Raw genomic sequence first — 212,500 nt, forward strand, 5'->3', positions numbered from 1 at the left:
TCAACCCGGCCAGCCCTTCTTCACCCCGCTCCCATGGGGCAGAAGGGACAGAAGCTTCAAAGCTCGCACAACCAGACTCAGGAGCAGCTTCATCCCTCTGTTATCAGGCTTCTTATGGTCCTTCCATAAGCCAGGGTACTTCCCAGGATGGCGGGACTGTCATATGCCGAGAGAATGGAGCGGCTGGGCTTGTACACTCTGGAGTTTAGAAGGATGAGAGGATATCTCATTGAAACATATAAGATTGTTATGGGCTTGGACACACTAGAGGCAGGAAACATGTTCCTGATGTTTAAGAAGGAACTGCAGATGCTGGAGAATCGAAGGTTACACAAAAAAAAAAGCTGGAGAAACTCAGCGGGTGCAGCAGCATCTATGGAGCGAAGGAAATAGGCAACGTTTCGGGCCGAAAACCAAGGGTTTCGGGCCGAAACGTTGCCTATTTCCTTCGCTCCATAGATGCTGCTGCACCCGCTGAGTTTCTCCAGCTGTTTTTGTGTAACATGTTCCTGATGTTGGGGGAAGTCCAGAACCAGGGGCCACACACACAGTTTAAGAATAAGGGGTAAGCCATTTAGAACGGAGACGAGGAAACACTTTTTCCCGCAGAGAGTGGTGAGTCTGTGGAATTCTCTGCCTCAGAGGGCGGTGGAGGCAGGTTCTCTGGATGCTTTCAAGAGAGAGCTAGATGGGGCTCTTAAAAATAGCGGAGTCAGGGGATATGGGGAGAAGGCAGGAACGGGGTACTGATTGGGGATGATCAGCCATGATCACATTGAATGTCGGTGCTGGCTCGAAGGGCCGAATGGCCTACTCCTGCACCTATTGTCTATTGTCTATTGGTGCAGTCTGATTCACCTCTACCCCATTGCGGACATTGGACTCTCTCTGTGGAACTGGTGTGCTACAATGCTGAGAACTATATTCTGCATTCTGTATCTTCCCCATTGCTCTACCTATTGTACTGGAGTTTGACGATTGCATTTATATATCTAATTTGGTTGGATATCATGCAAAATAAAGCTTTACACTGTACCTTGGTGCACGTGACAATAAGAAGCCTCAACGTTTACATTCACTACCAATGCAGCACGGTGGCGCAGCGGTAGAGTTGCTGCCTTACAGCACCAGAGACCCAGGTTCGATCCTGACTACGGGCGCTGTCTGTACGGAGTTTGCACGTTCTCCCTGTGACCCACGTGGGTTTTCTCTGCAATCTTCGGTTTTCCTCCCACACTCCAAAGACGTGCAGATTTGCAGGTTAATTGGCTTGGTATATATGTAAAATTGTCGTGTGTGTGTGTGTGTGTGTGTGTGTGTGTGTGTGAGTGGTTGTGTGCGTGGGTGTGGGTGTGTGTGTGTGTGTGGGTGTGTGTGTGAGTGTGTGTGTGTGTGTGTGTGTGTGTGGGTGGTGTGTGTGTGTGTGCGTGTGTGTGTGTGTGTGGTATGTGTGCGGGTGTGTGTGTGTGTGTGTGTAGGATAGTGTTAAGGGCTGTCCCACTTGGACGTCATTTGCATGTAATTTACGTGACATAATTTACGTGTCACGATGCACGACACGCGTGTCATGACACGCACGTGATGCGCGCATTATGAGCGATGACATAGGCAGTGACGCATGGCCGCTCGCAGCGTCGCAGGATTTTGTGATGTACAAAAATCTTCGCTGGTCACCTGCGTGACGCGCAATTGGCGGCCAAGTGGGACAGGCCCTTTAGCGTGCGGGGATCGCCGGTCGGCACGGACTCGGTGGGCCGAAGGGCCTGTTTCCACACTACAACCACAAACTAAACTGCACAGACTGAGGTTCGGCCCCAATAATAACCTGTGCAAGAACTGCCGCAGTTTCCAAGCGAGAAGAAAGGAAACAGTGTCGAACACGTTCAGCGCGCACACATCTGCTGGAAGAAAATTAGCTGTTAGTGCTTTAGCGTTCCAGTAGCCAGCTGATGCCAGTCATTGTCACAGCAATATAATTCTTGTCTAGCACTTTAATTTACAGCTTGGTAAACATGTGCAGGTGCCAGTACTTGACGTGCTGGAGGCTCGGACTAGTCATTATCTTTCAATATTGGGAAGCATTCACAGGAGAGGGTGGTGATTTGCACATTAATTAGACAGTGTTGCCGCACATCCTCTCCAAGGTGTCTCAGCCTTGTGGAATTATCCACAGGCCAACTGGTCTGTGCTCTGTGCCAATGTGTCCACTCCCTCCCTGCTCTCCCCCCACTCCCTCCCTCCAATCTCCCTGTTCCCTACTCTACCCCCTCTCCCTGTTCCCACTCCCTCCTCTCATCCCATTCACTCCTCTAATCTTGCTCCCTCCTCTCCCTCCACTACCCCCACTCCCTCCTCCCTCCAATATCCCGTTCCTTCCTCCCCCCCCCCCCGCTCCCTACTCTACCCCCTCTCCCCTACTCACACTCCGTCCTCTCATCCTGTTCCCCCCTCTCCCCCCGCTCCCTACTCTACCCCCTCTGAACCGTCTGAATGTTGCAGTCGACAGGGCAGTACTCCGCACATCGCCAACTTTACATTTTTCACCAAACCAATTAACCTGCAAACCTGCACGTCTTTGTCCTGGTCGGGTTGCTCCTGGGCCTGGCCAAGCTGGCCGTCCGGCGAGTCACGGCGCCAGACGGTGGAGGGCTCTACCCGGGCCAGCTGCCTGCCCCTTTTCCGGGGTTACGTCCGTGCCCGGGTGGGATTAGAAAGGGAATACGCCCTGTCTGTGGGCACCCTGAGGGAGTTCCGGGGCCGCTGGGCTCCGCAGGGTGTTAAATGTATCCTCAATAAGGATTGTATCATAATTGTATAGTAGTTTATTATGGATACATGTTTGTATTGTATTTATGGTGGTGGGTTCTGGCTTGTTTTATTGTAGTGGAAATATTATTTTTTAATAATTGAATACATTTTTTGATGTAAAACCTGTACGTCTTTGGAGTGCGGGAGGAAACCGAAGATCTCGGAGAAAACCCACGCAGGCCATGGGGGGAACGTGCAAACTCCGTACAGACAGCACCTGTAGTGGGGATCGAACCCGTGTCTCTGGCGCTGCATTTTACTGTAAGGTAGCAACTGTACCTCTGTGCCACCGTGACTGCCTTCTCCCCCCTCTCATCCCGTTCCCTCCTCTAATCTCGCTCCCTCCCATCCCCCCCACCCCCCCATTCCTTTGCACGCTCTCTCTGCGATCACGTGGGTTTTCTCCGGGTGCTCCGGTTTCCTCCCACATCCCAAAGACGTGCGGGTTTATAGGTTAACTGGCCCTCTGTAAATTGCTCCGTGTGTGTGTAAGGAGTGGATATGAAACTGTGATAAGGTAGAACTAGTGTGAAGGAGGAGGACACGAGGTACTAGAGTAACTCAGCGGGTCAGGCAGCATCATTGAAGAACGCGGAAAGGCGACGGTTATGGTCGGGACCTGGAGAAGGGTCTTGCTCGATGCAGGAGCTTGATCGCCCCGATGAAGGGGCCCAATAGCCGGCTACGGGAGTCAAGATCGTGCCGCCAACGAACGGCTCGAAGCCCTCGACCACGGGAGTGAATAGAAGAGAAGACATTTGAACTTTTGTACACTGTAAGGGCCAAGAAGCGAGCGGGCAAGATCATCTCTGACCCCTCTCACCCTGGCCACAAACTCTTTGAATCACTTCCCTCTGGAAGGCAACTGCGGACTGTCAAAGCTGCCACAGCCAGAAATAAAAACAGCTTTTATCCACGAGTAGTTGCTCTACTCAACAGCCAATAATCTGTAGCCTCCTTTGATCTGGTATTTTGTTGGTTCACATGCTTGATCAATGGTGTTTTTATCATTAATGTTTTATTATTATTAATGTTTAGTGTTTTTTTAAGTCATTCGTAACTGTCACTGTATGTCATGTTGTTACTTGTGGGCGGAGCACCAAGGCAAATTCCTTGTATGTGAATACCTGGCCAATAAACTTACTTACTTACTTACTTTATTTTGCCTTCCATCACAGTGAGGAATGTGGAAGAGTCACTGTGGTGGATGTTTACGTTAAAATGTATTTTGTGTGTTCCATTGCTTTCTATTTATGCGACTAACTCGGCAAATGAAATTCCTCGTATGTTGCAAAAACATACTTGGCTAATAAAGTCTTGTTGTGATTGTGTGGGGATCGCAAGGTAAAAATCACACATCCTAATGACGCACAGGTTTGTGTGTTAATTATCCCTCTGTACAGTCTCCCTGATGTGCAGGGAATGAGATACCAGAGAAGGGGCGATCGATGGTTGACGTGGGCCCGATCAATAAATCAAACCTCATTATAAAGACGCCTTTCCACCTGTCCCCACAGCCTGGGAAACAATTCAGAAGCGAGATTTAGTCCAGCACTGAGACCACAGAACCCATTTTCTTGCTGGCTAACAACAGCAAAAGTAATTTTCAAGTAACGACAGTCTGCTCAGCAGCCCGGATCACCCAGTCACAACACAGATGGCCATCAATGCTAGAGCCAGAGATAAGGTGCAATTACCAATCTAATGATGTTGATCACTGTGCCAGTTGACTTATCCCCCCCCCCCCCCCCCCTCCCCCCCCCCACCCTCACATATACACCCGGCCTCTATTATATTTGACTCCGATTTCTGACGACACATTTTTGCAAAGTAGATTTTTTTGCGCCTTATCTGAGCGGTGGGGAGCTAGGATGGCAAACATCTTGCTGGGCCGTGGAAGCCAATTCCTATTGAAATGCATTCTGTTTGGAAGGCGGGGGGGCGGTTGCCACGGCAACTGTTTTTCTCTTGAGGTGCATTTGGGACATTGACTGAAAAATAATGAGGGTTTTTTTTTTGTGCTGCTCAAATTCGAACCGCTGGTTCAAGGAGGCCTCTTGAGGCCTGAATTTCAATCAGGTTGCCGTGCCGACTGACGCACTCGCCTGTCTCCTGAGCAACCATAAGTAACGTGGAGCGGAGGGTACGGGCAGATTCTGGAGACGGGGGGGCAGACACAAAGTGCTGGAGTAAAGGGCTGGTCCCACGAGCGTGCGACCTGCATGCGGCGAGCGTGACCAAACCGGAAACGAGGGCCGCGCGGAGGTTGAGTGAGTGACGTGAAGTTCGCGGGAAGTTCGCGCTCGACATACGGCGTCAAGACGCTGCGCACGTCCGTGGAGGCGGCTGCGGGCCGGTAGGCCGTTGCCGCGTAGAATATTTGAACACGGTCAGTTTTTCAGAGCCCCGCGCGATGTCGGGACCAACTCCGGCGATCGAAGTGGGACCGGCCCCGCGAGGCCGTACGGCTCAAGTGACCACGTTAGGTCGCGCTTGCCGCATGGAGTCACGTGCTCGCGGAACAGGCCCTTAACTCAGCGGGTCAGGCAGCATCTCTGGGTGAAAGGAACAGGCGATGTTTCAGGTCGAGACCCTTCTTCGGACAGTTTCGCAACCCGAAACGTCACCCATTCCTTTTGTGTTCAGTTTAGTTTATTGTGATGTGTACTGAGGTACAGTGAAAAGCGGGGGGGAGGGGGGGTGGGGATGACATGAGAGATTCCTTGGGAAGGATTAGTGAGATAGACGGATGCCGCTCATATTCTCCACTGAGATCAATATTTTGACCGGTCCGGAGAAGAAAGCCCAATGACTATTGATTATGCAAACTCTCGACTTACCTGGACTTCCTTTCTCTAATGCCTTCATTTTGAATGTTTCACGAAGGCGATTACAATCGGCCTGCCGTTCTATTTTTACAAAATCCGAGCATATTGTATGGACCTTTTAATTTGTGTAGCTGATTCCAACACCGACACAGGTTGCCATGGCAACTACATCTACTAGGCTAGAGTGAGGCTTTCCTTGGAACTAGGCCTAAAAATGAAAGTCGGATTGATTCCAATGCAGAATTGTTTTAAAATTTTACATTTCCTCTTTTTGTTGATATTATAGCACATCTCAGCTGTTGGAATGTTTAAGAAGGAACTGCAGATGCTGGAACAATCGAAGGTATGCAAACATGCTGGAGAAACTCTGCATTTTGGTGCTGGCTCGAAGGGCCGAATGGTCTACTCCTGCACCTATTGTCTATTGTCTATCTCAGCGGGTGAGGCAGCATCTATGGAGCGAAGGAACAGGTGATGTTTCGGGTCGAGACCCTTCTTCAGTCTGAGGACCAGCTTAGATGGGTCATCTTGGTCAGCATGGACAAGTTTGGACAAAGAGCCTGTTTCTCTGCTGTCTGACTCTGAATTGTTCTCTAGACACTAGCAAATAGTTGAAAGAAGGGTCTCGACCCAAAACGTCACCCATTCCTATCCAACACGTTGCCTGTCCCGCTGAGTTACTCCAGCATTTTGTGTCTATCTTCAGCATCTGCAGTTCCTTGTAGCATCTTGTGTCTATCTGCAGTTCCTTCCTACACACTCTGTGGATTATTCTCCAGTGCGTGTTTGAATCCCCTCCAGCTTCTTACTAACACACCAATGCCTTCACGTCACCGGCACTGAATGCCGAGGGACTCACCCAGTCATTAGAACATCAATGGATGCAGCTCATATCCTCACCTCGCCCCACCTCCTAATGCTAGGTTGTGTCAGGCTCGGTGGAACGTGGGCTTGTAAAGGCAATTCAAACCTGCAATCTGGAGTATTTCAAGCCTCTATCATTATTACCCCACAGCAGTGACTGTGACAGAGGAAGTGAAGGGAGAGAGGCCAGGGTTACATCGGCCTCAAGCTGGACAGTGGTTTGGTGTCACTAGCAGAGGCTAGTGGTTCTTATGAAGCCCAACAGCCGTCACCTCCCAACATAACCCAAGCCACCCCACCCCACCCCAACCTACCTGCACCCTACGCACCAGGTATATGGAGCTGTTTAAGAAGGAACTGTGCAGATGCTGGAAAATCGAAGGTACACAAAAATGCTGGAGAAACTCAGCGGGTGCAGCAGCGTCTATGGAGCGAAGGAAATAGGCGACTTCTTCAGTTCTTCAGACTGATGTGGGGGCGGGAAGAAGAAAGGAAGAGGAGGAGGAGACAGTGGGCTGAGGGAGAGCTGGGAAGGGATGGGGAAAGAGGGAGAAAGCAGGGACTACCTGAAATTGGAGAAGTCAATGATCATACCGCTGGGGTGTAAACTACTCAAGCGAAATATGAGGTGCTGAAACCTTTCCTCAGACTATTGGCTGTCCCGTTCCTACTGCAGGTAAACCCCTCCCCAAAACAGGGAATGGGGGGAGGGAGAAAATGTATAGTGTGAAGAAGGGTCTCAACCTGAAACATCACCCATTCCTTCTCTCCAGAGATGTTGCCTGTCCCGCTGAGTTACTCCAGCATTTTGTCTCTGTCGTAGGAATTTATAAGGAGATGGATTTGGGGGGGGGGCTTAAGGCAGGGGAGGGAGATTACATCAAGGGGGGGGGGGGGGGGGCATAGACACGGAATGCTTGAGTAACTCAGCAGGACAGACAGCATCACTGGAGAGAAGGTATGAGTGACACTTCATTTCGAGACCCTTCTTCACTCTCAATACTCTGACTGATGAAGGACTATGTGCCAAAAGCCTTTTTGACCACCCTATCTACATGTGACTCAATTTCCAATGTACCTGCACCGTCTGCTCTATAAACACTTCCCTATAACCCTTTAAGATCATAAAACCTCAGGAAATTCAAACTGAACTCCAAAAATCATCATCGGCGGTCACTTACATAGAAACATAGAAATTAGGTGCAGGAGTAGGCCATTCGGCCCTTCGAGCCAGCACCACCATTCAATATGATCATGGCTGATCATCCAACTCAGTATCCCGTACCTGCCTTCTCTCCATACCCTCTGATCCTCTTAGCCACAAGGGCCACATCTAACTCCCTCTTAAATATAGCCAATGAACTGGCCTCGACTACCCTCTGTGGCAGAGAGTTCCAGAGATTCACCACTCTCTGTGTGAAAAAAGTTCTTCTCATCTCGGTTTTAAAGGATTTCCCCCTTATCCTTAAGCTGTGACCCCTTGTCCTGGACTTCCCCAACATCGGGAGCAATCTTCCTGCATCTAGCTTGCCCAACCCCTTAAGAATTTTGTAAGTTTCTATAAGATCCCCTCTCAATCTCCTAAATTCTAGAGAGTATAAACCAAGTCTATCCAGTCTTTCTTCATAAGACAGTCCTGACATCCCAGGAATCAGTCTGGTGAACCTTCTCTGCACTCCCTCTATGGCAATAATGTCCTTCCTCAGATTTGGAGACTAAAACTGTACGCAATACTCCAGGTGTGGTCTCACTTGAAACGAGTATGACTGTCTTCTCCTCTCCATAGGGCCATTCCCTATATGGAGGACGCCTGTGCGTGACTTTGTTTAACGTGGGGAGACTGGTGCACAGACAGCCACCCCACGGTCCTTGACAGATCTGGGTCAGGATCCAGTGGCATGGAGTCTAAGACGACCGGAGACCCTTTTCTGCCGCAGCCTTCATCCGCCTTCCCAGCCGCTGTGACGCTCCACTAAGGTCAGCCATCGTCCTCCGCCTGTTCCACCGTTGAGGTCTTGGTTGGATTGGCTCTTTGTCAGGGACCAGACCTCCCCCTCGACCTTACCGCCATGGGTGGCCAGCTCCAGACGGCATCGCTCTCAGTACTGAGAACCCAAGCAAACTTTCTGGCTTAAGTCCTCCCTCCACCACCTCCAGTTTAAATTCCATTTGGAATATTTTGGAGGGCCAGGAAACAAAGAACCAAGGACCTCAGGTCCACACAAGCTTCTCCACCGCGACAAGGTGACAATCCACGGAGAAGCTACACAAATAAAAATCAATGTCAAAATTAAATAAGGCTGGGAATATACCCTCTGAACAATTTCCACCAGCAAACGCATGCAGCAGAAACTACACACAGAGTGTTGCCTGTACAATGGTTTGAGAGATACGAATACCCCCGGGACTAAGTGTTAACACCCTAGACATAACCAAATAAAAAGCAGTGTAAAACAGAGAGACTATTCACCACATGCTCATCACCAACCCTGTTGGGATCATCTGTCAAGTGAATCTTGAGTGGAATTTAAAGGGCTGTTTACACATCAGTGGGAAGTCCTAAATTGCTTTGCAGATACTGAGATACTTCTGTAGTGTCACTTTACAGCCCTATTAGAAAGACGTCATCATATTGGTGTTTGTTCTACAGCCGATCTTTGATTCTTTAGTTTAGATTTGAACTAACGCCCGAGTTCAAATCTTTACTTTAGAGATACAGCGCGGAAACAGGCCCTTCGGCCCACGGAGGCCGTGCCGACCAGCGATCACCCCCGTACACTAGCACTATCCTACACACTCTGTTTAATGCAGTGTTATATTTATAGACATAGTTATTGATTTATGATTCTTTGATCATCATTGCTTTTTGCATTTCTCTTATTCGTCTATTTACTTTCTATATCTCTCATTTCCCTTTCCTGATACTCAGTCTCAAGTCAAGTCAAGTTTATTTGTCACATACACATCCGAGATGTGCAGTGAAATGAAAGTGGCAATGCTCGCGGACGTTTGTGCAAAAGACAAACAAACCAAACAAACTATAAACACAATCGTAACACACATATTCTTTTACATAATAAATAATGGAAGGAAAAACGTTCAGTAGAGTTAGTCCCTGGTGAGATAGGCGTTTACAGTCCGAATGGCCTCTGGGAAGAAACTCCTTCTCAACCTCTCCGTTCTCACCGCATGGCAACGGAGGCGTTTGCCTGGCCGTAGCAGCTGGAACAGTCCGTTGCAGGGGTGGAAGGGGTCTCTCATGATCTTGTTGGCTCTGGAGTTGCACCTCCTGATGTATAGTTCCTGCAGGGGGGCAAGTGAAGTTCCCATAGTGCGTTCGGCCGAACGCACTACTCTCTGCAGAGCCTTCTTGTCGTTGGCAGAGCAATTCCCAAACCAGATGGTAATGTTCCCGGCCAAGATGCTTTCCACCGCCGCTGCGTAGAAGCACTGGAGGATCCTCGGAGACACTCTGAATTTCCTCAATTGCCTGAGGTGGTAAAGGCGCTGCCTTGCCTTACTCACGAGTGCTGAGGCGTGTGATGCCAGTCTGAAGAAGGGTCTCTGCCCGAAACGTCACCTATTCCTTTTCTGCAGAGATGATGTCTGACTTGCTGAGTTTGTTTGTTTGTTTGTCTTTTTGCACAAAGTCCGCGAGCATTGCCACTTTTCATTTCACTGCACATCTCGTATGTCTATGTGACGAATAAACTTGACTTGACTTGACTTACTCCAGCTTTTTGTGTCTATCTATGGTATAAACCAGCATCTACAGTTCCTTCCAACACAAATCCACTGTTCTTTTCAGTTCAGTTTATTGTCACGTGTACCAAGGTGCTGGCTCGAAGGGCCGAATGGCCTCCTCCTGCACCTATTTTCTATGTACAGTGAAAAGCTTGTGGCTGCGGGACATTTTATACCCATACGAGAGGGTTCTTGGTTTAACTTCACATCTGGGAGAGGGCACCTCTCTGGAGTGTCGGTGTGAGCTCTGCCCTTTGGAGTGAGACAGGGAATCTCACACAACATGTATCTGCTTGCACATGACATGCAGAGATTGAGGAGGTTTGTTTGTGGTGGCCTGGGGAGGGGGTGGGGGAGATGGCTGTGCAGTAGAATGCACCATGCATCATTTATCTCGCATTTCATTTTCCTGCCTGCTTCCTGGATGCTCCCAGTTTATAGTTTGGTGCTTTGCAGTGTTTAAAAGAGCATGATGGTTGTCGGGAAGAAGCTGTTCTTCATCATGGTGATGATGCTCGTCTTCTTGCTGACCCATCTCATCGTGGCCTGGTTCGGCAACTTGAGCGCCCAGGAGCAGAAAAGACTACAAAAAGTAGTAAACACTGCCCAGTCCATCATTGGCTCTGACCTCCCTTCCATCGAGGGGATCTATCGCAGTCGCTGCCTCAAAAAGGCCGGCAGCATCATCAAGGACCCACACCATCCTGGCCACACACTCATCTCCCTGCTACCTACGGAAGACTGCAACGCCCAGGTTCAGGAATAGCTACTTCCCCACAGCCGTCAGGCTATTAAACTTGGCTCGGACAAAACTGAATATCAATAGCCTATTATCTGTTATTTGCACTTTATCAGTTTATATATTCATGTGTGTATATATTTATATAATGGTATATGGACACACTGATCTGTTTTGTAGTCAATGCCTATAACCATATAACCATATAACAATTACAGCACAGAAACAGGCCATCTCGGCCCTACAAGTCCATGCCGAACAAATATTTTCCCCTTAGTCCCACCTGCCTGCATTCGTACCATAACCCTCCATTCCCTTCTCATCCATATGCCTATCCAATTTATTTTTAAATGATACTAATGAACCTGCCTCCATCACTTCCACTGGGAGCTCATTCCACACCGCCACCACTCTATGCCTACACCGCCTACTATGTCTTAAGAAGGGTTTCGGCTCGAAACGTTGCCTATTTCCTTCGCTCCTGCAGATGCTGCTGCACCCACTGTTTCTCCAGCATTTTTGTGTACCTTCGATTTTCCAGCATCTGCACAGTTCCTTCTTAAACACCAACTATGTTCTGTTGTGCTGAAGCAAAGCAAGAATTTCATTGTCCTATACAGGGACACATGACAATTAAATCTCTTGGCTCTTGGTTTTTCAGACTCCTGTACCTTCTTCCTGATGGTTGGAGTGAAATGAAAGCGTGGCCTGGGTTGCGTGGGTCCACGATGATACTGGCTGCCTTTCCTTAGGCAGCATTAAGGCACCTTCCCCCTTCCCCAAGATTATGCATGAAATCCTACCACATGACTGGTGCGTTGGTGTGGGGAGGCTATTTATGAGATTGTACCTACACACCAAACACAGCACAAAGGAACTTTAAAAGGGAACACGGCTAATTATATGCCTGTGATACCTACAACACTTCAAAATGTCTCACACAATGAAATGGCATCAAAGCTATTTTGAAAACCAAGACAGAATTTTTAACACAAATTGTCAGAATAAAGAGAGGGTTGAGAATGAGTTAATGATGCAGCTGCCGAACAGAACTCAGCTGTATTTAGTATTCCGTCATCAATTGCTCTTCATTCTGTATTATTGAACGTGATCATGTGTCTCTTTATTGTATTGATTAATCTGCTGGGGATGTGTTGGACCAAACACTCCTTGTGGGACCGTGAATGAGGCAGAGAGTCATCGTGTGATGCAGCACAGAAAAAGGCCCTTCTGCCCAGCGGGTCCATGCTGTTCAAGACACCCCATTGAAGCCAGATCCATTTGCCTGCTTTGAGCCCACGTCTCCAATCTATGCACCCACTCCAAATGCCTGTTAAATGTTATTGAATCTCCTTCAACTACCTCCTGCGAAAGTGACCAGAGTGTGGAGTTCACTGCCACAGGGATTGAGGTGAATAGCATTGAGCTGGCAGTTTGTTCCATAGACCCACCCCCACACTATAACCCCACAAAATGAAGGTCTTTTAAATGAAGTGGTCTGTTGCTTTCTTAATGGTACTAGCCTCAACTACCTCCTCCTGCAGCTCATTCCTTAAACCCACAGTTTCACCTGGCAGATCATTCCATACAGTCTACCCCAAAGATCCTACAGCGAGCAAGATCGTCCCACTCAACGAAAAAGACCTAGTACGGTCATGGGCAGATTCATGGGTAATTTTCAGCCCCATTTCCGTAACCGGCTTCCGTCTCCACACCAAAGATCCCATCGTAGCGGAGCAAAGATACTAGTGCGGAGACGGAAGCCGGTTACGGAAACATCCTCGTAAAAATAAAAGTTCTTTGGGAAAAATCTTCTCATTTTCAGAATTTTAATTTATTAACACAAACTGTTCCCCCACAACGTTGATTACACTGCGGGTCGGGTCGGGTCGGGTCCGGTTACGGAAATGGATGGAAAAAAGGCCCACGTTCCGCTCCGTTGCCAGGAGCCGAGGGTCTGAGCTATGTAGAGAGAGGTTGAACAGACTGGGACTCTATTCCTTGGAGCGCAGGAGGATGAGTGGTGATCTTATCTGGAGGTAGACAAAATCATGAGAGGAATAGATCGGGTACGCGCACATTGTCCCTTGCCCAGAGCAGGAGAAATCGAGAACCAGAGGACATTTTAAGATGCAGGGGGAAAGATTTAATAGGGATCTGAGGGGTAACATTTTCACACTACGGTCAGGCAAACGCCTCCGTTGCCATGCGGTGAGAACGGAGAGGTTGAGAAGGAGTTTCTTCCCAGAGGCAATTCGGACTGTAAACGCCTATCTCACCAGGGACTAACTCTACAGAACGTTTTTCCTTCCATTATTTATTATGTAAAAGAATATGTGTGTTATGATTGTGTTTATAGTTTGTTTGGTTGTTTTGTTGTTTGTCTTTTGCACAAAAGTCCGCGAGCATTGCCACTTTCATTTCACTGCACATCTCGTATGTGTATGTGCCAAATAAACTTGACTTGACTTGACAAAGGGTGGTGGGTGTATGGTATGAGCTGCCAGAGTAGGTAGTCGAGGCAGGGACTATCGCAACGTGTAAGAAACAATTACCCATGTACATGGATAGGACAGGTTTAGAGGGAATGGGCCAGGCTGGTGGGACTAGTGTGGATGGGTGGCTGGTATGGACAAGTTGGGCCGAATGGTCTGTTTCCACACTGTATGACTGTTGATAACCCTCTTCACTGTCTACAACTCCATCTATTTTAGCATAGTCTACAAACTCAGTGAGTTTCAGTATCACCTGCAAACACGGTGTAAGCATCAGAGGAGAAAGCACACAGAGGAGGCAAGGCAGACAAGAGGAGAGAGGCAGGTGTACAGAGAAAAGAGGGAGAGAAACACAGTAGATAAACAGATCAGAGAATAGATAGAGGGGCAATCAGTTCAAGTGAATGGCAGTAACAGCAGGCAGACTGACAGTCGGGAAAACAGATAAAATAATATTAACACCAGCGCAAGTTGAGGACATCAAATATTAATATTATAGCGCAAGGAGATGACAATGGAGATAAGAAATACTTACAGAGAAGGCCAGAGCAGACTCTCAAGGGAATGGCTAAGAAGGAACTGCAGATGCTGGTTTAATCGAAGATAGACACAAAAAGCTGGAGTAACTGAGCGGGCCAGACAGCATCTCTGGAGAGAAGGAATCGGTGACGTTTCGTGTCGAGACCCTGCTTCAGAGTCTGTTACTCCAGCTTTTTGTGTTTATCTGAAGGGAATCTCTTGTCCAGCTCTGACTCGGACATACATTGGATCTATTCGGAAGTGTATGCCTGCTTCAGCGCGCCTCACTGCTTCCAGATGGTTGGTATCTGGGTGGACAGCACATGTTGGGAGAAGAGGTTTCTACTTTTCTGATTTCGCAGGCAGGGAGAGGCAGAGAGAGAGAGGCAGAGAGAGAGAGGCAGAGAGAGAGAGGCAGAGAGAGAGGCAGAGACAGAGAGAGAGAGAGAGAGAGCAGATGGAGAGAGAGGCACAGAGAGAGGCAGAGAGAGAGAGGCAGAGAGAGAGAGAGAGGCAGAGAGAGAGGCAGAGAGAGAGGCAGAGAGAGGCAGAGAGAGAGAGAGAGGCAGAGAGAGAGAGGCAGAGAGAGAGGCAGAGAGAAGAGCTCAGAGAGAGAGAGAGAGAGAGAGAGAGAGAGAGAGAGAGGCAGAGAGAGAGAGAGGCAGAGAGAGAGGCAGAGAGAGAGAGAGGCAGAGAGAGAGAGGCAGAGAGAGAGGCAGAGAGAGAGGCAGACAGAGAGAGAGAGACAGAGAAGAGAGAGAGGCAGACAGAGAGGCAGGGAGAGAGGCAGGGAGAGAGGCAGAGAGAGGGAGAGGCAGGCAGAGAGAGAGCAGAGGCAGAGAGAGGCAGAGAGAGAGAGCAGAGAGAGAGGCAGAGAGAGAGGCAGAGAGAGAGAGAGGCAGAGGCAGCAAGAGTGCGGCAGAGAGAGAGAGAGAGAGGCACAGAGAGAGAGGCACAGAGAGAGAGGCACAGAGAGAGAGGCACAGAGAGAGAGGCGCAGAGAGAGAGGCGCAGAGAGAGAGGCGCAGAGAGAGGCGCAGAGAGAGAGGCACAGAGATAGAGGCGCAGAGAGAGGCGCAGAGAGAGGCGCAGAGAGAGGCACAGAGAGAGGCGCAGAGAGAGACGCAGAGAGAGGCAGAGAGAGACGCAGAGAGACAGAGAGACACTTAAAAACCCCGAGCAGATTTCTCCTTTGTCCTTCAACTCACCTCAGAAGTCATTTCCACCAAAGCAACTTTGCCTTAACAGCCAGCGCGCATTTCAAATATTAATAACATTAATAAACATGCAAATAAAATTATGCGCAGCCCTATGCTGTCGACATCTATTGTCAAAGCCAATAACCAAACTTTGATCAGGTACAATAAATGAACAATCTTCAAACTGGCTGGACAACCTGTCTGCACCAATCAGCTTACATTTGTCTCTGTTAAGCATAGGCCTGTCCATATTAACATTTTGTTTTCCTAACCTCAAAGCAAATCTCTCTCCTCTGCCAGACTTGCAGCCAACTCCTTCCTTTGTTAAGTGTCAATGCAACCATTCGCAGCAGGACCTGGCAAAATAAAATCTCACAAAGTGTTTAAGAAGGAACTGCAGGTGCTGGAAAATCGAAGGTACACAAAAGTGCTGGAGAAACTCAGTGGTCGCACAAGCTGTTTACACTGCCCACTTTCAACATCATTGAACCTAAAATGGAAATATAACGGTCAGGGGGCATGAATTTGAAAGAGGAGTTAATTACAACTTGATATCCTTAACCGGTTAACCTGAGGAGCACCTTCAGTAACAGAGTGTGTGGGAAGAGATTGCAGACGCTGGTTTTAACCGAAGATAGACACAAAAAGCTGGAGTAACTCAGCGGGACAGGCAGCATCTTTGGAGAGAAGGAAAGGGTCTCGACCGAAAACGTCACACATTCCTTCTATCCAGAGATGCTGCCTGTCCCGCTAAGCTACTCGAAGCTTTTTGTGTCTACCTTCAGTAACAGAATGGTCCTACCAAGGTGTTGCACAGAATGCCACAGGAGATCCCTGTTCCAATGCAGCTATCAGACTGTACAACTCTTCCCACCTCTGTCGTGGGGTAGACTGTATCTCCCCTACCCCCCCCACCACCATGTTTGTGCAAAATTACATACCTGCTTGCTGTACTATAACTGATCACTGGCCCCATAGGGGCTAGAAACTGGAAGTATCCTGAGCTAATTCTGATACCACCATCATCTGTCTGTGGGGTTCTCTGCCTCAGAGGGCGGTGGAGGCCGGTCCTCTGGATACTTTCAAGAGAGAGCTAGATAGGGCTCTAGAAGATAGCAGAGTCAAGGGATATGGGGAGAACGCAGGAACAGGTGGGATGATCAGCCATGATCACATTGAATGGCGGTGCTGGCTTGAAGGGCTGAATGACCTACTCCTGCACCTATTGTCTATCTATTGCCATAAGTGATGGCTTCCACTGATTGTCGCCGGTAGCTTGCGTCCTTTACAGGACGGACGATGACAGCGATCCCGACTACGGGCGCTGTCTGTACGGCGTTTGTACGTTCTCCCCGTGACTTGCGTGAGTTTTCTCCGGGAGCCTCGACTTCCTCCCACATTCGAGAACACCTGGCACAATGTCTCGTTTACAAATATCATATGTACTTGAGGGACAATGAACAGCTTTTGTTTGCGTGTCCAGTCAAAGAAAAAAATATACACATGATTACATTCGAGCCGGTCCACAGATGAAGCATTTAGACTGCACTCGGGCTGATGTGAGGACCATTCAGTTGCCTGATAACAGTTGGAAACTGTCCTGAATCTGCAGGTGTGCGTTTTCACACTTTTGCCAGATGGGAGACCTTTTGCAGGATGGGAGAGGGGAGAAGAGGGAGTGGTCCTTGATTATATTGGATGCCAACTCTGCATGTACTCTTGCCTGATGCAGTGGGCCAAATGCCTTCCCTTCACAATTCAAACTTCAGCAACCCATTCACCTCAAACCCCGACACACCCTCTGGGTGTACTTTACTCCTAATCATTCCCAAGTTGTTTTTTTTTAATCCTAATAAGAACTGTGCATTGCAAATAATATGCAATGGGAATTTTGTTTAAACAATTAAACTACTAGGTCATTAAAACTAAAGCTTTGATTTAATTACGAGCTGTAATCCCCGCATTTGCATTTGGTTTTTTTAAGCAGCATTATTTAATATTCATTATGAAATTGCCTGGATGATGAATAAACGTTTTTTTAATACACAAGATGCAGGGATTCCAGAAACTGGCCCCAAGAAACTGGCTTCATTACACCAGCTGGTGTGGCTAATTTAAATAGAGGATGCCGACACTGCAAATTACAATGGGGAATATTGATGGGAAAACAATTCCTATCATTCTGCAAAGTGTCAGTTTAACCCCAGATAGAACGTTTGGATGCTTTACAGATTATTTGGGGAAAAGGTAGCTTCTGGTGTGTCTTTGGAAGGTTTGTTGGTGACTTTTGTGGGATTAGAAACAGTTCAAGTTCAAGTGAGTTTATTGACATGTGTCCTCGATAGGACAATGAAATTCTTGCTTTGCTTCAGCACAACAGAACATAGTAGGCATTGACTACAAAACAGATCAGTGTGTCCATATACATGAATAAATAAACTGGTAAAGTCCAAATAACAGATAATGGGCTCTTAATGTTCAGAGTTTTGTCCGAGCCAAGTTTAATGGCTATTCCTGAACCTGGGTATATGGAACATGTTGCAACACGTTACACACAAAATGTTGGAGTAACCCAGCAGCTCAGGCAGTATCTCCCTCTACCAGAGATGCTGCCTGTCCCGCTGAGTTATTGCAGTGTTTTTGTGTAAACCAGCACCTGCAGTTCCTTCGTACACAAGCTGCAAGAGGAAATGGTTGAGACAGGTACAATAACAATATTTAAGAGGCCGAACACCTCCGCTCGGTCCGCATTAACCAACCTGATCTCCCGGTGGCTTAACACTTCAACTTCCCCTCCCATTCTGAATCTGACCTTTCTGTTCTGGGCCTCCTCCATGGCCAGAGTGAGCACCACCGGAAATTGGAGGAGCAGCACCTCATATTCCGCTTGGGCAGCCTGCACCCTAGCGGCATAAACATTGAATTCACCAATTTCCGGTAGCCTTTGCTGTCTCCTCCCCTTCTCAGCTCTCCCTCAGCCATCGGGCTCCTCCTCTTCCTTTTTCCTTTCTTCTTCCCCCCCCCCCCCCCCCCCCCTCCCCCCATCAGTCTGAAGAAGGGGTCTTGGACTGAAACGTTGCCTATTTCGTTTGCTCCATAGATGCTGCTGCACCCGCTGAGTTTCTCCAGCACTTTTGTCTACCTTCGATTTTCCAGCATCTGCAGTTCCTTCTTAAATATTTAAGAAGCATTTGGATAGGTACATGGAGGGACATGGGCCAAACATGGGCAGATAGGGTTAGCTATAAGACCCAGTACGCAGACTGTTCTGCTTGTTACCGTAAGACAGGCGATACAGGAGCTTGGCTGCACGTACCACCAGACTTAAGAACAGTTTTTACCATCAGGCCACTGACTCATAAACACATTTCACATCATACGTTGATTATTTTATCATTGTCTTTACCTTACCAATGTCATTTTTAGCTTATTTTATCCGTGTAATATTATTGCTGAGGTGACCCGTTGTCTTGTCAAACACACTTCATTGTACCGTTGACCCTGTGTTAACCTACATATGACCTATTAAATTAAAGTTTAAATGAGGCAGGGTTGAGTTGGGTGGAAGGGGTGTTTCCATGCTGTGTGACCCCATGAGGGTTGTATTCACATACCACACAAAGCAGTGTTTTTGCTGCATCTTTTAAGCTTTATTAATGAAATAATTTGTAAACTGCACAATGGAAAATATTTCAATAAGTTAAGATATCATGATTCCATGAACGTTACAGTCTTTCCCTTCTCCCCTCCCCGACATCACGAAGAAATAAAGCGTCTTAAATTTTTTTTTTTTTAAATCAATCTTTAGTCTCTGCCATCAACAAAAGAAACATAATTCATTCAACCTCTGAGGTTTGTGGTTTACATCCACTTTTCTGTAGCATGAAATATCCACGGGTGTGACAAAGAGATCAAGGTGGTGGGGATTTTACATTAGCAGGTCAGTCCAGTACAAGGGAAAACTAAAGGGCCCGCCCCACTTGGGCGTCATTTGCGCATCATTTACGCGACAGGCTGGTCTTGAGGGCCCTACTTCTTTCGGCAGCCATTTGCAATGTCATTCGTACTTAGTCCGATCTCCGTGGCAAGGATTTCCCAGTGAAAATCAAAGATATTATGGTGGAAATTTTTCAAGACCACGCGCGCTTTATACCTGGGTGGTCACGTGGTGCGGCGCTCAAATGACGCGCCGATGGCGTACGGGCGGAGCATGGTTACGGACGTTGACGCCCGGCGACGCTCAATAAATTAGCATAGGCAATGTTCGTGCGTCACTATACGTCACCACCCGCTTACACGTACGCCGTCAGTATGCCAGCGTGCGCCATCAGTACGTCAGCGTGTGCAAGGCGCGCCAACCAATTTTTAGGATGCCTTGTTAATGACGCGCAAATGACACCCAAGTGGGACAGGCCCTTAATCAAGTGGAAACATTGAACGAACCTCCTGGGCTCCATCCCACAATTCTGACCCAGGAAAGGAAAACTCTACCATGGGATGTGAAATACCACGGCTAGGTTATTGCAATTCTTTCTAAAAAAAAAGTGACCTGGATGTTAAACTCCCCGCCCAAACAAGTTCAAGATCTTGAAATATATCTAAATTAAAGTAAAAGAAAAAAACTGTGCCAGAGTTTAAAATAACCAGAAAAGGGGATTGTAGGCAGAATTCAGAGCTTTGTTTAACCTACAACAGAACAACTCCCTTTGCTCTCTGCTGCTCTGATCTTCAGCTGCCAAATACAATGACCAAAAAGCTCCCAATATACCACTAAGATACAGAGGAGATGCAAATCCAATCCACAGAAACCCAGCGCAGGAAGGAACTGCAGAAGCTGATATAAACCCAAGATAGACACAAAATGCTGGAGTAACTCAGCGGAACTGGCAGCATCTGTAGAGAGAAGGAATGGGCGCGTCACCCACTCTCCAGAGATGCTGCCAGTCCCGCTGAGTTACGCCAGCATTTTGTGCCTGTCCGCAGAAACCCTCAAGGGCCTGTTGCACTTGCCGTTTTGTTTTATTTCCGCGACTGCCAGCGTCATATCAATGTCGCCAAACGATTTCGAACATTTCAACATCCTGCGGTGGCGACAAAAAGAATGTTACGACACTTGAAAAAACGGCGCGCGTCAATACGTCATCATGCCGCGAATTTTACCTGGTGGACTGATGGGAGATGCAGCGAGATCTGGGTGTCATGGTACACCAGTCATTGAATGTATGCATGCAGGTTCTACTACAGTTGTACAGGGTCTTGGTGAGACCACACCTGGAGTATTGCGTACAGTTTTTGTCTCCAAATCTGAGGAATGACATTATTGCCATAGAGGGAGTGCAGAGACGGTTCACCAGACTGATTCCTGGGATGTCAGGACTGTCTTATGAAGAAAGACTGGATAGACTTGGTTTGTACTCTCTAGAATTTAGGAGACTGAGAGGGGATCTTATAGAAACTTACAAAATTCTTAAGGGGTTGGACAGGCTAGATGCAGGAAGATTGTTCCCGATGTTGGGGAAGTCCAGGACAAGGGGTCACAGCTTAAGGATGAGGGGGAAATCCTTTAAAACCGAGATGAGAAGAACTTTTTTCACACAGAGAGTGGTGAATCTCTGGAACTCTCTGCCACAGAGGGTAGTTGAGGCCACAGTTCATTGGCTATATTTAAGAGGGAGTTAGATGTGGCCCTTGTGGCTAAGGGGATCAGGGGGTATGGAGAGAAGGCAGGGATGGGATACTGAGTTGGATGATCAGCCATGATCATATTGAATGGCGGTGCAGGCTCGAAGGGCCGAATGGCCTACTCCTGCACCTAATTTCTATGTTTCTATGTCAGTTAATGATGCCGGCGGTAACCAAGTGAGACAGGCCCTATAGGCTGACTGACCTTTTGGTGAGCTTCACAGCTCATCAGGGTGGTGTGTCGCCTCGTTCCGACACCCAGTTTCAAAGCCCTGCTGCAAACTTTGTTTCAGCGATACTAGTGCTGAATACAGCAATACACATGGTGGGCAATCTGTCAATGCAAAGTGTATTGTTCTGAAATTTCCCCTTACAAAATACACAAAGTGCAAAGAAATGATGCAAGTAAAAAACTGATAAAGCCGTGCAATTTCCGCACATCCCGTATGATAAATACAATGCACGACTCTCTATTAATCACCGGGGGAGTGTGTCAAATCGGCTTAAGGAAACCTATTTCTAAAGCCCTATTGCAGGGTCAACTCTGAGGTAAGGAATAGCAACCTGATGGGCAGGGATTAAGGAACAGATCAGACAACATCTTACAGAGGTCAGAGAGGCAGAGAGACACACAAAGCACTTTGCATAAAAAGTTACAGGCAAAACAAATCAGTGCGAGTGGACTCTAGGGAATCGATGACCCCATGGGAAACGAGGGAGGGAGATAATGTGTTTACGAAGGAACTGCAGATGCTGGAAAATCGAAGGTAGACAAAAATGCTGGAGAAACTCAGCAGGTGCAGCAGCATCGATGGAGCGAAGGAAATAGGCAACGTTTCGGGTCGAAACCCTTTGGGTTTCGACCCGAAACGTTGCCTATTTCCTTTGGGTTTCGGCCTGAAACGTTGCCAATTTCCTTGGCTCCATCGATGCTGCTGCACCCGCTGAGTTTCTCCAGTATTTTTGTGTAGGGAGATAAAGTCTGGTGTAAAGTCCTTGATGTAGGATCGATCTCAATGAAGAAAAAGCAGTAAAGCTTCTGCAGCCGAATGATTCTTCATCATTTTCAACAATTGTAAGCATTTTGTTTTTGTAGCAATTGTAAGCATTTTGGTCTCCAAATCTGAGGAAGGACATTATTGCCATAGAGGGAGTGCAGAGACGGTTCACCAGACTGATTCCTGGGATGTCAGGACTGTCTTATGAAGAAAGACTGGATAGACTTGGTTTATACTCTCTAGAATTTAGAAGATTGAGAGGGGATCTTATAGAAACTTACAAAATTCTTAAGGGGTTGGACAGGCTAGATGCAGGAAGATTGTTCCCGATGTTGGGGAAGTCCAGGACAAGGGGTCACAGCTTAAGGATAAGGGGGAAATCCTTTAAAACCGAGATGAGAAGAACTTTTTTCACACAGAGAGTGGTGAATCTCTGGAACTCTCTGCCACAGAGGGTAGTTGAGGCCACAGTTCATTGGCTATATTTAAGAGGGAGTTAGATGTGGCCCTTGTGGCTAAGGGGATCAGGGGGTATGGAGAGAAGGCAGGTACGGGATACTGAGTTGGATGATCAGCCATGATCATATTGAATGGCGGTGCAGGCTCGAAGGGCCGAATGGCCTACTCCTGCACCTAATTTCTATGTTTCTATGTTTTTAAAGTGGTTTTCCACTATCTGCTACATTTAGTACAGCTCGAACTTGTTGTAGTTTGCATTTAGTGGGCATTTCTATTTTGCTTCTTCACGCAAGTGAAAACCAGACTTCAACCAGTATTGGGCCACCTTCATTTGGCCGAGCCTCTTCACAAATACCCCATCAATAAATCATTTTAATAGACCATATACAGATCACTGTGAACCATTCGTATCCATTAATCAATGCGATGAGAATCCATATCCACAGCCGCAACTTTTCCACAAATTGGTCAGGTTAAAGGCTCTCTCTAAATCATTCTGCAGACTCAGCTCAGTTGCAGCTTAATGCCAGAGGAGATAACAAAAATATCTCACCTGATACATAGCTTTAGTGGCTCCATGACTTGCTCGATGTATTTGGTGATGCTGTCATGAACAGCTGACAGGTAATCTAAATTTTAAAATATGGTTTATCAAACAGCACGATTTTAATTATGAACACATTTCAAGAGAAGGGAATGGTGAGGAGGTGTTGGGAGACATCTAGAACAGTTGGAGCAAGGAAATAGTTGAGAAAGAAATGTTCATCTTAAGCATTACTGCACCTCAATGCAGTGAAACATCCCAGGAGTGATTCACATGCTGGTACAAACAGCAATAAATACTCTAGGAGATACCCAAACAAGGGATTAAAGGGCCTGTCCCACTTGGGCGACATTTGTACATCATTTACGCGTCACGACCTGCACGTGATGCGCGGTGTCGTAGGCAAAGTCGCGCGCGGCGTGCCAGGATTTTGGGATTTTTGGGATGCGCAAATGACACCCAAGTGAGACAGACCCTTAAAGGCTTGATCAAAGAACCAATTTATAAGAGCATTATTATGAGGATAGAGTTTTAAGGCAAGTATATCAGTGTAGGGACATATGAGCCCCAGGCCACAAGGGAGAGTGGGGAAGTGAAGACAGACCTAGATTATCCAAGCAATATGGACATGGTGGGTCTAGTGTCCCGTAGTACAGTCAACTCTATACTTTATAAAACAAACATTATAGAAACAGTATAGTACAGGAAACTGGCCCTTCAGCCCACAATGTCCGTGCCCAACATGATGCCGAAAAACTAATGGCATCAATGATTGATTTCCAATGAAACAAAATTCCTTCCTGGGATCAATAAAGTTCTATCGTATCATATCATATCTGCCTGCACGTGATCAATATCCTCCATTCCCTGCATGTGGAGCCACTTGTTTGCACAGTTTACTCATTTTTTTAGCGTCAACTTTTATTTGGGATTTATTTTGCTACAAAATTAAAAATGTGAAAGTTTGCAACCAGCCTGCACTGCAGGGTCCATTCTAGAAATGCCCCGTCAAGTTCCTTGCATCAAATTCATAGCCAGTATTACAGAGTCACTTTGAAGCACGGCAGTGTGTAAGAAGGAACTGCAGATGCTGGAAAAATCGAAGGTAGACGAAAATGCTGGAGAAACTCAGCGGGTGAGGCAGCATCTATGGAGCAAAGGAATAGGTGACGTTTTGGGTCGAGACCCTTCTTCAGACCCGAAACGTCACCTATTCCTTCGCTCCATAGATGCTGCCTCACCTGCTGAGTTTCCCCAGCATTTTTGATACCTTTGAAGCACGGCAAAGCATTTTTTTGACAGTACTTTTCAGTCTATTTAAAGGCTCTAGATGCTATTGCTTGCAGGGGCTGTTAAAAGTCCTTTGAAAAGGTGTTGCAATAAACAGATTAGAGCAGACCTTTTCTTAGAGGCAGCTTTTAAGTGATGTTTTTTTAGAGCAGTCCTTTGCTCTTTGCCAGTGTTTGTGCCTCACTCCACCTCCAACTGCTGTGTACATCGCAACAGTCATGTACCCTCATTAAGTGAGAGTGAGAATCAGAATTAGGATTACAACATGTAGCTACAATGCTGCCTGGGTCTGTGCTTGCGAGGATCGTCAATCTCTCCCTAGTTTTGGCAATGGTTTACCGAAATACAGTGCAAAAACCAAGCTTGGGTGCAATCCAGTCAAATCATATTATACATAGGTTTAATCATGCTTCACACAGGTAGCATTCTCCTCATGATATTTACTCCCTCTTCCATGCTTTGAATGGAATCCCGCACTGCTCTGGCAGTGAAAGTCTCACATCAAACCTCTCCTCCCCATTATCAACTTGCAATAGGAGTGTCTGTGTCTTTTGCTCTGTATCTATAATTGCCCATGTTTTCCCTCTCTCTCCACCAGTTCTCCCACCAGTATTACTGTTGCCAACTACATTATATCTCTGTCCCGCCCACTGTCCTGACATCAGTATGAAGAATGGTCACGACCCGAAACGTCACCCATTCCTTCTCTCCAGAGATGCTGCCTGACCCGCTGAGTTACTCCAACATTTTGTGTCTAGCCTACAAACCTTTATGTCTTTGTAGTGTGGGAGGGAACCGGAGCAACTGGAGAAAACCCAGCCAGGTAACGGGAAGAACGTACAAACTCCATACAGACAGTGCCCATAGTCAGGATCAAACATGAGTCCCTGGCTGCAACTATACCGCTGCGCCACCCAAACTTTCCTGTACTTAATTCAAACGCAAGATATATATATTGGTACAATGCTCGATTCAATGAAAACAAAATTTAAAAAAAATCCACTAATTAAGCTGCAGGAAGCACCTATGCACCTCACAACTCTTTGACCTTGTGTTGTTATGCTTCCTGCTCTTGTAACAGCTACCTATCCGATTAGTTTGCAAGCAGGCCCACAGTTCCCATCAGCTCAACACACCACCAGGAAGCAACAAAGTGCATTAGTGAAAGAGCAAAAGTGATTCTGCCTGGTGACCACACGTATGCACTGCCAACCACTAATAGTCTAGTTTCGAGATACAGCATGGAAACAGGCCCTTCGGCCCACCGAGTCCACGCCAGCCGCCGACCACCCGTTCACACTAGTTATCCCACGTTTGCTTCCACTCCCTACATACTAGAGGCAATTTACAGAGGCCGATGAACCTACAGAGACCCACAAGCTTTGGGAATGTGTGAGGAAACCTACACAGTCACCGGGAGAACGTACAAACACCACACAGACTCGACCCGATGAAAGGAACGAACTCCGGGTCACTGGTGCGGTGAGACAGTAGCCTTTGGTTGCATTTTGAATTAGAATATGATTCAAAACCAAACCCCAATTGAAGAGCCTGCACCTCCACGTTGAATCTATACCGTGCACCATAGGGTCATAACAAGGGAGTTCACCATCATACACTCCGTTTACAAATAGAGCTGGAGTAACACAGGCTAGACAGCATCTCTGGAGAACATGAATGGATAGGTGACGTTTCAGGTCAGGACCCTTCTTCGGACTGAAGAACGGTCCTGACCCGAACCGTCACCTATTTATGTTCTCGTCTTAGTTACTCCAGCACTTAACATCTTTTTTTTGGTAAACCAACATCTGCAGTTCCTTCTCCTTACAAACAAGCTTTCTGTGGCAATGAGAGGAGAGTATACTCTAGTCTAGAAGTGTTATGTGCAACTTCTTCCTCCCTAATAACTATCCCCCATGAGATTATTTAAGTCATTGCAGACCTGACCCAAGTTTGTTGCGGACATGTATCAAGATATATGCCATTTAAAAAAAAAGAAATCAGCATTGGGAAACTATCCTCTAAGAATTCCATCAGTCAGTAATTTTTTGACATGTTTATGACAAAAACTCAGCCTCGACTCTCAAAGGCAGAACACTGAGACCGATGAGCTTGCAGTATCGTGTTTGCCCGAGGGAGAACTTACAGCAGTGAGATTTTAGTGATAAAAAGAAATCCACTGAGCTACTGCGGTGGTAACATTGGTAACGCAGTCTCAGTGAGCATAATGGGCTGCATTGGAAGGTTCTACTGGGTGTCCACTTGAACTGCGATGCTTTGAGTCGATGCCAAGAGGCCGGAGAGTCCAGGAGGAGGATTCACCTCGGATAATGAGTAGTCTTATGAGCATGGAGATTAGTAGACGCCTCTACATTAGGACTATCGTGACAATCCAGGGAGCTTCAGCTGACTGTTTAACTGGGATAAACACCTGTCCTGCCTGGGTGTGTACCCACATGTACACACACACTCACACACACAACCGGGATACATAACCCTGGCCAAATTTTCTCGCCTAGAAAGACAGACGTTTACATAATGCATTCCAGGACCTCTGGATAGAGCACTTTCAAATCAAAATTAATGCATGATAAGGTGACAAATATCATGATGATGATAACCAAATTATATTTTACTGATGTTGGAAGTCTAAGAACAACAGGCATAGGTCCCTGGTTGCACTGAAAAAGAGTCATAGTTCCTTTATGTTCTGCTAACCAAAACAAAACTCATACCAACAGATGAGGCACTTAAAAATATTTATATCTCCCCTACAACTAGCACACAACTCACATTAAGATATGGATACCACGTTTTAAACATAAAGTACATTGGCTTCTCCAATATATTTCAAAGATGCAGCTTCTTTGGAACAGTTAATTCACTGCCTCGTGCAATGTGTTCAAAAGCAAGATGGAGACACAAGAGGCTGCAGATCTTGGAGCAAAATGGTCTTGCAGAAATGTTGGCTGTCCACAGGCACTGCCTGATCTTCTGCTCTTCTTCCATGGAAACTCTCCAGTGGCCAGTCCACCTCGGAGACAGCTACTGGAGTCTTTCTGACAAGTGCAGCGTCTTCTTTGTTCAAGGAAAAGAGTCTTTAGCTTAATAATATCCTGCTTCCCCAGCCTAGGGCCACTGAAGCTGAACCTCTACAGCCAAAGACTTTTGGGAGTCCATTCTATAAGCCATGCCGTCCTGACTAACAAACATATCACAGTTCCCTCTGTCAGAGTCCACATCCAGGTGGAACCTCCCCAATGACAATGCAGAAGCACCTTTACTGAATCAATTGCAACAGTTCCAAAAGAGACCTCATCACCACTTTCTCAAGAGCTTTGTTTCCTTCGCCTTGGGCACTCCATCATAAAAGAAATTCCCCCAACCTCTGCTTGGCCGAGATTATTCGAGGTGAGACCAAACATGGGCAAAAGCTCACATGAGATCACATACATCAGGGATGTTTTACACCCTTTATAAATCACATCTGAATAGGAACGCAAAAAACTAGGGAAAAGATCACATTTCCTCTCTGCTTCACTAACAATTGTAATGTCGCAAAGATGTGGGGCAGAGGAGAAGATTGGAATCTAAAATCTCAGCCATGTCCACCAGAATTATATTTCTATATTTACAAAATACCATCATTAAATAACCTTTTAAAATTTACAAACTGCATGGACAAAGAAGCAGCAGGTTTTCTGTACACAGTTATAGGGGTGAGACACGTACAAGATAATAACACACCATCCATTACATTTTTGGGGGTACTGTACCCCCACTTGATCAATCACTTCTGGTGTATAAAGGTGCAAGGTGATTCCAGATCACCTTCCAAAAATGGGGGTGTTTAGCTCCTAACTTTTACAGTACTGCAATAATGCCAGTCTGGGACTGTCCCCAGATGTTCTCTGGATGTATAAACTGTACAGCATCAGTCATTTTAACAACTGAAGTTCAAGAGAACGCCTCACGGCTTGTGGTGTGATGCAACGGTGCAAGCCACTGGTTAGGTTTCCACCAAACCTTCCACTGCCTGCTGCCCCTGCGCAGTCACGCTGGCCGATGCCTGTGGGCTGCTGTGATTCTGGTACGGCTGTTGACTTTGGGCGGCTTGCTGTGCCTGTCCGGTCAGCTGTAGATCCTTGTGACTGTGGCTTGGAGCTGCTAGTTGGGCGGACTGCTGCTGCTGCTCCTCGCTGCTCTGCGGAGTGAGCGACGACTTGTCACTGAAGCTAAAGCGGGGCGAGTTGTCCGAGGTATTGGGCGAGGACGGGCCAGCGCTCGACACGGTGCTCGAAGGCCCGCTGCTGTCTGCATTTAAAAAAATACAGGGGAATTAAAACAGGTGAAAATTATTCCCGCACATACACCAGTGAAAACCACCTCTGCACTACTGCAGTGCATTGCAATGTACACCAGTGAAACCCACCTCTGCACTACTGCAGTGCATTGCAATACACAAGCTGTACACCAAAAACCGCCTCTGCACTACTGCAGTGCATTGCAATACACAAGCTGTGCATTACCGGGATATCAACACAGATCTTATCACAATCTGAACTGTGAAAATATACCCAGAGATACAATCACAGAATCTCTCTCTTCACCCTGTTGTTGTGTTGGAAGGGAACACTTTGAAGAAGGGTTTCGGCCCGAAACATTGCCCATCCTCTTCGCTCCATAGATGCTGCTGCACCCGCTGAGTTTCTCCAGCATTTTTGTGTACCTTCGATTTTCCAGCATCTGCACAGTTCCTTCTTAAACACTTTCAGCTGGCTAACAGGATACCAGTGATGAGAGATCTCTGTTTAATAGTGAGAGCACTCTCAGCTGATGGATTAAGAGTATATTGATTTAACTGTGTTAATGATGCCTGATATGCTTTGCAAGGTCCAATGGACATTAAACCATTAATAACAGACTTTGGAAGGCTTATTCTACAAGATTGATGGGCTGTCTAATGTTCAATAGTTTAGTTTAGGGATACAGTGCGGAAGCAGGCCCTTCAGCCCACCGAGTCCGCACCGATCAACAATCACCCATACACTAGTGCCATTCTATACACTAGGGACAATTTACAAAGCCAGCTAACCTACGAACCTGCACGTCTTTGGGATGTGGTAGGAAAGCGCAGCATACGGAAAAAACCTACCCGGTCACTGGGAGAACGTACATACTCTGCACAGACGGTGCCCTTAGTTAGGGTTGAGCCCAGGTCTCTGGTGCTGTAAGGCAGCAATTCTACCGCTGCACCACTATGCTGCCCTGTAAGGCTTTATGTGAATGCGCAGAAGGTAATGCCAGCTACAGCTGGAGTCTGGCAGGGTAGAACTCTTGATTAGCTTTCCCCAAACACTTAATGCTATTTGTGATCAGACATTTACACACTTAAGTCATTTAAATGGACGGGCATCTGTGTAAAGAGAGCACAAGGTAATGAGAAAAGAACTTGGTGTTTAAGAAGGAACTGCAGATGCTGTCAAATCGAAGGTATGCAAAAATGCTGGAGAAACTCAGTGGGTGCAGCAGCATCTATGGAGCGAAGGAAATAGGCAACGTTTCGTCCCGAAACGTTGCCTATTTCCTTCGCTCCATAGATGCTGCTGCACCCGCTGAGTTTCTCCAGCATTTTTGTGTACCTAATGAGAAAAGAACTGTTTGAGACGTGAATTGTGCCTAGCAGGTTCCCCGTTCCTTTATAACTTTACCCGGGAAGGATCGATCTGGCAATTATCCAATGATGGCTAGTGATCAGGGGACCACACATTTGGTGCACCGGGCTCAGACTAACGTGCGATATCAGGTCTTGCATCCTCCCCTGTAATCTTGTCCCCTTTATAATCCTTGTGTTTTCTAATCTCAGTCAAACCTACTTGGGTCAAGGTTTCAGTCATCTCTTCCAATGATTCAATACAGCTTGGTGTCCAATCAAGGGCATGTTAAGTACCAACAAAGCTCGTCTCCTATCTATTATTAAACAAACGTGCTTAAATGTCAAACAACTAGGGTAATAAAAGGAACACAAAGTGCTGGAGTAACTCAGCGGGTCAGGCAGCACCTCTGGAGAATATGGATAGGCGATGTTTCAGGTCGGGACCCTTTGTCTGACAATACATAGAAAATGGGTGCAGGAGGAGGCCATTCGGTCCTTCGAGCCAGCACCGCCATTCATTATGATCATGGCTGATCGTCCCCAATCAATAACCCGTGCCTGCCTTCTCCCCTTGATTCCACCAGCCCCTGGGGTATCTAACTCTCTCTTAATTCCATCCAGTGAATTTGCCTCCACTGCCCTCCCTTTTCTCTTTTTGTTCAGAAGGGTCCCGACCCGAAAAGTCATCGCCGAAATGTTCTCTAGAAATCCTGCCTGACCCAGAGTTACTCCAGTACTCAGCACTTTTTGTAAACCAGCATCTGCAGTCGACAAGTTTTATTTAGGACATTTTATTTGGTTACAAGTCTGAAGCTCACATTTAAATCCACCTTAGATTTCATACTCTGGAACTTGATCTATCACCCACTTTTGTACATGCAAATACTGGCCTCTCAATATTGATGCAAATGACAAGTGAAACATTTTTTTTTTTTTTTTTTTTAAATGTGACTTACACCAAGGAGGCTTCTCCGAGCGAGGACGTATGGAGAGTGAGGTAACTGAGGAGGGCAGGACCTGTTGTGGCATGTATGAATCCACCGCAGCCTGGCTATTTCCCATGGTCTCAAACATGGCTGAAAGCTCTGTCAAACAACAACAAGAACCATTACATAAACCCCAAACCATAGAACCACATTCTTTAACACTAACTTTATATTCCTGGCACATCCGGTGCTGGCGCGAAGGGCCGAATGGCCTACTCCTGCACCTATTGTCTATTATCTATCCAAGGAAGGTGACGGCTGAAGGTTTGCAGCGGCCTGGGGCTTGCCTGGATAATGCCCATAAGAACTAAAACACGGCCTGAATGTTGAAAATGGTGCCTCTTGCATGCGGACTCAGTAGACTATTTCTATTTCTTTTATATCTATTACTATTTCAACACACTTGCTAATCGAGGATGTGCGTAGGTATGGTAGTACTGTACTGGACTGTATGCAAAAAAATATTTCACATTGATAGGTTTTAGGAGTAGAATTAGGCCATTCGCCCCATCGAGTCTACTCTGCCATTCAATCATGGCTGACCTATCTTTCCCTCTCAACCCCATTCTCACTATGTGCTGGGATGGGAAGATTGCAGCCTTCAAGTGGTCCACCCGGTTTCGACTAATGCAATCAACCTGACGTGCACAAACAAGATCAAATAGAGCAAGTTGACCTGCAACTTTAAGCTGTGCATGCCATGCGCAAGAAGAAAGCGATGACCATGCATTTGCAAATGATGACAAATTGAACCATTGTGTAAGCAGACTCATCACACCAGCGAAAATAAGGCCACTCGCACAATCGTGATATCATTTCAGCAGTAGTTGTAAATCTGGGGGTTCAAGGTGATGAAAGCACAGTAAAATTGCAAGCTATCTCCATTTTCAGATCACAAATCTGGGAACGTGTGGCCTGTGTAGCTCCTGTAACCTAGTGTGCTGCCTCCCTCATTATCACCACACTGGTTTACTTAAATCTTCCGCCACTCACCTGCGAAGTCACAGCGGGGAATCGGGCCGAACGTCCTGAAACTACACAATGCTTTCATCGGTTTCTATATATTTATTAACCTTCTCTCAGTGGATGAACCTACACACAGATGTTGCCCTTGCAACATCTATTGTATCTCTCATCATTATGTCTCCTGCGTATGCAAGGCTAAAATCCATGCACTCAGTTCGATTACTCCTGGGGATTCCTTCGGCTATTTTGCAGGCAAAATGTTTCTCTTTGTTAAGAAAAACTAAATTTGAGAAACTCTGAAGGGTTTATCTTTCAGAGGTTGATATGTTTTACTGTCAGGAAACAGAAGGTGAATTAAATTATAGGTGGTGGAGGTGGAATATCAATGATACAAGCCACTATCAGAAGACCGCAGAATTGAATGAAGGGGAATTAACAGCAGGCATGTCGGTCAGGCAAGAGTGTCCCTTTGTCACCAGCACACGTTGAAGGAATATTCAACACCGATAGCTTCAGACAAAATATAGGATCTGCACCTCATGGGAAAAGTGTGCTTAACTTTGTTTTGAGCTCTGCACTAAGGTCATAGATGTCAGCAAATGCTAGCGGTGGAGTGGGACAGTGAATAGAAAATTCTCCAGCTCTAAGCTTTCGGTAAGCATTACTCATCTTCATCGGCCTATCGAGCATTCCCCTCTCAGATCAGAAGAAAGGATGCAGCGTACATTTCTTTACTTCAGCCCTCCTCAGAAATTGCGGGTTTGTAGGCTAATTGGCCCCTAATGTGGATGGGGAAGCAGGGTAACATAGAACTAGGGTGATCGATGGTCAGGGTGGACTCGGTGGGCCAAAGGGTCTATTTCCATGCTGCATCTCCAAATTAAAATTAAACATGCCCTATCCAACCCGCGAGAAGAAATCTGATGCCTGACCCACTGAGTTACTCCAACACTTTTCGGTCCTTCAGGGAAGAAACCCTCTAACTGCCCCAGCCTTGCCCATGAGCCATCTTGCAGGGGCCATGTTAGCTGACTTTGCTGAATACTAGCTCAGATGCATGGGCTGTTGTGACATGGTGTGCTGTAGAACCGTGCTTGACACTACAAGCTCAATTTATAGACACCAGACAATAGACAATAGGTGCAGGAGCAGGCCATTCGGCCCTTCGAGCCAGCACCGCCATTCAATGTGATCATGGCTGATCATCCCCAATCAGTACCCCGTTCATGCCTTCTCCCCATATCCCCCGACTCCACTATTTTTAAGAGCCCTATCTAGCTCTCTCTTGAAAGTATCCAGAGAACCGGCCTCCACCGCCCTCTGAGGCAGAGAATTCCACAGACTCACCACTCTCTGTGAGAAAAAGTGTTTCCTCGTCTCCGTTCTAAATGGCTTGCCCCTTATTCTTAAACTGTGTGTGTCCCCTGGTTCGGGATTTGCTGGGATGCGTCCAGGTTAACGCATCCCAAAATGGTATCAGCTTCAGGTGAAGTGTCACCTTTTACCTTTTGTCGCTCTGTCGTGGGATTTTCCACAAATTTCGGAGATGGATGATAGGAACTCGTTCACCTGCTTCAGAGAGAGTGAATTATGGAGCGTTTCAAGAGGGTAGATGGAAGGAACCATGGAGCATCCTTCAAAACCTAATAAAAATGAGACAAAATATGGAAAATTAACATTACACATTTGAACAAATCCAAATGCTCCCCAATGAAAGATAATGATATGAACTCACAATAAAATGACCATTCTACCAACAATGGTATGAAAAAGCATTCACCATGCCAAACCAAACCAAGCCGGGCAAATGCAACTGAAACACAAAATAAGGATTCAAATAGAATTTGCTGGTCAGAATATCGAGGGGGTCCACAACACTCCTGGTATGGAGCAAAATTGATATCGTGAATGGAAGAGTGGGTGGGTAGTGCTGATTACATTCTCACAACTTTTCAAGAGAGTTAGATTTAGCTCTTAGGGTTAAAGGAATCAAGTGACATGGGGGAAAAAAGCAGGAACGGGGTACTGATTTTGGATGATCAGCCATGATCACATTGAATGGTGACGCTGGCTCGAAGGTTGGAATAGCCTACTCATGCACCTATTCTCTATGTTTCTATGTTAACTGTACACATTGGGGGTCAAAGATAGATCATTGATAGGTATCTGTTAAACCAACAACCCTGACTGACATTGCATAACAGCATTTGAAATGTACACAACTCCAACACATTCCTCACCTCTACTACAATATCTTTCTATCTTTCTACCCTTCTACCCCTCATCTATCATCTATCCATCTATTAATCAATCATCTATCCATCAATCAATCACTCATCTATCCATCAATCATCCATCCATCCATATCTATCTATATCTATCTATCTATATCTATAAAAATCTAAAAATCTCACATTAAAATAAAATGAGTAGCTGGTGAATCATCAGATTCAGGTGTCAGAAAGACTTAGTGTGTAATTAAACAATCCGTTAGCAACAGGAGCAGGAATCCTAATGCTCAGCATGCAATCAAGAAAATTAGTACACAGATGAAAATAACTGACCTACTGGGCACAAGATGACTGGAATAGTTGACATTTAAAATTGTCTGCAATAATATAGAATGTTGCACCTACCCAGTATTTAGGTCAGTCAGCCTCTAACTGGAAAGTAATAAGCGAGACACATGCAAGAGTGGGTGAGGGACTGCATGCATCCTCCTCACACTAACCTGTTATTCCTCTTTCAGAACGACATACCTGCCCAGTAACTTAGAATAGCACAGCATCCATGCTGAATATGATGCCAAGTTAAATTAAGTTAGACAAGCTGAGTTACTCCAGCATTTTGTGTCTACCTTCGATTTATAGCAGCATCTACAGTTCTTTCTAACACATCTTAAATTGATTTACTCTGCCTAAAAGTGATCCATATCCCCCCCCCCTTTCCATGTGCCTGTCTAAAGATTTGTTAAACCCCACTCTTGTATCTCTGCCACCACCACCCCTGGCAGTGTGTTGCAGGCAATCATTCCACTGCATAAAAACTTTGCCTCGCACATTTCCTTCAAAGTTGATGGTTTCTTTATGTTTACTCTCCAGCCCTGCACCTCTTGGCTTCGAGATGACGATCTTATGCCATGCGCTGAAGAGCCAATTTATATACAAATGGGACGGAGGCGGTCTTTCTACATTACATGTGTAGATTCACAACGAGCCAACACAAGACACATTCCCTTTTAAAGGTCACATAATTAGTATTGAACGCAAACAGAAAAGCGGTATAAAACATGCCTATGGAAGGATCCTGCTAATAAATCGCATCAAGCTTAAAGGAACAATATTGAGACTGCAAATACATTGCCACGAAATGTTACGAAAACAAAGTAGCTCATTGTTGAAGGCCGTAAATCTTGATGCAGAGGGTGAGGGGAAGGACACATTCGTCAATATTCTGGAAAGGGCGTGTTGCCTCTAGAACTTTATCCACGAGGAAGAGCAGATGGAAGTAGGTTTGGGAAAATAGTCCAAAACCTGAAATATTTTATCATGTCGAACAAGAATTATATGGGTGTGAATCGTTAGGAATTAGGCACATTCCCTTTCCTTCTTGCTTAGCCTTACCTTTTTTAGATTCCTTACTTATTTTCTTTTTTTAAGGCCCCCCCTTTTCTGTGGGGCCTTTTTTTTTCTTCTTTTCTTTTCACATTTTCAAGCACGCAGTCTACTTAGCCATTATCATTCACTTAACGCCAACTGCTGCGGACTACACTACACTACTCTCCTCACTCATTTCTTCTTTCTCTTTTTCCTTTTCTCTTTTTCTATTACAGGTTAAAGTTTTTTTTTTAAAGAAGTTGCGCAAGAAATGTAGTATGTTGCATATTATGATTAAGATGTATGTACATTGCTTCTAATAAAATTTAAAAAAAAAAATAAAAGAATTATATTTTCTCTGGAACAGGTGTGAGAGAATCAGCAAATTCTAAATTGGCAAAAGTATTTAATATCAAAAACGGCTAAATGTAACAGTTTTCAAAAACCCATATTTAATCTGTTGCTAATCTCTCCCTCCCCTTCCCTTCCAACGGACTCCTTTAAAGCACTTCTGCACGAGTGGCAGCTCCAAACACTTCATATCAACACTCCACACGCAAGACGCCAAGACTCCTTTTAGTAAGTTGCACAAGGTTCCAGAAACCGAGACAGGCTTGTCAGTGGTGAGAAGGTGCCAAGAAAAGAGATGCTGCCTTTCACTTTAAACGGGCTCCGCCCGGGACTTCAGTTGGGCTTTTAACCCTCTCCCCAGTATTATTTAAAGAAGAGTTCTCCCTGGTGCCTGGCCAATAAATCGAATCGCAATGAACATTGAATAAACAGATGCGAATCAGAGTCATACAACATGGAAACAGGCACTTCAGCCAACCCCATCCGTCAATCAAAATGCCCCAACTAAACTGCTCCCCTTTGGCTCGTATCACCTGATCCTTTCCTATCCTATCCATGACCATGTCCAATTGTATTTTAAATATTGTTATTGTACCTTCATCAACTACTTCATCTGGTAGCTAGTTGCTTATATCCACCACCTTGTTCCTACTAAATCTTTCCCTTCTCACCTTAAACCTCTGGTTCTTGATTCCCAAGATCTGTGTATTTCCCACAGCCATTACTGCATGATTTTATACACCTCTATATATAATCTCCCTTCAGTCTCCTGTGCTCCAAAGATCCAGCCTGCCTAACTTGTGTATAATCTCCCTTCAGTCTCCTGTGCTCCAAAGTTGCAGGCTGCCTAACTTGTCCCCCTAGCTCAAGCCCCTGGGTCCTGACAACATCCTTGTAAATGTACTCTGTATTCTTCCCAGCTTGTTAACGTGACGAGGTTGATTTAATTTAATTTAAAGCTTTGGGCAAACGATACAACGCAAGGCAAAATCCCATCAGCAAACAAGTAGTTATGATCTGCAGAAACAAATCTGCAGATGTTGGTTTACTCAACGAGTCAGGCAGCATCTCTGGAGAACACAGAGAGGTGACGTTTCGGGTCGGGACCCTTCTTCAGACGGTTTGTGGTTTGGAGGTGGGGGAAGCAGGAAGAGAGGAGGGGGCAGGTTCTGCAGCTCGTTGCTTTTAAGGGTGATGAAAAGATGCTCAATCAAGGGCTTTCGAGCACAATTTGCAGCGCGTTGGAGAAAGTGGGGAAATGAGGCTGACATGATTGCTCCATCGATGAGACAAATGGAGTCTTGCTGTGTTGTAATGACTCTACAATTGGCATGTAGAAACTGTCCATGAGAGTTTCCCATGCATAACCTGACCACCTCCTATGACATTGACTGTACATTGAAAGAATGTCAGTGGCTCCAAAATGCTTTGGACATTCTGTGATTGCAAAAGGTTTATTTTTAATCTTGTTAATGCCGTGGCTAACTGGAACCTCTTTTTATAATCCTACATATAACCAATTTACTGAGCATGACAATTGTCCAGGACTGTAACTGCAACTACAACGCTGTAATACTGAACTCTGTGTTTGTTTTCTCTTTGCACTACCTACTGTTATATGGCCATGCATGTAGCATGATTGTACTAGATAGCAACCAAAATTGCACACAATACTCCAATACCTCAGCCATCAGGCTATTAAACCTGGCTCGGACAAAACTCTGATTATTAATAACCACTTTCTGTTATTTGCACTTTACCAGTTTATTTATTCATGTGTGTATATATTTATATCATGGTATATGGACACGTTTATCTGTTTTGTAGTAAATGCCTACTATTTTTTTCTGTGTGCTTAAGCAAAGCAATAATTTCATTGTCCTATACAGGGACACATGACAATAAACTCACTTGAACTTGAGGTGTGGTCTCACCAGGGTCCTGTAAACTGCAGTGGGACCTCTTTGCTTGAAAACACAAGGAACTGCAGATACTGCAAGTGGAACACAAAGTGCTGAAGTAACTCAGTGTGTCAGGCTGCATCTATAGAGGTAATAGATTGAGTCCGGGCCTTTCTGCAACTATTTAGTGAAATTAGTCTGGGATAATAATGGGACCGGCATTGGGGAGGAGGGGAGAATGCACATTCTACTTTAGGGCTGGGAAGATAATTGTTCATTCACCGATTCATTGTGTGAAGACAGCAACCCAAAATAGGAATGAAATGCTACTCTGATGAACAGCTGGAGGTGGGAGGGACACATCACTGGATTACTGAACCAGCCAATTGTCCAGGGCTGTGTACAGCCAACATATTTGGAAGATGTTGGGCATTTTACACAGAGCAGAGTCAAAGGGAATTATTGCAAACTGGTGAACAGATATCTCAGCTCCTCCACGTCAAGACAGACTTGCACTCAGATAAAACCCTTCATAACTGAAGACCCATAACTTTTCAATCGTACAAGGGAAATTCCCTTATTAAGCAGAGGGATATTCTTGACTGATATTCAAAAAAGATCAGCTTAGGGGAAAGAGGAAAACTCCCGCTGAACACAGATGGGGCATCGGGTGGCTGATAGAAACATAGAAATTAGGTGCAGGAGTAGGCCATTCGGTAGCCTGCACCGCCATTCAATATGATCATGGCTGATCATCCAACTCAGTATCCGTACCTGCCTTCTCCATACCCCCTGATCCCCTTAGCCACAAGGGCCACATCTAACTCCCTCTTCTCCAATGAACTGGCCTCAACTACCCTCTGTGGCAGAGAGTTCCAGAGATTCACCACTCTCTGTGTGAAAAAAGTTCTTCTCATCTCGGTTTTAAAGGATTTCCCCTTTATCCTTAAGCTGTGACCCCTTGTCCTGGACTTCCCTAACATCGGGAACAATCTTCCTGCATCTAGCCTGTCCAACCCCTTAAGAATTTTGTAAGTTTCTATAAGATCCCCTCTCAATCTTCTAAATTCTAGAGAGTATAAACCAAGTCTATCCAGTCTTTCTTCATAATGCCTCATGTAAAGAAGGGCACTTGTGACATTCAGCATTTCTCTGGAGTCTCTTGGGTAGGATTTAAACCCACTGTCTCCTTACTCAAGACATGAGAAATCAAAGCTGTTGCAAATGCTGGGCAGAGGGGAAAATGCTGACAGAAATGTGGAATTTTATGGTTTTGAAGGCTCGGTAAATAATTTATTGGAATAAGTGTAGGAAGGAATTGCAGATGCTGGTTTACACCGAAGATAAGACACAAAATGCTGGAGTAACTGAGCAGGACAGACAGCATCTCTGGATAGAAGGAATGGGTGGCGTTTTGGGTCAAGCAGTCTAAAGAAGGGTCTCGACCTGAAACGTCAACCACTCCTTCTACCCAGAGGTGCTGTCTGTCCCACTGAGTTACTCCAGCATTTTGTGTCTATCATCATTGGAATAAATGGCAGGATTGAGTTTTAACTTCATGGCTTGGTTCGGCAACTTGTGGGCCCAGGAGCGGAAAAGACTACAAAAAGTAGTAAACACTGCCCAGTCCATCATCGGCTCTGACCTCCCTACCATCGAGGGGATCTATCGCAGTCGCTGCCTCAAAAGGGCTGGCAGCATCATCAAGGACCCACACCCCACACCATCCTAGCCACTCACTCATCTCCCTGCTACCTTCAGGTCGAAGGTACAGGAGCCTGAAGACTGCAATGTCCAGGTTCAGAAATAGCTACTTCCCCACAGCCATCAGGCTATTAAACTCAACTGAAACAAATTTCTGAACACTAATAGACCATTATCTTGGTTCTTGGTTCTTGGTTTCTTGGTCCTCCAAAATATTCCAAATGGAATTTAAACTGGAGGTGGTGAAGGGAGGGCTTAAGCCAGAAAGGGTTATTGGGAAGAAAGAGCTACTTTAAATGTAGTTGCATCTGTTTATTTGCACTTTATCTGCTTATTTATTGATGTGTGTGTATATTTATATAATGGTGTATGGACACACTGATATGTTCTGTATTCATGCCTACTATATTCTGTTGTGCTGATGCAAAGCAGGAATTTCATTGTCCTATCTGGGACATATGACAATAAACTCACTTGACTTGATCTAAGTGAAAAGAGGAGGAAGGATTGGACCTGCTATAAAAGGTATTCCAATATATTCCCAAACCAGGCAAAGCAAGCAGTCTGAAGAAGGGTCCCTACCCGAAACATCACCTATCCATGTTCTCTAGACATGCTGCCCGACCCACTCAGTGACCGCAACATTTTGCGTCCTTCAAAGCAAGTGTAAAATGGGATATGGCAGTGTTTTAGAAGAGGGTCTACCGGAGTGCCACTGTGGAGTTAATTGGTTTGTGAATAGCGATCATTTGTTACGCTCTGGGTAAATTTTATTAGCTTTAGGTTGCGAGCAGAGCGTGATTTAACTTCTGTCAGGGAGAATGGTACAAGAGCTCGGCAACAATTGGGGTTGTTTATATGGAGAACAGCAGATGGTGGGAAGCGACAAGGTAACATTCGGCAGGCTCGAATGCACCAAACAGCCCACTTAATTTATAGTTTTGAACAGCATGCCTGATTAGTGTTGCAATGGGCTGCAGAGGGTAGGACGCACATTTCCACACGCTGCTCCGAAAATAGACCTCCTAATCATTGCTTTCGTAACTCATTGTACACAAAGATCACAAGACATTCATCCACAAATTGTTGGTTCAACAAAGGTTGGCGGGTGGCAGAGTGACTGATACCCACTATTTCTTATCCAGTCAGAGGCCTAGCCAGTGGTTTTGTTGTAGAAAGTTAGATGCTGGTACACATATCATTCTTCACTGTTGGTGTCTATGGCAGATCACCAACCTATAAACTTCTTGAGGTGTTTGTAGGGTTAATTGCTTAATTTAATTAATACATTGTGGCGGTCCAACATTTTATTACACTACAACATTTTATTTTTTTAACTTTTAATCTTGCTGTAATATTTGACATTCTAGTTTTTAAACAGGCATTTACCCTCACAAAAAAAAGCACTTGGTCTAGGTCCCCAAGGCTATAAATGGCGTGTGACATTTCCTGAACCATTCTAAACTTAAGAATATTGCTGTAAAATTGGTGTCTTATATAGACGAGGTCAAGCTAGGAGAATACATTTCATTTTCCAAGAAGCATGAATAAATAAAATTCAAATTAAAACTGCAGACCCGAAATAAAGACAGAAACGACTGGAAAAGCTCATCATGTCAAAGAGCCTCTGTGGAAAAATAAACAATGTTTCATCAGTTAAGGGGTGGCACAGTGACACAATGGTAGAGTAGCTGCCTCACAGCTCGAGAGACCCGGGTTCAATCCTGACTGTGGGATATACAGAGTTATCTTTGTGACCGCATGATTTTTCTCCCACACACCAAAGACCTACAGGAATGTAGGTTAATTGGCTTCGGTAAATTGTAAAATTGCCCCCAGATCGGTACGGGATCATCGCCGGTCGGCGAGCCAAAGGACCTGTATCTCTGAAGTTGATAAACAGTCACAGGTCGGACACATCGCTCATTTCTCTTTCCACAGAGACTGTTTTTCAGCATTTTCTGTTTTCATCAGTGAACATGTGTTTTTATGGAAATATATATAGTCCCATATATTCATCTTTACTGCTAAAGATTTATTTCCCTGCGATTAACTAGGTTTTTAATTCAACCCCTTCTCTTAGGCAATCACTTGCAGTTAGGGCTGACTTGCTTTAACTCTGACCTCATCAGGGCCTAGGGTTCTGAGGTCCTGATGAGGCCAATGTGGGACTTGCAGACTTTGCACGAGACTTGGACAAGGTTGGCAGGTGCAAAATCATCGAGATTTACAGCCTTAAAACAGGTCCTTTGGCCCACCTATTCTACGCCAACCAATTGGCATTTTTGGGCTAGACCCACTTCCTATATTTGGCTCATATCGTTCTAAATCATTCCTATCCAAGTGTAAAACGTAAATGCTTCTAATGCCCCTGTTCCACTTAGGAAACCTGAACGGAAACCTCTGGAGACTTTGCGCCCCACTCAAGGTTTCTGTGCGGTTCCCGGAGGTTGCAGGTGGTTGCCGGAACGGAGGTTGCAGGTAGTGGAAGCAGGCAGGGAGACTGACAAAAACCTACGGGAACCGCACGGAAACCTTGGGTGGGGCGCCAAGTCTCCAGACGTTTCCGTTCAGGTTTCCTAAGTGGGACAGGGGCATAAAGCTTCCTCTGGCAGCTCATTCCGGATACAGACTAAACCGAATGAAAAAGTTGGCCCCAAGGTCTCTCCCCTCTTACCTTAGGCCAATGCCCTCTAGTTTTAGAGTACACAATATAGATTCTTGTTCATGGAATGAGGGATCTATCTTAATTCTGGAAATTAGTGTCATTGTTGGCTCTTTAAAACCAAAGCAAGCACTTAGCCCTTTAAAAAAAAAACAGACATCCTGACCCTTCTAGGCTCCTTTGATTTAATTAGGATTACACCAAGTTAAATGGGAGTGTGATTTGCTGGAGCTGTCTGCAGATTTCTAATCAGGGTACCAAGCAACTTTCCAGCCCTTTACTTGTGAAGGACAGGCTTCTACACAAGCTAATGCAGCACAAAGGCTGCTCTAGTAAATTCTCATCCACAGCAATAAGTGAGCAATTAGTGAATGAGTTTATTTTATGGTGCTGTTGAGGAGAATGGTGGAAGAAACCCATCGACCATTCATCACAACAGCACCGGAAACTATGTGTAGCAAGGAACTGCAGATGTTGGTTTATATCGAAGATAAGACACATAATGCTGAAGTAACTCAGCAGGTGAGACAGCATCTCTGGGGAAAAGGAATAGGTGACATTTCAGGTTGGACACTTCTTAGGACTCAAGTCTGGCCCGCTCAGATACTCCATATCTATCTTCAGCACCATAAACTAAATCAGTCTGAAGAAGGGTTTTGGCCCTAGATGTTGCCTATTTCCTTCACTCCATAGATGCTGCTGCACCTGCTGAGTTTCTCCTTCAATTTTCCAGCATCTGCAGTTCCTTCTTAAAAACCGATTTATTAGTTGCTCATTCTTTGTTGTTTTTTTTAATTAATGCCATGACATCCCAAATAAGCACATCAACATCAAAGGCTTTCTGAAAATGGCTTCTCTAGATTTTCAAGTAAGAAGCCAACATTAGCTGGGATAAATTACCTTCCGGTTAGTGAAGAAGAAATGCTCTTACCTGCTGGAGGAGTAACCATGAAAGAGAAGGACAAACCATGTGTGTGATTTTGGAGAAAAATTAAAACAATGTTATCAGGGCACAAGATAACAACTTGAGAGGGGGCACACACAAATCATTCGAAGGCACTGGTTCTTCATGATACAGCACAAGACAGACTGAAAACTGGACAACAGATACACCAGGGCCCCAAAATGGTTGTAAAGCGAGAGCTCATTTGTGACATGACAGAGATTGGCAAGTTAGGAACAGTGTTTATGCAATATCCTGCCAGGCTTGTTGCAATGCTACATCTAGCTGGCAACAAATGTTTCAATGACCTGTGCATCTGAGATGTACACAATTACTGTCAAGGACATCTCATATCCGCCTAAACCTGTCACATCCATGTACCTGCCTAAATATTTATTAAACATCACGAAAGTACCTGCCTCAACAACCCCCTCAGGCAGTTCGTTCCATACACCCACCACCCTTTGTTTAAAAAATGTACTCCTCAGGTTCCTATTAAATCTTTCCCTCCTCACCTTAAACCTCTGGTTCTCCATTCCCCTCCTCTGGGCAAGAGACTCTGAAGAAGGGTCTCGACCCGAAACGTCACCTGTTCCTTCGCTCCATAGATGCTGCCTCACCCGCTGAGTTTCCCCAGCATTTCTGTTTACCTATGGGCAGATGGACACTGACCTGGGTGGAATTGAGTCAGGCTTTTGCTTAAAGCAAACTGGTGATCCAGTGCTTGGTGGAGAAACCACACGCTGTTCCAGGGGCCCCACAATCCTGATGTTAGATCTATTTATGTAACCCGAGGTTGTGACTCCAGGTCCACCTCAACCTATTTAGCAAAGGAAACTGCGCAATCATTTCATCACCATGTCTGGGCTTCTCCAGAATCCAATTTATTTTAAACTGGATTTCTCTATACAGCTTTTGCACTGTGTTCTTCCCATCTCTTCTCAGGACTGATTCCTCAGGGGGTTCAGTTCCCATATTGCATCCAAGTGGCCATTCATGCATCGGCTCAAGCAGTGGAGACTGAGATACAGGCCCTTCGAGTCCACGCCAACCAGTGATCACCCGTACACTAACACTAACCCACGCACTAGGGACAATTTACAATTTTACTGAAGCCAATTAAAGGGCCTGTCCCACCGTTCGAGGTAATTCAAGAGTTCTCCCGAATTTCCCCCGATTCGAACTCAGAGAATTACGGTAATGGCCGCTCGTAGGGACTCGGGGCTCTCCTGGTTATTTTTCAACATGTTGAAAAATCTTCACGAGTCTTCACGTACTTACCGCGTTTCCCTAGTACCTGCCGTTAGCGTTACGAGTTGCTAAGAGACGTCCCCGAGCTCCAACGTACCCGCTACGTACTTACGTACTTACCACGAGTTTGATTTTTTGTTTTTTAAACTCGGGAGAGCTCTTGGGTAAACCCGTGTAGTGGGACAGGCCCTTAACTGACAAACCTGCACGTCTTTGGAGTGTGGGAGGAAACTGAAGCACCAAGAGAAAACCAACGTGGTCACAGGGAGAACGTGCAAACTCTGTACAGACAGTTTCCGTAATCAGGATGCAACCGGGGTCTCTGGTGCTGTGAGGCAGCAACTCTACTGCTCCACCACTGTGCCACCTTGGAGAACTGTTAATCTAGGAAAGCAACATTGACCGAACCAGCATTAAAAAGATGCCCAGTTACTGGATGGGACACAAACAACTGCAAAATAATTAGATTACTCTATACTCTGCTCAGCAGTGTCGTATACTGCATTCCACCATTGCCTAAACTGAGAATAATAAGAATTGCAGAGGAAAAAAAGCTAAATTACTTTGCAAAAAAAAAAAAAAGTGCTGGAGGAACTCAGCGGGTCAGGCAGCATCTGTGGAGAGAAAGGATGGATGTTTCAGGTTGGGGATCCTTCTTTAGAAAATTACTGATGTTTAAACAATCCTCGTCATCACTTTCAATGTTGAATCAGACCAAATTGCATCTACCATGCGAAACAAGTGAAGAAAAGGCTAGTTGACTTCATACGGCACAAACACAAACACAAACACACGTACCCAGCCCACAACACTTGCTGCACATTACAAATTAATAAGAAATCATACTCCTGGGAACAAACTCCCACTCCAATCAAGGGTGCTAAAGGGGTGAATACTCATCGTGGAATTAGTTAAATATTAATACAACACTGTGCTCTGATCATGTTCCTAAATGTCAAACAAAACACGTCACAATGAAAGACAATCAGAAATAGATTGCGTCGATAATACTGCAAACCCATTTACACTCCACAATCCAATAAGCTGGGTTTAGCACACATCAAATGCAGATCAGTCTGCCAAGGCAGCATTTATTTTTACAGCATCATGCAAGTGCTCCTGATCTATTGTTAGGGAGATGTCAAAAAGCCAGCGACAAGACCAAACAACTGGAAATCACAACGATAAATCCACATCTATGCAATGACTGACACACATTCCACATGCAACGTAGCATATGACAATGAAACACCCTTAACTTGAATCTTACTCGTTTGGCCAGGGCGTGCTCTTACCACTTACAATGTGAAATGATTCTATTTGCCTGCAGCTGCTGGGAGCTTTGGGATCAATAGATTGCAGTGTGCCTCTTGTAGTACGACAAAGAAAAAGCAAGCAAATGAATTTCAAAAAGAATTTGAAACAATCCAATGGTGCAGCTCACAACAGTCTTCTCAAGATCGGCGAGGGACAGGCGATAAAGGCCAGTTATTGCCTATTCCTAGCTGAAGTTGAGAAGGTTTCTGTAGGAAATCGGAGAAGACTGCAAAGATTTCTACAGAAATCCAGGGGTGTCCCGATCCCACAAACAAACAGAAAAAAAACCCTGGATGTCTCCATTCACAGCCTCTTTAGGATTTTACTTGGTGCAGGTTCTGTGGCCATTTTTTGATGGTATATCAAAACCAGTGTCAAAACACACCAATGGTGCTGCCCCTGGTAGATCAGTGAATGCATTTGCAAATGGACCTCAAAGGGGAACATGCCATCATTTACAGCGCTGGAGAACACTGACAGCTTGCTATTTGATTCAGTATCTGGTTCACCAGGGTCTGTTTCCTCACATCCCCTTTAAACCCGTCATATGCCGTGCTCCATTTAAACCCCAGGTTTATTGTAAAAGACTGAAAAATAACATTTAAAATAAAACCCATTAACAGGGCATTGGGTTATTAATAAGAGTAATATCCAAGTCAGAAATATCAGCCTGTTTGGTGCAACCAAAACCCCAAAGGTGTTGGATTATCAAAGTTTTACTGCAATTGTGACATTTTTAAAGAGATAGCAATGGATTCGGATATCACAACATGAAAATAAGATTCTGCTGGAAAGCTAAGCCGAATTATGTCCCCAGTGTGTTCACTTTTGGAATATTGTGAGCTGTTGTTGGTCCCATTAAATGAAAGATGTGGAAGCTATGGAGAGGGTGCAGAGGAGGTTTACCAGAAAGCTGTCAAGATTAGAGGGTTTCAGCCACATTGGATAGACTTGGATTGTTTTCTCTGGAACGTCAGAGGTTGAGGGGAGGCTTGATAGAAGTCCACACAATTATGGGAGGCATTGGCATGGCAGACAGTCAACTCCCCCTCCCCTCCTATCTCCAATTAATAATTTTATCCACTCCATTTCATCAAATTCAATTGGTCCATTACCCATTTGCCCAGCTCAGGACAAGATTTGTGTTGTGACTGACATTGGTTCGGTAAAGCACAGAGAATGTGGGGAACTTCCATGTGCATTCGGCGCGGCCCTGTCGGCTTCCATTCGGCACGGCCCTGTCGGCTTCCATTCGGCGCGGCCCTGTCGGCTCCGGAAGCCATGGTCTCGAGTAAAGAGGCCCGACTATGGGCGGACATGGGGATGGGACTGGACTTTGTGCCTTTCCCCACAATGGAACCATTGTGGGGGGGATGTTTTGATGTTGAAACTATCTATCACTGTCATGTTGTATTCTTTTTTAATGTGCTGCATGGCAAAAAGAATTTCACTACACCTATGTGTATGTGACAAAAGAAATAATTTGATTTGGGAAAAAAAAAAAAAAAAAATTCAAGCATGCAGTGACTATCATTCAAGTGTCAGATGAGTTTGCAGGAGTCCCCATGCCCTTAATACGTTAGCTCTTTTAGAGATTTATTTTTAAATGGATGCTGGATACTAATGCTTCTATTTGCACAGTTACAATGCCCTGACTGCAAGGTTGGATTACAGCCAGCGGAAAAATAAAAAGTGATTTGTTTGGAATTAAATTCAGCAAACTTTCCACTTAATAGCTCATGCCCAAAATGGATTTAGTTCAGAATTGTTTTTTTTATTACTTTGCATTCACTTTGCTAAGTACTATTGATTACGTTAGAAATTGCAGGATCATGCAACTTTCGTTGACTTTGGCTGCTCTTCAGCAGTTCTGCCTTCTCATTCTTCTATGAGAAACCCATTGACAGCTAACTATAGGGTTTGTTGGGAAGGATAGAAGGAATCAAAAATATCGCCATATTCTTTGCACAAAAACCCTTGCCAACAATCAGCGTGTAATTTAAAATTGTAATCACTTAAAGCTCGCTGGGGGTGAAGCAAAGTCGGCAGGCGTAGAGCCACAACACAAATGCAAAACATTACTGCTCCCCTTGTTCTGGTAGATGACAAGGAGAACTATAAGTCTTTGCCACCAAACATGCCAAAAGAAGCCTACACATCGTGCAGTCCAGCACATGACCCAACGGGACCCCAGTTCACCACCGCCTCCAATAAACAACTGTATATTATTTACCAGCAGTTAAAAATCAGACTCTCAAGGCAAAAAAAAAATTCAGACTTTAGAGATACAGCGTGGAAACAGACCCTTAGGCCCACCGAGTCCGCGCCGACCAGTAACCACAACCTAGACTAGCTCTATCCCCACACACACACACTAGGGACAATTTGCAACTTACAAAGCCAATGAACTTATAAAGATGGTGAAAAATTGTGTCAATAACCAGACCTGGTATTAAAGTCACCTCGTGGCAGTAAAAATGATGCTGACAATTGATATGTAGGTGTCCTGTAAAGAGAGAGCTTGTATGTTTCTAGAGTCAGGGTAGCAACAGGACAAGGGGTGACCAGTGAAATGTTAGCTCAGTTTTTCCATACGTCCATCCATCATATTCTGCCAGGGATCACTATCCTGAGATTAATCTCTGGTAATCATCCAAATGCAACTGTACAATGGTGAAGTCTGATTTTTAACCATGTTAACATTGCCGGCTTTCTACACACAATCCAATACCCAGCAAGCAGGTTTAGTCTTAATATTTGTAATTAAAAATGCCGCAGGAGGCTTTCCCCGACGATCCAGCTTAGCAAAGCTCACATGGATTGAGATCTGCAAGCCACGTCACAGGTGCAACGGCCTGAAACAAGATTGATCCATAGCCAACCATGCGGCAGCAAGGTGCAGGTGATACCGTAGAGGAAGTCGATATCATCCTGCTCCGACATCAGCCAGTTCTTGAAGAGACGGTTATGGTAGGAGCACTGCTGGAGGTGCCGAGCCAAGGCGCAGTCAAGGGCTAGACTCTGGGCGAAACTGTAGTCTGCAGAAAGGCGCCTCAGCAACTGAGCCACACAGCGATTATCCGACATATCTAGGGAGTGGGCACCAGTAGGAAGAGAACAGAAATTAAAGAGGTAACTGAATGAACACAATTACCATTGCTTTGACAGAAAATGTGGAAGCATTTGCAAAACCCAAAATATCCAAGAACTTAATGTGCCAGATGAAGAGGTCACAACCCAGACTAAAATGAACAAGCATATTTCTTAAACTGGGAGAGCAAAAAGAAAATAAAAGTTGATTATTCATAGTTTGATCACAACTCCTGAATGGCTTGGTGGTACATGAAGTAAACTGATTTTTGATGTACTGATCCCACAACATTTAATGCATCAATGATTGAGGGAGGAACAGTGGAGATATATATGGGGAAGTTTATTTGTTTTTCACTTAGCAGGGTGGTTGACATCACATGATAGGGTCTACCGCTAAACACTTCATCAGGAAGTTAGCACTCAAGGCATTGCTGAATTCCTTTAGCATTGCACTGGGTACCAGTCAGATTTCCACACAACCTCTCGAGAGCCAGACATGAGAGGACCATCTTTCACCCAGAAGCAAGTGATCAAGGTCTGTAAAAAGTGTAAACTCTGCATTACAAACCTTACAGTCCTGGTAAGAGGTTAGAAAGCAATCTTGCACAATGTCAGCAAAGGGGCTTTCAATGTGATCAAGATGCTTTAAAGCAATTGTACTTACTTGGGGTCTTTCATAGCCTTGAACACTGCAAACATGAGAGGGCAGGCTTGCAGTCGTTTAAGGTCTGATCTAATCTCGGACAGTGTAACACACTCCAAGCGCTACATTGGAATGAAAGCGAAGACCAGTGTCTGAGCCTCCTCTGTGAAACTTCAACACACATTGCTCTCACTGGGAGAGGAGCACGTGGACCAGTGTACACCATCATGTTGATGAAATAACACACAGCTCATTAACAATGAGGATCCCTGATGTTATTTAAATGCAAACATGGCAATTAAATTATTGGAAAATTGATTATGCTAAAGTCAGATTGGTATTGGAGATCAGGAAGGGTTGTGAACCATTGGAGGTAGGTTACAAGGGCTGACCTGGCCCAGACTGCAGGCTGTATCTTGGTTCTGCAGCTTTAAAATATTTCACTTTGCTAATCAATGGCAAACGTTTCCAATCTAATGTAGCAGTCAGTCTAACTCTTTCCAGCACGGAAATTAAACCATCCAAGGGAGGCCTCCCTCTTTTGTGCATTGATACAACACATTGATCCCAACACAAGGCTCCAGGCAAGGCAACTCGGATCAGTTCACGATCATCCTCTTGCTGAAAGAAAGCTGAACATGCTGTGGTGGGAAACTCAATATTCGATCTAAAATCTGAAAGCACAGAGGAAAGACTCTGCTAATGTAGCTAGTAGGGAAGTGCTTTTATACAACTTTAGTTTAGAATAGAAATACAGCATGGAAACAGGCCCTTCAGTCCACCAAATCCGCGCCGACCAGCGGTCCCAGTAGAAAGACACAAACTACACACTAGGGATGATTTACGATCTTTACCGAAGCCAATTAGCCTACAAACATGTACGTCTTTGGGATGTGGGAGTAAACCCATGCAGTGACAGGGAGAACGTGCAAACTCCGTACAGACAGCACCAGTAATCAAGATCGAACTCGAGCCTCTGGCGCTGTAAGGCAGCAACTCTACCGCTGCGCCACCCTCGACTAAATAAAATTCAATGAAAAGGAGCCTCCATGAAAATGCAGAAGCACCATGTTCTCAATACAGAGTAGACAAAGGTATTTGTGGAAAGGGATCTAGTACATTGTGGGCACATAGGTTCGAGGATGGAAATAGTCAAAGTTGACCTACAATGGAAGCTCACAATGTCTTACATCTTTGTTTCATCCTCATTGCTCAATGATGTTTCCACTAAACAGAAGACTCTCTCAAAGATTTAGATTTGCTGCAAACAAGGAAAAATACGTACAAGAACAGACCACTTATTTTTTTTTTTTTTTTAAATAGGACATGACTTCCCAATCAAAAGGGGAAAGTTGATCCTTTGCTGAGTAATAAGTCTTGGGCAAGCCATAAGTCAAGGCACAATGGTGGGCCATTTCTTTCATTTTAGGAGGGAGGAAATGCAATGTTCCCTTTCAAAAGGTTCTTTGTAAGGAAGCTTTGAGGACAAGTTGAACAGTCTAGTGTGTACAATAGAACTAGAGATGCTGGTATATAGCAAAGATAGACACAAAGTGCTGGAGTAACTAAGCGGGTCAGGTAGCATCTCTGGAGAAAATGGACGGGTGACATTTCTGAAGAAGAGAACTGCTCCAAAATGTCACCCATCCCGTTTCTCCATGGGTGCTGCCTGATCTACTGAGTTACTCCAGCATTTTATCTATCTTTGGCACAGCCCAGCTTCTGGATCCCATCACCACCATCAGAAGGAGAGGTTGCGATTATTAACGGAGGGGAAGAAATGAGCGCTCCATTTGAAAGACACTGGATCTCACACATGTAACAGAGCTATCCAGTTACAAACACATTTTTGCAAAAATGTGAGTGATAAACACTTTGTTTAACCAGTCAGAAAATGTTCTTTCCAATTCAATTTTCTTTGGTGAACCCATTTAAAAAAAAAAAAAAAAAAATGTTTTAAATGAAACATGCAGCCAGAAATAATCTCAGATTGTGAAGAGAATTTTGGTGACTAATGCGAGCAGGGTAGATTATAATGAATTCAAACTTGACTTTGTTGCGAGGTTTTCAAATTGATCATTTTCAAAAAGAAATGCATGACATTTCAATAAATAATGTTCTGGTCAATATTTCTCATTTAGATGGAGATTTGGTGTGTTTGCACAAAACTAAATGTATTGCCTGTTTTTAATGGATGCAGCCGAGTGCATTATCGAGTTTGATTTATTCTTTTGGCGACGTCTAATTCAAAACTGAATTGTATAAAATTACCTTTTTCTAGGCACCTTCTTTCTTACTGTAGTGCACCACACAGGAGTGTAGATCCATAGAAACATAGAACATAGATGCACGAGGAGGCCATTTGGCCCTTCGAGCCAGCACCGCCATTCATTGTGATCATGGCTGATCGTCCCCTATCAATAACCCGTGCTTGCCTTCTCCCCATATCCCTCGACTCCACTAGAGTATCTAACTCTCTCTAAATCCATCCAGTGATTTGGCCTCCACTGCCCTCTGTGGCAGGGAATTCCATAAATTCACAACTCTTTGGGTGAAAAAGCTTTTTCTCACCTCAGTCTTAAATGACCTCTCTTTTATTCTAAGACTGTGGTTCTGGACTTACCCAACATTGGGAACATTTTTCCTGCATCTAGCTGGTCCCACCTACTTTGCCCCCCCCACCCCCTTCCCAGCCATGCCCTCATTCCTCCCCAACTCCAGCGTCCTACATGAATCACAAAACTTATGGCAAAAGAGGCAGCAATTCAGTCCACAGTTGCCATAAGCATAACAAAAGACTGCCCCTCGGCTTCTCAAATATCGAGAGACATGCACTTTCTTTCTTGTGTTTCTGGCACTGTGGTGCAGGTTAGGAGACCTGATTTCAGTATAGGAGTAAAGAGGTTCTTCTGCAGTTGTATAGCGCTCTGGTGAGACCACATCTGGAGTATTGTGTACAGTTTTAGTCTCCTAATTTGAGGAAGGACATCCTTGTGATTGAAGCAGTGCAGCATAGGTTCACGAGATTGATCCCTGGGATAGCGGGACTGTCATACGAGGAAAGATTGAAAAGACTAGGCTTGTATTCACTGGAGCTTAGAAGGATGAGGGGGCATCTTATAGAAACATATAAAATTATAAAAGGATTGGACAAGCTAGATGCAGGAAAAATGTTCCCAATGTTGGGCGAGTCCAGAACCAGGGGCCACACAGTCTTAGAATAAAGGGGAGGTCATTTAAGACCGAGGTGAGAAAATACTTTTTCACCCAGGGAGTTGTGAATTTATGGAATTCCCTACCATAGAGGGCAGTGGAGGCCAAGTCACTGGATGGATTTAAGAGAGAGTTAGATAGAGCTCTAGGGGCTAGTGGAGGTACCGAGGTCTAGTCGGAGGCTCAGAGGGGATAGAGCCTTCTCTGTTGCTGCTCCGGCACTCTGGAACACCCTGCCGTTGCACATCAGACAGGCCCCCTCACTGTCCATCTTCAAATCCAGTGTTAAAACGCATTTGTACTCCCTGGCTTTTGACCATGCCTGAGGCTTTGCTTCTGTTTGTGGTGTTTTTGATGTTTCTTTATTTTACATGTCTTCTCCTACTATTTCTTTTGATTGTTATTTTTGGTGTGTATTAACTTTTTTGTCAATGATTAGTGATGTACAGCACTTTGTTGCAGCTATGTTTGTTTTTAAAGTGCTCTATAAATAAAATTATTATTATTATTATTATTAGGGGCTAGTGAGGACAAGGGATATGGAGAGAAGGCAGGCACGGGTTATTGATAGGGATGATCACAATGAATGGAGGTGTAATGAATGGCCTCCTCCTGCACCTATTTTCTATGTTTCTATGTCAACTACAGTCCTCCCCAAGTGTGTCATTCCACCCACCAACCCCATCTCCTTTGCTTGACAGCACATTGGCTGAGATCAGTTCAATCGACGTGCAGCAAGAACAGCATCAGGTCAGTGGGCTTCAGCGACACTTAGAATGAATACCCTTCGGATTGAGGCGCAAAGGTACCAGGAGTTGAGCCCGGCAGGCTAGCCGAACAACGATTTCCTAGCATGGACACCAGCCCTTCTGGTGACCTTGGTCACCAACTGACCCACTCGATGGGCAAGACGACCATGCATCCAAAAAACCTGTAAAAGACAGTCAAGTTCTCCGAAGGTTAACTGTGAACAGTGAAGTAAAATCAAGAGGTGCATATAGTCACCAGTGAATGCTTCACAACAGGTGAAATGGAATGATCGACTGGTGTGACTGCCATTCGTAAACTGATGGAGATTTATCGGGAGGAAACGTCACCAACATAAATGGTTTATTAAAAAAAAAAAAAAAGTGGAACTCTTCTTGGGAAGAAGAGCCATTGAATCATACTAAAAGATTTTTTGTGTGGTAGTGTTGAAATCGTGAAAAAAAACAAAGACAAAAAGAGAAATCGAGAAAGATTGTAGTGGACATTTAAAAGATTTTTTTTTTTTCTAAGCACGAGTGCATTTAAGAAACCATGCAAAAACAAAAAGTCAAAAAGTTAGGACTGTAAAGGATAATTGAAAAGAAGCAAACATACCATTAGTCGGATGCTTTGCAAACGAGACAGAAAATCTTTTAACGGCTGGCATAGACAACATTTCTGAGGAAACAAAAAGGACTGAAGTTAAAACTAACACTTCAGTTTTAACATAGAACCTCCTACATCAGATGAGGGTGACAACTGAGTGAAAGAAAATGCAATCCCGATCCTTTCTCACCCAGGCCATCCTCCCTGTCAGGTTACACGTTTGGGAGAGATGCCTTGGACATCAAGACAGATAGATCAGTATTCAGGAATAAAACCAGGCAGGCCTACACGTGGTGAGCAATGAGTCTTTCTCTTTGTCCATCCAATAAACCACACGTTTCATCCAATGTGACCACTTGGCACAGAGCCTAGCTCGAGTACTGAAAGTCATCATCCCAGGTTGGGGGAGGGATGGGTGGCAGATATTTCAAATGCAAACAAGCTCGGAGCTTCAAAAATGGAAAATGGTGACCTTAAACTGCTGGAAGCCATTCTAAGAGTCAACGTTCTTTGTGGTGTTGTAAACTGGAATTGGTCAGGTTGCTGTGAAGTGGCAATGTCATGACAGCAAGTGCGATCTAACAACAACTTCACTCAGATGCATCCTAGAGACTAGGCGGTGGACAGCTGGGACTCTTAGCCTTGGCCCAGTCTCATTGACTTTCCCCCAAGCCACCTCACAATAGCTCAGAATGTTATTCCATTCTTCACTGCTTCCAAAATTCCCCCATACACTTCCATACCAACTTGTTATTTAGTATCAATAGTTCACATTTACCGCAGAATGAAATACGAGGACCAAAACTATAATCTGTACAATTCCTCTCATAAGAGGCATGCTCATGACCAACAACTATGTTTCCAAGAGGATCGAGTGAGCAGGGTGTTGGAGTAACAAATAAAACACAGGACATTCAACTGATGACTTGACGACAAGGTCACAGATAAATGAAAAAGTTGAAGCTGAGACTGCACTCAAACACATCCACTGTAGGAGTTTTGTCAGTTTGTCCCTCCTTTGCTGATTCTTGCCATCTCAAGGTTATCTTTGGTCCAGTGACAATGTCAGAAGCAAGTCCAGGCAGTGTCGGCAGGCAGTCTGCCCAAGAAAGGGCAGAGTCCCACTGGAGATGATCAGTGTTCATGCATGCCCAAGTTGTTGCTGACTCAGACAGAAAAAACAAGTTGCCAGTGTGAAAGCTAATCAGTGATCAAAAGTGATAAGACTAAAGGGCCCTGTCCCACTTACGTGATTTTTTTTTTGCCGACTTGCCGGCACCCGTCATAGTTGCAGCAGGTCGCCGACATTTTTCAAAATGTTGAAATCCAGCGGCGAGCAGAAAAAGGTACGACTCTTTGGGCGACTACTAACGACCATATAGGCGCACGTCACCCTGTGACATGTAGCGGGGTGACACCCGTATGATCATGAGTAGTCGCCCAAAGAGTCGTACCTTTTTCTGGTCGCCGCTGGATTTCAATATTTTGAACATTTTCGGCGACTATGATGGTTGCCGGCAAGTCGCTGAAAAAAATCGCGTAAGTGGGACAGGGCCCTTAAAGATCTACCTTTTCAGTTTAGTTTATTCTTACGTGTACCGAGGTACAGTGTAATGCCTCTACTGTTGTCCCAGCTATGACCTGCCAACTAAAGGGCCTGTCCCACTGTACGAGTTCATTCCAAGAGCTCTCCCGAGTTTATTTAAAAAAAAAAAATCTCGTGGAAGCACGTAGAATGTACATAGCGGGTACGTCGGAGCTCGGGACGTCTCTTAGTGGCTCGTAACGCTAACGGCAGGTACTTGGGAAAGGCGGTAAGCTCGGGAAGACTCGTGAAGAATTTTCAACATGCTGAAAATGTCCACGAGAGCCCCGAGTACCGACGAGCGGCCATCGCCGTAAATCTCCGAGTTCGAATAAGGGCAAACTCGGGAGAACTCTTGAATGAATTCGTACAGTGGGACAGGGCCATTATGTAGACAAAGCGTTGAGTGACTCATGGAAGTAAACAGCTGCCCACTGGAAGCATCTGTCACCCCTGAAATCCCTATCCTTCAGCGTTTGGAGGAGAATGAGTTATAGCCATTAATGGTATCAAACCTCTCAAAGATTTTCAATCCTAGTTCTTTAATCCTTTTGTTTGGGATGGAAATCCAGTCAGTGGTCTGGCCAGTTAACCAATTTGCATTCGTATTGTTTTCTTGCTTCTGATGATGAATTGCATTGAGGAAACTTTGTACAGCATTAAAACTTGGATTAGTTCTACGATGACAACAGAGCCACCTGCCAGTGTGATAAACCGCTTTAAAATCAACTTCGCAACTGCTGGATAGAGAGCATCTCGAAAACAAAATAAATTGAAAGGATTCAAATATCAAGAAGGAACAAAATTATAAAAATTAACGCACTTGTAATCTTTTATGAAGGTGAGGAGCAGCTTATCAGAGCTCAGATGATCACACTTTTGAAATGGCTTGGCTGTTTAATAATTTCCCGTGCACTTGTCGAAAGATCTAGCATTAGGATGGTCGGGGTGGTGGAGACAGCCAAGGCTCGGGTTCAAGAAGTCCATGGCTGTGGGAAAGGGGATAATTGGTGCTGGAATTTGTACGCTGGAATCATTTATTTAAACCCAGTCCCGTTCTTTACATTAACATTTTTGCTGATATCCAGACTGGATTTGATTATTAGACTACATTAAAATGATCACAAACGCAGTCAATACTGGATGTAGACAATCTGAATAGTCTGCAGACTACTTCAAAGCACAAGGATGAGTGGGGATAAGGACAAAGGCAAAATAAAAGCCAGGACTAAAATGAATGATCTAACTCATCGCCAGGCAAACAAGCAACATTGACAATTTAATTATCAAGAAAAAATACAGTCAGAGCCAGAAGACTTCTTGCCAAAGGCAACAACATGTCCTTGTCTCCCTTTACTCTGTTCCAACTGCACTTTGTATTAATTGACAGCAGCTCACACAGCTTTGGCACACAAAGTACACAATTTAAAAAAAAAAAGATTCTCAAACTATAACCTTAGTAGCTAGATAAGATTATTACCAAATGTTAATGGGTTCTGATATTTTCCCATGGAAGAGGGCACAGGATTGACAGAAATCCACAAACGCAATCAAGAAGAGTTGAGCCACCTTAGTCATAGAGTTGTACAGCACAGAAGTGGGCCTTTCAGCCCATCATGAACATGCTGACCTCTATGCCCATCAGCTCATCCCATTTGCCTCCACTTGGTCTGTATTCTTTTATGTCCTGCATATTCAAGTGCCCATCTAAATATCACCAAAACATTGCAATTGTTATTTATCTACCTCTTCTGGCAGAGTGTTCCAGATATCAATTGCTCTTTTAAAAAATAAAATAAAAAACTTTCTGCTCAAAGCCCCTTTAAAACTCATTCGCACCTTAAACCTATGCCTTTTCGTTTTTGCTACTTCTACCAATGGAAAATAATTCTGACTACCTTCACTATCCATGCCTCTCATAATTTAATATACTTATAACAGATCACTGCTCAGTCTCCTTCACTTCAAACACTGTCTATCCAATCTCTACCCATGACTAAAGACGTCCAATCATTCTTGAATGCTTGCGGCCACGATGGTGAGATATCGTCACAATGCTACTGAATAGGACGATTGTGGTTTAAGACCCAGCATTGATGAAGGAATGGTGAAAGACTCTCAGGTGATAATGATCCGTGTTCCAAATGAAAAACTGCAGGGCGTGGGTAGTCTTCTCACAAGGCTTTTCCCCTGATCCTTCAAAGCGTACATATAATGTAAAGGTTGACTTCAGAATTAAGGGACAGAAGTTTAGGGGTAATATGAGGGGGAACTTTTTTACGCAGAGAGTGGTGGCGGTGTGGAATGAGCTCCCAGTGGAAGTGGTGGAGGCACTTGGTATCATTTAAAAATAAATTGGATAGGCATATGGATGAGAAGGGAATGGAGGGTTATGGTATGAGTGCAGGCAGGTGGGACTAAGGGGAAAAGAAAATTGTTCGGCATGGACTTGTAGGGCCGAGATGGCCTGTTTCCGTGCTGTAATTGTTATATGGTTATATGGTTATGGTTATTCGCAAGTTGCTGCAGACAATCCGAAAGCCAGTATGCACTGTACTATCGGTGGTGAATAAGGTGCTGATTCATTTGGCTGTTTAGTATTAAAATACATCAATCTTCAAGAGCTGTTGGAGCAGGGCTCATCCAGACTGGTGGAGATAATGCTCATCGCATACCTGATGCCTTTTCCATTCATCTTTATGAGACATGGACATTGCTGACAGCATCTCTAAATATCTTTGAGCTTGTGACAGTGAGCTGCCTTCTTGAACCATTGCATTCTTTTCTGGTTTCGACACACACACACACACACACACACTTTAGGGGGTATATTTAGGTCTGAAGAAGGTTCCTGACCTGAAACAGCCACCTATTCTTGTTCTCCAGCTCTTGGGTTTCTTTTTACGTACACCAACATCTGCAGTTCCTTGTTTCCCCACTGGGTGTTGGAAAGACTAAAGGGCCTGTCCAACTTGGGCGCAGATTTTGTACATCCCAAAATCCTGGGGCGCCACACGTCACTGCCTTCATCACGACGTACCATGCGCGCATCACATGCGTGTCGTGATGCGTAAAAGATGTTGCGTAAATGACGCGCAAATGGGACGGGCCAAGGGTTCAGGTGGTAAGTCACAATCCATTTTAAACATTGCAATACCACATTTACCAGATTTGTGCAAATTTAACAGGAATTAACAATTGCACAAATGATGCCTTTGCATCCAGATACTTCTATATTATTTTAATTAAATTAAAGCACGCAGTCCAAACAGACAGGTACTTTATAAAATATTTAAATACTGCAATCAACAAAGACTCAAACCAGTAGATCACTTAATTTGCCCAGGAGAACACAGTGAGTGATGTATGAGTTAATTATGGATAAGTACACAAGCCCTTGCTTGTGATGCTGGCCCATTTCTGGTCTCACAATTCAAGGTTTCAAGATCAGTTTATTGTCACATGTACCAATGAAAGTACAGTGAAATTTCAATTACCATACAGCCCACTAAAAAAAAAAAAAAAAGCAACAAGACACACAACTACATAAAAGTTAACATAAACTTCCACCACAGTGGATTCCCCACGTTCCTCACTGTGATGGAAGGCAATGAAGTCCAATCTTCTCCCTCTTTATTCTCCCGCGGTCGGGGCAGTCGAACCAACCGCAGTTGGCGGTCAAAGCCCCGACGTTGGGGCGGTCGAAAGCTCCTGTGGCTTGGCGGTCCCCGAAGTCAGTCTGTAACCAGAGACTGCGGGCTCCCTGATGTTAAAATCCTGCAGGCTCTCACGGTTGAAGCCCCCAAAGATGACCCCCGACAGGGATCATGAGCTCCGTGATGGTATGTCCTGCAAGCTCCCGCGATGGAGCTCCCGGTCGATCTCCAGCAAAGGCCGTCAACTCCTCAATGCTAGGCCGCAGTGCGGACAGAGATACGATACGGAAAAATACGCATCTTCGTCGGGGTAAGAGATAAGAAAAGGTTTCCAACCCCCTCCCCCAACCCCCACATAAAACAAGCTACAGAACACTAAAAAACATATTTAACACATACAAAACAGACACAAAGAAGGAAAGGACAGACAGACTGTTGGCGAGGCAGCCATTGCTGGCGCTACCTGGCACTAGCAAAATTCATTCAAATTTGTAATATTTCAGCACATATCGGCTAGATTACAAATATTAAGCAGGTGTTAGAAAAACCAAGTACAACACCTCTTCCAGCATCCAAACACATGCATTAAGATTAACAATCCCCAAGCAGAAAGTAGGAACCCAGCACTATCTAAACGGTCTTGATCCAAAACATCACCCATTCATTCTCTCCAGAGAAGGCTGGCCTCTGAGATCAACATTGCAAAATTAGTCATCTTTTCACAGGGAATCGTAGTTCCTTCAATGGAGGATGGAGAGGGAGGTCATGTACATAAGTTCATAAGTTATTGGAACAGAATTAGGCCATTCGGCCCATCAAGTCTACTCTGCCATTCAATCATAGCTGATCCATCTTTCCCTCTCAACCTCATTCTCCTGCCTTCTGCCCCATAACCCGTTCGAATCAAGATGTCATGTTATTTTGCCTCATGGTTAACATAGTGATTGCCTGCTTGCTTTCATCCCTACAGCCTCCAGCAAACTACTCAATTGGGCCATTGTCACAAGACAGATAACACACCCTACATCCTGAAACTCTAAAATACACAGTCATTACCCTAATTAAAGCACACATCCGATAATTCATCAACCACATCAACCTGGGAGCCCCATTTCTCCATTTCCTCTTATCTCCAAGTCTCCTGTATCCTTCTCTTGATGGTGCCAACATCTCTCGAGGGTGTAGAGCCAAGGGTGCCAGGAGCAACTGGCCAGTCGCCCACCGTCAGCACAGGTGATGACACCAAAGACAAGTTGGAAGAGTATCAGCAGATACTCAGCAAATCAGAAGAGTGGTCAGCAGCAGAATGATGGCATCCTGTGGTATTCCCGACACTCCAACTAAGCTTGGTCATCTAAGCTTGGTGAGAGCAGTTCACTACCTTTATGTCTCCGTATCACAATGCCACATCGCCCACTAATCCCATTTCTAGTTAGTACAATGAGTTAGCTAACTAATGAGCTCTACATTCACCACACATTGCAAAATCTCTTCTGGTTAACTAATAACTGAGCATTATTATGTACAGGAAACATATTACACGAACAACAACATTTAAGATCATTTGCTTAATGTTGGAAGATGAGGGTTGATGCCGATTAATTCCTGCGGGCAAGTTTCTAGAACCTACGAAATCAATTGTATTAAAGGCATTTACGATGAGAGAATGGAGCGGCTGGGCTTGCACACTCCGGAGTTTAGAAGGATGAGAAGGCATCTTATTGAAATATATAAGATTGTTAAGGGCTTGGACACGCTAGAGGCAGGAAACATGTTCCCGATGTTGGGGGAGTCCAGAACCAGGGGCCACACACACAGTTTAAGAGTAAGGGGTAAGCCATTTAGAACGAAGACGAGGAAACACTTTTTCTCACAGAGAGTGGCGAGTCTGTGGAATTCTCTGCCTCAGAGGGCAGTGGAGGCAGGTTCTCTGGATGCTTTCAAGAGCGAGCTAGATAGGGCTCTTAAAAATAGTGGAGTCAGGGGATATGGAGAGAAGGCAGGAACGGGATACTGATTGGGGATGATCAGCCATGATCACATTGAATGGTGATGCTGGCTCGAAGGGCCGAATGGCCTACTCCTGCACCTATTGTCTATTGACAATGAGTAACGGCTTTGGCAGTGTGTGTGGTGTGTGCGCGTAGTGTGTGTGTGCGCTTGGGGGGGTGTGGTGTGTGTGTGTGTGTGTGTGTGTGTGTGTGTGTGTGTGTGTGTGTGTGTGTGTGTGTGTGTGTGTGTGTGTGTGTGTGTGTGTGTGTGTGTGTGTGTGCATTTTTACTGTACTGGAGAAGCTTCCAAATTAATTGTAATTGAGTCAGCACTTCATAAAAATAGCATTCAAGAAAAAATAGATGCACTTTGAGTCTCACAATACCACGTGACTCGTCTACAATTAACTAAAAAGATTCTCCAGCGGTAGGTAGGCAGAGAGTCTTGGCAGAATCAGAACAAACTCACAATTGTCCTCTGATCTTACTGCATAAACTTGTGCTACATACAACCAGATGGTGGCTTTGAATGAGAAGTCATGATTTTTAAAGGACATTCCCACAAATCCCACCTCCACCCTGCCCCATAACGGGAAAATTCTTACTGAAATGGTTTGCATGAAATGAGAACGCTCAAAGATGGCAGCAATAGGACCTCTTCCAACATAGTTGAGGCAGCAAATTGAAGACAATTCTCGGCAAACCTACCATCCTTCAGAGAAAAGTAACTGGAGCCACTTTTTCTGCGGTGCGAGCGGGCGTAGTCTTGGAGGTTGGGGGCACTGGAAGAGCCTCCAAGTACTGTGGTACTGAACAAACCAGCACATTGGGAACCTGCACAAGATGGTTAGGTGTTAGGTCAAAAAGAAAACATTTAGTAAAAAGCCCTGTCCCACGGTACGAGTTCATTTCAAGAGCTCTCCCGAGTTTGACCTGATTCGAACTCGGAGATTTACGGTAATGGCCACTAGTCGGTACTCGGGGCTCTCGTGGGCATTGTTCAACATGAGTCTTCCCGTGCTTACCTGCCATTATCGAGTCTTCCCGAGTGCCTGCCGTTAGCGTTACGAGCCGCTAAGAGACGTCCCCGAGCTCCGACGTACCCGCTACGTTCATTCTCCGTGCTTACCACGCGTTTGAATTTTTTAAAACTCGGGAGAGCTCTTGGAATGAACTCGTACCGTGGGACAGGGCTTTAACAATCCCTCATGCTACATGCATTTGTAAGTTGTACCAAACATGTTTGTGCTGTACACGTAAGAGATAGAAACACCCCAGAATTTCAGCATGTCAAGTTAGAAAATGCATTAAAAGAGAAATGAAAATAAGTTTCATTCTATTTCAGTGTCGGGAAATAAAAGTATGACCAGTATTCTATGGTTGGTTTACACAACAAAACGTGTTATCTAAATGGAGCTCAGGTGTGGAACTACAGTCAGAATACTTTATACATCATGCAAATAGTGAACATTAAATCAGCTGGTAGAATCTTGGCTCTGCAGGATCAGGGGGGCAAAAAAAAAAACAAAAACAAAAAAACAAACTATTCAGCCCTTTGAGCCTGTTCCTCCATTCAATCAGATCACAGCCGATCTATATTTTTTTCACACAGGCGAAGCATCTTCCCCTGCCCCGTGCTTGACAACAACCAACACCAGCAACTTTAAAGTTGAGAAGTGCCCCAGTAGCTGAATCACAAGTTTGTCGGGAAGGCCCGAGTAGGTATGGCAGCAAACATCTCATTAATCTTCATTGCAAAGAGATTGGAGGTTAAGAGTAGAGAGGTTGTGTTATTAGAGTATATAATTAAACAAGAGCAGAGAGAAGATATTTTCACACCTGGAGGCAAGACGACATGAATATAAGATAAGGGTCAGTCACTTAAAACTGAGGTGAATAGAAATGTATTCTCTTAGAGGGCTGCATATCACGGGAATTCTTTGCCTCTGAGGGTAGTGGAGAGCAGATATACAGAGAGCAGGTGGAGATCAATATTTGATCAAATGAGGAGGAATTGATGGTTATCGGGGACAGCACAGAAGGGGATTCAAGACCAGCATAGATGCTTTGATCACAGGGCTGAATGACGGGGTAGTCTTGGGGGCTCGGTAACCTATCCCTGCTCCTACTTCCTTGAGGTCTTGTTATGTCCCTAATTAGAATTCCAACCTCAACATCCATACGGAGGAGACGGACTCCAGATTTCCACCGACTGCCCACTGAGTGAAGAATACTCCTTGATATTAGTCTGGAACATAGACACAAAGAGCTGGAGTAACTCAACATGTCAGGCAGCTTCTCTGGAGAAAGAGATGATGGATGTTTCAGGTCAGGACCCTTGAACAGCTCAGTTACAAACAACATTACCTTGACCGGGAAGCCTCCAGCAGAGGGACTGGCTTCTCTCCATTTGCACTCAATTCCTTCCTTCATATTCTGCTGGTAGCCCTTCAACGGGGTGCATTGCCCCAAGAGATCCCCCCCTAGGGCTCGAAGGGTGCCGAAGGGTATCTCTATGTTTCTATCTCTGCCTTCTGGTGCTCCCCCTTTCTGGCGGCATACCACAGGCACAATCCCCTCAGAGTACCTCCACCACGGCCATCCTGCGAGCTCTAGTTAAATAAAGTGATCTTAATCCCGAGGACAACTCTGTTTACTTTCACAAGTTCACAAGTCATAGGAGCAGATTTTGGCCATTCGGCCCATAGAGTCTACTGTGCCATTCAATCATGGTTGCTTTATCTTTCCCTCCCAACCCCATGCTCCTGCCTTCTCTTCATGACCTTTGACGCTCTTACTAATCATGAATATGTCAATCTCAGTTTTAAAAATGCCCAATGACTTGGCCTCCACAGCCGTCTGTGGCAATGAATTCCATAGATTCACCACCGGCTGGCGAAAGTAATTCCCCCTCATCTCCTTTCTAAAGCTACGCCCTTTTATTCTGAGGTTGTGCCCTCTGGTCCTAAACTCTCCTGCCAGCGGAAACATAACATCCTCTCCACATCCACCCTTTCACCATTCGGTAACGTTTCAATGAGGTCGTCCTTCATCCTAATCTCTAGCGAGTACAGGCATCAAACGTTAACTCATCATACATCAACCCAATCATCCCTGGGATCAATCTCGTAAACCTCCTCTGAACCAACACATCCCTCCTCAGATATGGGGCCCAAAACTGCTCACAATTCCAGTGGAGGTCAACGTCGTCATGGGAGGGAACATCTGAAACACTAAAAGCTTTTCCAAAATGTGTCTGCCCCAGTCCACTTTTACAAGTTTCACAAAATTATCATACATTAGATCACTTTCATTAAAAAAAATATATAAAAACGACACCATTAAGCAAAGATGTTTTGGAAGCAAATTAAACAGCTTAGTAACATGACATATTTTAAGTGAGATGACACAAATGCTGCATAGACAAAAGCAGTAAAGTAAAATTCAGACAAGACGGGAGGTGTCACCGATTGCCGGGGAGAGCAGGCGGTGGCAGTGGAGGTGAGGGGAGGGGGGGTGAAGGAGCGGGCAAAGCAAATGCGGACAGGAAGTTGCTTCCGCTGGTGAGATGAGGGAGCCTCACGGTGACAGAGGGCATCCTGTCGGTGGTGGCAGCCTACAGAAAGTGCCGTCGGCCAGTGGCAACAACGTTAACTGCAACAACAGCCACGTCAACTGGACAGTGTGCGGCAGCTGGTGAAGGGCTTGCTAAAGATGGAGGCTTGAAGAAGATTCAGTCTGAAGGAGGAATGAGCGTCCGAAAATCGTCGCCCATTCCTTCTCTCCAGAGATGCTGCCTCACCCGCTGAGTTACGCCAGCAAGAGTCTACCTATGAAGGGCCTCGTAGAATACGTTGGCGACCCTACCAGGTGTCGCTCTCCACTGCCTCCCTCGTCCTTGTTGCCATCTCACAGAGTCGCACTGACAGGCCATTCAGCTCAACTCATCAATGCTGAACAATATGCCATATCTAAGCTCGTCTCATTTGCCCACATTTGGCCCATTTTAATCTAAATCTTTCCTATCCACTCAACTGTCCAAATGTCTGTTAAATGTTGTAATTGAATCTGCCTGCATTACTTCCTGTGGCATCTCATGCCATATACCCACTATCCTTTGTATGAAAAAGTTGTTCCTCAGGATCCTAATACATCTTTCACCTCTCACCTCAGACCCATGTCGTCTAGTTTTTGATTCCCTTACCCTGGGGAAGAAGATCCCCTCATGATTTGATACACCTCTAAAAAGGTCATTCCGCAAAGGTTACTGGAAGGCAAGGCTGTTATATCTTATCAACTTGTACGGAATTAATTATCTTAATCTTATAATTAAAGAACTAGACTGTGAAGCTCTTCATGCTTGGAGGTGGAGAGAGATATATCAAAATCTGCATTGAATCGAAATTTGGTTCTGGGTGGCACAGCGGTAGAGTTGCTGCCTTACAGCACCAGAGATCCAGGTTTGATCCAGAGTTGTCTACACAGAGTTTGTATGTTCGCCCCTTTACCTGTATGGGTTTTCTCAGAGTCTCTGGTTTCCTTCCACACTCCAAACACATACAGGTTTGTAGAATAATTGGCTTGGTATCATTGTAAATTATCCCTAGGGTGTGAGAACCAGCGTTGGTGTGCAGGGATCGCTGGTGGGTACAGGCTGGGTGGGCCGAAGGGCCTGCTTCCACTCTGTATCTCTAAACTAAACCCAAGTTGTAAGTTGGATGAAATGCAAGACCCACCCATAATATTCAAAAGATTCTTTTAAATCACAATATACAAGGAAACTTTTAAGTCAAACTTTAAATAACTTATTCGTAAATAACATTCAATTTGTTTCCAGCTGGTGGTGTGGTTACAGAGGCTCCAGTGTCCCTCACAAGAGTCCCTTCATGCAAGAGTTTGGACAGTGAACTTTAACAGGCCACTACTTAAATGAGTCTGTTAAAGCTCAGCAGTCTGGTTCACAGTTGAAACATGTCACTGGGGTAAAGCAGCAGTGAAAACACTGAACTGATTGCACTCAGTGAAAGGATGGAGTAGGCAGAAGAACACAGACAAAACATTTAAATTACAATTCTATTCACTTAGGGAAATACAGACATGGTTGTGGATTACACCCTCTTGAAGAAATCCACAAAGGATGTACAAGGCAGCAGTGTAATGCCAAAATCAAAATTGATTTTACTTTGAATCTGTCTCTTTATCTTTAGTTAATAGCACTGCGTCACAAAAAAAATCCTCTAAACCAGCACTCCAACTCCAAAACATGAAGTTCAAAAGTGCAATTTCCAATATTATCGCTTCAAATATCCTCACATATTTGCAGATTTTCTGTTACCAGAATGGACTGCTGTTCTGCAAGATGACATTGAACAAACTGAAGTCTCCAACTGGTAAAGGGCCTGTCTCACTTTCACGACCTCCGCCGAGTTTGCCCTCGACTCATACTTGCAAGCATGGTCGACACGAGGTCGTAGGATTTCTTAGGTAGGTCGTAGCAGGCCGTGATGCTAGTCGTAGGTACTCGTGGCATCGAGTAGGTCGGGGCGTTTTTTCAACATGAATTACACGAGTTAAAAAAGCTGTGAAAGTGGGACAAGCCTTTAAGAGTGAGGAATCATTCAAATATCAGTGTGCACATTTTCCTTTTGTCATTTAACTTGTTTCCAGCTATTCCAAATGCATTGATATGGAAATGTGCAGAAACAAGTAATTGTGATGTGGTGTCATTTCTCCCGTTAAATCACTGGGCTGCACAATCATCAAGACTGCTCCAGGGGGACACTTTCAGCAAACGCAATGTAAGCTAATAAACCAGGCCCATCAATAGAATAAAGGCACTAAACCGTTTAATACAAACTCAATTCCTCAGATTGACACAAAATTCTGGAGTAACTCTGCGGGTCAGGCAGCACCTTTGAAGAAAAGGAATATTGACGTTTCAGGTTGGAACCCTGCTTCAGACTGGAAGACAGAGAAGGCCAGGACAAAACAGGGCTGGCAACACATGGCCTCGGGAAGGGTGGAGTCCATAATGGCCCACTGTTGGCTGGAATAAGTAGTGCTGGGGGGGGGAAGACTCCACCATTCCTGAGGTTATCTCTTGCTAACCCCATTTTGTTCTGACCTTTCCTCTTTCAGTCTGAAGAAGGTTCCGACCCGAAACGCCACCTATTACTTTTCTCTGAAGATGTTTCCTGACCCACTGAGTTATTCCAGCATTTTGTGCCTCTCTTCGGTCTAAACCAGCATCTGCAGTTCCATCCGTCCTCAATTGGTTAACAAGTAAGCAGGTTCTATGGTAACTACGCTATTGAGCTTGAGGCCATCAGCATCCATCCCGGAGACTGGAGATTCTAAATTAGCCCAAGTAGCCTGAGGTAGGGAAGGCAGTCAGAGTCTGTTGATCACTCATGCAGTGATATGTTAAGGGCCTGTCCTACTTTGTTGTCATTCGCGAGCCATTTACGCGACCTGCTAGCGTGTGGGCAGCGTGGAACGGGTGCATGGAGTGGTGTGGAGGAGTGTGGACTTCGTCCTGCACAAAATCTTCGCACACCACCGGCCCGTCGCATAACTGACGGCCAAAGTGGGACAGGCCCAAGAACCTGGCGTGGTGCAACGTCTCACCTCCAACAGCAGCAGAAGCAGGTAAACGATCGCCGAACTCGGCCTGGGGCTCACGGCTCCAGATCCGCCCCCACTCCTACTCCCAGAGCGGGGCCAGGACGATTGGAGATAGACACAAAATGCAGGAGTAACTCAGCGGGACCGGCATTGCTCTGGAGAGAAGCAATGGGTGATGTTTCGGGTCGAGACCCTTCTTCAGGCTGAAGAAGAGTCTGGACCCGAAACGTCACCCATTCCTTCTCTCTCCACAGATGCTGCCTGACCCGCTGAGTTACTCCTGCATTTTGTGTCCATCTTCAATAGACGCCACGGGCTCCAGACGGCTGTGCGGACGCGTGATGACGCGCGTGACAGTCGCGTGTCAGTCACTACCGGCCTGTCGCGTAAATGACAGCCCAAGTGGGACAGGCCTTTTAGAAATCGTACAAGTACGGAATCACTGGAATTGGGTTGGCAACAATGTCTTTGGTGTCAATTGATACGTGGTCTAGACTTGTATGCAGAGTATAGGGAAGTGGCGAAGTCGGAAGAGAAAAATAATTTGCTCTTAGAATTTGCCTTTTTCAGAGCTCTGGAGGTGCCAAGCCAGTGAAATGCTGATGAAGTGTGCCCGATTGTTTTTGCAACCTCAAACCACAGGGTCTATGGCCAAGTCAGTTGGAGTTGTTGCTCGCCGTGTTACACTGGCAGAGCCTTTACCAACCGAGCCTCCGTTTGCACACAATTCTTTGACCATTGATTGCTGTTCTATGAATAGCACCAAGCGCCTCTTCCCAATGCAAGCAATGTTTTTTTATCCAGGAATGCTCAAGAACAAAGAGCCTAAAGAACGCTCCACAATGCTTTCCTTCTATCCTGCCATTCACTCGGCAGCTTAAAATCCCAGAAGCGTGTAACAGAGTGCCAAAGCTCAAACAAGGCCTCGCATTCCACTTTGGCAGCTGCAAGAAGAGTGAGTGGTTTGGCGGCGTTCTGTATTTTCTTTTCACAGGGCCCTTCTTGGAAAACAAAATGAGATGGAAAAGAAAATTCACAGACTGTTTTGCAAATTTAAAATCCTCGCACCGTTTCCCATTTGTGAACTTGTTGTGGAGGAAGAAAAATAAATGGAGTCGATAATGACTCCAAGATGGCTCCGTGTTTCTATTTAGATAAAACGACATTGATAGGAGTGTAGAAGTTAGACGGTCATGTTACAGTTGTATAACACATTGCATTGTTGAGGCCACATTTAGAGTATGGTCTTCTGTTTTGGACACCCACCATGTTATAGGAAAGATGGAGAGGGTCCAGAGAAGATTCACGAGGATGTTGCCAGGACTCGAGGGACTGAGCTATAGGGAGAGGTTGAGTAGGCTAGGACTTTATTCCTTGGAAAGCAGGAGGATGAAGGGTGATCTTATAGAGGTGTACACACATCATGGGAGGAATTGATTGGGTAAATGCAGTCTTTTGCCCAGAATAGGGTAATCGAGAACCAGAGGACATAGGTTTAAGGTGAGAGAGGAAAGATTTAATAGGAACCCGAGAGTCCACTTTTTTTCCAAATACACCAAGGGTGGTGGGTATATAGAACGTAGGAGGTGGTTGAGGTAGGTATATTATCATAACATTTAAGAGACATTTGTACAGGAACATGGACTGAGTAGGTTTAGATGGATATGGGCCAAGCCTTGGCATATGGGACAAGTGTAGATTTGGCATGTTGGTCGGCATCAGCAAGTTGGGCTGAAGGCCCCGTTTCCACACTATATGACCGAGTTTGGGCAAGTATGGGACGCTGTGAATATCTGCAGAAGAGTTATTGTTATTCAGTCAGTCAACTAAAGAGTTAATTTTAATGCTGATAGGCATTCACAGAGCACGAGTCGGGTCAGATTGCAGTATGGGGTAGGTATAGATGGAGAATACCCAATGTGGGGATGGTTGAAGTAGCAAGGACCACCAGTCAGGTGAACCTCATGAAAACAGAGCTGGAATCCTACCAATATCACTGGAGGTCTCTAGAAATTCCCTCCTTGCCAATCTACAACCATGGTCTTTGCCGCACTCCTGTGTAATCTCCTTCAGCCCCGACAGCCCTCCAAAAACTAAAGGGAAGATATTGGCGTTGATCAACAACACTCAATGTGCTCAAGAACAAAGGCTACAAGGTGTACTCAGCTCTATAATATTTGATTGCATTGACGACACTGGAACCAAATGTCTAAACGAGTGCCACTGATAGCATGCATTCAATTAGCAATATTAATCAAGAATCAACCTTTCCCCAAAATGCAGTATTTATATAAATCTATATCTATATCTCTAGGGTACACAAAAAAGCTGGAGAAACTCAGCGGGTGCAGCAGCATCTATGGAGCGAAGGAAATAGGCAACGTTTCGGGCCGAAACCCTTCTTCACCTCTATATCTCTATATCTATATCTATATATCTATATCAGAACTAGCGGGGCAGGTGATCAATAGTCAGAATTGACTCAGTGGGCTGAATGGCCTGTTTCCACCAGGTGGAGCTGTCATCGATGGCAGCCTCGCCAATGGTCTGTATGTCTTTGTCTTTTCTGTTTTTTAAAGTGTTTTAATAAGTTTTGTGTTAATGTTTTCTGGTTTGTTTTATGAAACTTTTTTCAATCTCTTACCTTGCCAGAGATGGGGTTGTTTTCTGGATCGTATCTCCGGTCGCTCTGCGGCCTAACATCATGGAGCTGGCGGCCTTGCTCGAGACTCATCTTGAGCTTCACCGCGGGGTCATGGACTTGCCATTGGAGCCTGCAATCCCTTGCCTGGGATTGACGCTCCAACCGCAGCCTGCGGATTTCAACATCGAGGAGCTCGCAGTCTCGGGTAGAGACTGATGTTGTGAAGCTCCAAAATCATAGGGTCCGATCACCCGGCGCGGGGAGCCGAGATCCCCCCCCCCCCCCCCCCCCCCCCCCCATGCAGGAGCTTGATCGCCCCAATGCGGAGTGCCCGACCTCCGGCTATGGGAGCCAAGATTGTCCCGTCAACAGAAGGCTCGAGGCCCACGACCGCGGGAGAACAAAGAAGAAGAGATTGAACTTTCTTTTCCACCTTCCATCACAGTGAGGAATATGGAGGGGTCACTGTGGTGGATGTTTATGTTGAAATGTATTTTGTGTGTTTTGCTTTTTCAGATTCAGATTCAGATTCAATTTTAATTGTCATTGTCAGTGTACAGTACAGCGACAACGAAATGCATTGGCATGACTATGGCAAATCAAATTCCTCGTATGTTGCAAAACATATTTGGCTAATAAAGTATGATTATGACACTGTATCTTTCAAATCAATTTAATCAAGTGTGCACATACAAGCCAAGCAATTATTACAACATATTTCACCTCTAATTCCACTTTATTTGTGTTTGTCAAAGGAAGGCCTACTAACGCCTGTAAACTAACATCCCATGTCTGCATCAAACATTCCCAGAGTGGCACAACCCAGTAACATGGGAAGTAACACACAGCTGAAGAATGAATGTTGGTTAACCCCAACCCTGCATCAGCACTTCCTATCCCACACTGCTCCAAATGCCACACAATGTATCCTGACTGAAGTTAGTCTGAAGAAGGGTCTCGACCCGAAACATCAATTAGATGTGGCCCTTGTGGCTAAAGGGATTAGGGGGTATGGAGAGAAGGCAGGTACAGGATACTGAGTTGGATGATCAGCGATGATCATATTGAATGGCGGTGCAGGCTCAAAGGGCCGAATGGCCTACTCCTGCACCTATTTTCTATGTTTCTATCACCCATTCCTTCTCTCCAGAGGCCACCAATAGTCATAAAACATTCGTTCTAGTTTCCACACCTGTCCTCCAGGAGTAAAAATAAAGCCCAGAAGCCTAATCACCCTGATATTCAGTTACAGGGAGTGTTATCATGCAACTATGTCATGTATTTGGCAACATGACTACTTCTAAATTCAGTCAAGATGCTTAAAAAAATTAGATTTTACAGTGCAGAAACAGTTTATCAAAGAGCTTCCACATCCTCCTTAACTTTGAGTTTCGCTACTCTGCCAGTACACTCCATTCATTAAAATATCTTCCTAATCTCACAGTTCCTTCAAAGATCTTGTGTCTTTCCCTCAGTTATTAAATTAATACCACTGGCAAATTTCTCTATTTATCTTGCAAAATATTAACTTTTATTTCAAAGCTCCTCGTAATCTTCATCTAATGAAAAGCTATCCTATTTTATCTCCCCAATGTACCACGATAGTGCATCTTAATCCGACGCTCCCATTATTCCCGCATGACATAAAAAGCTGGACAAGATTCCAACTATAACAGAGTCTATAATTATATTTTCTCGTCTGTACTTATTTATAAAATGTAGGATGTTGCATGTTTCTCCCTGTTCCAAAAAAAAGAGCCTGAAGAATGGTCTTGACCCGAAATGTCACCCATTCCTTCTCTCCAGAGATGCTGCCTGTTACGCCGTGTAAGCATTTTGGGTTTATCGTAGATTTAGCACAGAAAACCTACAGCACAGCAGGCCATTTGGCCCATCTTCTTAGTGCCACCCAGGTCAATCCCACCTTGCATCACGGGATCCTACAGCCCCACAGGTCAAATCATCCTCAAATTAATGTCCAATTCCAAATGTGCCTTGTGGCCGCACCTGATGGTAGGCCACGGGAAGAGAGAACCCTCGGTGCTGGAGCGAGCCAGTACAGGTGGCTCAACCTCCCCGTCGTGGGCGCCCGCCGACCCGGGTCCCCTTGAATTATTCCGGACCGGGCAAGTCCCCTGTGTGGGGGGACGTATCTACGCCATCTGGCCGTCTCATTCGGTGTCCCGTCCGTTTTTGTGCCTCTGGTTCTGGGTGGGGGGGTGGGGGGTACTGTGGCGGCACCTGGTGGTAGGCCACGGGCAGAGGGAACCCTCGGCTCTGGAGGGAGGAGTTAGGTGCGTCGGTGTGGGAGGCACAGGTCACGGGGTTGACCCTTGGGGGTATTTAAGGTCGGGCAACGCCCGTGCCCTTTTGAGGAGCAGGGAGCAGCACTGTAATAATAATAAATGTGTTTGGTTCACACAACTTTGTGTTGCGGCTGATTCTTGGCTGGACTCCTGCGAGTCCCCGCTATACCCTGTCCTTTATACCATGGGCCGGTCAATGGTTTGCCTCAAATCTCCAGCTGAATTTTGAAAATCAGGAACAGCTTTTCAACCTGATGCTGATGAAATGTTCCTCAGTGAAGTTTGGTTGAAATCTCCTTTATAACAAGTACTGAGCTGCCATTCCATGTTGGCATTCGAGGCTCTGGTTTGCAAGCACAAGGTCATTTTATAAGTTCATAAGTGATAGGAACAGAATTAGGCCACATGGCCCATTAAGTCTACTCCACCATTCAACCATGGCTGATCTATCGTTCCCCCTTAACCCCCATTCACCTGCCTTCTCCCCACGGCCCCTGACACCATGTGGATAGTTCGGCCATATAACAATTGTCCTTCGATACTCCACCAAATCAAAATCTCTTACCTAGTCCGCTCTGCTTCACGTCAGAGATCTGCTTGGAATATGGTGGAACCAAGAGCCGGTATCCAGTGTACTTAGGGGAACTTTCTGACAGCACCTAGTAACAAAAAGAGAGATGCTTTAAATAGAAGAGAATCTGGATCCAATTTAATATTAACAACTTCAGAAATTATTCCAAAAATATGTCCAGATAATACTTGGGTTATCAGAACAAAGTTTAACACTCACAACAAGCCAAAGAAAATTCCTCGACTACAGTATAATAACTGGGAAAAAATTAATATTAACATTTTGCAAAGGCCCTATAACCCCCACAATTAAAATGTGGATTATGGAAATGTCGGAGACATTACATTTAGAAGAATTAGACTTGTCTTAATGGACAAACAAGAACTTTTTGTTAAAATACGGGCTCCATTCATGAACAATTTGAAGGGATAGATTGGCCCAGCACGAAAACCCAACTGAGGCTTGAACTCAGGATTAGATGAAAAGTTATACTTTATAATCTACGAACTTATCTCCAATGCGTATTATAAGTAATTCATTCCACTTTTTCTCTTTTTTTGATATTTGTAATTCTTTTTCTCTCTTTCTCACTCTTTCTATCTATATAAAAAAACCCCACTAGAAGCAGAATTAATCGACAATTGAAAATTTTAATATTGTATAATTGATGTATATGTATAGTTTTTTTCACTGTCCCATTGAAGTATAATATGTAACTATACTTCAAAATATGTTTGCTTCTAATAAAAAATATTAAAACATATATAGAAGGGAAAACAATTGGACAATTTGAAGGTAATTTCTGATTTGAAAAGACTTTCTGTGTCAAAATGTCCTGCAGCAGCAAGTGGAGCGGGAGGAACAAGGCGAGGCACAACCGCAGAGACAGTCCCTTCAGACAGGCAAAACAAAATGCAGTGTTTAAGGGCGGCACAGCAGGGCCGCGGTAGAAATGCTGCCTTACAGCACCAGAGAATCACAGAGAGAACGTGCAAACTCCACAGAGACAGGATCAAGGTCAGGATCAAACCCAGATTTCTATCACGGAGAGGTAGCAGCTCTATCAGTTGCACCACCGTACCACCCTTAAGGGCCTGTCCCACTGTACGAGGTAATCCCAAGAGTTCTCCCCTGATTCGAGCTCGTGTAATGTACGTAGCGGGTACGTAGGGGCTCATACGAGTAAAAAGTAACAATTTTTTTTATCATGAGTATTTTATTTACTCATGCACATTTTTCACCGTGTTGAAAAAACGTCACGCATTTATCGGACGGATTTCCCCGAGTACCTACCGTTACTCGTACGAGCCGCTATGTGACATCCATCCCGCTACGTACATTACACAAGCTCAAATCAGGAGAGAACTCGGGGGATCTCTTGAATTACCTCGTACGATGGGACAGGCCCTTTAGTGTTTCACCAAGTTGAAGCCTGTATGCCCTCTACTTCTAACCATTCTTTATACAGAACTAACACCTTACTTAACATTTTCTTTGCAAATTCTGTGTCCCCTCTAAATGATTCTCTTGAAGGGGCTGTCCCACTGTACGAGCTAATTCAAGAGTTCTCCCGAGTTTCCTCAGATTCGAACTCTGAGAATTACAGTAATAGCCGCTCGTAGGTACTCGGGGCTCTCGTGGACATTTTTCAACATGTTGAAAAATGTTCACGAGCTTACCGCGTTTCCCGAGTACCTGCCGTTAGCGTTACGAGCCACTAAGAGACGTCCCAAGCTCCGATGTACCTGCTACGTACATTCTACGTGCTTACCACGAGTTAGATTTTTTTTTTAAACTCGGGAGAGCTCTTGAATTAGCTCGTACAGTGGGAGAGCCCCTTCAGGTTTCAGCCTTCAGACAAGCACCTTTTGAACAATGCAGATCAACATTCCATTTAGCTGGTGTTGCTTAAAATGGAAAGCCGAGGAGCTTGGAACCAAGACCTCCACGATATCTTTTACCCTCTGGTAGTTTGGTCAGCACTGATTACCAGGCACATGAGTTAATGCGTAAAATGTTCCACCGACGTTCTCCAGCAGTCTCAGCTCTCATGCACATTCCATAATTTCTTGATTGCTTGATCAGACTGTTGATCATGACACACGTCCAAATTCAGAAAACATGACCCGTATAAGAGTGGGTAATTATACCAGGGCTATTTATGGGAGTCCTGCTTTCCCCAGCTGTGTGGTGGCTGCCAGCACATTCCTGGGAGTCAGTTGTTTTATTTTAAAGCTATTTATTCATTCGCAGAATGTGGACGGCACTGGCAATGTTGGCATTTAACTGAGCCTAACCTAAAGGGGGACTTTAAGAATCAAACTAATTGCTGGATCTTGAGTCACAAGCCAGTATGACAGTGTGAGGATCAGCTGTATAATGCATTGTGAGACAGTTCTCATTACAGGAAGATTGTTGGCTAATGGCACCCGACCTGATGCAAACCCAAAGAGAGCATCATATACTCCAGGTCTCCCGGGGAAGCAAATGGCTGGATGAGCTATCAACTCAAAGTCTTTATTACGTTGATTATATATACTGACAAAATACATTGCTCCTTTCCACAAATAATGACTTTAAGTTAATCTCTCCCGTCCCACAGTTTACTAACAGACAGGGTCCCGGATAGCATGATGCTATTTGGGATATTAGTGATCGGGAGCATCCTCTTCCTCGAGAAAACTTCTGCTGAACCAGGTTGGGCCTGGGAATATCAGATACATTTCCAAGTTTACATTTACATTTACAAGTTAAATTTACAAGGTCTGAAGAAGGGTTTCGGCCCGAAACATTGCCCATTTCCTTCGCTCCATAGATGCTGTTGCATCTGCTGAGTTTCTCCAGCATTTTTGTCTACCTTCAATTTTCCAGCATCTGCAGATCCTTCTTAAATACATTTCCAAGTTTTCCTTCTCAATCCAAAATTGGGGAATTGTAAATTAAAGAAGCATGCATTCAGAGAATGCTAGTAATTCAGTAATTCAGGCAGAATCTTCAACCTAAAATGATAGCAATTTCTCTCTCTACAGATGCTTTCTGACCTGCTGAGTCATCTTCCTTCATCTGCAGTTTTTTTTTCATTGATTGAATTAAAGTCTTCATTAGCTTGTTGCCCCTTCAGAGGGGTGTTTGAATTATAATCTGAAATACATATCTTTCAAGTCCATTCTCATTAACCACTTAGTTCCTCAATTTTTATAATCACCATCCACAATTGGCATCTACTTTTGAATGGTAGTGTTTGCTGATGCTTCAGTGATATAAAGCACTGCCATTATTATTGCACATCTTACATCAAAGAGAAATCAATATCCTGATGACAACCTTTCAGCAACAGTGCATGAGATGGATGATCAATCTGCATCAAATAATAATGCTTCCGGGAGAAATGATAGATGGCACACAGAGGAATTTGGCATTCAGGCCAGGGAATCTTTGACCATTATTGCATCAGGCAGACAAGACTTCAACGAAAGAGATTTAGCTATAGTTTATACCAGTCTAAGATTTCTCCCAAGTTTCCATACATCACAGAACCTAATCTTTAGCCAATTTGATTTATGCTGAGTGATATCAAGAAGGCTTGAGATTGAAAAGACCAGGCGTATTCACTGGAGATTAGAAGGATGAAGGGAGATCTTATAGAAACATACAAAGTTATAAAAGGACTGGACTAGATGCAGGAAAAATGTTCCCAATGTTGGGCGAGTCCAGAACCAGGGGCCACCGTCTTAGAATAAAGGGGAGGTCATTTAAGACTGAGGTGAGAAAACGTTTTCACCAGAGAGTTGTGAATTTATGGAATTCCCTGCCACAGAGAGCAGTGGAGGCCAAGCCACTGGATGGATTTAAGAGAGAGTTAGATAGAGTTCTAGGGGCTAGTGGAGTCAAGGGATATGGGGAGAAGGCAGGCACAGGTTATTGACGGGACGATCAGCCATGATCACAATGAACGGCGGTGCAGGTTCGAAGGGCCGAATGGCCTCCTCCTGCACCTATTTTCTATGTTTATAAATGGCCAAGAGCATTTGACAGCATAGGATGCAAGACCAGACAAAACTAGGATGGAGTACTAAAGATCTTTACAATGGCAACACTTGTATCTTCCCAGCAATGTGAAAAATTGCTTAAGCAGCTTTTTTTTAAAATCAAAAGCATGACAAACCAATCTAGTTAATTAGCACACGGACTACTCTTGATCAGCTAAGTGAAGCAATGCATCAATGCCATTGCTGACAAGCATCACTTACCAGCCAATCTACTCCCCAATACCAAGTTTGGGTTTCAGCAGAACCACTCACTCCAGCTTAAAAAAACTGAATGCAGATTTGAGATTTGACTGAATATGACATGTACGATACGAAACTTTATTCATCCCCGGAGAGACATTAAGCTCCAAGGTGACAGTAAAATCAATGGTCAATAAGGAGTAAACTTTTTAATGACCGAGCTACGCCTCGTATAAGGAAAATGCTTGAGGTCTTTGAACGGCAATCATCCCAACCAAGGATATCACCACAGGAGTCACTCGGACCTGCATCCGAGGTTGCTTCTTCAATCATTTCAATTATAGTAGATGCTGAAGGAGGTTCTTGACCCAAAATATTGTCTGTCCATTCCCACCACAGATACTTCCTGATCCCGTGAGTTTGTCCAGCATGATGCGTTTTGGTCTAGATTCCAGCGCCTGTAATTTCTTGTGTCTACAGTTACTCACCGAGGCCATTGCAACAGCACCTTCCTAGCTTGCAACCTCTGCTACCAAGAGAAACACGGGCAGCAGTCACTAGGGAACGCACCACCAGTGGTTCCCCCATCTTGGAAATATATCAGTGGTCCTACATCTTCTCAGAGCACAAAACCCAACAGAACTGTGGAAATATCGTCAACAGAAGGACCAATAGCAGTTCAAGTGGTGACACACCACCACCTTCCCAAGGGCAGTTAGAATGGGCCATAAATTGTAGCTTTCCCAATGACATGCAGATCCAGATACAACTTAGATTACTCATTTATATCTTGGAGTGGAATGCAGCCCCTGATTAAGAGACAAAGTTAATAAACGGACTAAAGGGCCTGATTCAAGAGCTCTCCCGAGTTAAAAAAAAAAATCAAACTTGTGGTAAGTACGTAGAATGTGCCTAGCGGCTACGTCGGAGCTCGTGGATGTCTCGTAGCGGCTCGTAATGCTAACGGCAGGTACTCGGGAAACGCGGAAACTCGTGAAGTTTTTTCATCACTGTGGAAAAAGTCCACAAGAGTCCCGAGTACCTACGACCGGCTATTACCGTAATTCTCCGAGTTCGAATCAGGGGAACTCGGGAGAACTCTTGAATTACCTCGTACAGTGGGACAGGCCCTTTACTGCTTCCAAGAGGGTCAAGGACGCTGGAAACAACTTTCTGCAATGATACACCAAAAAAACATTAAGCTTTAAAGTCAAATCGTCAGATTGAAATAGATTAGGTTTGCACTGCGATTCAGGAATCTGAAATGCAAGAGTCTATAATCAGGGAAAAGTACAATTAAATCAAAATATCTCAAAAATGTTTATGAATATTTGATAAAATATTTTACTTGAAGTTCTTCGAATAAATTGAATTCCATTATTATAACGTCTTTATCATTGCAAAACCATGCCAAGAACTTCAAAGGAAAACAAAATAAATTACACAGATCCATATAAGGAGATGACTGGTGAAGCTTGGGTCACATACTTGGTTAAAGATGGAGATTTTAAAGAGGATCTTGGAAATAGGAAAGAGACGGAGGTTTAGGGAGGAATATCTGCAGTTTAGGGCTCTGGCAGTCTGACGCAGCCGTCAATAGCAGCGTGATTAAATTTAGGGATGATCAGACGACAGAATTTGAGGAGCAGAAAGATCGGAAAGCTCAAGAGCTAGACAACATTACAGAGACAGACAGAGGAGTGCCTACTTAGGGATTTAAAAATCAAGGATGAGAATTTTAAAATAACATCTGTAGAACTCTTCAGATGCAGAGTGCTTATGATGGAATTACAGTTATTAGTAAAATGAATAAATTACAAGATCTACATAAACACTCTCCAGCTTAAAACTACAAATGACAATCTAAATCAGTACATCAATCATTTGGTCATCTGCATTCTTATTTATAAGATTACGCATATAGAATGTGGTTCAACATTAAGTCCAACACGCAAAATTTGGTCTTGACTTGATTGGATACGAGGAATGATGGTGGAAAGTTTGATGAGACCGATGAGAGATGGAAAGATCTTAGAGGGCACAGGGGTTACAGTGGTTATGTTACAGTTAAATATTCTAGAGGTCTGCGCGCTCTCTGTGAACCAACACCATTCACAAATACTCATTGCGGAAGAAAACACTCCCCAATCTGCCATGTCTGTGACTTCAGCCTTCTGAGCTGGTATAACTAATCACCAAGGAGAATGAAAGTAAACTTCACCCACTTAATAAATACTAGGCTTTCCACTGACAGCCACATCCTGAAAATAATGTATTCAAATAAGAAACAATGACCAAATTGATCATTTGCACAATTAACTAGAAAGATACAAACATCTAAACTAGCAGAAGTTTAAAAGAAACTAGACCAAGTGCAGGTCTGCTCCCCCAATGGTGTGATCCCCCAACCCAATATTCCACCATGCACCCGTCTCCTCCAATGGAACTGAAGCCGTTCCCAAAAGTAAGATTCCAGCATTGCCCTGCCTCCCTCAGCAGTGGATTTAAAAAAAAAATCCAATGGCACCTCCCCTGCCTGCTGCAGCAGTGAAAAGTTCAGAGTGTTCCTGTCTTGCAACTTTGTTTCGAAGTGTGTTGGAAGCTGGCATGTAAATGGAGAAGCCAGTTTCTTTTTGAAATACTTGGGGGTGGGGGGGGGGGGGGAAGAAGGATTTGATTAAAAACGTGTACTTCAACACGACGAAATGAAATGAGGAGCAGATACTTAGAAAGAAAAGCGAAATCTCTACCGAAATGGAAAATATCTCGGCGATTGAGCGTCTGGATTGGGCGTGGCAATGAATCAAAGGAAGAAATGCAGCCGGCAGCCGTACATGCAAATGAATCCATTCCGATTGGACATCTGCGAGCATCGGCCATTCCGATTGGACATCTGCGAGTATCGGGCACGAATCAAATGGCAGGAAGGGCGCCGGTCGGCAGTCGGTCGGATGGCCCCAGAGTTTTATAGATATAATAGATAGATGAATTTAAATTTGGGAACTTTAAACATGCTCTGTCACTCAATACAATCGTGGCCAATTCTTTTATCCCAGCAGCATTTTCCTGCTCACTCCCCACACCTCTTCATTAATTTTATGTCCAGAAATCTCTGTCCTTCTTAAAATATGTTCAGTGACTTGGCCCCCACAGTCTTTCATGATTTAGATTGCCATTTGAAAAGTCTCCTGCTCAGTCTTAAATATCTTTCTCCACATGTCATTCTGGTTTTAAAACCCCACCCAGGAGAAAACCCTCCCTGCATCTTTGTGAGCTCCTTTCATTCTTCCAAACTCCAATGAATTCAGCCTGGTCAGCGATAACTCCAAATACAACAGCCCCACCATATATCTGAAGAAGGGTCTCGACCCGAAACGTCATCCATTCCTTCTCTCCGGAAACGCTGCCTGTCCCGCTGAGTTACTCCAGCATTTTGTGAGTGCCCACCATACAATCAGGTGAACCTCACTCATTCATTTTTTGAACAATGAAGGAGTCATCTGACCAGGAGGACATCCTCCTGCAATGAAGGTCAATGAGCCATATGCTTTTATAAACCCAGAGAGAACAATCCAGTTTGTCCACACACTCTGCCTTTTATTTTGTTTCCATTGTAGAGGATAACTTCACATTTAACCACTTTATACTGCATCTATTATGTATTTGTTCAAGAAGGAACTGCAGATGCTGGAAGATCGAAGGTACACAAAATTGCTGTAGAAACTCAGCGGGTGCAGCAGCATCTATGGAGCGAAGGAAATAGGCGACGTTTCGGGCCGAAACCCTTCTTCAGACCTTCAAGAAGGAACTGCAGATGCTGGAAGATCGAAGGTACACAAAATTGCTGTAGAAACTCAGCGGGTGCAGCAGCATCTATGGAGTGAAGGAAATAGGCGACGTTTCGGGCCGAAACCCTTCTCCAAATACAAACCATGCATGCAAACACCCTCCATATTTACCTCCATGGAGCCCATTTTCCGAGCCTTGGTCAGGGCAGACTTCCTGTGGGTGTGAAAAGACTCGGCTGGCAATGCCTGAAGAAATCCATCCACATCATCATTCTCTCGATTCTCTGAAAGGTCTTCCATGCTGCCCTGATCGGTCTTGGAGCCACCTTCATTCTACAGAGGCAAGAAATGTCATTACAACCAAACTCAGAAAGATTTAATTAATGAAGACTAACAAGGATGCTAGATCAGGATCAATAGGCAAGAGTGTTTTATTGTCAGATGTCCCAGACAGAACAAAGACATTCTTACACCCAGCAGCACAACAGAATATGTAAACATGGTACTCGGTAAACAATGTATAAACGAGAAAAAGAGTGATTTCAAATAGTTGTTATATTGGGCAGCTATTAGCAAAGTGATGCCCAAATGGACAAGAATATGTCCATAAATTAGTCTGAAATAAATAAATTGGTTAAATATTGGATATATAGGTATTTGGATGGGCAAGGGTTGATTAGAGATAGTTTTGTATGTGGGAGGTCATGTATCACAAATCTGATTGATTTTTTTGAAAATGTGACCAAAATGGTTGATGAGGGCAGAGCTGTAGATGTTGTGTACATGGACTTCAGTAAGGCGAGATAGCTGAACGGATAGCAAATTGGCTCCAAGGAAGAAAGCAGAGGGTAATGGTGGAAGGTTGCTTCTCAGACTGGAGGCCTGTGACCAGTGGTGTGCATCAGGGTTCAGTACTAGGCCCGTTACTGTTTGTCATCTACATTAATGATTTGGATGAGAACATACAGGGCAAGATTAGCAAGTGTGAGTTTGCTGATGATACAAAATAAGTGGTTTTGCAGATAGTGAAGATGGTTGTGAACAATTGCAGCAGGATTTGGATCGATTGGCCAGGAGGGCAGAGGAATGGTTGATGGAATTTAATACAGAGAAGAGCGAGGTGTTGCAATTTTGGACGTCGAACAAGGGCAGGATCTACAAAGTAAAGGGTAGGCCTCTGGGTAGTGTTGTAGAGCAGAGGGATCTAGTACAGGTGCATGGTTCCGACAAGGTCGTGTTGCAGGTCGATAAGGTGGTCAAAGAGGCCTTTGGCACTTTGGTCTTCAAGAGTCAGAGTATTGAGTATAGAAGTTGGGCGGTCATGATGCAGTTGTACAAGACGTTGATGAGACCACATTTAGAATATTATGTTCAGTTCTGGGCACCATGTTATAGGAAAGATATTGTCAAGGATGTTGCCAGGACTAGAGAGTATGATCAAGGGGAGAGGTTGAGTTGGCTGGGTCTCTATTCCATGGAGCGTAGGAGGATGAGGGGAGATCTTAAAGAGGTATACAAAATCATGAGATGAATAGATCGCGTAGACGTACAGAATCATTTGCCCAGAGTAGGGGAATCGATGACCAGAGGACATAGGTTCAAGGTGAAGGGGAAAAGATGCAATAAGAATCCAAGGGGTAACTTTTTCCACACAAAGGGTGGTGGTTGTATGGAACAAGGTGCCAGAGGAGGTGGTTGAGGCTGGGACTATTCCATCGTTTAAGAAACAGTTAGACAGGTACATGGATAGGCCAGGTATGGAGGGATATGGACCAAGCGCAAGCTTGGGACTAGTGTAGCGGGGACATTGAACAGAAGAACGTTTTTCACACAGAGAGTGGTGAATCTCTGGAACTCTCTGCCACAGAGGGTAGTTGAGGCCAGTTCATTGGCTATATTTAAGAGGGAGTTAGATGTGGCCCTTGTGGCTAAGGGGATCAGGGGGTATGGAGAGAAGGCAGGTACGGGATACTGAGTTGGATGATCAGCCATGATCATATTGAATGGCGGTGCAGGCTCGAAGGGCCGAATGACCTACTCCTGCACCTAATTTCTATGTTTCTATGTTTCTATTGTGGCCGGTGTGGGTGAGTTGGGCTGAAGGGCCTGTTTCCACACTGTTATCACTATGTGGAAGAAGGACCAATTAGATACATCTACAAAGAGCAAACACAAGCAAGATGACCCACATGCCTCTTTTTTGCATCTATAAATAATCTTGGTGCAGTTTCTGATTTTATAGTTTCACTTTCCACCTTTTACATTTCAGATTACTTTCATGGTTGTGCAGACTCCACCTTTCACAACACCTGCTATTGTGTCTAAATGTCTGAGTAAAATTGGAGTACGTATGTCCAAAGACCTGAAACTATTTATTTCAGCTCCAGATCATGCCCATTTTATGGAATGACGCAGATTAAAATCATCCTAGTCAAATATATAGAACAGTCAAAGAGTAAGGAAGTGTAGTAGCAGCAGAACATGTATTTTACTGTTATATAATTTTAGATTTGCTTGAAAGTTTACAAATGCTATGCTGTATGTTGCTGTAAGTAACATTCTCATGATTAGAGCACTTGATCTTTTTTAATTATCCTTTATGAAACTGTTGTCTCTGACTGGGTATCTTCGAAGGCTGCAGAGATATTCACTGGTTTCAGAAGGAGAGATATAAAAATGAAAAAAAAATAAAAAAATAAAAGCAGAATCGTGCAAATTCATGATTTGCTAAACTGAAACTCTGCCAAATGAAAATCTACTTGATCACAATCACAAGATATTATTCCTCAACTGAAGTCTTCCTCGAGCAAAAAACTCAGCAACAATGGCTTGAGATGGAACCAAAGAGTGATCCTGCAAGTAAAAACAGAGAGCCCCGAGTCTCTTGAGTGAGACTGAGTCATACAACCTTGTAACACGAGCCTTTTAATTCAGCCACAGCTGACAATAAAAAAAATAAAAAAATAAAAAACTGGAAGAGAATTTGCGGCTAATAAATCCAAGCTAACACTGCAGAACACAGCGTATACTATTTTGTGATTCGTAAAGGGATTGTGTCAACCCGCTGTGACTTACCTCAGCAGATGCCGGACGGAAGCCAGACCCTGTGGGAGCGTTTTCATCCTCATCACAGCCTTTAGCCCCTGGACTGAAGTGAAGCTCCACGTGAAACCGTTCTTCAGAGGAAGGGTCCTGGCGGAAAGCAGAACATTGCAAAACCACACAACGCAAGTTACAAGATACAAGAGCACTGATCACGCGGTAAACCTATTAATAATATAAAAAGATCTCGTGGCGTGCATCAGAGACCTGGAGAACAAAAACAAGTTATGCTTAACCTTAATAAATCAATGTGTTCAGCCTCTACACTTCTATAAACCTATGCCCCCAGTTGTTCATTCCCCTACCCTAGGTAAAAAATGTGTAAGTAAGTTTATTGGCCATGTATTCACATACAAGGAATTTGCCTTGGTGCTCCGCCCACAAGTAACAACATGACATACAGTGACAGTTACGAATGACTCGGAGAACACTAAACATTAATAATAATAAAACATTAATGATAAAACACCATTGACATGAGTTCCGCATCTTTATTCCCCTCATGATTTTGTACACCTCTGTATGATCACTCCTCAGCTTCGGGCACTACAGAAAATGGAGTCATAGGCTGTTCAATCTCTCCCTATAGATCAGTCCCTAGAGTCCAGGCAACATGTTAAATCTTCCCTGCACGCTTTCCAACTTAATAGCTTTTTACTGCAGCAGAATACTCTGTTGCCCGCTGCATTTTCATTAGAAACTACACATTGGAAAACCTACAGCCACTGAAGATATTATCTCACTTTGTAATATTGATAATATTTCAAATTAGCAAATGTGTGCCGTGCTGCACACTACATGCAAGTGATTAAGACATTTATTCTATATAAAAATGGATTCCCTTCTCAAATATGCTGTTAAAATGGAAACTGCAGAGAAAAAAAAAAATCATTGCTAGGTAGACAAAAAATAGCTGGAGTAGCTCAGGTCAGACAGCACCTCTGGGGAAAAGGAATAGGTGACGCTTTGGGTCGAGGTGCTTCTTGTAGATGATAGGAATCTGGAAACTGGGTGAAGATGGAGGAAGTGATCAAACACCTAGTCAAAGGCAGTGCATCTGTCAGTACAGAGAGAGAGAGATGATGAATGGGGATGTATTTACATTGTGCCGTTCACCTTTTTGAATCACCTTGCCAAGAAATATTGGCAGCGATAAAAATGAATCTTTTGTTTTAATTAGCAGCATGAAAGGGAGCTAGAAGCTTCCTCGCAATCAGCTTTTAAACTGGAACCATATAAATACTTGAAAAGAAAAACACACACTAGGGGTCTTATGAAGGAGCAGAGAATTGAGATTTAAGTAATAGCTTCCACAAGGTTTGCATATACACGATGGGGCCCAATGGCCTCCATGTCTGCTTGAGGATAACATATTTAACGTAATAAAATGCTCTCAATTAACCACGAGTGTTATTTTATCAGATTTACGAGTCACTATACACACATAAAATTAAGCTTCATCTATTCCTCAGGGATTCAATGCCTCAAATCCCAATTAACACTACTCTTCAATTTTAGAGATGTGTGAACATTTCCTTAACACAAAATAAATGTTAATTTGGCTACACCAGAGACAATATGGACTGGAAATGTTTGTTTAATCCCGATCTGGGTCCACCAGGGGCGCCGGGGAGATGGCTGCCCTGCCAGCAGTCTGTTCGTATTTTCTTTCTTTTTGTTATTTTTTAGTGCGTTAAAAGTTTGTTTTAGTGTTCTTCGGTTTGTTTTATGTGGGGGGAGAGGGGAGGGGGGGGAAACTTTTTTTTCAATCTCTTACCTTCCGGAGATGTGATCAATTTTCGGATCACATTTTCCGGGCTCTGCAGTCCATCATCGATGGAGCTGGAAGCCTCCTCCGACTGCCGTGAGCCCCACCGCGGGGCGCGGACTTAACATCGGAGCTGATCCCTTGCCTGGGATTGCTCCCACTGCCGAATCACCATCAAGGGCTCGCAGCCTCGGGTGAGGCTGAGTCGGGACCTCCAACATCGCGGACGGTTCGACCAGCCCCGACGCGAGGTTTGATCGCCCGGCGTGGGGGAACTGACATCCCACCAATACGGGAGCTTGATCGCCTCGACGCGGAGCGCCCGAACACGGCCGGCTACGCGAGTCAAGATCCCGTAAACGGGGGCTCGAGGCCCATGACCGAGGAAGAACAAAAAGAAGAGACTTGAATTCTATTTCGCCTTCCATCATAGTGAGGAATGTGTAGGAGTCACTGTGGTGGATGTTCATGTTAAAATGTGTTTTGAGTGATCTGTTGCTTTTAATTGTAAGACTGACCTGGCCAATGAAATTCCTCGTTTGTTGCAAAACATACTTGGCGACTAAAGTCTGATTCTGCGGCTTGAGGTTAATTCGCAACTGCAATTGAAATGGGTCGGTGTGGGAGAAAGAAAGGAGCAAAGACGTTGGTTTAGTGTGTCCACTGCAAGTGGATGGATCAACAGAACAACCTCCTGCAGACGTTTACTGTCCAAGGTCATATTTGAGGATGGGTTAGGAGCCCCAGCAGGAAATAGTGACTTTTGAAAGAGAAGGGGAACCAAAGGTTAGGCAGAGGATCACTCGCACCTCCTCCAACCTCATCTACTGTATCCGTTGTTCAAGATGTGGACTCTTGTGCATTGGCGAGACTGAGTGATCGTTTCGGGGAACATCTTTGCTCAGTCCCCCTGAACCTACCCGATCTTCCGGTTGCTAAACACTTCCCATTCCCACACTGACCTGTCTGTCCTAGGTCTCCTCCATTGTCAGAGTGAGGCTAAACGCAAATTGGAGGAACAGCATCTCATATTTTGTTTACGCAGCTTACAGCCCAGTGGTATGATATTGATTTCTCTCACTTCAAGCAACCCTGGCCTTCCCTCTCTCTCCCCATCCCTCCCCCATCCAAGTTGCACCAGCTTCTCGTTTTCTTTTTGCATATCTTTAATTCATTGTTCTTTATTTCTCTACATCACAGTCTATAGCTCTCGTTTCCCTTTTCCCCCGACTAGTCTGAAGAAGGGTCTCGACCCTAAACATCACCCATTCCTTCTCTCCAGAGATGCTGCCTGTCCCGCTGAGTCACTCCAGCTTTTTGTGTCTATCTTCGGTTTAAACCAGCATCTGCAGTTCTTTCCTACACATTTACAGTGAATAGTGTTTTCTAGCTGAAGCACGGCAGGCAATGGTGCACGCCAATGATCTGTAAGACGACCACTTAATAAATTACTTGGATGTTGAAATACAGATGAACATTTCAACATTTGTTGGTGTCACCAGAATTGGGAGTTGTGTAAACCCAGTGGGCTGCATGCGAAACGGGGACCATTTCCACGGGTTGTACCTTATTGTTATCCTCGTACAACATGATGACAATCTGAGTCATGTAGTTCAGTTCTGACACTGCACCAAGGTAGTCCATGGCTCTTTTCCACTGCTGATCCTTTAGCTCCTGAGAAACAGAGGGGGAATTATATTAATGCAGACTCAAAGTCACCTCAGAATCCCCGCGGCAGATTGGGTAACAGTAGAGGGAGAAGATGGAATAGGGGCGAGGAGAAATGAGGCAAAAGATAACATTTAGCAATGGGAACGAGAGACACCCATGGGTCGATTAATATATTTTTAATAATTCTCTCCTTTCAAATTCTGCTCATTGTTGGGCATTAACTTGTCGAACAAAATACAAATACAAAACTATGATAGTAAAAGTGCTACTTACTCCCAAAAGACCTCCGTAACGAAATAAGCTCAGCAACGAGTGAACGTGGCTCTCACTCGTAAAGTACAACCGTGTCCGCACGTGGCGCCCGGGAGACATCACCCCTCTGGAATAGCTAAACAACGAGATGAAAAGTCATCAGGTGGACAGCGTTTTGCCCAAGCAAATGATGGTGGGCTTGCATTTCTAATGGTGCCTTTCACAAGGAAAGTTACACTCAATGGAGCACTTTCAACATGTTAAATTGGAGGAATTGCTTGATGCCACAAACAGGAACCCACTCATGAGCAGATCACGTTGAAGGGAGACCGGCTGTCTGGGTACCTCGGATAACAACTCCTGCTTTTCTTTGACACAGTGGCTTGGGATCTTATATCCCACCCAGAATGGAGGTCAGGCTCTCTTGTTCAAAGTGCGGCATTCTACTGTACTGCACTGTGAGAAATGGTGCATTAACATCAGACAAGAGGTGATCAGAGATCACTCTATGTTCGGGAGGGGAAAAAAAAATACATTAGGAGGAAACATGCACGTGTCAACAAATTTGCATCAAGGCGTCTGGAGTGAGAAATGATCTCACAAATTTCTGGCTCTGAAGGCAGGTCTACTCCAATACTATGTGGGAAAGATAAAATGGGTGAGGGCAGGATTAATGTAAAAACAGGTGCTTGATGGTTCAGTGGGCAAAGGGCCCGTTTCCATGCAGTATCTCCCTATGATTCTCTGAGAATTGGAGGAATTGTCTAATGACAATGACAATTAAAATTGAATCTGAATCTGAGAACGAATGCAACATTTTACCAGGATGGATTTGCGATAATGATTTGATTGTACAGGGACACAAAAGGCAGACCGACCCCACATCTTCTCGAATTTGGAAGAATGAGGGGAGATATCATTTTTACAGGTTACTGGGGAAGGCGCAGATTTGCAGGGATAGCTAAAACAAGGATCAAGTCTCACGCGTCGTGATGCGTGCATTGCGCGTGCGTGGTGGTGTGCGCAGTGACTGCCTACACCACCACGTGCGCATAATGCACGCAATGCACGCATCACGGCGCGTGAGACTTGATCCTCGTTTTAGACATGCCCTTAACTCACCTGCACACATCACTTCCATCTTGTCTCCCAACCTCACTTTGGCAACTCTCTAATACAATTCCTATCCCTTCTTCTGAAGTCAGCACAGACTGGGTTTGGTTCTTCCAAGGACATCAAATCCCTTCACGCAATATTACCATCAGGTGGCAATCGGTTCCAAAAATCACCTTCTCAGTGGCAATCAGCTCCACGTCCCATTTGCTGATAGTCTCATGACATACAAACAGGATCCTCAACAAACTAACTCAACTCCCCGAGTTACACAGGACCAGGAAACATTCTGCCTACCAAGCCTATGCCAGATCTTTGACAAAACTGTCCAATTAGCCCCACTCCCCTCGCCCTTTGCCAGCAGCAGAGCGATTTTGAGTTCCTTTTCATCTACTGATCCGATTAAATTTTGAAAGCTATTATTGAATCCACTTCCTCAGTGCTTTCAAACAGCAGGTTCAGATATCATTTTTTTTTTATAATCTCTTTGCCAGCTTAATTTTTGTTGAAAGAGTAGCAAAATACTTGCCATCATTTGCAAGTTCATATTTTTTTGATTCAGGATTTTCCCTTCGGAAACAAAAGGCCATCTGCAGAAAGGAGTGGCACATAGTTTGATCAAGTGGCAAAGGCTCATGCTCCGAGTGGCTGACTTACAGTGGATGTAGTTTGTTGACAGATTCATCTTCATGCGTCCTTTGTAAATCCAGCTGCATCTTCTTGATCAGTGGAAGGCAGTATCCGTAGGCAATGTCCAGCTTTTCTTCCTTATTAATGCCATATTCCTACAGGAAGAAAAACAAAGTGTAAGGCTGTAAACAGCAGTCCAGTAAAAAGGGATACCAAGAGAGATTGCCCGCTTGACAAATGAGATCCAGGCAGAAGTTGTGCCCTCAAAACATCTAGAGGGATCATGGTAAACATACAGACAAGTTTTAGTTTTAGTCTCTGGTGCTGTAAGACAGCAACACTACCACTGTGCCACCATGCCGTTTAAATAATTAAGCTGGGAATATTCATGGGAGGTGGTCTTGGAGGGGAGGATGCTCCTCAAACTGCGGAGCATCTTGGACAATACAGCTCACACCCTCCATGACACTGGTCAACCTGAGGAGGACTGTCAGCAACAGACTGGTCCCACCAAGATGCAGCACAGAACGCCACAGGAGATCCTTCTTCCCTGTGGCTATCAAACTGTACAACTCCTCCCCCTTCTGTCGTGGGGTAGACCGAGACTGACTCCCCTCCCCTCCCCTCTCCCATCGTTGCACATCCCCAATCCTTTCCACTCATCAACTTTAATTTCATGTTTCATGTATATTGTGTTTTATGACTGTTGGCAGATCAATTTCCCTCCTGGGGTAATGTATCGTATCGTAGTCAGACAACAGGCCATTCCATTACAGCTGTGAAAAAGATACAACTTCTAGATGTGCTGGGACGCATCCTCAGTGATGTGACCTGGGGTCATCGGGTGGTTCGGGTCTCACTACATCAGACACCCTCGCCCAGGCGACCCAGCCGGGGTTGATCAGGCCCCGACTTGCGTCCCAGCAGCAACCTCTCATGGATCAGCCATCTTAGTAACTACTCTGCAGGGTAAAAACTGTAAAGAGGGTACAGCACAACCTTAAAGGGTTTCGACCAGAAACGTTGCCCATTTCCTTCGCTCCATAGATGCTGCCTCACCCGCTGAGTTTCTCCAGCATTTTTGTCTACCAAATAATATTGTACACTTTACTTTATGTAAAGTGGCATAATGGGAGCATCTAATTGATACTGGTGACAATCACAGGTTTACTGCCACTGTGAAAATAAATTTTTAACCAGCGTTCAGAGAACAGTAGAATGGAGAAATGCGAGGCATCTTAGAATAAAAGACTGGCATCAGTTGCCATTCAGAGGGTGGAGCTCAGCAAAGCAGACTGTACGTGCAGACAGCGCAGACATAGCTTGCATACTAAAGCTTTGTCCACAGTGAAAAACATCACCATTGGGGGAATATTAGGATTGAGATTCATGAACAGACTGGGAGACAGCTCATTTAACACATGCGAGCAATGCTGATTTACAGAAGGGAAATACGCACAAACAGTCAATATATTCAGATCAAAGCTTAACCGTCACGATGCTGACATGCGAGGCTCGACATGCGGCATTAGTTCAGTGATTATTTATTACTTATTATCTCAATTAATATGCATGAGAAATTCATTAGAAAAGAACAACCGTGAAGGAATAATAAAAGCTAACACAGTAGTGATCAATGACAGAAATCCTTCCATTGCTTTAATTCAGTGTTACTTTAATTCAATTGTTGCAGGTCGGCACAGCGGTAGAGTTGCTGCCTCACAGCGCTTGCAGCACCAGAGACCCGGGTTCGATCCTGACGACGGGTGCTGTCTATATGGAGTTTGTATGTTTTCCCCGTGAGGTTTCTCCCAGATCATCGTCCACCACATTCCAAAGGCTTACAGGCATGCAGGTTAATTGGGTTAATTGTCCCGAGTATGTGTAGGATTGTTTTAATGCGTTGGTCGGCACGGACCTGGTGGGCCGAAGGGCCTGTTTCCACATTGTATCTCTAAACTAATCTCCAAGATTCAGATTCAAATTTTTATTGTCATTGTGCAGTGTACAGTACAGAGACAACGAAATGCAGTGCCCTTTCCCCGAAACTCCCCTAAATTCTGCCAAGTCCCTCTGTCCAAGATCCCTGCACCCCTTGACTCTTTCCACCTTTCAGCTACTCTTTAAAACTTATCATTCATTCCAATATCACCTTACATTGCTGTATTAAATTTGGTTTGACAATGTTCCTGCAGATCACCTTGAAAAGCATTATCAAATATATATTGATGGTGCAATATAAATGGAAATCGTTGAAGGGAGTCAAAAGGGCAAGGTAATTTAGCTTTACTAGAGGACATAACCTCTGCTGACATATTTGCACAGTGCTGACCAAGTGCTGCATCGTCAGAGGGAAGTGGGCTCTGAACAAGACAGTCTATTCGGGACCTGTACGATCCATTACAAATCGACTCCTACCCCCCTCGTCATTTATCTTAAACAAAGTTTAAGGATGATTCAATGAACAAAATATTTACAAGGCCTATCTTGAACATAGAACAAACGGTACAGTACAGGAGCAAACCTTTCAGCTCACAATGTTTGTGCCTGAACATGATGGCAACAAACTAATCTCATCTAGAAAGTGGAGGGTTAGCCCAATTCCTGATAATTAATTGCATGCAAAGCATGTTAGATGTTAGAGAGGCTTTCCAATGGCCCTTTGGAATTACAGAATATATAGTAGTTCACTGGGCCAATTGGCCGAACTAATCTGTGTTATAGTTGTACCTTACATAAGAATGTTCATTTCCAATGAGTCTTACAGCATAGAGTCATAGACTCAGTCAATGTGTGGAAACATGCCCTTCGGCCCAAAATGCCGACACCGGCAAACATGTACCATTGACACTTGCCTCACCTGCCTGCATTTGGTCCATATATATATATATATATCCCTCTAAATAGGTCCTATCAGTGTTAAGGGCCTGTCCCGCTTTACGAGGTAATTCACAAATTCTCCCGAATTTTCCCCTGGATTCAAACTCGCAGAATGTTCGTAACGGGTCTGTAAGAGTCTGTAGATATATCGTAGTGGCTCGTTATGCCAGAGGTAGGTACTCGGGGTATCAGGTAAGTTGGGATGTTTTTTCCAGCCTGATAAAAATTGTCCACGAGTTAAAAAAAGACGGGAGGATGCCCCAGAGTACCAACGGCTGGTTTACGATATATCTACGGACCCGTTACGAAATTCTGTGAGTTTGAATCAAGGGGAAAACCTCGGGGGAAATCGAGAATTTGTGAATTATCTCGTAAAGTGGGACAGGCCCTTTAATTGTCTAATTGTTTCTAAAACGTTGCAATAGTCCTCGCCTCAACTACCTCCTCTAACAGCTCATTCCACACACCCATCATTCTTTGAGTGATAAAGTTTCCCCTCATATTCCTATTAAATCTTTCCCCCTTCACCTTAAATCTACGCTCTTTAGTTTTCAATTCCCCTACTCCAGGCAAGAGGCTGTGCGTCTCTCCGATCGATCCCTCTCATGATTTTATACACCTCAGTGCATCCATTTCAATTCCTTGCAGAAACTGCATTCAAGAAAATCATCTAAATTGTTCATGCCAGACAACCATCCGAGTAAAGAGATGAATAACTATCATTCCCATGTACCCAGTCTTAGATTCTCCCAGAAGAAAACAGCTCTGCACTTCTATCCTGTCTAACCAACCGATAATTTTAAAGACGTCATCTCTGAGCTTTATCCTTTATAAAAGAAAAAGCTCCAACTTGTTGTCTCCCTTTTGCTAGAACCTACTAGTTTCCGCATCATCCTTGACAATCTGTTTTGCACTCCCTCAGACACTTTTTTTTAAATGTCCTTTTTAATAGTATGGAGACTAGATCTGTTCACCAGCAGCGTAGTCTGGGCATCTTCCCTTCAATAAATGTTCAAGGCTTTTCTTTGCCAGCAAGTGAATTAAATCATTCAATAAAGGATGGTCAGGAGCTTTGCTGTGTGTGGTGAATGAAAATCAGGAGGCAGGGATGCAGATATGCTTCATTCAAAGCCTTCTATTTCTGTGTGTGTGGCATTGTGTCGGAAATGTAACCTTCAAATCAGCCGTGCTTTGGCATTAATTCAATTCATAGAAGGTTCTGGTTTGATAAAAACACTTTTGAATTACAAGGTTTATCCTGGGTTGCCGAAAAGGGCTGTAACTTAGGACCTGGAATTAAAATGCTGGAGGCAGAATACATCAGAATGCAGTGCTTGCAGATATCTGCAGTTCTTGGCACCATCTCATGGCAGCACTATGTAACTGCAGTTTATACCAAGGTACATTTAAAAAGTTGACCCCTTTCAAACAAATTCTTATTCAATCGCAGTGAGGCAGCAGCACCTTCTACTTCAGACATTGGCACAGCTGGTGGACCCACTGCCTCATCGTGCCAGAGACCCGAGTTCGATCCTGACCAGGAGTGCTGTCTGTGTGGAGTTTGAACGATCTCCCAGTGCCCATATGGGTTTAGTCCGGGTGCACCGGATTCTTCCCACATCCCAAAGACGTGCAGGTTTGTCAGTTAATTGGCCACTGTAAATGTACCGTAATGTGTAGGAAGAGGATGCGAAAACGTAATAACAGAGCAAATGTGAATGGATGGTCGGCGACAACTCAATGGCTGAAGCTACATCTCTAAACTAATCACCTGTGGTAAATGTCAACCTGGAATAGGTACAAATACAGGTTGAGGATTATTATTGTCATTGTACAGAGGTATAGTGAAAAGATTTGCTCTACAAGTTGTCCAAACAAATCAGATATGGGACCCATACACAAATAAAAACATTTCTTCCATCGAACATGTCCAAAGACAGGCAGCTCGATTTGTTACTAACACCCCAAGAGAGAGAAACGAGTGTCACCAAACTTCTGAATTCTCTGGGGTGGAACCCTCTCCAAGACAGACATTTGACCTGTTTCTACAAAATGTTAAATGGTCAGCTCGACATAGATTGCAAGACCTACACCAAACCCAAACCAATTAGGAGCAGACGAGGGCATTCGATCCAATTTGTGATCCCAGCTACAAAGACAGATGTGTACAGCAATTCGTTCTTCCCACGCACAATTAAAGCATGGAATAATCTCCACCCAACTATAGTTACCCAACCAGATGCAACTACATTTAAAGTAGCACTTTCTTCCCAATAACCCTTTCTGGCTTAAGCCCTCCCTTCACCACCTCCAGTTTAAATTCCATTTGGAATATTTTGGAGGACCAAGAAACCAAGAACCAAGAAAATACAATCCAAAATTACAAACAAGCTAAACACAGGTACAAAGCAAGGGGGAAGATGCTACCCCTTGAAGAAAGGGAAGCATCTCCCAGCTACAAGAATAACTACAATCGTTCTCAACATTGTAGTGCACTAACAATCAACAATCAGTTTTATTCGTCACATTGCACATAAAGTGCAAGTGAAATGAATTTGCCAGTAGCGGTACAATGACAAAGAACACACAAAAACACAATAACAAATGTAACACAAACATCCACCACAGCATTCATCACTGTGGTGGAAGGCACAAAAATTTGGCCGGTCCTCCATAGTTCCACCAGTTCCATAGACAATGTTTGAAATATGATGGTGTAGAAGAGGATGACATGACGCTGGGGATCAAACTAAGTATGTACCAGAGGGAAGCAACCAACGTAACAATAACAAAAGGGGAAGTACATGCTTGTCGACTTGGACGGACCAGATATTGGAGTACAACCAGGAGTCGATGAGAGGGAGGACAAAGGAATCGGGTAGCATAGATCTAAGCTGAAGTAAAAACACTGGAATGCGATAATCATTAGACTACAAAACCACCGTGGAACAATAGAGGATGCATGGAAAAGCCGAGGTTGTGAGCAAGGGAAAACGCGGAAAATACGTAGAGCTTGAAAGATATATTCCATGCTGCTAAGGCACCGTGTCACATGAGGAATAAAAAAAAAACATGGTCCCGGAAGCTTCTTAATTTTACTGATATAGGGGGAGGGGAGAACCGAATTACACATTCGGATTGCACTTCTCCGAGGTATGTAAACATAATGGCAAACAATTACGCAGGGCGCTTGTCTGCGAGCGAAAAAAGACTGGACCGAAGGGTGCAATATGGTCTAGAAAAGAAAGGGACGTCATATGGAAACGACTGGGAACTGCGGTGGCGAACCCCCCTGGAGGAGGAAAGACTCGTAGTTTCCATGAGACCGAACCATAATGTTGGTTTTTAATTGGCTTTTTTCGAACTGGTAATTCCCCGGAACATTCCTCACCCCTGTGCCACTGTGCAGTCAATAGAATAGCACAAAGAGAACGGGAGGGTAAAAGGACATAACCTCCGCCTATGAGGGCATCAGCTTTCACCCTTGGGGGCGTAGCCGTACCACATTCTAACCGGGGGGGGGAGAAAGACAAACCCTGACTATCCTTCAAGATCAAGAAATAGGGAAATTACAGTGAAGGCTCACCCATCTGGGCGTGAACCTGTAAACTTGGAGCGCGGGATGGTGTGAAGGGGGGGGGGGGGGGGGACGAGCAAGGGGTGGCCTATAGCGAGCTCAATTATTTGAAATTACTTGCTGGAACAATTCACCAGAGTGGGGGAGGAGCGCGGTCCCACCGCTCTTTTTGGACTCCGCTTACGTATCGGAGACGACGACACTTCCACGGACCTTGAAAAATGCTCGAACACATCGAAATGGCCACACAAGACACAAGACAGCGGAAAGAAGACACCGCTATATTAAGAACATGAAGTGAAGGACTGAGGGAAAGGCAGGGGGGGGAGGAGAAGAGAAAAGCAGGGGAAGGAAAAATAGGATCTTGAAAAAATGAGTACATCACGCGGATGTTTAATTCCCAGTGAAAAGGTTCTTACAAAAACAAAACATCTCCTTAGTAAGCTGTATATAATATGATGATATAAAAATGCTGGACCTAATACCCCTTGTTACTTTTGGTAGACGTTCGTGGTAGATCCCCATTCTGCGAGCCGTTAAGCTATGAATGGGGTTCTACGGGATCTTCTTATTGCAAAGCAGGGGTAGCTACGTTCGTCCTGTTAACCAGTTCCGAGAACCGCAAAAAGGGAACTGGTTCGAAGCATGGAGATCTGACCGGTGCTCCTCGAGGACTGGATATAAAACAACCCTTCAGGGGGGTGAACATTACGGATCTCTGGTAGCTGAGTTGTCTACCTAAGCGGGCTGACCCACCGCCCCATGGGGGTTCGGGACTTTTATCTGCATAAAACATGATCACCCCGCCTAAAGAGGGGGGGGGGTCTGTGGATGCGGGTCTCGTTGCTGTACAAAAAAGTCGAGCTCGAGAAAGAAGGGGTTATCCTAGATAGAGACAAGCAGAGCTGCCCTCGCAATCCGGGTTTTTACTTGCGTACGAACGCAAGAGGGGGGAGGGGAGTGGTTGATCAAACAGGGAAGAGATGTGGGCGTCTGTGAAACAAGAGGGAGGGAAGTATAAAAGGGAGAAGTTCTGGGGGGCGAACTTAAGGTATTTTATGAATAGTAGGGATCAGTTAAGACGACACAAAAAAAAAAAATGTTCAACTATAAAGAGAGAGACCTGATGGGGGATAACAGATTCGCGAAGATGCACGGTCGGAAAGGGGGGGGGATAGGGGTCACGAAAAAATACAGCCATAACCCAAATGTGGAATAGTGTAAAAGGGGTATCTGGACTGTCAAGATATTTGAGGATAAAAATTTCCATACAGATGGAGTATACATTATTGTAGTCTTATGCACCATTAGTGTGACGAAAAATGCTAAAAACCTTCACCCACAAACATATGCTCCTCGACTTAACAATTGGGAAATTAGGTCAGTGACTATGTACAACATAAATGGGGTGACGGCTATACGTGGTAAGCAATGACAATCACCACATAAGCACATGGAGTCACAGAAACAAGATTTCTCAGCCACACATTGATATAATAGGTCCAACACCAACATGAAAGAGAGGAAACATGGAAATCCACATAAAACACTGCTGGGACTTCACCTCTTGAAACTCGTCGTGTAGTAAATTGTACAGATAAAAGAAGTTTCCCAAGATTTACATGGGTTTGCCCACCTGCCTCATATTTAAGGCCTAAAAAGGAAGCAAACGATACAGACGAACCTAAACGGTGAGACTTGCCCTAGGACTTCTTTCGTCCTAGGGGGTAGCACATCTGAATGGTGCTTGTGAAACCTTTGGGAATGCTCCTCACATTGATTTTCTGACATCGATATCATTCCCTATTCTCGGTGATGGAAAAGCTTGGTCCACATTACAAACTTCTTCACCCTCTCCTGCTCTCGATTTCATCGGAAGACCTCGTAAGTATCCAATTCCCGGATCGATCCCCTGCCCCGTCTACCTTTCTTGGTATGTGGAGCAAAGAAAGAACATCATACAAAGGGCACTCTGTCACGGTAGAGAGCTTCTGCGTCAGCGTAAACTTACTGCTCCTCCATAGCAACTAAAGCCAAATACACTTATTCAAACCTAACATCAAATCTAGGTAACTTTAGTTGTTGAAACCCTTAGCAAACCTATTCTAAACCTAGTCAGTCTTCCTCTGTTACCTTACTTTTTTGGTTGACGTATAAAGTCTTAAGTATAACACATATGGCCAATAAGATCCTCCGTACCAACCTAATGGCTATGCACAGTTATATAGAGAAATCGTATAGTGAACCACTCTATCTGGCCTTGCACACCTAGTGCTCTATATCATCTCCTGGGTCATATTGTTCACTTCTAGGTCGAGACAATTTCATCGCCCCGATTCTAATGCCTCCTTCTCAAACCTCACCGAATAAAAATGGTTTTTCCTAATATCGTGAGGGAGGCATTCGTAGTCACAACCAAGCAGTACAGTAAAAACTGTTGCCGTCTTAGCATTTCAAAACTATATCGAACCCGTTGCGAGCTTCTTTGAACCTACCTCGTTTTATTTTCCTATTTGTGCCACCCGCATACCGATCGGCACGACCACGCCACTCCCCGCTCCAACCAGGATTGCTCCATCACCCCCCCGCGCCCCTACCGTCCTTCCAGCTTTTGACCGACTTATGAGGATATACCTGCGCCTGTAATTGTAGCGGCCTGATTAATCTTTTTTCTTTCAGCTCCTTGGACTTGCTCTGGACCTCCCCTGCCCCCGAGGCCCTTTGACAATCCCCCCTTTGCGAGCAAACTGCCTTCCTGCATAAATAACCCATCTCCAAGCCTCGTACCTTCGCTGCTAACCAGATACCGATGGCGGCCCCACCTAATGAATCGTCATACGTCGATCGACCGAATATATCATCCCTTCGTCTGCAGTAAACTTCACCCTGGCCACGGGCATACCCGTTAAGGCTTACGAAACTTACCTCCTATGGCAAAGAAACCAAAAAAAAAAACAAACTGTCTACAAATAACGTCAACAAGATTAGAAAACTCCTGCGAAGCCGCGACCTTGTGTGAGAACGTGAGTCATTTTTCAAACACACAGTGGTACCGTAAAGATGGAGCGGCTACAGACAAAGGAATAATAGGGGCGTCGAAGACACACTGTACACAGAAAACATATAAACCAGTAACAGGACCAGAAGTCACATGACTGCTGGTTGATTCTGACAGTCATCAGACACTACAATGCAAACGGACAGCAAATTATGATACATGATAGACTGCAACTATCACGTATAGCAGAACTGCCTGCACCTGTGTGGCACCTGTGATGCAGAGAGAGTTATAGGTAGAAAATACATACGAAACGTGCTCGATCTCTCTCAAAGCAAGCAAGCAACAGCCATGCAATCAGCTTTGGCTTTCCCAATGTAGAACTTCTTCTTAGGTATGGCATGCACAGCCTAAAGTTGCAGGACAACTTGTTCTATTTGATCTTATTCGATTGTGCACGCCAGGTTGATTGCATTCGTTGGACCACGTGAAGGTTGCAATCTAATGTAGAACTGTTACGACTAGATGGTGCCACTAACATAGAGAACCTTATCACATCCAATCCTCCCCCAACCCAGTGGATGCAGGCACGCGGTTACCTTTTTGTAGTCCTCTTCTGTGAACTCCTGATCCTTCTGCATGAACTCATGAAGCCGGGCTTTGACGCGGTGTTGACAGCAACTAAGCGAGTTGCTGTTACTGTCCAGAAGACCATTCATGTTGGCACTTTTCACCATCTGCACCAGAATTGGAGTCAGCTCCCCTTCCAATGCCAGGAGACCCTGTAACATTGTACACAGAAAGATGATAGGTGACGTCTTGGTATAGAGATACATTTTGGTGTGTCCGTGCTGTGAGGTTGTTCTCATCCCCACTTCACGTCCAATAATGTTATCAGCAAAATCAAAAAAATACAGTATTCTGTATCTGTCCTGGGCTTCCTCCATTGTCAGAGCTATGCCACATGCAAATTGGAGTAACAGCTATTATAACAACATATTTTGCTTAGGCAGCTTACAACCCAGAAGTATGAATGGTGACTTCTCCAATTTCAAGTAACCCCTGCATTCCTACTCTCTCCCACCCTAGTCATCCTACTAGTTCCACTGTTCACATAACTTCTTCCCCTGCCAACAATGGGCCATTATAGGCTCCACCCTTCCTAGCTTATGCGGGTGGCTGCCCTGCTTTGTTCTGGCCTTTTCTTATCTCCAGTTCCTTCCCTTCTACTTGCAGTCTGAAGAAGGGTCCCAACCAGATACATTACAGTTCCTTTTCGTGCAGAGATGCTGCCCGACCCGCTGAGTTACTCCAGCAATGTGTGTCTCTAGCCTTTGTTTAAACCAACATTTGCGATTCCTTTCTCCACAGTTTTTGGTTGCCTCTTTTACTCCCGTTCTATTGAATGCCAACTAAATCTGCAAAGTAGTCAGTGCCGTCTTCCTTGTTGTCGTGTGCTGGGGCAGCAGGGCGAAGGACACGGACGCCAACAGGATGAACAAACTCATCGGGAAGAAAGACTCCGTCCTGGGGGTGGAGTTGGAGTTGGATTCACGGGAGGTTGGTCTTGCAGGGGAGGATGCTCCTCAAACTGCAGACCATCCTGGACAATACAGCTCACCCCCTCCGTGACACACTAGTTAACCTGAGGAATACCTTCAGCAACAGACTAGTTCCACCAAGATGCAGTACAGAACACCCGAGGAGATCCTTCTTCACTGTGTGGCTATCAAACTGTACAACTCTTCCCCCTTCAGCAGTGGGGTAGACCGACTCCCCTCCCCAAATCTTTGCACATCCCCAATCCTTTCCACTCGTCACTTTAATTTCATGCATCTTGTGTTTTATGACCGTTGGCAGATCAATTTCCCTCCTGGGATCAATCGAGTTCTACCGTATCGTTTCGTGAAAGCCTCTTTCTTCACGTACCTTGGCAAAAGCCGCGGCTGTCATCTGCACTCTGCCTTCATCGGAGGCATAGATCTTCAAGTCGTGCCTGTACGTGCTGTGCAGACGAAGGAGACCGCAACCAGGAAAGCCAGCATAATCCCCTGTGAGAAAATAAAAATCACTTCACACTCTGCTCAAATCACTCCACTGTCATCTGCAGATGGTCCACCATTTAGTTTGACCTTGGATAATCTGTATCTTATTACTATTTTTTTTTATTCCACAACTCTCAAAACACAAATCTTTTCAATTGGAGTTCTGAAGTTTTCAATTGCCCCATTCTCAGCTCTTTGTGGACAAAAGTTCCAGATTTTCCCTCTGAAGAAGGGCCTCGACCAGAAATGCCACCCATTCCTTCTCCCCAGAGATGCTGCCTGTTACCCCGGCATTGTGTCTATTTTCAGATTTTCACTTCCCTTTGTGTATAGAGGGGCCTCTTCACACCAATCCGTCATATCCTACTGTTCTGTACTCCCTGGGGAAGTAACTTCTATCCTCCCTACTGACTACTTTAATCATATTAATTATCTAAATCAACTCTCCACTCAAAAGCAAAATTTATCTGTACAATCTGTCCACTTAATTTAACCTTTTGAATTCTGGTATTAGTCTGCCAGGACTAGCCCAGTATGCCAACTGGGTTGGCATGGATAACGTGGGCTGAAGAGCCTCTTTCTATGCTGTTCTCTATGCCTCTATGAAACATAGAAACATAGAAATTAGCTGCAGGAGTAGGCCATTCGGCCCTTCGAGCCTGCACCGCCATTCAATATGATATGATCATCCAACTCAGTATCCCGTACCTGGCTTCTCTCCATACCCCCTGATCCCCTTAGCCACAAGGGCCAGATCCAACTCCCTCTTAAATATAGCCAATGAACTGGCCTCAACTACCCTCTGTGGCAGAGAGTTCCAGAGATTCACCACTATGATCTGATACTATCTCAGTTTCCAGATATGTCACTATTCCAGTGTTGTGATTTACTGTGGTCCAGGTCACTCCAAGCAACACTCTCAGAACTGTAAAGTTACCTAGAAAAGACTGAATAATTTAATATGCTGCCTGAACCTCAACACAACATACAATGCAGTGAAAAGGTATAAATATTAGTTTCATGTTCAACAAAGTGTTTATTGAACATAGGAGCAACAAACTAAAACGGTTGAGATCCATTGAATGACTCCAGGCCTTTCCAAGTGCAGATAATTGGAAAAATAAACTGGTTTCACAGCTGTTGAACACGCAGGTTGCCCCCCTAACTGCACTGATGTCTTAAATAGAAAGAATTCTTCCACTGACTGGAATTAACTTCATCAGATGTGGACCACGTTACACAAAACTGGTTCGTGAACTCGCACAAACCAGGAATGAAGGAAATTATAAAAAGTGGTGCTCCATCACGGAATTGATCTCCCTACTATCGATGGAATCTATAGGAGGCATTGCCTCCAAAAGGCAACCAGCATTATCAAGGACCCACATCGCCCAGGGCCATATTCCCATTTCACTCCTGCCATGGGGAAGTTTGAAAACCATGACCACCAGGTTCAGATATAGCTACTTCCCATCAACCATTAGGCTATTGAACAGTACAAACACCAACTAAACTTCAAACTGTCTTTAAGAAGGAACTGCAGATACTGGAGAATCGAAGGTTACACAAAAAAGCTGGAGAAACTCAGCTGCTGCACCCGCTGAGTTTCTCCAGCTTTTTTGTGTAACCTTCAAACTGTCTTTGTTGCACGAGGAACTTTTGTTTTGCACTAATATTAGGAAATTATTAATTTATTGAACTTTGTTTGTTTTATTATTTTAACTATTGACCACTGTGTTTGCAGACCTATTATTCTACAGCAAGCAAGAATTTCACTGTGCTGTTTCGGTACAGATGACAATTAAACCATCTTGATTCTTGGCAAATTAGTTTAATTTTATCCTTAACGAACAGAGCTGTGACAGGATTTTTCAAAGCAGAACGCATGATGTAAGAACCCTTTGTAAGAGCTATGTGTTGCAGAGGGTCATTGTTTGTAGGTGAAGGGACATCCCCAGAACACCACAAACAGTAAGGGAGAAGTAACATTATAGAAAATAGGAGCAGAATATGATAAAATATCAATACCAATATCTTACAAAGATTTATCGTTAAACTGCTTGAGCAAATCAAGCTCAACAAATGGGCTTGCACAAATCCTGGATAAAAATGGATATCTAACGGATTGAAGGAGTATTCAATAGCATCAAATTCAGATGTTTATCTTGCAGAGTATATCCAAGTCAACAGCAAAATCAAATATATTAAACAACACGGTAAAGAATGAATTAGCTGCATTAATGATGTAAACAGGCAACACTTGTTAGGGAAGAAAAGATACAAGGTGCTGGAATAACTCAGCAGGTTTGGCAGCATCGGTGGAGAACATGGATACGTGACATTTCGGGTCGGAGAAGAAGGGTCCCGATCCAAAATGGCACCTATCCATGTTCTCCTGAGATGCCATCTGACCCACTGAGTTATTACAGCACTGTGTCTTTTTTCTTTCTTTTTTTAAACCTGCATCGGCAGTTATTTCTTTCTACTTGTTAGGGTTTGCAGCTTGGAGGAAGTTAAAATGACACCTGAACCCCATGTGAAATTGAGTGTGTGACACCGATGTGCGTGCGGCATGTGAAGTGCGTGGAAGTGTTGTGATGGTGAAGACACATGGTAGGTTAAAACAACTTTGATTAAAAATGTCATTGATTCATTTCTTGGCACAATCAAGTGGCAGTATCATGTGGGTGCCACACAGCCCCAAATCAAAGGGAATTTGTCATCTTGCGCAGGTGCAAGTTCCTAACGTTCCTGGCCATAGCTACCGTCAGAATAACAGAAGGCTCACTCTGTTTATGAATCACTGTGACAATTAGTTTGTTGCACATTTGCTGCAACTGATTTGTTAAATTAGTCCCAGGATGAGACATGCAAAGGGATTGGAAATCAGGGGGGTTAATTCATCACAAACTCAGAACACAGGGCAGCAATCAATCCCTTACCACTTTCAATAGGAGAATCACAGCTCAAACCTGTGCTGCTATCATCTATATTCATATAAAAAGCAGGAGGAAAAGACAAAAAGATTAACATTATTCGCACCTCATGCCCCAGCTAAAGTGATTGTGACTCAATAACTCAACACACAAGAGTGGTATACTGAAAATGTTTGAAGTACTTCAGAGTTAAACTTAAAATGGTGATCAGTGTTGGGTTGGGCAAGGAGAGCACCAACCCTGCAGAGTTAAGAGTTGAACCAACGTGCGAGTGAACTTCAGTGGAAGGAGTTTATTGGGAAGGGCGTGATGGTGGACAGAATTCAGGAATTGAAGTTCAACTTGATGAAACAGGACAAGGAGGTTCAAAATGCTGCAAACGCCCTCGGCAGGTCAAGCAACAGCTGCGGGAAATGAAAATTAAAATATAAAGCTAATGTTCCAGGTCTGGAAACCTTTACTAGTTTAGTTAGAGATACAGCGTGGAAACAGGCCCTTCGGCCTACCGAGTCCACACCGACCTGCGATCCCCGTACATTAACACTACCCTACACACACTAGGGGCAATGTTTACATTTACACCAAGCCAATTAACCTACAAACCTGTAGGTCTTGAGTGTGGGAGGAAACTGAAGATCTCGGAGAAAACCCACACGGGTCACGGGGAGAACGTGCAAACTCCGTACAGACAGCACCCGTAGTTAGGATCGAACCCGGGTCTCTGGCGCTGTAGGGCAGTAGCTCTACCACTATGCCACCTTGTGGGCACATTTTTAAAAATCAGACAGATTCAAACTTGCGATAGGTTGGTTCAATAAGGGATCCACATTGTGATGAAGGGTCCCAGACCTGAAACGTCAGTTGCTTCTCATCCAGATGCTGCCCGACCTGCATAGTTTACAACATGTCTGTTTTTATTTCTGATATCAAGCGCCTTGAGCAATTTTGATTTTCCCCACCGCTGATTTCTACCCGAGTGAGTAATCAGAAGGGGATGGAGTCAGAAACTAGAGGTGCTGCTTTATAAGCAGCAAAGCTGAAGTTATTTGGTCATAAATGGGAGAAAGTACTTGCTTGGCGTTAGCTTAACATAGAGCAAGTAGCCAGAGACTCAGCAACAATCAAGGAGCTCAGGAAGGTGGTAGAGAAGCAGAACACCTCCACTATACAAGTGTGAAAGTTGGCTCGATGCTGTTAGACAAAGTTACCGGGGGGTAGTAGGCAGTGGAGAGAAAGAGTGGGGCAAAGGAATGGACAGAACCAAGGTGGCTGCAGATGTGATGGCTGGAGGAGATCAATAGGAAAAGGACCAGATTAAAGTAATCTGACACAATGGACTGCAGATGTTAGAACCCAAGCAAAAAAGTGCTTAAGTAACTCAGCAGGTTAGGCAGCATCAGTGGATGGAAATACACTGTCAAAGTTTTGGTCGAGACCATTCCTCTAGACTGAGAGCAAACAGGAGCTTGGCAGTACAAAGGGGTGAGGAGAATGGACCAATGGGATGGATTGGCAGATTAAGCCAGGTTGGGGAGAGAGGGATGGAGATAAAAACAGTTTGAGACACGACTGGAGGTGATAATCGAGGATTTCAGATGACAGATTTGATGGGAAAAGTGTGGAAGACAATATATTGAGAGGAGTATGTGGGTGATGGATGAAATAGCTCGAAGAAAAGCTAATCCGTCACCTCCAACCTCATCATCATCATTCAGGAAATCAAACAGCCCTTCCAGGTGAAGCAGAGATTCACATATTCCTCCTCGAATCTCATTTATTCCATTTGGTGCTCTGTATGTGGTCTCCTCTACATCTGTGCGACCAAGTGCAGATGAAGTAACCGCATTGCCTTGCTCCTGCGCTCTGTCTGCAATGGCCACCTGGAGCTCCAGGTTGCTAGCCATTTTAATTCCTCTCCCCATACCAACACCAACCTGTTTTTCCTTGGCCTCCTCCGCTGCCAGGGCAAGGCCAAACACAACTTGAGGAACAGCACTTCGTTGTCTAATGCATTTCGTTGTCTCTGTACTGTACACTGACAATGACAATTAAAATTGAATCTGAATCTGAGCACCACACATTATGCCTCAGTAGTCTTCAACCCAAAGGTGTACGTTGAATTCCCCTCAGTCTCCATCTACCCTTATCCTCCCACTCTCTTCTTCCCACAACATCCAGTTCCCCTCTCACCCAGTCTTTCACAGTCACTCCATACCTACCCCACCTCCCTTATTTGGTCCCATATTCCGCCTTCCTCTCCCATCTGATTCCACCATCTGCAGCCTCTGGCGACCTCACAACCCAGACTCTGTCATGTCCACCACCTGACCTCATCCAGCCCTCCTCACCTGGATCCACCCCTCTCATGTGTAGGAAGGAACTGCAGATGCTGGTTTACACCGAAGATAGACACAAAATGCTGGAGTAACTCAGCGGGACGGGCAGCGTCTCTGGAGAGAAGGAATGGGTGATGCGTCAGGTCTGATGAAGGGTTTCGACCAGAGACGTCACCTATTCATTTTCTTCATGGTGCTGCCTGACCCGCAGTTACTCCAGCATTTTGTGTCTATCCACTCATCTCATGCCAGCTCTATTCCACGACCTCACCTCTTTGTACCGGCCAGCTCCCCTCCACTGCTTCAGTTCAGAAGAAGGGTCAGGTCATGACAAAACATCAACTGTCCATTTTCCTCCACAGATGTTACCTGACCTGCTGAGTTCTTCCAGCAGGTTGTTCCTTGACCAGATTTAAATACTTTCCATTTGTACTCTGGAAGTAATACCTCACATCAAAACATAGAAACATAGAAATTAGGTGCAGGAGTAGGCCATTCGGCCCTTCGAGCCTGCACCGCCATTCAATATGATCATGGCTGATCATCCAACTCAGTATCCCGTACCTGCCTTCTCTCCATACCCCCTGATCCTCTTAGCCACAAGGGCCACAAATATAGCCAATGAACTGGCCTCAACTACCCTCTGTGGCAGAGAGTTCCAGAGATTCACCACTCTCTGCGTGAAAAAAAGTTCTTCTCATCTCGGTTTTAAAGGATTTCCCCTTTATCCTTAAGCTGTGACCCCTTGTCCTGGACTTCCCTAACATCGGGAACAATCTTCCTGCATCTAGCCTCCAACCCCTTAAGAATTTTGTAAGTTTCTATAAGATCCCCTCTCAATCTTCTAAATTCTAGAGAGTATAAACCAAGTCTATCCAGTCTTTCTTCATAAGACAGTCCTGACATCCCAGGAATCAGTCTGGTGAACCGTCTCTGCACTCCCTCTATGGCAATAATGTCCTTCCTCAGATTTGGGGGGGGGGGCCAATGGGGGGGGGGGGGGGGGGGGGGGGGGGGGGGGGGGGGGGGGGGGGGGGAAGAAAAAAGGGGAACTGGCATGGAGGGAGCAGGGGAGGATTTGTAACTTTGTCAGTGCCCTTTATGGGCGACTATTTGCATACCATGGCACGGTATTCAAGCAAAGAATTTCACTGTCAATAAAGTCTTCAATTCAAGTCAACGTCATCATTTATGTTTTTAAGTCCAATCTAACACACTAACCAACAGGAACCATACATTGTGCGTGATTATTCATCACTGGCATAGGCTGGGTGGACTTTCCACCTCCCTCCGAACAATTACCACCCTATTCAACTGGAAGGTGCAATGCAATTGACTACTATTTTTTTTTATTACTATCCATCAACTCACCCACACAACAATACTTTATGTAAGCTAGTCAACTGTAGATTAAGCACAACTGAATGTTACAGCAGAGTGGCTTCCGTTACTGAACTGCATCCTGGGCTAGGAACAAGAAGAGATTTAACTTGTCCCTTGACCAAAGAAATGAAGGCTAATTGCAACAAATCCCCAGGCCACCTCTGGTTCCCTGATGGATCAATCGGATGATACAAAGTGCTGAGTCCATTAAAAAGGGAGAGCAGCTGGAACAACTCAGTGGGTCAGCTGCCCTCGATTTTTGCTACAGGTTCCAGTCTCTTGTGCCACTATGCAGAGTATAGATGCCCCTGTCCCACATAGGAAACCTGAACGGAAACCTCTGGAGACTTTGCGCCCCACCCAAGGTTTCCGTGCGGTTCCCGGAGGTTGCAGGCAGTGGAAGCAGGTAGGGAGACTGACAAAAACCTCCGGGAACCAGCACGGAAACCATGGGTGGGGCACAAAGTCTGCAGAGGTTTCCGTTCAGGGACAGGGGCATAAATTAGAGTTTAGACTAAAACAGGTGCTGTACCCCACCAATACGAGAACATTAACATTTCGTTCTAAGCAATTTACATAAAAATTCTCCACAATTTAAGTTTCCAGCCTTGAGATGATGTGAAGAACAGACTTTTTTACAAATAAATAACGCTGCGAAGATATTTCTGTGCTGCATCTCTAACCCACAATTAAAAAAGTCACTAATTCAGTCTTTTCCAGCCAGCAACGAAAGGATCAACAATTAAAATAAACAATGGTTGAAAACAAAGGGGATATTTTCCTTCAGAAATCCCAAACACACAGCATTTTCAATCGTTCATGATTTAATCAAAGTTCCCAACCACCATCTATGTTGAAGATGTTGGAGTTGGGAGATTCTTTATTACTCTCTTCCCAACTAAAGCTAAGAATCGAAAATTCACTCCATATTTTAGTAATTGATTCAAATGTTTTTTGGGGGTTTTTTGGCGTTTTTTTTTTTTTTAAGAGATACAGTGTGGAAACAGGCCCTTTGGTCCACCAAGTCCGTGCCAACTAACGATCACAGCATACACTACCACTATCCTACACACTAGGGAAATTTACAATTTACAGAGGCCAAATAACCTACAAACCTGTACTTTTTCCTTGGCCTCCTCCACTGCCAGGGCAAGGCCAAACACAACTTGGGGAACAGCATCACATATTACGCCTCAGTAGTCTCTAACCCCACATCCCTTATTTTGGAGTGTGTGGGACGAAACCAAAACTCCATCGCAAACCTACATGGTCACAGGTACAAACTTTGTACAAACAGCACCTGTTGTCAGGATCAAACCCGGGTCTCTAGTGCTGTAAGGCAGCAACTCTACTGCTGCACCACCGTGGCTGGAACACTCAGCTGGTGGGAGGGGGTTGCGTTTTTAAAATAAGAAATTCAACATGGAGATGGGCCTCAGGTGATGGATGACTAATGGATTACTCAGCACCACTTATGATCGGTTAGTGTCGACTGGGGTCCACGTGCATCTAAAAATACAACACTTGAAACATCATCTTGTTGCAAATACTCATGTTCACCATCAGTATTTCAAATTATGGTTTCAAGCATTTCGAAATAGGGAGAATAAAGCAACAATGAAATGGAAGGCAAAGACCACAAAATAACATGTCCCACTGAGAAATGAGTGCAATGGGTTTTTACAGAAGAGGAATTAAACCCATGAGAGGAACTAAATATTTGGAAATTGATACAGAAATTAAACTTGTTCATTGGAAATGTGCACCAGAGCCTTCAGCGTTACATGCTTTTCTCTTTATAGCTGCTGACAGGCCATCCACATGATGTTTTATTGAAGCAACACAGTGTCATCAATCCTCCCTCAGCAATAATAGGAAGGAGGTCCCCCACCCCTCACAAAACCACAGCTGACAAGAATTATTTCTGCATGGTTTGATGTTGATGATCATCATGCCAGCCCATTTGATACAAAAGAGCTCATGGAAAATTTATATTAGTTACATACAACAGATCCCACACACACACACACACACAAACAGAAAACTCTACAGCTCAGGTTACCAATGCCAACAGATCTTCATGGCATCCTAACTGAACTTTCATCCATCAGTCAGGCAAGGGGGCAAGCTGTTCTCACTATTGAAATAGGATTGACCAAAAGCATCAGGCAGCATAGTTTAGAGGTATAGTCCTGGAATCTGGCTCTTCGGCCCACCAGGTACACGTTGACCAGTGATCATCAGTATAGGGTGATTTCACTAAAGGTCACTGGAGCGTAGATCCGCACCCACGTGACCAAAACGCGGCGGAAATGAACAGCCGACATTTGCCGTGGATATTTACAGGTCGAAAATATCGGGAATTATCGCGTTTGCTCGCTGAATTTCATCAAAAGTAAGTTAATAATGCCTTACTTTTGATGAAATTCAGCGAGCAAACGCGATAATTCCCGATATTTTCGACCTGTAAATATCCACGGCAAATGTCGGCTGTTCATTTCCGCCGCTTTGGCGGCACCAGTTCCCTCTTGAATTTACCTTACTTGCTATCTTTTTTTTTCCCTGTAAATCTAGGTAGCTGTGCCTCACGGTCACCCCGACTGGCACAGTAAATTGCAGCTCACAACCTCGCCGTTTTCTATGTTTTTAACGGGTGGGAAAATGCGTTTTTTCCCATCCACTAACATGTACCGAACCCTCGAGTGTCCTCCACTTGAGAATTTTGGTCACGTGGGTGCGGATCTACGCTCCAGTGACCTTTAGTGAAATCACCCTATACTGGTTACATCCTACACCAAGGACAATTTACAGAAGCCATTTAACTTGCGGGTCTTTAGGATGTGGGAGGAAACCGGCACATCCGGAGAAAACCTATACGGCTACAGGGAGAACATACAAACTCTGTACAGACAGCACCTGTAGTCAGGATTGAACCCGGGTTTCTAGTGCTGTAAGGCACCAACTCTACCGATGTACCACTTTGCTGCCCCAAATGTAATGTCTGTACTTGAGGCCGACATTTTATCATGAGACTGCAGTTGGGAATCCCTTCATGAAGGGAGTGATTTCAGTGATAATCACCCAGAGTACAGGCAGGACAAATAATTTCATAGCTCTAGGGCCATGAGCTTCAGGGTTACGGATAAACTTTATCACAATTGTATTTATACCAATGGAACAACATGCTAGCAGAGTATTCCATATCAGATGGCACGGAATCCAAACACAGCATCCACTTGGTGTTGTATGTACTGTAGTATAAACATTACACTAATGGCCGAGTTTTTATGGCATCTCATTGTTTTGCGCTTAGCTGTGCTCATGTCACTGACCTGATGGCCCTAAACCATGCAGTGAGCACCACCAATAAACTGTTTTCAATCAGTGAAAATATTTTGTGCAAAATGAACCTTCCATGTTCAAAGGTTACAGCCAATTCCAGAAACTCAAGTTTGCAAATTCATGGCTCATGATCCATAGAAACATAGAAAATAGGTGCAGGACAGGCCATTCGACCCTTCGAGCCAGCACCGCCATTCAATATGATCATGGCCGATCACCCAAAATCAGTACCCTGTTCCTGCTTTCTCCCCATATCCCCATAGCCCCAAGAGCTATATCTAACTCAAAAGGCAGACAAGATTGTTCACGGAAACATTAGGCTTAAAACAGCCAGAATTAAAAGGCACAGCATGGTTTTCATTTTCTACGCCCAGATGGGACTCAGGAATCTTTTCTGAAAATTGTTGGCTTAGGACAGTGTTAAAGGCCTGTCCCACTTTCACGACCTAATTCACAACCTTTTTTACTCGTGCACATTTTTCATCAGGCTAGAAAAATGCCCCTACCTACTTGATGCCATGAGTACCTACAACTAGCAACACGGCCTGCTACGACCTCGTGACGACCATGCTGCGAGTATGAGTCAAGGGCAAACTCGGCAGAGGTGGTGAATTAGGTCGTGAAAGTGGGACAAGCCCTTAACAATGTCAATAAAGAGGGGGGATAAAAACTTTGGCAAATGGCATAACACATTTGTACCTCGTATTTCTGATGGGGACAGCTACTTTAGAGAAAACTAACCTTGCCCTCCAGGATACATGCACCTGAACGCTCTTCCAAGCTCTTCAGCTTGCACCCTCCCTGCGGGTGTCAGCTCACCACCCCATTTCAGCACCAGAAGCAAGGATGGGTCCTCCCTCCTCGAATCTGCAACAAAACCGCACACACCAAACTGGCATGAATAGCATTTAGCACAATTCCACATTGAAGTCAGATTAAAAAGTCAGATTAAAAAGAGTTAGGAATAGCAAAAAAAAAAAAAGACATTTTGGCCAAGGCAGCATTTATTGCCTATGCCAGCTTGGACAATGAGGCCTGCTGGCTCATTTCAGCAAGCAGCCACGAGAGTCAAACACATTGCTGAAGGTCTGAAATCACTTTTTTTTTTTTTTTTACAAAAACGTATGTACTCTTCAATAAAAACAAAAAAAATCCAATCTTTTTTGGTCGCCATTATGACCTACATTAAATTCTAGATTATTTTAAACTAGGTTTAAATTCCCAGCTGCCACTCTGGCGTTTAAAGAAATTCTGCATTGTTAATCAAGGCTGGATTACCATACACCAATGTAACCAACTACACATGCATGGGTTTGGTCCTTGGCTTGTAATATTAACTGCACCAATTGGGAAACAGAACAGCTGAAATTGGTCTCAGAATCCATGGATTGGCAGAATTATGTAGGTTTCGCACTCTAGGTGATGTGTAATTCAGAATTGTGACTTTTTGACCGAGGATTTACATGAGATACCTTCCACAGAGTTGATTTTGTTAATACACATCAGCCAGCCTCATGTTTTAAGGACGGGCCCAGCAGTGAGAATTAATTGAAGGTACACAAAAGTGCTGGAGAAACTCAGCGGGTGCAGCAGCATCTATGGAGCGAAGGAAATAGGCAACGTTTCGGGCCGAAACCCTTCTTCAGACCTTCGATTTTCGATTTTGTGTACCTTTGGTTTTCCAGCATCTGCAGCTCCTTCTTAAAAACAGTGAGAATTAGTTGGTAGTTAATCTACTGTGAACACTCAGCTTCATTACGGAGGGGGGGGGGAGTGAAGCAAAGTTCTGTTCCAGAGACAACAATGTAATTCAAGAGAAAGACAAGGAACTGTAGATGCTGGAATCTTGAGTACAAGACAAAGTGCTCGAATAACTCGGCAGGTCAGACAGCATATTTTAATGGAATGGACAGGTGATGTATCAGGTCAGGACCCTTATTCAGACTAACTGTAGTAGGGCAAACAAGTTTGAAAAGGAACTGGGCAAGACAAAGCCTGGCTAGTGATAGGTGATACAGGGGAGAGGGGCAATTGATTGGCTGATAGGTGATCAAAGGCTAGAGAAGCATGGGATATCATCTGAAGAAGGGTCTCAACCTGAAACGTCACCCATTCTTTTTCCCCAGAGATGCTGACTGTCCCGCTGAGTTACTCCAGCATTTTGTGTGTGTCATTCCCAGAGTTGATTTGTAATTGTGCAATTCAAGCTACTTCTCCCTCCCAATGGGGAAGGGCCACGTTAACAACGGTGTTATATCTCAGTGAAGACAATAAACAGAATATTACTTCTCAGATCGACCTACAGTTGTACATTCCATACCTTCCTCTTCACTGGATGTCTTGGGCTGTCCGTGTGGCAAATATGTTATTTGTACTTTCCTGTTTATCCCAGAGAAATGGCCATACCTGCAACAGAAATAGCACATTAATAGAGAACTTTGGGAATTCAGTGGTCAGTCCGCCTCAGAAAGAGTTTGATAAAGTAGAGTCGGTCTTTAAATACTGGGCCACCAACTAAACAGGACAGGGTGGTTCATGGAAGGGACCCAACATCTTCCAATCATCAGATGTCAGCTGAAGCCTTGTTCCAAGTCTATATTATCAAACAGTAACTTCAAGATGTGCAAGTTGAAGTTTGCAAAAATAGACACAAGCTAAGATATTAATGCAGAGAAACCTTGGTAACATCCATAATTGCCTGGACCTCTTTCTTCTCCTCCCCCCCCCCCCCCCCCCCCCCCCTCCTAACACTCAGACTTACATTTCCAGCACAGTCTTCAGCTGTTCCAACTTGGATTTCTTCTCCTCAATTTCACAGTCATTATGTTGCAAGAGTTCAGCTAAAAGTTCACGACTAATGTCTAGAACTTCCTGCGGGGACCAAGAGAGAATCAGGTCTGAAGATATATCAGGCAGCTCGGGTACCATCGCAAGACAGTTCACTTTAACCATTGAAGTGCAACATTGGAATGTTCCAGTGTATATGCTCCTGTGTCATTTAAGCTCCACAGCTGACCCCCTCTCCATTGTGCACAACCGCAGGTGGTTATTGGAAACACAAGAAACTGCAGATGATGGAATCTTGAGAAAAAATCAAAGTGCTGGAGGATTTGAGTTCTTCCAGCTGTTTTTTTGAGCAGGTGGTTACTGTCCACTGTAGGCACAGCTTTGTCAGTGGTGATAATGCACTAATCTGCATTATATCATCATATGAAGTGATATTTTTGTGACAGAACACTCAGTAAGACATACTGGCACTTCTAACAATGTGTGTTGTTTCATTTTCCAGCCACATGATACAATTATTCATTAATCACACATGCACGGACTTTGTTTACGAAAAAAATGCACTGGCCATATGTATTTAAGCAATAAATCATAGGCTGCTGATTTCACAATAGGATGAAAATGTTTGCAAAATTTAAAAAAGTCTTGATGATAAACACAGCAGGCTCTTTCAACAACGAGAAGCAGACAACCGATTAAGATGTACTGTACAGGGAGACGTAATAGATTGTACTGACAGTCTAAGAAACAAACTCAAAACTTTTCTGCTGTTGCAAACTCGGCATTAACAAAGGGTGCAGATGTAGGTTGGGGAAGAGGCAAGGTGTCAGTCATCATTTTTCTTGCAGCTAAGATGAACATGTGCTATGTGAATAAACTACCTGACCAATCCTGTACTTTACTTGTCAGTATTTAAGAGGGAGTTAGATGTGGCCCTTGTGGCTAAGGGGATCAGGGGGTATGGAGAGAAGGCAGGTACGGGATACTGAGTTGGACGATCAGCCATGATCATATTGAATGGCGGTGCAGGCTCGAAGGGCCGAATGGCCTACTCCTGCACCTAATTTCAATGTTTCTATGTTACTTCTTGGTTCCATATCACTGGGAACAACATTCAGCTGCACAAGAAAGTCCCGAGGCCAGGGAAGATGGGCACATAAGCCCCAGGGCTCAGTGGGAGCAGTAGGGAGCATCAAGACGCAGCCATTTTACACATTAGATTCCCGAGAGCTGGGTGTACCTGGAAGATGTTTTCTGGGAGCAGTCAGCCTGCTACTGGAACAATCAAGGGCTGATGCTGCTTACATTGGGGTTCCCCAAAGGGCAATATTTGAAAATTATTTAGCTGAGAACTTTCTCATACCTGAAGTTGTTTCGGTTTCTTAAGTTTCAGCTTTCCAGTCTTGTATCCATCATATTTCGCAAACAAGTCAAAGAACCTAGGAGGAAACAAAAATGTAAGGTATTAGTTTAGAGACAGATAAAGACTTCAGCTCAGTGTGGGAAATTTAACTTAATTAAAGTAGTGTGTGTCGCAGTCGAGATCACTTTTCCTCTCTGGACCAGAATAAAACATATTTGCAAAAAGCCATAACAAATAAAAGGGACAAACAGGAAACAGGAGGCCAAATGTTTCATTGAACTTGTCCCTTCAAATGAGGAGAACTTTTTTCACACAGAGAGTGGTGAATCTCTGGAACTCTCTGCCACAGAGGGTAGTCGAGGCCACAGTTCATTGGCTATATTTAAGAGGGAGTTAGATGTGGCCCTTGTGGCCAAGGGGATCAGAGGGTATGGAGAGAAGGCAGGTACGGGATACTGAGTTGGATGATCAGCCATGATCATATTGAATGGCGGTGCAGGCTCGAAGGGCCGAATGGCCTACTCCTGCACCTAATTTCTATGTCTATGTCTATGTCTAGGACTAACAATCGAGAAGATACAAGAATACACACCGTTAAATTTGACTAAGACTTCTTATTTTAAACTGTCCATAACAACTGTGCACTAAGCTAATAAATCAGGATTGCTTCTCCTAAATGCCACTCAATTTCATAGGCTTTTAATTTACAAATAGGTTTGAATGAAGGCACTTTATATCATTTAACTTTATTTTTATCCCGTCACATCCACATTTACTGAAAAGCAAAACTGCAGATGCTGGAAATCCGAGATAAAACCAGAAAATACTGGAGGTATCCAGCAGGTCATGCAGCTTCTGTGGAGACAGGCAAAGTTAATATTTCAGGAGACATTAATTTAGTACCCCTCACCATACAATTTGCCCGACCGAGTAACACTAGCATTTTCTGCTTTTGTTACGACATCTAGCTGTTTCTTGTGTCCAGGTTTCTCCCATTCTTGCTGCAAAATGCATTCCAGCTGGATTCACGATCTTCAATGAAGAAATTTCTCCACATCAGAGACTAAATTGGACAATCCTTATTTTGAAACTGTTCCTGATTGTTCTTGGTATCCCCACTGGGGAAATATCCTCCCAGCCCTATCAATCTCACTGAAGCTAGCACAGTTCAATAAACTCACACCTCATTCTGTTGGATTCAAATTAGGCACAACCTCTTCATATATCAATCCGCATCCCAAGGAATTAACCCAGTGAATCATCTCTCTGTCTCTAACTATGTCCTTCGAAGTGTGGAGACCACATCCAAACAAATTACTCCAAGTATGAAGAAGGGTTTCGGCCAGAAACGTTGCCTATTCCCTTCGCTCCATAGATGCTGCTTCACCGGCTGAGTTTCTCCAGCATTTTTGTCTACCTTCGATTTTCCAGCATCTGCAGTTCCTTCTCAAACAAATTACTCCCTCGGACGTCATTGCATTGCATTTTTGTTCTCCGGTCTCCGAACCTGAAATCTTCTGATTTAAAGGTGAGAGTGCTAGCCGAGTGCCACGATTCCACCTACACCATAATTGTCACCATTGATACCAACAAATGCACAGCGAAGTTGCATCAAAACTCGTTACAAAGTTTTATACTCGAAAGCTTTACAATAAAGAACAAGACATCACTAAATTTCTATGTTTACAGCATACCAACCCTTCCCGATTCATGTATTACATCCTCCAGAAATGTTTGCACCACATTCTGTAGTCTTACACCATTCAATTCATAACTTTCTTTTTCTATTTTCCTTCCAAAGTGCAAAATGTCACATTGTCCTGGTTTAAACTCCAGTTGCCAACTCTCTGCTCACTCACTTATCTCTTGCGAAATGCATTCTCTTCACAACTTGCTCACCCACCTATTTTTGCATCATCAGCAAGTTTGGCGATAACCTATTCTATTGTAGCATCATAGAGCACACACACAACACAGACACATGCTCATCGGTCCATGTTAACCAAGTTGGAATATGTTTGCCTGCATTTTGCCCATAGCCCTCTAAACCCTCCCTATTCATTTATCTGTCCAATGTCTTTTATTGATTAGATTTGGTCACCGCATCAATAACAGATTATGGATAATTGAGCATCGATTCCAGAGGCATCCCACGTTACTGATAAACCAGTGCAAAAAAAGACCCATTTATCCCAGTTCTCTATTTCCTGTAGTTACTCATCTCCCATCTACATCAAATTGTAACCCTATCTCATGTACAACCTTTCATTCGGCACCTTATTAAATGGCCGCTGAAAAGCCAAATATCATTAGTGCCTGGTTCACATTTATCCACCCTGTTTGTTTTACCTTCAAAGTGCATCTAGGTGCAGGTGACAATAAATTAACTAGTGAACTAAAGGCAAATAGCAAATAGGTCAAACCTGATTCCCCTTTCATGAAATAATGTTAAATCTTCTGATTGTCTTATGGGGTTTGTATTTTTAAATGTCCTGTTAGTTCCTTAATAGTGGATTCCAGCATTTGCCTACTATCAGGCTCATGGCCCATTCCTTCTCTCCAGAGATGCTGCCTGTCCCGCTGATTTATTCCAGCATTTCGTGTCTATTTATGGATCTGTTTCCTGCTCTCGGTCTCCCTCCTTTATTGAACAGTGGCATTACACACATTTGTTCCGGCATTTCCATACACAATATCCCTCAAAACCGCATCTCCCACTCTTACTCTTCAAATTCACTAGTTAATTTATCGTCACCTGCGCCTCGATGTAGTGGCACAATTATACACAAGGGAAAGAGTGCAATGGTTGTAAAGTAAAAATAATAGCAGATTTCTTCTGAGACAGTTCACAAGAATCACCACATCTCTGGTGCCTTTGAATATCAAGTTCTTAAAAATAGTTTTATCTTGGCCTAAAAGGCCCACTGCCATGGCAGCGACCAGTCTCTGAGCCTATACTCGCTGGAGTTTAGAAGGATTGGGGGGGGGGGGGGGGGGGGGGGGGGGGGGGGGGGGGGGGGGGGAGGAAATCTCCCTGAAACCTACCAGATAATGAAAGGTTTCAATGTAGTGGGCGTACAAAGGATGTTCCCAGTAATGGGAGAGCCCAGGACCATAGGGCACTGCCTCAACAATATGACATACCTTTAGAATGGAAATTAGGAGGCATTTTCTTTCGCATGGGCATGGTGAATCTGTGGAATTCACTGGCACAGACTTGACGATGTGGAAGCCAAGACATTGGGAATTTTCCAAGCGGAGATTGATAGGTTCTGATAAGGGCGTCAAAGTTTACGGGGAAAAGGCACGAGAATGGGGTTGAATGGAAAAAGCCCTGATCGAAGAAACGATGAGATAAATGCCTTAATCCTGCTCCTATGTCTTGTGGATGCATTACATGAGTCAGTTCAGTTTGGAATAGAAATAATTGAGCATCGACAATTATGGTGTAGGTGGAATCATGGCACTCGGCTAGCACTCTCAGCTTTAAATCAGAAGATTTCAGGTTCGGAGACCGGAGAACAAAAATGCAATGCAATGACGTCCGAGGGAGCTGTTGGAAATATTACACCAAGGCTCTGCTTGCCGTCTCAGGCAGATTTTATAAACATCTGACAGCAATGTTTTGAAGAACAGGAGAATTCTCTTCAGTGCATTAGCCCATATTTAATCTTAAAATATTATCTGGTCACCATCAGCCTGCTGTTTATAGGAGTTAGCGAGGCAAGGTTGTCTGCCATGTTTCCCTACATTATAACAGTGAGCATGCTGCCTATCAGTGCTATTGAAGAAGTGTCATTTTAAAGTTTTGAAAGATAGTCATTGAGCTGTACAGCACGGAAACAGGTCCTTCAGCCCACGCTGTCCATGCCAACCAAGTTAGCATTCGGGGCTGGCCCCATTTGCCTGCATTTGGCCCATTGCCCTCTAAACCCTTCCTGTCCATAGATCTGTCCAAATGTCTTTTAAAAAGCATAATTGCATTTCTGTAGCTTCCCTTGGCAGCTCATTCTAGATACAGACTACCCTCCGAGTGAAAAATGTCACTCTTAAATCTCCTCATTCTCACTTTAAGTTGATATCCCCTATTGTAGAAATACCCACCCTGGTTAGAGTTCACGTCATCCATACTATAGAAATACAAGTCTCTTACTTTATATCAGCAGTGATTACTATAAGCCACTTGGGGATAGCGCAGAGGCCTCCCAATGACATGCCAAGGACAGCATTAAGCCTTTCTTCTTCGCGGGAGAACAGAGTAAACACAATGCACGTGGTTAAGCCTCCTGCCAGCAGGTTCATTAGAAAATAGTGTCAAGTTTTGTTTTAGCTAGTCAGTAACAAAACCCATCTGTGGACATCTTCATAAAAAAACCCTTGTGCAGGAATAGTTCAGAGTCAAGAGACCATCAATTCAACACTTCTGGTCACTGTCACACAAGACAAAGGAGTCACAAAGTCTAAAGAAAATTCAACAAACATGATGACGTTTATAGGTCTGCTTTCCCTGGTTGATTGAGGTATATAAAAATTCTGACGAGTATAAATAGCGTAGACGGTGGGAAACATTTCCCCTCACTAGACGTTATTCCCTTCATCATGTATCTGTATATTGTGGACGGCTCGATTGTAATCATGTATAACCTTTCCGCTGACTGGTTAGCAAGCAACAAAAGCTTTTCACGGTCCCTCATTATGCCTGACAATAAACTAAACTATACATCAGAGGTAGATAAAACTATCAGATATAGATTTAGGGTAAGGTGCAAGTAATTTAGAGAGGATTGGAGAGAGAATCTTTATCACCCAGAGAGAGGCAGACAGCAGAATGTACTGCTGGGGAGAGTGATGGAAGCAAAATTGCTGACAGCACTCGAATCACCCAGGCATAGAGGAGCTACAGACCATAGGCAGGAGATGAGATTAATTATGGATGTGTGCCCATTGTCTAGTTTGGATGTGGTGAACAGAATGGTTGTTTTTGAACTTTAGAACTTGTCATTTGGGGCTTTGAGGTCCCCAAGAGATGATAGTCCATTTGTATGACCACCTTCCCCCAAATGATTACTTTCTCAGCTATGTTGACTTTGAGGGAGAACATTATCAAGGACACATTGAAAACTCATTGCTCCGTACTCCAAGAGTTTAATATCCATCCTCAGTGAAAGAACAGTCAAGATACTGACTTGATTATAATAGGTAGACAAAAATGCTGGAGAAACTCAGCGGGTGAGGCAGCATCTATGGAGCAAAGGAAGTGGGCGAAGTTTTGGGTTGAGACCCTTCTTCAGACTAATGTGAGGGTTGGGGGGGGGGGGGGGGGGGAAGAAGAAGAAAGGAAGAGGCAGAGACAGTGGGCTGTGGGAGAGCTGGGACTGGGAGGAGAAAGCTGAAATTGCAGAAGTCAATGTTCATAACGCTGGGGTGTAAACTGCCCAAGCGAAATACGAGGTGCTGCTCCTCTAATTTATGGTGGGCCTCAATATTCCTTTGTGGCAGCCCTATATCCGCAATCTAGGGAGCGCAATAAGGTTTGAATGGGTAAGATGGCAGTGGAGGACGTCATTGGGTATTTTTAAGGCGGTGATTGACGGATACTAGATTAGTAAGGGTTATGGTAGGGCCGAAACGTTGCCTATTTCCTTCGCTCAATAGAAGCTGCCTCACCCGCTGAGTTTCTCCAGCACTTTTGTCTACCATAGGCTTAACATCTCATTTGAAAAGAACTGCACCTCATACACGACAGGACCCTCCCTCCTCCTCCCCCCACACCAGCGATTCACTGGGAGCATCAGCCTGGATGCTGTTCGAGAGCAGGACTTGAATCCATGACGTTGCTACCAGATGAATGTGCACACATGGCCACAGCGTGAAATTGAATATGTCAAGTTTCACCAAATGACCACAAATAAATTGATAGCTATGGTGCCCACTGAATGACCTTCCATTTCTGCTACTCTCCCCATCCACACAAAGCAGCCTCCCCCCCACCATTGACTCCATCTACACCACGTTGCCTCAGTCAAGAAGCCAGCACACCCAAGGACAATTTTCACCTTGGTTATTCCCTCTTGTCGTCTCTCTCTCTCATCGGGGAGAAGATACTGAAGCTTGAAAATAACTACCACCAGATTTAGGAACAGCTTCTTTCCTGCTGTTATCAGACTACCGAACAATGTTCTCTTCAGCTAGGATGTGGTCACGATCTCCCAACTTTCCTCATTGCGGATCCAGCACTTTCTCCGGAACTGCAATAGTACAATGCTGCAGTACTACAGTCTGCCCTCTGGTATTTTTCCCTTTGTATTACTTGGTGTACTTGTACCTGCCTTGATTGTACTCAAGTCTTGTACGATTTGACTGGATAGCACACAAACAAAGCCTTTCATTGCATCTCCGGCGCACATAACACTAGTAAACCCTCGTCAATCTGATCACTAACTTTGGGTGCATGACTTCCATCTTCATCTTCTGTTTGGGAGTTCGGTCTCCATGGCGAATGATTGCTATTACACAGCGTAGCTCCATCCTGCAAAAACACAATCAGTTTGCTTTGAACAAAGCACATTAAAAACATTTTAACAGGTACATTTGATAGGAAAGGTTTAAAAGGATATGGGCCAAATGCAGGCAAGCAGAACTAGTGTAGAAGGGGCATCTTGATTGGCAGGTTAGGCTGAAAGGTCTGTTTATGACTATGACCCTCTGGCTTTATATTTCACTCCTCTGTCTCCTTATCCAACACCCTTTTGTCTCATTTTATCTCAATTCTTTATCCACCCATCTGCTTCTTAACTTATTTTCCAGCTTTCGCCCCACTACTCCAATCACGCTGAAGAAAGGTGCTTTTTTTTTTTTTTTTGTAAACCTGCATCTGCAGTTACTCATGTCTCCATAAACCGAGCAAAACCCAGTTTATAAATTCACCGAAACTTGAAATATCCACACTCGGACCTCAACTCCAAGTAGGCAAGAGCCAGACTATCACCCGAACCATAACTCACAACCTCAAAACATTGCCTATCATTGTTGGAATACTCAAAATGCCTCCAACAATTACATTTGTTTTAAGAAGTAGTCAATTCTGTATTATATACAAACTTAGAACCAGTTTGAAAAAGAGCAAGGCAGTTCTCCCTAGTCTTATGGCCATATATTATTCTGGGCCTATTCCATGCTGACTGACTCTAAAACACAACAAAAAATAACATACATAAATGATAGAGGACTGTAGTGGTTGCGGCACAGTGGCGCAGCCGGTAGAGCCACTGTCTCACAATGCCAGAGTCCTGGGTTCGATCCTGACCTTGGGTGCTGTCTGCATTGACTTTGCACATTGAGTTTGCCATGACCGCACGACTTTCCTCTCACTGCATTTCGTTGTCTTTGTATTGCACACTGACGATGACAATTAAAGTTGAATCTGAATCTGAAGGGGCAATCAGCCCATTGTGCCCGTGTCGTTGCTTAGCTCACCAGTAAATCTTGCTGCCTGTTCTTTCCCCACAACACTACTTCTCAAGTTCTTCTGATCGAGTCTTCTACAATGTCTTTTCAGACAGTGCATTTGTGATCACCACAATTTCCTTGCATTAAAGACTTACATATATGTCAGATATATCTTGTTCTGACCATTCTGCTGCTGGAAACAAGTTTTTTTTTTTTAAACTTCTGAATGAACTCAGGGGGGCATCTGTGGATGAAGACTACCGTTTGGCGTCAGGACCCTTCAAAGCTCGAGTGGAAAAGAGATGGTTGGAAGAAGAGCTGCAGGAAAGGGGTGGAGCAAGAACTGGCAAGTGATAGTTGGATCCATACAAGGAGGGATTGATTGCAGATGCAGCAGATGGGAGAGAGATGGGTAGAGAGCCACAAGGACTGGGGGTGATGTGGAGAAAACAAAATGGCTACAGATGGTGGAATCTGGTAAGAAAGGAGTGAGATATAGAAACAGAGGGAGGGATGGTAGACTGAGGGAAATGAGGGTGGAGAGGAAAGATGGGACCCAGTAGGAGTGGGTGATGATCAGAAGATTTCAGATTTCAAAAATCGAGCATCTGCAATCTCTTGTTTCCCTGCTCTTATTTAGACAATGATTTTGAATACCTCTTGGAACCTCCCGTCCCAAGCAGAACACCAGCTCCTCGAACTTCCTTGCATAACTGTAGTCTTTCATGCCAGGTAGTTAACAATATTACACACAGTTTCACATGGTTAAGTAGGCCAGACCAGAACATGCGCAAATGCCGGGGCTTCAACTTACATGGTTCCCGAGGTAGTTGGAACAATGGGAATATCTTCGGCCTCTGTGGGTATGGACCATGGTATCTGCAGTTGTGGGGCAAGCTCCCGCATAATTATGTTACTGGGGGGGGGGGGGGGGGAAAGCAAACTAAATTCAATTGCTTCATAGACCGAATATATAAATACTGTATTTAAAACAAGAGAAATGTTGACCCACCCTCCCCCGGACAAATATGTACTTCCATACTCCCATTTAGACTCAACTTTTCAAATGTACAAATAAGTGATAAAAGGCACAGTACTTCTACCCTGTTCTGTCAATCGGTAGCTCCATCTTGCAAATGTTCAAAAACGTTATTGCATCAGTATGGGGAAGAGAGACCAAAGACCCTTAATCCTCAATGCTTCTATCTAAAATAGGCAACCCCCTTTATCAGGCCATGATCCTGCCCTGAAGAACCCCTACATTGATTCTCTGGGTCTGGGATGACCGATATCCAACAAACACGACCACCATCTTCTGTGAGAGATGCGATTCCAACCACTATGGAGAGGGACCAGCAAGTAAGTATGGAAAACCAGCAAGTTGCTCTGATAGAGGTCTAGTGAAGACACAGGCTAAACTCTTAGCTGGAACCGTTCTACAGTACACCAGTGGACTAGCAGGCTCGAAGGGCCAAACAGCCTCCTCCTGCACCTATTTTCTATGTTCAGTATCTCGAGGCACAATTATTGATTCCATTTAAATCCCACATGACATGGTAAATTTAAATAAACACATTTGAAATTAAAAGGTTATTATTGGTAATGATGACTATGAAGCTAGTGGACTGTTGTCATAAAATGCACCTTGTCCTCCAAGGATAGGAATATCTCATCATCTTCTGTTCAGACCATGTTCATCTACAGACTCGCCTATACTGGCCTCCCCAAAGAGTGAATGACCAAGACACCATTGGTGTCTTTATTGTCAAATGCTCAAAGTGCAAACACACAATGAAATTATTTTCTTACAAACAGTCCAGTAGAGTATCGCTCACCTAACCACATCCTCAATTAGCAAGGGTACAGGAATAGTCTATTGAGCCTGCACGCAAGAGGCTCCAAGTTTCGGCACTATTTTCAAAGTCCAATCCGCGCTCTATTTCTTCTAAGTGGTGTCCGATGCGGACAAGCTCAAGGCTGCTGCGGGCAACCAGCCATTGCCTTCCTTGGATACGACATCCCTCTCCTGGCCTGTCCATCTTTGTCCTCAAGGGGCGCCCTCTGAAATAACCCTCTCCAATCTAGTCCCACTTCCGCCTGTAACTAAACCCCCCACCCTCACACAATGGTCACTTCAACTTAAATGCTATTCTCACTTGCAAACCCTTGCACTGGTGCAATACAAGCAAAAATATTTGATGCTTACCCAAGGATTTTTGCGCAGTCGTCATAATATTTCATCGAATTTTTCACAAAGCTGAATCCATTGACGTCGCAAACATAGGAATGCCCATTGGCCCGCAACAGATCAAAACCACAGACAGTTTGCTATGAAAAACAAAATGGGCTCATTAATGCAAATCAATGCAACCTGCTGCCTCATGGCAATGAGAAGCTGGATCATACGGCACTTCTATAATCACCACAGAGTTGGTGAATCGGTGGAAGGCTGTGGAGGCCAAGTCAGCGGATATTTTTACGGCAGAGATAGATAGATTCGTGATTAGTGCAGGTGTCAGAGGCTATGGGGAGAAGGCAGGAGAATGTGGTTAGGGGGGAGATCTAGATCAGCCATGATTGAATGGCAGAGTACACTTGATGGGCCGAATGGCCTAATTCTGCTATAACTTATGACCTTATGAGCCAGTCTAAACGTATTCTTAAGAAAGACTAAATAAGAGACCAGTAACAAAATGATCAAAATAGGAAAACATGCAATACCAACAATTGAACCAGCATCACACAACACCATCAAATCAAGGCTTTGAAACATACTCTTTATGGTAAAACTCTAGCAAACTGGCATATTTGGTACAGTGGCAATGTTGAGAAAGCAAATTTTCTGTTCCAGTGGATATTAGAGCTATTCATTTTATTATCCCATTGTACATGGCAATTAAATACTCTTGACTCTCGACTAATTCCCGTGTTATACAGTTATATGATTTATTTTCCCCCCAGAGAACCCAATAGGCTTAAACAGTGCTGGAAATATACAAACACGCTGGGTCATTATGGGCTCCACCCTTCCTGAGGACATCTGTTGCTGGCCCTGATTTGTTCTGGCCATTTCTCACCTCCTCTGCCCACCTCTGCTTTCAGTCTGAAGAAGGGTTATGACTCTAAACATCGCCCATTCATTTTCTCCAGAGATGCTGCCCGACCCACTGAGTTACACCAGCATTTCGACTCCATCTTCGGTATAAACCAGCATCTGCAGTTCATTCCTATTAATACTGTGGACCCAGGCTGCAGCTTCTGCCCTATCAGTGTTCCCGACTCCTGATGTTGCAGACCCCAACCCCAGCTCTGGCTGCACGTTCTGAGTGTACACAGGAGCAATGGCTCACATTCCAGACTCATGGATGAAGCTGGTGCCAAATAAGGATTTCTGAACAATCTAATGGAGGATTATTGGTCTTTATATACTGCATATGGCATGATATTGTTGCGTCCTATGGTGCTTCCTGCCACAACTTTCCTAACTAACCTTAAAAGCTACACAGACTTTCCTGGCGACTAGCTTTTCCATGGCTGTTAACATCACAGGGTAACGAATCTCTTTGCCCTCACTGTCACGTTCCACTTTTCCATCGAGGGCTGGCGATTTGCGAGCCTCAGCATGAGCATAGTCCGGACCGACAGTGTATACCTGCAAGGAAAAGGACATTATGTTCATTGCATCTGCCCACAAACGATACAATCCAGATGACCCGCGATCCTTCTTCACCTTATCAGCTGGGAGTCAGATAATACTGAAAATACTCATATCAGGCTACATCTGTGGGAGGAGAAACAGTCAACATTACAAGTTGGAGACCCTTAAATTGGAGTTCTGACAAAAGGTCTCCAAACTGAACAATTGACTAGTTCTCTTCCCGCAGATGCTGCCTGACCTGCTGAGCATTTCCAGCATTCTCAGTTTTTATTTTATATATCCAGCAACAGGAGTTTTTTTGATTTTCATCCAGTATATGGGTTATGAATTTCTCCACAACTGCAGAGGAGCTACAGCACAACCTATTCTGAGCGTTGTAATCCTACCACACACTGCAGTTCCTGTGAAGAAACAGAATGTCGTTTAGCACTTAACGCCAAATGTTTTTTCAAAGAAAAGCAGCAACTTGTACTTTGTTACTTGATTGCGTGTACTTATTGGTCAAAGAACAGAAATCTTGAAATCAAGTTCATGTGAGTTTATTGTCATGTGTCCCTGATAGGACAATGAAATTCTTGCTTTGCTTCAGCATTTACTACAAACATTTAGGATTCATGGTTCTATGATCATGTTGAAAGATAGTGTCCACATCCACCCCTACAACAGAGAACTTTGCTCTCACCTCACAATGACCTCACCCAAATATTGAGATATACAAGTAGAAAATGGAACTGCAGATGGTGGTTTACACAAAAAAAAAGTAACTCTGCGGGTCAGGCAGCAATCTCTGAAGAAGTATCCCGACCCGAAACGTCACTTATCTATGTTCTCCAGAAATGCTGCCTAACCTGCGGAGTTCCTCCAGTACTTTATGTTCGATTGTGAGATACATCTCTCCCCCACCTCATGGGGACGGCCCTAGTTTCCACACTATGGAGGTAGACCCAGTCTTCATCACTGACCTGCCCAAGTTCACAGTGCACACTTTGAACGGAGCAACCAGAGCACTCTCTATGTGTAGGAAGGAACCGCAGATGCTGGTTTAAATTGTAGGCACAAAATGCTGCAGTAACTCAGCGGGACAGGCAGCATCTCTGGAGAGAATGAATGGGTGACGTATCGAGTCGAGACCCTTCTCTGAAGAAGGGTCTCTGAAGCCTGTCCCGCTGAGTAACACCAGCATTTTGCGTCACTCTCTACTCATGATGCTATCAGAGCCATCAGCAGGCACTAAACCTTAAGTGGAGTTACCGGATTCTGACTAAAAGCCCCGTCCCACAGTACGAGTTCATTCCAAGAGCTCGCCTGAGTTTGCCCGGATTCGAACTCGGAGATTTACGGTAATGGCTACTCGTCAGTACTCGGGGCTCTCGTGGACATTTTTCATCATGTTGAAAAATCTTCATGAGTCTTCCCGTGCTTACCTGCCGTTAGCGAGTCTTCCCGAGTGCCTGCCGTTAGCGTAACGAGCCGCTAAGAGACGTCCCCGAGCTCCGACATACCCGCTACGTTCATTCTCTGTGCTTACCAAGAGTTTGATTTTTTTTAAACTCGGGAGAGCTCTTGGAATGAACTCGCACCGTGGGACAGGGCTATAAGTTGTACATCTGAGAATAATGGTATTTATTATTTTTTTGAAATCGCAGGCAGGGATAAAATTAAAAGAACTCCTGTATGCTTTTCCCCTAAGCAGTAAGGTATAACAGCTTACTGAAGTGCGCACAGCACCTTTACATCTGTTCCATCTGTTGGCATGAACTCTTCGTAGATGTATGAACCAGTCTTACGCACGGTACTTTCAGGAGAGTAGACGCTGCTCCGGCTTCCAATCTTAAAAAGTAGATATCAGAAGGTAAAAATCAAATTACATTAACAGGCCGAAGATAGCCACAATAAGCTGGAGAAACACAGTGGGACAGGCAGCATCTCTTGAGAGAAGGAATGGGTGACGTTTCGGGCCGAGACCCTTCTTGATTCTGAAGAAGGGCCTCGACCCGAAACGTCATCCATTCTTCTCTCCAGAGATGTTGCCTGTCCCGCTGAGTTACTCCAGCTTTTTGTGTCTATCTTTGGTTTAAACCAGCATCTGCAGTTCCCTCATACATTAACAGGCCCATGTGTTCTAGTGATATCTGAATCAGAAGGTACAAGGGACTTGCTGGGCCTGGAAAGCAGCAACAAATACAAATTTCATTGTTCCATTGCCACTACATAAAACCAATAAACTTTTTTTTGGACTCGACATGAGAAGAGGTTGTACTTCAGTTATTTTGTTGTTCATTTTAACAGAGGAAATACTAGAGAGATCGGGAGGTCCCGAGCAGGAAATACTAATAAGATTTTAAATACGGCAAGATTAGGCATACTTTAAAAAGTTTGACTTTGTTATGTAAATACTCTCCATTTATCTAGTTGGGAAGAATAGGAGGATTTGTCATAATAGATATCTGTGAACTACATTTGAGGGGAAAATATGCATTAACTGAACCAGAATGGCACCCACAGAAAATAAAATGATGCAATTATTCTTTTTTTTTTTTATAAATGGAGAAACCTGGGAGGAAGTTAGCTGTTGTAAAAGAAGAAAAGATAATTATTTTGTATCTGGATATTCTGTCTGAAAAGCAGATTCAAAAGCAACTTTAAAAAAAAAAAAAAATGGAACTGGTTTAATATTTCTGGGTAAAAGGAAAATAAGCAGGGAAATTGAGCTAATTGGAGAACTCTCAACACAAGCATGATGGGCCAAATGGCCTTGTGTACTTTTACAAATGACTCATTATAACAAGCAAGGCTGTGAATGTCATACCTTGCGGAACAGCCTCTGGCTCCCTCCCCCTGCCGACACAGGGTAGTAAATGTACACATTGTGGTCTTCTGCACTCACAGGTTTCTCAACAAAAGGCTTCTGGAAGATTTCTCCGTTCACTTCGACGTGATCATCTCCTTCCACCAGGCTACACTCTGTGCAGGTTAAGAAAACACAGGGACACAGGATTTATTTGTCTGTGGTTTTGACTTTTAATCAATCCTTAACGTTACCAGGCAGAGGAAGTGGATTTGCCCATCAAACATGCCTCACTCAGTGACGGGTTACTTGTGACCGGTCCGCTCTCCAACCCCCGCGATTGTCGTGTAATCTTCCCTGCGGGTCAAAGAGGGGGCAAGAACCAAATCCAGTTTCCAAACAAACAGGAAAAGGTTATTCTATGGTTTTCAATTTTAGCATTCAGAGAAAGATTGCTGATATTGCAAGTTTCCATATCAAGACTAGTCCAAAGGCTTCATCTACTGCATCCGGTGGTCCCGATGGGTAAGACCAAGCATAGAATCAATTATCATTGTGCCAAACACTTGGTTAGCCCATGTCTACTGGATCTTCCAGGTGCTAACCATTTTAACTCCTCTGCCCATTCCCATACCGACTTCTGTCCTAGGCCTCCTCCATTTCCAGAGTACAGCCAATTGCGCTTGAATAGCTTACAAACCAACGATATGAACATTGAATTATCTTATTTTAGGAAACTTAAACCCCCCCTCCCTTCCCACCTCAACCCCTTTCTTCCCCCAGCAAATAAATAGATCTTAAAATTAAAGGTAGACAAAAGTGCTAGAGAAACTCAGCGGGTGAGGCAGCATCTATGGAGCAAAGGAAATGGGCGACGTTTCGGGCCGGAACCCTTCTCCAGACTGATGTAGGGTGGGGCGGGAAGAAGAAGGGGGGGGGGAGGGCAGTCAGAGAGGAGGTTGTAAAACTGTCTTCAGAGGGAGGAGGAGAATGACTTCTTCAATGTAGGCATACCTCGAGGAGATATCGCAGTGGAGTAGGCAAAATGTTCAAGGAGGAACTGCAGATGCAGTTAACAACTAAACAAAGATTTACAAATCTTTTGGATTACAGAATGTAAAAGTTTTCTAACTGGGCACCCCACATTATTGCCAATAGATTGTTAAAACAAAAGATGCTAAAATCATTGTTTAAGCAAAACCCAGAAAATAATGACACCAAGGCAACACAGTGGCACAGATGCTGCCTCAGAGCCAGAGATCCGGGTTCAATCTTGAGCTCAGGTGCTGTCTGTGAGGAGTTTGCACATTCTCTCTGTGACAGTGTGGGTTTCCTCTGGGAGCCCTGGTTTCAACTCCCATCCCAAAGATGTGTGGGTTTATAGGTTAATATCCCTCTGTTTTAAAAAAAAGCCCTAGTGTATAGGGATTGGATGAGAAAGAAGGATTACATAGAACTAGTGTAAATGGGCGATTGATTGTTGGCATTGACTAGGTGGGCCGATGGGCCTGGTCCCAAGCTGCATCTCCAAACTAAAACATTATATTCATCGATTTTTAAAGACGTAATATGCCCTTCTGTCTCTGCCCCTCCCCATTCTCTTTCTGCCCTCACTCTTTACACCCCACCCCCCCCTCTCTCTAGACGCACCTGCGATTGGGGGCTATGTGTCAGTGGATATGGCCGCTATGGGGTAAAAGGAGCAAATTAAATATATTAAGATAATATCAAGGGGGGTAGTTAGCGTGTGTGCGGGGGTGGTAGTTAGTATGTGTGATGCCACATGCCACCCCCCCACCCGCCGCACGTTGGGGGAACAGACCCAACGGGTCTGCACTTGGTCTAGTGTAGGTTTGAAAACACTACAATTTAAAAATAAATCAGATAAACAATAAATAAACAGGTTGAACTGGGCAGCAACATTGCAAAGGTAACCAGACAAATCACAAGAGTCTTGCAATGTCACTTTGTAGACAACAATACCAACCATCAGGTCGGGCCGGATCACGATTTAACACTGCATAACGAGGAAGATCTATTCCTTCTTCCTGCAAAATTCGATAGACTTCTCTCCTGCAAACATAAAAATAATCCAATTCTAATCCAGAAAACAAACGTTGATGCCTTACGATATTTCACTCACTCTGTATTTTGAATTTAAACGCAAATATAATAATTTTTTTCCAGAACATTCTAGGACCAGAGGAACATTTTTAGTACCTCAAAAAATTAACACATTATGTTTGGCCCCAAAGATAGACACAAAATACTGGAATAACTCAGCAGGACAGGCAGCATCTCTGGATAGAAGGAATGAGCGACGTTTCAGGTCAAGACCCTTCCTCCAGAAGATATGAGGAAGGGTCTCGACCTGAAACGTTACCCATTCATTCTATCCAGTGATGCTGCCTGTCCCACTGAGCTACTCCAGCATTTTGTGTCCATCTTCAGTGTAAACCAGCATCTGTAGTTCCTTCCTACACCTTTAGCCCCCAAGTCAATTCAGTAACAAAAACTTATTGCACAGAAACCTCTTTTCTCCCTCAGATGCAGGGCACAATCTGCATTTTCTTGAATTTTTAACGTGGACACTGCTATCTAATGCTCACTCGTAAAGGATTGAAAATCTGAAGCAAGATTGCAATAGCTCAAATATTTTTTTATTTGGAATCTTAACAACAAAATTTAAGCACCACATTTGTCCATGGATGGTCTTTGGAACAAAATGTAATTTGCTAATGCATCATAAGGATTGCAGTCTTTGGCAAGGTTTACAAGGAACTATGTGGCAATCCCATTAATATTTAATGACTACTAATCTTGTGTGTGGTGCTGCAGAACCGGAATGAAGCAAAGTGCAGCCTTCAGGTGATGTGAGGTTAGAGGCCAAAGGTAAATTAGAGCACAAGATAGACACAAAAAGCTGGAGTAACTCAGCGGGTCAGACAGCATCTCTGTCGAAAATAAATAGGTGATGTTTCAGGTCAAGACCCTTCTTCAATTAGAGCATGGTGTGTGTCAGAGCTGCAGCCCTCAATGCTGACAAGGATTAAAATCACAGCAAAGGTACACAAAAATGCTGGAGAAACTCAGCGGGTGCAGTAGCATCTATGGAGCGAAGGAGATAGGCAACATTTCGGGCCAAAACCCTTCTTCAGACTGATAGGGAGTGGGGGGGAGGCGGGGAGAAGAGAGGAAAAAGAAGGAGGAGCCAGTGGGCTGAGGTAGGAAGGGGAGGAGACAGCAAGGGTTAACAGAATTGTGAGAAATCAATGTTCATGCCACCAGGATGCAGACGCCACAGGCGGAACATGAGGTGCTGTTCACTTCTTATTAGAATTGCTGTCAGCCCTGGCTTCAGGGGTTGCTCACTTGCCCAAAGATTGATGGACTCAAAAGGAAGTGCCAGAGACTCAAGGACAAAAAGTCCAGTCTGATATTGCACATTAGCACCGATATGGTGCTGTCCACCAGAGACATTCTTACAAATCAGAGCATAACCGAGGTCCTGTCTGATTTCACCCAAAACCATTTCAAAGGCCAAGTGAATCATTTATCCTGCCCTGGACAATGTTTATCACTCTTTGTTAACATGCTGCTGTTCTTTACGTTAAACAGTGATGCTCTTTCATCAGATTATCGATTGCCTGCAAAATGCTTTGTGACAAGAGGTTTGTGATATGTCCCATGTAAAGGCAAATCTTTCTTTTCATAGGTATGGACGCTTTAATATTTTGGCTAGATATCTAGGCTTTCATAGGATAGATCACACTGGGTTTGGACAGTAACTTGTTCCATGCAGAAAATGACAATAATTCTGATGCAAAGAAAGCCATTTTCAGCAAGCATTTGATGGTGTACAATCCAGGTGGACTGCAGTCCAATGGTTCATCATAAAGAGAACTGGCAAGGAACAATATAAAACTGACCTCAGCACTCGGGCTGGAATGTCAATCAGTTCTCACTTCCAGTGGTTCTTTAATATATCCTTTGATGGAAATGTGCACGTAACTCAACAGCTGAGGACATGGTTACACTCTATAAAGCATTGGCAGGAGAGGGTACTGCTCCCTCTCACTACCTTTTCAAAAGTCTTTTAAGACAGATATGGATTGGATGGGTTAAGGGCGATGGGACAAATGGGACGAACCCGGAACACTAACTTGGTTGGCATGGACAAGGTGGCCGTAGGGACTGTTTCCATACTGTACAGCTCGGTAACTATGACCTACAGTGCCCTCCATAATGTTTGGGACAAAGACCCATCATTTATTTATTTGCCTCTGTACTCCACAATTTGAGATTTATAATAGAAAAAAATAAAAAAAATCACATGTGGTTCCAGATTTTAATAAAGGACATTTTTATACATTTTGGTTTCACCATGTAGAAATTACAGCAGTGTTTAGACATAGTCCCCCCATTTCAGGGCACCATATTGTTTGGGACATGTCGCCTTAACCGTTACATTTTAATGATTTAACAGTCAATCTACAGACAGTAGCTCAGCTCAAACAAGACCCCTTAAATTATGTATTTTTTCTTCCTGAAATTTAATTAACTGACAACTTTCTGCTTACATTAATACTTTAACACATTGGTAATGCATGCAAAATATACACCGCAAAACCACAAAAATGTAGTTTGAAACATAAATCTATTTATTTCGTATTCCATAGTGACCTCCGTGCCATTCGTTGCCAATAAGATTTATTACCCTCGGCTAGCCTGGAGAATACAAGATTATATCAATGCGCTTCCTAATGCCATTTTTTCCCATTCACTGTAATTGAAATGCGTTGTCTGTGCAAGGAGGGAAAAATGGAGCAGATAGTTTGGTACCTTAAGTCCGAGCCTGTGAGAACCAGATAATACAATCACCATAAGCTTTTACGAGATCATATTTGTTCTTCATTACTTTCCATAACTTTCCGAACAATGATTTGACTCGCACACAATGCAAAATCTGCAGAACTTCAGCAGCTGCCAGTTCTATCTACACATGCTGACCGCATGAGTAAACCATGCCAAAACCCAATCCGTTAAGCACAAAGTGGACCAGGCGCATGAATCTCAGGTAGAACTGGTGGTAGTGGTGGTGATGATGATTAGGAATGCCAATGACACTCCCCACTTCAGTTTGAGAGCAGTGTTGGCAACTGTACATTCCGAATGCTTAGTAAAGATCAACAATCTATTAATGGATCAAGTCTGCTTTTAGACCAATCTGATAGGGACGGTTCTGGAGTTTATCACCCAAAGAATGAACCAAGAGAGCTGAAATTACAAAGACTAAACTATTTTGACAGCATAAATTAGTTGAGGTTATTTTGGATCAAGAATAGATGCTCATAACTTGGAACATTTGTGATAAAAATTGAAAAAAAAAATAATTTTAACACAGTGTGCATACCTGTCTTGTATATAATATTGCATATTCAAGTCATTAATAAGAACGGGATTCCGGAGTTTTGCATAAGCCACTGCCTTATCCAGTGGAAAACCTGGAAGGTAAAGGAATAAAGAACAAATTATTACCCACCTCAAAATCTGCTAAATTCTGTGTGACATACTGATCGCACCAAAGGAAATCAAAATGTTAAAATGTGCTGCAACATAAACCAAAGCCGGCATTATACTAACACATTAGGTCTCAAGTATTTAACTCAACTCCTACCATCACGATGTCGACACAAGGAATGGCAGATGCTAGCTTACAGAAAAAACCCCACAAAATATTGGTTCAACTCTGCAGGTCAGGCAGCATCTCTGGAAAATATGAATAGGCCATTTTGTGTCAGGCAGAAGGAGGTCTGAAATGTTCTGACCTGAAACGTCGCCTATTCATGTTCTCCAGAGATGCTGCCTGACCTGCTGAGTTACTCCAACATTGTCTTTTTTCTCCTACCATCACTCATTATCAGAATTGATATTTGAATGAAGGCCCAAACTACCATCCAATGCAAATATAACAGTTAATTGGATTGGCAGATTAGACTTCATTTCACATAAATCAAAAAGAAAACATGATAATTTCTACTCTGCATTTCAGTCTGTAAATTTTTTACCTGTGAATCAGATAAGTGTTTACCCTTCAGTCTGATACTCAAGGACATACACTTGGGCCGTCAGTGAAGATCAGTAGCATGCCATCTCTTTAAAAACTTAGTTTGCCTGCACACGTGGATGATAAAGACCCCACAGTATTTTTTGAAGAACAGGTAGTTCCTCTAGTGTACCGACCAACATTCATCTTTAGCCAATTTTATTTGTGATAGTGTCTTGCAGTTTTCTGGTATATAAACAATTCCTCTTATGTACCTGCAGCTCTAACTTCCACCCATCCTACTGCTCACCTTTGGAATGGAAGGAGATCAAACAGTCGCATACTGGCCAGTTCTCCACAGGCTCATTTAGAACAACGTCCTCATTAAAAATGACAACACCGATAAACTCAAATTTACACAGACGTTCCAGGATCTGAGTCATTGGTTTCGACTTCGACTTCTTCGCCATCGCACAAATCCCCACCAGGATTTGTCGCTCAGGAGGCTAGACGTGAGGGGGGGAGGAAGGAGAAAAAATTAACTAGGCTGACATTTGTGAACAAATCGACCTTTTTAAATCTGTTGTCAAGGCACATCATCTGGTAATGATCACACTGCAGTTTTAGAATGCAGAAACCCAATTTGGCTGCCATAAAACTCCAAAAGTGCCTCAGTGGCTGTGAAACACTGGTATATCCTCAGGTTGCAAATGTAGCAACAGGAACACTTTATTCTTCCCACATAACCTATTAGCGTCAAGTGTTAAATGTCAGCACATGGAAATGCTCCACAGACTTTCAGAATTACATCCACCTACGTTAAAAAATATATTTTGGCTCATCCAAAGCAACAGGCACCATCAACAAGTAGCCACCTAATGAACAGTAGCCATCGTTTGTTAACACTTTAGGCACCCCATTAGACTGGCTGATATTACTGGACGGAGGCCTGAGCTAATAATCTCGAAACAAGTTTAAATCCCATCATAAAGATGGCGAGTGCAAATTCAATTAGTTAAACTCTAAATGTAAAACTCGTAATAGTAACCCCGAGACATCTGGATTGTTCTACAAACCCACTCAAAATAGTCTGTGTACAATTCCAGACCTACTGACGTGGTTTATTTCTCCAGTTTAGATACAATTAGGGATTTCAATACCAGTTTCTCCAGCAATGCCACATCCCAGGAATAAATCAATTTAAACAAAATGTCCTATGTTGAGAATATTCTTTTGATGGAATCGGATCATGGGGAATAGCCCCACTTCAGGACTTGCACATTTCAGATCGAAAAAGGAATGCCACACTTCAGAAAAGATTGAAGATGAGGACCATATTCTGCTCGGCTAAATAGAAATATCCCACTCTACAAGATTATTCCATCATACAAAGAAGCTTCCCTTAAGTCCTAACCAACACCACCTCTTGGTCTTGCACTCATTTACTGTTTATCAAGACAAAAGATGACAGACTTAACACAAATCTGTCAGTTCATCTGTTAGTTGGCCTGACTAGTCTCAAGATACTGTACATTTTGGAATCAAGAGTCAAATCAATGAGGTTATATTGGCTGGCTTTATAATAGGTAAAGAAAACCAAACTTTACAACTATAGGAAACATCTTAGATTTATTTCTCACAATTTGAATTTCAACATAATGAAGTCCTTGGAGAAGGTTCAACACTGAATAGACTCATTAAATTGAGAAACGCCAATGGAATTTTAATGACCTCAGCATCACTTAAATCGGGGGCAAAAGCCAGGCAGTGAGACAAAGAGAGCCTGAAATTGCCAGAATGGAGTTGAAAGAGTTGCCAACTTAAGCCTCTCAACATGTGAGGAGAAGGGAACAGGCATTTATCATCTTATTTAAACTCTCGCTCTCCTTGCTGAGGAACCCATCCCACAGTTTACGATTCAATTCTTGCTTGCTGGAACTAGTGATAATTTCAGATGAAAATCTACTTTGTATTTAGAAGATTAATATAAAATTATACACAACATACTCAAGTTGACATTGCTTCAAATGATGTTTTTCAAAGCTACAACTAAACAAATACATAGATGTATTGCCCATTGAGAATCAACATGCAAAGTTTCATACAAATCAACATGGGCAGCACGATGGCACAGTTGATAGAGAACTGCCTCACAGCGCCAGAGACCGTGGTTCAATCCTGACCTCGGGTGTTGTCTGTGTGGGGTATGCATGTTCTCCCCGGGTTTCCTCAGGGTGCTCGGGTAGCCTTTCAAATCCCAAAGATGTGCGGGTTTGTTGGTTAATTGGCCACTATAAGGTGCGCAGGGAGTGGGAAGTTGGATAACATAGAACTAGTGCGAACAGGTGATCGATGGCCAGCGTGGACTCGTGCGTTCCATGCTGTATCTCAAAACTAAAGAGCATCTGGTCATATCTCTTCAACAAGGCTTGATCATGGCATGCGCTCAGATGAGCACAGAGCAAAGCTCATGAGGTGAGGAAGCAATAATAATGAAAAACCAGGGGGTGGGGAGTGGGCAAGATGGAGAAGGCAAGAGACTAAATTAGCATTGAGCAAAAGGAAACATTTTATAAATAAAAATAAAGTAAAAACTATACTGATAAAAATGGAAAGTGCTCTAATTACAGGTACCAGGGATGGAAGACAGGAGATTGCTCTTTATAATAAATCTTCTGACATTTTCATTAAAAAAAAAATGATAATCCAATTTTTTTTTAAATCTTGAAAACACAATTCAAAGGAAATAACGGAGCAGATTTTTCATGTAAATTTTATTAGTGGAATGTGGTATCACAACTCCCCTAACCTCTTTGCTCCCAAGAAGATGATGGCGACAGAGAGCTGACTTCAGGAACCATTGATAAAGTTGTTTAATATTCATAATAATGGGCACTATATAATGCATGAAAATAAATCAGTCACAAGTGAGAAAGAGAATGATGGATTACCATTATCCTAGAATCATACAGAAACTGGCACACCCTGTCCAAATCTCTCATCGAGTACGCATTCATACACTCCCTCAATCCAATCAAAGCGGCAACCGCTTTGATTGGATTGAGGGAGTGTATGGATGCGTACTCGATGAGAGATTTGAACGGGGTTTGCCAATTTCTGTACGATTCTAGGATAATGGAAGCCCACGAGGACTACCATAAACCATGGCACGTTCTATAAAATGGCTGATAAAATTCCATATGGAAAGAATGCTAATAATGGTTAAAACGGTGATAATTCTGGCAAAAAGAGTATTGAGGGATATAGGATAGTGGAATAATTGCACATACTTCAATCCTCATTTGCCATGGAAATGTTTAAATTCATCTTACATTGCATCAATAATGACAGCAAGACAAGGCGATGGGATTTAAGTCAAAGAACATTCGGATTGATGGTAGGCCACATAGTGCAGACGTGGTATGAGGAAATCTAATCAGAGCGCAGTTGTTTTTATGAAGTGACAATCTGCTGGCTGAGCTAGAAAAGATATTTAGTCTTTGTGCTATCATTCTTGACAGGTAAGTGGGAAAAGACAAAAGGAAGACACATTAAGGTAGAAAAGAGACTAAGTTTGAGGGTAACTCTGCAGCTTCTCTTGGAGAACATGAACAAGTGACATTTCGGGTCGGGACTTTCTTCAGACCTATATACGTTCTCCAGAGATGCTATCTGACCCCGAGTTATGACAGCACTTTGAGACACAAAAATGTGATTTCCTTCCTCTGGTATAAAACACTGAACTAAATATCAACGATGTAAATTATAAATCATTTTTAAAATGCCACAGATAATAAATGGCTTGGCAACAACACTAGTATTTTAAATCATAAAAATATCACTTAATCATCAGACAGTTGAGACAGGAGCTGCATTTCCTGAGCAATTTCCCATTTGCTCAGCAAGCTAAAATCTATTTTATCATTTCTCACCTCTTTAGTATTTAAACCTATAATTAGTTCAGCAAAGAGAGTGTCTTTTGGCAATTTTAATCTACTATCTTCACTGCCCTGTAGACTCAGTTAAATCAATTGGAAGTGGATATAGTTTGTCAATGGGAACACAAAGTATAATTCAGAGGTGTTAATTGCTTCTTTACTACCTGGTGCAAAGAGGTAATTAACATCTTCCCACAGGGAAAGAAATTGAAGGTTTGGTTGCATAGAAGTTTATTTTAAAATAGCTTTGTACAAACAAAAAAAAATTGAGAATGCAGTTAATTTAATCTGGCCAACAGATTTTGTATTAAATGGAATGAGAAATAAAATTCTACATTTCTGCCACTTAGTTCCACAGGCTGTACAATACCAATGAGATGTTCGGACATCATGGGGTGAACTTCATGAGGTATATACATTTCATTCATCTATGTGAATGGCTTGTGCAGACGATTCAAGTTGTCATAACAAATCTAAGGTTGAAATCCATCTAACTGGGATAGAAGAGTAATGAGAATAGTTATCTTTCAACGCCTGGCTAAACACAAAACTGCACCAAGGGACAGCAAACCGTACACAAATAGGAAAGGCAAGAGGAATATGGGTCAACATGGGGAAAGCATTGGTGGGCATCTTGGCCAACATGGACAAGTTAGCCCAAAGGGCCCGTTTCCATGACAGACGGTTGACTGCTGGAGTTAGATTGTTGGGACTTGGACAACTGCTGGACTGAGGGCAACAGATGAAATATCCAATTTCAGATTCCTGGGAGGAGAACAAATATGTAATGTTGAAGATTAAATTAGTTTTCTTTTTTACACCTCAGTTGAATACTCGTGGTTACAATGGGTGACGTTTCAGGTCGAGACCCTTCTTCACACTGAAGAAGAGTCTCGACCCAAAACATCATCCATTCCTTCTCTCCAGAGATGCTGCCGGTCCCGCCGAGTTACTCCTGCATTTTGTGTCTATCTTCAAATGACGTCACGCGCTCCAGACGGCTGTGCAGACGCATGATGACGCACGTGACCGTCAGGCGTCAGTCACTACCGGCCTGTCGCGTAAATGACGGCCAAGTTGGACAGGCCTTTTACTGTCATCCTTAGAAACTTTCAAACTGTGGCAGACCCATAGTCTAACAATCCACACAATGGGCTACACAGTTGAGAGAGTTATTCTCAACTGTGTAGAGAGAACATTAGGCTCATACACAGAATATGATGAGGATTAAAGATGCATTGAATACAAGGATTATTTTGTAAAATAGAAACAACACTGAAAGTTATAATTCATCCCAGATATCATTCAATTATACAAATAGATACATCTGCCCAGGCTAAACTGATGTAGATGCACACATATTCACCGTTACAAAGGTTAAAAAAAAAAATATAATAATCGGGTCGGAAAAGGATGTAATCAGAAAAGAGCACACTGGCCCCGATCAAAATAGAGTCACAAATATAATAATAGATGCTGGAGGTTTAAACACACTAATTCCCGAGTGGAGTTTCTAATACCGAGCTCTCACACATGCCAAGATGGGGAGAGTAGACACAGGGAACTGCAGATGCTGGAATCTTGCATAGAACACAAAGTGCTGGAGTAACTCAAAAGCAGTGTTTTTCAGGTTAGGACATTTCAGTCTGAAGAAGTGAAGCCAACCCAAAATGATGCCTATTGTCCTCCAGAGATGCTGCCTGACTGCCTGCATTCCGCTCAAGATAGGAAGGGTGAAGGTGGAAACTGAGGCTGGGGGTGACAAGTGTCGATGCCCAGCTTGTGACTGGCCCAAAATTTGATTGTGCAGGGATACAAAAAGAAAGATTGAATTTTCCAATCTTGGGTAATCTCTGGCTCCTTGTGTTTCTCTCTCCCCACCTCCAGTCCTCCCAACCAACTATGACTCTCATACTTTATCAAACTCATCCCCCTCCCACATTCGGTTCCCTCTGCCCTTCACCTCCCCTCACAGTTCTCATAATCACTTTTCATGCTTATCACATTCAAGCACTTTTTTACTTTATGTCCCTGCTTGTCACCCTCCAACATCTGTCCCCATCACCCTCCCTTCCTCCCACCTAGCTCCATCTGCCTTTGTTTTCCTTGCTTCAGACGTTACCTCACCTATTACCCCTCTATTCACCTATCAGCACTCTGTCCCACCCCATCCCCTCTCCTGTTTATACCAACCATCTCCCTTCTCTACTCTGACTTGCAGGATCTCAATCCAAATCATTGACAATTCCTCCCCCAGCACCATACTCCCTCATTAAATGCTAGGACTCATTGAGTTCCTCAACTATTTGTTTTCCCTTCCAGACTCCAGCGCCTGTAGTCTCTTGCGTCTCCCTTTGAATATATCCTTGCAGAACTTGTATTTCAACAAATCTTTTCAATAACATTCGCATCATAACTCTGCCTAAATACAGAATGGTGCAGTTGAGCACGTTCTAAAAATAAACAGCATTGCATCCCGGAGCCCAAACTAAAATCTGCGGGATGTTGTACACAAACACGACCAGCATGAGACAATGACCTTGTCTACCAAAGGAAGTACAATAACATTTAAAATACATTTGGACTGATATATGGATAGGAAAGCTTGAGAGGAATATGGGCCAAAAGGGACTAGCGTAGATGGGGCACCTTTGGAGGCATGGTCAAGTTGGGCCAAAGGGCCTTGTTTCAGGACTCTCTGCATGGACTAGAAAGATGAACCTAAATCATCGTTACCTTAACTGAATTAGGCTCGATTGGATTACGGCATCAGTTTTGCTCCTATTGTGCCTTATGGTCAAAATTTTGCACTTGTTTTGAGGATCTTGAGGTTGCCGCTCCACTCCGTGCGTGTCTCGGAGGAGCATCAGCCGTCGACACCCTCAGAGCCAGGCCTCGGCTTCGCCCGGAAGTACCACCCCCACACGGCCACAGCGCGCATGGGGGGGCGGCGAAGAGCTCGGAGAAAAGACGGGGGAAGAGTCATGGGGGAGGGGAGGGTATCACGGGAGAGGGGGGCAGGAGCCAGCATGGAGGACCAGAGGGGAAGAGGCTGTGCTGCGCTAGAATGACGATACGCTTGGGACTCACAGTGAGCGCTGGACGCTTTCCTCCGCCGGGATCAGACTCTCCGCTTTCCGTTTGGCGACATCTCCGTCTCCGGGCCGGGCCGCTTCCGGTCCCTCCGAAAATTGTGTCCGGTTGGAGAACTCCATCGGCCACCAGCAGCGTCCCTCAGCTCCAGTAAAGACGCGATGGCGCAGGAAGGGGCGGACTGTCCCGGGGAGTGAATGGAGAAAAGACTAATCTGCGCGGCGCTGACTGGCAGGAGAGGTGGTCGATCTGCGCATGTGCGGTTTTTCTGATTTTTATACCTCGCTAACTTTTACAATATACTACCGATCGGAACAAAACTTGTTGCACTCGCAGCACGGTGAGCAAGCTGACGAAAAATAGTAGCGCTATTCCTTACCGTTTTTACACTAATAGAAATTCCGCCCAAACCGGAAGATCATAGTTTTAGTTATGTATAGATGCCAGCTAGCTCCTGTTTGTCCTCCAAATGGGAAAAACATTCTCACGTCCAACCTTTCAAAATCATCTACAAGAGCATCCTTGGCACAGAAAGAATGTAAGAGAAAGCAACAGATAAATGCTGCATGTTGCTTAAGAAGGAACTGCAGATGCTGGACAATCGAAGGAACACAAAAAAATGCTCGAGAACTCAGCAGGTACAGCAGCATCTATGGAGCGAAGGAAATAGGCAACGTTTCGGGCCAAAATCCTTCTTCAGACTGATGGGGGGTGGGGAGAAGAAAGGAAAAAGGAGGAGGAGTAGCCCGAGGGCTGAGGGAGGGGAGGAGACAGTCCGAGGGCTGAGGGAGGGGAGGAGACAGCAAGGGCTAACAAAATTGGGAGAATTCAATGTTCATGCCCCCAGGATGCAGACGCCCCAAGGGGAATATGAGGTGCTGTTCCTCCAATTTCCGGTGTTGCTCGCTATGGCCATGGAAGAGACCCAGGACAGAGAGGTCGAATACTGAATGGGAGGGGGAGTTGAAGTGCTGAGCCGCCATGTTCAGCAGTCAGAACACTGAGAAATGTCTCTCCAAAATTAAGGCAAGCAAGTTAATAATCACTCAGGAGTTAATAACTCAGAATATTACAAAAACTGAAAGCCAAGCAAATTATACACCCATGAACTGCATGTGACTAAGTAGTTATTTGCCTGACGCATTTGTAAGTAATAGCAGCTTTGGTTATTATAAGACTCTTTAATCCAATGTTATTTGCTTACTTATAAAAATGTTTTTTTGCTGCATGCCAAAGTTTGAAACAATGACTTTGTTCCAAGAGCCACTCACACATAATCTCATACCATTTCAAAAGGGATTAACTGACCGGTTATTAAGAGCCTGTTCCAGATATAACCTGGGTAACCTGGGTACCGTTAGCCAGCTTTAGTCACAGTACATTGCGTTTAAGAAGGAACTGCATATGCTGGAAAATCGAAGGTACACAAAAATGCTGGAGAAACTCAGCGGGTGCAGCAGCATCTATGGAACGAAGGAAATAGGCAACGTTTCGTCCCGAAACGTTGCCTATTTCCTTCGCTCCATAGATGCTGCTGCACCCGCTGAGTTTCTCCAGCATTTTTGTGTACCTTTCGTCACAGCACCCTCTTCTTGGTGTTTAAATACATTATACCAAGCTTTCCTGCTAATCCCCAATTAAGGAAAATCCTCTTGAGCTCCCCCACTGGATTTGTTTCCATCTCTCCCTGAAAAGTGCACACTTCTTCACAAAGTCACTTTGATCAGACTTTATATTATCTTAAAGACCTCCATCAGGTCAACCCACAGACTTCACTTTTCTCGGAGAAACAACTCTAGTCTATTCAATGTTTCCAGTTAGTCAGTTATAACAGTTATCTCCAGTTAGGTTGACGATTTAGGTTCAGGTATGCACAAAATCTCTGGCATAGTTATTTTTAAAAGAAGCATTGAAAGCCAGCATTATTATTTGTTACATATGCACTGCCATGCTAACCTTTAGTGTCCATCCTCATTTGCCTCTGAACTGCATCACCAGTTTAGAATCAACTGAAGCTTAGTATGAACACTGAATTCTCCAAATTCAAGTAATATCTCCCCCACCCCCTCATTCTTTCCCACGCCACCCACCTCCACCCTGAAACTCCCTCATAACTACCCATCCACCCAGACAGCCTGCTGCTTGTCCCTCCTTCCTGTACTCATCTTCCACCCCCATTTGCCTGTTATGCACCCCCCCCCCCCCCCCCCCAGCATTTGTCCATTTTCAAACCCCCTATTGTCACCTTTTCACCTCTAATTTGTATCACGTACTCAACTCATCTGTCAATCAAATCCCTTACCTGTATCCAGCCATCACTTAAGATAGACACAAAATGCTGGAGTAACTCAGCGGGACAGGCATCATCTCTGGAGAGAAGGAATGGGTGACGTTTTGGGTCGAGACCCTCCTTCAGACACATCACTTCCCAGGTTATAGGCTGCCTCCACTCATTGCCAGCTTTCTTCCTCATCTCACCCCCACTCCCATCAGTGTAAAGAAGTTCCCGGCTCAAAATGTCGCTTGTCCTTTCCCTCCGCAGATGCTGCCTCACCTGCTGAGTTCCTCCAGCACTTGGTTTTTTTGATCAAGATGCTAGCATCTGCAGTTTCTTGTATCTAGAATAAACCTCACCAGGATATCGGAATTCCTGACAAACAGAAAACCAATAATCCAGTTATTTCATGGCTACCACCATTTAATTCCAACTTTCCTGGTGGGATTCAAATTTCATTTCTGGATCAATGGTGCATAATTCTTCTTGCTGGTCCATTATTTAACCACTACACAACTGCAGATCATAAGCTACTTTAAAACTACAGCCACCCAGGTATCCCAGGGCTTCCCAGGCAGTAACTAAAAGTAGGTAAGTCAGCCAGAACCCAAGAAGCTAGCGTTTTTAAAATACCTCGCGTGCCAGGAGAATAAATATTTCTTCCGGCCAAAAGGAATTTGGTAAATTCATTCAAGCAACCCTTCAATCAGTTAGACACCTGTCCAACATCAGAACCGCTTAACAATATCCCTCAACTCAGGCTGATTACATCTTCTGATGCCATAAACATCATCTCATGTCTGTTTGGAGACTCATTGACAGAGTTTGATTGCTATGGTCCTATCATTGCACCACGCAATTACTGGCGCGATAGATGACAAACCAGGTGGACCTTGATCTTCTTTGCTCTGACAATCTTGTAGTGCATCAAAGTTTTAGCATGGGTTAAATTAACATATTGAACAAAGCTGCCATCTTCCAAGCTGTATAATCACTTTCCCACTTTCAGATTGGCCAAAGGTTCTGCTGCATTAGACTTTAGAGATACAGCGACCAGCGATCGCCCCATACACGAACACTATCATACACGCTAGGAATAATTTTACAACTTACTGAGGCCGTACTGACAGCACCCACAGTCAGGATCGAACATTGAGGTTCCCAGGGAACTGGAAACTCCCTGCCATAATAATTACTATTTAAAAATAAATCTTGTCAAGATGCATCAACTAAACTGAAACTATTAAAAAATCCTCTTAATAATGAAAGGAATTTTTCCTATGAACAATTGAAATGATCACAATGGCGCAGCTATTAGAACCACTATCTCTCAGAACCAGAAACCAATTTCAATCCCTACCCTTGTTTGCTGCTTGTGTGGAGTTTGCTTCTTCTCTCTGTGACTGAGAGAGAGTCGCCTCCCATATCCCAAAGATGTTAGGGTTGCTAGATTAAATGGCCATTATAAATTGCCCTTCATGGCAAGTAATAGAATCTGTATAGAATTGATATGAATGCAAAGAGAATAAAAAAAAATAGAATTAATGCAGGATAGGAGTAAATTGGTGGTTGATGGTCAGCATGGACTCAGGGAGCCAACATGCCTGCTTTTGATACGCATCTCTACACAACTATGTGAAAAAAATAAATCAAGTTATAGAGGAGCGAGTAGGGAAAATGAGTGAAGAAGAAAGTATGACACAAATTGAAGGAGATACGCAGCGGGACAGGCAGCATCTCTGGTAGAAGGAATGGATGTTGTTTCGGGTTGAGACCCTTCTTCAGAATGCATTTTCCAAAGTTTCATTCACCAGCAAAGGAAAAAAATGGTTAAATGAAACTTACGAAATCATAGCAGCTTATACTCATCACAATATTAGCTCTGAAGAAACTAACAACAGGTTTGTTCCGAATTACAGACAGCATGGGTGTTAGCTTCAAAAGTCACTGCCTCAGTACAAAAAATACTCTGTAGACTGGACAATAGGCCATCACCAGTCATTAGAGATAGAGGTTCAAGGTTTCAAGGTCAGTTTATTGTCACAAGAACCAATTAAGGTACAGTGAAACTCGATTTATGCAAAACGAAAGAGCTAACACAAAGAGCTAGAGAATTTACAAGACATTGACAATAGATTTAGATTGGATGATAAATTGAACACTGGGTTATACCAAAAACAATTTTCCTTACAGTAACAATAGGAATCAAATTAGTAGCTCACATTGCACAAACCACATATAGAAATGCAACATAAAGGACAGGTGTTAAGGGATGAACAATATCTTGAAGCCGCAGTCCCGACGAGAGGGCCTGTGCATCTGGCCGCCCACAGCGACAACTGCGGAGGTTCATGGCCCCGACCATGGGAGAACAATGGAGGAGGACTGAATGTACTTTGTGCCTCCCACTACAGTGAAGAATGCTGTGGTGGATGACTGTATTAAATTTTTATTGTGTATTGTGTGTTCTTTTTTGATTGTACCGCTGCTGGCAAAATTCATTTCACTGCACTTTATTGTGTATGTGAATGAATAAATTGATTGATTGATCTTTGCATCCTTACTTTGGTCTTAGTGAATTGCAAGGAGGGGATAGAAGAGGCTGTGGTACCTTGCCATTCACCAATGCACCTGGTGAACTGTAAAGTGTGGATATCAGTGCATGGCCAGCATCAGGGTCAGGTCTCCATTCCTCCCTGTGGAACCAACATACCGACACATGCACAGAATAGAAACCAAGTGAGATAGTTGGGTGGGGGAAGCATAAAACCAGTCTTGGTTCTTGGTTTCTTGGTCCTCCAAAATATTCCAAATGGAATTCAAACTGGAGGTGGTGAAGGGAGGGCTTAAGCCAGAAAGGGTTATTGGGAAGAAAGAGCTTCTTTAAATTTAGTTGCATCTGGTTGGGTAACTATAGTAGGGTGGAGATTATTCCATGCTTTAATTGTGCAGGGGAAGAATGAATTGCTGTACACATCTGTCTTTGTAGCTGGAATCACAAATTGGATCGAATGCCCTCGTCTATTTAGTCTAGGATCATTTAGTTCAATTTAGTCTAGATAATTATAGAAGCTGGGATGTTATGTTACAGTTGTATAAGGATCAGTGAGGCCACATTTGGAGAACTGTGTTCTATTTTGGTCATCCTGTTATAGGAAGAATGTCACTAAATAGGAAAGAGTGCAGAGAAGATTTACAATGTTGTTTCCAGGACTCGAGGGCTTGAGCTATAGGGAAACATTGGGCAGGCTAGGACTTTATTCCTTAGAACGCCAGAAGCCAAGGGTGGGGGAGGGGTCATCATATACAGGTGTGCAAAATCATGAGGGGAATAGATAGGATGAATGCACAAAAAGTTTTTTACCCAGGGTAATGAAATCAAAAACCAGAGTACACAGGTTTAAGGTTAGTGACGCAAGATTTAAAATGAACCAGAGGAGCAACATTTTCACTCAGATGGAACAAGCGGCCACATGAAGTAGTTGAGTCAGACATTTAAATGACACTTGGGACAGGTACACGGATAGATTTAGCAGGAAATAGGCCAAATACAGGAAAATGGGACTAGCTTAGATGGGGCATCTTGATCAGCATGGAAGAGATGGATCGAAGGGCTATTTCAGTGCTCTATTACTCTCTGGCTATGAGATTAGTCCTCATCACTACTGTGCCCACAATCCTGACTGTATAAATATGGGACAAGGACAAATCGTGCTCAGCTTCCACAGGCAAACAACCATTTGGGGAGTTGAGTGGTGAAGCCATTATGGAGAAATGAAACACGTCACTGACGTAACAGGATCGTGTTTGATAGGGAAATCGACAGTTAAATATCCTGTCATGGTTCCCATCTAAAACGAATAAATCATGAAACAAACCAACGTTGACCTACATAGTTGTACCCAAGCCAGGAATATATATAACAGTACCATCATAGGGTGGGGGGCGGGGGAAGGCAAGAAAATGCAATTGAAATGGCACAAAGATAGTGATAAAAAAAGGCACTTAACTATTTGTAAAAAGAAAATAACACAGTAGCCACTTTCCCAAATAGTGCAACTAATGTTTCTAACAGCATTTACTGGAAATACTTTGTTAACATTGTTTGAACATCAAAGGTTAAAAACTAAATAAAATAAGATTTTCTTACACAAACCATAACAATGTTAAACTGCCTCACCTCTGTATCAGGTACAACCCGTTAAATAAAAGCACATTAGCCTTGCAAAGCTATGCTAAACAATCTTTTACATTCCATTGAAGTATGTGATAATTTGAAAATGAGCCTTTTACTGTGCAGCTGGGGCTAAGCAATACATTTGTTATATTATCATTAGCAGAAAAAATTCAAAATGAGCAAAGTTAATAGCAATAGAGTTCCTCACCGAGTCAGAATCATTTTCATCATCGTAAACGTCACGGTTTTCTGCCTTCATGTTTGATTCCAGGTCGTCAATTTCATCCTCCTCGCATCCAACAAAGAATTTAGGAGCCGAGTGATCCCCCTGAAAAGAGGTGGGGGTTGTCATGACAACCTGGTTGACCTTTCATCACGGATATTAGTCATAGTTTAAAAAAAGAGGGAGAGTGAAAGCGAGACAGCAAGAGAGAGAGAGATAACTAAACTTCCCATAGTACTAATACCAGCTTTGGTATCATCGCTATTCCAGTGATTTGCTGAGTTTACGATCTGCCCTTGGAGCACAGTCCAGGTCTTGAGCACACGTGGTATTTCAGTGCAACCACAGGCTTGCATAGGTGGAGCCTAAGTGGTAATTTCCTTAGGCAAGATTTCTCCCTGCAAGCTCTGTGAAACTCCTCTTCATCTCATGATTAACTGTGCCAGAAAGAAAACAGAAGTGGAAACAAAGGATAAGTTATTTTAACAGCAGTCACTTAAATCTTTTACTTGTTTACAGACTTTATATATCACATACTACCTTGCATCAATTCATACAACATAGAACAGTACAGCACTGCTATGTCTATGCGGACAGGATGTCAAGAATATCCTTTATCTTTCTGCACATAATCCATATCCCTCCATTCCCTGCAAGTCCATATGCCTATCCAAAAGTCTCATACCACTCAATGCCTCAACCACACTCACCACCTCTCAAAAAATATATACCCCACACATCTCTTTTAAGGATAAGGGGGAAATATTTTAGGACCGAGATGAGAAAAACATTTTTCACAGAGAGTGGTGAATCTCTGGAATTCTCTGCCACAGAAGGTAGTTGAGACCAGTTCATTGGCTATATTTAAGAGGAAGTTAGATGTGGCCCTTGTGGCTAAAGGTATCAGGGGGTATGGAGAGAAGGCAGGTACAGGATACCGAGTTGGATAATCAGCCATGGTCATATTGAATGGCGGTGCAGGCTCGAAGGGCCGAACGGCCTACTTCTGCATCTATTTTCTATGTTTCTATGTAAACTCAGCCTCGCTCGCTTTAAACTTATGCCCTTTAGTATTTGTCTTTTCCATCCTTGAAAAAAGTTCTAGGTCTCTCACAATTTTATGTACTTCTATCAGGACTCCCCACCTCCAGTGTTCCAGAGAAAACAATCCAAGTTTGTCTGAAATCAGGACATCAGCATGAACCAGCACCTTTAATCTCTTGTCATCTGGACAAGAGATCAAACTGGACCTTGTATTCAGTGGTTCAACGCAGCTCTATGGAACCCACCCACTGAAAAGACGCAGCTATTTTTACCACCCATCAGAAGGTACAAAACAACGCAAAGTGGTACGCTATACTTTGATCAAGCCATGGGGCAGTGGTAAAGTTGCTGTGTTACAGAGCCAGAGACCCGTGTTCGATCCAGACCACGGGTGCTGTCTATACAGATATTGTACGTTCTCCCCATGACCGCGTGGGTTTTTTCCGGATGCTCCGGTTTCCTCTCACACTCCAATGACGTACCGGTTTGTAAGTTAATTGTCTTGGTAAAATTGTTAATCAACCCGAGTGTGTGTAGAATAGTGTTAATGTGCAGGGATCGCAGGTTGGCATGGATTCTGTGGGCCTAAGGCCATGTTTCCATGCTGTATCTCTAAACTAAAAAGTATAGAACTCAGCACATGGGTGATATTCGGTTGTAATGGCAAATTTCCAACTCTCCAGTGTCCTATTTTCGACTTGCCATTACTACACAGGTACAGTAGAAGTGATCTTACGCAGGCAGGTCTGGAAGGTTAGATCACAGGAGACCCAGGGTGAGCTATCAAACTGGATAGAAAATTGGCTTGAAGGCATGAGATAGAGGGTATTGATAGAAAGTTGTTTTGGCAAGGGAGACCCGTCACATGTCTACTGCCCATTACCCATTATTTAAATTAATAATTAAGATAAGAACACAGGTAGCATGTTTAGTAAGCTTGCAGATGATACTAAAAATGGTGGCATCATGGATAGCAAAGACGGTTATCTAAGATTACAACAGAACATATTGATCAACTGTGCCAATGGGCTATTGAATGGCAGATGGAGTCTAATTGAGATAAAGGTAAGGTGTTGCATTTTTGGTAATGTTGCTGTGCAAGTCATGCCCTGGGTCAATGGTAGGGATCAGGGTAATTATGTAGAACAGAGAATTGTACAGGTACACGGTTCTTGAAAGTGGCAATAGGTGGACAGAGTAGTGAAAAAGGTGTTTAAACACACTTGCTGCCATCAGAGCACCTAGCCTAGGAGTTGGGACATCTTATGACAGCTGTACAAGAAATTGCTAGGACCACATTTTAAGTACTGGGTACAGATATAGGATGTTGTCAAATTAGAAAAGGGTTGAGTTACAAGGAGAACCCGGAAATGCTAGGGCTTTTCATCCTGGAGCATGGAAGGATGATCTTACAAGCATATAAACATACAAAATGATTAGAGGCATGGATTAGGCAAATAGTCACAGTCCTTTCCCCTAGAGCAAGGGGAATTATGACCTAAAATTAGGTCATAAATTTAAGATGAGAAGGAAACGATTTAACAGGGACCCAAGGGGTAGCTTTTTCACACAAAGGCTACATAGAATGAATTGTCAGAGGAAGAGGCAGAAACAATTACATTTAAAAGACCCTTGGAAAGAACATGTTGAGGGGAATTTGGGCCAGGATCAAACAAAACCATCTTAGTTAGGCAACTTGGTCAGCATGGATGTTGGATCATTTGGCATATGTCCATGCCATATTGCTCTATGACTAACTCAGCCATTCACGTGGCATCTGCAGAAAGAGGAACCAGTTAAAGTGTCAAGTTAGGGAACCTTCCTCAGAATGGAAGATTGGAGCATTTACCAGGATTAAGGATGACAAAATACATCCAGGGGATCTTTAATATACATTTGAGATCCCAAACCAGGCCTCACCTTGGATCCCTCAATGCTACAATGGAGTGTCAGTAGGGACTTCCCGCAAGCCACACTCAACATTATTTTGCACTTTTATAGCACCCACCATAAACCAAAATTCTTCGGGATTTTCTGTGAAACAAACCCACTAAAACTAATCCTCCAAAACACATCTAAGATTTCACAGGAATATGGTGTTCCGACACAACTTTGCAGACACCAGAAACTTAAAATGCACTACTGAAAACATGTCAGTGCTTTGCAGTTGAACCACAATGCTCACTGGTAAAACATTTGCGGCTGTAACATCACTGCATCAGCAGTCACAAATCATGCTAATTACAAACCCAAGCAATAAACCAGCAGATTCCCAGAGTTAGCAACATTGCTACTGCCCATTCTGATGATTCAGCACTGAGACTAGAAGTGCGTGACTAACTGCACCCTCAATGTATTTTCCATGGCTCCGAATAAGGCAAGGATAATATTGCATCTATAATTTAAAGGCTCCAGCTTGTCCCATTACTACTTAGTCTATGGAAAACAATTCTTGCCTCCTTCTTCCCAGCCCAGGAGGCAGTCAATTGAACATCATGTGACATCTGGTGGCCCACCATACCATCACAACCAATTCCTGTAATACCCTACATACCTCTAGTTCACTAGGGTGCGAGCAAGGAGCATGGGGGAAATGGCAGAAAATAAAGTACTGCCACGTAATTGATCTGCAGCAGAAATTCCAAACCCTTTTGAAGAAATATTCCAATCATGTTTTTTTTTAAAAATCAAGTTAACTCACATTCAAAGAATACACATTCTTGTCATCCAAGTATCCAGGAGTAACAGTTAAGAGTATCTATAATCCCATTGCTGGGTAGACCCACAATGGCTATAATGCAGATTAGGCATTTCAGCTGCCTTTCCCTGTCAGTCATCGTCTTGGATCACAGCTTACTCCCACTCCCGTTTCTTTCCTCAACTGGGAGGTAAGAATTGGGAGTGGGAATAAGCTGAATTCTTCCCTCAATACTTCCACATTTTTTTTCTTTTTTTTTTTTAAATGTGGAAGTATTTCAGGCAAATTAACTAATTATTAGGCCAAGTGGGACCCGTTGGGTCCCGCTTCCCCAACGCAATAATCCACCACCCAACCGATCCCCAATGCAACCAGTTTCCACCACTCACCTGTCTACAGTTCAATATCCCATTCTCAACATGAAGTGAACACATTCAGATATCTAGTGTTGCATTTTAACTCCAAAGCAGTGCTGTGTACTGTGATCCCTGCTCTTACTGACACACTGTGGCTCTGCCCACATCCAAATTAATGAATGCTCATTAAAAGACACAATGTGCTGGAGGAACTCAGTGGGTCAAGCAACATTTTGAGGAGAACATGGATGACTTTTCCAGTCGGAATCTTTCTTCAGACGATAGAATTCACATCCCTGCTTCGAAATATCTCTGGATCACTCCTCTGTCTCTAATCTCCCACACCGAGACATCCCTTTCTAGATATCTGACCGCCAGCATTTGTCCTTCTGCACACCCCTCATACAATGCCCTTCATAATGTTTGGGACAAAGACTCATCATTTATTTATTTGCCTCTGTACTTCACAATTTGAGATTCGTAACAGAAAAAAAAAAAAAAAAAAAAAAACCACATGTAGTTAAAGTGCACATTGTCAGATTGTAATAAAGGCCAATTTTATACATTTTGGTTTCACCATGTAGAAATTACAGCAGTTTTCGACATAGTCCCCCATTTCAGGGCACTATAATGTTTGGGACACAGCAGTGTATTGCAAATTAAAGTAGTCGTGTTTAGTATTTTGTTGCATATCCTTTGTATGCAATGACTGCTTGAAGTCTGCGATTCATGGACATCACCAGTTGCTGGGTGTCTTCTCTGGTGATGCTCTGCCAGGCCTGTATTGCTGCCATCTTTAGCTTATGCTTGTTTTGGGGGCTAGTCCCCTTCTATTTTCTCTTCAGCATGTAAAAGGCATGCTCAATTGGGTTCAGACCAGGTGATTGACTTGGCCACGCAAGAAATTACAATTTTTAAGCTTTGAAAAACTCCTTTGTTGCTTTAGCAGTTTGTTTGGGGATCATCGTCTTGCTGTAGAATGAACCGTCAGCCAATGAGTTTTGTTTGAACTTGGGCAGATAGGACACTCTACACTTCAGAATTCATTATGCTACTACCATCAGCAGTTGTATCATCAATAAAGATAAGTGAGCCAGTACTTTCAGCAGCCAAACATGCCCAGGTCATAACACCCCCAACATCATGTTTCACAGATGAGGTGGTATGCTTTGGATCTTCGGCAGTTCCTTCTCTCCTCCATACTTTGCTCTTGCCATCACTCTGGTACAAGTTAATCTTTGTCACATCTGTCCATAAATTTTTTTTTCCAGAACTGTGGTTGCTCTCTCAAGTACTTCTTGGTAAACTGTAACCTGGCCATTCTATTTTTGCAGCTAACCAGTGGTTTGCATCTTGCAGTGTAGCCTCTGTATTTCTGTTCATGAAATCTTCGGCAGACAGTGGTCATTGACAAATCCACACCTGACTCCTGAAGAGTGTTTCTGATCTGTTGGAAGAGTGTTTGGGGATTTTTTTTCTTATTATAGCGAGAATTCTTCCGTCATCAGCTGTGGAGCTTCCTTGGCCTGCCAGTCCCTTTGTGCTCTCTTTCTTCTTAAAGATGTTCCAAACAGTTGATTTTGGCAAGCCTAAGGTTTGGCCGATGTCTCTAACAGTTTTATTCTTGTTTTTCAGTCTCATAATGACTTATTTGACTTTCATTGGCACAACATTGTTCCTTACGTTGATAAACAGCAATAAGAGTTTCCAAAGGTGATGGAAAGATTGGAGGAAAGACTAGATGCTGAGAGCTCTCTTATACCTGCATTTAAGGAGGCATTTAAACACACCTGAGCAATTACGAAAAACATGTGTACCAAACATTATGGTGCCCTGAAATGGGGGGGACTATGTATAAACACTGCTGTAATTTCTACATGGTGAAACCAAAATGTATAAAGATGGCTTTATTAAAATCTGACAATGTGCACTTTAACCACATGTGATTTTTTTCTATTACAAATCTCAAATTGTGGAGTACAGAGGCAAATAAATAAATGCTGAGTCTTTGTCCCAAACATTATGGGCATTGTATAAATCATACTGAAACAGGTGGCCATGCCTTCAGTTGCCAAAGCTCCATACTCTAAATTCCACTCTCTTTGATCAAGCCTTTGGACATATTTCGTATTACGTAGCTCATGGTCTAACTATACTCCTGTGAAGTAGCCTTGGGATACTTCGCTATGTTAAATGGTGCCATGTAATCTAGAGTCGACATTGAAATCAGGAGCAGAATCATTATTTGACCTTTCCATCTATATCAGGCATATGTTGCCAAACATACCTCCTCTTTAGTCATTCTCTGGAAAATCAGATTGTTCAGAACAGGCACCAACATTTGGCAAATTATTGACTGCATATTTTAAACATGGTTGGGCAGCATTAACCTTTAGGGGATAAATGTCCTTTTCTTTGCTCAACACACTAACCCAGTTGCAAACAAAACACATTACAGCAAATCTTTGTTTTTATAGATCTCTTTATAACAGATTTCCGTTATAATGGACAGACCTACCAAACTTCACCGCCGAGCTAAAATCCGACTTCGGCACCGGGCCGAACCTGTTGACGCCAGCCCCCTGCCCTCACAGCTTCCTCAGCCACACCTACCACCACCACCTGTATTGCTGTATTGAGACCTTGGAGTTTTGTAGCTTAAGGCAAGTAAGGCTTTAATGTTTCACCTGTAAAATAGGCACCTGAGCCAGTGCAGTTCTTCCTCAGTGTAAATTTTATTGTCAAGTCTCCATATGAAATGCCATTTATTACACTTGGTTATAGCGGACAATCGGCAATAACAGACAACATTCCCCCTGTCATGGTCCATTATAACGAGGGTTTACAGTACAGTTAACCATGCAGAAACTGTAGCTACCAGTGAAAATTGTAAACAGATCCCAATCAGATTGTGAGCATTTCTCTTGCACTTCAATCTCTTAACCTTCACATCACGATATGCTAATTAAAAAAGTACACTGTCAGACGGCCATGCAAACAAGCCCATCATGATAAACTAAAATAATAAATAGAAAATAGTAGAAAAACCTCACAGGTCTGACAGCATCTTTAGAACGAGAGATAGAAGTCATGACCATTCATCAGCAAGTGAAATTAGAGCTTTTAGACCCCAACTTTAATGTTTCGTATTGATAGTTTAATAAGGCGGAATATCAGCTGCAATTGTCCAGCAGTAAAGGGCCTGACCCACTTACGCGATTTTTCGGCGACTGCCAAAAAAAACGCGTAAATGCGACAGGCCCTTCACTGAATCACATTGAAGAGTTAACATAATGCCAAGATATTTGTGTCATCTGCAAATATTGATGCCGTCACCAGAAGCAGTAATCTGGCTTGCATCCCAAATCATACAATAAGAGAAAGAAGAATTTAAACAAAGTGCATAACTAAACTGGGAGTATTATCTCTGGTAGCCAAACATCTAAAATGAGCAACTTGTATACTTCCTTAGTACATCGATTCTTGTGGAGAAGGAATGTTTTTTTTTTTTAAATTCCACCCTGAATGGTCAACCTCTTAATTTGAGACCGTGATTCCTGATTGCAGACACCCCAACCAGGAGGTATATCAACTCCACATCTTCTCCACTCTTTAGGATTTTGAGCATTTCAATATAAAGATCTAGTTCTAAACTCAAGACCGTACAGGGTCACCTGCTTAATGTTTCCTCATACAACCAACCAGCCATTCTTGCAACCAACCGGGTCAATCTTCGCTGTACTCCCTCTACTGCGAACATATGCCACTTTAGGATCAGTACTCAGTCTGAAACAGGATCTTGACCCGAATCGTCACACATTCCTTCTCCCCAGAGATGCTGCCGGTCCCGTTGAGTTACGCCAGCATTTTATGTCCATCTTTGATTTAAACCAACATCTGCAGTTCCTTCCTACACAATATTCCAGATACAGTCTCACCAAGGCTCTAAATCACTGGAAGACCAGAAGTACTGGAGTAACTGAGCAGCATATTTGGAGAACATGGATAGGTAATGTTATGCATCAGGACTCTTCCCCAAGGAAAGATCCTCCCCATTCCCTTCTACTACTAACAGTGAAACAACATTATTAAAAAAGATCTGAGCATTCCAAGTAAGTATTTAACTTTTTTTTAATTTGCTAACTTTTAGTTAGTTATTGGACAGAGACCTCCTGGAGCCAATTAACAATAATAAACTGCTTCTTAAATGCTTTGCTAGAATAGTTGATCGGATAATTGCAAATATAGCCATTTGGCTTAACATGGGTGCCATTGTTTCAGATTTTTCAAACGTGGGTATCAAACGAATTTCATTTTTGCAAATTATCAGTGAAAAAAATTACTGATCAATTCTCAGTGCCAAGAATCATAAAGACAGAGGCAGGGCTCTCGCTTAACTTTTTTTCCCTGTTGCCAGCCTTGGGAGCTTTTTAGGTTGCCAAATGACATTTTAGGTGGTCATTTAAGTTGGCTTGCATGACGTGTGCTCGGACGAAGTGCGTAGTTACCAGTTATGCTCAATGAAGCATTCACGTATTATTTCGGCTTCAAATAAAGTCACAAACTAACATATTCACCAATCAAGACATGATATATACCACAATGACATGCAGCAAAATTATAATACGGTATCTCAACTCTTTTTACACATTGCAATGAATGTAATTTTTATTATTTCTTTCCACTTCCAAACAAAAAATGTGGTTGGATTATTCATCGTATGATCAACCCGTGTCAATACATCCTGGACCTTGATAACATATATGCTTAACCATGCACACTACAGATTGATGCAAGCATGTTTTCTGTGAAGGACCGAAAATTATCATGACATGACCATAGCATGGGTCGTTATTGCTATTGGTACAGAAACACTCTCGCTTCCCACATAATGTATCCACAACAAAATATACAGGTTGCAAGGAATTTTCTAAAGGCATTTTATGATAATAGCTGACAAAACTGACTATACCCATCTGACAGGTTAAACAATACACTAACTTACAAGAGATGGCCAAAGGACATAAATGCAGCAAATGTTTGGTAATATATTTAAAGGTGTCAAGACGCAACATAACCAGACATTCAGATGTATGTGGCAATGAAGATACCCAGTATGTGGCAATGAAGATACCCAGCTTGTAAGCACCATTTAAAAAAAAATTGTTGATAAACGCTTTTTCCATCATTCCCACTTCAGAATTAACGTTAAAATTTCAACTGAAATATCTCCTGACCAAATTTGTGATGTACATGACAGACTGTAGAAGTAAAACCTGGATAAATCCAACGTATAGTTGTGAATGTTGCTCATTAAATAACTACAGTACTGACACTACATATCAACAGCATTGATTTGCCATTAAAATGATTCTGTAATAACGTGTCAGTGAGAATCGAACACTGCGGTTTTAATGTTTCATGTGTTAAAAATTTAATTAATCCATCTCTATGGATTAAAACAAATAATAACATTGGGAATTAAAACATATTTGAATGCATTCCGTTATCAAACATACGTCAATGTTAGCTCTGAAGACATTTCAAGCACAATAGGGTCGGGGGGGGGGGGGGGGGGGGTATATGAATCATGGATAGGTGGGGGGGCCATCAGTGTGGAAATTGAGGCAGGGGAATTAGTGAGTGTTGGTTGGAGTAGGTAAAATTATGAGGGGAGCGTGGGGGGATGTCTGTAATAATCTGTGCAGGATGGATGGAGGGGGGTACAGTGAGAAACAGTCGAACACTGCAGGATGGATGGGAAGGGGGGGTTTACAGGATGAATGGGGAACCAGTTAGGATTGATGGGGAGTGGCATGTGGCTTAAAAATCGCAACCAAAATATGGAGGGTATTAATCCATCTCTATGATCCAGGCAGGGTGGCGGTGCCGCGGTCCTGGCCACCCCCGGGTATGGGGGGGGGGGGGGGGCGAGAGTGTTTTTCGGTTGCGTCTCCGGGATCGGTCCTCCAATCATTTTTGGTTCGTCCCCCCTCCCCCCCCCCCCCCCCCCCCCCCACTCTACTTCTGCCTCTGACCAACACCTCCCTCCTCCAAGGGTCTGTTTTGAAAGCGCCGTTGGCGGAGTGGCAGCAGCGGCCGTTATCAGGCCGGGCGGGGTGCGGGAGGAGGAGATGGAGCAGTCGCAATCGCCGCTGCTACTGCTGTGCGGTGCCCGACATTCGCTCCGACCAACCGTCATGCCACACTTAGCATCTTTCCCACAACCGTCGCCGACACAAAACGTCACGTTCATTTTCTCCAGAGATGCTGCCGGACCCGCGGAGTTACTCCAGTTTTTTGTGTCTATCTTCGGTATAAACCAACTTGGTGAATCGTATACCGATCATCTCTAACTATGTTCTTTCCCACGCCTAGAGACATTCTTTAGGTCGTAACTCCCACCAAAACTTCACAATTTCAAAGACCACTCTTAAACCATCCCTCAGTCTTTTCCAAAGATGGAATATGATGGAATTGTCAAAATACCTTCTACAATACTAACTTTTTTCTCCAGACAATACTAAACATATGCACCATCAGAAATCTCTGTTGTGTATTTACCATAAACATTGACCTCTGATTTCCATGCAGGCGCTGAACAAGTCAAAATATCCAATACACAGCTGAACTCTATCTGCCTTTTATAGATTTACAATATTAAGTTTCTTTTAAATGCAGATTTCAGGGCTATGATTGTAGAAATTGTTGTTTGTCAAGAGATGTATGGGACTAAAAATAATCTGGAAATTAGTACAAAATATCATGAGCAATTCAGAATGCAATTTCAGCTTTTCAACATATTACACAACTCCACACTAACACAGGCAGAAAAATGAAAGGCTTACCAAACAAATATAAAATTACAATGATTACCTTAGCCAAAAGTGGGGGTAAAAAACATTTTAATTAAGCGTCCCTTAAAATACACAGCAGCAACAGATTAAAGGTTCAAATATAATTCACAGCAGCTCATTTTGTGCTAACCTCCATTATAAAACAGTGTCATACCCTCCACACTTGTCCCCAACCCTTCACTTTAAAAAAAGTTAAGGAATACCATCTTGGCCTGCTGAGTTTTACTGAAGGTTCTACCATATCCCAATTCACACTTGTTTGGGAGTCCTTTCTATTGAATTAAATGTTCCAAAATATTAACCTGCCTCCCTCTTGCAAATATTAGTTCCAGCTATTATTTTTCATACTGCTTTACTACTGTAAATAAAAGAAAATAAATCAATTTCTAAATCATAATCATATTTTATTAGCCAAGTATGTTTTGCAACATACAAGGAATTTCATTTGCCATACAGTCATACCAATAAAAAGCAATAAAGACTCATTACCAAGTTATACGCCGCTTTGAATGTCATTGCCAGGAGGACACAGAAATACTGTGGCCCACGTTTGATTGTTAAAAGATCTGTCCAGGCACAAAGTAGTACAACTGCCCTTCAAGGACTTATTTATGTTTCCTCTTGATTAAACAACCACAGTCAAACAAGCAGCTGAATGACTGCCATGAGCTTTCTCTTTAAAATGAGTGTGACCTACAAGTGGATTAAACAGTCAGTCACTCGAGGTATTGCTAAAAGCTCAGCAGAAAAATCGACTGGTTAGCAATTTCAGTACTGGAATCTGACATTATTATTTACAGCCAAATCACAAGAGAGTTTTGCAAAACTTTACTCAAATTCTAGGGACTGTTAAACTTATCGAGCAGACACTTTGGTTTCAAGTACTCACAGTGATCCTGAGGTTCCATGCCAGGACTGCTTTTACTGGGACACACGTGACACAATATCATAAGCTGCAGATGATGACCCAGCTAAAATATGGCAGCTGTTTAACATAACACTTTATCACTGACATTCTTTACAGTGCGAGCATTCCTAAATAATCCAAGACCAACATCACGTCCTCTAGAGTAGAATAATGTACCATGAAAACAGCCCCTTGGAACCATGACAAACTATCAAGCATCCTTTAATTTTATTTTACTACCCCATCAACTCCCTCCAAAATTCAACACTCAAAACTGTTTAATTCTCATATCTACTAACAACAGAAGAAAGGAAATTCTTACTTGCAAGAGCATAACAGGCTGGCAAACACAACACATGTAGGTAATAAAATTAATAACCGCAATATTTGTTTTAAATTGTAAGTCCTTAGGGCAACGAAAGACAGTTCACAGAGTTCATAATTGAGATTAGTGTTGCGCAATGTTCAAGAGCCTGATAGTTGTTGGGAAGAAGCTATTCTTGTCCCCGATGGTCACGGTTTTCAAACTCCTGTACCTTCTTCCCGAGGGTAGGAGTAAAATGAGTATGTTAGCCTTTGATTCTTCCATTCACCAAGCAAAGGGGGCAATTCAGTGCCCAATTGGCCTATGAACCCATGTCTTGCAATGTACGGGGGGGGGGGAAACTAGAGTAACGAGAGAAAACTCAGAGAATGTGTAAACTCCACAAAGATAGAACCAAGATCTAGATTGAACCCAGGCTATTAGAGCTGTTGCATCACAGCTCTACCAGCTGCGTCACTGGGCTGCCCTAGTCAATGCTGCTTTCAATTAGGCCCTAGAAACACATCCTCAGTGAAAAGGTCTCCAAATATATAATTGTAGAAAAATCATATTTAGGGTGTTGAAATCAAATGATGCATCTGAGGTGGCAGAGTGCTCCAATGTGATAACGCCTTCAAGCTTTATGAATAGCACAGCGTGTTGTTTTGCATTTATTAATCTGTCCCTTGTCGCCTCTGTCACGTGGGATAATCCTTAGTTCCCATTTGCATATTGATCGTCCATATCTGCCATGATTTCTGCAGCCGAAACTTAAAGATATAACCCTATCAGCAGTCTAAATTAAACAAAAATATGGAGACTGCAACCCGGGTCTCTGACGTTGCAAGTGCTGTAGGGCAGCAACTCTACCGCTGCACCACCGTGCTGCCCACTAGAGGGAGCATCAATCTGCAACTAGTTATGTTAAATAAACTGGGACTCTTAAATGTTAATGTGTGATACCTAAAACGTAAAACTTCTCATGTTTACTTTAACTTGGAAACTGCACAAAAATGGAATTTAAAAGACCATCAGTACGTTTACACCTAAATTAGGCCACTGCAGTAAAACGCAGTAATACAACCCTCAAAGTTCAAGACATTAACGGACAAATATTCCCCATACAGGACATCTCCAGGTAATAAACTAAGGACACTCCTACATACAACTAGCTCCCATAATATTAAGCCTGTGGAGTTTGCAATGTTCTTCCTATGATCATGGGTCTCCTCCATGTGCTCCAGTTTCTTCCCAAATTCCAAAGACGTACAGGTTTGTAGGTTCATTGGCCTTTGTAGGTCCCCCTAGTTGTAGGGAGTGGATGAGAAAGTGTGATAACAGAACTGGTGTGAACAGGTGATCGATAGTCAGCGTGAACTCTGCGGGCTGAAGGGCCTGTTACGTGCAGCATCATTAAACTAAACTAGTTTTCCCTCGCGCATTCTACCTCTAATAATTATTCTTTCTTAGCGATCTATGTGCTTTCGATGCCATTCATTGTAACACTGTGGGGGTTCAGTTACCAAAGTATATTTTGCGATTTATAAATTGATTATAAAGAGTATATGTTGACCTATGGTGATTCATATAAACTGAACCAGCTTGCTACCTTGGCATAGCCTGTAGTTTTATCTCCTGAGATTATATTCTTGTTTCAAGGAATTTGCTTTATCAGCATACCCGAACCATACAATAATGAATTAAACCAAGCGGAAATTTCAGCTACCCATTAGAATGGAAACAAACGCTGTCTCCTTTCCATCAATGATTTAATGCTTTCTGGTCCAAAATCATATCAAATAATCCATGATCTCAATCCTTACAACAATGTACCCAAACTCGCAACTGCAGTCTAATTATGAAACAATTTAAATATCTGTACTATTAAAAATAATGGCATTAGACTGGATGATCGAAGAGCTGCCTAATAAAATGGCCTGGATACACATAAAATTTACAATGCCGATTTAAATTCATACCACCTCTTCCTTTATTTTTACCCACCTTAAGGTGGGTAACAGTACAAGGTTCTACTTCAGGTTACATACAATATATCATATTCCACCTCATGAACTGTCCGAGGGAAGAGGTACATAAAGAAACTATATATTACATCCCAACAATTAAATCAGTTATCAGGCAAGTGAATTTTCTTCTGCTGTTACCAGGCAATTAAACCATTCTATCACCGGCTAGAGAGCAGTCCTGACCTCCCATCTACCTCGTTGGAGACCTTTGAATTATCTTTAATCAAACTTTACCTTACACTAAAGGTTATACCCTTTATCCTGTATCTGTACATTGTGGACAGCTTGATTATAATCATGTAATAGTCTTTTCACTGACTGGACAGCACACAGCAAAAAGCTTTTCACTTTACCATAGTACACATGACAATAATAAAATAAACGAAACCAAACTTCTCCCAAAGAAACTCATAGAATTGCAGACACTGGACTATTGAGCAAAACACAAAGCACTGAAGGAACAGTGAGTCAGACAGCATCTGTGGAGCGATTAGACTGGCGACATTTCAGGTTTGGACCCTTCTTCGGACTTCGGACCCAGACCCGAAACATCATATGTAATTTCCTCCACAGATCCTGCTTGCCTGCCGAGTTCCTTCAGCGCTGTGTTTTTTTCACAAAGAAAAATAGGTATGTTTCACACCAGAATATCAAATAAGGTATTGTACAGACATTGAACGACTTTTTAAATGTTGTTATTGTTGAAATTTTGGAAACCCAACAATGTATTTACTATAAGATGCACAGGAAATGTTAACATGGAAAAAAATGGGTTGCATGGAACGTCCAAGATTTAAATATGTTAAATTCTCTCTTCACTTCAATCTCAGCCCCAGAAATACTGAAATACTATTTAAAAAATAGGATACTGTCATCATTAACTTTATGTCTATTGTGCTTCACGCAGGTTTGATGTGAGATTAATATTCTCACTTCCATGACCCCTGTGGAATAATAAACAACTCAGGAGCCTTCAGCTAGCTAGACCACAGGACAAACAAGCTACGATCACCACCATATACCCCCTGACCCTGACAACAACAGTTGAGACCAAAAGGAGCAATCTACACAACCTTAACCAATTCTGTCCCGAGTTCTATGGGAAACAAGTAAATTCTTGGCACCTAAAAAAATCTCCACAGGCAACTGAAAGATGGAGATTCAAAATGGCCCAAAAGGTGATGGGTGGAAAGAGTGCAGACGATTCAGCAACAAACCATCAACTTCAACGTACGCCAAGGGGTAATCCTATAGAGGTGTATAAAATCATGAGGGGAATTCACAGGGCAAATGCACAGTCTTTTACCCAGGGCAGGCAATCAAGAACCAGAGGACATAGGTTTAAAGTTAAAGGACAAAGATTTAATAGGAACCAGAGGGGCATCTTTTTCCACTCAGAGGGTAGTGGGTACGGAATGAGCTGCCAGAGGAGGTAGTCGTGCAAGGTAAAATAACACCATTTAAAGACACTTGGACAGGTACTTGAATGGGAAAGGTTTGGAAGTGTGTGGACAAAACAAGTGTGTCAGGCAAACAAGACTAGCTTAGATGGGAGATAATGGTCAAGATGAACGAGTTTGGGCGGCGAAGCCTGCTTCTGTGCATGCATTGGTTCTTCAGTTCTGTCTAACCAGTCAACTGAAAGACAAATTATGATTACAATCGAACCATTTACAGTGTATAGATACATAAGGGAACAACATTTAGTGCAAGGTGAAGCCATTAATGTCCGAGCAAAGATAGTCCGAGGCTCACCCATGAGGCAGATAGTAGATCAGGACTGCTCTCTAGTTGTGGTAGGATGATTCAGTTGCCTGATAACAGCTGGCCGTCACAAATGTGTCAATCCTCAAATTCTGTCATAATCCATATTATTTCATGAAAAAGTTAGAATTCTTACCAATGGATCCCACCACAAACCCAATTCCAACACAGAATGGAGCCACCAAAGAATGTTCATTGCAGTCTCTCTCTTTTTAAGCTTCCTCACTGAAATAATCCCTGGCAGAGTGTTAATTCTAAAGAACAAACAGGATACTGTTCAACCTTTGTTGCAGAACCAAAGTTCCTTCAGCTCCACTCAAATAACAATGTATAAAAAATTAAGCTCCAAACCAATATGGCCTTCTTTACTTGATCATAAATGGACAGGCCCTGCAAATAACATCCAATTCAAAAGATCCTTCACCAATTTGCCCTGTCACACAATACTATCCCCTCAAGTCAATATCCATGACAATTGCCTCTACATATAATTTCTATGCATCAGGACCAGATCTCACCAAGGGCAGAATTTGCTTGTGCAAACCACCATTGTGCACTTTTAGAGATGGTGGTGGGGAAAAAAAAAACACATCTCTAGCTCATGGTCCACTCAGAGCAGCAGGCCCCACCTTCCTGTACATGTGACAGGGAGAATCAGCCTACAATAGGCACCTCATGCACCAGCGGAGGACTACCACCAACACTTCTTCTGAAAATCTCTCCAAGTGCATTGGCAAGATCAGAAAGCCAGTGTCTCCCAGACCTACATTGAAGTTCTATCCACACAAACACACAACTGGAGGGCAAACCACATCATCTACATAGCTGACAAATGACTCCCAAGAACTCCAAAGTTGCGTCATGGCACACAATTCCCAGAAGCACCGAGGAATCACCCAAAACCTGCTTGGGGAAAAAAAAAATTGTAACATTGTCACCGAATCATGAGAAGCCCTGGAACGTGACAGCTGAAAATGGTGGGGGTGGTGGGGGAGGAGAGAGAAAATGGGTAGGCACTAAACATGGAGTCTCCCCATGGCTACATATCACAAACAGTAAAAGCAATGCACAACAATTCCCCCAACTACCCCATCAAGCTTCACCCACTACAGCGTCTATGGATCCCACAAGGGACTCATTACGCACTTCAGAACACACTGAACTGTTGCGGAAGCAAGGCATCCTCTACCCCAAGAGACTGCCTGCAGGGAAAATAGCTAATATAATCAGAACCATAGCAATAAATGTGGTGGCAGGACTGAATAGTATGGTGAAAAAACATATTTTCAATCAAATGGTTAAACCAAGTGTTTACATTCACACACAAATTCATTCAGACCATTTACATCTACAGAGTGACCTTTAAGATCACCACAAAGATTTTAAAATATAAAGCCTTTACAGCTTTCAAATTCAAATAATTCCTTTTATTGTCATCGCCTCAAAACATAACGATGAACAAACATTTACTTACACAAAAATGCTGGAGAAACTCAGCGGGCGCAGCAGCATCTATGGAGCGAAGGCTGAAGAAGGGTTTCGGCCCGAAACGTTGCCCATCTGCTTCGCTCCACAGATGCTGCTGCACCCGCTGAGTTTCTCCAGCATTTTTGTCTACCTTCGATTTTCCAGCATCTGCAGTTCCTTCGTTTAAACATTTACTCACAGCAGCACAACAGTTAGCTTAGTCTTGTTTTCGCATGCAAAATGAAAGTTCAGTGATAATCACTTCCTGTTTGTGATTATTTTGGCAAAGTGAAAGAATTTCAAATGGCACGTCTGAAAAAAAGCGTCACAAAAACCTGCAACCACCTGTCACAAACGTACAGCTACAGACAGAGTAACACTTCTATGTTTTGAAACTGGAAATTGGCTGCTCTGCCTGAAGTCAAGTGAAGCGTAAGGTACACAAAAATGCTGGAGAAACTCAGCGGGTGCAGCAGCATCTATGGAGCGAAGGAAATGGGTAACGTTTCGGGCCGAAACCCTTCTTCAGACTGATAGGGGGTGGCGGGGAGAAGTGAAGCGTGACTGTTTCACTTGTTGTGGGACTATGCAAAGAGGAAGGCAATAAACCTCTGAGCCCAAAACATTCCTCAGAAAACAAGACCACTATGACAAAGTGGCTGGAAAATAGGAACATCCCCATCTTCAATAGGGAAGGCTGGCATGCACCATTTTAGATGGTGACTTTCAATGCCAACAAACACTACAGAATGGCATTTGAGGTTAAAATGGCATTTGAGGTCTCTTTATATATAGCAACACGCACAACTGATATGTTCCACTGTTTAACATCAATGCACAGCACTCCAAATGATCGATTTGCAGTTTAAATTAAAATTTAAAAAACTGTCAATGTTTATAAATGTTACTAAAATAACTCATTGTTGAAAATAATGTTAACATTTTGAGCCCCCCCTTCTTCAGGGGTGATTTATTCCAACATTGTTCTCACTCGCATCAACAGGACACATTATTATAATAATAATAATAATAAACTTTATTACTGACTCAAGGTCCAGACAAGGGGCAACATTACATTAAAAATGCATTGCATATCAAATATCATAAAATACATATAAAATCTTGGTATATCACTTATAAAAACATCATGATTTATATATTTTTTAAAACACAATGCATAAGGTAAAAATCCAGATTAAAAGATGATCAATGTCCTACAACATTGATTCTGCAGCTGTTTTTGTTTAATAGTGAGCACTCACTTCCCCAGACGAGATGGTTCGGGTTGTGAAGTTGCCCTCACTCTCTGCAGCCTCCATGTTGGTTGCCGCCTTCACTGGGCATTTAGGCCCCGCTTAGTAACGCCCCTGACAACCTCCCGGCCAACCCAACTTGCCACTGGATGTTCCCGCCCAATGATTGACAACCTAACCTCCTTGCGGCCGGAGGTGGGCGGACCACATGCCGGGAGCCGGGGAAACAGCGCCGGCCGGCCGCTCAGTGGCGTGGAGCATTACTGCAACCACGAACCTGCCAATGGACAAGGTTGGGGGCAAGTTCAAATTCAAGTTCAAGTTACACAAGACAATACAATTTATTTGTTCAAGAAGGAACTGTGCAGATGCTGGAAAATCGAAGGTACACAAAAATGCTGGAGAAACTCATATTGGACGTGCCATTTGAAATGGGATGTCAGGACTGTCTTATGAAGAAAGACTGGATAGACTTGGTTTATACTCTCTAGAATTTAGAAGATTGAGAGGGGATCTTAGAGAAACTTACAAAATTCTTAAGGGGTTGGACAGGCTAGATGCAGGAAGATTGTTCCCGATGTTAGGGAAGTCCAGGACAAAGGGTCACAGCTTAAGGATAAGGGGGAAATCCTTTAAAACAGATGCCAACAAACTTTTTTCACACAGAGAGTGGTGATCTCTGAGCCACAGTTTGAGGCCAATTGGCTATTTTAAGAGGGAGTTATCCCTTGTGGCTAAAGGGATCATATATAGAGAACACGGCAGGTACGGGATACTGAGTTGGATGATCAATGATCATATTGAATGGCGGTCCAAATCGAAGGGCGATTCCTGCACCTAAAATTCTATGTTTCTAACCATTTGAAATTCTTTCACTTTGCCAAAATAATCATAAACAGGAAGTGATTATCACTGAACTTTCATTTTGCATGTGAAAACAAGACTAAGATAACTGTTGTGCTGTGTAAGTAAATGTTTAAACGAAGGAACTGTAGATGCTGGAAAATCGAAGGTACACAAAAATGCTGGAGAAACTCAGCGGGTGCAGCAGCATCTATGGAGCGAAGAAAACAGGCAACGTTTCGGGCCGAAACCCTTCCTCAGACTCCCAATACAATTTATTTGTTGTCATTTGAACCCAGAGGTTCAAACGAAATTTGGTTTCTGCAGTCATACACACAAGAAGAAGAACCAAGACACAACACAATTTACACAAACATCCATCACAGTGAATCTCCTCCTCACTGTGATGGAAGGCAAAGTCTTATCTCTCCAAAGTTAAAGTTCAAGTGAGTTTATTGTCATGTGTCCCTGTATAGGACAATGAAATTCTTGCTTTGCTTCAGCACACAGAACATAGTAGGCATTTACTACAAAACAGATCAGTGTGTCCATATACCATGATATAAATATATACACACATGAATAAATAAACTGATAAAGTGCAATAACAGAAAATGGGTTATTAATAATCAGAGTTTTGTCCGAGCCAGGTTTAATAGCCTGATGGCTGTGGGGAAGTAGCTATTCTTGAACCTGGTTGTTGCAGTCTTCAGGCTCCTGTACCTTCTAACTGAAGGTAGCAGGGAGATGAGTGTGTGCAGGGATGGTGTGGGTCTTTGATGATACTTTGATGAGGAGTATCGCTCCTCTAGTATCTTTGGTTGGGGGTCACCCAACATGACACAATGGCCGGTACACAAAAATGCTGGAGAAACTCAGCGGGTGCAGCAGCATCTATGGAGCGAAGGAAATAGGCAACGTTTCGGGCCGAAGCCCTTCTTTAGACACAATGGCCTCTTACCAACCAAAACCAACCAAAGCCAACCAAAGCCAACAGCAAGGGTTCGACATTACCAGGGCCATCACTAGGTGCCGCTACAGAAACATAGAAAAATAGGTGCAGGAGTAGGCCATTTGGCCCTTCGAGCCAGCACCACCATTCAATATGATCATGGCTGATCATCCCCAATCAGTACCCCCTTCCTGCTTTCCCCCCATATGCCTTCATTTCATTAGCCCCAAGAACTAAATCTATCTCTCTCTTGAAAACATACAGTGAGTTGGCCTCCACTGACCTTTGTGGCAGAGAATTCCACAGATTCACAACTCTCTGGGTGAAAATGTTTTTTCCTCATCTCAGTCCTAAATGGCCTACCCCTCATTTCTTAAACTGTGACCTGAGTAGCTGAATCGAGGACCAGAGGACATAGATTTAAGGTGAAAGGAAAAGATTTAATAGAAATCTGAAAATTAATTTTTTCACACAAAGGGTGGTGGATGTATGGAACCATCTGCCAGAGGAGGTAGTTGAGGCAGGGACATGGGCCTCCCATGTGACAGGGACCCAAAGGGTCCCACTTGGCCTAGTGAGAGTTAAAATTTTCACATGAAAATGGAGCAATATCAATTATGTGCGGGCAGCTAAGAGTTGATATTGTGTTTTTGTTCAATGCAGACATTGCGAAGGACCTTTTCCTGTGCTGTTCAGATTTATTTTCTACATACATAATCAATAACCAATTTGGTCTTCCTATTCCCAGGGACTGCTATCGCCACTGCATGAATAGTGCTGTTGGAGAGAATTGTGTGTTTGGCTTTCCGCCAAAATGTGGGTTTCACATTGAGCCCAGTCACCCTCCTAATTACCGCTCAGACCAGGACAACACGCAAAGAATGTCTTATAGAGCAGTGGTGAGTTCTCTGGGCTATCCATGGCCTTAACAGTGGGCACTGGGAAACATTCAGTGAGAAATCAGTACTTCAATGATTCACAGCACCCACCGCCTTATAGTTCAAGTTCAAGTTTATTGTCATGTGTCCCTGATAGGACAATGAAATTCTTGCATTGTTTCAGCACACAGAACATAATAGGCATTGACTACAAAATGCAGGAATAAATAAACTGATAAAGTGCAAATAACAAATAATGGGTTATTAATGTTCAGAGTTTTGTCCGAGCCAGTTTTAATAGCCTGATGGCTGTGGGGGAGTAGCTATTCCTGAACCTGGTTGTTGCAGTCTTCAGGTTCCTGTACCTTCTACCTGAAGGTAGCAGGGAGATGAGTGTGTGGCCAGGATGGTGTGGGTTTTTGATGATACTGCCAGGCCCTGACTTTAACATCGCGGAGTCCTGGGACCCTTTGCCGGGGGTCGCCAGTGCGAATCTCCGCCCAGCGCGGCCTGTGGACATCGATAGCCGCGGACTCCGGTGGAAGGTGGCCGGCGAGAGGTTCCCAGCGAGGGGGCCTGAACATCGGGCCGCCCGTAGCGGCAACTATGGGGAGCTCGGGAGGCCCCAACCACGGGTGAACATTGGGGAACATCGGCGAGGAGGTTGACTGGACTTTGGTTCCTTCCCTCATAGTGGGGAACGTTGGTGCTGCTGTGGGGATGTTTTTGTTGTGGACGACTGTGTTCTATGTGTTGTGGTTTTTTTTTGGTTTTTTTTTTGTATGACTGTAAGGGAAAAATAATTTTGTTGTGTCTTCATTGAAGACAATGACAATAAATTTAATCAAATCAAATCAAATAATTATAGGCCAAACATGGAATGGTTGGATTAGTGTAGATGGAGCATCTTGGTCCTGATGGACCTCGTTCCAACCTGGATGACTCTAGCTTTACCTTTCACTCCTCTTCTCTCCGTGTTGTTTATTTTTCATCTCTATTCTTTGTCCTCACCACTGCTAGTCAACTTATTTTCCAACTTTCCCTCCCCCCCCCCGCCCCATCTTGCTACAATCAGTCTGAAGAAGGGTTTCAACCCGAAATGTCTCCAACCCATGTTCTTCAGAAATGCTGCCTGACCTGCTGAGTTCCTCCGGCACTTTATAACGTTTCTTTGTAAACCAGCATCTGCAGTTCCTTACATCTCCATAAACCTGGCGAAACCCAGTTTCCTATCTCACCAACACCTGAAACAACTGCACTCAGAACTCAACTCGAGGAACCAGACCCTCTGGTTAACCACAACCAAAGATGCTGGAGGAGCTCCTCTAGAAACTTTGACCACAACTCCTAACTGAAAATGCCTCAACACCGTGTATTTCTATGATTATTTGAATAATCCAAATCCAAGTAAATGTATTAGTTTTGAATAGTAGTCATTCCTGTTTCCTATGCAAACTTAATCTCGTTTTTAAAAAATAGTGAGTCGGGTAGCATTTCTGGAGAATATGGATAGGTGACATTTAAGATCGGAACCCTTCTTCCGACTGATGTCGTTTAGTTTAGTTTAGTTTAGTTTAGAGATACAGCACAGAAACAGGCCCTTCGACCCACTGAGTCCGCACTGACCAGCTCACATTAACACTATCCTACACGCACTAGGGACAATTTAAAATGTATACCAAGCCATTTAGCCTACAAACCTGTACGTTTTTGGAGTGTGGGAGGAAACCGAAGATCTCGGAGAAATCCCATGCAGGTCACGGGGAGAACGTACAAACTCCGTACAGACAAGGGCCCCTAGTCAGGGTTGAATGCGGGTCTCTGGAGCTGTAAGGCAGTTGTCTACCGCTGCGCCGTTGTGCTGCCCCTTGCAGGGGGAGTGGGGGGAAAATTTCTGGAAGAGAGAAGGGGCCTGACAAATGACGGCTGGCAACAGATGACCCCAGGTGAGGAGATTCCCTGAAAGGCAGATTGGTGGACAAAGGCTAGAGATCAAAGCAGGTGCAAGTCCAAAAGAGATACACAGTCGTGAATTGTGAAGCCTGTTGAAGGAACTTTGGTGGAAGGGGTGGGGAGGGGGAAGAAGCCAGTACAATGTCAGCCAGGGTGCAGGGCCAGGGGTTGAGGGGGAGATAGAGCAAGGAAGTTATCCCTAGTCTGTTGGCTATTTTTATCCCTCCTTCAATACTGAGATGCCCAATTATTTGCTTTTGACCCAGCAGATCGCGCCTTCTGGGGGAGCCTGGGGACAAACGGAAGACCCGGCAGACCCCAGCCCGAAAGGGGGAGGCCACCATTCCTGCCCCTGCTCGCCCCCTGAAGACCAGAGACAAGGAGGAGGGAGGCAGCAGCGATGGATGAGGAGCGAGGCAGAGGGAGAGAAGAGGGAACTAGGGTCAGGCCAACTGCACCCTCCTAGTCGGCTACAGGAGACACCCACCGGGAACAAAGATGGATAGGCAAGGAGGGGGAAGTGGCGTCCAAGAAAGGAGATGGCTGTAGGCCTTGCAGCAGCCTGGGTCTTGCCTGATACTGGCACCGCTCATAAGAACTAGAGCATTCACTTTGAAAATGCTGCCCAAATCATGGTGCCTCTTGCCAGTGGCAGACTGGGTCTAAAAATATTGGTTGCCAGGAGACACTTCATCAGGGGCCCACTTGCCATCGGGCAAGCTGACACCCTGGCCAGTCCGTCACTGCTTCACAGTAGACTATTTCTGTACACTTGCTGATCAGGGATCAGTCAATACTCTACCAAACTGTTTGTAAGATAAAGAATCTCACTGTGTGTTAGCACTTTGCACAAATGACAATAACATAGAAATTAGGTGCAGGAGTAGGCCATTCGGCCCTTCGAGCCTACACCGCCATTCAATATGATCATGGCTGATCATCCAACTCAGTATCCCGTACCTGCCTTCTCTCCATACCCCCTGATCCCCTTAGCCACAAGGGCCACATCTAACTCCCTCTTAAAGATAGCCAATGAACTGACCTCAACTACCCTCTGTGGCAGAGAGTTCCAGAGATTCACCATTCTCTGTGTGAAAAAAGTTCTTCTCATCTCGGTTTTAAAGGATTTCCCCCTTATCCTTAAGCTGTGACCCCTTGTCCTGGACTTCCCTAACATCGGGAACAATCTTCCTGCATCTAGCCTGTCCAACCCCTTAAGAATGTTGTAAGTTTCTATAAGATCCCGTCTCAATCTTCTAAATTCTATAGAGTATAAACCAAGTATATCCAGTCTTTCTTCATAAGACAGTCCTGACATCCCAGGAATCAGTCTGGTGAACCTTCTCTGCACTCCCTCTATGGCAATAATGTCCTTCCTCAGATTTGGAGACCAAAACTGTACGCAATACTCCAGGTGTGGTCTCACCAAGACCCTGCACAACTGCAGTAGAACCTCCCTGCTCCTATACTTAAATCCTTTTGCAATGAAAGCTAACATACCATTGGGTTTCTTCACTGCCTGCTGCACCTGCATGCCTACCTTCAATGACTGGTGTACCATGACACCCAGGTCTCGCTGCATCTCCCCCTTTCCCAATCGGCCACCATTCAGATAATAGTCTGCTTTCCTGTTTTTGCCATAAACGCACCATTGACCCATTCAGTTCAATCTGCTATTTCTGGTCACTTACTACGAACGCATTTGCTGCCTTGATTCCCCCCTGACAAACATGACAACAATTTAAGAGAAGATAAACACAAAACACTGGAGTAGCTCAGCGAGACAGGCAGCATCTGAGAGAAGGAATGGAATGGGAACAGAAGAAGGTTAAGTCTGAAGAAGGTTCTCGATCAGAAAACGTCACCCATTCCTTCTCTCCAGAGATGCTGCCTGTCCCGCTGAGTTACTCTAGCGTTTTCCGTCTATCTTCGGTGTAAACCAGCATCTTCCTAAACAAGTATTTAGTTGACTGAGGTGTTTTGGAGGATGCTGACACGAGATCAGGTGATGGACGAGTGCAACTCTCTCTCGTTAACAGGCCCATGGGGTAGGCCAGGCAGCAGGGTAACTGCAATCTACTACACACGGTGCCTCAGGAGGACCGTCAGCATCCACAAAGACTCCTCACACCATTGTAATAATCTGTTCGAACTCCTACCTTCCGGCAGACGTTACAAGGCCTTCTACACTCGCACCTCCAGACTTAGGAACAGCTTCATCCCCAGAGCTATAGCTGTTCTGAACCGGCCCTGAACCGATCCCGACTATGGGGGCTGTCCGCACGGAGTTTGTAAGTTCTCCACGTAACCATACGGGTTTTCTCCGAGATCTTCCGAGTCTCCCTACCTGCTTCCACTACCTGCAACCTCCAGCAACCACCTGCAACCTCCGGGAACCGCGCGGAAACCTTGGGTGGGGCGCAAAGTCTCCAGAGGTTTCCGTTCAGGTTTCCTAAGTGGGACAGGGGCATAAGCAAAATGCTGCGCCAGAGACCCGGGTTCGATCCTGACTACGGGTGCTTATCTGTACAGAGTTTGCACGTTCTCCCCGTGATCTGTGTGGGTTTTCTCCAAGATCTTCGGTTTCTTCCCACACTCCAAAGACGTACAGTTTTGTAGGTTAATTGGCTTGGTGTAAGTGTAAAGGTGTCCCTAGTGTGTGTAGGATAGTGTCACTATGCGGGATCGCTAGTCGGCGCTGACTCGGTGGGCCGAAGGGCCTGTTGCCATGCTGTACCTCTAAACTAAAGTTAAATGATTTTATCTGCTGCAAAATCAAACCAATGATTAGCTACAAAATGGGAAAAAAAACATAATTGGATTTCTATCGCAACGTTCGCCGTTCCACAAAATCTCTGTAGGTTTTACAGGCAATGAATTTTCATGAAGTGTGCTCATTGCTGTAACAAATGAGGTGTGGTGCACTGTGCATGCACCCCAAACTCCATCAGCAGCTCTAGGGTAGCCACAAACTTAGTTTAGTTTAGTTTAGTTTATTATTGTCACGTGTAACTGAGGTACAGTTAAAAGCCTTTGCTTGGGTGTTATCTAATCTAGTACCCCACTCCACACACACCTGGATCTCCTGCCATCAGGCAAGAGATACCGTAGCATCAAAGCCCGGACTACCAGACTGCTAAACAGCTTCCTGCCACAGGCTGTGAGGCTGCTAAACAGTCACTCCACCTGATTCTGCTGCTTTGCACTGACAATTTAATAACTCTGGCACTGGCCACTCAAATCAGCTGCCCTGGACATTTTAATGACTGTTTTTACAGTATTTTAATGTTGCTGTTTTACATGCTTTTAATTATATATACTGTTTCATCAGGGACTGGATTGTTTTTACTGTTATTATGTGTGGAATGTTTAAGTTTTATGTGCGATGCTCCCGTTATTCCCTGGGAAACTTCTTCTCATTTTGCATTGTACAATTGTTGCTTTGCAAGATGACAATGAAGGTTAAATAATAAATAGTCAAAGATAACAGTCGTGCAAACTCTTCTAAACTCGCAAATTAGGTCCCCGCAGCGGGACAGCCCCTTTTACCATTTCCTCTCATTTCCCCCCTCATCATTTTCTCTCCTTTCATTCTCAGAGGGCACAACCTCAGAATAAAAGGACATACCTTTAGAAAGGAAATGAGGAGACATTTCTTAAGGCAGTGCATCTGTGCAATTTGTTGACACAGACGGCTGTGTTGGTCAACTCATTGTGTATTTTTAAAGAGGAGATAGACAGGTACTTGATTAATAAGAATGTCAAAGGTTATGGGGAGAAAGTGGGAGAAAGGGGTTGAGAAGAAAAGATAGATCAGTCATTAATGAATGGCGGAATAAGCTCGATGGGATGAATGGCCTGATTCACGTTCTATGACTATGAAATTAGCATGGCCAAGCTGAGCCAAAATGGCCCATTTGTATGAGCATTTACATGAACATTTGAAATGCTAAATGCCTTGGTAAAGAAGGATGTCCACTACAACTCAATCAATTGGGTCACAATGAGGAATGTCATTAGCTTTGCATGGTGAATTCTAAGAATGTGTATGTGACAAATAAACTTGACTTGACTTGACTTGACTTGAATTGATTGAATACTGCATGCTAAAAATGTTAATTATACATAATAGTCAGGTAATACCTGGAGTCGTGACTGTATTTGTTAACTGTTTACAGTGAGAATATAGCACAGAGACTCCAGTTAGCGATACACCGCCGAAGGCTGCTATAAACACACGCTGTTAAAAAGATGTTACAATCAACTGGTGAAATAACAAGGCGATGACGTACTGGGCAACTGATCATCCGGTGTTGATTTGAATATAATTATGTTTTAAACCTTTGCATTTTCACAGTAGTTTAAATATTTGATCCGCTTCTAAATTCAAATACGGAAATATTAACAAATGGAGAAAATAGTTCCCGAAAGCGTTCAGTATTTTGCAAAATCTACACAAGATTAACAACCAATGAATTGCCTTGAAGTGTGGTTATTGTTTGATTGATTGAATGACAGAGCACGGAAACAGGCCATTCCATGCCGACCATACTAGTTCTATCTTGAGCTAATTTTGCATCCACTCCATTCACACTAGGGGGCAATTTACAGAGGTCTTCGTCAGACTGAAGTCAGCGTTACAGCTTTGGAAAACTTTTGATTGGGCTACATTTGGAGTGCTGTGTGCACCGTTACAGTTCTGTGGATGTGAAGATTTGTGAAGAGTGTGCCGAAGAGGTTTACCAGACTGTTTCCAGAATTAGATAATATTAGCTGTCAGGAGAAGCAGGATCAAGTTGGATTGTTTTTTCCGGATCATTGGAGGTTGAGGGGAGACCTGATTGAGGTTTATACAATTATGAAATACATAGATAGGGTAGATAGGGTAGTCAGAACCTTTTCCCCTCTGTGGGAATGTCAAAGACTAGAGGGAATTGCTTTAAGGTAAGAGAGAAAAACCTTTAAGCGATGTTAGGAGCAAGTTTTCTAAAGAGAGCAGGGGGTGTCTGGAAGGTGATGGTGGAAGCTGATATTATCGAGGTTTTTAGTGTAGGAAAGAACTGCAGATGGTGGTTTAAATTGAAGATAGACACAGAAAGCTGGAGTAACTCAGCGGGTCAGGCAGAATCTCTGGAGAAAAGGAATAGGTGATGTTCAGACTCTTCAGGCGACCAGTCTCTGTCTGATTATTTGTCCCTTATTTCCTTGTAACCCATCTTCACATGCTATTGTTCTATTCTCCTACAATGTGTATATAGTGGGGAGCAGACGAGCACGGGCTTCTTCTGGTGTGCAGGTAAAGTCATTCACCCACGTTATTTTATTATTCTCTCTCTCTCTCTCTCTCTCTCTCTCTCTCTCTCTCTCTCTCTCTCTCTCTCCTCTCTCTCTCTCCTCTCTCTCTCCTCTCTCTCTCTCTCTCTCTCTCTCTCTCTCTCTCTCTCTCTCTCTCTCTCAATATCTCTCTCTCTCTCTACGGGGGGCTGGGGTGGCTCAGCGGGACGGGCAACGGCTCTGGGGAGAGGGTGGCGTTTCGGGTCGAGACCCTTCTTCAGACAATCACAAGTACTCTCACCGACGAGAGTTCAGTTCAGTCTGAAGAAGGGTCCTCTCTCCAGAGCCGCTGCGCTGCCTGTCCTGCTGAGTTACTCCAGCTTGTGTCCATCTTCAATATCAGAGTTAAATAAAAAACACAGTGCTGGAGGAACTCAGCAGGCAAGGCGGCATCTGTGGAAGGTATGGATTAGGAGATAGATACATAGAAACATAGAAATTAGGTGCAGGAGTAGGCCATTCGGCCCTTCGAGCCTCCACCGCCATTCAATATGATCATGGCTGATCAACTCAGTATCCCGTACCTGCCTTCTCTCCATACCCCCTGATCCCCTTAGCCACAAGGGCCACATCTAACTCCCTCTTAAATATAGCCAATGAACTGGCCTCGACTACCCTCTGCGGCAGAGAGTTCCAGAGATTCACCACTCTCTGTGTGAAAAAAGTTCTTCTCATCTCTGTTTTAAAGGATTTCCCCCTTATCCTTAAGCTGTGACCCCTTGTCCTGGACTTCCCCAACATCGGGAGCAATCTTCCGGCATCTAGCCTGTCCAACCCCTTAAGAATGTTGTAAGTTTCTATAAGATCCCCTCTCAATCTCCTAAATTCTAGAGAGTATAAACCAAGTCTGTCCAGTCTTTCTTCATAAGACAGTCCTGACATCCCAGGAATCAGTCTGGTGAACCGTCTCTGCACTCCCTCTATGGCAATAATGTCCTTCCTCAGATTTGGAGACCAAAACTGTACGCAATACTCCAGGTGTGGTCTCCCCAAGACCCTGTACAACTGCAGTAGAACCTCTCTGCTCCTATACTCAAATCCTTTTGCTATGAAAGCTAACATACCATTCGCTTTCTTCACTGCGATGTTTCGGGCCAGGGTTCTTCTTCAATAGGAAGGAACTGCAGATACTAGAGCGGATACTATTATCTTTGCTGCAGATCAGACATGAAATTCTTCCGATTTAAATTGGAATTCCGCATTTTATTGTTTTCCTATTTGTCAATTTTTTGCGCCCGATATTTGGCGGCCAATCAACCGCTGTCTATAAGGGGGTTGCGTCCAATCACCAACCAGCTTCCCTTAAAATCCCCGTCCAATCAACAAATCGGTCTCCTCTCGTCCAATCAGCCGCTGTATCCAAGGGCATTGTGTTCAATCACATAATGCGCTGGTCACTCGGCGGCCAATCACCGAGGGGCGTTGTGACCAATCACCGACCTGCTTCCCTCACCGAAGCAGACGATGGCTGCAGGCAACACAGAGAGAGGGAGAGAGGGAGATACAAGAAGGCAGCTATGACATATAATACACAATAAACTCGATTTTCCAGCATCTGCAGTTACTTCTTGATAACAAGTTGTCTTACAACTTTAGGCAAGAAGAAGAAGATCTTCTGGACTTTAGAAGGGGCTCCAAAGGGCAATTGTCCTCCCCCCCTCCCTCACCACTCCCTACTCCTGCATCTAATGAGTGAGGGTTTTTATTCAGCTGAGGAGAATTACATGAGGCACATTGGCATGGCAGAAGGAAGCGCTTATGGACAGAGTTGTCTGAATTCATGGACAGAAACCAAGTATAGAAACCAAGAGATGCAGATACTAGCTAGGACACAAAGTGCTTCAGAAGGGTCTCGACCCGAAACGTCACATGTTCTCCAGAGATACTGCCTGACCCGCTGAGGCACACCAGCAAAGACAGACACAAAATGTCACGGACAGAGTGCAGAAAATCCTCAAGAGCGAAGGTGAACATCCGGAAGTGGTAGTGCATGTCGGCACAAACGATGTCGGAAAGAAGGGGATGAATATTCTGCAGCGTGACTTTAGAGAGCTCGGAAAAATGTTGAAAAGCAGGACCTCCAGGGTTGTTATCTCCGGTTTGCTTCCAGTTCCCCGTGCTGGCGAGAGCAGGAACAGGGAGATACGGGACCTGAACGTGTGGCTGAGGAACTGGTGCACGGGGCAGGGATTTAGATTCTTAGATCACTGGGATCTGTTTTGGGGTAAGGGGGAACTGTACAGAAGGGACGGATTGCATCTTAACAGGTGTGGGACCAGCATTCTGGCAGGCAGGTTTGCCACTGCTACACGGGTGGCTTTAAACTGAATAAGGGGGGTGGGGTGTTGAATGGGACAGTGGAGGATGGAGTTAAAGGGAAAGGGTTTCTTAAATGTGTGAGCGTAGAGACCGAAGGGTGTAAAATGAGGGTAGAAGAAATAGGTAGCAAGGTGAAAAGTAAAAGTGGCAGGCAGACAAAACCAGGGCAAAAATCAAAAAGGGCCACTTTTCAACATAATTGTGTAAGGGGTAAGAGTGTTGTAAAAACAAGCCTGTAGGCTTTGTGTCTCAATGCAAGGAGCATTCGTAATAAGGTGGATGAGTTGAATGTGCAGATAGCTATTAATGACTATGATATAGTTGGGATCACGGAGACATGGCTCCAGGGTGACCAAGGCTGGGAGCTGAACATCCAGGGATATTCAATATTCAGGAGGGATAGACAGAAAGGAAAAGGAGGTGGGGTAGCATTACTGTTTAGAGAGGGGATTAATGCAATGGAAAGGAAGGACATTAGTCTGGAGGATGTGGAATCGGTATGGGTAGAGCTGCGAAACACTAAGGGGCAGAAAACGCTGGTGGGTGTTGTGTACAGGCCACCTAACAGTAGTAGTGAAGTTGGAGATGGTATCAAACAGGAAATTAGAAATGCGTGCGACAAAGGCAAAACGGTTATAATGGGTGACTTCAATCTACATATAGATTGGGTGAATCAAATTGGCAGGGGTGCTGAGGAAGAGGATTTCTTGGAATGTATGCGGTATAGTTATCTAAATCAACATGTAGAGGAACTAACGAGAGAGCAGGCTATTTTAGACTGGGTATTGAGTAATGAGGAAGGGTTAGTTAGCAATCTTGTTGTACGTGCCCCCTTGGGCAAGAGTGACCACAATATGGTTGAGTTCTTCATTAGGATGGAGAGTGACATTGTTAATTCAGAAACAATGGTTCTGAACTTAAAGAAAGGTAACTTTGAGGGTATGAGACGTGAATTGGCCAAGATTGACTGGCAATTAATTCTAAAAGGGTTGACGGTGGATATGCAATGGAAGACATTTAAAGACTGCATGGATGAACTACAAAAATTGTTCATCCCAGTTTGGCAAAAGAATAAATCAGGGAAGGTAGTACATCCATGGATAACAAGGGAAATCAGGGATAGTATCAAAGCGAAGGATGATGCGTACAAATTAGCCAGAAAAAGCAGCATACCGGAGGACTGGGAGAAATTCAAAGACCAGCAGAGGAGGACAAAGGGCTTAATTAGGAAAGGAAAAATAGAATATGAAAGAAAACTGGCAGGGAACATAAAAACTGACTGCAAAAGTTTTTATAGATATGTGAAAAGAAAGAGATTAGTTAAAACAAATGTAGGTCCCTTGCAGTCAGAAACAGGGGAGTTGATCATGGGGAACAAGGATATGGCGGACCAATTGAATAACTACTTTGGTTCCGTCTTCACTAAGGAAGACATAAATAATTTGCCGGAAATAGCAGGGGACCGCGCGGGTCAAAGGAGTTGGAGGAATTGAGTGAAATCCAGGTTAGCCGGGAAGTGGTGTTGGGTAAATTGAATGGATTAAAGGCCGATAAATCCCCAGGGCCAGATAGGCTGCATCCCAGAGTACTTAAGGAAGTAGCTCCAGAAATAGTGGATGCATTAGTAATAATCTTTCAAAACTCTTTAGATTCTGGAGTAGTTCCTGAAGATTGGCGGGTAGCAAACGTAACCCCACTTTTTAAGAAGGGAGGGAGAGAGAAAATGGGGAATTACAGACCAGTTAGTCTAACATCGGTAGTGGGGAAACTGCTAGAGTCAGTTATTAAAGATGGGATAGCAGCACATTTGGAAAGTGGTGAAATCATTGGACAAAGTCAGCATGGATTTACGAAAGGTAAATCATGTCTGACGAATCTTATAGAATTTTTCGAGGATGTAACTAGTAGCGTGGATAGGGGAGAACCAGTGGATGTGGTGTATCTGGACTTCCAGAAGGCTTTCGACAAGGTCCCACATAAGAAATTAGTATACAAACTTAAAGCACAAGGCATTGGGGGTTCAGTATTGATGTGGATAGAGAACTGGCTGGCAAACAGGAAGCAAAGAGTAGGAGTAAACGGGTCCTTTTCACAATGGCAGGCAGTGACTAGTGGGGTACCCCAAGGCTCAGTACTGGGACCCCAGCTATTTACAATATATATTAATGATCTGGATGAGGGAATTGAAGGCAATATCTCCACGTTTGCGGATGACACTAAGCTGGGGGGCAGTGTTAGCTGTGAGGAGGATGCTAGGAGACTGCAGGGTGACTTGGATAGGCTGGGTGAGTGGGCAAATGTTTGGCAGATGCAGTATAATGTGGATAAATGTGAGGTTATCCATTTTGGTGGCAAAAATAGGAAAGCAGACTATTATCTAAATGGTGGCCGATTGGGAAAGGGGGAGATGCAGCGAGACCTGGGTGTCATGGTACACCAGTCATTGAAGGTAGGCATGCAGGTGCAGCAGGCAGTAAAGAAAGCGAATGGTATGTTAGCTTTCATTGCAAAAGGATTTGAGTATAGGAGCAGAGAGGTTCTACTGCAGTTGTACAGGGTCTTGGTGAGACCACACCTGGAGTATTGCGTACAGTTTTGGTCTCCAAATCTGAGGAAGGACATTATTGCCATAGAGGGAGTGCAGAGACGGTTCACCAGACTGATTCCTGGGATGTCAGGACTGTCTTATGAAGAAAGACTGGATAGACTTGGTTTATACTCTCTAGAATTTAGAAGATTGAGAGGGGATCTTATAGAAACTTACAAAATTCTTAAGGGGTTGGACAGGCTAGATGCAGGAAGATTGTTCCCGATGTTAGGGAAGTCCAGGACAAGGGGTCACAGCTTAAGGATAAAGGGGAAATCCTTTAATACCGAGATGAGAAGAACTTTTTTCACGCAGAGAGTGGTGAATCTCTGGAACTCTCTGCCACAGAGGGTAGTTGAGGCCAGTTCATTGGCTATATTTAAGAGGGAGTTAGATGTGGCCCTTGTGGCTAAGGGGATCAGGGGGTATGGAGAGAAGGCAGGTACGGGATACTGAGTTGGATGATCAGCCATGATCATATTGAATGGTGGTGCAGGCTCGAAGGGCCGAATGGCCTACTCCTGCACCTAATTTCTATGTTTCTATGTCTCTAAAATGCTGCAGTAACTCAGCGGGATCTCTGTAAGGCAGCATCTCTGGATAGAAGGAATGGGTGACGTTTCGGGTCGAGACTCGAACCTTCAGAACATTCTGAATTTTGGACAGTTTTACATTTTTTTAACCAAGCCAATTAACATACAGACCTGTACGTCTTTAGAGTGTGGGAGGAAACCGAAGATCTTGGAGAAAACCCACACAGATCACGGGGAGAACGTGCAAACTCCGTACAGACAGCACCCGCAGTCGGGATCGAACCCGGGTCTCTGGCACTGCATTTTGCTTATGCCCCTGTCCCATTTAGGAAACCTGAACGGAAACCTCTGGAGACTTTGCGCCCCACCCAAGGTTTCCGCACAGTTCCCGGAGGTTGCAGGTAGTGGAAGCGGGTAGGGAGACTGACAAAAACCTCCGGGAACCGCATGGAAACCTTGGGTGGGGCGCAAAGTCTCCAGAGGTTTCCGTTCAGGTTTCCTAAGTGGGTCAGGGGCATAAGGCAGCAACTCTACCGCTGTGCCACCGAGCCAGGCCCCTTCGTCAGACTGATGGAGTGTGGGGAGTGGGTGTGGGGCGTGGATAAATGGGAATGGGGGAACTCCATCTGTCTATTTCCTCCACAGATGCTGCCTGACCGACAATTCTTGTGAATTCATGGAGACAGCTGTGGGCTGTGACTTGGTAAGAAAATGCTGGAGGCAGCTTTTAAAATGTTCATTTCTGAAGCGAAGTGCAGGAGTTACTCAGCGGTTCGTGCAGCATCTCTGGATAGAAGGAATGGGTGACGATTTGGGTCGAGACCCTTCTTCAGACAACGTCAGCACTTTGTTGTGGAGGGGTTAAGGCCGGCAGTGAAACTCATTCCACTTTAGATCTAACGTGGTGGACATCGATTCTGTTTCTCTCTCGTTGCTCGCTGGTATCATCTGAAGCGTAATCTTTCAGCGCTTGTTCCGTTGAATTGGGTGGGGATTAAGTCTGGGGTTGTTCAACATAGCCACTCCCCGGTGGAACCATTTCCCTAGGCGCGACGCCATCCCGATGCAACTCATCCCCTCATCGCAAGAAACGGACCAGCTCTGAACCAGGGGAGGTATCTATCTGCGTGGTACACAAGAGATTGCAAGATGAAAAGTGTTAGAGGAATTCTGCTGGTCAGGCAGCATCTGTGGAGGGAAAGGACAATGTTTTCAACCTGGTCCCTTCTTCAGACAGACAGAGTGTGTGGGGGGAAATGGGGGGGGGGGGGGGGGGGGGGGGGGGGGGGGGGGGTCTGTCTATACCTTCCACAGATGCTGCCTGACCCACACAGTTCTCCCCCGACAGTTAGTGTCCTGTCACAGAGGCGCCGTGGGCTGTGATTAGATGGGAAAATGCTGGAGGCAGCTTCAAATACGTTAATTTGTGGAGCGAAGTGGGATTTGTGGATGGACGCAAAGTGCAGGAGTAACTCAGCGGGACAGGCAGGCAGCATCTCCGGATAGGCGACGGTTCTGGCTCAGACCATTCATCAGACTCAGTTGTCCTCCTTGTTCTCCAGACCCCACCCTGCCGCCGCTCTCAGCCTCTCGCTGTCAACATGGCCAGCGCCTTCTCCCCGGTCCTAGACTACATGAAGGCGAGCGCAATCCTGACCCTGGTCGGAGCCGGCTCCCTAGCGGCCGCTTACCTGCTGGCCAGGTACCGCGTGAAGGCAGGGAGCAAGGACTGGCAACTCTACCCCGCCAGGTAAGAAGAGAGGGAGTGAGATTACGGGGAATTACAGACCAATTAGTCTAACATCGGTGGTGGGGAAAATTCTGGAGTCGGTTATTAAAGATGGGATAGCAGCACGTTTGGAAAGTGGTGAATTCATTGGACAAAGTCAGCATGGATTTATGAAAGGTAAATCATGTCTGACGAATCTTATCGAATGTTTCGAGGATGTAACTAGTGGATAGGGGAGAACCAGTGGATGTGTTGTATCTGGACTTCCAGAAGGCTTTCGACAAGGTCCCACATAAGAGATCAGTATACAAACTTGGAGCACATGGTATTGGGGGTTCAGTATTGATGTGGGTAGAGAACTGGCTGGCAGACAGGAAGCAAAGAGTAGGAGTAAACGGGTCCTTTTCATAATGGCAGGCAGTGGCTAGTGGGGTACCGCAGGGCTCAGTGCTGGGACCCCGGCTATTTACTAGAAAATGGTGAAAGGGAGGGGTGGGAAAGAAAGCTCTCGTCGGCTCAGGTCCCAGATGCTGGACACAAAAAAGCTGGAGTAACTCAGCGGGACAGGCAGTATCTCTGGAGAGAGGGAATGGTTACCCCACGACAGATTTGGGGGGGGGGGGGGGGTACAGTTTGATAGCCACAAGGAAGAAGGATTTCCTGGGGCGTTCTGTCCTGCATCTTGCTATTTCCTGCATGAATGGTGGGGCTCTGGGAGTGTTGTCGAGCAGAGGAGGTCTAGGAGTACAGGTTACATAATTCGTGGGAAGTGGCATCACAGGTAGACATGGTGGTCAACAAGGCTTTGGGCACTTTGGCCTTCACCAGTCGGAGCATCGAGTCTAGAAGTTGGGGAGTCATGTTGCAGTTGTATATGACGTTGGTGAGGTGGCGTTTAGAGTATTGTGTTCAGTTTTGGGCACCATGCCATAAGAAATACGTTGTCAAACTGGAAAGGGTGCAGTCAAATAGTTTTATTGCCACGTGGCCCAGATAGGACAATTAAATTCTTACTTGCTGCAGGACAACAGAATATGTAAATATAATGGAAAATGGAAGATAAAAGTTCAATGTGTCTATATATACACAATAAATAAACACATTTAGTGCAATAATAATAATAATAGACTGTTATTGTTCAGAGCTTATTTGATGTTGTGTTTAATAGCCTGATGGCTGTGGGGAAGCAGCTATTCCTGAACCTGGATGTTACACATTTCAGGCTCCTGTACCTTCTTCCCGATGGCAACGATGAAATGAGTGTGTGGCCAGGATGGTGTGGGTCTTTGATGATGTCGGCAGCCTTTGTGAGGCAGCGACTACGATAGATCCCTTCGATGGTGGGGAGGTCAGAGCCGGCAGTGGACCGGGCAGTGTTTACAACTTTCTGCAGTCTTTTCCGCTCCTGGACATTCAAGTTGCCGAACCAAGCCACGATGCAACCGGTCAGGATGCTCTCTACTGTGCACCTGTAGAAGTTCGAGAGAATCCTCTCTGACAAACGGATCCTCTCCGTAATCTTCTCAGGAAGTAGAGGAACCGATGAAAATGTCTGGAAAAACTCCAACCAGTTGGTCTGCCTGGACTGGGCTGTGGGGAGAGCAAATTGGTTCTCTATTCCTTGTAGCACAAGAGGATGAGGGGTGATCTTATAGAGGTGTATAAAATCATGAGAGGAATAGATCGGGTAGATGCACAGTCTCTTGCCCAGACTAGGGGAATCGAGGACCAGAAGACAGAGGATTAAGTTGGGGGGGGGGAGATTTAATAAGAATCTGAGGGGTAACCTTTTAGACAATAGATAATAGACAATAGGTGCAGGAGTAGGCCATTTGGCCCTTCGAGCCAGCACTGGCATTCAATGTGATCACACTGAGGGTGGTGGATGCATGGAATGAGCTGACAGAGGGGGTAGTTGAGTCATGTACTATCACAACATTTAAGAAACATTTAGACATGTATATGGATAGGACAGGTTTAGAGGGATATGGGGAAACGCATGTAGGGTCAGCACGGTGGTGCAGAGGCCGAGTTGCTGCCTTACAGCGCCAGAGATCCTGACTACGGGTGCTGTCTGTACGGAGTTGGTCCGTTTCGTCCGCGTGGATTTTCTCCGAGATCTTCTCCTCCTTCCAACACTCCAAAGACTGCAGGTTAATTGGCTTGGTATGGGTGTAAATTGTCCCTCGGACAGTGCTGGGATCGCTGGTCGGCGCGGTCTCGATGGACCGAGGGGGCTGTTTCAGCGCTGCATCTACAAAGTAAAACTAGAGTACACGGGACATGTTGGTTGGTGTGTTGGCAAGTTGGGCCGAAGGTTCTGTCTCTGCTCACAGCCTCTCGCCGGCCTTCTGCCCCGCAGGTTCGTGGGACTGGCTCTCAATATGGCCAGCACCATCTCACGGGCCCTCTGCAACGGGAAGGCGAGCGGCATCCTGGCCCTAGTGGGAGCCGGGGCCCTGGTGGCCGGTTACCTGCTGGCCCGGGACTGCGTGAAGGCAGGGAGCAAGCAGAGGAAAGTCTACTCCGCCAGGTAAGAAGCCAATGTCACCTCTAGAGCCTGTGGAAGCGGGACACAGAGGGCGGGTAGAGCACAATGATCAGCCGGCGGATCAATAAATCGTGGAGTTTGCCTAGGGCACAAGTAATTGACAATTCTTTCCATTCTCAGCGCTGACTATCCTGACCTTCGAAAGCACAGCAACCTCATGGCCTCCTACCTGACCCCTGAAATATATGCCAGGCTTCGGGATAAAGTCACTTCGAGTGGCTACACCCTGGATCAGTGCATACAGACTGGAGTGGACAACCCTGGGCACCAACATTCTTTCATCAAGTCCATTGGTATCGTGGCAGGCGACGAGGAATCCTATGAGGTGAACAGAATATCTTCATCCATTGGACAGTTGGGCCATGAGTGGACATAGGCGGACTCGGTTAAAGACAAACATGGACTTCACCAACACCCTTTCACTACCACCGTTCCATCTCACCCCCCCACCCCCCCCCCCCCCCCCACCCCCCCACCCCCCCCCCCCACCCACCCCACCCACCCCCCCCCCCCCCACCCCTCACCCTAACCCCCACCCCACCCCCCCCCCCCCCCGCCCCCCCCCCCCCACCCCCACCCCCCACCCCCCCCCCCCCCATCCCCCCCCCCCCCACCCCACCCCCCCCCCCCACCCCCCCCCCCCGCCCCCCCCCCCCCCCACCCCCCCCCACCCCTCCCCCCCCCCCCCCACCCCCACCCCCCCTCCCCCCCCCCACCCCCCCCCCCCCCCCCACCCCCCCCCCTCACCCCCCCCCTCCCCCCCCCCCCCCACCCCACCCCCCCCCCCCCCCCCCCCCCCCCCCCCCCCCCCCCCCCCCCCCCCCCCCCACCCTCCCCCCCCCCCCCCCCCCCCCCCACCCCCACCCCCCCCCCCCCCCCCCCCCCCCCCCCACCCCCCCCCCCCCCCCACCCCCCCCCCCCCCCCCCCCCCCCCTCACCCCTCCCCCCCCCCCCCCCTCCCCCCACCCCCCCCCCCCCCCCCCCCCCCCCCCCCTCCCCCCCACCTCCCCCCCCCCCCCCCCTCACCCCCCCCCCCCCACCCCTCACCCCTCCCTACCCCGAAGATCTCTGAAAACCCACGCAGTCGTGGGGAGAACGTACAAACTCCGTACAGACCAATACCTTTCACCACCACAGGAGGGCCAACTTGCCCACGCCCCTTCTACACTAGTTCCACCTGTCTGCGTTTGGCCCTTGTACTTCTAAATCAATGCTCTCCATGCACCTGTGATCGTACCTGCTTCAAATACCTTCACTGGCAGCTCACTCCATTATCCACCACCCTCTGTGTAAAATAAGTTGCTCCTCAGGTCCCTATTAAATCCCCCCACCCCCCACCTCCCTCACCTTAAACCTATGCCCTCTGGTTCTGTTTAGTTTAGTTTAGCTAAACTTAGCTTATTTTACACAGAGAGTTTAGCGCAGAGATACAGGACAGAAACAGTCCCTTTCACTAACCGACCAGCGATCCCAGACACTAACGTTATCCTACACACACTAGCGGCATTTACAAATTTACCAGGCCAATTAGCCAACCAACCTGTACATCTTTGGAGTGTGGGAGGAAATAGGACACCCCCCCCCGAAGAAAACCCACGCAGGTCACAGGGAGAACGTACAAACTCCGTACAGACAGCGCTCATAATCAGAATCACCACCGCTGCGCCACCGTGCCGCCCTGTTGTGGGGATCTGTTCCACCATCTATTTGGCTGGACCTTACCCTTGGTCTCAGCACCACTTTCTCTGCTTTCCTCTTGACTGCCGTGACAGACCGTCCCTTCCTCCCTACCTCCCGTTTCAATCCCCCAGCCCAGAGGGGAAGGGGCTCCATCTACACCCTGCAGACCTATATTTGTTTGCAACGGCTAGTCTGTGGGTGTGGCACCCTAGCCCTACCTGAAGGTCAGGAGATGTGGTAGATGATCTCCAGAACAAGATATTCGAATGGTCCTTGGAGTCTCCTCCTCTGGCGACCATCCTAGATCAGGAGATGTGGCACGTCAGCTCAGATTCAGATTCAACTTTAATTGTCATTGTCAGTGTACAGTACAGAGACAACGAAATGCAGCTCCTGGATGGGGCATTAGGATGTCCCTTGGTGTGTGTGTGTGTGTGTGACCCCCACCCCCCCCCATCATCCCCCCCCCCCCTCGTCCCTAATACCGCTGAACCCGTCTTCCCCAACAGAGCCCTCGCACAACTACTGACCAAGTCAACCCCGCTTCAAAAGTAAATTGTTTCCCTCTCCCCTTTCATCCTAACGGTGTCTTCTCCACTGACCCAGGTCTTTGCTGACATTTTTTACCCTGTCATTATGGAAAGGCACAATGGATACGACCCAAGGACCATGAGACAAGCAAAGGATTTGGACGCAAGCAAAGTGAGTGTGTGTAGGATAGTGTTGGTGTGCGGGGATCGCTGGTCAGTACGGACTCGGTGGGCCGAAGGGCCTGATTCTGCAACGTATCTCTGAACTAAACCCATTTGTACTGACCGGGTGGGCCATCGTCTTACTGCCAGACTACCCTAGCTTGTACCTTTGGTGAGAGGTTGCAAAGAATGAAAATCAGAAGAAAACTGTAGATACTGTAAATCTGACATAATACTAGAAAACCCTTGTTTTAAGGGACCCCTTTATAATGGATCTTGGTTATAGCGAATGGAGCTGTCGACTCACCCCCTGCCTCACACAACTGTTTACAGCCCCAGTTTCTGAACCCCAAGCCTGACTCACAAGGTGGACCCAGAGTCCCTTCACCACCTCCAGTTTAAATTCCATTTGGAATATTTTGGAGGACCAAGAAACCAAGAACCAAGAACCTCCTCCCCTCCCACCCACCAGGAGTCGTTGACATACTCCACCTGAGTAGCGGCAGCTGGTGAGAGGGGAGGGAGCCCCATGGTGTGACTGAGCGTGCCCTGTCGGTGGCAGCAGCCTGAGGAAAGTGGGCTACAACATGAGACACACCAATAGCCATGCTTCCTCAATAAGGATGGACAAATCATTTTTTAAGAGTGTATTTGATATGTAAGAATATTTGTTTTGATAATTGGGTATTATGGTAATGGGTTCGTTTGATATTGGATATATTATTCTTGCAATCATTCATTAAATTTATTTCTGGAAAAAATTAAAATAAAAATATTAATATAACCAGCCGTGTCTCTGGCCTGTGCAGTGGGTGAAGAGAGGCTCGCTGGAGCAGGCCAGCAGCATAGGCTCCTAGTTTTAATGTGAAATAACACACATTCGTGGAATAACTCAGCAGACTGAACCAGATTGGAAAAAATGTCCTGATGTCACCTGTCCATGTTCTCCAGCATTCTCCAATGCTGCCTGACCCGCTGAGTAAATACAATTTAAACATTCTTAAACAGTCTTACAATAAAGGGGAGGTCATTTAAGACTGAGGTGAGAAAAAACTTTTTCACCCAGAGGGTTGAGAATTTATGGAATTCCCTGCCACAGAGGGCAGTGGAGGCCAAATCACTGAATGGATTTAAGAGAGAGTTAGATAGAGCTCTAGGGGCTAGTGGAATCAAGGGATATGGGGAGAAGGCAGGCACGGGTTATTGATAGGGGATGATCAGCCATGATCACAATGAATGGCGGTGCTGGCTCGAAGGATCGAATGGCCTCCTCCTGCACCTATTTTCTATGTTTCTATGAATACATTAAAAAAAATCCATATTTAACTATTCCCTGCCAATATACTGTATGTGCAAATCTTTAAATCTCACTGAAGATAGACACAAAGTGCTGGAGTAGCTCAGCGGGACAGGCAGCATCTCTGGAGAAAAGGAATGGGTGACGCTTCGGGTCAAGACCCTTCTTCAGACTGAGGGTCAGGGGGAAGGGGTAGGGTGTTATGCCCCTGACCCACTTAGGAAACCTGAACAGAAACCTCTGGAGACTTTGCGCCCCACCCAAGGTTTCTGTGCGGTTCCCGGAGGTTTTCGTCAGTCTCCCTACCTGCTTCCACTACCCGCAACCTCTGGCAACCACCTGCAACCTCCAGGAACCGCACGGAAACCTTGGGTGGGGCGCAAAGTCTCCAGAGGTTTCCGTTCAGGTTTCCTAAGTGGGACAGGGCTGTTACACCTCTCCCTGTAACTGACAACCTTTCATCCAGACCACAATGTCTCGCCCCATAATGTCCAGCATTCCCTGCCTCTTGACGTAGTTCTCCCCGTTTCATTACCCAATTGCAGATCAGGAACGGGCAGTTCGACGAGAAGTACGTCCTGTCTTCCCGAGTGCGGACGGGCCGCAGTATCCGTGGGCTGAGCATGCCCCCCGCCTGCACCCGTGCTGAGAGGAGGGAGGTGGAGAGGGTGACTGTGGATGCCCTGGCTGGGCTGAAGGGTGACCTGGCGGGAAGATACTACAGCCTGTCCAACATGACTGACAAGGAGCAGCAGCAACTCATTGATGTAAGGCGTGGATCCAATGTCTCATCTTCAGCAAGGGAGAGGACACTGTCCCGGGGCAGGGACAGCAGGAGATAGACATCCAGTACAATTCCCCCAACACACTCCCATGGCTGGGGCAGCAGTGACAATGCAGGTCCCTCAATTCCAGCCCATCACACATTCTTAGGGCAGGGTTAGCAAGAGTTATGGATGGATTTAAGAGGGAGTTAGATAAGAGTTACACACAAGTACAGGCCCCTCATCATTTGTCCCGTCACACACTCCCACGCCAGGGACAACAGTGGGAGACCTCCCGGTTGGTTTGCTCCTGGGCCTGGCCAAGATGGTCCAGGCAGCGGGCAGTCCAGCGTTCCATCCAAGTCCACCACCCGGGCGTACATCCGTGCCTCTGTGTCCATTTAGAGGAGCACACAACATCCACGGGGACTCTGGAGGCCTTCCGTGAATGCTGGTCTCCACAGGGCATTGAGTATATTGTGGATAAGGAGCACAGCATTGTAATTTGATGACTGTTTGCAAACTGCCTGGCAGTTTCGATCTTTCCTGTACTCCATATCTATGATTAATTGAATAAAAACTCCTCGTTAAGAAAATAATAGAACTGGGCCAGCAGGAATTAGGGAGACAATGCAGGTTCCTCAATATTGCCCCATTGCAAACTCCCAGGGCAGGGACATCAGGGGTTAGACAAAAGTACAGGTCCCTCAATACTATCCCACCACACACTCAACATTGTACATTTCACCTATATATAAATGCTGGAGAAACTCAGCGGGTGCAGCAGCATCTATGGAGCGAAGGAAATAGGCAACGTTTCGGGCCGAAACCCTTCTTCAGCCAAGCTGAAGGCATGGGTTAGCTACAGAGTGAAACACTGCCCCATCACACGCTCCCCTCCATTGAGTCTGTCCAAAGCAAGCGCTGTCTGCGGAGGGCGCTCAGCATCGCCAAGGACTGCTCTCACCCCAACCATGGACTGTTTACCCTCCTACCATCCGGGAGGCGCTACAGGTCTCTCTCCGTTGCCGAACCAGCAGGTCGAGGAACAGCTTCTTTCCGGCGGCTGTCACTCTACTAAACACACCTCCTGCAAACACAAACCACGGTGACTGCCCCCCCCCCCCCCCCCCCCCCGGACACTTATTATTTTTTTTTAATTCAAATCGTTTGCTATGTCGCTCTTCAAGGGAGATGCTAAATGCATTTCGTTGTCTCTGTACTGTACACTGACAATGACAATTAAAATTGAATCTGAATCTGAATCTGAATCTGAGATTCATCTTGGAAAGGCTGACAAGTTCACAAATGGACACTGACCGACTGGCTAGTTGATGCCACGTGGACATAACAGGATGGACTTTTTCCATCCCCAGGATCATTTCATGTTTGAGAAGTCCGTGAACCCTTTCATGTTGTCTACGAGGATGTTGAGGGATTGGCCTGATGCCCGTGGGATCTGGTGAGTCCACCTGTCCTGCCCACCTCCTTCAGTTACGGGTGACCAGGAGCTTTGGAAACCTGCTCCAGTCTTTCCTCCGCATCTACTTTCTCTTCCTCTTCCCCGTTTCCTCAATCCTCGGTCCCAACTCTCCCCCCCGACTTGGATGAGGCTTGTTACCAGAAGCAAGATGCTCAACCACACAGGACTTCATCTTGTCTTTGGTAAACCCAATGACATTTGCACCAGTTCTATGATCAGAACTGGTCAGGGGAAATGGGAGGTGGGTGTTCGTGGAGGGAGAGGGCAGATTGAAGCACGATGATGGTAAATCTAACTCCATAGCATTCACACAGAGGGTGGTGGATACATGGAACAAGCTACCAGTGGAGGTAGTTGAGCCAGGTGCAATAACACCAGTCAAGGCATTTGGACATGTTCACAGAAACATAGAAATTAGGTGCAGGAGTAGGCCATTCGGCCCTTCGAGCCTGCACCGCCATTCAATATGATCATGGCTGATCATCCAACTCAGTATCCCGTACCTGCCTTCTCTCCATACCCCCTGATCCCTTTAGCCACAAGGGCCACATCTAACTCCCTCTTAAATATAGCCAATGAACTGGACTCAACTACCTTCTGCGGCAGAGAATTCCACAGATTCACCACTCCCTGTGTGAAAAATGTTTTTCTCATCTCGGTCCTAAAAGATTTCCCCCTTATCCTTAAACTGTGACCCCTTGTTCTGGACTTCCCCAACATCGGAAACAATCTTCCTGCATCTAGCCTGCCCAACCCCTTAAGAATGTCGTAAGTTTCTATAAGATCCCCCCCCCTCAATCTTCTAAATTCTAGCGAGTACAAGCCGAGTCTATCCAGTCTTCCTTCATATGAAAGTCCTGACATCCCAGGAATCAGTCTGGTGAACCTTCTCTGTACTCCCTCTATGGTTCAGAGGGATATGGGCCAAATGTGGGCACTAGTGGGACTAGTGTAGATGGGGCATCCCGGTCGGCATGGGTAAGTTGGGCCGAAGGGCCTGTTTCCGTGCTGTATGACTATATTTGGATTTGATAATGAAACAGCACACGGGATGGAGCAGATAATGGAGGGGTGGATATTTCTGGCTGTGGATACAGCTGACGCGAGGCCTCTGTTTACTGTGAACATTGCCCAGATCCCTCTCACTCACAGGCACAACAACGACAAGACATTGCACATCTGGGTCAACGAGGAGGACCACACTCGAGTCATCTCCATGGAGAAGGGGGGCAACATGAAGAGGGTGTTTGAGACGTTCTGCCGAGGTCTCAAAGAGGTGGGTGAGATTCTGTGTAACACCCCGAGCAAAGGAACTGGCCTGGTGCAGTGGTGGAGGCCATTGGGCCCATCATGCATGTGCTGGTTCTTTGGAAGAGTCTTCCATTCAGTCCTATCCCCCAGAGCCCTGGAAACACTTTTAGGTCATTACTTAATGTTCTTCTTCTCTGCTCTGTTCCAATAGAGCTTCCCTGTCACCAACCCACACAACCTCCATCACCATTGTCCCACCGCTCTCCATAGTTGAGGTCAGTGTTGATCAGTGTTGAACAGCCTGATGGTTGTCTTGAAGAAGCACAGTTTTCAGGTCCTGTCCTTTCTTCCTGATAGTCGGATTGAAATGAGTGTGTGGTCAAGAAAGTGGAGGTCTTTGATGATGACGGCTGTCACTTTTCTTAGTTCAGAGATTCAGCGCAGAAACAGGCCCTTCGGCCCAATCAAGTCCATGCCGACCAGCGATCCCCGCCCATCAACACTATCCTACACATGCTAGGGACAATTTTTACATTTACCAAGCCAGTGTACCTACATACCTGTACGTCTTTGGAGTGTGGGAGGAAACCGAAGATCTCGGAGAAAACCCTCGCAGGTCACGGGAAGAAGGTACAAACTCCGTACAGACTTTTTTCTTTTCCCCTTCCCCCTATCTGCCTTCCCCAGGCGAATGGTATGTTAGCTTTCATAGCAAAAGGATTTGAGTATAGGAGCAGGGAGGTTCTACTGCAGTTGTACAGGGTCTTGGTGAGACCACACCTGGAGTATTGTGTACAGTTTTGGTCTCCAAATCTGAGGAAGGAAATTACTGCCATAGAGGGAGTGCAGAGACGGTTCACCAGACTGATTCCTGGGATGTCAGGACTGTCTTATGAAGAAAGACTGGATAGACTTGGTTTATATACTCTCTAGAATTTAGAAGATTGAGAGGGGATCTTATAGAAACTTACAAAATTCTTAAGGGGTTGGACAGGCTAGATGCAGGAAGATTGCTCCCCATGTTGGGGAAGTCCAGGACAAGGGGTCACAGCTTAAGGATAAGGGGGAAATCCTTTAAAACCGAGATGGGAAGAACTTTTTTCACACAGAGAGTGGTGAATCTCTGGAACTCTCTGTCACAGAGGGTAGTTGAGGCCAGTTCATTGGCTATATTTAAGAGGGAGTTAGATGTGGCCCTTGTGGCTAAGGGGATCAGAGGGTATGGAGAGAAGGCAGGTACGGGATACTGAGTTGGATGATCAGCCATGATCATATTGAATGGCGGTGCAGGCTCGAAGGGCCGAATGGCCTACTCCTGCACCTAATTTCTATGTTTCACATGTTATGCCTCTCTCATCCTAATCTTACACGTTTTGTCATTTCATCACTGGACTTTGTCCACCCATCAGGCAATTAAAAAAACTCCCCTCATCTAGATCCACTTCACTTGCTGGGCTTTGCCCCGCTCCCAACTCTCTTCCAGCTTTCTGTCGGAGGCAAGGCTCTGTTGTGACTAGCACAAGAAGACACGTCCACCACTGAGTTCGAGTCAAAAAGCATCTTTATTCAGCAATCACTGCTTTTTATAATTAAAGGTCACCTGGCCTCAGTGTTTCCACTTTAGATTACACAATCTAATTACCTGGCCTCCGTCACTAGGCTCAGGCACGAATTTCACAAGCTTCTAATTTAGATTACACATATATATATATTACATATATTACATTTCGTGCCCAGACATCACATTCCCCACAGATGCTGCCTGGCCTGCTGCGTTACTCCAGCAGAAGGGTCTCGACCCGAAACGTCACCCATTCCTTCGCTCCACTTTTCGCTGCCTCACCCGCTGAGTTTCTCCAGCATTTTTGCCTACCTTCGATTGTTCCAGCATCTGCAGTTCCTTCTTAAACATTGTGTCTTTATGCGATGCTTTTCTCTTTTCAACCAAAATCACAACCTCTTGGTGGAGGAAGGAACTGCAGATGCTGGTTTAAACCGAAGACAGACACCAAAAGCTGGAGTGACTCAGCGGGACAGGCAGCATCTCTGGAGAGAAGGAATTGGTGACATTTCGGGTCAAGACCCTTTTTCAGAACTCTTTGGATATCCAAATTCCTTGTCTCTCCTTATTGCAGCAGACCAGCCCTGAATGCCAATCAACTAATCTCTCACATGTCATAATAAGGGCTGACCCATCAACAGCTGTTCCCAATTTACTGCCTAGCTCCTGGAATAATGTTGTAATCTGCATTGCCTTACTGTACTAACTCCCCCCCCCCATCTCAATACAGACAGAACACGTTTCCCAGTGATCAGTAACTTCGTGACCACTTCGTTTTTCGAGCTTTAAAAACGGTAGAAATCACTTAAAAGAAGTAAGGAAAGTGAGCAAGAGTCGTGAAGGTGCAGGAAAGTGTTGGGAAAAGAAAGCCCCTTAGGGAAGAAGTTAGAGAAGGAAGTAAAGAAAGGAAATAGACCCTAGAAAGAAAAGAAAAAAAAGGAGAAACAATAGCTCTATTATAACACAAAACTCCGCAAAAAAGGATATACCAACCGTGATCAGTAACTTAAGTAACTCTGGTTCATGGTGTCTTATTTATGAACCAGCACCTGCATTAAAAGTTACAGGGAGAACCTTGGTGGACTTTCTAGACTACTGTATGTTATTCTTTTTTAAAACCGCAAAATCTTTTAAATGTTAAACAGTACTATAATTTCCCAGAGAAGCTGGTGAGTTCAATGGGAGCATGGGAGCCAGGGCATCAGATTTACCAAGGGGGAATTTTTTTCATCAGAGGGTGGTGAATCAATTGAATTCATTGCTACAGACGGAGGTGGAGGCCAAGCCGTTGGGTGTTTTAAAGGCGGAGATTAGTAGGTTCTTGATTAAGGGCATCAAGGCAGGAGAATGCGGTTGAGAGGGGAAAATAGACCAGCCACGATTGAAGGGCAGAACAGACTCAATAGACAATAGACAATAGGTGCAGTAGCAGGCCATTCGGCCCTTCGAGCCCACACTGCCATTCAATGTGATCATGGCTGATCATTCCCAATCAGTACCCCGTTCCTACCTTCTCCCCATATCCCCTGACTCCACTATCTTTAAGACTCAATGGGCCGAATAGCCTAATTGTGCTCCCATGTCTTATGGTCTTAAAACCATAATTGAAACATATAAGGTACACAAAAAAGCTGGAGAAACTCAGCGGGTGCAGCAGCATCTATGGAGCGAAGGAAAAAGGCAACGTTTCGGGCCTAAACCCTTCTTCAGACTCATATAAGATTGAAACGTATAAGATTGTGGACATGCTAGAGGCAGGAAACATGTTCCCGATGTTGTGCCAGTCCAGAACCAGAGGCCACAGTTTTAGAATAAGGAGTAAGCCATTTAGAACAGAGACGAGGAAACACTTTTCTCACAGAGAGTGGTGAGTCTGTGGAATCCTCTGCCTCAGAGGGCAGTGGAGACAGGTTCTCTGGATGCTTTCGAGAGAGAGCTAGATAGGGCTATTAAAAATAGCAGTCAGGGGATATGGGGAGAAGGCAGGAACGGGGTACTGATAGGGGATGATCAGCCATGATCACATAGAATGGCGGTGCGTGCTGGCTCGAAGGGCCGAATGGCCTACTCCTGCACCTGTTGTCTATTGTCTATCATATTAATTTGACACAATTTGCCAGGAATAAACTATTACTGCCATCTCTTGGTCGCTGATCCTTGTCCAATTTTCTCAATGGAGATGAAAGCTTATTTTATCCATCCACGGACCAGATGACACTTTAATTAAGAGAGGGCAGATTCTTGCCCTGGAGATGGGCAAACATGTGGGACTACTCCTCACAGGGATGGGCTTATTTATTTTGTTCACTATTGTCACGTGTACCGAGGTACAGTGAAAAGCTTTTTGACCGCGTGCTATCCAGTCAGACTGTACAAGACGAAGGATAAAGGGGTACAGCATTCAGCACAAGATATAACATTGAAACATTTAGTGCAAGATTAACCTTAGAGATACAGCGTGGAAACAGGCCCTTCGGCCCACTGAGTCCATGCTGACCAACAATCACCAGTTTAGTTTAGTTTAGAGATACAGCGCGGAAAACAGGCCCTTCAGTCCACCAGGTCCGCGCCGACCAGCGATCTCTGCATATTAAAGGGCCTGTCCCACTGTACGAGGTAATCCAAGAGTCTCCCGAGTTTTCCCCTGATTCGAACTTGGACAATGTCCGTAGCGGGTCCGTAGGAGTTCGTGGATGTCTCGTAGCGGATCGTACCAGTAAAAAGGAATTTTTTTCATCACGAGTATTTTTTAACTCGTGGACTTTTTTCACAGTGTTGAAAAAACGTCACGAGTTTACCGGATTTCCCGAGTACCTGCCGTTACTCGTACGAGCCGCTACGGGACGTCCACGAACTCCTACGGACCCGCTACCGACATTCTCCGAGTTCGAATCAGGGGAAAACTCGGGAGAACTCTTGAATTACCTCGTACAGTGGGACAGGCCCTTAACACTATCCTACACACAATTTTTAAATGTATCTACATACCTGTACGTCTTTGGCGTATGGGAGGAAACTGAAGATCTCGGAGAAAACCCACACAGGTCACGGGGAGAGCGTGCAAACTCCATACAGACAGCACCCGTAGTCGGTATCGAACCCGGGACTCCGGCGCTGTGAGGCAGCAACTCTACCTCTGCGCTACTGTGGTGACCTACGGTATAACAGTGAAGGGAGGAAATGGATGCTGAATAAACATAGAAGGGAAAAATGAATGAGAGGATGAGAAGAGACTGATGTAGAGGATCACCCCTTGTACAGACCAGAAGGGCCCAATGGCCTGTTCTCTGCTGTAAGTTCCATGCAACTTTACATTTTTCACCAATGTCTTGATGGCCAGATGGAAGTCGAGTGCTCATGTCAACCATGTTCCCCCAGGTGGAGAGACTGATCTCGGAGAAAGGCTGGGAGTTTATGTGGAACGAGCGGCTGGGCTACATCCAGACCTGCCCGTCCAACCTGGGCACTGCACTGCGAGCTGGGGTGCACATGAAACTGCCCATGCTCAGCAAGGTACCGTAACCCCGAGAGGCACCGAGCCTCACCGCACAATGCACAGAGCCCACCTCCGCACCCTGCCCGGTACTGGCATGGTGGCGCAGCGCCAGATACCCCGGTTCGATCCTGACTACGGGTGCTGTCTGTATAGAATTTGTCCATCCTCCCTGGGACCTTGAGGGTTTCCACCGGGTGCTCTGGTTTCCTCCCACTCTCCAAAGACGTGCAGGTTTGAAGGTTAAGGGGGTTCGGTAAATTGTAAAATTGTGAGTAGGTTAGTGTACGGGGTGATCGCTGGTTGGCACAGTCTCGATGGGCCGAAGGGCCTGTTTCCACACTGTATCTCTAAAATCTATAATCTAAATTGGCCCTTGTGGCTAAAGGGATCAGGGGGCATGGAGAGTAGGCAGGGATGGGATACTGAGTTGGATGATCAGCCATGATCATATTGAATGGCGGTGCAGGCTCGAAGGGCCGAATGGCCTACTCCTGCACCTATTGTCTATGTTTCTATGTTTCTATGAAACACAGTCTCCCCCCAGTAGTACCTACCTCCCTGTATCTGATCCACACTCCCCCTGTCCTGGGAGTGTATATGGGACAGGCGAGAGGGAGATTTACTCCCAATTTAGTATCGTTTTGATTAGTTTGGAATCCAGGCACTTCAGCCCATCGAGTCCATGCCGACCATCGATCACCCATATACTAGCTCTATCCTACACACTAGGGAGAATTTATAGAAGACAATTAACCTACAAACTGGTACGTGTTTGGGATGTGGGAGGAAACTGGAGAGCCCAGACAACCAGGGCTGTCACAGGGAGAATGTATAAACTCCGTGCGGACAGGATCCAACACGTCTCTGGCTGTGTAAGGCAGAAGCTTTACCGCTGCACCACCGTGTAGCCATAATGGGCTGTCCCACTTACGCAACTTTCTCGGCGACTGCCGGCACCCGTCATAGGTCGTTGCGGGCCCCCGAAAATTTTCAACATGTTGAAAATCCAGCGGGGACCAGAACAAGGTACGATGCTTTGAGCGCAACATGTCGCCTGTATGGTCGTGAGTCGTCTCCTCAGTCGCCCAAAGAGTCGTGGCGTCTTTCGTGGTCGCAAGTGGGTGCCTGGAACGTGCTGCCTGGGGTTGGTTGAGTGGGCAGAGACAGTGATATTTAAGAGGCTTTTCGGTAGGCAGGAACGGAGGAACATGGATTATGTTCGGACAGAGGAGATTAGTTTAATTAGGCATTACGTTTGGCACAACAATTATAGCTCTGTTTCTGTGCTGCACTCACCTATCTTCCATCTTGGCCCCGTTTTCCTGCAGTATGTGTAGATTCACTTACTATCCTGCACATGGTCTCGGAGTGTGCAAGGGTGGGATACAGACTAGCTCTGCTCTGTCCCGGCACACACTCCCAGGGTAGAGACCACAGAGAGGGGAGGGTCGGGAGGGAGGAGGGGGTCTCCCAGTCGGTCTGCTCCTGGGCCTGGCCAAGATGGCCATTCGCGGGTCCAGGCAGCGGGCAGTCGATGGCCGCACAGCGGTCGGCTGCCGGCCCCTTTTCCGGGGTTACGTCCGTGCCTGCATCCAAAAAGACTTGCCCAGCCCATCTCCGTTAAACTTGTTTTTCACACCTTAGACAATAGACAATAGGTGCAGGAGTCGGCCATTCAGCCCGTCGAGCCAGCACCGCCATTCACTGTGATCATGGCTGATCACCCACACTCAGTACCCCGTTCCTGCCTTTTCCCCATATCCGCTATCTTTAAGAGCTCTATCCAACTCTCTCTTGAAAGCACACAGAGAATTGGCCTCCACCGCCCTCTGAGGCAGAGAATCCCACAGACTCACAACCCTCTGTGTGAAAATGTTTTTCCTCATCTCTATTCTAAATGGCTTACCCCTTATTCTTAATCTGTGGCCCCCTGGTTCTGGACTCCCCCAACATCGGGAACATGTTTCCTGCCTCTAGCGAGTCCAAACCCTTAATAATCTCTTATGTTTCAATAAGATGCCCTCTCATCCTTCTAAACTCCAGCAAGCCCAGCTGCTCCATTCTATCAACATATGACAGTCCCGCCATTCTGGGAATTAACCTGGTGAACCTTCGCTGCACTCCCTCAATAGCAAGAATGTCCTTCCTCAAATTTGTAGACCTAAACTGCACACAATACTCCAGGTGTGGTCCCACTAGGGCCCCGTACAACTGCTGAAGGACCCCTTTGCTCCTATACTCAACTCCTCTTGTTATGAAGGCCAACATGCCATTCGCTTCCTTCACTGCCTGCTGTACCTGCTTGCTTACTTTCAGTGACTGATCAACAAGGACCCCCAGATCTCGTTGTACTTCCATTTCACTTCTCAGCCTCCGATGTTGCAGAGAAAACAATCCGAGTTTGCCCAACCTTTCCCCACAGCTCTGCAAATCCTCTAATCCATTCTGATGATCATCCAAGCACCTGTGAACAGTGGAAGAGAATTGATAGTGATACAGCACAGAAACATGCCCTTTCGGTCTACCGAGGCCATGCCAATCAATGACTATCATCATCGGCTGTCACTTGAAACGAGTATGACTGTCCTCTCCTCTCCATAGGGGTCATCTACTTGTGGGTCTGCAGATGCCTGTAGAGGTCGATTCGCGGGGAGATGAGGGAGGCGTGGGTTCGAATCCCACTTCTGACACCATGTAATGAGTCGACTCGAACACACATCACACATCCCACTGAGAGTAGGGAAGATTCAAACAAGGCGACATGACTTGAGAATTAAGGGACTGAAGTTTAGGGGTAACATGAGGGGGCACTTCTTTTATCAGAGAGTGGTAGCGGTGCGGAATGAGCTTCCAGTGAAGGTGGAAGAGGCAGGTTCGTTTTTATCATTTAAAAATAAATTGGTCTAGTTATATGGATGGGAAGGGAATGGAGGGTTATGGTATGACTGAGCGCAGGTAGATGGGGGTCTAGGGGAGATTATGTAGTTCGGCACGGACTAGAAGGGAGAGTCGAGATGGCCCACTGTTTCCGTGCTGTAATTGTTATATGGTTATATGGTTAAGATACAACACATGTTTATTAAATTTACACACAGCTGCGATCCACACACCTTGGTGCAACGTGGGCAGTGTAGACTGGTGGTGGTTGGTAGTCGTTGAGCCCCCTTCTCTCTCCCTCTCTCCTTATAGTGCTGTCTCTTTGTCTCTGCAACACGGTGTAGTTCCATTTCGTGACATGGAGCTCCTTCCCGCGCAGATTTCCTCCAGGAGCGCCTGCCCGTCCAGTGCAATGTGCTCCCAGTTGCTCGCTGCGATGTGGAATTTCTTCAGACTGGCCTTGATGATCACCCCATACACAAGCACTATCCCACACGCCACACCAGCAGCAACAACTCACAATTTTTTTTAAACCAACACCAATTTACCTACAAACATGCACGTCTTTGGAGTGTGGGAGGAAACCGGAGCAGCCGGAGAAAACCCACGCGGTCACAGGGAGAGCGTGCAAACTCCGTGCAGACAGCACCCATAGTCAGGATCAAACCCGGGTCTCTGGCGCTGTAAGGCAGCAACTCTACTGCTGCACCACCGTGATACTGTGAAGCAGCAAGGGTGCTTGTGAGGGGCAGAATGGTCTCCACCCCCCCCTCTCACTTCCTCGTGTTGCTCTTTCCCAGTATAATGGGCGTTTCCAGCCCGAGCCTTCGCCTTGTGTGCGAGGGGTGGGGACCATGCACTCACTGTGGTGGGACAGGCGGCCTGGCTGGCGTATGGAGGCACTGGTCCACTCAATCAGTTCCCATGTTTCAGGATCCTCGCTTCCCCAAGATCCTGGAGAACCTGCGGCTCGAGAAACGCGGGCCGCGGGGAGAGAACACAGTGGACATCGACGGTGTGGTCGACATCTCCAATCTTGACCGGCTGGGCACGTCCGAGGTAGGTCAACAGTCCGTTCCATACATGTCCCACACCGTACACGAACAAACAGTCCGAGAGAAGGCACGGCGGGTGTGGAGGAACAATGGGAGCAGGAGGAGGCAGAGGGAGGTGGCGGAAGGAGTGATGATAGCTGGGGGAAGAGGGAGGTGGAGAAAGGAGAGTGGAGGGGAGATGAGGGAGGCGTGGGTTCGAATCCCACTTCTGACACCATGTAATGAGTCGACGAACACATATCAAGATACAAAACATATTTATTAAATTTACATATAGCATATCTGCAGACATCATACCTCTGAGCTGCTACTCATTCTATCTAGAGTAAGGAGGGTCTTGACAATATGAAGCACATAATAGGTGGAGCCACTACTAACAAACACTATAAACAGGCTAGTATGAAATAACCAATCTACAGAGGGGATGGGGAGACGGGAGGAGAGAAGAGGGGAGGGAGAGTGCAAGGGGGTAGAGAAGGGAGGGGAAGGAGGGGGTGGGGTATGGTGGGGGAGGGAGGTGGTGGTACATTTGGTGGGGGAGGGGGGTTGGGTGGGGGTGGGGTGTGGATGGGGGGGGGTGGGACATTTGGTGGGCGAGGGTGGAGGTGACAGTGACAGTGATGGGGGGGGGGGGGTCAGTCTCCCACTGACCGCTGTGTTCTCCAGGGGTGCCGCGGGTTCTAACGGCAGGGGGTTTGCTGCCCCCTGCAGGTGCAGCAGGTCCAGGTGGTGGTAGATGGGGTGAATTACCTGACCGAGTGTGAGAAGAGACTGCAGAGGGGACAGGACATCAAGGTCCCTTCACCCCTGGCCTCTGGCAGACGCTGAGCTCCCTCTCCCGACTCTGTCCGTGTGCTTAACGTGTCGTTAACGTGTTACCGTGGCTTCCAGCTCTGTGTGAATGTTTCCCCAGCAGCAGGTCCAATATAGTCCCCGTGTTCCATCCACCGTAACATGGCTGTTGGTGGTCAGTTTATTCTTCACCTGACCGGCTCACCCGATGACCACAACCGTGGACCAGTGACCATGGGGGGGGTGTCAGACCCCCGCCCCATCACTAACTGGGTCATCCCACCAACCCTTGACCCACCACTGACTTTTTTTGCCCTTCACAAGTGCCAAACACCATTGGGAAATAAGCCCATGATAACACAAGAGGTGGGCTGTAGTATTCAGTTGCAAGGGGTAGGATTGGATTCCATAGGTTCAGAGTTTCTGGGAGCAGAATTAGGCCATTCGGCCCATCTGGTCTACTCCACCATGGCTGATCTATCTCCTCCCCTCAACCGCATTCTCCTGCTTTCTCCCCACCCACCCTGACACCTGTAATAATCCACTAACAAGGAGTCGTTATTGCACATACACAGTGACAAAGTGCAACGTGGCTCAAAACTCACCTGATCTTTCTCAACAGCACTGTATTACAGGTGCACCTGACAGTAATAAACCAGTCCCAATATATGCTGAGTAGCTTTATTCCACATTGACAACATTTGCAGTATTTTGGTTTTAAGAAACATGTTTCTGGAGTGTAGAAGGATGAGGGGGATATCTTATAGAAACATATAAAATTATAAAAGGACTGAACAAGCTAAATGCAGGAAAAATGTTCCCAATTTTGGGCGAGTCCAGAACCAGGGGCCACACAGTCTTAGAATAAAGGGGAGGTCATTTAAGACTGAGGTGAGAAAAAAACATTTTCACCCGGAGAGTGGTGAATTTATGGAATTCCCTGCCACAGAGGGCAGTGGAGGCCAAGTCACTGGATGGATTTAAGAGAGAGTTAGATAGAGCTCTAGGGGCTAGTGGAGTCAAGGGATATGGGAGAAGGCAGGCACGGGTTATTGATTGGGGACGATTAGCCATGATCACAATGAATGGCGGTGCTGGCTCGAAGGGCTGAATGGCCTCCTCCTGCACCTATTTTCTAGGTTTCTATGTTCTAGTTCTGAATGGGGAGATGTGTGAATGAGTGACCTACACGTCTCAGGTTGAGTTTATAATCAGTTACACAGATCAGCCAGTTAGGGCTGAGTCTCCACCCCACTCTCCAAACAAAGTGACGCATATACCTCGCCCAGGTAACTAGGTGACAGTTTACACTCTGATGTTACAAAACCCGTGCAACGGAAGTGAGACTTATGTCAGACATAGGAAACTGAAAACGGGCGAGAAAGTGCCGAGGAACTCCAGCAAAAGCAACTCGGAGTTTGAAGAGATTTCACGAAATAGCACGGGCAGGCAGGAGCGAGGGAAATCCTAAGACAGTTTGTGAGTGTGTTATGGACAAGGGGGGTAATCAAGGAAAGAGATGGGGCCTGGCACAATCTCTGGGTAGAAGGAATGGGTGACTGCCAGAGATGCTGCCTGTCCCACTGAATTACTCCAGCATGTTATAACCATATAACATATAACAATTACAGCACGGAAACAGGCCATCTCGGCCCTACAAGTCCGTGCCGAACAACTTTTTTTCCCCTTAGTCCCACCTGCCTGCACTCATACCATAACCCTCCATTCCCTTCTCATCCATATGCCTATCCAATTTATTTTTAAATGATACCAATGAACCTTCCTCCACCACTTCCACTGGAAGGTCATTCCACACCGCTACCACTCTCTGAGTAAAGAAGTTCCCCCTCATGTTACCCCTAAACTTCTGTCCCTTAATTCTGAAGTCATGTCCTCTTGTTTGAATCTTCCCTATTCTCAAAGGGAAAAGCTTGTCCACATCAATTCTGTCTATCCCTCTCATCATTTTAAAGACCTCTATCAAGTCCCCCCTTAACCTTCTGCGCTCCAGAGAATAAAGACCTAACTTATTCAACCTATCTCTGTAACTTAGTTTCTAACTGTTGTGTCTATCTTTGGTGTAAACCAGCATCTGCAGTTCGTTCCTTCACAAAGAGAAGAGGACTATAGGACCTAGAACCATGGACCATATGCATTGACCCAAATGGCATAGGTTGAGTCTTAAATAAAGAGCTCCCATCTGTATTCTTTATGTACCATATGCTCAGTACCACTGAGCATATGTTCATGTCATAGGAGCAGAATAAGGCCATTTGGCTCATTGAGCCTACTCCACTAATCAATCATGGATGATCTATCTTTCTCTTCCAACCCTATTCTCGGGCCTTCTTCCTGTAGCCTTGGATCTTCTTTTGTGTGGCGTGCACAGCCTAAAGTTGTTGGACAACTTGTTCTATTTTGATCTTCCGTTTGTGCACGTCGAGTTGATTGCATTAGTCGAAACAGGGCGGGCCACATGAAGGTTGCAATCTCCCACCCTGTAGCCTTTGACTCAAAGACATATCAATCACCACTTTGAAAATACCCAATGACACCGCCATTAGCAATGAATTCCACAGATTCACCACATCTCCTTTCTAAAGGTATGTTATTTTCTTCTGAGGATGTTCCCTCCAATCTGAGGCTCTCCTCCTATAAGATCACACCTCATCCTCCTGCTCTCGAAAGAGTAGAGACCCAGCCTACTCAACCTCTCCCCATCGATCAGACACTCTAGTCCTGGCAACATCCTCGTAAACCTTCTCAAAACCTTGACAACATCTTTCCTACAACATGGGAACTGAACACTATACTCTAAATGTGGTCTCATCAACGTCTTATACAACTGCAACATGACTTCCCAACTTCTATACTCAATACTCTGACTGGTGAAGGCCAATGTGCCAAAAGCCTTTATGACCAGCTTATCTACCTGTGACTCCACTTTCAAGGAACCATGTACCTAGATCCCTCTGCTTGACAACACTACCCAGAGGCCTACCATTCACTGTGTAGGTCCTGCCCTTGTTAGACGTCCCAAAACGCAACACCTCACATTTCTCTGTTCACCTCACATTCCATCAACCATTCCTCCGCCCACCTGGCCAATCGATCTAGATCCTGCTGCAATCTGTCACAACCATCTTCACTATCTGCAAAACCACCCACGTTTGTATCAACAGCAAACTTGCTAATCTTGCTCTGTATGTTCTCATCCAAATCATTGATGTAGATGACAAACAGTGACGGGCCCAGCACCCAACCCTGTGGCACACCACTAGTCACAGGGCTCCAGTCCGAGAAGCAACCTTCCACCATCACCTTCTGCTTCCTTCCACGGAGCCAATTTGCTATCCATTCAGCTATCTCTCCTTGGATCCCATGCGATCTTACCTTCCAGAGCAGCCTACCATGTTGCTCTTCAACCTTGTTGAATGCCTTACTGAAATCCATCTACACAACATCTACAGATCTGCCCTCATCGACCTTTTTGATCATGTCTTCAGAAAAATCAATCAGCCACACATTCATTTCCCCATATCTTCCTGCTCTGACCTTCACCAGCACGAGGCGCTGGGAGCAATCCAGAGATAACTGTCCTGGAGGTCCTGCTTTTGAGCCTTTTACATAATTGCTGAAACTCTTGTTGCAGAAACTCCTTCCTCTTCCTACCAATATCGTTTGTGCCAACATGCACGACAAACTTTGTCTGCTCCCCCTCCCTCTCGAGGATGCCATGCTGGAGTCTCGCCTGTAGCCACAGGATCTCCTGTCCATACCTCTGACTATCGGGTTGCCCTGCCTGATGCCACTCTTCCCTTTTGAGCCTCAGCACCAGGGTTGGTTCTCACAGCCCTGATGCCAATGAAACTTGACTTGTTGTCCGCTCCGACAGCTCCCAAGAGGGTATACCTGGTTTCATTAGGTACAGTACAGCCAGCGGGTTCTCCTGCACTCTATAATTGAATGGCGGAGTAGACTCGATGGGCTGAATGGCCTAATTCTGCTGTTAAGGTGTTGAGGTTTGTGTGTAAACCAGGGCCCAGGTAGTTTGAGCAAAGCGCTGGAACCAGGGTCCAGCTCAGTTTCTGGGAAGGTGGTAAACACAGATGAACTGACCACAGGATTTCTGAAGAAGGATCTCGACCCGAAACGCCACCCATTCCTTCTCTCCAGCGATGCTGCCTGTCCCGCTGAGTTACTCCAGCTTTTTTTGTGTCTGCCTTTAGTGTAAACCAGCATCTGCAGTTCCTTCCGACAGGATTTCTGAGTCATCGGACAGACAGAATGTGCAGGAGGGAACTGCAGATGCTGGTTTACACCGAAGATAGACACAAAAATGCTTCAGGTCTGAAGAAGGGTCTCAACCCGAAACGTCACCTATTCCTTCTCCCCAGCAGATGGCCAGAGTTTTATGGCGGATGGAATGGTTAGGCAAGGGAGGGTTGTGCAATTGTGTATGGGGCAATCATGTCATTATGTTAAGATGTCCAATAGTCTTTTACTCCTTCTTCAAAATTCTGTTGTACATTTGTTGCTTGGAACGGACTTTAAATAACACTCAGACACGGAGTCAACTAACAAACTTCTTGAATCTGAACGCCACATTGAGTCTCCCCCTTGCGCATGCGTACCATTGTGCAAGACATCAAGTATGTTCATTATATTTCATACATAACTCTCCTCCCCCTTCAACTTGGAGGCAGGTAGCACCATTTCTATTCCGTCCACCACGAGCCCTGAGAAAACAATGAGTTGCTTCAACCACCAGGAGACATAAATGAAAGGGGAGGAAAATAAATAATGGAAAGAATAATGCATTGTTAAAAAAACAGATCTGATTACCAACTCAACTGTGGCTACGTAGGTGATATCAACGTCATTCTGATTGGAGCAAAGGGCACACAAATACCTCACCCTGTTTTCAGTCCGCACTGATTTTCCGACTCAAGCCCTGTGGACTCTTTCTTAAGGTGCAAAATTACCTTCGATCGATCAGCCATTCATCAGTGTGAGTATTCGCTTTGCTGTGTACCATGAACCCATTGATAGATTTGCTTCGCTGTCTTTTGTTCAATTAAATTCTGGTTATTTATTTCCAAAATAAGGTGCAGATGTTTCACTTGCATGCGATCTCCTGCGGCTTGAACTGTGCTAGCGTCGGGTAGCAACGAGCATGTATGAACATGTACAAAGCAGAAAGAAACTGTAGATAGACACGAAATGTTGGAGTGGCAGGCAGCATCTCTGGAGAGAAGGAACGGGTGATGTTTCAGGTCGGGACCCTTCTTCAGACTGATGTCAGGGGAGAGGGAGATACATAGAAAATGAAGTGTAAGGTGTGAAAATAGGACAAAGGGAATGGGGATCAAGGAAACTATTCAGCATGTCACCAGGTGTCATTTCTTTAAGAAGGAATTACAGATGCTGGAAAAATCGAAGGTAGACAAAAATGCTGGAGAAACTCAGCGGGTGAGGCAGCATCTATGGAGTGAAGGAATAGGTGACGTTTCGGGTCGAGACCCTTCTTCAGACTAATGAGAGAGAGAGAGAGAGAGAGAGAGCTTTATTGTCATGTGGCCCTGATAGGACAATTAAATTCTTGCTTTGCTTTAGCACACCAGAACATGGTAGGCATGAATACTGAACAGATCAGTGTGTCCATATACCATTGTATAAATATATCCACACATGAATAATTAAACTGATAAAGTGCAAATAAACAGATTATTGGCTATTAATCCGAGTTTTGTCCGAGTTTGAGTGGGAAATGAAGGGTCTCGACCCGAAACGTCACCTATTCCTTTGCTCCATAGATGCTGCCTCACCCGCTGAGTTTCTCCTGTGTCATTTCTCAGTCTAGGCTTCTCCAACTAATGCCACTGGCACACTGAATTTTAAAGATGCAGCAAGATTTCTACCCCCTCGTCCCACCAAGCCCACTCCAACCATCGATTACCTGTTCGCACTGATTTAGTTTAGTTTGGTTTACTATTGTCATGTGTACCGAGAGGCAGTGAAAAGATTTTGTTAGCCATCTAGTTAAGAAAAGATTCCATGATTACATTCAAGCCACACACCGTGCAAGGTTAAAGGATAAAGGTTGCAACATTTAGTGCAAAGACATAACATTAAAACCTTAATTCAATGTTTATACCTTACTTTAAATCCCACAATTGTTATTTTAAATAGATTTACATTTTATAGACATTTTCAATCGGTTTAACTGCAGTTGAAACTGCACAGAACAGGCATCAAAAGGAGCATCAGTCTGAAGAAGGGTTTCGGCCCGAAGCGTTGCCTATTTCCTTCGCTCCATAGATGCTGCTGCACCCGCTGAGTTTCTCCAGCATCTATAGAGCGAAGGAAATAGGCAATGTTTCGGGCCAAAACCCAAAGGAAATAGGCAACGTTTCGGGTCGAAACCCAAAGGGTTTCGGCCCGAAGCGTTGCCTATTTCCTTCGCTCCATAGATGCTGCTGCACCCGCTGAGTTTCTCCAGCATTTTTGTCTACCCTCGATTTTCCAGCATCTGCACAGTTCCTTCCTAACCACGAGCTATCAGTTAAATTGGTTTTGACTTAGTTTTAGATTGGAATGTCTGCTATTTGTCAAAGAAATGTATATTTTAATGGAATTTTCATCGACTTTCTCTACAGTTTATAGTATCTAAAAGCTTGCTGTCCTTTCTAGTCATAGATTGGTACTGTGTGGAAACAGGCCCTTTGGCCCAACTTGCCAACATGTCCCAGCTAAGCTAGTCCCACCTGCCTGCATTTGGCCCATAGCCCTTCAAAGCTGTCCTATCCATGTAACTGTCTGACTGTTTCTTAAATGATAGTCCCAGCCCCCACTCCCTCCTCTGGCAGCTCATTCCATACAACCACCACCCTTGGGTGTGATTGCAGCTGGCCAGAGTCCAGGTAGACTTTGACACATTGCCGCACCCTAAGTATACACTATCCGATTGTGTTATATCCGGGAGGGCTCAGTCTGTTTCTGCCACAGAGTGCTCATTTGTTTTCGATAAGAGTTCGCTATTCCCTCCATTCAAAAAAAAAACTCCTCTTATGTTGCTGAACATGACACATGCTCTCAACTTGCGGAGGGGAGAGTACAGAGGAGTTTCTGTTTTCGAGCTTTGCAGCCACAAGGAGAGATTGGAATGGGGCTGGGTTTGTTTTCCCTGGAGTTGGGAAAGCTGAAAGGCTAAGGAGGTGTCTGATGAAAGTGCACAAAAAACTATCACGGAGATGAGGGAGGCAGCGGTAGAGGTTCGATCCTGACTGTACGGTGCTGTCTGTACACAGTTTGTATACTCTCCCTGTAACCGCGTGGGTTTTCTCCAGGTGCTCCGGTTTCCTCCCGCATCCCAAAGATGTACAGGTTGTAGCTTCTACAAATTGTCCCTAATGTGTAGGATAGAACTAGTGTATAGGTGATCGCTGGTCAACGTTGTAACGGTTTACTGAACGGCCTGTTTCTACGCTATATCTCTAAAAGAATATAGAAGGTAGAGGGGAAAAAATATTTTTCCCATGGCGAGAATATCTAAAGCACGAGGCTTCAGGTACCTGAACAAATGTCTTTTAAATATTGTTATAGCACCTGCATTCTATTGATACAAGGTTAATTCCCGGGATGGCGGAACTGTCAGATGCTGAGAGAATGGAGCAGCTGGGCTTGTACACTCTGGAGTTTAGAAGGATGAGAAGGCATCTTATTGATTGTTAGGGGCTTGGACACGCTAGAGGCAGGAAACATGTTCCCGATGTTGAGGGAGTCCAGAACCAGGGGCCACACACACAGTTTAAGAGTAAGGGGTAAGCCATTTAGAACGGAGATGAGGAAACACTTTTTCTCACAGAGAGTGGTGAGTCTGTGGAATTCTCTGCCTCAGAGGGCGGTAGAGGCAGGTTCTCTGGATGCTTTCAAGAGAGAGCTAGACAGGGCTCTTAAAAATAGCGGAGTCAGGGGATATGGGGGAAAAGGCAGGAACGGGGTACTGATTGGGGATGATCAGTCATGATCACATTGAATGGTGGTGCTGGCTAGAAGGGCCGAATGGCCTACTCCTGCACCTATTGTCTATTGATACCTCGCCCGCCTCTTCCACCAACATCCCTCCCTCCGGCTTTTCATTTCACTCCTTATTTGACACCCTT

General features: G+C 44.7%; 3 protein-coding genes across 3 annotated transcripts in view; 2 read left to right on the forward strand and 1 right to left on the reverse strand.

Moving 5' to 3' along the window:
• Nucleotides 1–18,824: 18,824 nt before the first annotated feature.
• On the reverse strand, nt 18,825–167,996 carry ppip5k1a (diphosphoinositol pentakisphosphate kinase 1a). Its single transcript, XM_055662793.1, has 31 exons — nt 167,718–167,996; nt 149,017–149,468; nt 135,636–135,831; nt 134,693–134,783; nt 131,267–131,352; nt 129,301–129,455; nt 128,220–128,321; nt 126,324–126,485; nt 125,040–125,161; nt 123,648–123,749; nt 121,827–121,913; nt 115,385–115,460; nt 113,996–114,105; nt 113,555–113,640; nt 111,976–112,101; nt 101,122–101,243; nt 99,732–99,974; nt 99,248–99,379; nt 99,120–99,122; nt 89,765–89,892; nt 88,016–88,130; nt 87,638–87,745; nt 84,277–84,393; nt 81,373–81,534; nt 73,179–73,272; nt 61,748–61,873; nt 53,817–53,879; nt 48,415–48,594; nt 33,283–33,420; nt 30,782–30,910; nt 18,825–28,483 (listed from the first exon to the last, which is right to left on the reverse strand). Exons 2-31 carry the CDS (start codon nt 149,158–149,160, stop codon nt 28,179–28,181), a joined length of 3,810 nt encoding a protein of 1,269 aa, XP_055518768.1. The 5' UTR covers nt 149,161–149,468; nt 167,718–167,996; the 3' UTR covers nt 18,825–28,178.
• Nucleotides 167,997–187,529: 19,533 nt separating this feature from the next.
• LOC129713605 (creatine kinase U-type, mitochondrial-like) lies at nt 187,530–204,371 on the forward strand. Its single transcript, XM_055662794.1, has 8 exons — nt 187,530–187,712; nt 189,674–189,769; nt 191,602–191,823; nt 193,197–193,282; nt 194,456–194,579; nt 199,494–199,628; nt 203,422–203,703; nt 204,255–204,371. Exons 1-8 carry the CDS (start codon nt 187,545–187,547, stop codon nt 204,369–204,371), a joined length of 1,230 nt encoding a protein of 409 aa, XP_055518769.1. The 5' UTR covers nt 187,530–187,544.
• Nucleotides 204,372–209,209: 4,838 nt separating this feature from the next.
• Nucleotides 209,210–212,500, forward strand: part of LOC129713505 (creatine kinase U-type, mitochondrial-like) — a 32,837-nt gene continuing 29,546 nt past the window's right edge. Inside the window, exon 1 of the mRNA XM_055662574.1 lies at nt 209,210–209,346. The gene's annotated coding sequence lies outside the window, so the exon portion shown is untranslated. The remainder of the gene's footprint in view (nt 209,347–212,500) is intronic.

This window comes from Leucoraja erinacea, chromosome 36 (assembly GCF_028641065.1).
Source record: "Leucoraja erinacea ecotype New England chromosome 36, Leri_hhj_1, whole genome shotgun sequence".
NCBI lineage: Eukaryota > Metazoa > Chordata > Chondrichthyes > Rajiformes > Rajidae > Leucoraja > Leucoraja erinaceus.

Excerpts from the sequence above, each read along its gene's own strand:
- ppip5k1a (XM_055662793.1), bottom strand. The coding sequence starts at position 149,160 with ATGACAACCCCCACCTCTTTTCAGGGGGATCACTCGGCTCCTAAATTC. Across the intron at positions 134,784-135,635 it reads GATCTCCTTCCATTCCAAAG|GTTTTCCACTGGATAAGGCA; the intron begins GTGAGCAGTAGG and ends TTTACCTTCCAG. Across the intron at positions 123,750-125,039 it reads GACTGCGCAAAAATCCTTGG|TAACATAATTATGCGGGAGC; the intron begins GTAAGCATCAAA and ends CCCCCCCCCCAG.
- LOC129713605 (XM_055662794.1), top strand. The coding sequence starts at position 187,545 with ATGGCCTCCTACCTGACCCCTGAAATATATGCCAGGCTTCGGGATAAA. Across the intron at positions 194,580-199,493 it reads TCTGCCGAGGTCTCAAAGAG|GTGGAGAGACTGATCTCGGA; the intron begins GTGGGTGAGATT and ends ATGTTCCCCCAG. Across the intron at positions 203,704-204,254 it reads GGGGAAGAGGGAGGTGGAGA|GTGCAGCAGGTCCAGGTGGT; the intron begins AAGGAGAGTGGA and ends TGCCCCCTGCAG.